The following is a 253,091-nucleotide window of genomic DNA, read 5'->3' on the forward strand; positions in this document are numbered from 1 at the left end:
CTGAAGACTTAACTGATCTATTGTGGGTTAAGCTTTTGTAAGCCAAAACCCATTGGGAGGTACCAGAAAAGAAGAGGGGTGGAGCATCACTGAAATAAAATGTGATTTATTAATGAATTGCAACCAGCCAGTATGATCCAGGGCACCCAAGCTCGCTAACTCACCTGCAGGCATCTGAAGCAGAGTTCTGTCTGAGAACCAGAACTTAGAATAATTCATAGGGGAGAATGCGTTCCATTAAGTGCCCTGAACCCAGTTAGAACAGGGCTTTAATGGTTAAACCCAGTGCTTTGGATTGCAACCAGAAACAAACATGCAGCCAAAACATTAAATTAGCCCAGCAAGATCAGACCGAAGGTCCATCTAGTCTGGCATCCTGCCTGTCGAGTATGACCAGCCAGATTTGTCAGAAAATGCAAAGGCTAAGGTTGCCAGGTCCCTCTTCACCACCCGTGGGAGGTTTTGGGGGTGGAGCCTGAGGAGGATGGGGTTTGGGGAGGGGAAGGGAGGGACTTCAATGCCATAGAGTCCAATGGCCAAAGCGGCCCTTTCCTCCAGGCGAACTGATCTCTATCGGCTGGAGATTAGTTGTAATAGCAGGAGATCTCCAGCTAGTACCTGAAGGTTGGCAACCCTAGCAAAGGCGAGGTGTAAGGAAGGCTCATTCTGCCCCCTTAGCAATGGATAATTATGCTTGTAGAGTAGGTGTGATACCTAATCTGCATCCTGTCCAAGTTAGCAACTGAACCAGCTGAAGTTTCCCATAGTAGGGTTGCCGAGGCAAGCCTCACAACCTGTGGGAGGTTTAGGGGCAGAGACGTGGGGAAGGGGGAAACAACAGCATGTGCACCATCACATCACTTCTGATGAAAACCTGGAAGTGACATAGGATAGCTCTAGAAATTGCTGGAAACTCTATAGTAAACCAGAGAGTTTATAGTAAAACCATAGGCCATTTTTGCATGGTCAATTTTGATGCTCGCTCAAAGCTCTTTTTTAAAATGCGACTTTAAAAATGCCTTTTCACGGTCCCGACTCAAAAGGAGAAGTTCCACTCCCCCACGTGCCTGCTCCTTTGTTCCTGTTTGCAAAGCCATTAGCATATGCCTAGCTAATGTGCCTCTTGTTTTGCATGATTCCTTGAAGGAGATTCTTCGCGGCAAACATCAAAGATTGCGTTAAATGGGCTCTTCAGTAATGCAAAGCAGGTATGCGCCGGCTTTGCAGTCACTTCTGGAATGACGGTTCAGTGTGCAAAATTTAAAAAAAAAATATGCTGGGCAATTCAGCCTGGAACGTGCTGCTAATTACCATGCAAAAATGGTCATAGAGTTTTTAGTGATTCTTAGAGCTAACTTCCACCACTTCCTGGTTTTCACTGGAAAGGACGTAATGGCACCCGCAACACCACCACGGTTTCTTTTTATTTTTCTCCCACCACTGCTTGGTGACGGTCTATGGGATCTGGGACCGGAGGGGCTGCTAAGCCTCTTTAACGGTAGTCCTATTAGTTATTACTAAAACACATAAGAGTTGTAAAGTTGCAAATAGACCTAAGTATGCTCGACTTTGTGGTGCACAACCTGTGCCTGTTTACTCAGAAATCAATCATACAATCCAATCAGATTTGCTCCAGAGTAAGTGTTTGTAGGACTGCAGTCTGAGCGGGCTTTGTGAATGTTCAATTTATGGTTACCAGGGTCTGTGTTTTTGTTGTGTCCTTGTGGGCCAGTGTTGTTGTGGGCTTGATGTCTGATCCCTGAGGAGGAGCCTATCGATCCCCCCTCGGAAGCAGAATGAGAATGTTTCTAAATGATTGTTTTTCAACGGTGGTGGAACCTGTACCCAATACTGCCATCCGTTCCTTCTTCCAGCCCCCCTGCTTTTTCTGCAGAGCAAAAAAAAGCCTGAAGCACTCTGAGTTGCTTGCAAAAATACACCAGAACAACAAATCAAGTCGACCAAACAATAAAAAAATCTTGAGGGTTTTGCTGCCCACCAGAGTGAATATTGTCCGGCTATGTTGCAACACCAATCTAACAAAACAAGCCCTTATTCCTAAAACAAACATTCAGCCTGTCTTCTTCCTTTGCAAATGCATTCCTTTTATGCTCTCGCGCTTCCACCTTTCTTTGAGAATCCGCTACAGCTGATGCTTCGGCCGTGTTCTGCAGGCCCATTTCCTTCTCGACCCAAAGGACCTTTATTGACTCTGTCATTGATCCTCACTTAATTTCCTTTCCCCTCTGATCCATCATCCTTGCAGGGCTCCTGTTTAAACTGTCTTGCTTGCTTCCTCCCCTGCATCTTTGCCAAATTTTTCACTCTCACGGTCCACTTTTTTCCAGTCTAACAAAGTCAAACATACTTAGGTCTATTTGCAACTTTAAAGCTCTTACATGTTTCAGTAATATTTATTGGGACTACCATAAAATGTACTTGGCAGTACCCCGGTCCCAGATCTCATGGCCTGCCACAACTCCAAGCAGCGGCGGGAGAAAAATAAAAACAATCCCTGGTGGTGTTGCGGGTGCCATTACGTCATTTCAAGTGAAAAACAGGAAGTGGTAGATGTTAGTTCTAGGAATCACTGGAAACTCTATGGTTTTACTGTAGAGTTTCCAGCAATTCCTAGAGCTACCCTATGTCACTTCCAGGTTTTCACCAGAAGTGACATACTGGCACACCTACCATTGTTTCCCCCTTGTCTCTGCACCCAAATGTCCCACCAGTTGGAAGGCATGCCCCAGCAGCCCTACGATCTGTGCAAGCTTGGGAAACTTCAGCTGGTTCCCATTTCCTAAAGCTACTCGGTGTCACATCCAGGTTTTTACCGGAAGTGATGTAGTGATCCTGTAGGGTTTTGTTAGTTTTCTTCCACCACCACTTGAAGTGGCAGCAGGCAATAGGAGCTGGGAGTGGGGAATTCCTTGCCCCTCCGTGGGACTTGCCAGCTCTACCTAGAGCGCCAGCGTGGTGTAGTGGTTAAGAGCGGTGATTTGGAGCGGTGGACACTGATCTGGAGAGCCGGGTTTGTTTCCCCCACTCCTACACACGAAACCAGCTGGGTGACCTTGGGCTAGTCACAGTTCTCTCAGCCCCACCTGCCTCACAGGGTGCCTGTTGTGGGGAGGGGAAGGGAAGGTGATTGTAAGCCGGTTTGATTCTCCCTTAAGTGGCAGAGAAAGTCGGCATATAAAAACCAACTCTTCTTCTTCTTCTACCTGTAACCATAAAGGCCTGACTTACCGTGTAAACCATTAGCAGTGCAATCCTATACAGAGTTATAACCCTTCTAAGCCCATTGATCTCATTTGATTTATAGTAGAGATATTCAGATTTCTAACTGGTACTCTCTCTCAGTACCGGCCCTTAGCAGCTGATTTTCACCCCAACTTAGAAGGGTTTAAGTCCGCTTAGGATGGCATCGTAAGTTACCTAACATGGCCATAATCACCTCCTCGTCTTTTGCTGTAAAATCAATTGATGTAGCAGACTATTGAAGAGAGGAAGATTGAATGTTCAAAGATGCCACTCCTGGAGTTTTAAGTGGCTTCATTGGAAATAAAATAAAAAAACCTCCCCCCAATAATGTATTTACAGTGTAAGCAGTTTAAGAAACAATATTGTGAATTTTCAGGCTTCCATTTTGGAATGAATAGAGCCTGTGAAATCAAACAGCCAAATATTGGGTGCTAATTTTGTTCATAAAATTGAAGGGCTGGAGAGATCTGACTGCCATTGTGGACCACATACCCACAAGTGCACAAGATAACCCTCTCTGAAGAACACTAGCAGTCTAATAATATATTTGCGTTGTGCTGTGATGTGATCCGTTCCTTTCCTACACTGCAAAACACCAGCTGAGAGCAGAATGCTTGTCTGATTGTTCTTAGACACCTCACTGGGCCCAGGTAAGGATTCGAAGCTCCCGTTTTTCTATCCAAGACCCTTTTGTTCTGGGAGGATGTAGGATTTTAACCAAGGAAAGGGGAACACCTAGTGGACTGAATCTTAAGTTGCAACTGGGAAAGGTTCCCCAGGCGAAAAAAAAGATGACAGCAGTCAGTTCTGGCTCGTTTAAATAGAAGTTCTGGCTCGTTTATAAAAGAAGTTCTTGGATCAAAGCTGGACAGAGATGAACAAGAAGAGGGCTGAGGTGCATCTTTGAAGCCTGAGATATTGGGTCATGAGAGCCTTCAGTCGGGAAGATGAAGTGGTCAACTTCAGTGTTCTCTAGGGTTGCCAGGTCCCTCTTCGCCACCGGTGGGAGGTTTTTGGGGCAGAGCCTGAGGAGGGTGGGGTTTGGGGAGTAGAGGGACCACATAGAGTCCTGCCACTGGGTCTCCAGGGTCTTCCACATCATTTATTACCTGGTCCTTTCAACTGGGGATGGCCTTGGAAAAGCTGGCCCATTAGAGAGAGGACGGGCCTGTGTCACAGTTGATTATCTTGCTTGCTTGTATATTTATAATCTATTTTGTCTTTTATGGTATTTTGTGTTTTTATTGTTGTACATCATAGGCCTGACCTGGATGGGCCAGGCTAGCCCGATCTTGTCTGAGATCAAGGTCAGCCCTGGTTAGTCCTTGGATGGGAGACCACCAAGGAAGTCCAGAGTTGCTATGCAGAGGCAGCCATTGGCAAACCACCTCTGAACGTCTCCTGCCCTGAAAACTCTACAGGGTTGCCATAAGTCAGCTGTGACTTGACCGCCGTTTCCACCACCACATCATCATTTTGGGTCCCTTACGGGAGAAAAGTGGTAAAGAAACCAACTAATGAATTCGTCAACTTCCATCCCGTGTGCTAAACAGCATCGCTACTGGGCCACATGTAAGCTTTGTGCGTTCCCTCTTTGCTTCTTTTATCTTCTGCCTTTCTTTTCCTCTCAGCAGTGTATTTTGGTGTGTATACCCAGGCTGCTTGAATCTCATCAGATCTCAGAAGCTAAACAGGGTCCGCTCTGGTGTGTACTTGGATGGGAGACAGCCAAGGAAGTCCAGGGTTATTACACAGAGGCAATCAATGACAAACCACCCCTGAACGTCTCTTGCTTATTCAGTAATGTAAACTCAATTTGTTTGATGGTCTATGACTGCAAATAAAATGATTGATTGATGGAACGTCTCTTGCTGTGAAAAACCTACGAGGGGTCCCCATAAGGGGAAGGGCTATGGCTAGGGTTGCCAGGTGCCTCCTCACCACCAGCAGGAGGTTTTTGGGGCAGAGCCTGAGGAGGGCAGGGTTTGGGGAGGGGAGGGACTTCAATGCCATAGAGCCCAATTGCCAAAGCGGCCATTTTATCCAGGTGAACTGACCTCTATCAGCTGGATATGTTGAGTAGCAGGAGATCTCCAGCTAGTACCTGGAGTTTGGCAACCCTAGCTATGGCTGAGTGGTACAGCATCTGTTTTGAACGCAGAAGGTCCCAAGCTCAATCCCAGCATCTCCAGTTAAAAGGAGCAGATTGTAGGTCATGGGAAAGACCTCTGCCTGAGACCCTGGAGAGCCACTGCCAGTCTGAGTAGACAATACCCACCTTGATGGACCCATGGTCTGATTGAGTATAAGATAGCTTCATGTGCCGGCGACAACATGAGGACAGTTTCCACCACCAAACTTCAGTAAACCATTTAATTTGTGGCAGTTAAGCTGTGCGTTCTTTTCTAGCTCAATGAGGCCCTTGAAGGCAACAAGGACACATATCAGAGGCAGGGATGGGTTTAGAGTGATTATGCACTTCTGAATTATTATAAAGGTAAAGGTCCCCTGTGCAAGCACCGGGTCGTTCCTGACCCATGGGGTGACATCACATCCTGACGTTTACTAGGCAGACTTTGTTTACGGGGTGGTTTGCCAGTGCCTTCCCCAGACATCTTCCCTTTACCCCCAGCAAGCTGGGTCCTCATTTTACCGACCTCGGAAGGATGGAAGGCTGAGTCAACCTTGAGCCGGCTACCTGAAACCGACTTCCGTCGGGATCGAACTCAGGTTGTGAGCAGAGCTTGGACTGCAGTACTACAGCTTACTACTCTGCGCCACGGGGCTCTTTTGAATTATTATACTCAATTTGAATTATTATACTCAATATGAAACACCTGTAAGTGCACTCAAAATGATTTTGAAGCAAAATATTTACCATTCACTTACAGCAGGAAAAAAAAAGCTCTAGAGCTTTAATCGTCAATGACTCTTGATGTTTACTGAGCACAGAAGTGTCCTCTTCTCAAGCTAATGGAAAATGCAGTGAATTCAGCAATGAGGTTTGAAAATATAGCCACGCATTTCTTGATTCGGCAGATCGTGAGAAAAGAAGAGTTGGTTTTTATATGCTGACTTTCTCTACCACTTAAGGAAGAATCAAACGGGCTTACAATCACCTTCTTTTCCCCTCCCCACAGCAGACACCCTGTGAGGTAGGTGGGGCTGAGAGAGCTGTGACTAGCCCAAGGTCACCCAGCTGGCTTCATGTGTAGGGGCAGGGAAACCAACCTGGTTCACCAGATTAGCCTCCGCCGCTCATGTGGAGGAGCGGGGAATCAAACCCAGTTCTCCAGATCAGAGTCCACTGCTCTTAACCACTACATGGGAAGGTGGTAACGGATGAGCCAGTGCTCAGCTCTCGTGGCCCTTTCTTATATGCCCAGGGTAGTACCGATTGCCACTGTGGAATACAGAAGAAATTCTTCTCTAGGCCATATTAGCCCAGAGATCCTGGAGGGTTTTTGCCTTCCTCACGGCATGGGGGGGGGGGCGGTAGCTGTTAATTTCCCGAATTGTGCAGGGTTTGGGGCTAGATGACCCTTGGAGTCCCTTCCAGCTCTATGCTTAGGGCTGTTTCGCTTGGAAAGAAGGCAGTTAAGAGGAGACATGACAGAGGCCTATAAAATTATGCATGGTATGGAGAGGGTGGACAGGGAGAAGCTGATCTGCACAGTCAATTAGATCTCCAGTGGCCAATCAGAAGCCCTGCTGGGCAAAAGTCTCACCTGACCCCACCTACTTTCTAAAAACACTTGCCATGCACCAGGAAAGGTGTCAAAGGGAACCATGGCACCAATGGGTGCCACTTTTGGGACCCCTGAGTTAGACAATCAACAGTGATATTGATAAAAATAAACGTGTTGCATTGTTCAGAAAAGATACACCAGTTTTATATTCCATATGATTAGGGTTGCCAGGTCCCTCTTCTCCACCGGCGGGAGGTTTTTGAGGCGGTGTCTGAAGAGGGCAGGGTTTGGGGAGGGACTTCAATGCAATAGAGTCCAATTGCCAAAGCGGCCATTTTCTCCGGCTGAACTGATCTCTATCTGCTGGAGATCAGTTGTAATAGCAGGAGATCTCCAGCTATTACCTAGCGGTTGGCAATCCTACATACAATGTCTATCCATTTTGTTCAGCCACCAAGATCTTTCTGCGTTTTACAAGCAAGATCCTAGTCCTCATGACTGCAGAGATGGATTGGGAAATTATGAGAGCAACTGGTGTTAGTAGACAAGAGAAGTAAAAACAGAGAAATATGTTGGAAAACCCCTATTTAAGCTTATTGGAGAGGTGAATGAAGGATTTTCACAACAGGGGCTTCTTTTGTTAGAATCATTTCATCATGAAATCAATCTGGCACATCCAACAACTGCAGCTGAACATCCATCACCGTAATGAAAAGGATGCTCAAATTAGCCTCACAGGATGCAAACAGATATGGAAAACGCAGCACAGCCTTCGGGCTGACGGTGCGTATCAGATACTGCTGTCAGTTACGGGTTTGCAAATTACAGGTCCATCAATAATGAAAAGACAACATCAGGAAACTTCAAAATATTCCTTGTTTCCTCTTTGAATTTTTGGTTTAACTCTCCCGGTAACCCGCACTGGCAGAATCAGAGGCCTGAATTCCGCCTTTCTTAATACAACCCCATCAGCCTATGGTGCTTTGTAATAAAACAACGGGAGCTTAAAAAGAAAGGCCCCTGCCCCAAGGGGCTTACAAGTTACATTGGAACAGGAGAGAGGGAAGGAATGGGGAAAAATATTTATTACATCTTATCAAAGGTAACAGGGAGGAGAGAGGAAAAGGGGAGGCAACCAAGAAGGAACGTGTACAAGAGCAGTCACGCTGAAAGGCAGGTGTTCCAGGGTATAAAGAACAGCTAGTGAGACGGAGGAAGAATTCAAGCAAGCATGAGAGATTTGCACGGTCTAGACATTAGGCAGAATGTTCTAACAGAGCGGTTCCTCAGTGGAACAGGCTTCCTCGGGAGGTGGTAAGAACTCCTTCCCTGGAGGTTTTTAAGCAGAGGCTAGATGGCCATCTATCAGCAATGCTGATTCTACAACCTTAGGCAGATCATGAGAGGGAGGGCATCTTGGCCATCTGGCCATGGAGTAGAGGTCACTGGGGGCGTGGGGGGGAGGTAGTTGTGAATTACCGGCATTGGGCAGGGGGTTGGACTAGATGACCCGGGTTGTCCCTTCCAACTCTATGATTCTATGATCCCTCACCTGATCCATTTCATTGTTACGCAGACCATTTTCCAAAGCTGCACTACTGTGAAGAGAGGTCACAATCCCAAGACTTTTCAAAAGTGTGCGTGGAATTATTTTTAGGTACCGTCGTGGGCTTGTGCAAGTCACAAACAGAGTTTTATATAACCACTGGCGGGGCATTAAAGAAACCGGTTCAAAAGCCCCCCTGAGCGCTGAGCTAGGTGTAACCCAGCAGAAACCTGGCTACCTAAAGCCCTCTCCTAAATTACCTTTTCCAGTTGGAGAATTTGGGTGGGTGGGGGGATTCAAATCAACAAATAGCATTCCATTACCTGAAAGACTCAACGTGATTCACAAAAGCTTATGCTGGAATAAATTTTGTTAGTCTGGAAGGTGCTTACCAGAGTTTTGTTTTATTATGCTGCCACAGGGCTAATATTTGTTTAGCAGTAAATCACAGCCGGCTTATGACAACCCCATCATGGGGTTTTCAAGGCAAGAGGCATTCAGAGGTGGTTTGCTGTCGCCTGCCTCTGCATAGCAACCCTGGACTTCCTTGGTGGTCTCCCATCCATGTGCTAACCAGGGCTGACCCTGCTTAGCAGCCAAACTGGTGAGCTCAGGCTAGTTTGGGCTAACCCCTGGGACTATTTTTCTTGCAAGAAAGGCCAAACCTTTTTGGAAACAGCAGGTGGCGCGCTTGTCCCTGATTCTGAGTTGTTGAAACAAAGGTGATTCCACCTTGTGCTTGGTGGCTCATATCGGGTGGGGTGGGGTCAGAGAGTGCCCAGACAGCATGAAATAGGGATGCCAGCCTCCCAGGACCCGGGCACTCTCTCCTTCTTGCCTTCAACCAGTCAGGCAACATGCCAATTAGTTCACATGGATTCCTCTTTCCTTCTCCTAGCCCTTGAAAGAGCCCCATGACCCTATAAATAGAGGCAGAATCTGCACGGAAAGTGTACTTTTGATCTACTTTTGATTCCAGGGGTTTTGCTCTAAACCTGAGTTCATACAATGGGTTGCACTGTCACTAGAACCCTGACTTCTTGAATTTGCCCAGCATGTGTGTGTGTTCGCAGGGAATATTTTCACCTTATTGTGAGTATTTGAGGAAGAGGAGGAGGAACTCCAGCAGCTGCAACCTCTAAAAGAAAGAAAGAAATCTTCAAAATAGTCACAGAACAATCCAATTATTTCACTTACAGTAATTGCAGCCGAGAAAGGGAAACGATACTGAGAAAAGCAGAACTTTTCCAAGCAGTGACAGAAGATGATGATACCCAAATTGGGGTTCAAGTTCGTTTGCCTGCTTTTTTGTGACCAATTACAACACGCACACTTAGTGGAAGGAAAATAGAAGAAGAAGAGTTAGTTTTATATGCCAGCTTTCTCTACCATTTAAGGAAGAATCAAACCGGCTTACAATCCCCTTCCCCTCCCCACACCAGACACCCTGTGAGGTAGGTGGGGCTGAGAGAGTGTGACTAGCCCAAGGTCACCCAGCTGGCTTCGTGTGGAGGAGCGGGGAAACAAATCCAGTTCACCAGATTAGCCTCTGCCGCTCATGTGGAGGAGCGGGGAATCAAACCCGGTTCTCCAGATTAGAGTCCACCGCTCTTAGCCTCTACGCCGCCTTTATTCATGGCCACGAACAGACTGCCGCAAGGGAGTCATCTCCAAAGCTTGTGCAAGGAGACAATAGCTGTGCAATACATTTTATACCTTGCTCAATTTGCCATTTCATTGGTTTGAAAACACATAATGTAACATGTTACCTCTCATCATTTCCAACACACCTCTTAATCCATAGTTGTTCATCAGTTCCGCTTATTTACTTGATCCCAACACCTGAGTCCGTTTCAACTTTGTTATCTTTCTAACTGACCCATTCCCTTTGAAGTACCCATTACTGTAACTGGTACAATTTCTTCTTGGCCCCTCTCTCGGCTTATCTCATCCTACGCTTTTCTTTTCTGTTCAAACAAAGGTTGTTTATGCATGGGAGTTTTACCTGAGGTTTGTTGCTCGCTGGACCCACACTTTCCTGTTGGGAATCTATGCACCAGCAGTCTCCCAGCTCAAATCAGGAAGTATTTGGATCCCTGCTCTTTGAAATGCTGCTTCGTAATTGGCTGTAGTGAGAGAAAAGTTCCCTCCCTCCCAAACCCAATTGCTGCATAAAAACGCATTTTAAGAACATAAAACAAAAAATGGAGCAATCTGAAAAGAAGGGGGGAATCCAAGCCTCAGTTTTAAGAAGCCTTTCTTCTGCTCAGAAAGAGCTCCAAGGTAGCAGGATTTGAATCCCCGCCTCTGGACATGCTGCTTTGTAATTGGCTGTGAGCTAAACTAAGCTTGTGTGTCCCACACTTTGCCTTATGCACGGGGATTTCACCTCAGGTTTCTCTCCAGACCACTAAATTCTGCACCGTGGCTATTAAAGTTCGGCATACCTTGCTAGGAAAAGAATAAGTGGTACAACATATCATGTAAAGGGGTCATTGATAAGCCTGTGATGTTTTGCATTTTTAACCTTACTTTTTAGACTTGTAATATGCAAATAGGCACAGGTTATAATTTTCTGTATGTGTACTGTTGTCATTGACTGTATTATTAAAGATTTGAATTTGAATGTCTACTTGAGGGGTGGGAAAATGGTTGTAAACTCAGCTTTTGTGGTCGAGTAATGCTGCATAAAATAGGGTATCGCTGTATCCCAGAGACCTAACTATTTCAGTTCTCAGAAGATCATTCCCAGCACTAGTTTTGAAGAAGTTGAAAATGAAAGGAGAAGTTCAGATGGAGTAAAGTTGACAAGCTTTCTTAGGTTGTGCAATTCAGTACGTAACAGCTTGAAGTTAGTTGATGTCAAGGAAATGTTACTTTTGGTATCGGGTGGGGTTTTGTAAGTTTAAACATTTGAAAGCAGAAATTCATGGTTATGTTTGCACAAGAACCTTCTTCCTCTTTGGATACTTGCTGATGATGGTCCAGACTGGCTGGAGGGGGTGGGGGAGGTACAGGGGGAGTGGAACAAAGTAGAAGAGGCAGGCGAGTGATGGGAAAGGACTTCAACATGCCAAGATATTTAGAATAGGGCTGTCAATTCGGTTCGGTCCGAACTGAAAATCAACCGAATTTCCCCTGATTCGGTGATTTTCAGTTCGGACGGATCCGAACTCAAATCTGGCGGGCAACCGGGGGGGGCCGAATTCAGCAAGTTCGGGAGTTCGCGAATAAATTCGGCCAATTCGGGCCCCCCTTCAGGGGAGCCCGCTGAAAGGCGCGGGCTGCCCTTTAAACTGATCTGCACCTCCCAGCTGAGAGGCTCAGATCAGTTTAAAGGGCAGCCCGCCTCCCTTCAGCGGGCTCCCCTGAAGGGAGGCGGGCTGTCATTTAAACTCATCTGTGCCTCCCGGCCGGGAGGCACAGATGAGTTTAAATGACAGCCCGCCCCCCTTCACGGGAGCCCGCTGAAGGGAGGCGGGCTGTCATTCAAACTCATCTGTGCCTCCCGGCCGGGAAGCATAGATGAGTTTAAATGACAGCCCGCCCCCCTTCACGGGAGCCCGCTGAAGGGAGGCGGGCTGTCATTCAAATTCATCTGTGCCTCCCGGCCGGGAGGCACAGATGAGTTTAAATGACAGCCCGCCCCCCTTCACGGGAGCCCGCTGAAGGGAGGCGGGCTGTCATTCAAACTCATCTGTGCCTCCCGGCCGGGAAGCACAGATGAGTTTAAATGACAGCCCGCCCCCCTTCACGGGAGCCCGCTGAAGGGAGGCTGGCTGTCATTCAAACTCATCTGTTCCTCCCGGCCGGGAGGCACAGATGAGTTTAAATGGCAGCCCCCCCCCTTCACGGGAGCCCACTGAAGGGGGGCGGGCTGCCCTTTAAACTGATGTGCGCCTCCCGGCCGGGAGGCACAGATGAGTTTAAAGGGCAGCCAGCCCCCCTTCAGCGGAGCCCGCTGAAGGGGGGCGGGCTGCCCTTTAAACTGATCTGCGCCTCCCAGCTGGGAGGCTCAGATCAGTTTAAAGGGCCCCCGCGCGCCTTCAGGGAATCCCTGAAGGCGCGCTTCGGCCGAATTTTCCCCCGAACTCCGGATCCCCCCGAATTACCAGGGATCCGAAGCGGGGGAGTTCGGACTTCGGCACGTACCGACCCCACAAGGGTCAAATTCGGCCGAATCCGAACTGTACCGATTTTTTTTTTTTGACAGCCCTAATTTAGAATGACCCACAATCTAGACTGGAAGTGCTTGATGCCACTCAAGGACAGTTCCCCATTGTGTTCTCGAAGCCACTAAAGAGGCATTCTCAGCAACAACAGAGAACTTCACATAAGTGGTGGTTCTTTGAGATATGCCCTCGCACTAGGGTCACCAACCTCCAGGTGGTGGCTGGAGATCTCCTGGGATTACAATTGATCTCCAGGTGACAGAGATCAGTTCACCTGGAGAAAATGGCCGCTTTGGAAGGTGGACTCTATGGCATTATAACCCGTTGAAGTCCCTCCCTTCCCAAACCCCACATTCCTCAGGACCCACCCACAATATCTCCCAGTATTTCCCAGCCCGGAGCTGGCAACCCTGCCTCACACCTACCTGGACAATTCTGCAGCTGAGAAGGGGTCTGAGCAAAGCATCCAGACAGAAGCAAGCAAACCTAGTTGTAGTCCAAATCATCCTAACACAAGAGATGTCCAAAGATAAAGAGCCTGAAAGGGTTCTCTCTCCCCATGTTACAAGCCATGAGCAAGTATTCCATAGAAGTACCTGTTTCTGGCTACCTTGGTGTAGGGTTACCAACCTCCGGGTACTAGCTGGAAATCTCCTGCTATTACAACGTATCTCCAGCCGATAATTGAACCTGGGACCTTCTGCATGCCAAGCAGATGCTCTATCACTGAGCTATGGCCCTTCCCTGGCTGTAGAATCCGGCCCCAACCATGCGGAGCAGGAGAATTCCTGCGTGCGGCTGGACGGCTACGCCCAGCTGGTGCAACAGACCATCCTGTGCCACCAGTTGGGCAAGTGCACCACCGGTTGGATGCCTGCCTGCTTGCTTGCACCGGGGGGGTCATCTGGGGCAGCTACCTGCTTGGGGCTTGGTCGGTACCCCCTCTCCCTTCTGGTTCTTTCCCCTCTAAGGTAAAGGTCTCCTGTGCAAGCACCGGGGGTGACGTCACATCTAAGTCCTGCAAAAGACAAGTAGGGCGGGAAAGTGCTGGATCGGGGCGTTACTGGACCGAGCCCCTTCGCCTACAAGCCCCGAGCGGCTTGTCACTCACTCAGTCTTGTGTTTGCTGCCCTGCCTGAGTCTCTCGGGCCCAGCTGGGGACGGCAGAGCTCAAAAGCGAGTCGCTCTACGTGGCAGACACAGCAGAGCCATCTCAGGTCATGCCTCTTGGCTAAATGTTTGACCAAATACTAATTTGTAAGTTGATAACTTTGTATGGCCCTCGAACGATGTTACAAACATCCAAATGGCCCCTGGCAGAAAAAAGGTTCCCCACCCCTGCCTTAAGGTAAAATCCTTTTGCTTTAGTGTCATTTTCACTTGTGTTGTTGGTTGCTGGCTGTGGCTGGTTATAGCATAGCAGGGCTTAGACCAGGCCTAGCTTATAATAAAATTCTGTTTTGTTTTTGTACTGGGTGCCATGGAGTTATTACAACCGCCTTATCTGCTCTCTGGCAGGGACCAAAACTGGGCAGTGAGCTTTTGTGTTTGTTTAGCCATCGGTAACTTACACAGAGCTTGCCTCTGGCAGGGATTGCCCCACGTCTTGCCGCAATCCGGAGTGCCGTCCATCCATGGCACGCCTGAAATTAGTCAGGGGAAAGTCAGAAATGTTGAAAAGGGGAAACTTCTGGGTAAAAGGAAGGAGGTGTGGACCGTGTAAGAAATAACACCCCGCACCAACTGTTCCCACAGTATAAAAGGGACTTCTTTGTCCCCCTTTAAGGTTTGTCGTGAAGATTTCTCCTTCACGCATTTCCTGCCCAGGAGGAAAAATTGCTGTTGGGGGGACCATGTGGGCGAAGGTATGACACTTGTGTTGTTTATCTGAATAGAGGGAAAGAGTTGGTGTGGCTTTTCTTTCAGCAAGTAAATGGGGGACTGCTCCAATGGGGGAGAGCCAGCGTGGTGTAGTGGTTAAGAGTGGTGGACTCTGATCTAGAGAACCAGGTTTATTCCCCACTCCTCCATATGAGCGGCGGAGGCTAATCTGGTGAACTGGATTGGTTTCCCCCACTCCGACACACAAAGCCAGCTGGGTGACCTTGGGCTAGTCACAGCTCTCTTAGAGCTCTCTCAGCTCCACCTACCTTACAGGGTGTCTGTTGAGGGGAGGGGAAGGGAAGATGATTGTAAGCCGGTTTGAGTCTCCCTTAAGTGGTAGAGAAAGTCGGCACATAAAAACCAATTCTTCTTATTCTTCTTCCCTGCTGGGCTGGGCAAGGAGACAGAAGCAGAGCTGCTGGAAAGGTGAACGCTGGTTTTGCCTCCATCTCTAGGATCATCAGTGACCTGGAGTTGGAGGTGAACATCAAGGTGGCCAAATTTGCAGAGGACACCAAACTATTTAGAGTGGTTAAAACAAAATCGGACTGTGAAGAGCTCCAAAAGGATCTCAAACTGGAGGAATGGGCATTAAAATGGGATTCAATGTGAGCAAGTGTAAAGTGATGCATATTGGGGCAAAAAAAATCACATATACACTGATGAGATCTGTGCTGGCAGCGACAGACCAAGAAAGGGGTCTTGGGGTGGTAGGGGATAGCTTGAAGAAGATGTCAACCCAGTGTGCGGCTGCTGTGAAAAGGGCAAATTCCATGCTGGCCATAATTAGGCGAGGAATAGAGAATAAAACTGCTGCTATTATACTGCCCTTGTACAAATCTATGGTGAGACCACACTTGGAATACTGTCACCACACCTAAAAAAGGATATTACAGAGCTTGAGAAGGTGCAGAAAAGAGCAACCAAAAATGATCAGGTGACAAGAGCAACAGCCCTATGAGGAACAGTTAAACCGTCAGGGCTGTTTAGCTTGGAAAGAAGGTGGTTTAAAGGTGAGACGTGAAAGAGGTCTATAAAATTATGCATGGTATGGAGAGAGTGGAAGGGGAGAAGCTCTTCTCCCTCTCTCATAATACTAGAACGTGGGGTCATCTGCTGAAGCTGGAGGGTGAGGGATTCAAAACAGATAAAAGGAAATATTTCTTCACATGACACATAGTCAAATTGTGGAACTCCCTGCCCCAAAATGTGGTCATGGCTGCCAACTTGGAAGGCTTTAAGAGGGGAGTGGACATGTTCATGGAGGCCAGGGCTATCCATGGCTACTAGTAAAAATGGATTCTAGTCATGATGCATACCTGTTCTTCTGGCCATCTTCTGGGCATGGAGAAGGGGTCACTGGGGGTGTGGGGGGGAGGTAGTTGTGAAATTACTGCATAGTGCAGGGGGTTGGACTAGATGACCCTGGTGGCCCCTTCCAACTCTATGATTATATGATTCTCTCCAGCATCAGAGGAGCATGCCTATTATATGAGGTGCTGTGGAACACAGGCTGGATGCTGCTACTGCAGTCGTCTTGTTTGGGGGCTGCCTAGAGGCACCTGGTTTGCCCCTGTGTGAACAGGCTGCTGGACTTGATGGGCCTCGGTCTGATCCAGCATGGCCTTTCTTATGCTCTTATTGTTTATACCTTGTGATCCACTCTGCCCCAGGATGTGGTGATGGCTGCCAACTTGGAAGGCTTTAAGAGGGGAGTGGACACATTCATGGAGGAGAAGGCTATTCGTGGCTACTAGTCAAAATGGATACTGGCCATGGTGCATACCTATTCTCTCTAGTATGAGGAGCATTTCTATGATATGAGGTGCTATGGAACACAGGCAGGAGGGCGCTGCTGCAGTCGTCTTGATTGTGGGCTTCCTAGAGGCACCTGGTTGTCCGCTGCGCGAACAGACTGCTGGACTTGGTCTGATCCAGCATGGCCTTTCTTATGTTCTTATGACTGCTTCCAACACAAAGCAATCGAAGGTCAGCCAAAGGCCTGCAATCTTTTTTCTAAAAGAGAACTGGAGACAGTTTGTCACAGTCTATGTCCCATAGGACACACCTGTCCTGCACCACCTGAGCTAAATTTACCAGTTGTGGCCAGCAGCCCACCAAAGGTGTGATAAACCTCTTGTTTCGGTTGCCCAAAGGTGGTTACCAAACACCTGGCCGGACACAATACATGGCTGAGGTCAGCTGGATGCGTCAGAAACTGGGTGTGGCTGGGGTAGACGCTCAGGCCTGTTCCCTCTAGTCAAATAGGTGTGGCAGGTTTTTGAAGCTTTACAACAACAAAGGCACAGAGGTGCTGGTGAGGATGTATCGGTATGCCCCATGCAATTATGGCTCTACCCTGTTCACCTGCAGCTTTCTGCTAAAAACTCTCCTTGCCTCCAGTCTGAGAAGGGTGGCTGCAGAAGCAAGGCAAAAAGGTGGTCAGGCAGGAAATTGCAGGTAGTTATTAAGCTGCAGGTGTGAACCTGTGGCTGGAGGTCAGAATGTGGCAGGGAAATGAGCTGGAAGTGAGATCTCAGATTACTAACACAGCTCGCTTCTGAAGAAGTGAGCTGTGACTCACGAAAGCTCACACCCTGCCAGAAATTTTGTTAGTCTTTAAGGTGCTACTGGACTCTTGCTCTTTTCTACCACCACATATTAGAGAGCGAGCATGGTGTATTGGTTAAGAGCGGTGGACGCTAATCTGGAGAACAGGGTTTGATTCCCCACTCCTCCGCATGAGCTGCAGACTCTAATAAGGTGAACCAGGTTGGTTTCCCCACTCCTACACATGAAGCCAGCTGGGTGACCTTGGGCTAGTCACAGTTCTATTAAGAGCTGTCTCAGCCCCACCTACCTCACAAGTTTTCTGTTGTGGGGAGAGGAAAGGAACACATGAAGCTGCCTTATACTGAATCAGACCCTTGGTCCATCAAAGTCAGTATTGTCTACTCAGACAGGCAGCAGCTCTCCAGGGTCTCATGCGAAGGTCTTTCACGTCACCTACTTGCCTAGACCCTTTAACTGGAGATGCCGGGGATTGAACCTGGGACCTTCTGCATGCCCAGCAGATGCTCTACCACTGAGCCACAGCCCCTCATTTGTAAGCCGGTTTGATTCTTCCTAAAGTGGTAGAGAAAATCGGCATATAAAAAACAACTCTTCTTCTTTGTCTTCTTCGTCGTTGTTTTCTTCTTCTAACAGATTGTGTTTTTAACAAAAATCTTTTGACAGAATATTACTGGAAATTTTGCTAACGTGATCCATGGGCTGAAGGCCAGCCACCTGACTGACGTGGTCATTCGGAGGAGCAAACGGATGATTCTTGACACCTTAGGAGTTGGGCTCTTGGGCACCAGAACGGACGTCTTCCAAAAAATGGTCCAGTACAGTAAGGTACAGTGATTGAAATGTGCACGTCATGCATTAGGGATAACTAACTCGAAAAGGCCTTTGGGGGTGGATGAGAATCTCCCAAACGTCGCGATTAACTGGGCTGCAGTTTCTGGCGGAGTCGTCGCAGCAAACACGAAAAGGAATCTTGTGGCTCTTCCAAGACTAGCAGCGTTACTGATGCAGAAGTTTCCCCAGACTAGAGCCAAACCGCCCGAGTAGACATGAACAGCAACAGATTGCCCCATTGTTCAGTACTGAATGAGCTGTCTGTTGAATCTGCTATAATATTTCAGTTCTTGCTATGATATTTCAATTCTTGCCTTTAAGCGGGAGCCTAGCACAAATAAGATTAGGTTGTTAGCCTTTGTTTCCGTGCCGTTCACCACTGCAAAACTCGGGACTGTTTCAACGATGTGAATCTCAGCCTCTCTGGTTCATATACCCTGAAAAAGTTTAAAGCAATAATATTGTTTTGCCTGATGCTTAAGTGCAAAATTAAGCTGTACCATCTTATTCCAGATCTACAGTTCCGATACATCCAGCACCGTTTGGGCTCACCCAGACATCCGGCTCCCTCCCCTGTACGCAACTTTTGTGAATGGAGTGGCGGTAAGGAAACTCTCCGAATACTAAATTACTTTTAGAGGGGGGGGTCTTCTTTGAAGATTGTGAAGAATTCGATAAGCGTAGCAAACAAAAGCAAGAAAACCGAAACCTGGGATTCAGTGAGCGACTTTAGGTGTCCCCAGGGGTTTGGACACCCAGTAAGGTTTTTAAAAAAACTTTCCCCATTGAATAGGGGGCCTTTTCAGCCCTGGAACCGGCCTGGTGGACTTCTCTGTCTGGTGACATCAGGGCCCTGCGGGACCTTAAAGAGTTCCTCAGGGCCTACAAGACAGAGCTATTCCGCAAGGCCTATAGCTGAGGAGCTTGAGGAGGGTGGGGTTTGGGGAGGGGAGGGACTTCAATGCCATAGAGCCCAATTGCCAACGCGACCATTTTCTCCAGGTGAACTGATCTCTATCGACTGGAGATCATTTGTAATAGCAAGAGATCTCCAGCTACTACCTAGAGGTTGTGAATTCAAAGTGAAAGCACAAGCAAAAGTAAACCCACAATAAGGTACTACAATATAATATTGCTGTTTAGAAAAATATATTGAGAATAAAAATCTCACAAACGCAACCTCAGTTGAGCAAACAGGAAATTTGCAGTTGGTCTAAGATAGACCCAATATAATGACGCAAAAAGCGTTACAAAATAGAAAGTATAGGCAAAAGACATTTCCGTTGCCTGATTGTTGCAATTTATATGTATGGAATTGAAACGAATTGAGCATTTTGCCTATACTTACTATTTTGTAACGCTTTTTGATTCGTTATATTGGGTCTATCTTAGATCAACTGCAAATTTCCTGTTTGCTCAACTGAGGTTGCGTTTGTGAGATTTTTATTTTTTCTAAACAGCAATATTGTATTGTACAATTGTATTGTACAATACAATAATGTATTGTAGTACCTTATTGTGGGTTTACTTTTGCTTGTGCTTTCACTTTGAATTCACAACTCCTGAGTAGCACTTGTAGCCGGTTTTGACTATTACCTAGAGGTTGGCAACCCTAGTTCCGAGCAATTATCTAGGTAAACATACACACATCTTAAATCTTTGATTTAAAACCAGTGTGTGTTTTTGTTGTTGTTGTCCGAAAAAGGTTCACTCCATGGATTTCGACGACACGTGGCACCCGACCACGCACCCATCTGGAGCCGTGTTGCCCGTTCTCCTCGCGGTCTCCGAAGCTCTGCCTGAAAACAAGAAGATTTCTGGCCTCGATCTCCTTCTGGCTTTCAATGTTGGCATCGAAGTACAAGGCAGATTGATGCACTTTTCCAATGAGGCCAGCGACGTCCCAAAAAGGTACGTGTGTGTGTGTGTGTGTGTGTGTGTGTGTGTGTGTGTTTAACGCCCTGTTATACAATGGATGTTGCCCTCATCAGAGCAAAGGAAGGCCTGAATGTTGGACTCTGATCTGGCAGACATGGAGGTCAATTGTTCCCAAAAAACCTGGTTCACACGTGCAGGAGAATGAGCTGGTAAATGCACCTCACCACTTCAGACGAGGGGTAGAAGATCATGGACACTTTCGTTCCTGTGGGTTGAATTTGCCAGGTAAAGAGAAAATCAGCACAGTCAGCAAAGAGAAGAGGGTAGAACCTCACTCCTTGCGGGTGCTGATTTCCTCTTTTCAGACAGCTGGATCCATCTTTTGCGGTGGTCCAGCCCATCTCCAACAGGGTGTCCACCAATGTGTTTCCCAGCAACGGCTTGCTTCTTGCCCAAAGCAAAGGGGCAACCTTGGCTTCTTCTTCCCCACCCTCTTTTGATCAGAAGGTGCTTCAGAAGAGCCCATCACCTTTGTGCCTGCAAGAAGTACCCATTTCGAAACAAAGGCCTCCATCCTACAAGGATGCCTAAAATGGAACATCCAAATGTTTTGTGGACTCTCCCAATGTTATATGAATTGCCCCCACCCTCATAAAAGCTATTTATTGCTTGGTCACAACCACCCCCATAGCAACCATTTTGCTGTGGTACCCACCACCTGTTCACAACATTCAGTAAAGCTGAGGACCCCCTCTTGTATCCCAGTCTACTATCTCCAGTAGGGTTGCCAGGTCCCCTCTGGCAACTGGCAAGGGATGGGGGTGGGGGTTTCAGCTCCAGCTTTGGAAACTCTTGGAGATTTGGGGATGGAGCCTGGGAGGACAGGGACCTCAGTGGGGTACAATGCCATAGACTCCACCCTCCAAAGGATTCATTTTCTCCAGGGCAATGGATCTCAATAATCTGGAGATGAGATGTAATTCCGGGGGATCCCTAGGTCCCATCTGGAGGCTGGCATCCCTCATCTCTGGGTTCTGTCACCTCATTCTCCTCCATGCATGAGCCAGCCTCACCCCCACTTCCTTACGTGGGCAACAGAAATAATTTCCGCATGGTGTAGTAGTTAAGAGCGGTGGACTCTGATCTGGAGAACCGGGTTTGATTCCCCCACTCCTCCACATGAGCGGCAGAGGCTAATCTGGTGAACTGGGTTGGTTTCCCCACTCCTACACATGAAGTCAGCTGGGCTAGTCACTGCTGTCACAGCCCACCTACCTCACAGGGTGTCTGTTGTGGGGAGAGGAAGGGAAGGTAATTGTAAGCCGCTTTGATTCTTAAGTGGTAGAGAAAGTCGGCATATAAAAACCAACCCTTCTTCTTCTTCAGGATAAGCATCTTGCCAAAAAAAAGGGGGGGGGGCAAAAACAAATAATAACAGATTCAGCCAAAATTAAGCCCCTTTAAATCCAGTTGGAGATGTATGAGTATGCCTTTAACTCTTAATGGGAGTTTTTAGAAACGGGTAGAAGACCATATTTTGTGTGGTGTGCAGAAATGCTTTGTTGGAAAGGAAGAGGGATGCTTTGGTTCTTGTAGGTTATCTGGGCTGTGTAACCGTGCTCTTTGCATTGTTGGGCCACCAATTTACTATCTTCTCTGTGCTTGTCTTCCATCCCATATTTAAAATTGTAATTGAAATGTAAAAAATTTTGTCGCAAGAAGTAGAAAACATGGCACATCTAGGACATTTCACTTGGTCAAGTAGAACACCTTCGATTTGAAAGTCAGATTGCTGAGGAACGAAGAACCCAGGCAACCCTTTCAGGATATAATTGTGCCCCTAATCCTGCCTGCAATTTAGTTTAGATTGCATAGCATAAAAAATGTTAAATTAGAGCCATCAACTGATTAAAACGATTTAGTTTAATAAACTGACATACAATTTTAAATAATTCTATGTGTTTAGGCTGGCTACTGCTGTTTTGACAGGTCTTTAATTTTTACTAATTTTGTTTTGGCGGTTTGTCTTGCTTCTGTATGTTTAAGACTTCCTTAAATGGTTTTCTTTGCGGTTGTATTTTAATTGCAGTATAAGTCTAAAAGGGCTTCTAGGTCAGCTACAGTGTGAAAAAGTTGCATTTTGTTCAATGGGTCTTCTGGATAAGCATACCTGGTTCAGGACACTCAGTGTTCGTTGATGATAAATGAATTGACAGCCGGTGTGCTATAGTGGCTAGCATACTGAACTTGGATCGGCAAGGTATAGATTCAAATTGGAGTTATTTGAAAAGGAAAATTTGGAACCACAGAGTGGTGTGCGGTTGTAATTCATGCTTGAAGCATAGGGTTGCCAGCTCCTGATAGGGAACTTTTTAGAGATTTGTGGGGGGGTGGGGGGACCTTCGTGAGGTATAATGCCATAGAGTCCATCCTCCCAAGTGGCCATTTTCTCCAGGGGAACCAATCTCTGTCATGTGGAGATAGGGTTGCCAGGTCCCTCTTCGCCACCAGCAGGATGTTTTTGGGGCGGAGCATGAGGAGGGCAGGGTTTGGGGAGGGGAGGGACTTCAATGCCATAGAGTCCAATGGCCAAAGTGGCCCTTTTCTCCAGGTGAACTGATCTCTTATCGGCTGAAGATCAGCTGTAATAGCAGATCTCCTGCTAGTACCTGAAGGTTGGTAACCCTACCAATAGAGATCAGTTCACCTGGAGAAAATGGCCACTTTGGCAATTGGACTCTATGGCATTGAAGCCCCTCCCCAAACCCTTCCCTCCTCAGGCTCCGCCCCCAAAACCTCCCGCCGGTGGCAAAGAAGGACCTGGAAACCCTAGCGAAATTGCACAAAATGGAACTACATATTTTGTCTCTGGTTGCACATTTTTTTTAAAAGCCCTGGCTGAAATAACCACTCAGTTTACTATGCCTAGTCTCTACCACTCAGTTGAAACTTACCTCACAGCTACCTGTGAGGTAGACAGTGAGGAGAAAAAGAAATCATGAGCAGCCCCTGACCCTTCCTCAGAGGGAAGCTGTGATGAATATAATAAAAGTGCTGGTTTGTGGGCAACTCCTCAGCTCTTCAGGCCAGATCTTTCTGGACTGCTGCTAAACATCCATTCTTCTTCTGTCCTCTCAGATTTCACCCTCCATCCATCGTTGGCACTTTGGGAAGCGCTGCGGCTGCTGCTAAACTCCTGGGCCTTGACCAATTCAAGTGTAAGGAGGCCCTGGCCATCGCCGCCTCTTATGCCGGGGCTCCATTGGCCAACGCGGCCACTCAAACAAAGCCTCTCCACATGGGCAACGCAGGCCGGCACGGCTTGGAAGCGGCCTCCTTGGCCTCCTTGGGCCTTCAAGCGAACAAGCTAATCCTGGACCTGAAGTCGGGCTTCGGCGCCTTTTACGCGGACTACTTACCTCAGACTCTGCCAAGTTTGCAATCGTATTCGTGGCTTTTGGACCAACAAGATGTGGCCATCAAGAGCTTCCCGGCCCACCTGGGGACCCACTGGATGGCAGAGGCGGCCCTGGCGGCAAGGAAACACCTGGCCAAGAGTAGGGAGTCCCTCCCAAGTGGCCGAATCAAGACGATTGTGCTTAAAGCCCCAGACGTACAATATGTGAACAGGCCATTCCCTGCCTCAGAACACGAAGCCAGGCATTCCTTCCAGTTTGCGGCCTCCGCTGCCCTCCTGGACGGCTACATCTCCGTGGAGTCATTCAAACAGCAGAACATCTCCAGGCCTGAGTTGAGCGAACTTCTCAGAAAGACACACCTGGTGCACCCTTCTGACAACCAGCCCAGCTTCAAGAACCTCTACTGCGAAGTGACGATCGTCCTTCAGGATGGAGACACGCTGACAGAGCGCTGCGACACCTTCTACGGGCACTGGAGGAAGCCGCTAAGGCAGGCGGATCTGGTGAAGAAGTTCCAGTCTAACGCCACCACGGTCCTCTTGCCGGAAGCTGCTGAAAGCATCGTGGAAGTAGTTGATAACTTAGAAAAGCTAGAAGACTGCGGCTCGTTGGCCTCCCTTCTCAAGGGGGCTGAGTCGACAAGCGAACTGTTAAAACGCAGCAGCAGACAGATTTGATACAGGTTTGCTGTGCCTTAGCGACCCAAGATCCAGGGGTTTTGCTAGTATCTCTTCTCAGAGGTCTCTTGCAGTGGACAAATTGTAGCGAATGGCATCCTGTTTGATGCATAATTTTTCTACCTGTATATATGTAAATGTAATGGCTGGACCTTTACGAGCCCCGTGGGGCAGAGTGGTAAGCTGCAGTACTGCAGTCCAAGCTCTGCTCATGACCTGAGTTCGATCCCGACGGAAGTCGGGTTCAGGTAGTCGACTCAAGGTTATATATGAAATATTATAATGAATTAGAACTTAATTACAAAGGGAACTACAGATATATAAAACAGATAGAGGAGGGGAGAGGGGAAGTCAATAAGATAGAATTATTTGTTGCGATTAGACAAAGATTGTTTATGTTATTCAAATATGTTAATTGAATAATAAAATTAAATGTGATTTAAGTGGAAAATAATAATAAAAAAAATTTTTTTTAAGGTAGCCGGCTCAAGGTTGACTCAGCCTTCCATCCTTCCGAGGTCGGTAAAATGAGTACCCAGCTTGCTGGGAGTAAAGGGAAGATGACTGGGGAAGGCACTGGCAAACCACCCCGTAAACATAGTCTGTTGTGGGAAGGGAAGGTGGGTGTAAGCCGGTTTGATTCTCCCTTAAGTGGTAGAGAAAGTCGGCATGAAAGGGATCTCACCATGAAGACTTTCCCTCTCCAAAAACAAACCAGGCGTGTGTGCGGAGAGCACAACCCATATTGGCTTTGGCTTCTTATTAGATTCCAGCCTGTGAGTAATTCATGATTCTGCATCAACACAGAGAAAGTGTAGGATTTGGTACTGGCTACAGAACAAAGATGCACATCTGCATCAATTGTACAGGTCAACACATTAAGATTGCCTGGGAACAGAGCTCTGATATTTTAAATATGGAGCATAAACAATGATGCTAAAGAGGGCAGCCACCTACTACTTACAGGTATAATGAAGAGCTCTGACCTAAAGCTTAAGACAGAGACCAGCAACCGTCAATTCCAAGGCCAAACCCAAAACTATTTGGTCCTGCAGATACCAACCAAAAGGCAAGGAGGAATGTGCCCAGAGAGAAGCATTTGTGGCACCCTCCCCTCCAGTGAAACCAGCTGCTAACATTGTCCTTATTTAACACAAACATGATCAACAGCTTAGCCCACATTGTGCTTTATTTCAAGTGGTAGAAGGAGAAACTAGAGCCCCATCTAGCTAATTTTTAAACCCAAGGCCAGAATATAAAATTGCACCCTCTGTACTTTCATAGTAGTTATTTTGGTGAAAAAGGTAAATAAAATACATAAATAACAAGAGTCACAACAGCACAACGTTTATTTTCGTCATGATGTACTTTTTCTGGGTGCCTCAGCTGTGTGCGCTCGAGGCAGGTGCCTCATTTGCATTGCCCTTGTTACAGCTCTGAGAGAAACCATGGTCACTTATGCATGGGAGTTTTACCTGAGGTTCGTTGCTCGCTGGACCCACACTTTCACCTTGCGAATCTATGCACCAGCAGCCTCCAAGCTCAAATCAAGAAGCAGTTGAGTCCCCGTCCCTTGAAATGCTGCTTTGTAACTGGATTGGTGCTTAATGTGAGAGAAAAGTCCCCCCGCCCAGCGGAAACCCAAGTGCCGTGTCAAAAAGCATTTTAAAAATAAAACCAAAATGGAGTTCTTTAAAAGGAATGGGAGGGGGAGAGAAACCCAAGCCTTTTTTTTAATCTTTTCTTCTGCTCAGAAAGAACTCCAAGGAAGCAGGAAACATCTGAATCCCCGCCCCTTGGCACACTGCTTTGTAATTGGCTGTAGTGAGAGAAACATCACTCCCGCAAGCTTCGGTGTCCCGCACTTTGCCTTATGCATGGGGATTTTACCCCGGCTGATCTCAGGGGAGATCGAAGAGTCTGGTTATTAGAGGAAAAGGAAGTCCTGGGATTTGTGAGGGCTGGCTGAGAGGTCATCTCTAATGGACAGAAAACTCATGCATAACTCCAAGGAACAACCGAGATAGACCGGGGTGAAAGTGAGTGAAAGTACCCATGCATAACCGACCCACGTCTGAACAGTCAACAACTGAAGTTTAAGACTCCTTTTTCAACTCAGTTAAATACTTTTATTCATTTTACCAATCACGCGGCTATGTTTGTTGCATGTTTACGGGCAGACATCGATTGCGCAGGGGAGAACAAGTTTCTCCACCTCAGGCAAGTTTCATGACTTCACCAACCATCGCTCCGATCCCGTCAAAGATTTTGTGCAAAGGGGCTTTGCACATGAAAGCGCAAGTGGTGACTATTTTGTGGGCCGAATCGACCTGGGCCTCGTTCACGTCTTTGCACACATGCTTGCACCCAAGCTCCTCTATAGCAGAAGCCGTCTCAAAGTCAGGAAATCTGCGAGAAAGAGAACATTGGACTGAGCTCAGAAACCTGCCGGCAGGAAGGGCAAAGTTCTCAGCACAGGGTATGTGTGCTACAGTGCATACCAACCAGCGGGCCACTGAATTTTGCCCCAGTTGCAATTTCTGGATTGCTTTCAAGGGCCGCCCCACATTGCAGTAATCTAGCCTTGAGGAAGCCATAGCATGAATCGGAATGGTCAGATCAGCTGGGTCCGAAAAAGGAAGTCAAATTGCATACAAGATGAAACAGCACTCTTAGAAAAATAAGCTGGGTTAGTTGCTAACAGCCCTGACCTGGATGGCCCAGGCTAGCCTGATCTCGTCAGATCTCGAAAGCTAAGCAGGGTCAGCCCTGGTTAGTATTTGGATGGGAGACCACCAAGGATTACCAGGGTTGCTGTGCAGAGGAAGGCCCTGGCAAACCACCTCTGTTAGTCTCTTGCCATGAAACCCCCAAAAAGGGGTCGCCATAAGTCAGCTGCAACTTGACGACACTTTACACACACACACAGTTGCTAACAAGAAGGCAGAATCTACCCCCCCCAAAAAAAAACTCTTAACAGATTCAGCCAGAGACAGTTTAACTCTATCATGAGTATAGCACTTTCCAAGGCATCGGCCTTTCCACAAAATACTATCTCTATCATGTCGAAGACAGTTCAAGTGATGAAGAGAAGAGTTGGTTTTTAATATGCCGACTTTCTCTACCACTTAAGGAAGAATCAAACCAGCTTACAATGACCTTCCCTTCCCCTCCCCACAACAGACAACCTTTGAGGTAGGTGGGGCTGAGAGAGCTCTAAGAGAGTTGTGACAAGCCCAAAGTCACCCAGCAGGCTTCATGTGGAGGAGGGGGAAACCAACACAGTTCACCAGATTAGCGTCCGCTGCTCATGTGGAGGAGCGGGGAATCAAACCCAGGTCTCCAGATCAGAGTCCATTGCTCCAAACCACCGCTCTTAACCACTACACTATGCTGGCTCAAACAACATTAATAGAGAAATGCGCCCCCTATCTCCAAAAAATAAATTAAAAAAAATAGTTTCTTATACCTTCCATCTACGTTTTTATTGTGGCCTACAGTGACTTCACATCCAGGGAAAACTTTTGCTGCCAACACAGGGGAGATACAGCACAAGCCAATGGGTTTCTTTGCGCTGTGGAACTCCTCGAGGGTCGACTTCACAAGTTCATTGACGGTGCAGTCCTTTCCATCCACAGCCCAGGAACACAGGTTCTTCGCTACACCAAACCCCCCTGAAAAGAAAAACCAAGGAGGGGGTATGAATTTTCTCTTTGAGGCAACCAGTCCCAGTAAGAAGCAGCTTTCCTTCAGGTTAAATTAATGCCCCCCCACATAGAATCATAGAGCTGGAAGGGACCACCAGGGTCATCTAGCCCAACCCCCTGCACAATGCAGGAAATTCACAACTACCTCCCGCACACACACCCAGTGACCCCTACTCCATGCCCAGATGGCCAAGATGCCCTCCCTACCATGAATTTCCTATATTTAATGCATGGGACAACTATCTGTATAGATTACATTCTAAAGATTAAAGACCTCTACGATCTAGACATTCCCATCCAAAGCAGGAGAATGGGGAAGAAAAGACACCAATTCAGAAAATCCTCGGTGGTTGTGGCCTCTCTGATTTCTAGGCAAACACAAGATCAGTCACAAAGCTATTAAATTATAAAAGACCCCTGAAAAAAGGTTTGCCTACCAAGAACAGCCTTCCAATGATGCTCAAAATATTATTTAATTCATTTATACCCTGCCTTTCTCCCCAATGGGGAGGGACTCAAAGTGGCCAGCATGGTGCAGTGGTTAAGAGCAGCGGTTTGGAGTGGTGGACTCTGATGTGGAGAACTGGGTTTGATTCCCCGCTCCTCCCCATGAGCGGTGGGCTCCAATCTGCTGAACCGGGTTGGTTTCCCCACTCCTGCACACGAAGCCAGCTGGGTGACCTTGGGCTAGCCACTGCTCTCTTAGAGCTCTTCTCATCCTCACCTACCTCATAGGGTGTTTGTTGTGGGGAGGGAAGGGAAGGCGACGGTAAGCCAGTTTGATTCTTCCTTAAGTTGCAGAGAAAGTTGGCATATAAAAACCAACTCTTCTTCTTCTACCTCATTCTCCTCTCCTCCAATTTATCCTCACAACAACCCTGTGAGGTAGGCTAGGCTGAGAACGTGTGACTGGCCCCAGGTCACCCAGTGAGCTTCCTTGGCAGGAGTAGGGACTTGAACCTGGGCCTCCAGATACTAGCCCAACCTTCTTAAGCACGACACCACACTGGCTCAAAAGACCAGCGGCAGACATATGTGATCTTCCTCTTTGTGCTCACTGTCATAGAATTTCAGGGTTATCCCCAAGAAGGCCATAAAAAAGAAATCCCCAATATTAGTGCTATTTGTGTGTTGAAATGACCAGTAACTCATCCAGTAGCACGTGCCCATTGGTCACCTGTGAGGAACGACATGGAAAATCTTCATGATTTGCTACAGGGATATACTACCGGATAGGATAATTTTGCCTTCTGTGAAAACAACCTGCAATCAGACAGGACAACCGAGCATTACTTTTACCAGATAATCCAGTTTGGAAACACTACAAAAACGTTCAGGTCACCACAGAATTCAGCCACAGGTATTCGAGACAATTTTTTTTTAAATGAAAATAAAGATTCACATCAAAGATGACATTAAACCTTCTTTACAGCAAAGCATGTGTATTACTATGGTGTTTATTTGGTTAGAAAATAAGATGTTTACTTGGTTGGAAAACTACCTGGCTGCATTGCAGGGGTCAGGTTACACTGGGGTCCCCAATCTTTTTAGTTTGCAGGCAATTCTGACACAGCATACTAGACACAGCCACAAAATGGCTGCCCCGGGAGGGGGAGCCAGCCACAAAATGGCTGCCGCAAGAGGGGGAGCTAGCCACAAAATGGCTGCCCCGGGAGGGGGAGCCAGCCACAAAATGGCTGCCGCAAGAGGGGGAGCTAGCCACAAAATGGCTGCCCCGGGAGGGAACCAGTCACAAAATGGCTGCTGCAAGAGGGGGAGCCAGCCACAAAATGGCTGCCCCGGGAGGGAACCAGTCACAAAATGGCTGCTGCAAGAGGGGGAGCCAGCCACAAAATTACTGCCACGGGGGGGGGGGAGAGCCAGCTACAAAATGGCTGCCGCAGGAAGGGGAGCCAGCCACAAATTGGCTGCCCCGGGAGGAAACCAGTCACAAATCGGCTGCCGCAACAGGGGGAGCCAGCCACAAAATGGCTGCCACAGGGGGGGAGCCAGCCACAAAATGGCTGCCACAGGAGGGGGAGCCAGCCACAAAATGACTGCGCCGGGAGGGAACCAGCCACAAAATGGCTGCCACAAGAGGGGGAGCCAGCCACAAATCGGCTGCCGCAGGAAGGGGGAGCCAGCCACAAAATGGCTGCCACAGGGGGGGAGCCAGCCACAAAATGACTGCGCCAGGAGGGAACCAGTCACAAAATGGCTGCCGCAGGGGGGGAGCCAGCTACAAAATGGCTGCTGCAGCTTACTTTCAGTCACACAGGGAAGATATTTGTGCTTTGGACGCAGCTGTTGCCAAAGACATTTTAAAAAATCTGCCCAGCTAATCAAATCTCCAATGCTCAATCCGAAGCCTTGTGGTCCAAAAGCCCCACCTGGCCCCACTCGCTTTCTTAAAACACTTGGTGGGCACTATGAAAGGTGTCAGTGGGTGCCATGGTACCCAAGGGTACCATGTTGGGGACTAGGGTTGCCAACCTCCAGGTAGTAGCTGGAGATCTCCTGCTATTACAACTGATCTCCAGCCGATAGAGATCAGTTCCCCTGGAGAAAATGGCCGCTTTGGCAATTGGACTCTATGGCATTGAAGTCCCTCCCCTCCCCAAACCCCACCCTCCTCAGGCTCTGCCCCAAAACCTCCCGCCGGTGGCAAAGAGGGACCTGGCAACCCTACTGGGGACCCACACATTACACAAACTGCTCAGAAATAAGACAACGCCATTTCAGTGGGATGGGCGGAAAGAATTTGAGCAGGAAGTAGAATGCAGCTGCGAGACATTTCTTACTTCCACAAAAATTTCCACAAAAATGTGGGGCAGCCGCTCTTCTCCCAGCACCGATCCACAGTTTCAAAGTTAATTAAACTTTTAATAAAGCCACTGCCCAGCCGAAACGCCCACTGAGGTTACGGAAATGCATACACCCTATTTCCCTGGAAGGTACTCCCAGCCGAGCAATTCTATGCCAACCGAGAGAATCCACCTCCCTAATGACCCACCTTCCTCTTGAGCCAGCAGAGGAAGTTTCAAAACACCCGAGGGGAAACTCTGTTTCCGAGTCCACACCTGAACCGGTCACAGCCCGGGTAGCTGCCTAGTCCACAATACCACTTAGCAGAGGGGCCAAACTCTTCTACGGGTTTCTCCAACGACCTCGAGGGAAATACTGACATGTCTGAAAACACTTCTTGGGAAGTGGCACAGAGCGCCAGGAACCGTGCCACCAGAATGCCCAGGGGTGGAAACTTAAGTCAAAACAGGAATCAGCCTAGATGAAGAAGGCCCTTTTGTATAAACATCAACCCACATTACTTTTCAATGAAAATAAAAGTATTGTTTGTTTCGGTATTCAAGTGGGTAGGGTGCTACTTATAGATCAAATCAAGCCTGAACTGACCCTAGAAGCTAAAATGACTAAACTGAGGCTGTCGTATTTTGGTCACATAATGAGACGACAAGAGTCACTGGAAAAGACCGTCGTGCTAGGAAAAGTGGAGGGCAGCAGGAAAAGAGGAAGACCCAACAAGAGATGGATTGACTCTATAAAGGAAGCCACAGTCCTCAATTTGCAAGATCTGAGCAAGGCTGTCAAGGATAGGACATTTTGGAGGACTTTGATTCATAGGATCTCCGTGAGTCGGAAGCAACTTGATGGCACTTAACACACACAAAGGGTGCTACTGGCATTTTTTTTTCCTTTCGGTAAATAAAAGGGCAGAGAGCCAGTGTGATGTAGTGATTAAGAGCGGAGGACTCTAATCTAGAGCAGGGCTTCTTACACTTTTTCCACCTGTGGCCCTTTTTGCCCGAGAAATTTTTACAAGGCCCTAGGCATATAGGTATACAAAACAGATATACAAATCAAACGTTTACTGATCATAAATCATACAGTAGTTTAAAACAATTATTTGGTATACATATAATTTTACTATTTACCGTTGCCACATTTTTTGCGACCCCCACATTCAGTTACGCGACCTCATATGGGGTGGCGACCCACAGTTTAAGCAGCTTTGATCTAGAGAACCGGGTTCGATTCCCCGCTCCTCCACATGAAGCCTGCTGGGTGACCTTGGGCCAGTCACAGTGCGGGATGAGAGCCGGAGGAATCACTTTAGGATGAGGATCATTGTTTCGGCTGCTGTTGTAAGGAGGCCAAAGGCTCACCTGGGAAAATGACCGCATCAAATTCGCCCACTTTCAATTCTGCCAAATCCTGGATGTCGCCTCTCGCAAGCCGGGCGCTTTCCACAAGCACGTTTCTCTTTTTGCTGCTTGGATTGCCTTTTAAATGGTCTACTACATGCATCTGCTCAATATTGGGCGCAAAGATCTTCACCTGAAAAGAAAAGGGGTAACAGTTGCATTGGAGATAATACAATCCATTGTCAACCACAACTACTAAGTAATACTTCCCCGCTGTGTTGTAACAACCACCTTTCCCAGTGGCCTGGAGAATGCCTGTGGACCTAGAGAACCCCAAATACTTCCTACAAACTTCTAGGCCACCTTTCCACAGGCGTTTCCTCTCTGAATTAAAGTGTACCTCGGCTCTTTAAAAATTAATTAATTGGAGAGTTCAGTGGTGAACGCATCTTGGAAACACCCCTTGCAATTTGCAAATGGAGTGTCGAAAGGTTATTTCCTTGGCCAGGAGCAGTCCAGAGCGCCGCCGCCCAGGGAGTCTGGATTTGCAACTAGTGCGGGATGGGGAGCCTCTGCCTGTCTGAGTAGACAATACTGACTTCGAGGGTCTGATTCAGTATAAGGCAGCTTCATGTGTTCATGATGGGGAGGGGCTGTGGCTCAGTGGTAGATCATCTGCTTGGCATGCAGAAGAGTCCCAGGTTCAATCCCCAGCATCTCCAGTTAAAGGGACTAGGCAGGTAGGTGATGTGAATAGACCCCTGCCTGAGACGCTAGAGAGCCATGGAGAGGGCCCTTGGCTCAGTGACAGAGCTTCTGCTTGGCATGCAGAAGGTCCCAGGTTCAATCCTCGGCACCTCTAGTTCAAGGGACTAGGCAAGGAGGTGACGTGAAAGACCTCAGCCTGAGACCCTGGAGAACCGCTGCCGGCCTGAGTACACAATACTGACTTCGATGGACCCAGGGTCTGATTCAGTATAAGGCAGCTTCATGTGTTCATGATGGGGAGGGGCTGTGGCTCAGTGGTAGATCATCTGCTTGGCATGCAGAAGAGTCCCAGGTTCAATCCCCAGCATCTCCAGTTAAAGGGACTAGGCAGGTAGGTGATGTGAATAGACCCCTGCCTGAGACGCTAGAGAGCCATGGAGAGGGCCCTTGGCTCAGTGACAGAGCTTCTGCTTGGCATGCAGAAGGTCCCAGGTTCAATCCTCGGCACCTCTAGTTCAAGGGACTAGGCAAGGAGGTGACGTGAAAGACCTCAGCCTGAGACCCTGGAGAACCGCTGCCGGCCTGAGTACACAATACTGACTTCGATGGACCCAGGGTCTGATTCAGTATAAGGCAGCTTCATGTGTTCATGATGGGGAGGGGCCGTGGCTCAGTGGTAGATCATCTGCTTGGCATGCAGAAGGTCCCAGGTTCAATCCCCGGCATCTCCAGTTAAAGGAAGCAGACAAGTAGGTGATGTGAAAGCCTGAGAGCCTAGGGGAGGGGCCGTGGCTCAGTGGCGGAGCCTCCGCTTGGCATGCAGAAGGTCCCAGGTTCGATCCCCGGAATCTCCAGTTAAAGGGACTAGGCAAGTAGATGGGTCCCCTCTGCCTGGGACCCTGGAGAGCCATGGAGAGGGGTCTTGGCTCAGTGGTGGAGCCTCCGCTTGGCATGCAGAAGGTCCCAGGTTCGATCCCCGGCATCTCCAGTTAAAGGGACTAGGCAAGTAGATGGGTCCCCTCTGCCTGGGACCCTGGAGAGCCATGGAGAGGGGTCTTGGCTCAGTGGCGGAGCCTCCGCTTGGCATGCAGAAGGTCCCAGGTTCGATCCCCGGCATCTCTCCCTGTCTAGGCAAGTAGATGATGTGAAAGACCCCTCTTCCTGAGGCTGTGGAGAGGGGTCTTGGCTCAGCAGTAGAGCATCTGCTTGGCCGAGCAGAGGGTCCCAGGTTCAACCCCCGCCATCTCCAGGGCCCAGGCAAGGAGGTGATGTGAAAGACCCCTGCCTGAGATGCTAGAGCCATGAAGAGGGCCCTTGGCTCAGTGGCAGAGCCTCTGCTTGGCATGCAGAAGGTCCCAGGTTTGATCCCCAGCATCTCCAGTTCAAGGGCCTAGGCAAGGAGGTGATGTGAAAGACCCCTGCCTGAGATGCTAGAGCCATGAAGAGGGCCCTTGGCTCAGTGGCAGAGCCTCTGCTTGGCTTGCAGAAAGTCCCAGGTTTGATCCCCAGCATCTCCAGTTCAAGGGCCTAGGCAAGGAGGTGATGTGAAAGACCCTCTGCCTGAGACCCTGGAGAGAGCTGCTGCCTGGCTGAGCAGACCATACTGACTTGGAGGGTCCGGCTCAGAGTCAGGCAGCTCCACGTGTCCCACAGACTCCAGGGCGCCCTCCCCCCCCCGGCTTCAAAGCCCTCAGTGGGCATGCGCGAGGGGGCAGGCCGCCTTGTCACGTGACAGGCCCCGCTGGTTGTCATGTGACTGCAGGGTGGGAGCGCAGCCTAAACCCTGCCAGGCGGGCGGCGGTGGGGGAGTCGGGGGCGAGGATGGCGGCGGATGGCGGCGGAGGCCTCGGGCCGCGGCTCTGGCTGCGCTTCTGGCCGGGCGCGCTGCTCCTGGGCCTGGCCGCGGGATGCTCGGGGCCCCGGCGGTGGCCCGTGCCTTACCGGTGAGTCGGTGGGGCTGCACCGGGCGGACAGGCGCCTGGGCACATCCAGGGAGGAGGCTGCTAGGTCCAGGGAGGAGGCTTCTTGGGCCGGCTAGCGGGTGAGGAGGGGGCGGCCCTGGGCTGCTGGCCCCTGGCCCGTTCCTAGCAGAAGTTGGGCAAAGTTAGCTGTCAGGTTAGACAGCTCAAAAAAAAAGGGGAGCCGGGTCTAATTCAAGGTGCTTGAAGCAGTTGTTTGAACTTGGAAGCAAATGCAAATACCTGAAATAGAAGATTGGAAAGAAAAATGGCTAGACTACGCCACTGTGGCCAAAATGACCTTCATGCTGAACCCTAATTATAATGAACTTATAGAACAATTTGATGAAAAGTGGGAATCATTTTACGCTTATATGACCGCTGGTTAATCAAATGAATGTCCTATATTGAACAGTACTAAAATGAGTAACAGGCAATGTTTTATTTAATATGCTCCGGCTATTTGTTAAGTAATTTCTGGGCTTTTAAACGCTATACTTCTAACGTGTAACTGTTAGATAGTTTGAATGATTTTTATATTTTTATAATCACTTTTTTAGACACACTATATCGCATTTGATCAGTATTTAGGCTTGTTATATGTCACTGTACTCGACTAAGTTTATTTCTCAACTGAAATTGACATATTGTTTTTGTATCCCCAACGATCTACCCTTCCCTTTCTTTCCTTTTTGTATCCCTTTAATTATAAAAAAATAAACTTAAAAAAAAAGTTGTTTAAAGCAGTTAAGATATCAAAGTTAGGCTTTAAGGCAATGATAAATGTGGGTTATTATAATGAATTAGACTTTAAATACAGAGAGAGAAATAAGGATATTAAATGGATAGAGGAGGGGAGAGGGGAAGTTAATTATATATATCTTTTTAGTGATAAGATAGAAATTGTTTATATTATATACTATGTGAATGGAATGATACAATTGAATGTGAATTAGTTTGAAAAATAATAATAAAAGTGAGCCCTTTTGCAGAGCTGGGGCAGGAAGTTCAACCATGCAAAGGCGGGGAGAGTGGGAAGCGCAGAGAAAGAGGCTGCCGGCCAAGAACATGGTGCAAAGCCCCTTTGCAGAATGGGACGGGTGGGGGGAACGACGTTAAGAGCGCTCCAAACCACCGCTCTTAACCACTACACCACTCTGTAGAGGTTAAGAGCGGTGGTATGGAGTGGTGGACTCTGATCTGAAGAAACGGGTTTGATTTCCCACTCCTCCACATGAGCGGCGGAGGCTAATCTGGTGAACTGGATTTGTTTCCCCACTCCTACACACAAAGCCAGCTGTGGGTGACCTTGGTCTAGTCACAGCTTTCTCAGCCCCACCTACCTCAGAGGGTGTCTGTTGTGGGGAGGGGAAGGGAAGATGATTGTAAGCTGGTTTGATTCTTCCTTAACTGGTAGAGGAAGTTGGCATATAACAAACCAACTCTTCTTCTTGGTCTGTTTCTAACTGAAGCAACACCAAGTAAGACAGCTGAAAAGTGAGCCAAGTTTGCAGAACTGGGATAGGACATTCAACCAAGGTCAGTAAAATGCATACCCAGCTTGCTGGGTACCCATGGGGTGACGTCGGGATGTGACATCACCCCATGGGTCAGGAATGACCCGGTGCTTGCACAGGGGACCTTTACCTTTTTATTGTTACCTAAAATAGGAATTCATTGTTGTGCAGCCAAGTTCCAGCTTTTAGCTATTGTGCACTGATAAAGTGTTGTTGTTTTTTTAAACGTATTTATTTTAATTTAATGCAGGCGCTTTGATTACCGTCCTCCAGCGGATCCTTACTGCCAAGCTCGTTACATCTTCTGCCCAACTGGCTCTTCCATTCCAGTAATGAGCGACAAAGACGTCTTCAAGGTGTATCGGTTGCAAGCGCCTGTCTGGGAGTTCAAGTATGGAGACCTCCTGGGTCACCTGGTAAGCTGCTGTCTCTTCCCCCACCCATCCTTTCACTTTTACCCCAATTAAGAGTAAAATAAAAAAGGACAACACATTTGCATAAAGGATATGCACTCCAATGCATCTGACGAAGTGAGCTCTGACTCTCAAACACTTATGCGGAAATAAATTGTTAGGCTCTACAATGCCACAGGTCTCCTGGTTCATTTAGCTTTATTCCTTTCCCTCTCCTGGCCTCTTCAGGACTCTTCCTCGCACTTTGGGATTATAAAAGAACAAAAGAAACCCTTCATGTTTGTTTCTCTTTTTTAGGTATTAAATCTATAAGTGTTGTTTTTCCTTAAGGCTTGTCTACATGTTGATCACATAAAATCTTAGGGGGTTACTGCACTTTGTATTCCCAGCAATGTATTAAGAGTTTGAAAATTTTATTAAAAACATCGCTTTAAAAGGGTTTTTGGATACCACGGCTTATAAATGGTTGGAAGACGTCTTGACAGCTAAAGGGGCCAAACAAAGTGCAAACAGTATTTTTTATAATGTTTTCAAACTCTTAATACATCGCTGGGAAAACAAGTGCGGTAACTGTCATAGAGTTGGAGGAGACCACCAGAGCCATCTAGTCCAACCCCCTGCACAATGCAGGAAATTCCAAACTACCTCCCCCCCACACCCCCAGTGACCCCTACTCCATGCCCAGAAGATGGCCAAGGTGCCCGCCCTCTTATGATCTGCCTAAGGTCATAGAATCAGCATTGCTGACAGATGGCCATCTAACCTCTTCTTAAAAACCTCCATGGAAGGAGAGCTTACCACCTCCCGAGGAAGCCTGTTCCACTGAGGAACCTCTCTGTTAGAAAATTCTTCCTAATGTCTAGATGGAAACTCTTTTAATTTCAACCCGTTGGTTCTGGTCTGACCTTCTGGAGCAACAGAAAACGACTCGGCACCATCCTCGATATGACAGCCCTTCAAGTACTTGAAGATGGTTCTCATATCCCCTCTCAGTCTTCTCCTTTTCAGGCTAAACATACCCAGCTCCTTCAACCTTTCCTCATAGGACTTGGTCTCCAGACCCCTCACCATCTTTGTTGCCCTCCTCTGGACACGTTCCAGCTTATCTACATCTTTCTTAAATTGTGGTGCCCAAAACTGAACACAATACTCTAGGTGAGGTCTACAACCTTACTAGAACTCCCTACTACTTTAAACAAATGAATTTATTTAATTTTTTTGTATTGTACCTTTCCCCACAACCTTGGCATCTTGCAGTAGAACACCATATTTATCAAATTGCAACACAAATCAGTACTTTGGCATTGTCAGTCTGGAGATGTTGTTTTTCAGCTGCAGTCCTGCGCGCGCTTCTCTGGTAGCAAAGCCCTTTGAATGCACTAGTATGTAGCTCAGAACAAACCTGTGCAGGATCAGAAAAATGAGACACGAAAATTCTGTATACTTCTGAGCCTTTGGGCTACTGGCAACACATTGCTTTATGCGCAGAAGTTACTTCATTTGGATCCTGGCAACTCCAGTTAGAGGATTAGAGTCCGCCACTCATGTGGAGGAGTGGGGAATCAGACCCTATTCTCCAGATCAGAGTCTGCCACTCTTAACCACTACACCATGCTTAGAGGCAGACAGTTAGCATCTGTAGTGACAACAAAATCCTCTGTCCCCCTTCTGTCTTGGGTGGGGGGGGCATTGCTTTGAGTTTGTGAATGAATTCGAGTTCAGCACTCTGTGAGAAACAAGCCCCTGGATAAGTTCTGGTCAGTACTACCAGGGCAGTGGGTGAAAGAGTACTGAGCAGGAGGGCACAGCTTCTCCCCTCCGGGCACGCAGGGTCCACAACTGAGCCTCTGAGCAGGGAGCTCCAGTTCCACATGATGTACAGAGACCATGGAGAAGCAGCCGCCTCCTGATGAGAAAGAGAGCCAGCGTGGTGCAGTGGTTTGGAGCGGTGGAGTCTGATCTGGAGAACCGGGTTTGATTCCCCACTCCACATGAGCAGCGGAGGCTAATCTGGTGAACCGGGTTGGTTTCCCCACTCCTACATATGAAGCCAGCTGGGTGACCTTGGGCTAGTCACACTCTCTCAGCCCCACCTACCTCACAGGGTGTCTGTTGTGGGAAGGGACGGTGATTGTAAGCCGGTTTGATTCTTCCTTAAGTGGCAGAGAAAATCAGCATATAAAAACCAACTCTTCTTCTCTGGGAATCATTGGCTGTTACTGCACTAGGTATTCCCAGCGATGTATTAAGAGTTTGGAAATGTTATAAAAAAATCGCTTTAAAAGGGTTTTTGGATGCCACGGCTAAAAAATGGTTGGAAGACGTCTTCACAGCTAAAGGAGCCAAACAAAGTGCGAACAGTATTTTTTATAACATTTCCAAACTCTTAATACATCGCTGGGAATACCTAGTGCGGTAACAGCCATTGTTGGTCCATGCTTATGGTAGGCTGGCTGTCCTTTTCTCCTTTCCAGAGAATCATGCACGACGCTGTTGGCTTCAAGAGCTCTTTGACGGGGAAGAACTACACGATGGAATGGTATGAAATGTTCCAGCTGGGGAACTGCACGTTCCCCCACCTCCGCCCTGACGTGCCCGAGCCTTTTTGGTGCAATCAAGGGGCTGCCTGCTTTTACGAAGGAATCGACGACGCCCACTGGAAGGAGAATGGCACCTTGGTTCAGGTCGCCACCATCACGGGTAAAAAAATCCAGACTTAGTCGTGGGGGTTGTTCATGCGTTTAGGGTTTAGGAGTTATACTATTGCACATGTGTTATGCTAGGGTGATTGCACATAAAAAAACCCTCATATTGTAACCACACGTCTTCCTTCCTATCTGGATTCTCTGGTTAGTCCAAAGTTATGTAGAATCTTTATGCATTCAAGATTTAATGGCCCTTTTTCAATGGTTTTGCTGGGCCGTATGCGAAGGATCCCTTTTCCAGACTGGCTGTGTCCCTGCTCTCTTCAGTCAGTGGACTCCTTGGTACATATCCTTACATGAACCAACTTAGGCTAAAATGGATTATACCCTGTTTTAACAAATGGCCTGCATTTTCTCGAGCAAAAGGTTCGGTTCCCCTTAGAGGACTCTGACCCTCAGCGTACTTAATTTTGTTGCTCGTTTTTTGTAGGCTGCAGAGAAGAGTCGAAGGGAGGTGCTTTTGGAGTTGGGTCTTATTTAAGCTTTATGGTTTTATTGTTCAAGAACGTGGTCTTGGATACTAGTCATGATGCATGCCTATTCTCTCCAGGATCAGAGGAGCATGCTGAATATATTAGGTGCTATGGAACACAGGCAGGATGCTGCTGCTGCAGTCGCCTTGTTTGGGGGCTTCCTAGAGGCACCTGGTTGGCCACTGTGTGAACAGACTGCTGGGCTTGATGGGCCTTGGTCTGATCCAGCAGGGCCTTTCTTATGTTCCTACAACTTTCTTCTCTTGCATTCCATGACTGAGTCCTTGCACTGATTAATTTCTGATTCTCCAGCATGGCGAATATACTTGCATTTTAACAGATAAGGCTGTATTCATGCCTACAGAGTGTGAGGCTATGAAGATACTTGTGTTTATAAAATGTGGCTAGATTTTTTAACAATCTAGGATTGGGGGGAGGGTTTTCAGGTCAGAAAGGCAGCATGTAAGTAAGGGTTGATATCCCGAATCTGGTTGAACCAGGGGTCCCCAAATTTTTTGAGCCTGTGTGTACCTTTGGAATTCTGACAGACTGGAGGATGCAACCACAGGAGGCTGTCTCCTGCTGATTTTTGGCACAAAAAAATGGTGGCTCCTTCATGATTCCTTGCAGTAAATATGGCAACATGGAAAAGATTCTGCATTTCGAAGCCGCATTCTGCACAGTGAAGTAACTCCACTCCTAAATGGTTTGCAGAGTCTTCCAAGCGCCCTAGGGGTAACATAACCAAACTACAGGTGGAGTAAAGTTAACCAATGGTTGTGTGGATCCTAGAGGGCAGGAGACACCCAGCGGTAAATCAGAGTAAGCTGTCAAAGTGGGAACGTACCCAATGATTACTGCTGCAGAATGAGAGATGCATCAAAGGCCTCTGCCCTTCCCAAAGGTGTTGGGGAGGGGCTGTGGCTCAGTGGTAGAGCATCTGCTTGGCATGCAGAAGATCCCAGGTTCAAACCCCGGCGTCTCTAGTTAAAGGGACTAGGCAAGTAGGTGATGTGAAAGACCTCTGCCTGAGACCCTGGAGAGCTGCTGTCAGACTGAGTAGACAATACTGACTTTGATGGACTAAGGGTCTGATTCAGTATAAGGCAGCTTCATATGTTCATGTGACTTTGTGCCACTTCTTGAAGGTCTAAACAGGCAGAAGTGAAGTCCAGAGGTTGTTATTCCAGGGCTAATCTTGTTCCAAATGTCCTGCTTTACATGCAGCGGCTCTTAAGAGGAGGGTCAAAATGATGCCCAGTAAAAGTGAAGGGTACCATACAGGATTCTTTCTTGGAAGAGCGCTGCAGAAATTGCCACACTTCGGTGGGATATCATATATGCTGGGGAAATAAACACGGCAGGCTCCTGCATAGTCATCATTTGGTGACAGCTTGAATTTCTAGATGTGTTTTGGTATTTAAGATCAAAAGTTCATGTCTTGCATGGAATTACCTTGTTAATCCCGTAATGATGAGTTTTAACAAACCACACCAAGAAGTTAATACAGTTGAACTGGAGTTTAAAATCTTTAAAGGACATAAAGATTTGAGATCTTCAGGACTACAGGATTTGTGGCTTTGTGTATGTGGGTCAGAAACCTACTTCTTGAATTTATCTGGGGAGTCCGGGTGTTAAAATAAAATATGGCTAAAGTTAAGCTCCTCAATCCCACTGATTTTAACCTCGACAGATTCCACCACATACTCCAGCGTGGTGTAGTTGTAGTTTGGAGAGGTGGACTCTGATCTGGAGAACCGGGTTTGATTCCCCACTCCTTCACGAGCGGCTGAGGCTAATCTGGTGAACTGGGTTGGTTTCCTCACTCCTCCACATGAAGCCAGCTGGGTGACCTTGGGCTAGTCACAGCTCTCTTCGAGCTCTCTCAGCCCCACCTACTTTGCAGAGTGTCTGTTGTAGGGAGGGGAAGGGGAGGTGATTGTAAGCTTTAACTGCTAGAGAAAGTCGGCATATAAAAACCAACTCTTCTTTTTCCCCCTCCTCCCTGTAACGGGAAAAAGCAGAACATGTCATGCAGAAAGAGAAAAATATGGGAACTCATACACTGCTAGACGTGTGTTGCTATTGGGGGATGGATGCCATCTCTTCTCCCTCTGTGATATCATTGAGCTTTTTCCTGCTTCTCTCTGCCTCCCTTCCAGGAGCGATGTTCAACGAGATGGCAAAATGGGTGGAATACGACAACAGAACCGGAATTTACTATGAGACCTGGATGGTCAAAGAGAGTCCAGAGGAGTGCTCCAGGGTGTGGTTTGAGGCCTACGAATGCTCCAAATTTGTCCTAAGGATGTATCAAAAACTGGCGGACATGGGAGCGGTTTTCAAAAAGATACAAACCAATTACACCACCCTTACTCTCTTCAGCGGAGAACCCATTTGCCTCGGGAATGAAACCTCCATCTTCGGACCCCGAGGCAACAAAACGCTGGCTACGGCTATCAGGGACTTCTATTCTCTCTTCAAACCTTACCATTCAGTCAAAGAGTTCTTCACAAACTTCTGGAAAATACTCACCAAAGTGATTCTGAAGCGTCACTTTTACCTCTTCTACAACTTGGAATACTGGTTTTTACCTGTTAAATATCCTTTTGTGCGAATAACCTATGAAGAAATCCCATTACCTAGTACAAAAGCCGGTAGATGGAATCCTCCTTCACAAAGGACATCAGCAAATGAAATTGTGCTGTGAAAACAATCAAGCGCTGGGGTAAATTTCTGTATTTCGATCAGAAAAGAGCCCCGTGAGGAAGATTTAACTTACAATCCAAACCCCGTCTTGTCTTGAAAGAACGGGAGGTTCTTTTATATGCCAACCTGACATACAGCGCCGCAGGACAAGCAGATCATGTTATGCGCACTCTTCCAAAATGGTGCGCCTTGTGCCTGGCTGAGGCCAAATGTTTAATTAAAACCCACCAGCAGGCAAGGAGGAGGATTATTCACATGTTAAGAGTTTCCGGTTTCATTCTTGCTCCTATATATTCTGTAGAATCACTGGGATGGCAACTCAAAAGTACCAAACCAGAATTGGCCTATGGAAATACTTTATGATGGTTACTTTCTAAGCAGCGGGGGTCAGTAGAGCTATTCACAGTGGACAACTGGGCCTAGGAAGAAACTATGCAAGTTTTGCTTCTGGATCAGGTGCTTGGATGCAAAAAGTTCCGTGGGTGCAAGGATTTATACCTGCGGAGCACAATTTTCTAGCTTTCTGTTCCTGTGACGGCCCCAGATCCTCTGTGGAAGGTGGGATAATAATACTTCTCTGCACGTGAAACTCCTTGCCCCTACAAAAAAACATTAATCTGGGTCCAACCAAGGAGATGGACAAAAATAGTTCCCCTTAATTGTTTTGTAATTTAGAGCCAGGCTGGCCCGATCTGGGAAGCTAAGCAGGGTCAGCCCTGATTGGTATTTGGATGGGAGACCACCAAGGAAGTCCAGGGTCGCTACGCAGAGGCAGGCAATGGCAAACCACCTGTGAATGTCTCTTGCCTCTTTCAGAGAAAAAAGGGCCTCACTTGAAGAATATAACTTCCCACTCATCCATGCTAACAAGCTCATTTCTGCATACTCTACTACAGGAGAGAAAACTATGAATAAAGACTTCAGAATCTTCTTGGTGGTTTTTCTTTTTTAATTGGAAGCACTCATTCATCAGTTCTAATTTCACTGTGTGAAAGAATGGATGCCTTGAAATGTTCTTTGGCACCTGTCCTCACGTCCCCCAAAATCCTGGAATGAGGATATTAAAGGATTGGAAAAGTAATAATCTGGCAGGTTTAAACTCCGGAAACTTTCACTACAGCCCAAAGGGGGAGGGGGCACAATATCCACATAGTCTTAAGCCTAATCCCCTAACATCACAGACACAAGGTCTTCAGCAGGACCTCAAGAAACATGTCCAGAATAATTATCCACAGCACTCATTTCCCTTGCTATACAGTACAACATACATGTAACTACCAGGTGTTAGGGGATAATTTCTAGGATGGAGGAAATGATTTGCAGGAAGGAGCAATTAAGGCAATGATTGTTCTCCCTCACCCCACGTTTCCCAACAGTTATGAATTTTACTCCTGTCTTATGCTGAGGCTTCTCTTGAGATAAGGAAGACGGTTATTAAATCAGCAGGTTTATGGTCTTACATCATTTTTCCCAGGACAGCTGGAGGTGCAATGTTTTGCAGAGATAGGTAGCTTCTTCTAATTCTCCAACGCTCAGCCTGTTTGTGATAACTACAGCACGTTAAAAAAAAAACCAAGGCAATAAGGGGCCCTCAAAACTGAACTACATTTTTTAACAGTGCAACCCTAAACAGGGTGACACCATTTTAAGCCCATTGACTTCAATGGACATGGAAGGATGTAACACTGTTTAGGATTGCACTGTGTGTCTGGCAAATACAGGCATACCTCGGAGATAGCCCGGGTTCTGTTCCAGGCCCCTGCAATAAAGCGAGTCACACTATTTTGTTTCCCAGTGAATATAAAAGTTAAGTTTGCATTATACTTTCTAACACTGGCCAACCAAATGTCTCTGAGAAGCTCACACATAGAATGCACTCTCCAGTGTTCTCTGGTTTGTCCTGTAACGATTGTCCAGTTTCCTTATGAGACCTGGAGCTCAAGTACTGTGAGAATGAAAAACAAGACCTTTCTCTACACCATTCATAATTTAATAAACTAAAACACCCCTTTGTAGGGAAGGTGCTCCAAACCCGTGCCCAGTTTCTTGCCATTTCTAGCTTGATATCTTTTATAATCACAACCAGAACTGCGCTCAGGATTCCAAATGCAGTCATCTCCCAGGGTTCCATAAAGGAAACAGAATGACTATTAATTGTGTTTTCAACACTTTTACCAATAGTCACTAACATGGAATTTGCTCTTTTCAGTGTTGCTACACATCACATTGAGGTTTTCGCTGGGGGTATCCACCATGACCCCCAAATCCTCTTCCGTGGTCAGTTGATTCAGTTCCCATCAGTGGGGCTGCCATCTTTCTGCCCTAGGGGGGCGCTGCTTGCTTGCGTCGCTGCAATCATGAGCAATTTGGTACCACCTGCAAACTGTTCACTTCCCCCCACCTGTTCCTTTAGGAAGAAATAGCACTGTTCCCAGTGCAGCTTTCTTGGGGAACTCCAGAATTGGGAAAGCTGTGGATCTGGTTTCCTCATTAAAGCCTGCGAGCGAGAAAGACACGTTAGCACAGAAATTCGGTGAGTCTTGAACAGGAGTTATAACTAAAGCAAGATATGTGACTCTTGTTTAGGACATCGGATGCAGTGCCGGGCTATCGTTTACATAGGATCTACCTTGGGAACTTGGCATCTCATCCAAGTTAATGGTCGTAACTTCAGGAGGGACAGAGAACATTATGGCCTGGAATTTTCATATTAATCTGCAGTGCTTACTGAAGGTCTGGGTACGAAGGGGCTGGATTAGAGTTGGTACAGAGTTCTGTTCCTTTGGCCAACACGCCTGCTCATTGCCCCATAAACTTTTTTTTTGCCATCAAGTCATAACTAACTTATGATGACCCCCATAACGTTTCCCAGGCAAGAGACCTTCAGAGGTGGTTTGCCATTGCCTGCCTCTGCGTAGCAACCCTGGCGGTCTCCCATCAAAATACGGACCAGGGTTGACCCTGCTTAGCTTCCAAGATCTGATTAGATCTAGCCTGGGCAAGAAGGAGCTTTTCTATCACTGAACCAAAAGCCCTATTTAACTCTTTAATGACCTAAAAGAAGCATCTTGGGGGTTCAGACCAGTAACTAATGGCAAAAAAATGTAAATGCTTTCACTGACTCAAGCTCATAAGTCTCTACACAAGATTTAAGTTTATAATCCAACTGCAAAACATTTACCGGCTCCCTAAATGCCCCCAAACAGTCTGCACTTAGCATTTATACATCATAATTCATTTCCCCCCCTTCACACCAATATGCATGTTCCTTATTCTTTCTTGATCGCAGCCTTCTAGTCGCTTCCACACCCCAAGTCACAACTGTCTTCCGGTTACCCCCATACGGTTTTCAAGGCAAGAGATGTTCAGAGGTGGTTTGCCATTGCCTGCCTCTGCATAGAAACCCTGGACTTCCTTGGTGGTCTCCCATCCAAGTACTAACCAGGGCCGATCCCTGCTTGGCTTCCAAGTTCTGACTACATCAGGCTAGCCTGGGCCATCAGGGTCAGGGCATAAACTTTATTAGCCATTCCGAAATAACTTTCACACACCCCACCCTTCTATTACCCTAGCCCCACCCCGTCTCACATTCTTTGAACGCCTGAAGCAAAATAGTACATCTGGCCAAATTCAATTGATTCACACATTTATTCAGAGGCAAAAGTTCACATACAGCCTCACTTTAAATTTTTGTTGGGAGTAAAATTCACAATACAAATTTAAAGACAGTTGAAAAATAACTTTCCCCCCCCACACACACAGTCATGACCAATTTCTGCATCACTATAGCTATTCTCATTAAACGTTTAAGTTAAAACTGTAAAATGCCTTTGGCTAAGAACAATGAAAGTTCTGCTAACGTGTACTACAGCCCTTGAAAATAGTTACAAGAACCCTATTACATTACATTTAGTATACAGAGTATGAACATCCTGGCTTCTAGGTTATCAAGAAATTCGACACAGGCCAGGATCTAAAGAGCTCTGCCTCAGCAGAAGGCTATCCCTAGTATTGGGCCTAGTGCTTTTAATGCGTGTACACTCTATAATAAATTATAACAATTTGTATATTAGCTCAACCTTTAATTCTTTGTGTAGTTTAGGTTGAGTTTTTTTTCCCCTTTTCATTTTTTTCTATTCTCCAAGTTACTTACTCCATATTTTGGACAAGGAAGGATCACCCAGGCAATGAGAACACAATACTTGTTTCCCTCAAGTTCTACTAATACTTTACTACCGCGTGTGTGTTAAGTGCCGTCAAGTCGCTTCTGACTCATGGCGACCCTATGAATCAATGCCCTCCAAAATGTCCTATCTTTGACAGCCTCGCTCAGGTCTTGCAAATTGAGGGCTGTGGCTTCCTTGATTGAGACAATCCATCTCTTGTTGGGTCTTCCTCTTTTCCTGCTGCCTTCAACTTTACTACCACTCAGTATTTAAAGGACAAGGCTCAGCATTTTGCAGTTTCAAGCAAACACTTGAAACAGGGAATCTTTCATTGTCATTGGAGAGCCAGTGTGGTGTAGTGGTTAAGAGCGGCGGACTCCAGGTTCGATTCCCCACTCCACCACATGAAGCCTGCTGGGTGACCTTGGGCCAGCCACAGTTCTCTTTCAGCTCTCTCTCAGTCCCACCTACCTCATAAGGCGTCTGTTGTGGGGAGAGGAAGGGAAGGAGATTGTAGGCCGCTTTGAGATTCCTTTCAGTAGAGAAAAGCAGTGTATAAAAACAACTCTTCTTCATTTTGGCTAGCGATTTTTGATAGGATCCAGACAACTGGCCTGTGGATGAAAACACACATAGACCCTAACCTCATGCTGCATCAAACACTATTCTTGCAATGGAGGGTAGTGTCCAAGAACAGCAATGGACAACTAAAAATTCTTACTCAAAAGAATTATGATTGTTTAGTTATGCCATGAAGACTGCACAGTTGTCAAAGAACCAAGCACCGAAAGGTATACATATAAGCAGAAGTTAAATACCAAATTACAGAAGTCATGCTTAATTATGTGTTCTTAAACACACTCGTACCAACTAAATTTTTAGATCAAAAGGACATTAAGTGCACATTAAACAAACTGAAATAAAGTCTGCCTACTCAACGAAGTGATTCCTCAGCTTTACAAAACCGTGCTCCTTTCACATGGAGATGTCCAGTCCCCTGGGCAAAGTTTCCTTTGGAATTAGACTCGTGTTCATAAGAAACACCTCACAGCTCCCATTCATTCCACATATATGGTACACATGTAGCAATAAAGCAGGTACATTTACTAAATACAAAAAAGGTCTTGCACCCAAAAATATCCATATTCACAAGGCTAGGTTTTGCTTCCAATCTAAAAAAGGTTGCAGGTGGATGGGTGAAATTTTATCATTTACTCCAAGTGTTCATAATGTCACATATGCCTGCTGATTTGGGGGTGGGGGGATGGGGTGGATCCTACCCTTAGCCTATCACTCCACTTAATAAGTTTTATTTATTAAAATATTTATACCCCACCTTTCCTTTTGGCTTCCAAAGCCTTCCTCCAAATTAAGTGGTTTTTCCTCTGATGGAACAGCCACTTAAGTTGGAGGAAGGTTCCTTAGAGGATGGTTGGATCTACCCCAGTATTATGAAATGATCAAAACAAAAACAAAAGTAGTCCAAACAAAGAAGTATAAAAATTACCAAACCATCCGCTTTATACATACATACTTCTGGAGAAACATAAATTTGCTGTGCTGCAAAAATAATTTTACCAATAAAGCCATGTTTCCCTTCAAATACCAGTGGAAGGGTCTTTAAAAATAAAGGATTTAGAAATTCAAAATCGTAAGGTTCTTCAGACTTTTCTTTAGATTCTTTACAGAGTTCTTTAGATTGTGACTTTTCTTGAGACTCTAGATTGCAGTCTTGGACAAGAAGTATTACAAAAGACAAACGCTGTCCAACTAGAACATCAGGAACTCCACAAATCCGATTTTCCACTTACCCTCCCAGTAGCCACAGGATCCTGCAATCCTTACTTCTACCTTTACACTCGAAATCACTTATTACATTTAAAATTTCTGTACAAACGTTTGGGCTTGCTCTGTTATTGGAAAACAGACATGTCAATCCTAAAGTAAATCCTTTAAAACAATTAGCTTGAGGAAAAACCCACAAATCCACCTTATCAAAATACAGTATAGTTCTGTCAGAATACTTTATGTTTCCTGAGTTGTAACACCTTAAAACAGGTTTATATACGGATCGACAACCTGCAAATGTCAAATTTACATTTTACAAAAATGCATAGAGGGGAATAAAGCTTTTGGAAACGATATTTGCTAGAGCGATTTAATAAGCAGAATACAATTAATTACTTTTCCTACATATAGGTTTATGTCCAGCTTTATAGATGTATTGCTCTGTCTAGCTTGATCAAAATATTTTAACAGCGCATTGATTATTGTATGCTATGCAGTAATATTAAGTATGCTTTGTAGTATAAACAGCTGATTGTTATACAACCCACATTGATGTTAGCCACTGCATCCAAATCTTTCTCCCTGCAAATTGTGTTTCAGTCAATTACAGTACCGAAAGAAAGTAGCAGAATAAAACATAGCGATGCGGCGGGGTCCCCCGCAGTGCTGAATCTGTGGGCACTTCATGAATGGCTGCTACCAGTCCCCAAATGTTAGGAGGTTCCCCAAAAGGTTAGATTTCAAACCAAGCACCCTCCTAGAGACAGAACAGTGTCTGATCTGGAGAACCGGTTTTGATTCCCCACTCTTCCACATGAGCGGCGGAAGCTAATCTGGTGAAGTGGATTTGTTTTCCCACACCTCCACATGAAGCCAGCTGGGTGATCTTGGGCAAGTTACAGCTCTATTAGAGCTCTCTCAGACCCACCTACCTCACAGGGTGTCTGCTGTGGGGAGGGGAAGGGAAGGAGATTGTAAGCCGGTTTGGGTCTCCCTTAAGTGGTAAGAGAAGTCGGCATATAAAAACCAACTCTTCTTTTTCCTCTATGATGGAGGCAGCCATTTCCCAATGGGCGCCTCCCTGCAGACGCCAAGGCGATGCGTCTTGCCTCTTCTAAACCATCTCCTACTCCAATGGAGTAGATAAAAGCCAAGACAGGCTCTTTGCTATGGGGGAAAAATATTAAGGGGAAGCAGCAGGTTGGGGGCAGGAAACAAAATGCTGGGCACCATGTTGGGGGGATCACTGTTCTAACGTGCCTCAGCAACATCTGGAACAACAGAATCTGAATATCAGTCAGCTTGTTGTATTTTCTACATACATTAGAGGCTTAACTCAATGGAAAAACAGAGCATAACTACAAAATATTTTTTACATATAAGTGCTCTGAACATCCTCAGATTGTTCCCTTCAACCTAGATTTTAGAAGCTGGCATTAAACAGTACATTGATGTTTCTAGAACACATTACAATAAAACTCTATGGTATTAAATAAGCTTATGTGATTAAGATGCAGTAGGGGTATACTCAAAACATAAGGTGCTGTTCCGTGTGAAGTCCTCAGAGACTCTACCACGTGGGCATCATATCTGGAAACCAGACCCTACCGAGATGCTTTGACACTTCCCAGTGAATCTGCTCCAAACTGTACTTCTGGTCAGGAATCAGGACTTCTTCCATTATGGACAACTGAGAAAGGCGGCCACCGCACATTTTCACAAACTCCACAAAGGCACTGCAGGAGACTTCACACTCCCCGAGGCCAATGGCAGACAGGTTCTTACAGCGCTCCGCAATGCGAATCAGCTCTTCGTCCAGCGGCCGCAATCCGTTGGCGCACACAACCAGTTCGACCAACCGGGGACACGTCATCCCGACTCTGCCCAGTACGTCTTTGCTGACTGACCTCCCGAAATAAAGGTGAGTGACGGGTGTCTCATAACGAAAGAACGGGCCAAATTCTTCCTCGTACAAGAAAAAATACATGACTAAATTCACTTTGGGAGAGTGTCTGATGAACGCGTCCCAACTGCTCTTCTCGATCGCGTGGAAGTGCGTCTGTCCGGGGTTCTCGCTGACTACATCTATGCGCAAGTGTTCTAATCGGACATGTTTTTCCGAAGACAGGGCAAGGAGGAGGTCGTCGCTCAGCAGGTGGTAGTTTAAAGCCAGCTCGCGTAAACCATGGCACTGGTCAGCTACACAGAGGATACCTTGAAAAGGGAATTCAGCATTATATATTTATTGATACAATCTGTTCGACCAGCCAAAGGTTAATAAATAAAATTATCTGACTTAATAAAACTGTAAAACTAGTATAAATTACAAAATCAGATAAAAGACTAATGATGTTAAAATGTAGGATACTAAAACAAATCACAAGGTTTAACTTGATATTTCTAAAAGTATAGCCTGGTTTAGTAATTTTTTCCATTCTATTTTTGTGAATTTTAATTGCAATGGCACAGAATTTGGCAGTTGGGAGCGGAAAGTGTGGAGTTTCACCTATCAGGAGTTTCTTAGTCTGGAATTCTACTGGCTTATCGGGGAATTCACTCAGGGGAGAAATGAATCTAATACGGGCCTCGTGATAGAATGAACAGCTAAACAATACAAGCTCGGTGGTTTCGATGTCTCCTGACCTGCAGGGACATAGCCTTTCTGATCTTGGAATCTTCTTGTATCTTCCTTCTAGGACAGCCAAAGGCAGGGGAATTCTGCATTAGTAATCTGCCTTCATCACCCAGCCTATCATGCAACCGAAGACCTGCCTTAAACTTAAACTCTGTGTGAACGAAGAGCTTGAGTGTTTTCTTTGGTTTTTGGAAAAAGAAATAGTTCTATAAAGACTAGCAAAAAAACAATTCACGCAATTTTAAAAAATGGTAGCATTTTATTCAGGACAAACTTCTCGGCAACATGTAAGCCTCTTGTGGAAGTGACTCAAGGAGTGACATCTAAACAGAATTTAAAATAACTCTGCCAGGATGACACATATTGCTAATTGGGACAAGTAAGCGTGTTTTTTCCCCCTTCCACTTTCAAAGAGTACAGTCACTCCACAGGGATGCTGCCAGCAAGAGATACGCAGCAGTTTAACATCTCTTTTCCATCTTCACAGAAAACACCTGGTTACCCAGCCAGATTCAGGAGGCTTGATAGGATTGCACCCCTAATATAATACTTTGTGTGTGCATGTCCATCATCTCAGATTGGAAGGTGTGAATGGGGATGAGTTTATGGAACCAAGGGGGCGGTAGACCAAAAAGGTTTGGGGGAACCCCTGCTATAAAGTATATACTTCATATATATTTTTTTGTAAAGCCAATGACAAATAAGCGTTATGTTTTAAACAAGATGTCTTTGCAGGGGGAACAAGTCATACATTTGAACATTCTGTTCAAATTCTGAGAGCCAGTGTGGTATATTGGTTAAAAGTGGTGGTTTGGAGCGGTGGACTCTGATCTGGAGAACTGGGTTTGATTCCCCGACTTCTCCCCATGAGCGGCGGAGCCTAAACTGGTGAACTGGATTTGTTTCCCCACTCCTACACACAAAGCCAGCTGGCTTCATGTGCAGGAGTGAGGAAACCAACCTGGTTCACCAGATTAGCCTCCGCCACTCATGTGGAGGAGTGGGGAATCAAACCCGGTTCTCCATATCAGACTCCACCACTCCAAACCATCATTCTTAACCACTACACCACACTGGCTCAAACAATTGGATGAACTGTGCAGGCAGTGACACACATACCAGTCCAACAAGGTTTCACAAAGGCAAACCAACAAAAGCTTGTTGTGTCTGGGTGTGCGCCAGTACAGTCCGCCCGTCCCAACTGCGGAGCCTTGGGACTGACGGGACAAGCTACAGGTCTTGCTTCGACCTAACGCTAAGGAAAGCTGGCCATCTGTTTCCGTAATGGCGTACCTTACCCCACAGGCAGAGAACAACATATTCTTCGGTGCCTTGTGACTAATAAAACTGAGCTGTACTCTGCCTCTGAATGCCTGGATTCCTTTTCCATTTTCACAGTCTAACAAACCCTGAGACAAACAAAGTCTCTTACAATGTGCTTAAACTCTTCCAATCAAGTGGACTCTAAAAACAAAACAAAACCTTTCACAGATTTCCCCCAAGGCCAGAAATGAACCCAAATAAAATTACTGGGGATTTGCAGCAGAAAACCTAGGCAGTTAGTTAAAATGAGTTTAGGTCATACATTATAAAGAACCACTGAAGCCAGAATAGCTGATTTGTTTCATTACAGGACAACAGGCTATTTATTGGTCATCTAAGATTGGTCAGGTGCATCTGCTTGGCATGCAGAAGGGCCCAGGTTCAATCCCTGGCATTTCCACTTAAAGGGACTAGGCAAGCAGATGATGTGAAAGACCTCCGCCTGAGACCCTGGAGAGCCGCTGCCGGTCTGAGTAGACAACACTGACTTGGATGGACCAAAGGTCTGATTCAGTATAAGGCAGCTTCATGTGCTCTATGATTTCACCTTCAGTTAAGGCAGCATAAGCCAATGGAACGAAGGCTGGCCTTGGATCCAGTGATCCACTCATGGACGCATCACAGACCTCCCCCACTTTGCCCTCATCCCACACCCCCGTCCGATCACAGACAAGTTGATCCCTGGGGTTGTGGGGTAACGGCCCAGACAGGGTGGTGGGCTACAGCAAGAAGGGGATGAAAAAGGCGATTTTGTTCCAACAAAATCACCAACGCACGTGGAGTCTACTCCATGAAGGTCCTGCCACCATGGGAAGCAACTTTTCCGTGGGCTGCTGGGAGGAGGGGACCCATGCCCACCAGAGCCCTCCACTGATGGGTCGCTACATCCAGCCCTTAATTACCAAGTACACTAGTTTGCTTTAGTCATTTCTCCGCAGAAGCCTGTTAACAAAGACACTACCTTACATTGTTGTATCCTTCACAGTCAAAATAACTGGTTTTACTAAGTTACTATGACTATGTAAAACAAATACCAGGTTGAAGCATAATATCGATAAGGTGAAATGTATATCAAGATTGTGATGTTATAGTTTTGCAACGGTAACACTATTCTTACTGTATGGCCAGAGCAGGTATTCTAATATTGCAAATTTTTAAAGCTTAGTTTAAATTTAGAATGCCATTTGTACTCAGATTATTTTCGAACTAATATCAAGATGAATAATATTATCTATAAAATTAGAAATGAGAAGCAGTAATAATTAGGATAAATATGGTGTCAGAAATTGTTTATTATATAATTAATAAAATAGATTTGGCTATTAGCAATTAAGAAGATATTACTAATAGCATGATGGGTATAGGCACACCTTGGAAGGGTGGATGTGTTGTATGTATGTGATAGTATGTATGATACACTTTTTTTCCTTTGTTAAAAAATAAATAAAATTATATTAAAAAAATAACTGGTGTTAATCAGTGTACTAAACAAAATAAAAAAGTGAAAATAATACTGATATATTGAGAATTGCAGAGAGGATGCTTGACCAATTGGGATAATTAAAGATAACCATTCGAGAGCATAAGAGCAAGCTCACCTGCTGGAGAAACGTGAGGACAGCTGCTCATCTTTAGCAGTTTTAGGGTGTCACTGTTGTTAGCCACTAGTACCTTGAGAGATGGATCATCTACTGGTGTATCATCTATCTTAAGTGAAGACAGTGACTTGGAGTTTACAAACACCACAGTCAATGCAGAAATAAAGTGAGACTGCAAAAAGGAGAAAACAACAACGTTAATAAGATGTGAAACAAAATACCCACAGCACAAAACGTTATTTCATCCACAGTAGAAAACCTGAAAACCTGAGCCAGTAATTTATTTTCCAGATGCTTCTGAATACGCAGCTGAGACTGACTAGTGGAATATCTGAGTATTTATCATAAGCTTGCAGTTTAGCACTCCCAACAGCATCCAAATCCAAATAACACATCTAGCTGGAAAGAAGCCTACCTCCAGCTGCATATGGGGTTAAAGAAAAAAAAAAAACTGAGACGGGTTGCCAGGTTAAGGCTGTGTGCCTCCCCTTTGCCTTAAGGGCTACTGCAAATATCAATGAGGGGAGTTAGGAAGCTATCAGGAAACTTGTAACGTGGAATTATTACAGTAGAATGCCACACAGCAATAGAGTTATGAGGAGCTGGTAGCACAGATGAGCACGGTCAGCAAAAATGAGACATGAACACACGAAGCTGCCTTCTACTGAACCAGACCCTCGGTCCATCAAAATCAGTATTGTCTACTCAGACTGGCAGCAACTCTCCAGGGTCTCAGGCAGAGGTCTTTCACATCATCTACCTGCCTAGTCCCTTTAACTGGAGATGCCGGGCATTGAACCTGAGACCCTTCTGCATGCCAAGCAGATGCTCTACCAGAGCCACAGCCCCTCCCCAAATGCAGTTCTCATGCGCTGTATCCCATCTTTGGCAGCAAGGCTTGGAACAGTGTATCTGGGGAAACAGCCAAGCCAGCACCAGACTGGCCTTGCTGAGTAATGGCACATTTGAGGTCACAAAGAAGTGTGTGTGTGTGGGTGTGTGTGTGTGCCAGATGTGTGGAGTCCAGTTACTTCTTTTAATCTACAGAAAAACAACAGAATAAAGAACCTAGCGAAGTGCAATGTCATTTTGGGCAGTGTTTTAGGAAATTTGGAGGGGGGAGGGAGAGATTCTGGACTGTCTTTCAGCAACAAAAGCCAAAGCACAGAAATCCTTAACCAGATGATCCCACGGCAGATGGAAAGATTTGGGCTGGGAAACTAGTAAAAGGAGCAGAAAGAACAACCATTGCACTTAACAGTCAACCAATGAACTTCAAGCAGCTGAAATTTTTATTTTTTACAGCTTTTAAGAATAGTTGTTGGCACCATCTTGCCGGCTATCTACCCCCCAACCCCCAACTCCCCCCCCCCAAAGATAAACTAAATCCCACAGTACCATCTCTTTGGCTTCACGGTCACCTCAAATAATAAGACATAATCACTTGTTTAACCACCTGGAACCTAGTTTTCATATTAGAGCAGTGTGAAAGAAAGAACTTCAATTTTTGGCAAGCCATTAATACCTTTGGTAAATCCATGAAGCTTGGCCGAGCAGTGGAAATTAATCCAAGAGTTTTCAAGGAGCAGTTCACAAGCTGTGACAAAATATCACAAGCTGCTTCAGCAGATTCCTTGCTGCTGTCCACCTTCAAAGGAAACGAAACAGTAAATGCAAAGTTTCCCATACTATTTATTCACTCAAGAGCATTCGAATTCTGATTCTTGATAAACACTGGAGACACTCGCAAAGAATCAAATTTTACAATTTTGGTTTTCATTCCAAGAAGTGGTAAACAAAAAAAGTATCTTCAGTTTAGATCACATTGATTTTGGATAATTTTTTAAAATTTCATGGATCTTACCCCCCAATCTCAATTAGTTGTCACTTTAAAGACGCTATAAAGTGCAACCAGCTGAGGAAACAGAACTGGTTCATAAACATCTATTTTAACTGCAGTTTCCAAACTGGAGACCCCCATGAGGTCCACTAGTTCTATATAGGATCAGAGGGCTACGTCTTCTTGTGTCATCCAGCTAAAAGGAAAACAAAGCTTTCCATTGTCTGTAGTGCTGGGACAGGGAAATGGCTTCTCCCCAGTTCTGAAGGGTCAGAGCTGCTGCTGCCCATGAAATTTTTGAGATCAAAATGGGGTTCCCCTGGGTTACAAGTGTCTGAGAACTGCCCAAGGTCACCCAGCTGGAGTGGGGAAACAAACCCTATTCTCCAGATCAGAGTCAACCGTTCCAAACCACTGATCTTAACCACTACACCACGCTGGCTCTCTGTTACCCAACCAGATCTCTCAGAAGGTTCACAACCAGGTGTGGAGGCCAAAACTTCACCCCGCTGTTGCCATCCAGCAACTGGTATTTAGAAATACACTGAGCACAGATGATTCTCTGTGACTTCTTCTAATGTCTTTTAAAAGCCACTTATATTGGCAGTCATCATATCCTGCCACAGTGACAATTTAACAATGCTTTGCAGGAAGAGGTACTTCCTTTCCTCTGTCCTGTCCATCAATTTAATTAGTTGACCCCGACTTCCAGTGTTTTGGGAGTGGAAGTAAAGTTTCTCTATCCACATTTTTCACACCATGCTCAATTGTATGAGCTTCTATCCCACCTTTTTTCTGAACCAAAAAGCTCCAAACTTTTAAAGGGAGATTTTTTGCCTTAGAGGGCCTCCCTGACTTTAACTGTGATGGCGGTCATCTTAGTTTTGATGTTACCTTTCCTAACCTGTAGTATATATTCTGAAATTAAATTAGTGGTGTTTTAAGTAACTTCTAACCATACCGAAGAGATCTGATCCTCTTTATTTAACCCCTTTCAACTTCCTTTTTGACAAATCCACCTAGGTTTTTTTTAGAAATTTCCTTTTCTGAAATCAAATGTTGAACTTTTGAGGAAACTTCCGGTTAGAACTTAATAAACTGTAGTAACTGTTCCCCTCGAGTTCAACACTGTATTTCACACGTATAAACCCTGAATAACAATCAGGGACAAGTCTTGTGTTGCCTCTCCTCTAGCTAGTTCCATGATTAACTGTTCCAAGGCATAATCATTTGGGATATCTAGAAATGATTTCTCTGTCGCAACTCAAACATGCATTTACCCAATCAGTGTGAGAGCAGTTTAGGTAGCACACTATTGCAATGTTTTCTCTTTGGTCACCTCCCTTATTTTTATCTCCATCTCAAGATCAGAGTTCTGGTCAGGGGTGATATTAGATTACTTTGGGGGCCAACTACTTCCACCCTGAGAAATACTGCAGAGGAGTCTATTCCTCTTGAGTTCTCTAGTTCCTTTCTGAATCTGCTCACGGCTATTAAGACACCCTATTAAGTCTCCTCAGGAAAATACATTCAGAAGGAATGCAGAATAACAAGAAAAACAGCATCTTAACAGAATGAATTGCCAAGAGAAGTACTACTACCGCGGTGCATCCATCAACCAAAGCAACCCTCTTAAATCCTACTATTTGCCACTTCAGCTGAATACAGAAAGATGACAAACCTTGCTACCGTTTAACACACTACAGTCATGACAGTCCGGCAACATGGACTACAAGAAAACAACTGCTGAAGCTGGAGTGTGAGAGACTCAAAACAGGGTGAGAGACTCAAAACAGGTAAAAGGAAGTATTTTTTCACACAAAGCATAGTTAAATTGTGGAACATCCCTGTGGTGGTGATGGCTGCCAATTTGCAAGGTTTTAAGAGGGGAGCAGACATGTTCGTGGAGGAGAGGGTATTCATGGCTACTAGTCATGATGCATATCTATCCTCTACAGAATCAGAGGAACATGCCTATTGTATGAGGTGCAGTGGTACACAGGCAGGAAATGCTGCAGTAGTCTTGTTTGTGGGCTTCCTAGAGGCACCTGGTTGGCCACTGTGTGACCAGACTGCTGGACTTGATGGGTTTGGTCTGATCCAGCATGGCCTTTCTTATGTTTTTATTATAACTATCTTATATATAATAATATTAGGTGCTGTGGAACACAGGCAGGACAAAGCTGCTGCAGTCATCTTGTTTGTTGGCTTCCCAGAGGCACCTAGTTGGCCACTCTGTGAACAGACTGCTGGCATTGATGGACTTGGTCTGATCTGGCATGGCTTCTCTTATGTTCTTAACTATTATAACTGGTAATTCAGTTTTGTGCCCCCAACTCTAACCCAAAGTAATGAAACTATTAAATATTGTGCTGAAAGAAGACTAAGCAAACAAAATGACACAGCAGTGGCCAAACAAATAAGTATACCACACACAATTATAATTAACTGTACTATCTTAATTTGTAGTCCATGTTCCATATATTGGACTACCTATTATCAATGTTCAATTCATTTTGGATTGTATTATGTGCTGGCTTCACAATCAGTAGTGTTCCGTGTAACCAGGTTGCTAATTCAGTTATTTTCCAAGTCAATTGCGCTGTGTCTGCTTGAATTCATGTTTCCAGTTTCAAATTAAGATAGTACAGTTAATTATAATTGTGTGTGGTATACTTATTTTTTTGGCCACTGTGCTGTGTCATTTTGTTTGCCCAACTCTAACCCTGCATTTTTAGAAGTACACCCCACTGATATCAGCAGGCTCTCCTGATTAAAAAAAACAGAACTCCCTGCTGTCAAGTATGAATTGCGTTTAACCATTTGGCAATGCTGTGCCATCTGCACCGTGGTCTGGAGACTCCCAGCTCTAGTCCTAGCAGGCGCTTTGCAGAGGCACGTACTCCGCCATCTACTTCCCCCACTCGGAAGCTGGCTGGCCCGCTCCCAAGCCCGGAGTTGCACAATAATTATCCTGCCTCTTCCAAGCCCACATCGAGGTAACTTTCTCTCAGCACAGCTAGAATGAAAAGCTGCCGCTCCTCTTGGCACCACCCTTTAAATGACAGCCAGAAGACTTCTGTTGTCCAGATTCTGCCTACAGGCCGCCAGACTCCATTTCCTATTCTATCTACTGGGAAATTTTGCAAACAAAAGAGTCAGACAGTGAATCTTTCTGTTAATGTCTTCTGTGGCATATCTGCATTTAAGGGCTGTGGAGGGGCTGGGCTCAGTGGTAGAGCATTTGCTTGGCATGCAGAAGGTCCCAGGTTCAATCCCCGGCATCTCCAGTTAAAGGAACTAGGTAAGTAGGTGATGTGAAAGACCTCTGCCTGAGTCCCTGGAGAGCTGCTGCCGGTCTGAGTAGACAATACTGACCTTGATGGTTGCTAATTCAGTATAAGGCAGCTTCATGTGTTCATGTGTTTAAGGGCCGTTCATTATATGACAATTTGTATTCTGGTACAAATTCCCAACAGGTAAAAAAAAAGAAAAAAGGTAAAGGCAGTCCCCTGTACAAGCACTATATCATTACTGACCCATGAGGTGAAGTCACATCCTGGCGTGTACTAGGCAGACTATGTTTATGGGATGGTTTGCCATTGCATTCCACAATCGTCTACACTTTACCCCAGCAAGCCGGGTACTCATTTTACCAACCTTGGAAGGCTGAGTCAACCTTGAGCCGGCTACCCGAAACCGACTTCTATCAGGATCGAACTCAGGCTGTGAGCAGAGCTTTTGACTGCAGTGCTGCAACTTACCACTCTGCGCCACAAGGATCTATAAATTCCCAACAACCAGAGTCAAATTATTGCTTTTCCCTGCAAGTGAGAAAAAAACTGAACCCGGACATCTATTTGAAAAGGAAATGTAAGAAGCTCAATAGACGTACGCATCTGTTTTGTGCTCAGGAATCAGTAACTGGCTATAAGATTTAAGCAGAAACCATCATGTTCTTTACAAGCAACAGGAACTCACTCAACGTACATATACGTTGGACCACCTGACCTGAAAGTGACCTCCTTTATCTTGTTTCATTGTACTCATTTAGCCTGGTTGAATGCCCTCTATATGTGAAACCTAGGGCTAAATTACTTGCTGGGTTGGTTTCTGGTCTAAACATCTGTCCTAAAGCTGAGAAACTAATATTTTTGTTAAAAGATACAAATGGGTTTGTCTCTTAGAGGACTGCCCTGTATGTTGTGGAAGCAAAGAAAATAAGGATCAATATGGCTGCTAAGGGAGTAGATCCTCCAAGTTGATTTTAATGGTTGCTAGGTCCCACTGGCCGATTGGGACACCACCGCAATTTTTAGTTATTATTTTGTATGCATCGATTTAGCAAAGTTTTATTATGTATATTTATTATTAATCCAGTATGTTATTAATCTAATATTTTATTATGTACTTGTGGTATCCTTGATACCACATGATATGTTTGTAACAGCCTATGGCTAAACACAAATAAAACCATTCATTTAGCCTGGTGGTCCAATTTGCAAGCTGACAAGCCTGGCCAACAGACTGTGTATCTTAAAGAACATCACATTAGTAAGCACAAACAGCTACTGAAAGTTATGAATCCAGAATTCCCCCTTCTCCCTTTAACAAAAAAAGAATTAAAATTCAAATGAATTTTCAGTGTCTTTGTGAGGCACAAAAGTATATCCACACAGTCTCATCATCTATGGTTTTGTTTCTTTGGGCAGAAGGATTTTCACCAGTGAAGAGCAACGTTCTTGCTTTCTACCTCCTGCTACAGCATAGAACGCCTCCCAAAATTATTTGCTTGAAGGGGACAGGAGACCCCCCCCCCCCCAGGAACATCATTTCATGGGTCGTTCTGGGTTGTGGTGGAAGCCAAGAAATTTATGCTACACTCTGTTAGATCCGAGCATATCATTATTGCAAAAATTATTACCCCACTGCAAAAGAATGTTGTTTCAGTTTTTCCTGTTTTCTTAAGACACATTAATTGGCTGTTTGGGACAGATAAAGAAATTCAGTTTCTCCCCCGTCAAGCAACTGAATGGTACCAGCGTAATTATTTTACTGGGGGGGGGGGAGATGAGTACACAGGGAGTTGGAAGAGGGCCAGCAATGTACAAAATAAGTAACTTTTTTAAAAAAAGCATAGTTACCTTGAAACTAACATACTGTAGATGATTGGAATGCCTTTTGATAATCTGCTTAATAAGCTCTGGATGAGTAGCCTTCAAGTAAGACGTAGCCGGCTGATTCAGTTCAAACTCAAAATATCTCCACAGTTCAGGCATATGGAACACCTGGTTCCACCCGCGGCAGACCTGCGATGCATGAGCACGATCGAGGAGGGGCAAATACTGGAACACCTGCAGAACAATATCCGGTATGAGGTTTCCCCAATCAGGGCTCTGAAGCGCTCCGGCACATCCCTGATCCGCCGTCTTCGGCTTTTTGCCATCTGCTGCATTCTCCTCATCAGATAAAGGATCGCTGGCTTTGCTGTTTTTTCTTCCTCGTTTCATCCTGTTAAGATAAGCAGAAGTCTGTCCTATCATACATTATTTAAGCAAAGAGTTTTCAAACGGTAAGTGTCCTGGGACGACAGCCATTGCTGCGGCCCTGGGACCCTAACCTGCCAAGTCAGGTCCGCCTGCCAGTGACCCAACTCCTGGTGGGTCTCCTCAAGGCTCCCCGTCGCAGAGTGCGAGCCCAAGCCCGCCTCATCCTCCTCTCTCCTCAGGAGGAGCCAGCTCTGGCCAGGGAAGAAGGGGAGAGCTGCCGCCGACACCCGCCACTGCGTGGGGAAGCAGAGAGACAAGCAAGCTCCCCCGCACCACCGCTTCGGCCGCCAGAGCCCCAGCTGCTGCCAAACAGCTGATGGGCAGACAGGTGGGGATGGGGAATGGAAGAGGCCCCCAGACAGCATGTGGGTGCATGCGGGTCAGCCAAGAGATGAGGGGAGTTCTCATCAGAAGGCCCTTTATAGACTGGGGGGGTGGAACCGAGGGAGGAGCCAAGGGAGGGGTTTGACCCTTGACCCCAGCCCATGCCAGCAAAGGCACCACCAGCACTGCCAGAAGCCAGGAAACGCCCGACAGTAAGAAATACAGAGGTGCAGAATACATGTATATAATTCATCTGGAATTATTTTATAACACACTGTATTCTGAAATGTGATAAACAAAGTAACACATTAATTGTAAAATTTAGTATTTACTGCAATATATTTAAAAAACATTTACTATGGATTGGATCCTACAAACTATTTCACTTGATCTCACCTGAACCTCCTCCTCACTGCAACCCCCTGTCCTGCATGACTTTTGTCCACATGGATCCCATGAACCCTACTACGGCTGTTTTCCCAGACAGAAAGGGCTACTTTCCCCATCAGTAACGCTGTTGGCAAGGATCCATTTCATCATATTTAGTTTAGACATCTGATAAGATTCTAATTCTGAATCTGATACTCTTGTGAGACCAACTAAGAGCTGCAGCGGCTGGGGACGGTGTGGGCGAGGTGCCGCTGCAGCGCCTCCAAAGACGTTTGGCTGCTGCAGTGAGGGTAAAAAAGGGTATTTTAAACCACCGTTGCTTCAGGGGTCGTTCCCAGGCTGAAAGGGGTTTGGAAGCTGCCTAAAGGCAGCTCCGCCCCCCGGGATGTCGGCACAGGAACTTGCACCGGGACGACGCACCCGCGTCCAAGGGCCACACTGCTGCTGCGATCCAGGGCGGCCGGCGTAAGTGGTACTACTCCAGCACTCATGCCAGTTTGCACAGTGCAAGTGGCACAGATGCTGGTGTAGGGGTCACATCGCCTTCTAAGGCAATTCAGCCCCCAGTCTCAGGAATGCACTGCAACTGTGGGGTTTATGTTATCCTGGTATGTAAACACATCATCTATAAATGATGCATTGATAATAATACACAGTGCATAAGATTATGTGCATATTTTCCATTATAGAAGAAACTACATTAGCAATGTAATGACAGAAACAAGGGCAAGTAACTGCATGAAGACATCATGAACATGGCCCAATTTGTTCATGACAAGAATGTTTACACTGATGCTGAGGACTTCCTAGTTTAGGTGGTCTTCAATCTAACCAGCTTGTTGTGATGCTTGAATCTGGGCACTTTAACAAGCTGATTCTTGTTATCAACTTTCTTTCAAAGCTGGATTAAACTCGTGACTACAAGGATTACCAAATGAAAACATGAAGTGATATCTTGCATTTACATGCTTTGCTCACTTATTGAGCTCTACAGGGATTCATTATAAACCGCTTCATTTGACTCCTATAATTCCCAGAATCCAGATTTTGGCTGCAACTTAAATAACTGGTAACAGTGTAGTCATACATACCAATCATCCTCAGCTTGATAAACAAAGGAGCTGTTCTGAGTTTGTTTTGAACACATAGACACACTAGACCAGTCAATGGTGTATATGTGTGTGTGTGGTGGGGAGGGATTTTCATTATTGTTTACACTGTGGAGCCTTGTTACATAGAAATAAGTCAAACAGTTACCTATCTGGGTTTTTAATTACCTTTTAGTAAACAGTCTGAGAGCAGAGGGGAGAAAAATAATGCTAGGTGTTTACCTCGCATTTGAAACATCCTGGACTCTGTAAAATCTCCAAATCACCAAGGCATGACAGAACCTTGGCACCAAGTTATACAGGTTTCCTTCACTATTCTCATCCCTCTGCTTTGAGCCGCTCCAGGAACCTTATCCACCAGAGAAAGAAACACCAGCGTGGTGTCATGGTTAAGAGTGGTGGTTTAGAGCGGTGGACTCTGATCTGGAGAACCGGGTTTGATTCCCCTCTCCTCCACATGAGCGGCGGAGGCTAATCTGGTGAACTGGATTTGTTTCCCCCACTCCTCCACATGAAGCCAGCTGGGTGACTTTGGGCAAGTCACATTCTCTCAGCCCCACCTACCTCACAGGGTGTCTGTTGTGGGGAGACTTCAATGTAGGGTTGCCAGTAAGTAAGTCTCCCTTAAGTGGTAGAGAAAGTCGGCATATAAAAACCAGCTCTTCTTCTTCTATCAGGAAAAGTACTGTGTGAATTCTACATTACCATCTGTATCAGTTACACTAATATTTCTAAACAGGCAAATTGCCGCAAAGACTGGAGTAAAGAACATTCACGTTTTTTGCATACCATAAGGTAAGCTTTATACTGACAGGCACTGCAGATCTAATGCTTTCCAAACCTCAAGTCTGTGGATGCTTTGGAAGTAAGGATCTGTTCTTAATTTACTGTTTAGATTTTTTTTATAGATCATTCACATCTCACAGCCATTCACAAATCTCTCCCTGTTCCTTTATTCTGCAGATGTGCATCAAAAGTAGGAGAAAATGTGTGCCCTTCCCCTATAAAACCTTTATAATATATAACCTTAAAATCTTATATATTACCAAACAGGCAGCGGTTCTCCAGGGTCTCAGGCAGAGAAGTCTTTCACATCACCTACTTGCCTCGTCCCTTTAACTGGAGATGTTGGGGATTGAACCTTGGGACCCTTCTGCATGCCAAGCAGATGCCCTACCACTGAGCCACAGCCCTTCCCCATCATGAACACATGAAGCTGCCTTATATTGAATCAGACCCTTGGTCCATCAAAATCAGTAATGTCTACTCAGAAAGGCCTGAGGATACAAATGAGGGGACTCAAAGATCCAAATACTTACAGCGGAAGAGATAAAAGATTATGTTTTTTATTATTATGCAAGTTATAGAGAGCCATCATGGTATAGGGGTTAAGGTGTTGGACTAGGACCTGGGAAACCCAGGTTTGAATCCCCACTCGAGCCATGAACACCTGAAGCTGCCTTATACTGAATCAGACCCTTCAAAGTTGGTATTTTCCACCCAGACCAGCAGTGGCTCTCCAGGGTCTCAGGCAGAGGTCTTTCACATCACCTTCTTGCCTGGTCCCTTTCAACTGGCGATGCTGCTGGGAACTGAACCTGGGACCTTCTGTGAGCCAAACAGATGCTCTACCTCTGAGCCGAAGCCTCTCCCCAAACACACATGAAGCTGCCTTCCATTGACATCTAGGTCAGCATTATCAACTGTGACTGGCAGCGGCTCTCCAGGGTCTCAGGAAGATCTTTCACATCACCTACTTGCCTGCTTCCTTTAACTCAGGGGTGGGGAACGTCAGGCCTGGATGCCGTATAAGGCCCACAAAATCATTTGGTCTGCCCCTTCATGGGTTCTGGCAGATCTCTAGCTCAGAAGGATGCTGCCCTGCCTGAACCTCTTGGGCCCAGCTGGGGACAGCAGAGCTCAAAAGCGAATCGCTCTATGTGGTAGACACTCGGAGCCGTCTCCGGTCGTGCCTCTTGGCTAAACATTTGACCCAACATAGCAGGCTCATTTTTAAGTTGATAATTTTGTGTGGCCCGCGAATGATGTTGTAAATATCCAAATGGCCCTTGGCAGAAAAAAGGTTCCCCACCCCTGCTTTAACTGGAGATGCCCGGGATCGAACCTGGGACCTTCTGCATGCCAAGCAGAGGCTCTGCCACTGAGCCACGCCCCCTCCCCTAGGCTCTCAGGCAGAGGGGTCTTTCCTATCACCTACTTGTCTGCTTCCTTTAACTGGAGATGCCGGGGATCGAACCTGGGACCTTCTGCATGCCAAGCAGATGGTCTACCATTGAGCCAAGGGCCCTCTCTATGGCTCTCTGGGGTCTATTCACATTACTGACTTGCCTAATCCCTTTAACTGGAGATGCCAGGGATCGAACCTGGGACCTTCTGCATGCCAAGCAGATGGTCTACCATTGAGCCAAGGGCCCTCTCTATGGCTCTCTGGGGTCTATTCACATCACTGACTTGCCTAATCCCTTTAACTGGAGATGCCGGGGATCGAACCTGGGACCTTCTGCATGCCAAGCACCCTCTCTATGGCTCTCTGGGGTCTATTCACATCACCTACTTGCCTAGTCCCTTTAACTGGAGATGCCGGGGATCGAACCTGGGACCTTCCGCACGCCAAGCGGATGCTCTACAAACTGAGCCACAAGCCCCGCCCATCACCCGACGCAGGGAAAGGCAGTTTCCTTTCGGAATCAGGCGTCCGCACCTCCAAGGCTGCTGGAAACCCCCCCCCCTCGGGGGAGGGAGGTCGCTTCCCTTAGGCAGAAAACCCGCCTTGCACGGGGGGGGGTGTCGCAAAAACTCGCCCCGCCCCCCTACCCACCTGTCGCCGTCAGCTCCGTCCCGCGCGTCGCTCAGCCCGGGCCGGGTCCTCCGCCTCGCCTCATCGGTGGCCCCCGTCCGGCTCAGGCGGGCAAGGCCGGCTCGGCCGCCCCGCTCTCGGTGACCGACGCCGAGAATGCAGGGAAAAATAAATAAAAAATAACGCACGGGCGAGCAAACCGAGGAAGGGAAAAGGCTGAAGGCCGCCGCCGCCCTATTTACTTCAGGGGAGCCGAAGCGCCGCCGGCCAAGCGAGGAGCCAAAATGGCGGCCGCTCCGCCTCAGACTCGGCTCGGGGCGCCTTCTCACACAGGCGCATGCGCGGACGCCGTCCGCCTCCGCCCCGCCCCTGCCACGCAAAACACACCCTCCATCCTTCCCAGGAAGGGCTACGGCTGTAGAGCGGTAAGCGGCGCAGAGGGGTAATGCTGCGGTACTGCAGTCCAAAGCTCTGCTCGGGACCGGGGTTCGATCCCGACGGAAGCCGGCTCCAGGTTGTCTCCCGTCCTTCCGAGCTCGATGAAATGAGGACCCACCTTTCTGGGGCTGCCAGGTCCCCCCTCTGCTCTGGCTGGAGCCTTTGGGACAGAGTTCAGGCGAAGGGGCCTTAGAATCATGGAGTTGGAAGTATATGCAAAAATTCCATAATATTCCAATATACGGAAAGATCCAAAATCCCCTTCTGATCCTAAGCAGTCCAGATGAGGGATACTCAACTTTTAGTTTCAAATACGTAGACAGCTTCATGGAAGCAAGAAATATCAAGGGCATGTAGCCATAAGAATCAGAGTTGGAAGGGACCACCAGGGGTCATCTAGTCCACCCCCCTGCACAATGCAGGAAATTTACAACCACACCCCCAGTGACCCCGACTACATGCCCAGAAGATGACCAAGATGCCCTCCTTATCATCATCTGCCTGAGGTCACAGAATCAGCATTGCTGACAGATGGCCATCTAACCTCTTCTTAAAAACCTCCAGGGAAGGAGAGCCCACCACCTCCCGAGGAAGCCTGTTCCACTGTGGAACCTCTTTTGATTTAATTTCAACCCGTTGGTTCTGGTCCGACCTTCTTGGGCAACAGAAAACAACTCGGCACCATCCTCAATATGACAGCCCCTCAAGTACTTGAACTCAAACTCTTAGCCTCATGCCACTCAAACTCTTAGGGGCCTTATGCCACTCAAACTCTTAGGGGCCTTATGCCACTCAAACTCTTAGGGGCCTTATGCCACTCAAACTCTTAGCCTTATGCCACTCAAACTCTTTGGGGCCTTATGCCACTCAAACTCTTAGCCTTATGCCACTCAAACTCTTTGGGGCCTTATGCCACTCAAACTCTTAGCCTTATGCCACTCAAACTCTTAGCCTTATGCCACTCAAACTCTTTGGGGCCTTATGCCACTCAAACTCTTCTTCAGTGATAGAACTCTTAGTTGGAGTGGTAAAGTGCTGCTTGAAATACAGCACTTCCGGCGGGCAGAGGGGTGAATTGCCGGGGATTGAATTGCCCACCACCACCGGGCACCTGGCAACCCTACATAGACAACTGGGAAAGGCACTGGCAAACCACCCCTGTAAACAGTCTTCCTAGTCAACGTCGGGATGTGATGTCAGGAATGACCTGGTGCTTGCACAGGGGACCTTTACCTTTTTCTTCGCCTGCATGCGGCACTTCGGGCTGTTTTTCGACTTTTTCTTCCAAAGAGATAGATCGCGGTGGGTAGCCGTGTCTGTCTGTTTGTAGCAGTAGAAATAAGGAAGAGTCCAGTAGCACCTTAAAGACTAACACAATTTCTGGCAGGGTTATGAGCTTTCGTGAGCCACAGCTCACTTCTTCAGATACAGCAAGAATGTGAATCTGAAGAAGTGAGAGGAGTCTCTCGAAAGCTCATACCCTGCCAGAAATTTTATTAGTCTTTAGAGTTGCCAGGTCCCTCTTTGCCACTGGCGGAAGGCTTTTCGGGCAGAGCCTTTTTTAAAAGGTAGGAATTGACTGAGGCAAATGACTATCAATTGGTTGGGGAGGGAGTGGAAAACAAGTAATTGGGCAGGTGAGCAAGGGGAAAACAGTCATAAGAGGGGAGGAAGCATGTCCCAGTGCAGACGGATGGGATATCATATACTCTAATTGCAAAGTCAGCCAAAACTAAGAATACTTAAATCTGATGACTGGAGCTGTGAATGGACAGGACAGATCATTCTACAAACCTGGAAAACACCCCAGGTTTGCAGGAAAGTGTGGAAAAAAATCAGTGCTGCTTGTACTGACAGATCATGGGATCCTCCAACTAGGGCTGCCAGCTCTGGATTGAGAAATGCCTGGAAATTTTGGGAGTGGAGCCTGAGAAGGGCAGGATTTGGGGAGGGGAGAGACTTCAATGGGGCAGCTGTTCCCAAAACCTTTTGAGTCATGGAGCACTTTTCAGGAGAGAAATTCGTCACAGAGCACTAATTTTCACCTAGCACCTATATTCGAAATTGAATGACAGTAGTATTTTTCTTTCCAATCTCTTCACGGAGCACTAGGAGATGTTTCGTGGAGCACCAAGTGCTCCGTGGAGCACTGTTTTGGGAACCGCTGCAATGGGGTATTGTCCACCTTTCAATGTAGCCATTGTCTCCAGATGAACTGTTCTCTGTCGCCTGGGCATCAGTTATAACCCTGGAGATCTCCAGCCACCACCTGGAAGTTGGCAACCCTACTCTCAGCCTCTCTGACCTTGCAGGTGTTGCGTTGAGTAAACCAGGGGCTCTTTAGCATGAGAATCAGGCAGCAGCACAGGTTTACACTGATGCAGAATTATTAACCCAGACTCCTTCCCTGAACAGGTAACAGCAACAGCTGCAAAATAAACTTGCTTGGAGAAGTTCCTTCAGCCGTCTAGCTTACAGTCCGTGAAGAAGAGTTGATTTTTATATGCTGACTTTCTCTACCACTTAAGGCAGAATCAAACTGGCAGTCCCCTTCCCCTCCCCACGACACCTTGTACTGTAGGTGGGGCTGAGTGTGACTAGCCCAAGGTCACCCAGCTGGCTTCATGTGGAGGAGTGGGGAAAACCAACCTGGTTCACCAGATCAGCATCCACCACTCATGTGGAGGCGTGGGGAATCAAACCCAGTTCCCCAGATTAGAGTTCACCACTCCAAACCACCGCTCTTAACCACTACATCACGCTGGCTCAGTGGATCAGCACACAATTAACCCAAAAGGCAGTCTGAAATAGTGGCCTAGATCCAGGAGGAGAGTTGCCACAAGGTCCACCTGTGCCGTGAGGCTAAACGGAGGAGGAGAGAAACAGGCACGGTGCTTTGAGATCTTTAGTGGAAGGGCAGGATGAAAACAGATGGGAGACAGAGAGGACTTCAAGGTGGTTGGTTTTGGGCTCTGCAAGGCAGGCTTCCACATGCATTCTCCTCATGCTAGAACAAACAAGTAGATTCCCTCGACCTACACCTACCTGTCTGTGCTACACCTGTGCCATATCGGTTGCAGTGGGGCAAAGAAGAGTTGGTTTTTATATGCCAATTTTCTCTACCTTTTGTGTGTTAAGTGCCGTCAAGTCGCTCCGGACTCAGGGCAACCCTATGAATCCAAACGTCTGATTGTTAACAGCCTTACTCAGGTCTTGCAAATTGAGGGCCATAGCTTCCTTTATAGAGGCAATCCATCTCTATTTGGGTCTTCCTCTTTTTCTGCTGCCCTCCTAGCTTGGGCCATCCAGGTCAGGGGGGCATTAGGCTACCTTAAAAAATGTATGGGAGCAGACAACGTAGAACTAACCACAAGGATTAGTTACAAGGATAAGATTCAGAGCAACATGGACTTTGTGAGAGCAACGTGGTGTAGTGGTTAAGAGTAGTGGTTTGGAGGGGTGGACTCTAATCTGGATAACCGGTTTTAATTCCCCACTCCTCCACAAGAGCAGCAGAGGCTAATTTGGTGAACCGGGTTGGTTTCCCCACTCCTACACACAAAGCCAGCTGGGTGACCTTGGGCTAGTCACAGCTCTCTTAAAGCTCTCTCAACCCCATCTACCTCACAGGGTGTCTGTTGTGGGGAGTGGAAGGGAAGGTAATTGTAAACCGGTTTGATTCTCCCTTAAGTGGTAGAGAAAGTTGGCATATAAAAACCAACTACTACTCCTCTTCTTCTTCTCTGAAATTTCACCGTTGATGACAGAATGGTATAGATGAGTCTGGAATATTGTGTTATTAACAAAAATAACTTGTTATAAGAGAGAGAAAAACTATCAAAATAATAGATTGGTAAAAATCTAGATACGATTAATCAAATACTGGAATATGAAGCTCCTGCAGCATTTTCTTTGATAATTCTTTTTAAAAAATCAACGGTAGAGGATCTGATGTAGGCAGCACTTTGCAATTCTAGATGTGTTTATTTAAAATCACTGTATGGAATAACTGGCTCATCTCCATGCCAATCACTAAAGAAGAGTTGGTTTTTATATCCAAATTTTGTCTACCTTTAAGGAGTCTCAAACCAGCTTACAATCACCTTCCCTTCCTCTCCCCACAACACCTTGTGAGGTAGGTGGGGCTGAGAGAGTTCGGAGAGAACTGTGACTGGCCCAAGGTCACTCAGCAGGCTTCACTTCCCCACCACTTCTAGGTACCTCCTCAGGAAGTTCTGTAGTACTGTAAGGAGGACAAAGTCAAAGAAGTCCAGAGAACTTCATGGTATTTACATCTTCAAAAAAAAAAAAAGGGGGGGGGCTTGCATATCAGCCTTTCTGTCTAGAATTCTCTTCCCCATTACAAGCTTGTTATTTGCAACTGTTCAGTTATATGACGTTCAGTTCATAATAAGCAGAGGAGTACGTGAATAAAAGTAAGGGGAATTGTATGATTCTTCTCCGTATAACTTCCCATATGGTTGAAAGATCAAACAGATATTGGCCCTAAACCACGACTGCAGATTGGAAGATAAGACCGCACAATCCAAAATTGCTGCAACGAGACAGCACAGAGTTTCTGGTGTGAAATAACGAACCTGTTAGCACAGAGGGTGTTTCGTGCCCTAAGCTATTGTTACAGTGCCACACGTTTTGTGAAGCCAGCCCATTAAAAAAATTAATTTCTACCTTGGTTTAATACAGGGGTGGAGAACGTCAGGCCTTGGGGCCATATAAGGCCCGTGAAATCATTTGGTCTGGCCCTTCATGGTTCCTGGCAGATCTCTAGCTCAGAAGGATGCTGCCCTGCCTGAATCTCCTGGGCCCAGCTGGGGACAGCAGAGCTCAAAAGCGAGTCGCTCTATGTGGCAGACACTCAGAGTCGTCTCTAGTCGTGCCTCTTGGCTAAATGTTTGACCAAATATAGCAGACTAATTTTTAAGTTGATAATTTTGTATGACCGGCAAACGATGTTATAAATATCCAAATGGCCCTTGGCCAAAAAAAGGTTCCCTGGTTTAACATATGAAGAGCTCCGTGGCGCAGAGTGGTAAGCTGCAGTACTGCAGTTAAAAGCTCTGCTCAGGACCTGATTTTGATCCCGACGGAAGTCGGTTTCAGGTAGCCGGCTCAAGGTTGACTCAGCCTTCCATCCTTCCGAGGTCGGTAAAATGAGTACCCAGCTTGCTGGGGGTAAAGGAAGGATGACTGGGGAAGGCAACGGCAAACCACCCCGTAAACAAAGTCTGCCTAGTAAACGTCAGGATGTGATGTCACCCCATGGATCAGGAATGACCCGGTGCTTACACAGGGGACTACCTTTACCTTTCAACATATGAAGAGATATTTGAGCTGCTCCCCAATAATGGTCCCACGCCTTTGTTAGACTTTCACTGTATAAAAATGTACAGCGGCTTTATTGACATGTACATTCCATCATGTTTACAGCTGCAAGAGATATGAGGCACACTCAGTATTGCACTTCATTAAAATTTCAGGCTCAAACATAAACCCAGAAGTGTAAATGCAACGGCTGTTTTTGCAATTTAGTAATTCTTATACAGGACAAACATTGATATCTTTATATACAGAGTGATACTGGTTACATTTATGCCTTCCTAACACTTTTCTTCTTAATAACAGTCTAAGAAATAAACCAGAATATTTCTCTTTTCCATCCCTACCCGTGATGCAGTTACAATTGTACAGGATTACAAAAAAAGTCAGTATACAATAATTAACTTTTTTTTTCTTCATCTGATATCCAGCATCATTTGGAGTCCATGGAAACAGGGAGCCTTTGAACGCTTCTTTGACAGCAATTTATTTATCTGCCAGTGTCCAATGCTTTTTTTTTAGCTGATGAGCATTAATGGCCACATGCAAACACCTCACAAGGTTGGATGTCGGGTCAAAGTATCAACTTCCCCATAGCAAAGGATGATGTGGGTGGTGTCTGGCACCCTTCCTCGTGCTGCAAAATTTGTTCCTTTCCCTGGGTTATGAAATGGTCCCATCTCCTCATTCTGGCTGTGATTTATATTCAACTTGGAGGACACTTAACTGGACGACAGCCGTTGTTTTCTTCTGGCGAATTTAAAACGTATGTGCGTTTCTGCAGACTCCACAGCCTAGTGCAAACTCCTCACCAGTGGGTGGATGGACGACGTGAAGGGGACATTCAGTTCCTTCAAGCTGTTTGCCTTTGGGACCTGAGTGGGGGGGAAAGAGTTTTAAATGCAAATGACATCTGTGAAAAACAAAAACTTACACAAACAGCCAGAAATGAAAAACGTTCAAGAGGAAGTTATGGAACGTGCACGTGAGTAAAGTGTCATCAAGTCACAGCTGACTTATGACCACCCATTACAGGTTATGCAATATTCAGAGACTCAAAAACGTTTTGCCGTCAAGTAACAGCCAAGTTATGGTTGACCCCTCATGGGGTTTTCAAGGCAAGAGATGTACAGAGGTGGTTTGCCATTGCTTGCCTCGGTGTAGCGATCCTGGACTTCCTTGAGGGTCTCTCATACAAATACTAACCAGGACCAGCCATGCTCAGCTTCCAAGATCTGACGAGACCGGTCTAGCCTGGGCCATCCAGGTCTGGAACTTAAGGGGCCTTACATTCTTTAAATTACAGGACCCTCGACTAAATTTCCATAGTTGAGAGCCACATCTTAAAGTCCTGAGTAGGGCTCTGCATTTGGTAAAAACAGAACCGGAAAAATGCCATTTCAGTAAATTTTGGGTTTTGGTTTACCGAGTCTGCAAAATCCGGGAGATTATTTGCTTTCCGCAGCTCCTGGGGGGGGATTGTTGCAGGTAGAGGTCCCAAATTTTCAGGGTAGCTTGAAGGGACCCTCCTTGCAAGAACCACCAAATTTGGTAAAAATTGGGTCAGGGGGTCTGGAGTTATGGGGTCTGGAAGGGGTCGTCCCCCATCCTCCTCCACAGAAATGATATAGGAAAGTGTCTGTATTCAGATTCTTTAGTGTGATCTTCGCAATGTATCTTAATGGAGGAGCCGAGCTTTAAATGGTGGGAAAGTTCGCCCGGCTGCTCCATAGAAATACAATGTATCCAGATACAGGGCTGTTCTAATGGAATCTTGTTTTAAAGAAGGAACCACAGTGTTTGATTTAGATGAAATAAACTGGTTTCCCATTGTAGGGATTAATTCTCCAGCTGTATGCAAAGGGAGTGGGGAGGGAGGATTTCCGAGGCCCATTTCTCAGAACAACAAATTATGTAAATCATGCCCAGTTAATAATAGTGACTTCCTGTGTATTTCCAAAGGGAGATTCTCAATCGGCTGCCTTCTCCCAGCATGCTTTTGTTGTGTAACCTAAGATCTTTTGCACCCAGAAAAGTCCTAACCACACGGGACTGCAAAAATTTCCTCTGTTCTCTTAAAAGTCAAGCTGCAGACAATGCGTAATGCTGTGACCTTTTCCCCTTTTTTTAAAACCACAAGAAGCATTCTTTGTCATTTGGAAGCTGACAGTGTCACATTGAGCTTTGGTTGGTCCTGAGAACAATGTTTTGCAATCCTGTGCTTGGCTACAGGAGTAGCAGTGCTTCAGTAAGCAAGAAAATTCAGCGCTCAGTTAGTTTTGCAGCCTGTCTTAAACGCCGAGGGTGTGCCTTGTCAAGCTGCCTCACAGCATGCAGCTCTTGCAAGACACTTGTGGTCAGCACAAGCCTCCATGATTTGCCAGATCAGCTGCTGCTGCTTGCGACAGACTCTTTTCATACATAAGAAAGGCCCTGGTGGATCAGACCAAGGTCCATCAAGTCCAGCAGTCTGTTCCCACAGTGGCCAACCAGGTGCCTCTGGGAAGCCCACAAACAAGACGACTGCAGCAGCACCATCCTGCCTGTGTTCCACAGCACCTAATATAATGGGCGTGCTCCTCTGATCCTGGAGAAAACAGGTATGCATCATGACTAGTATCCATTTTTAGTAGTAGCCATGAATACCCATCTCCTCTATGAACATGTCCACTCCCCTCCTCAAGCCTTCCAAGTTGGCCGCCATCACACATCCTGGGGCAGGGAGTTCCACAATTTGACTATGCGTTGTGTGAAGAAATGCTTCCTTTTATCCATTTTGAACCTGTCACCCTCCAGATGGCAAACTGTGTTTCTATTTCAAAGGATGTCAGTAATAATCTCTTTCTTTGACATAATAGGATGGGCAAAAGGATTTTTTCTCCCTGTGCTTTTAAAACTCTTCTGGAAGAGCAACGTAGTAACAAAAGGTGACAAAGCTATTTGGCATGTTGGCTATTTTCCCAAAGAGTTTACGTATCTTAATTATACACTATTTTATTTATTTATTTACTTCATTTATACCCTGCCTTTCTCCCCAACGGGGACCTAAAGCTGTTTACATCGCTCTCCTCTCCTTAATCCTCACAACAACCCTGCAAAGTAGGTTAGGCTGTGTGTGTGTGTGTGACTGGTCCAAGGTCACCCAGCAAACTTCCATGGCAGGAGTGGAGATTTGAACTGACACTCTAACCGCCACACCTTGCTGCCTCTCTTAACTATACATTAAAATGTTACCCGCAGGACAGTGTGGAAGTTCTTCTTTAGTAATGCTCGTCATTCTTTGGAAGTCGTCATGGCAAGCGTTGCAAAAATGCGTTGTCCCAAAGCAGAAAAACACAGCCACCGAGCAGCAATAACGGCATTTGTACTCTAGAAAATCTGTACCGTGTTTAGGACACATCTGTGGAGAGAGAGGGGAAAAAAGGAAAACCCACGTGTTTATCTCAATGCTCTCTCTATATTTGAGATGCTTTCCCCAATTCAAGACCCCTGTAAAGAACATCTGCCTACCTGAGCCCTGGAAACATCAGAGCAGGCACCGCAAATGAGCTCTCTAGGATCGTAGTCGTCTCCCTGGCCCGCCTCGGCATCACAACGTGCTTCTCCGCCAAAATAAGCCTGAGGAGGAGACACAAGAATGACTCGGACGTGAAATGCAAACCTCAATGAAGTCAGCTGGTAGCGTCTCCGAAGTAATTTTTAATCTGAAAAGGGAAGCTAGTGAGGCACACCATTATCTTGTACAGAAGAAGAAGAGTTGGTTTTTATATGACGACTTCCTCTACCACTTAAGGGAAACTCAAACCAGCTTACAATCACCTTCCCTTCCCCTCCCCACAACAGACACCCTGTGAGGTTGGTGCGGTTGAGAGTGTGACTAGTCCAAGGTCACCCAGGCTGGCTTCATGTGCAGGAGTGGGGAAACCAACCCAGTTCACCAGATTAGCTTCCGCCATTCACGTGGAGGAGTGGGGAATCAAACCCAGTTCTCCAGATCAGAGTTCACCGCTCCAAACCACCGTTCTTAACCACTATGCCACGCTAGGATTGTTAAGGACTCTCCTAGCACCTTCCTGTACCTCTGTCCTTTCCTCCTCCTTGCAACAAACCATCCCAAGGTTTGTGCTTTATGTCTGAATGAAGCCGGAGTTTGATTCATACAGCAGCAGCTTCTCAGCAGCTTGCTCTCTGGTTAACCCCCCAAAATCAGTTTAAAGCTCCTGAGTAATACCTTCTTGCACTTGTAACAGACATAATAAGCGTATCTGTTCATGGCGTATCCGGCAGGGTCGTTATAAAACCGGACGCCCGGTGTCGTGATGGCCTCGCTCTTGTGCAGCCCCTCGTATTCCAACCTCATCAAAGCTTTCCTCTTCACGTCTTCGTAAAGCTCCTTGATCGGATCGAGCAAGTCCTTTAATACTGTATGATTAATTTTGTTCTGTAATAAAGTAAAGAGGGAGCAGTAAGCGACTTGCAGCGTGGAGCCCCCTGAGGGTTTTTGACCCAGTTTGTAACAAATGACAACCATGACAAAAGCGAGGTTATTTGCTTTATGATAGAAGAAGAGCTCTGACGTGAGCGCAGGGTCTCTTGTAAACACTAGTTTGGAGTAGACCGAATTGTGAAAAAGTATTGTTTTACTCCTCGATCAGAACAATATTTAGAAACAATTTTATTATATTCGTTGGCTCGGAACGTCTTCTTCAAGTACTTGAATGGTTGTCACATAGAGGAGGGTGCTGAGTTGTTTTCTGTTGCCCCAGAAGGTCGGACCAGAAACAACGGGTTGAAATTAATCAAAAGAGTTTCCGTCTAGACATTAGGAAGAACTTTCTAACAGTTAGAGTGGTTCCTAGAGTGGAACAGGCTTCCTCAGAAGGTGGTGAGCTCTCCTTCCATGGAGGTTTTTAAGAGAAGTTAGATGGTCATCTGTCAGCAATGCTGATTCTATGACCTCAGGCAGATGATGATAAGGAGGACATCTTGGTCATCTTCTGGGCATGGTCACTGGGGGTGTGGGGGGGAGGGTGGTTGTAAATTTCCTGCATTGTGCAGGGGGTTGGACTAGATGACCCTGGTAGTCCCTTCCAACTCTATGATTCTTATGGCTACATGCCCTTGATATTTCTCGCTTCCATGAAACTGTCTACGTATTTGAAACTAAAGGTTGAGTATCCCTCATCTGGACTGCTTAGGATCAGAAGTGGTCCATATTTTGGATCTTTCCGTATATTGGAATATTATGGAATTTTTGCATATACTTAATATGTTGGGGATGGGACCCAAATTCATTATTGTTTTATATACACTTTATACACATAGCCTGAATGTAATTTTAAACAGTGTTTTTAATAATTTTGTGCGCATTGAACCCTCAGAAAGCAAAGGTGTCACTATCTCACCAGATACCTGTATCAGCTGTTAATCAACAACAACAAACTAACATCAGCAGGTTTTCAGTCTCCACCTACGATGCAGTGTTACACTGTATTTTATTTTTTTAGGTGAGATGAAACACTGAAAGCAGGAAGCATGGATCTGCCTGCAAGTTGGCTTAAAGGGTCCGGTTTTTGGATCAGTCCAGATATGGGATGTCCGGATAAGAAATACTCTACCTGTATATCAGTGGTTCCCAAATTGGGCAGTACCACCCCCTGGGGGGCGGTAGGATGACCTGGGGGGCACTAAGAAACAAAAGGGCAGCAGGGGGGCACTAGAGGTGTGCCCCTTCATCTGTGTTGTACACTAGTTTACAATAGATCAAGCTATGGCACCATGCTGGCAAATTTGGTGGAAACTATCAGAATTTTTTTCCAGGGTCGACCATGGCAAGTATTTGGATGGGAAACCTCTAAAGGAATACCAGGGTTGTGATACGGAGGTAGGCAATGGCAAAACCACCTCTGTATATCTCTTGCATTGAAAACCCCACCAGGGGTCGCCATAACTCAGATGTGACTTGACGGCAAAAAAAGAAATCCATCTAAACACAACCTTAAAATGATTATTTTAAAATTGAGAACTACTGGGAATTCTAGAACTGACCCTACGAGATTGTGTACTGTGCCTTCACTTTCTTATAGCCAGCACTGCAATTCACAAAGGTTATCACTTTCCATTTTATCCAAAGTAATGTTTACATAGTTCGTCCTGGTACAATGATATCTGGTGGCGGGGGGAATCTGACGAGTCCACCCCTTTTAAATTGAAATTGTTTCTAAAGGTATCAAAATGGCCCTTCCCTCTGTGGACTCACCTTACAAATAGGACATGACATGAACCCAAACGTTATCCGTGGTCCGAGCCATTTGTTTTCTAGGACTCGGCAGCAGCACTGCAAGTGGAATATATGACTGCAGTCCAACTGCAAAAAAAGAGATTTACAATTCAGGTCAAGGAGTGGACAAACTGCTGTGGACGAACTGATAACAATAAGCTATGCCTTAAGCAGCTTTCTCACACACACACACAAATATTTTAAAAACTGATTTTCACCGGTGACCATATGAAGTACAGTAGCCTCAATGAAATCTTAAGGAGAATGCACCTTGGATGACCTAAATCAGCCATTCAGTTGATATTAAAAGAGAAAAGAGTGACTATTCAGGAAGTGATAAATCCAGGGTGAAGTTACACAATGCCCTGATTGAAACTGAAATAAGTCTCAGAACAGACATTGTACTTAATTACATTAAACATGTCTAATAAAACCATAGTTTTAGTCTGCCAAATTAAGCCCTGATCCCACAAGGCATGCATAAAGAGAAGCCAGTGAAATTCATTTGTCACTCTGTAAGCAAGGAGATCTAACATTTGCAGGTCTAACATTTATCCATGGCTTAACACATACCATGAAGTTCACTTAAAACCAGGATTTCACCTTCTACTGTGCGGCCAAACCTTAACCATGATTTTGGTATTCAGATATAATCCCTAACTACATTAAACCAAACAACCTGGTTAAGCATTTATTTATTTATTTACTTGCCAACTTCGTACCCTGCCTTTCTGCCCTACCAGGGCCACTACGGTGGCCAACAGTTAAAACAAGCATTATGACAAAAACCAATCATAAAAACAATTCAAACCAAAACTAAAACACACATCTAAAAACGCAGAAAACCCCATAATTAAAACATAAGGTAGGAAGAAGGGATTGCTGACAGGTCACTAGATGAAACAATTATGTTGGCATAGTCATATTAAGCTGCTACATAGTATATCTATACCAACTGTCACAAATACAGGTGTCTTATATGAGCTTAATAGGGACCATAGGGTTGGATCCCGTAGAAGCCACACAGATTTTTGCAAGGCCCATGTGAACCAATAGCCATGTGAGCCAGAGGGCTGTAGCTAGGAGGGCCCCTGTCCACACTGCAGCCCCCCCTCAACCCGCAAACTGTTGGTCCATGCAGATCCTGTGACCCTGGGAATCAACTTTCCAAGGATGTGAAGGAACCGCTGGAGAAGGAACATGTGGCGAATGTCTACTGCTGCCTTCTGCCAACAGGCTGCTGGATCTAACCCCACAGTGGCACACTCAAATAGGCTTCAACTTTGTAATCTGTATGATTCAATTCTGAATTTACGCAATTTATTAAGACCCACATATTTTTAATTCGGGGGGGGGGAGAGGGGGGACACTGATGTTGCCAATTCATGATCTCTTTACACAACCCAGTATTCTGTTTTTCAGCATTTGGGGATGAGACAGGACAAGTTTGATTTGGCACTGGAATCCAATTCTGGGGCCCAGAAATAGAACAGATGGTGAATATTATGCTGCAAATCCCAAATAAGCATCCCTTCAGTGATAACTAGGCAACCAGACTCCCAGCACACCAGCCTGCAGCTGAACGTCACACTAGGGTAGATTTCTCCATTAAGTCACAGGAAGGTAATATGAAGCAGGACGTTACAAAACACACCATTACCTAAACTATGCACGGCTGGCCCTTTATTGTTTTTACTAGGTTGCTTCTCCCATCGAACTGTATACGCCTTACAGTTTCAGGGGATTTTATGTATTATTAAAACTTTTGATTGGGGAGGGGGCGAGGCTCAGCGGTAGAGCATCTGCTTGGCATGCAGAAGGTCCCAGGTTCAATCCCCAGCATCTCCAGTTAAAGGGACTAGGCAGGCAGGTGATGTGAAAGACCTCTCTCTGCCTGAGACCCTGGAGAGCCGCTGCCGGTCTGAGTAGACAAAACTGACTTCGATGGACTCAGGGTCTGATTCAGTATAAGGCAGCTTCATGTAAGAACATAAGAATGTAAGAAAAGCCCTGCTGGATCAGACCAAGGCCCATCAAGTCCAGCAGTCTGTTCACACAGAGGCCAAGTAGGGGCCTCTAGGAAGCCCACAAACTAGATGACTGCAGCAGCATTGTCCTGCCTGCATTCCACAGCATCTAATATATTCAGCATGCTCATCTGATACTGTAGGGAATAGGTATGCATCATGACCGGTATCCATTTTTACTAGTAGCCATGAATACTCCTCTCCTCCATGAACATGCCCACTCCCCTCTTAAAGCCTTCCAAGTTGTGTTCATGTGTTTCCAACCTGAACGGCTGGTGCGGCTGAAAGCGCCTCCGTGAAACAAATCATGCACATGTCGTCGGCGTCTTGCTTCAGGGTGGTGGCGCTCTTGTCGCAGCCGTGCAGGCAAGGCAGGCAGTGCTCCTCATTCTTGACGCCTCCGCAGGGATGGCCACAAGGGTGTGTCTTGCTGCAAGCGATCTTCGTGTATTCCTATGAAAGGCAGATGTCATAAAACAAGCAGCCTGAAAATAAATTGTGTCTGCAGACACGCTTAACACAAGATGGGCAACAGTCACGGCCCTGTGCGGTGCTTCTCGGTTTCTATGGAAACACCAATTCCTTTTCTTCACCTGCAGATGTAGTTCAAATAGCATGAGGGCACGGAAAGGGTTAGGGGAGAGAGAGAACTACACTTGGCAGGTGTACGACTATACAACCAGGGGGTGAAGGAGGCAAGACAGAAGAGGAGAAAATACTCTTCTGCTTGATGTAACTCCCTCCCAGCACTCCTTTGGGGAAAATAAACAGGCTTGTCAGATGTTTCTAACATATGTCTTTGGGGATCATAGCTGGAGACTTTCAACGGCAAACCGAAATGCTCTACCGCCTCCAGATTAACATGCCTCAAGGATTCATGTCACGGAGTCCAGCGACTCCAGGGTTTAACATAGCACCAACCTGGCAATCGGCATCGGAACAGACGCTGCCCACTGCTGATAATTCTGTTCCGCTTCTGCAGCCGCAGAAACGACACGCTTCAGAGCTGCTTGTAGTGGGTTTGCCTAGATCAAGAGAGAGAGAAAAAAATCAGAATGCCTAAAACTTAACACTATTTCATTGTTATGCCCTGGACAAAGTGAACGTATTATCTGTGCAGAAATTGATCAAACAAGCAATCGGTTTAATATAGCAACTAAATAAAGTACTGGCAGTGGAAGAAACATGCTGGTTGAACCAGTAAAGGTGCTTCACACCTAGCCAGACTATTGGGTTATTCTGCTCCAGTACCGTCTCCTCTAGCAGGAGCTGTCTCATGTCTCTTTTCCATCCCTGCTACCTGAGCTGTCAGGGACTGAATCTGGGACCTTTGGCATGTGAAGTATGTGGTCTACCTCTGATCTATGGGCCCCTCCTCCCTAATAACCATTTAGTTCCATATGACACTGGATCAGAGGACTATCTGGCATGACCCAGTATTTCCTGCTTTGACTGGCAATGCCTCAAAAACACAAGTCCTCAGCACCGTGCCCACTGACACCTGTCCTGTTCCCCGTGAATTGTTTTCTTTTTTTGGATGGGGTGGGGTGGGGTAGGGGACTCCTGCCCATCAGGGCTTCTTGATTGGCTGTGCAGATAAACATAACATTGTTTCAGAGGCAGCTGCCCCAATAGTGTCTCTTTTATCATTCTTTCTCACATTCCTCTGTTCCCAAGATTTTGAACAGAGTCAGACAGAATCAGTTCATGAGCCCAGGTGAACCCTTAGCAACATTTTTACATTTAAAGCCATTTACTTAGTTGCGTTCTTTTATCTTTGGAAGACTTATGGGTTTAGTAGTAAATTAATTACAGTTTCATGGGTGAAAGGTCAACTGGAGAATAATGCTCTGTCTTATGCTGGCAACAACACCCTGCAGAGGCTGAAAAAGGATGAAGGAAAAACCTCCCACCTGTTTGCTCTCTGAACTCCACCATGGCCTTCATGGTCTTCGAATCTGCCAGGGCCATCAGCCAAAACAATTTGGTTCTGCCACAGCCTTCGTGAAGATCAACCTTGATAGCTTCTTCCTCCTCCTTGAATACCTGCCGGGTTCGGCCAAAACAACATTAAATATAAATTTAGGACGATGTTTGCATGCCTGGGATCACCTTTGCCTTCCAAGGTTTTTTTAAAAAACAACAACAACACTTCTTACCTGTCTTTGGTGTGACTTTGTGCGTCGATGCAGATGGAGGAATCGATCGCAGTCTGTACACAGATTCCCACAGACGTTACACAGGATGATAGCAGCAGTTTCCCCATCATCGTGGTTATCACACATAGGCTGCAAAAAAATGGAATGGTTCCATCTGAGGTTAAGCCTTCTCTCCATTCAAAAGGGGCAATTAAAGTATACTTGCGGTTTTAAACACTACAAGATAATTTCACAACTGATGAACCAGAAACCAGCTGAAGAATCTGAGTTGAAACGACAACTGTTGTATGATTACTATTCAAATTACATATAAATATTTTCAGAATAACAGAGGCAATTTGTAATTAGTACGTGTACTGAAGCTATAAGAGTGTGTTAGGTTTAGGTTTCTGAAAGTTTCAAAGCATTCAAAGAAATAAAATAAGCACTGAATTTTTTTAGGACCACCATTTAAATAACTATATAAGTATTTTAGAATTTAAGAAGCTATTGGTAACTGAAGTAACAAGAATATGGTATGCTTAAGTCACTGGAAAGAGTTCTAAGGCGTTCAAGGTTATAGAGTAAAAATTGAATTTTTCATAAACTTGTTGTTATTCATTTTTATATAGTCTTTGTAAAGGCTCGGAAGATATAATTTGATTGATTTTGCCTTTCCCCCAATCCTCCTCCTTTTTCTGTACCTTTAAACTTTTTTTTTTAAAGATAATTTCAAGCAGAAAGATATTTTGAAAAGGTTTCATAGAACACTGAACATTAAAGAAGCAGAGGACAGTGTTTGCTAATTTTTCTGACCCCAATCATTTGTTTTTCAAAAATGCATTGGGGAGGGGTAGGCGGTAGATCGGGGGCACTGTGGCTTAGCTGGCTCTATGGTGTAACAAGCCAGCAAACATCTCTGCATCAACTAATCAGCTGAGGAACCACCTGACGTAGAAGCTCTGTGCATAGTGGAAGGTTATGGGTATATTCTAGGACACCCGTTCAATTAGATCCAGAGGGCAATTTGGATGACAGCCAAAATGAACTGGGTGCGTGTCGTAAGAACATAAGAAAAGCCCTGCTGGATCAGACCAAGGCCCATCAGGTCCAGCAGTCTGTTCACACAGTGGCCAACCAGGTGCCTCTAGGAAGCCCACAAGCAAGACGACTGCAGCATTGTCCCGCCTGTGTTCCACAGCACCTCATATAATAGACATGCTCCTCTGATACAGGAGAGAATAAAGAAAGCAGAAATTGATTTCCTCACCATTTGTTTTTGCTGCCCGTCCTTTCCCATCCACCGTCCGGAGGAGAGTCTGTCTACGTGGTCCTGATCAAGCACACAAAGAGAAGCCAGAGCCAGCCAGAGCTGTGGGGGGAAAAAGACAACAAGATCACTCATAGTCTCTTAGGAATATCCGGCAGGGGCAGCCACGTTTGTTGGCTGCGGCAAAATACAAAAAGGAGTCTTGTGGCACCTTGAAGACCACCAGATGGACTATATGCACTCTCATGGGCTAGAACCCGCTTTCTCAGATGCACCAGATTTCATCTGGCCAAGGAAGCTCCAATCCAGGGAAACTTATACGTCAACAAATCCATCGGATGCCACAGGAGGCTTCTTTTGTTTTACAAACATGTAAGCTTATATTAGCACCCTGAATCCCAAAAACACAGCACGATAGACCAAATAATGATAATATATTTCAACAAAATCTATACATGACCTAATATCTACAAAATCTACAAATCCATCCCTATGGTACTATCTATGAAACAAAAATGCATCTGGTAAGAACAAACTATCAATGCATTTTTGTTTCATAGATGGTACCATAGGGATAGATTTGTAGATTCTGTAGATATTAGGTCATGTATAGATTTATTTGTTGAAATATATTATAATTATTTGCTCTATTGTGCTGTTTTTGGGATTATATTAGCACCCTGGCAAAGTAAAGTTTAATTGACAGTACCCTCTCTGTGCTTTACTCTCTCTTGCAATCCTCTGGCCATTTATGCATGGCTATTTCCTCGTGGTCACCCCGCCGACTACTTCAGGGCTTTGCTTTATTTATGCTTGCATTTTCCGACCGTCAGAGGTCGCCCTGCTCTCCCCTGTGTGTTTCCGTGCATTTTCTGGATGCTGGCTAAACACAAATCCAGAAAACGTGGTCAAAACACACAGAAAAGCTGGGGGGGGGGGAGAGCGAGGCGACCTCTGACGGTCGGAAAATGCAAGCATAATCAAAACAAAGCCCCGAAGTAGTCGGCAGGGGGGGGGGGGGACAGCAAGGAAACAGCCGTGCATAAATGGCCAACACCACTTATTCAAGAGAGCTGGTCTTTAACTGGTGGGTCGCACCCTAGGCTAATGTGGATCAATTACGACATGACCTCTGTTTTCACTCTTTTTGGGTTTTTAAGGAGAAAGAAAGAAACGCAGGGAAAAGTAGGTAAAAGACACAGCAACAGAAAGAAGGAAGCAAAGGGAAACGATAGACAATAAAATCAGGAGTGGGTCCCACATTGCAAGTCTGAGTTAATGAAAGGTTCCAAATTTGAAAGCACGGAAGACTACGACTCTGAAGAGGTGGTCGAAGGGGCCATTAGATACAGCATTGGTAGATCAAGCCGCTCTATCACTATATCGGTATTTCTCTGAACAAATCTGTTCTTACCCGAGTTGTTGCAATGCACCTCACGGGAGACCGGTACTCTTCCTCCATTTTGGTCAAAGCGATGATTGTTTCAGCAATAGCGTTTTTCGTTACACGGGACCAAGCTTCAGACAAGTGACCCTAACGAAGAAGACAGATCTCTTTACAATTTTTTACTTAGGTCGTGAAGATTAGTGTATCATGCAGAAGTGAACATGAAAATAGCCTTTTCAAAAAAATAAAAGAACGCTGCTTGAATTAACTAAAAACTATACCGCTAACACTAAAAAAAGTCCAATATGCAGCCACTACACAAAGTCAATGACTTATCCAAACTAAATGTCTAAGTCAGGGGTGTTGAACTCATTTGTTATGAGGGCTGGATATGACATAAATGCCACTTGGTCAGGCCGGGCCATGTGTACCATAAAATTTAATGCCAGGTACCGGAGATACGAACTTTACAGAAGACACAGGAAAAGTCAATTAATTATATATTTTTAAATTTTATTTTTTACTTAAAATACAAACATGCTTAAATCAATAAAAATCTTACAGGATTTTCTATTATTTAGCAATCTTTGATAATTGACACCTCGGGAGCAGGGGGTGCGGGGGTTACCCCAGCTGGTGCGCCCGCAGCAGGCTTGCCAGCCCAGATCGGGACGGGTGTGTGGCTTCCTTGGGTGGCTCACGGGCCAGATAAAAACTCTCAGGGGGGCCATATTTGGCCCCCAGGTCTTATGTTTGACATCTCTGGTCTAAGTCTCAGAAGTTGAGAGATCTTACTGAGAGTCCCACGATCTACCCAAAACCTTTCCTAAGATATGACAGGCTTAACAAGTACAAGATATGAAAGCTTAACAAGTACAAGAAGAAGAGTTGGTTTTTATACGCCCACTTTCTCTACCACTTAAGGAAGAATCAAACCGGCTTACAATCACTTCCCCCTCCCCATAACAGACACCCTGTGAGGTAGGTGGGGCTGAGAGAGCTCTAAGAGAACTGTGACTAGCCCAAGATCACCCAGCTGGCTTTGTGTGTAGGAGCGGGGAAACACATCCAGTTCACCAGATTAGCCTCCGCCGCTCATGTGGAAGAGTGGGGAATCAAACCCGGTTCTCCAGGTCAGAGTCCACTGCTCCAAACCACCGCTCTTAACCACTACACCATGCTGATATAAGGCAGAAAGCCTATATCATTTCATCCTATTCAGAAGAAAATGCAACCTTCTAATCCGGGGGAAGGGGGGAGAGCTACACATTCTAGGACTTACTGCTGCCATGTCTTTAACGAGCTTGATAATGATCTCTGAAATCTGTGTTGGAGTTGAGCCCTTCATCCACCAGTGGCTTTCGCCTCGCCTAATATAGCTAGAAAGGAAAATTATGTTTTAAAAAACTGTTGAGTATCTGTTGGGTTGAGGTGGAAGGGGGAGAAACAAATGAGTACAGGTTGAGTATCCCTTATCCGGACATCCGATATCTGGACTGATGCGAAAACTGGATGTTTTGAGCCGGCATGCAGGCATCACTCACAGGGCCTCAGCAACACCATTGATGGTTTATTTAATGCACACAAAATTATTTTAAAATATTGTTTAAAATTACATTCAGGCTATGTGTATAAAGGAAATATAAAACATATATAGAACATAAATGAATTTCGTGTTTAGACTTCGGTCCCATCCCCCCCCAAGGGATCTCATTATGTATATGCAAAAATTCCAAAATATTCCAAAGTACGGAAAGATCCAAAATACGGACCACTTCTGCTCCCAAGCAGTCTGGACAAGGGATACTCTACCTATAATATCTTAAATTTAGGTTCAGCCATACAGTCTTTAGGGGAGGGGCCATAGCTCAGTGGTAGAGCATCTGCTTTGCCTGCAGAAGGTCCCAGGTTCAATCCCCAGCATCTCTAGTTAGGGACTAGACAGGTAGGTGATGTGAAAGACCTCTGCCTGAGATGTTGGAGAGCCGCTGCTGGTCTGAGTAGACAATACTGACTTGGGAGGGGCCATAGCTCAGTGGTAGAGCATCTGCTTTGCCTGCAGAAGGTCCCAGGTTCGATCCCCGGCATCTCCAGTTAAAGGGACTAGACAGGTAAGTGATGTGAAAGACCTCTGCATGAGACCCTGGAGAGCTGCTCCTGGTCTGAGTAGACAATACTGACTTCGATGGACCAAGGGTCTGATTCAGCATAAGGCAGCTTCATGTATTCATGTGTTCAAACACATCCCAAGAACATAATTTTTGAACATTTTTAGAAGGGTATAAAAGGACAGTAGGAAAAGTGAGAACTCTTCATCAATTTGTATTGAAAACTGTTTTTTAAACATTGTGGCTTAAAGCAAGTCCAGTTTCCACTGACCTGGAGTTGAAAACCATCGGCAACGTAACCGTAGTGACCCCTTTGCCGGCGGCAGTGCCTGCTGTACCGGTTATGGTGGTTCCTTTGGCCTTGAGCTGTACAGTGAGAGCTTTGGCAATGCATCCCAGGAACATGTCCAAGATCCCCAGCTTGTTCCAATCTCCCTTCTCCGTTGAATGAATGATGTCGCTTATGTCTGCTGGTGGTAGAGACTTGACCCCTATGATACTAGCCAGGCGACTAGGGGTGACCTCCGGCAGAACACGCCTCAGTAAGGATGTGACCTAGCAAAAGAAGAAGAGTTGGTTTTTATACCCTGATTTTCTCTATCTTTTAAGGAGACTCAAACCAGCTTACAATTACCTCCCTCTCTTCCCCCCCACAACAGACACCTTGTAGGTGGGGCTGAGAGAGTTCAGAGAGAACTGTGAGTAGCCCAAGGTCACCCAGTAGGCTTCATGTGGAGAAGCGGGGAAACCAACCGGGTTCACCAGATTAGAGTCTGCTGCTCATGTGGAGGAGTGGGGAATCAAACCCGGTTTTCCAGATTATAGTCTTCCGCTCAAGTGTAGGAGTTGGGAAACCAATCCAGTTCACTAGATTAGTCAGCCGCTTGTGTGGAAGAGCGGGGAATCGAACCCAGTTCTCCAGATTAGAGTCCACCGCTCATGTGGAGGAGTGGGAACCAAACCCGGATCTCCAGATTAGAGTCCACCTTTCTTAACCACTACACCACACTGGCTCTTAGAAGGGATGCTAGATAATGCTAGTTGGTGCTAGTTTTCCCAGTCAGAGTCAAAGCTTCACTTCAATCAGTGCGACAGGTTTTTAATCACAGATAAAACGTAACTTTAAAAAATAAAGACACCGATATCTGCCTATCCATCACACTTTAATTCTGTACTAACCTGCCTCTGCACCCGGGGAGAAGCCGTATGCAGCAGTGAGAAGAGATCTTGAAGTAAAGTTAGCTGCTGAGCCAAGTACTGACGCCCAACATTGGAGCCACTCAGTGCCAGCACCATAGAGAGCAGCTCGAAACAATAAGCATCAGAGGAGGCGTCTTCATCGTTGGGCTGAGAGTTGGCGTTCTCTTTGCTAGAAATGGCGTGCTCCCATTCTTCACGCACGCGGGTTGCTTCCATTCGGATCGCCTGCACGATATGAGCGCAAACCTAAAAAGGGGAAGAAAGCAGGCACAAGAGTCATGGAGGGAAAAAACTATGGCCAACCGCATGGCGAATTCAATGTAAACTACAAACGAAGTTGATTTGCACTTCCTTTTCATCTTTACGCCGAACCTAACGGCTTTCTTCTTGTGATGTTACTGCCAGGCTGTTTATCCACAGACATGCCTTTCAAGCAGGTTCACAGAAATACGTCACTCCAGGGATCAAACAGAAGCTTAATTCACAGTTTGTTTTGCAATGTGCAAGCAGGGCAGCTTGATTTCTTTGCACTCCTTCAAGTCCCATCAGCACTCCGTCCTTTCGGGTCTGCTACAAAGGATTCCCCCCACCCTCTCCTTTAAGTAAATGCAAAGGACTTTGGAGAAGTGTCTGAAGAACAAGAGTTGGTTTTTATATGTCAACTTTCTCTACCACTTAAGGAAGAATCAAACTGGCTTACAATCACCTTCCCCTCCCCATGACAGACACCCTATGAGGTAGGTGGGGCTGAGAGAGCCCTAAGAGAGCTGTGACTAGCCCAAGGTCACACCCAGCTGGCTTTGTGTGTAGGAGCAGGGAAACCAACCGGGTTCACCAGATTAGTGTCCACTGCTCATGTGGAGGATTGGGGAATGAAACCCGGTTCTCTAGATCAAACTCCACCGCTCTTAACCACTCCACCAGGCTGGCTCTCCAGCTGGTTTACTGGTTTCTATGTGCAACAAGAAAGAGGGCCGCACCAAAACAAATGGAGACAAAAAGCAGAGATTGGCGCAAGGGGGGGGGGGAGAAACCCTATTTAATAGTTAAGGTGGTTTCTGTGTGGCCAACCTCTTCCTGATTCTGGAACCACCTGAGGTTAGATAAGATGCAGACTCCACAGTTGTTCTGGACATATAAATAGGAAATGCATAATGATGGGAGTATGCTCAGAGTGGGATAAATGGGTTCAGCCTTCTTCTCTTTATTGGAAATTCAGGTGAATATGTTGCATGGCATATCACGCTTTCCTTAAGAAGTGTTAAAGCAACATTCCTTCAGGGGGTTTGGTACAATCTGCTGGAAACAACCCCGGTTCCCAGTTGAGCAGGCTGCATCCCCTCTTCATCATGCCGGGCCCCCTCTCTCCCTAGCTTGGAGGCCATGGATATAAATGTCTGCATGCAAACCATACACACCTGCTTTTGCAAATTTGTCAGTTTACTTCTGCTGAATATGATCCCAACCATGTGCTCTTTCAAATCTGCATCTGAAGTTGCCTTTAAACAAACAAAAAATTATTATATGGGTGAGCATATGTTTCATTTTTTGATTTCTACAATATGAAAATCTAAGCAAATGAAAATGTTCAACACTCCCCCCATAGTACATACAGTAATACTTAGCCAAAAAAAATCTACTGAAGAATACACACATTGGGCATATGTTCTTTCTTGAAGAGCACTGTTTATTCATTAGGCAATCAAACATTTCTGAAGTATTTTCCACGGAGTAGTCTGCACTCAAAAGGCCTAACTTTGTGGAACTTCTGGGCCGAGCTGCAGGCTCAATTCCTCCACTTACGTAAAAGCTAGTGCAGAGGTCCCCAACGCAGTGGCCGAGGACACCATGACAACCGCCAACACCTTTCCTGGTGCCTGCCAAGCGTTTTTAGAAAGCGGCAGAAGGCCAGATGGGGCTTTTGCCCAGCAAGACTTCTGACCGGTTACTGGAAATGTGATTGCCTGTGCAGATTTTTAAAGATATTGCTTCGGCGGCAGCTGAAAACACAGCATAAGGATCTGCGCTATACTGTGCTCATCATGCTGTGTAAGATTTCCCAAAGGGGCCGGCAAGCTCATAAAGGTTGTGGACCCCCGACCCTAGCATATCTTCTACAGGTAGAAGCATTAATAATCGCTGGAGGGACTTGTACAGCGTCTACGAATCACAGGAAGAGCTAGCTAGGACCCAGCTGCTTCATCTAGAATTGTCGTGATTTGTTTACTCATTTTAAATGGAAAGTTTACACACTGCTGTGGGTAGCCCAACTGCAGTTCAGTCGATTTTGAGCTACAATCTAGATTCGTGTCAGACTTCCTTTGTATAGCTTTCCCCCCCTACTTCGAATGAAATTGCACAGCTAGCCCACTCTTGTGGCTTACTCCAGAGTAAACCTATGTTGTGTGCTGCTGTTTTGTGTAGTTGTGGGATATTAATACCGAGGTGCAGATATGGCCGTAAACAGCGGATGCTGAAGTGGTAATAGATTGGCAAATCTGTCAAGGTTTATTCACTGGTGAATCAAATAAACGTGCAATCCCTTGGATTATCATAGTATAGTAATAGTTTTTCCCTTCCCTGTTAAATTTAGTGGAATCCCTTCATTGACTGTTAGAATAAATAACTCAGCTTTTAGCACAAAATAAGGTGGGGTTTTTTTTGTTTTTTGCTGTGATAGGGTCTCTCCCAGCTGTTACATTTTATTTTATTTTGATTTTAACAAATAAGAAGTTATAGATCTTACTATGACATGTGGCTGGACATTTTCCAACCGTTCGTATAGAATTTAATTATTCCAAGAAATCCCTGCAGCCTCCAAAACCAAATACAAAGTGTTTTAAAGCTATGCATTGGCAGCAGAGCACTGTTAAGGAATATCTGGTTAAGATGTAAGGAGCCGGGCATAGCAACTTCAGGATTTAACAGAACTAGAATTATTAGTTTTAGACCCATAGTAATTGTAGAATACAAATAAATACATTGTGTACTTTTTCTTCTCCTTCAGGTGAAGACAGCAAGGCTTTCTCTTCTTGTTCCGGGGTTGGCTCAGCATCTCCAGATATGAGTTTTCCAAATACCTGTTGGAGAACATGAAGGAAAAATACATTGTTGTAACTGATAACCTTTCAAACCACTGCATTACAGGGTTAAATATTTCTATGCACCATTTGCAGCTGATTTATAATGCCAAACATGAACTGCCTCACCTGAGACGTAATGAGCCTGAAGACTCGCAGCGTTTCAGCTTCACAGTTCCTTTGCTGAGCTACACTTGCCGAGATCTGGCCTGCTATTTTGATGCTTTCTCCATCCTTCCATCCCAGGACTTTCACTTGCCGAACTCTCAGAGTGTTCTCTGGTCCTTTCAATTCGATTTTGATGATGTGATTATCGCCTCCGGGAAGCTCACTTGTCACCCAGCCGATGTGCCTCGAATCCAAGTCAACCTAGAGAATACGAATAGAAACACACACACACATCTGAAAACAAACACAAGATGCCGTAACTTGTCTCCATAAACAACTGGTGCAAAAGGCCTGGTTTTATGGGCAGGTTCACACATACTTGTTCATCATTCACCGGGTGCGGCATCAAGTCAAGGGATGCATGTGTGAATAGCTATCTCCACAGATTTAACATCAAATCGAGGTCCAACTGCAACACTGGACTGCGTGTAATCAAATGATAAACTTATATGTGATGTACCCCCTAAAAGCAAACAATTTCTTCTACATACAAAGGGCTGGAGAATGCCCAGCAATCATTCACCTATGCAACAACCTACAAACAGTGGATAAGGGACAGGAAACTAAATATAAAGGAAGGGGAGATATCCATTCTTTCCCCACATTTTTTCCTCCATTGGCACAGTACAGAAATCAGGCAAAGAGGTCTTCTGCTCATTTAGGAAGACTGCCTTGTAAAACAAGCAGAAGCCTTAGGATATATGCCACTCCTATGGGAAATAAAAGGCTCCAATTACTTACCTGTTTTATTCTGCAAAGATCTTCAACTGCTTTGCCAGTTAAAAAAGTAATTGAAGTAACTTTGTTCTGCCAACAAGAAAAAACGATTAAGCGCTGTAAAACTGTCTGATTCAGGTTAAAATAAACTACATGAATAAGAATCCCTTTGTATTGAGAACTAAGGAAAGTAAACAATGGGAGAAACAGCTGGCAAAAAAAGAGATGTAAACTGTTTTGCTCAGGACTTCTGTAGATTTCAGCATTTTTGTTGCATGCAGTGCGGCATTTTGTTGGAGGCATGCTTTGCAAGTCTGCTCTCTACCTGTGAGCTCAAATATAACACCAACTATAGCATGAAGGATTCCCTCACTAGTCAGTGAATTAACCAATCCTCCTTTACCAAACCTTTTATTTTAAAAATCCTGCTATGATACAGTAAACTTTCCTGAGGGGAAAAAATGTAAGCTCTAATGTTCTCTGCTTCAACAGAATTGGGTTGAAACCCTACCCCAAGATCTCGCGAGTTGTCAACATGAACCGACACATAGCGGGCGTTGATTCCTTTGACACAGTTAATTGTGATGTTTTTAGTCTTGTTTTTATCTTCGTCTCCCGATTCCCAGAAGGTTTCGGTTGACCCATCTGTCAAGCTGCCGATCATGGCCGGCCGGCTCGATGTTTTAATATCAACGATGCTGGTCAGGTCTTTTAAACAAACCACTATACATGATTCCTGTCAAAGCAGAATGAAGTTCCAGAGTCAAAGAAGCAATGCAAGCCAACAAATACCACTCACCCCTATGTACAAACCCATACTGCCATGAAGTTCCTTGTGTGACCAGTCACATACACACACACGGCCTAACCTACCTCACAAGGATGTTGTGCTGGTAAAATGGGGAAGGGAGACCGTTGTGCACTGCCTCGAGCACCATGGAGCAAGGGCAAGATAAAAGTGTACTCAATTGGACATAGAAAGACAGACAGGTAAAACTATAGAATGAAAAAAATAGATTTGTCTGTCATGCTAGAAGAAGAAGAAGAGTTGGTTTTTATATGCCGACTTTTCTACCACTTAAGGAAGAATCAAACAGGCTTATGATCACCTTCCCTTTCCCACCCCACAACAGACACCTGTGAGGTAGGTGGGGCTGAGAGAGCTCTAAGAGAGCTGTGACTAGCCCAAGGTCACCCAGCTGGCTTCATGTGTAGGAGTGGGGAAACCAACCCAGTTCACCAGATTAGCCTCCGCCACTCACGTGGAGGAGTGGGGAATCGAGCCCAGCTCTCTAGATCAGAGCCCACCACTCCAAACCACCGCTCTTAACCACTATACCACGCTGCTAGACAAGGAAGAGAAATAAACATTATAGAGATGTATTTCCCTCCTTTAGTTTACTCCTCTCCTTTATTTATTTAAATGACCACATGGCAATTTTAAGTAGAATATAAGCCAGGTCACAAAATAAGGAAGGACAGTAATGAATGGAAAAAAGCTGTGTTGAATTTTTAAAGAAGTTTCCAGTTTTCTGTAAACAACTGTAATAGAGGCTCTCCTATTAACACTGGCATAGAGTGGACAACATGACCAGGATGAGGTGAATCTACCTGAAGCTATCAAACTGAGATTTCTGAATAATTTGATGGTCGGGGGGGGGGGGAGTCATCTGTGAATACAAATTATTTCAACAAATCATACTTTCAGCGGTTGTACGTAGGTGGCTATATATTTATTCCCCCCTCCATATGATTATTTACAGGGTCTGATAGTACTTGAAGGTATGACTTGCCTGGCTCATAACTTCAAACCCTGACTGTACGCTGATGCTAAAACTCTCTTCGCTGTCTCCATCGTCTGATTTCGACAGGATGTTGTTAATGTGGTGGAAGACATTGCTCTGGTGCAGGAACTGGTGGTCCGACTGCTTGAATTTGAGGCTCCAGCATCTGAAAAAAAACAAGAATCACTTTCTTCAGTTCAAAACCGTTCATACGAACACTGTGAGAGCTTACATGATCATAGAAAGACAGCCTTTGTTCTGTTATGCAGCAGTGGCACTGTACTGTCTGACGGCAGCCCTCTGCACATCTCCCTCATGAAGAATGCGACTAATTACTTCTGAACATAAGAAAGGCCATGCTGGATCAGACCAAGGCCCATCAAGTCCAGCAGTCTGTTCACACAGTGGCCAACCAGGTGCCTCTAGGAAGCCCACAAACAAGACAATTGCAGCAGCACCATCCTGCCCGTGCTCCACAGCACCTAATAGAATAGGCATGCTCCTCTCATCCAGGAGAGAACAGATATGCATCATGACTAGTATCCATTTTTACTAGTAGCCATGAATACCCCTCTCCTCCATTAACATATCCACTCTCCTCTTAAAGCCTTCCAAGTTGGCAGCCGTAACCACATCCTGGGGCAGGTAGTTCCACAATTTAACTATGCGTTGTGTGAAGAAATACTTTTTTTATATCTGTTTTGAATCTCTCACCGTCCAGCTTCAGCAGATGTCCCCCGTGTTCTAGTATTATGAGAGGGAAAAAAGGTTCTCCCTGTCCACTCTCTCCATACCATGCATTCTGTTATTTCCACAGTAGACCCTTAAAAGTTCAGAAGTTCCACCAGTGGTGTTGAAAACTGTCTGTGAAACTGTTTGTTGCATGAAAGCTTCAGAGCTTTTCTGGAATGTACCCCGCAACTCCACTCCACCTGTGGCGGTAACACTCCCAGAATGGACAAGACTGTTGCACCTGCAGTACTTACCTCAGAGCCATCTGTTGCAATGAACTTCCACTGGGGAGGGACATCATGAGGTCAGAGATCGTCTGGAGCAAACGGTGGAAAGTGTGGGGAAGAGGATGCGCTGCCTCGCCAGCAATCACTATGTCTGACAGAGGATGTTCGCAGACCCTCGTATCCTTTTCCTGAACATTGAAACAATGTGTTACAGCTCACTGTAAATTCATACCCCAAGTAGTCAATTACAGGGAGCATTCAAATCTTACTAAATTTGGAAATACATTGTTTATATTATTTCCTTTTTAACTCACTTAGGGTATCGGTCCCGCTACACTAGTAAACCTCTTTCAAGATCAATACCAGTGTTTGGAACTTCAGATGAAAGGTACTGCTTCCAGAACGATGCTAAAAACTGGATAAGACTAAAGCACTATGTTTCCTACACCTACATATTAATGAATAATTATGAACAGACCACAACTGCACGGAAATGAATAGTGAAGAACCTGCAAGCACTGCCCTTACTTACCTGTTCTGCATTTTCCTTATTTGCTTTGTTCTCCTCGTCCTCCTCTTCCTCTGGCTCCACCGGAGCAGGAGTCAGAGAAGCCACAAAATGCCACAGAATATCATGGAGAGACGTTGTTTGAATGACATTACAGAGAAGCCAATTAAAAGCCTACAAATGAAAGTGGGACAGGGGGGGAGTTCAAGAAGAGCTGTCACATTTTACAAGATCTAATGATGTTTTGTCAAAAGTAAATGCAGACTGGACCGTTTGTTACAACAAGAGAGAGAACTGCCCTTAAATATATACAGCATGTTCTCTTTGATAGCTGTTTGCAGTTAACTGGCCGAGGTTGGAAGTGGTAAGGAAAACAAAAAAAGATAATTAATGGAAGGGGCTTTAGAGATGGATCTGAAAGGCAGTTCATCACCTGAAATCCACAGGCAGCTGGGTAGATCTCCTAAGATAGCAACGGTCTGATGCACTGATGATTGGAATGAATTGAATACATGGCTGTTAATCAGACTCAAGATCAGAGAAAAGATTCTCACAGCCACATAAACACTGCTAAGGCAAGGGTGCAGCCAGAGCAGAGGGAAAGAAATGGCATTCTAGATGTCAGGGCATCTTACAGTGCAAAGCTATGCAGAGTTACTGTACCTTAAAGCTACTGACATCAATGGAGTAACTCTAGATAAGACTGTAAATCTAACAGTGCTCAAGAAAGGAGTTCTGGGAGGAAGCTGCTCACCCTTGGTGATAATAACTCAGAAGACAGAATGGGGTACGGGGAGACAAAACTCTTCAGATGGTCTGACCCCCACGTATTACTGAGAAGCAAAGTGTCCTCTCGTTCTTTGTCACAACCAATCTAATTAACCATATACTCCGTGGCTCCAGCATGTTTGCCCTCGTACCAACGCTGGCGCCACTTTGCGCCGTGGTAAAGTGGCACGGATGCCAATGTGGGGTCATGCCGGCTCCTATGGAGCTTCGCCCCCCTCCCTAGGATTGCAGCCATAGCTGTGTTCTTGACTAGCAATACTATTACTGGAGAATAACTTTGGGGGTAAAAGAGGAATTAAAGCACTAAATACCTCCATAGCAAAGACCCGGCATGCTGATTTTCTTAAAGCTTGTTTCATTGCAATTTCAAGTCCTTCCAAGTCATGATGCTGGATTACAAATGCCAGAACAGGCCACTGGAAATTTCTCTCTCCTTTGGAAAGAGAGCTGTGGGCGGAGATTAACCGAGAAAGTTCAGGAGACGGATGTCTCAGGAGAGAGGACCCCACTTCTATTTAAAAGCATAAAAATATGTGCACATTAGATGGTTAAACTTTTTTTTCCACAGCTATGCAAATGTTAGTATATTAGTATTACAAAACAGAAACTGTACAAATGATCTGCACTAGAACTCAATAATTTTACGCTATGGACTGAAGCCACACAAGCATACATTTCAGATAAACCATGCTTTGAAAACCACCTGGATTTCAGACTTCAATTCTGAATTTTTTTTGGTATTCATCTACAATTCTGATCAAATGGAAATCAAAAGATTGACATGCTATCAAGCACCAATGCATTTATAACAGATTACAAAGCCATTTTGTGAAGTGTACTGGTAAATGTGGATTACAGCCAAGGGACAAAAAATTGTGTAATTAGTTCAAAACACCTCATACTCTTTAGATTTTTTGTTTCTGAAGAAGAAGAGGAAGAGTTGGTTTTTATATGCCGACTTTCTCTACCTTTTAAGGAGAATCAAACTGGCTTACAATCACCTTCCCTTCCCCTCCCCACAACAGGCACCCTGTGGGGTAGGTGGGGCTGAGAGTGTTCTGAGAGAGCTAGGACTAGCCCAAGGTCACCAAGCAGGCTTCATGTGGAAGAGTGGGGAAATTAACCCGGTTCACCAGATTAGAGTCTGCCGCTCGTGTGGAGGAGCGGGGAATCAAACCCGGTTCTCCAGATTAGTGCCCACCCACTACACCATTCTGGTTCTCATAATAAGAAGTCCAACATGTCAGTATACATGGGGCAACAGATATACCAGGGGGTGGTTATCTGCTGTTGGAACACATGCTACAAAATCCACTCAGAGTGCGAAAATTCCTCTGTTTGCCTAAATAACCATTTAAATCCCAGGCCTAATCCAAGCAGTGTTCTACTTCTATACAGCAAAACAGCACAGACATTGGAAAGAGAAAATTACAAAAAAATCAAAATGAAAAGAGTAAGTATATTATTCTGTATCATTACCAGCATCTCCACTGTTTACTCTTCTTCTGGGGATGGCCTTGACTCGTGCAGGAAGAATGGAATGCTGTTTGTCATATTCTGAGGCAACGACGGAGTATGACCTTTGGAAAACGGTGCGTTTTGCAAGATCCGTATCTGTGATGGGGCTAGTCTCCAAGCTGGAAATAAGTAGGGAAGAGCTCTGGTTAATCAGGATTAACGTTGGTGCGTGTGTTAAGTGCCGTCAAGTCGCTTCCGACTCATGGCGACCCTATGAATGAAAGTCCTCCAAAATGTCCTATCTTTGACAGCCTTGCTCAGTTCTTGCAAATTGAGGGCTGTGACTTCCTGAGTCACTCCATCTCTTGTTGGGTCTTCCTCTTTTCCTGCTGCCCTCAACTTTTCCTAGCATGACTGTCTTTTCCAGTGGCTCTTGTCGTCTCATGATGTAAACAAAATACGATAGTCTCAATTTAGTCATTTTAGCTTCTAGGGTCAGTTCAGGCTTGATTTGATCTATAACCCACTGATTTGTTTTTTTGGCAGTCCACGGTATCCGTAACACTATGGGTTGGTGTAGGCATAAGAAATCAGGGTGAAGGGTGACAGGAATCGGCATAGAAGTGGGAAGATGATGGGGGGAAAGAAATAGGCGAGCCTGTGGTATATTCCTAATACCTCGATCGTGGTTAAGGTATAGTAGGTGTTATGCCTGACCCAACCCATAGAATACTTTTCATCACCTTGCAAACTCTGACATTGTCTGGTAGCAGGATTGTAACTGCCCTAAAACCAAAATAAATCTGCTTCTGTACTTCAGACAAAATTACAGAAAAGTGAAGCTTTTAGAAGTGCAATTGTCTGACATTACACCTTCTCCTGAAATTCATCTGGATTAAAGGCGATATGTTGAAGATTAGTGTAAAAATCCAGATATCCTCTTTGGAAATTATAAGGAGGTGGTGAGCAAATTATTCCACACAAAATAGTATCTTTATAGTTGACAAATAAAATAAAGGTATGTTCTGTGGTCATTTCCCAAAACTAAGTGGTTATCCCTGACCTGTATGGCCCAGGCTAGCCTTATCTCATCAGACCTTGAAAGCTGAGCAGGGTTGGCCCAGGTTAGTACTTGGATGGAAGACCACCAAGGTAGTCCAGGGTCATTATGCAGAGGCAGGCAATGGCAAACCACCTCTGAACATGTCTTGCCTTGAAAACTCTGTGTGGTCGCCATAAGTCGGCTGCGGCTTGACAGCACTTTCCACCACCAACCACCACTAAGTGGTTACAAACAAGCAGTCTCCAAAAAGCACAGAGCTGTCTGAACATAAAAACCCTTTGTAGCTAGCACATGAGCACACATTAATGTGCACACTGGAGTACCTTGGGGGCATGGATTTCATGTTGCTTTCGGGTTCCTCAAAAACATTAGGACTGGCATCAGGAGTAACTGATATATAAGGTGCAGGCACTGAAGTCGAGCGCAAATATCTCATCTCATCCTGAAAGAGGTTGTCATCTGGATACCCAACAAAGTTTTCATGATGATGCCTGAAGAAAACAAGGTACAGAATATAACCTCAAAACTAAATCTTTCAGTCCAGTCTTTTACCAGCCAACTAAATGGATAGACCTGACAGAAATTAACAAGAATGTGTAGCGGTAAATTCCACGCCCCGCCCCCCTCCAAATACACAAACACACATAGTTCTATTTCACTGATCACCACAACTGCTTCTCAGGTTAAATTTGTGCACTTTGGGCTCTGACCCATGTTGAAAATTTTCCAAATTAGATATTCAATTGGAGTCCTATTTAAAACCCAGTCTATAGGATCTGCAAGAGTTCTACAGAGGTAACAGTATATTGGGTTGGGTGACTGGCGGAGCAAGGAAACATGAAGTACAAGCCTAGTAAATGATACTTGTATGTGTGTGTGTTAAGTGCCGTCAAGTCGCTTCCGACTCATGGCGACCCTATGAATACACAGCCTTTTTACCGAGGTCAGGAAATTTTACTGCAAAAGGGTCCACTCAGGAGAAGAAGAAGAGTTGGTTTTTATACCCTGATTTTCTCTACCTCTTTAAGAAGACTCAAACAGGCTTACAGTTGCCTTCTCTTCCCCTCCCCACAACAGACACCTTGTGAGGTAGGTGGGGCTGAGAAAGTTAAGAGAGAACTGCAACTAGCCCAAGGTCACCCAGCTGGCTTCATGTGCAGAAGTGGGGAAACCAATCCAGTTCTCCAGACTAGAGTCCGCCGCTTGTGTGGAGGAGTGGGGAATCGAACCTGGTTCTCTAGATTGCCGCCCTTAACCACTATATCACGCTGGAGACCCTGAGCTAGCTACTTCCCTCTGTGGAAACAAAGATTAAACTGGACTTCAGCCTGAGTCAGTTCAGGAGGGTTTATTTTCTTCTGAGTCTTCGCTTTCGGTCATCTTAAGAGGACAGCCCCCCCTTACAAACCGTTCAACCTGTCTGACTCCCAGATGACATACAAGAGCCTATACCTCCGGAAGTGTAATTAAACTCATCAATTTTTGTTTTGTTTTTCCTCACCTGGCTAAAGTCTGGAGATAGAGACAGGACATTTTAACAGGGAAGTCCTCCGAGATGCCCTCCTTGACACTGGGGAGCTGGGACTGGAATGGTTTGGAAGGGTGGTAGCACAAGATGCTGGGCTCCGCTGCACTGCTCAAGGCCAGCAGGAACAGCGCATTGGCTTTGATCACTTGGTGGGCTTCCATGGTCGGCAAGGCACGAGGAGTCTTCACTTGCAATGGCTTCCTCCTAGACTGCTTGACCTATAAAGAGACAGAAACCAGCATTACTTGAGCCTGTCGCTGGAGAGAGGCAGGTTAAAAGAAAGGAATCACAACAGCCCACTGCTTAAAAGGGTCAGATTCCTATGAATAGTTGTAGCCCACCCTTTGCTATCCAAGAGACGTATAGCAGATCCAATACTCCATGCTGGAGCTCTCCTGCTCCAAGCCTGTCTGTCCCCTCTTCATTACTATCAGCTGTCTACAACTGAAACATCAGGACTAGGCAAACAGCCCAACCCCTATGGCTTACGTGGAGTACAGATTCACTCAAGACTGGTAACAAGACCCTGTTCTATTTTTTTCATAGTCGCACACAGAAAATGGGAATACCAAGAGGCCAACAACAACTCCCCTTACAAATCTGTGACTGAGAGAGTCACTGGTCTACTTATCGAGTTCTTTTACTGTTCTAAAAACTTCAAAACTAAAAAAAAATGGAAAAAGGCAGCATTACAAATGTCTACCATTATTAAAAACAACATCTTTCCCCACTAGCGACCTGCCGTGGATCTTTAAGTCAATCGTGGTATGGTAAGACAAAAAAAAAAACACCTTTACAAAATAGTTTGCCAGAGAGCAATTCTCAGTTGCCACAAACAATCTGGTAAGCGCCTGTTTACAAGCTTGGTGTAAAGTATACTTGAAGAGGGCAACTTTAGCGACAAGAGAGCCATTCTACAGATTACTGCAAAGGCAGACTGTGGATGGCCCAGGCCAGCCCGATTCTTATCAGATCCCAGAAGCTAATCAATGTCCAAGGTGGGAGCCAGAGAAGTTTCTGCTTAAGATCCCCTGACGAAGCTTATAGAGAAACACGTTGGGATCTAAAAGGTCAAGCGAACCGCTTTACTCTGCACCTTGTTCTTCTTTTGTCTCCAAACCCTCCTCTTAGCCAGTAAGAAACAGAACAATAGATACCTTTTCTCTTGCTGCCGCCTGCTTTTCACGGAGGTATTTCTCTCTGCACCGATCGCAGACGAGATACCAGGTGCTTCCTCCGATGCCGCCGTCGCCACAATTACCAGCCCATCCTCCGCAGAAGTGTCCGATGCTGTTATAGCCTTGTCCGCCGGCATACCGGCCACACCCTTAAATCACAAAAAATTATGCTTCAGGTGAAGATCTACTACATTTTTTTTTGCTATGCTGCGTATTTCAGAGAGGGGAAAGCATCTTTAAAAGCACGTCAGGCTGATCTTTAGAGGTTCCGATGATCGCCCTTACAACTGTCATGTTAGCCAACGTTGCATATTAGAACAGATCCGCTCGCATTCAGACCAACAGACAGGAGAGAGCTGGGCGTAGGACACTGGCTGGCATTGTCACCTGCAGGCACAAACATCTCACTGACAAAACAGATACCTGAAAACCTTGTTGTCTGACACCAATGAGTATGGATAGATTGGTTCTTGTAGGTTATCAGGGCTGTGTGACCGTGGTCACACCACGGTCACACAGCCTGGATAACCTACAAGAACCAATGAACTCTGACCGTGAAAGCCTTCGACAATATTTAGTATGTATAGAATCTCATTGTTTCCTCTGGCAACAAGGAAAATAAGGGCTAAGGTAGATAGCTCTAGATTGCGGAATCCCATAAATAATATTGTTTTCGGTGGCTTATATTAATGTCAATTCTTTCAGATTGTATTTTCCTGTACACGTTTTTACAATGTGCTACTTTGCGGATGGTGTTTTGTGAAGGCCTATAGCCACATACAAATAAATGTACTGCTACTACTAACTACCCTTGCCTTACCTGGATGAGCTTGCCTCATGTGATAGGTCACTGGATACGGGTGGGATTCTCCACACAGCTCACAGATGGTATCTTTCTCCGGGCCCCCCACCGCAAGCTGAGCCATTTCCCCAAAGAGGTTTCCCCTCGGCCTGGCTTCCGCTTTCTCTTTTTTCTTCTTTTCCTTTTTGGACTTCTTGCCATCTTTGTCACTCTCTTTCTTCTTCAGCACTGCGCAGGAGCCGGGGCTCGGGAAAATCATGTTCTGAGAAGCGGCCTTGATCGTCGCCAAGGAAATGTCTTCCCAAAAGGCTACCAGGTGCTGCAGCGTTAAGGGAAGAAGGGACTTAGATTTCATGGCCTGGTGGCTAGAAGTTTCAAAGGAGGCACTTTCATTTTTCCCATCCTCGCACCGTTCGTGAAGAGGGGGCTCTTTAAGCATAGAGAGGACCTTGTTTTTATTTATGCTGCCCATTTTCGATATGTCAGGCCCATGAGGGGCTATGTTAAACATATTCAGAGCGGATGATATTTCTAGCGAATGTCTGTTTTTCAGCTTGGTCTCTTTTTCTTCTACGGGCTGTTGGCCCAGGTTGCTCCTAATTGGCGCGTGCTCCTTCGAGAGTTCAGGGTTGAATTTCAAAAAAGATGAGCAAGCCATGGCGTCATGCACGATCCCTTCATGCCACAGGAAAGAAGCGAAGACGGCCCGGGCGCATTCTGCCACAGAGGGCGACATAGCTTGTTTGGCAGGCTCTACGGATCTGGCGCCATCGCCTTTGAAAAGGCACACGGACTTCTCCTTTTTGGGTCTTGTGTGCCTGCTCGCACACTTGCGGCTCACTTTTGGAGACGCCCGCATATCTTGCTCGTCTTTCAGAGGCGCCTTCCCTATGCTGAAATGAACTTTACTGGAGCCATCGTCCACGCTTTTGAACTCAGAGTTATCTTCACAGGTACTGTCCGTAATGCTATTTGTCTTTAAGGTGCTCGAAGTGCAGACTTCAACCACTTCGCTGTGAAGGTTTTCTTGCACCACGTGAGGGGAAGGGGCCCTGTTGTCTGTTTCAGACACAGGTTTTCCATCTTTCGACATAATTTTCGGTTTTGGAGAAGTGGACCTTCCCCTTATTGGTTCCGTGAGGGGCACCTTCTTTTTGCGAAGGGTATCCGGGTCCAACGTATAAGAATCTGATTTTGATCGCTCTCGAGGAGGGTCGATTTTGGTTTTCACGGGGGCCGGGGGTTTCTGAGTCTTATCGTGAGGAGAGGATGACCGGCGAGAACCAGCGCCAGACGTACAGGATTTGCCTGCTGAAAGAGTCTTGGGTGAAGATGATCGGGTACCTGGCCCTGGAGATTCTGCCCTCAAACCAGATGTGGTCCTTCCATCCGTTTTTACAGTTTGCAGAGTGTTATGATTTGGGGACAATGACCTGCTGTGAGAGTCCGACCTCAGCTTTCCGGTATCGGATTTCAGCATCAGAGATTCACTAGCAGATAAGCCCTCCATATTCCTGGGCTTTTTCTGGTCTCCGACACTGTGGCTCACACGGCCGTCGGATTTAAGCGACCTGCTGTCCACTCGGTATTTTGTCGCCACGTCCGATTTCCCTGCCGGAGAAACTGGTCTAGCGGCTGTAGTAAAATTCATTCTGTCACCTGTTTGACACATTTTTATAAAGACGTTATTAAAAGGGAAAGTTTGTTTATCTCAGAAAGAATCACGGTGCTGAACGGCCACACAAATTCATCAGATTCCTCAACTTCAGAAAGACAATACAGTTAAAAAAAGGAAGGGATACAAAGAGCAATTTTCATATAGCAGAGCTCAGTCCTACAAGTTAGGATTACATCTGCTGATTGGTTATCAGCTTTGACTATTCTTACTGTCCCCAGGGAACTCTATCTTCATCTCCACTCCCACGCAGGTGCCCATTACTGCTTGGCCTGGTTCATGAGTGCATTTAGAACCCCAATCAAGCACGCTACACTGCCATGCGCCCCTTGATACTGGATGTGGGTGCACACAGCACGGTTTTGCTTGCACACAGTCCTACACGGGCAATAGCCATCTGTGGAGCAAGGTTCCCACACACAGATCATTCCTACAGGATCGAGGTGAACGACCGCTGAATACTGCTTAACAGTTATCTAAACGTCTCCCAGAGTAGTCCATACATGTTCTAAGGAAGCTTATTAACATGCACAGTGTGAAAAGCTTTTAAGCTAACCACACTTCCTGAAAGGCAAGAAACAAAGAAAAGAATAAATGGGAATTTGGGGAGGATGCTAACATGCACCACACTATATTGGCAATAAGATATATCTAGGTTACAATACTCCAAACCAATATTTTAAGCCTTGTTTATTTGATAATTTCTGATAATTTGTTAATTTCTGGCAAATTGTAGGTGGGTGTATTTTCCATCTTTGGCTCCTGCTAAACATTTATAGAAAATGACCAGTAATTAAAACGAAAATGTTATAACAACGTTTGGGCAAGAGTCACATTCACATGGACCTAGCAAACTATGGGTATAAGGATTGTGGATCTTTCCCTCGTCCCATTCCCCCCAGCAATCCTTTCCAACCCTGGGCAAGCCCACTCTTGGGGTCACAGGACACGTGAGGATTTACATTCGTAAATGCGGGGGTGGGGTAAACTGTGGAAGGGTAAGGGGTGATTTGACTTCCTTCCTTCTCCTCACAACAGCCACCTGATCCACATGCCTCTTTGAATCCACGCATTTCTTGCAACTCTGGGAACCAGCTGTCCTGCATCGGAAAGGACTGCAGGGGCGGGGAATCAGCAGTCCTCAGCACCTTCAGTCGACAGACCACTGGGTCCGACCTAAAATTTTATACCAAGCCATACAATCCTCCTTAGCTGTACTCTCCCCCTAGAAAAACTCCAAAATCACAGAGCTGATTGAAATATGAAATGTTAATCCGTTTTTTTTTTTTGCTTTGATATAAATTCAGGTCCTAAATCGTATTTGCAGTATATTCAAATATACACTTTCATGTCGACAAAGAGGATAATAATATATATAAAAAAACCCATCCCTGCACATTTATGGTAACTCATTAAATCAGGGCTATACGCAAAGTCAACAGAATGCTAAGCAAAAACTTTTTTAAAAAAGTGAATGGAATGAAATGGACTCTAGTCAAATTAACGTCTTTTCTGTTATGCACTTCTGAACAACCTTCTCCACATTGGCATGCGTACCCACCCTTTAGTTTGTGAGAGAGAGATGAAATAGCAGAGGCAGGCCCAGCTACATCATTACTTTTGTAAATGCGCTCACGAGAAGCAAGGCTGCGGGATGGAGTTTCTAAAGTGGAAAACAGTGGCACAGAAGCAGCATAGATTCAATGGAAAAAAAGAGCAAATTTAAAAAAACAAGCAAAGCAAGCAATTCAGATGAGACACATCTAACTCCACAACATTTTCACGTGTTTCCCCCGCCCCTTCCACTGCTAAGGATTTACAAAATTAAATAATCATTCTAGGTGCTTCCCCCACCCCACCCCCCCAAAAAAATCATTTTTCAACAAAGACCTAAGGAAAAACCTAACTGCAAGTTCTTAACGGTGACAAAGCAAATAGTTGAGCTCAAAAAATTAAAAATGGACCAGCAGTTAATGAATGGTTTGGTTGTGTTCTACTCATGGATTGTTCTTGATTTTATTGTTTCTAATAGACTAAAGTGTTGGAAAAATATGCTTGAGGACAATCTTATAGAACTTTTGATGGGATTCTTAGGATAAGCAAGAAAAATACACTTCAGCAAAAGTCTATTCCCACAATTCATGTTGCCAAAAAGAAAGTCAAAAGTAATATCACATGCCTATTTGGACAGATTTCCCTCCATTTAGGATTAAGGAATTCCACTTCCTCAAAGGAGGTCTGATTTATCTAGAACCTTGTCTTGTGCTCCAAATTTAAGACAGTCCCCCTCTTGTTATCAGTGGGTAAAACACATCTCTGGAATGTAGGGAAAAGACTGCTTCCAATAAGAAGCATTTTCTTTAACTTCTACTTTGATATGATCCCAATTAATTAAAAAAAAATTAACCCAAACCGCCAATCGTACACATGGGAACCTATATCAAAGTTATAAACAGAGGACAAGGATTGTTCTAGTAACTCCAAGCAGGATCTACAAGCAAACAGACTTGCATAGTAGACAGCACATCTGCCAATTGAGCCTCATATTCCTAGACAGCGACTACACCCAAGGAAATTTCAGTTTTAGCTAAACATTCCCAGCTCCCTGACTTCCACATATGAATTCGAATAGCAAACTTCTTCTAGCGGTCTCTCTGTCCCTCCCCCAAACTGGGATTGGTGTCATATTCCACAGGCTGAAAACACACTCTAGACCACTAAAGACACCCCAGCTCCACTTGCTAAGCCCCTCATCTCCCATTAATGGCTAGGCAAGCTAAACCATATTGATAAGCCTATTCACAATAACAAAGACACCCAAACTATAACATGAACAGGAAACAGATTAAAAGATGGTTGATATACCAGCATTTTAGTCCAGCCAATGAAACATGTCAGTTTAAGAACAGCACACTCAGCAGCCTTACTTCCACCCTCCGCTGTAGTAAAAAACCATATATGTGTGTGCGTGGATTTTATTTATATTTAAAAACCCTGAATTATCAGCCGAATTACTAGACAAGTCACTGTAAGCCTAGTAGCAAGACTAAATAAACTACACAGAATAACGTTTCTTGTTACATTTCAACTACAAACAGAGGTTTCAGAATGAATTAAAGGATCATTGCTAAAGCAAATGCTCATAAGAGTATCTTAAGTGTGCTTGTGTGGTGATGAATATCTAAGATTGGTGTGAATTATCTGTCACTTTGCACACGGCTGTCTGTATATTTGGAAACAACAAAACTATTTGGCTATGTGAGTGGGTGGGGGAAAGAATGAAAAGGACAAAGAAAACTGTTTATGAAATGGGAGCCAGATGATGTCGACAACATTTAAGTAAAAGGCAAATAAAACCTTTAAACATGCAGAGTTTCCACAGCCTCGATAGAGGGTCTTTGTGTCGCTGCTAAATGCAGTGGTGAGACACAACAATGAAAGTGTTGCATCACACAGACAAACTGAATAAGTCTGATAATCTGTCCTGACCATGATGCACAGACGCTCCTCTCTATCTAATGGAGGAAGGAAATTGCCCTGCTTGGGTTGACCCTGTGGATGCTGTAGTATCTTTCCTGAATGAATCATAAAATTATAGAGCTGGTAGGGACCACTAGGGTCATCTAGTCCAACCCCCTGCACAATGCAGGAAATTCACAACTACCTCCCCCCACACACCCCCAGTGACCCCTACTTCATGCCCAGAAGATGGCCAAGATGACCTCCCTCTCACGAACTGCCTAAGGTCATAGGATCAGTATTGCTAACAGATGACCATCTAACCTCTTCTTAAAAACCTCCAGGGAAGGAGAGCTCACCACCTCCCGAAGAAGCCTGTTCCACTGAGGAACCGCTCTGTTAGAAAATTCTTCCTAATGTCTAGATGGAAACTCTTTTGATTTAATTTCAACCCATTGGTTCTGGTCCAACCTTCTGGGGCAACAGAAAACAACTCGGCACCATCCTCTATGTGACAGCCCTTCAAATACTTGAACATGGTTATCATATCCCCTCTCAGTCTTCTCCTCTTCAGGCTAAACATACCCAGCTCCTTCAACCTTTCCTCACAGGACTTGGTCTCCAGACCCCTCACCATCTTTGTTGCCCTCCTTTGGACATGTTCCAACTTGCCTACATCTTTCTTAAATTGCGATGCCCAAAACTGAACACAGTACTCTGGGTGAGCAGAGTAAATAAGTGGAATGAAGCAGCAAAGGTGCTTGAAACCAAGTATTTGCCTGGTTCAAAAACATCCCTTCTTAAAGACCCTGAAGAATACAGACATTTTCACCAATGATGATTAACATGTCTCCTACTGGCTGAATAACGTTGGATAACAGAATAATTCTTCATGCTAAGAAAAAAAGTCGACTTTCACATTTCTTCTACGGCCAGACCTTTCTCCCCACCACCACCAATTAATTCCACTATGATATGTACCCTCTGTTCAGTCCACTTCCATATTAGGTTACTGATCAGACATGACCTGAGGGTCTACTCTACAATTCAACTTTCAGTCTAATGTACCAATGGGTAGTTCTGCTGTCAGACTAGAAGACTCAAGATTGTATATCAGGGGGTTGGATCACATCTACATTCTGTGCTGGCAAAGCACAAATTCCCCATCTTCCTCTACTGCCGCCATCTAAAATGCCCCCTGAAATGCTGGACCTGGAGGAGAAGGACCCCCAGGAGTAGCATGAGGGAATTGAAAGGGCAGCTGACGCAGGGACAGAATCAGTAAAAATCACTTCCTCCCTTAATGCTCACAGACCTTTTCCACGGAATCCAAGCCAAGGTATCAAAGGAAATTTTCCAAGACAAAGAAAAAGGAAGAGAAGAAGAGTTGGTTTTTATATGCCGACTTTCTCTACCACTTAAGGAAGAATCAAACTGGCTGACAATCATCTTCCCTTCCCCCTCCTAATGACAGACACCCTGTGAGGTAGGTGGGACTGAGAGAGCTCTAACGGAGCTGTAACTTGGCCAAGGTCACCCAGCTGGCTTTGTGTGTAGGAGCGGGGAAACAAATCCAGTTCACCAGATTAGCGTCTGCCACTCATGTGAAGGAGATGGAAAATGAACCCAGTTCTCCAGATCAGAGTCCACCGCACCAAACCACCGCTCTTAACCACTACACCACACTTCAAGTTGCTCTTCCTCTCTAGCTAGGCAGGAAAACTAACAGGCAAGGGCAGCTGGACCAGTACACAAACACACGTAGAGATATACTGAAATGATCTGATGGTACCTAAAGTAATTGTAATGCCAAAACTATATAGGCAACAATCACCTCCAATTACATGAGAAAAGATCTTAGTTTTTTATTTTGCTGCAAGTAAAATTGCTGATAACATGCGACTCCAAGAAATGTTAGGGAGAAAGATGGTTAGAGGAGGGAGGGGGGAAACGCAGCAATAATCAAAGTATTTGAAGTTAACACGGGGGTTTACAACAACACCCTAGAAGCAAAAGGCACGGGCAGAAGGGGCTTTTCAAACACATCTTAAGTTCTTTCAAGTGTTACAGCAACTACTGTGAAATGCTTAACCAAATTACAACCCACAGGAAAATCAAAAAACAAAGTATATATGAATTGTTATCTTCTACACTACAGAACACATTCAGAAAGGCTGGTGGAGCAATCCTTTGTAGTTGCGGGAAAAAACTGGAGTTTGCTTCAAAGTCATGAAAAGCCAACATAAAAGGAAAAAAGAGAAATCAAAAAGGTGCACCAATGGATGATTAGCAGCTGGTAAGCAACTAAGATTGTTACAGCACATGACAAAGCTTCAGAAATGGTCGGATGAGGCAGGAAAGGCTGACGGACTTACTCGGAAGCTGTGGCTGAGGTTGCTGGAAGGAAAGGGACTGTCCAAACACAAATGGGCTGTGGACTAAGGAAGAGGGAGGTTTTGCAGCTTGATCAAAGATGGAAGGAGCTGGGAGACTAGGCCGTGACTGAATGGAATTCAGTATGGCGCCCAGTTGGTCACCTGCAGTGGGCAAAACAGTCAACACTACAACCTGAAATTTTCCAAAAATAAATAAATAAAAATGTTCTGAATGAAATTTCAGCTGAAAGATAAAATGTTTGGCTGGTTTGCAATCTTGTAACTAAATATGACTCCGTTTACAAGAGAGTCTAGAACAGTGGTTCCCAAAGTGGGCGGTATCACCCCCTGGGGGGGTGGTGGGATTACCTAGGGGGGGCACTAAGAGGCAAGGGGGCAGCAGTGGGCGCGCTAGAGGTGGGCCCCTTCAACTGTGTTGTTCACTAATTTACAATAGATCAAGCTATGGCACCATGCTGGCAAATTTCGTGCAAACTATCAGAATTTTTTTCCAGACTTTGAAGAGCTGGTACCACTGGACCAAGTTCATCGGTTTTGTTGAATAAATTTCAACTAAAAAGTTTTCATTTGATTTTGAATAGCTGTGCAATTTAATTGTTACTGTTCTGAAATTTTATTGTTATTATCTTCTTTAGTGAGTTGTGCAAACCCTGATTTTGAATAATGCTTTTTATAGGATAAGGTAGGGGTGCTGGGGTTGAGTTTGTGGAACCAAGTGGGCGGTGGCCCGAAAAGTTTGGGAACCACTGGTCTAGAACAAGGGTGTCAAACTCATTTGTTACGAGGGCCCGGATATGACATAAATGTCACTTGGTCAGGCTGGGCCATGTGTACCATAAGATTTAATGCCAGGTACCAGAGACACAAACTTTACAGAACACACAGGCAAAGCCAACTGATATTTTTTTTACTTAAAATACAAACATGCTTAAAACAATAACACTCTTACAGTATTTTCATTTACTTATCAGTCTTTGATAATTGACACTTCAAGACTGGGGGGAGGGGTGGCTGTCTCAGCTGGCTTGTGAGCCGGATAAGAGCCCGCAAGGGGCCAGAGCCAGCAACTGGGCCTTATGTTTGACACCCATGGTCTAGAAAGCGATGCAGTTACCAAGAAATATTTGGTGGACGCATGGGTAATTCAACCAAATATTTTCACAAGGGAGAGGGAAGGAATGATTTTTACGCAAATTACTCATAACGCTTCCCCACCCCCCCAATTAGGTTCCATTATTTTTTCCTATTTGAAAATAATAAAAATTTAATATCAGCTAAAAATGAAACTCGCATATGACCCAACTGAGAAAAAGTAACTTGTCGCTGTTCAAGACACCGTGCTTTAAAAAGATTTTAAAATTGGGCACTATGTAATAGCAAAAAAATATTTTTTTCCAACTAGAACATGCAAACCACAGACCACTGCTATTCCGACAAATAAATTTTAAGACATGGCTCACATAGGCTCTTATGTATGGTAGTACTCTTATGTATGGTAGTTAAAGGAACACCACAGCTAAGTAGTAAGGTCAACCAGTGTCTTTTATTCAGCAATATTAGTTTTCAAAATACCCTTATGCCCTATTTCTCAGAAAACAGAACATGCACTCATTCAGAAGACTAAGTTCCCTTTTTATTTAGTTTGGCACTCTTTCATGGTCCTTAACTAAATGGGGCTCAATACGGTTCTTCCTCCTTACATCAGTACACAATTTTTATATGAACACTGCAGACGTAAAACAATAATTTTATACACTTGGAATGGAATTTATTTAAAGTTATTTTTCATTTCTCCTTCAGAGATGTCCAGAGGGCAGTCTTTCGTTTCTGGGGTTGCACCCTTTCCTGGTTGAGATGGTGTTAACTTTCAGTTTGCGCAGGGGAAGGGATATCCCTCCCTCAACCCCTAGTGCCTATCCTACCACTCTAAAGTGTGAATCCCTTCTCCAGTTTAGGAATCTTCCTGCAACTAAGGCAGGAGATAGTCTTTCTCTTCCAGTATGTACACAGCCGGCAGTTCTCCCTCACAGAGCCCAGAGAGCTCTGTTCTTTACTGAGGAGATTGGGGATAGAACACGATTGGGCAGATAGAAACCAAGTGGAAGAAAGCCTGTAGTAAATTCTCTTGCCTACCTAATGGAGATTTCCTGAGTTGTGAGGGCACCTGCATCTCAAGCCCCTGAGGGCACAAACTTTACTTTTAAATCCCAGTTCGGTGCTAGCCAACAATTCCCAGTTTGCTGGATCCTCCACATTCAGATGTCATAAGAATATAAGAAAGGCCGTGCTGGATCACAACAAGGCCCATCAAGTCCAGCAGTCTGTTCACACAGTGGCCAACCAGGTGCCTCTAGGAAGCCCAAAAACAAGACAACTGCAGCAGCATTGTCCTGCCTGTGTTCCACAGCACCTCATATAATTGGCACGCTCCTCTGATTCTCTAGAGAATAGGTATGCATCATGACTACTATCCATTTTGACTAGCCATAGATAGCCCTCTCCTCCATGAACATGCCCACTCCCCTCTTAAAGCCTTTCAAGTTGACAGCCATCACCACATCCTGGGGCAGGAAGCTCCACCATTTAATTATGCACTGTGTGAAGAAATACTTCTTTTTATCTCTTTTGAATCTCTCACCCTCCAGCTTCAGCAGATGACCCCGCGTTCTAGTATTATGAGAGAGGGAGAAAAGCTTACCAGGGTCTGATGAAACTATGGTTTATCATGATGTCTGAAAGCAGACCTCTGAAGGGATCCAGAGAAACCTAGTATCTGCTTGGGTGACAAAACTAATCTTGTGGTCAGAATTTAACCTTGAATTCACTAGGATGAAGCATTATGCTAGAAGTGGAAGACTGCTCTCTGGTCATTAATAGGAGTAACACTTGTTCCCATCCTTTAACATTAATGTGTTATTTTAATCTATCTTATAATGGCCTAGATCGGGGTGTTGAACTCATTTACTACAAGGGCCGAATATAACATAAATGTCACTTGGTCAGGCCAGGCCATGCTTCCCCAGTCCAGACTGAGAGTTAGGGGGTGGGTGGCTGCCTCAGCGGGTTCGCAGGCCAGATAAGAGCTCTCAAGGGGCCGGCTCCGGCTCCCGGGCCTTATGTTTGGCACCCCTGCCCTAGATCATATGCCACAGAGCATAATAATTTACACGGTTTGTCTCTTCATAATACCTAAGTCTTAATTGTTTGTGTGTTCCACTCCCAAGTGAAAACACCTCCCCACCCACCCCAAAAAAAACAATGACGCTTGCTTACTTAAATCACCTTACTGGCCTAGAAAAAGGGGTGTTATAAATTAGTTTTCAGATGCATTACCTCCCATAACACAGCTACATAAAAAACAGGTTAGAAACAGATGGTGACCTAATTTGTAAAATTAAAAACGTGAAAACAGCATACAAATAACACAGCCCAAAAGCTGAAACAAGCCACTCAAGTACTCTATAAGCAAAAGCCTGAAAAGATTCTTGAGAGCACATCTGCATAATTGGATTTTTTGCAGGGTACGTCCATGGACATACTATTTCAAGCAACCTGCCATCTCATCTTGGCTGATGCCCCTGAATGGGACTTATCTTCCAATGCTTTTCAGATGAAAAATAGGTTTAAAAATCCCAGCAATATTTTACTCCTTGTGGTATATGGACACCTATGGCCAAAGAAGTGTTGTCCATATGTACCTTTCAGATGTGTGCTGCTGCACTGACTTTTGAGTTTACTTGCAAGGAGGCACACTAATTTGCCATGTGAAACGGGTGGAATCAATTTGGTTCAGACCTCTCTGGTTGCTGTATCACTCTGTGCACAAGCGGTGGTAACACACAGGGGAGAGCGAGATGCAAAGAACGAAACAAAACAGGAAGAACAGCAACAAAGGGACTCTGCTGCAAATATACTGTAGGTCTGTTCAGCAAAAGATAAAAAAGGTCCCCAGGAATCATGGACTAATGAAGCTAAAGAATAGTGGAAATGAAGGTAACGCTTAGTCATGACATTGCCAATAAAATAAAAAAAACAAGCACGAAGTTTCTGAATATTATTTTACAGAGACAGTATTTGAATGTTGTAAAATTATGTTCAAGGAAACCCATGTTTCATGACTTTGCCACAAGGAGGTGACAGTGAACTTGAAGCAATACCAAGCTAAATCTAACGACCAGTGGCGGGTACTTTTATTACAAATCCAGGGCATGAAGCGAAGCCCATCTTTCCCACTGTAACCCTGAAACTTATAAGTGTGTCAGCTGGCTGAACTTTTCCCTTGTTTCAAAAAACCTCACAAAATTTCAAATGGATAGCCTCATTGTTATTTTCTGCTTTTCTCTCTACGTATCAATTTCCAGCTATTTATTACATTTCATTCTACCTTTTTAAAGTTTTCACACTCTTTTTACATATGTATTAATTTGAATTTTACCCGCTTCAGGAGGTATAAAAACAACACCTAAAAATCCATAGTCACTAATGTGATTACCAGTCCTTGGTGAAAACTGTACATACAGTTATATATTCAGGAAAGCTCCGCTGGTTTCATTGGGTAATTGTGCAGACTGTAGCCTCTGACTGATAAGATATTTGTAAAGTACGTTCAAGCATTATACTAGTAAAACAAACACTAGCAATGTAGTAGCCAGCTACGAATTCTAAATTCTTGCTCTGTCTTGAGGGAGGGGGGGTCGTAGCTCCAATGGTAGAACACATGCTTCATATCAACAATGTCCGAAGTTTAATCCTGGCCCTGTGGCGCAGAGTGTTAAATGGCAGTACTGCAGTCAAAAGCTCTGCTCACGACCTGAGTTCGATCCCGACAGAAGTCAGTTTCAGGTTGCCAGCTCAACGTCGACTCAGCTTTCCATCCTTCCGAGGTCGGTGAAATGAGTACCTAGCTTGCTGGGGGTAAAGGGAAGATAACTGGGGAAGGCAATGGCAAACCACCCTGCAAACAAAGTCTGCCTTGGAAACGTCGGGATGTGACATCACCCCATGGGTCAGGAATGACCCGGTGCTTGCACGGGGGACCTTGACCTTTTTATCTTCAGTTGAAATCGTTTGGGGAAACTGGTGCCAAGAAAGATCTCTGTCGGGGACCTGGGAGAGCAACAGCCAGCCTATACTGAGCTAGATACACCAAGAGACTGATTTGTTACAGGACAGTTTCAGAGATTCAACATACAATGAAAACTTTTACAACCTAAGTTCTCTTAAACACCTCTCATGCCAGCAGAACGAAACAACCAACAAAAACTAAAGCGCTGGTACAGCGCCCATCATTGTTATCACTGTACTTTTTGGGAGGGGGCTAGAGGAGGATCCTATATCAACACATATAGGATGCGGTTTTAGTTTCCGCACAGCAGGCTATGGACGGTGATGTCGATTCACAGAAGCAAGATGTAATTTAATCTATCCTGTGAGTTCTGAGAAATTTTTGTTCCAATCCCATAAATGCTTATAATATGGAGCAAATTTCACAGGAGCAAGCATTTTGTAAGGCACAGGCTAGACGTGCTTGGGATTTTAAGGCAGTTCGTCAAAAACTAGTGATGCTGACTGCAATTTGAATCTATTATTCTCAAGCATATCCTGTTGAATAACACTGAATTTATCATGCTTCCGATTATGATACTAAGGCAACTGTCTTTTTCTGTTACAATTCTGCAGCTCAAACCATACTTTACTCCTCCTTGATTTTCTGCCTAAAGCTTCTAACACAGCATAAGAAAAAAAATCCAAGATATCAAAATACATTATAATTTAACTGATCTTTTGAAGTACACACACACACACACACACACATATATATATATATATGCACATTCACACATATTCAACACACTCAATGAAGATACTGGTAAAAAAGGAAGTAACTGGCATAAGATATACCTTTGTTAATTCCAAGGCCATAATCAAATCCTTGTGCGTTACTACACCCCTTATTGAAAGTTTGCAGTGAGAAAGGGCTCGGTGGAGGAGTCTGCCCATTTTGATCTAGAAGAACTTGCTCTGTAAAAACAAAAACAAAAGTTGTTTTAGAACTTAATTATATCTCATATGGGAAACAAGCTCCAACATATGCACACAAGGCTGAAGGTTCCAATTCACAAGCCACATTCTCCGGAATAAGCTATTAAAATTAACAGAATTGCCCTTAATTATCACAATAAAAAGTTGTCCTGATATTCATTCTGATAAGAACAAGAAAAAGAAGAGGATTGGTTTTTATATGCCGACTTTCTCTACCACTTAAGGGAGACTCAAACCGGCTTACAATCACCTTCCCTTCCCCTCCCCACAACAGACACCCTGTGAGGTAGGTGGGGCTGAGAGAGCTCTAACAGAGCTGTAACTTGCCCAAGGTCACCCAGCTGGCTTTGTGTGTAGGAGCGGGGAAACAAATCCAGTTCACCAGATTAGCTTCCGCCGTTCATGTGGAGGAGTGGGGAATCAAACCCGGTTCTCCAGATTAGAGTCCACCACTCCAAACCACTGCTCTTAACCACTACACCACGCTGGCTAATAAGCTATTAGGAGTCATTCCATGCTGGTTATGTAGTACAGGAGCTCAGTAATTTCACATCTTTATACCTTTTTTGTGATATCTTTATCACAAAAAAGTATGAACAACTTAGAATGCCAAATGTTTTATTATGCTAGCATATTATGTTATACTAGTATAATAAGACACTTGGTATTTTAAATTGTTTACATTTTACACACGTGAAATTACTCAGCTCCTGTATTGTGATAACGGGAGGCCCATTCCTGAGGCGAGGGGCTGCGCTGATGGCTGGAGGCAGCGCAATAGCGGCGCCCCCAAAGGAGGATTCAGCCCCCCCGCCCGAAGTCAAGAAGCTGCCCTTACTTGCAAGCCCCGTGGAACCGCTCCATGAACATGTCCACTCCCCTCTTAAAGCCTTCCAAGTTGGCAGCCATCACCACATCCTGGGGCAGGGAGTTCCACAGTTTAACTATGCATATCTGTCTTCATTTTTCAGAGCATCTGACCTGACTATCTTCTTTGCATGAGCTGGGCAAAAGCCAGACCTGGCCCTGGCCACTTTCTAAAAACCCTTAATGGGCACCATAAAAGATGTAGGTGGGGACCCCGGACCTAGAACCAGGCTCGACTGCAGCTCAAAATTGGTCACGTTCTTCAACAATATTCTGAAACACCTCTATAAAGTAAAGAACTTTGAACTGTAATGTAAATAAGGTGATTTTCTTCGATTTATTGCTTTTACATACAGGCGTGAATTAGATTCCAACGTGATCCTCTGTCCAGGCACTTACCAGACCCAGTTCTGCTTAGGTCCAAGCAAGGCTACTGTACCATGTGCCCCCAAAACATACCCTGAATTGCTAAGATTGCTCACATGGAGCTGGATGGGTGTTTGCAGGCTTCGTTTACAAGCACTAAGAATAGACAGCTTTGCAAAAAGTATCAAAACTTGCCATCTTCATGCCGGAGATATTGGTTTCCTCCTCTGTCTCTAGCTAAGGACCACGCTTCACCTTCATCGCTCTCACAGAACTCAACCATGCTGTTCTTATCCATCTGTACCCACGTCCCTTCGGAATTAGTCACCTGATACACACAAAAAGCACATTAAAGTTACTTTTCAAATCATCCATCGATGAGATGCAGCAATATGCTTCCATATGCAAAAACAAACAAACAAACAAACAAACCCAGCCTTTCCCCCATTAATGAAAGCAAACAGGCGTTCTTCAAGTTAAGCTCCAAAGAATCAAGACAGAAAGAGAACTGTTTTGCATTTCTGGTACATTTAAGATCATCAGTGTTTCTTAGCATGCTTTATTGGATTATATCCGGGGGGGGGGGGGAGAACATTCAGTCTTTAGATCACACGGAGAGCTCCCAATTAACATGCAGTATTTTGCTACCCAGTAGTATGCAAGAAATGGATTTCTGGAAGCCTACTGAAAAAAGGAACGTCATGGCACTAGGCAGTCAACATTCACAAAGTTGCTATTTGGTCCCCTTTATGCTGTTTGGACAAAAAAAATAGCATGACACACTACATCCTCAAGCCCACAGAATTAGAGCACCAAAGCCTGATCACTAGAAGCAACCGCAGAATCAATACCAAGAAAATAAGATCATCCTTGAGCTCTGCTGCATCCCTAGAAATACTTCAAATTAGAAAATTCTGAAAGATACAGTTAAACACAGGAGACCATTCTCTGATGAATCAACAATATTCCAGAAACACAGGTATGAGGAAAAATTAATGCCAGTTATAACAATTGAGACAACAGTGATTTGCATAAAATATTTACAACATAAAACCAACCTTTGAAGAGTTAACATTTAGCAACCCAGGATGGAAAAGCAAACCTTGCGTAGTAGCACAGCTGCTTTTCTTATGATTATTAAAACCCAGTATCTATGAAGACAATAACCGAAGCTACAAGGATCCATACCTCGCCCACTGCCTTGACTTTGTTTCCCAGAACTAACATTCCAATTGGGATACCTCTAAGGTTGGGACAGCTTCTGACGTTGTGACCTGAGGGGCCAGTCTTCACTACCTTATACACGCCAGGCCCACCACGGAGGAACGGCATATCTGGTGGCTCCTGCATTACCGCTTCCTGAGGGCAGTGTGAGTTTAGGTCTTTGAAAAAGTCATCTGCATTAGATCTAGACTCCTGGAAAATGTTAAAAACAAAAAAATATAAATCAAAAAACAAAAATCCTGTTAATAATGCCTTTGCGCTTTTCAGCTAAGCCCAAGCCTCGCCGTTAAATCTGCAACAGCTAAAGTCTAACCCTAAAACAACTGGTCAGAACATTTATTCGGTTGCAGGTTTAAATCCATGTTATGATTTTGCCCAGTTCCCCCCCGGGTCTACGTGATCACAAGCGTATTGCAAGTTTTATGCTTGTAACTTAATCCCAGGCATGAGGGCCTAAGTTGGGTCAGGACAGTGGCACATGGGGAGAGGGGGGCTTTAGCCTCCACACCACACCAATTTCTTCACCTGAATTGGCAAAGGGGTACGGAGCTAGCATTTGCCCCACAGGGGCTCCATGTGCACTGACAGTTTTCCCAGTGGGGTAAAATAGAAGTCCCTGGGGCTGTTTCAGGAAAACGGCAAATGAAGGGGAAATCTGGCACGCTCCCTCCTTGAGTTTCATGGTCCTGATCCAAGTCAGGCTTGCGCACCCCCAAGATTAAGTTCCTGGCACAGAACACTGGAATACACGTTTGATTGTGCAGACTTGAGGGAAATGTAACATGCAGTTAGGCCCTTTAACCTCAATGTTAGAACTCAATGAATTACCGCTAAACACAAAATGTGAATGCTTATAACACAAAAAGTACAATATGCAGCATGAAGACTTGGACACGTCACACAAGCGGTTCTCCACATCACCACTGCACAAGGGGGGTACGCAAAGACTATGATCTGGTAAAAGAATTATTCATGCAAGAGAGCATAACGATGGAAGGGAGACACAACGTACAAACATGACAGGTGGAAAGATTTCATATCAAAGCCATCTTAAAAAATACAGAATCACACGTTACTCCTACAAAATTCTAACAAAGGTTGTGTGAGCAGACATTGTTGCCAAATCAAGCAAGGGTGCTTTGGATGTTTCAATGAGCGTTTTGAATCAAATTCTGGGGAACCCCTGAATTTTCTTCAAAAGCTTATTAGGCATTCTTCAATGTGAAGATCAGTAATGATGGACAACCTTTCCTATGACAGCTTCTCCATCCCTACCGAGATTCCCTTGCAGTGTGCCGCTGCAAGGAAGTGTTGGGTTTGCTCCAAAATGTGCTCTTAGGACCAAACCAGGCATGACAAAGATCACAGATCTCTGTCTGTACAAGACACATGTGCATGGGTGTGCCCACAATTCAGATCAGGGCGGCCGAAGAAGGATTAACCTTTCAAACCCTGCTGGCTATTTAAAACTGGCCTTCTTGCACTGCTTTTGGTGATAAGGGGGAAAGACATAAAAGGACACCTCTTTCTTCTGTTTAAACGGCTGACCGGCAGGGCAGGACACCTGGCTCTCAATATCAAGCAGGACTTGGGGGTGAAACTATCTTTCCACTTTTTGTGCCGCTCTGATTCTGATCACAGGCTGTAGTAGCCATTCACTTTTTTACACAATGTTGGAGATCTGTGATCTTCATCACAGCTGGTTTTGCCCCTAAATTTGTTCACAGAAATGGAGAAATGCAATGGTATAAACAGCTGGCATCCTTGCCAGCAGTTCGCACCCTACAACATGCCCTGACATCTCTTGCAATACACGGATGTTCAACGGCAGGGGAGTCCATGTAGAAAAGGTTCCCTGACCACAGAAAGTTTGAAAACCGCTGGTTGAAATGCACACCTGTCACACAACACTGCATGCCAAAAAAAAAAAAAAAAATACTGGTCCACAAAGAGACTGATCCTGACAGTTAAAAACTCACCTGAGGGAGAAAAGGTTTGGAAGTCCAGGAAAATAAGTCCAAATCCCTGACTCCTTGGCTAGCATTAAAGATATTCTACGCAAAGTTTAAGACAGACAAATATCAAACGCGAATTGGAATATTAAGACATCAGCAGAAGAAATTTAAAGAAATGAAAGTGCATTTTTTCCTTGCATCTTTGTAACAATATTCATTTCTTTTTCCCCCCCAAAAAAGATTCTTAAAATTAAGTCCGCTTGGACCACTTTTCATTGCTGAAAATTCTGCTGAATGCAAAAAGCATACACTGAAAGCTCTACATGATGTAGTGTGTCATGCCATTCATTGAACAGAAAAAATACTTTCATAGAGCTTTGTTTTATGGAAGACAGTCTGCCACTTTGTGAAGATTTTTCTTTTTTTAAGTGAGGGAAAAGATTGAGGACACTCAGCCACCTATTCTTAACTGGGGAAAAAAATCCAGAATTGGGTGGGGTTAGAGAACTTCGGGAAAGCATGTTAACGTCACACATTTCAATCACATTGAAGAATTACATCCATACATGAAGTAAGAGTGCTACGGTTTGCATGGTTGTTGTTTTTTAGAAATATGCTTTCAACCACATTACGAAATATGAAAAGTGACGGCCTTTTTCAAAATGTTGGTAATTTGCTGCAGGTTTTGTGCAATCTTTTGCATTCCAAAAATAAAAAAAAATAACACTAGTTTTGTACTATACACACTTTTCAATATTAGAAACAACGTCCTGATATTAGAAACAATATAGAAGAGTGAGAGTTGGCAGAATTGTCCTATCCTGCAAAAAGCATTAAGAGGAATATTTTAGAACTGTTTTTTTTTTTTAAAAAAAAGAGGTGCCGGAATCTATCCTCAGCGACCTTAAACATGATGGGGCATTGTGCAGCATTTGCTGATACGGGAAAGACACCCAGCACATGCTCAGAGGCACAGTCCTTTCCTATTGCACTGGTGCTAAGTTCTTGTTTTAGATGTTAAGATTAGACATCTCCTAACCTTACTTTTGCGGGGTGAAGTTAAAATCAAACAAATGGAGAAAATATCCAATATTAGTTTTTTTAAAAAATCCAGAAGTTGGAAAATTGGCATTTCACATAGTTGCATTTACACCGCTTCAGGGCAACGTGTTATTTTTTAAATCCAAATATATAATCTTCTCTGGTTAAAAGTTTGACTAATCCAGCTTAGTTTTGTAAACAAGTATGCAAAACGGTTCGGGATATCCATGCTGGGTGGGTGCCAGAGAGCTATGCCTTTCTGCTCTGCTCTCCCTCCTTCCTACAACACAGTGTGGCCCAGCCTGGCGAAACAGACTGAAGTCGGACAGAGAAACCCCGGCAGCCTCTTCCCTCTACAAGGAGAACCACACTTCCTGCTTGTGCATGGAGCAGTTTGAACCAGCGTGGTGTAGTGGATAAGAGCGGTGATTTGGAGAGGTGGACTCTGATCTGGAGAACCGGGTTTAATTCCCCGCTCCTCCACATGAGGGGCGGAGACTAATCTGGTGAACTGGATGTTGTTTCCCAGCTCCTACACACGAAGCCAGCTGGGTGACCGTGGGCTAGTCACACTCTCTCAGCCCCACCCATCACACAGGGTGTTTTGTCTGTTGTGGGGAGGGGAAGGGAAGGTGATTGTAAGCTGGTTTGATTCTGCCTTAAGTGGAAGAGAAAGTCGGCATATAAAAACCAACTCTTCTTCTTCTAATGTGCACTACATCCAGTACTTATATCCAAAACAGGTGGCTGATGCCCATGTTGTTCAAATAGGGCAATGAAATACAGGAATACAAATTTTGCACACATCTAAACAATTGACATGTTAAGTGTTAAAGTAGTATCAAATTTAGATTAAATGGCAAAATGAAATAACAGGTTCCTTTGCAGACTTCCGACACAAAACAACATCCAGTTTCCCCCCTCTGCATTTCTCTTTCAAACAGTTTTATTATTTTGTGATATATGAATGATGTGAAAAGCAATGATAAGAAATTAGCAGGTAAGGCATGGGGGATTACACAATATGGAATAGAGAAAATGAATACTATTTTTTTTTGGAAGCTTAAGTGCTTGATGTTTTTCTAGCACACAGTCTTCTCTGCAAACCGTACATATGCAAGCTTTTTTTCTAGCAGTCTTCTCTGCCAACTGTACATATGCAAGCTTTTAAAACTTCTAATCCAGTTCCAATCCCAGCACAAAACAAGCGCCTGTATGCAGATGAGCATTTAGGCGTAACTTGGTAATAACTTTTGGCGTATCTTCAAGGTAGCTGTTGTTATAAATTACATATAGGGTAACAGCCTTATCTTTACCAGGCAGCAGATAAATTAAATGATAACTGTAAGAACAAACAGGAAAGTGTGAAATAAATGGAGTGATAAAAGACCACCATAAAAAGGAATATAAATCACAACTGAATAAAAAACGGGTGTTTCTGTCTTTGCCTTTCCACAAGGGCAGACTCTTTGATAATTGGACTGTCTAAGAATCTGCCAAATAATTTGTTGAGAGGTAAGGCCTCTTTGGCCCAGAAGAAAAGTCTTTGAAAGGTTGGAGTAGTTAAGAATTTTAGATAGTCTGGGTGCACTGGAAAATGGGGTAATCAATCAGAGTCTGCCTGTGTGGAAAGGCAAGGACAGAAACACCCATTTTTTATTCAGTTAAAACTTCTAATATGGATCTGATCACTGAATCGGAAAGCTTCCTGGTATAAAGGCATGCAAAACCACCTGCCATTGCACAACTTACTAGTGCAAATCAATTTGGCAACAGACTCTCAAGCTTCTACTTTCTTTTTGTGAACCATCAGCCAACTGTTCAAGGTGGGAGCTGAGAAATTTCTATAGAAGACTGCCTGATGAAACAAATTGCGAAAAGCATATGGATCTAAACTCTCAACCTTGCTCTCCTTTGTCGTCTCCTGCCCACTGGCGCGGCCTTATTTTTCTCCTGTATGATCCACTAGGAAACTCTTCTGAACACTGTTAACATACTTTTACCTTCATTTTTACTCAATATAATTTCATACTTCTTGTCCCGGTAAAGTTTTATTTTTGTTCGGAAACTGGACAAGGAAGAGTGCTTTTTTTTGGGGGGGGGGGGAAATGGGGCCTGAGTTTCCAAAGGTTTATAAGGCTCCTGAACAATAAAGCATCATTTTGTCTCGCTTTTCATGACACATGCCGATTATTTAACTCCTCGTGCAATTCAGTACTTGTTGCCTGAAGTTTGCAAAGTTTACTGGGAAGAAACCTCAACTCACTGTGGGCTCTTTCACCCGTCCTCTCCTCCTTAACAGCTAGAAGAGAGTACTGCATTTATTGCAATATGGCATCGCCCTGAGGACCTGGAGGGAATGTGGCATTTCTGTCAGAGTGTTAAAGGGCAGTTAGGAGTGCAAGAGAAGAGGCACATGTGCCCACAAGACTCTTCCCAGGTTGGTATTTCTCCCCAGGAATTATGGTCTCAGTGGACACCCCACCCAAGAAAAGAAGGTGAACAAGAAACCAAGCAAGCTATCCAGGACTGATTACCCAGGGATTAGTTTGGTCCAGTACCATAAATGCTGAATGTATTTTCAAGCCCATCTTTCAGACTGGAAAGATATGCTGTTAAGGGAGAACTTAAACTGGAACAACCGTCACCAGTGGTACAGATGAACGACCACTACAGTCTTGTTGCCAAGACTGAAAGCTTTGCAAATGCATGCAAATAAGTGACCATAAACCAAAAACAAAACAGTGCATTACTAAGCTTTTGGCAGCTCTAGTGAGGGAAGCCAAGTGAGAAGCAGGAAGTAGGACCACAGTCAGAGGGGCACACAGGGCAGGAAGCCCGGACACTAAAGCAAACCCTTACACACAAAGGGCTAAGTGTAGCGGCCGGGGAGAACAAACACCGGGTACCTTTATAGCCTGTCTAGAGCAGGTAAGCTAGCTCAAAGAAACAGCTTTACCTCAAGCTCATTGCGTCAAAAGTATCTTACACCAAAACGCTCAGGGTCACACACACACACAAAAGTTACCCGAAATCACACACACCATTTTTAATATCGCTTGAAATGGTTAAAACAGAAAGATTCAAAAACTTAAAAATGCATGTTATTGCAGGTTCCCATGGGAAGGGGGGAGCCGCGGAAGTTTGTGTGCTGGATTCAACCCTCGGAGTACAGAACAACGCTAAGTATAACTTTTCTCATACACAAGAACAAGCGGTATTATTACCTGTACAGATTTGGTTCTAATAAATGGTTACATATACTCACGCTTCCGTGCATCAAACAACGTTTTTGGAACTACTGAATTATTTCACGGTATTAAAAGTGCTGTGTTAAATAACTGCTATTAAACTTTAAATGAACTACTGGAAGACAAATTCATTGGACACACAAAATGTTCAATTATTTCTAAAACAACGTGAAACTTTTACATTACTTGCTTTTAAGTTACACAAGGTACAGTTATTATTGCAATGCTACAAAGCTAGAATGGCCATGATCCAGTCAAAGCTTTTTGAACCACTGTGGTTTTAATGGGAGAGTTCTACAAGAGCTTGAATCTCTGCCATATTAGTCAGCAGGGCTTAAAAACGCTCAATTCTGACGAGACTGTGCCTATATTACTTTTAGATAATAATCTTAATGTCCTGAATTGATACACTCTCTTCATTTACCGCTAACCTCAGGTCAGACTGAGAATTGATTCAAAGCATCAACACACAAAAACAGTGGTGCAGACTGGCAAGCCAAGAGCAACTGCGGGACAAGAACCAAGTAAAAGCATTTTTGTGGCTCATTAAGAACATGAGACGGTAAGAAGTGTCCTAATGGATCTGACCAGCGGTCCATATAGTCTAGCATCCTGTGGTCAGCCACAGTACGATAGAGGATGCTAGACTAAATGGGCCACTGGACAACAAACAGGGCACAGAGACCAAGACTTCCCCTGATGCTGTCTCCTAGCATCAGAAGAAGAGTTGGTTTTTATATGCCGACTTCCTCTGCCACTTAAGGGAGAATCAAATCGGTTTACAATCACCTTCCCTTCCCCTCCCCACAACAGATACCCTGTGAGGTTGGTGGGGCTGAGAGAGCTCTAAGAGAGCTGTGACTAGTCCAAGGTCGCCCAGCTGGCTTCATGTGTAGGAGTGGGGAAACCAACCCAGTTCACCAGATTAGCCTCCGCCGCTCATGTGGAGGAGTGGGGAATCAAACCTGGTTCTCCAGATCAGACTCCACCGCTCCAAACCACAGCTCTTAACCACTACACCACGCTGGCTCTTAGTATTAGTATTCAGAGGTTTGCTGCCTCTATATACGAGGGTCTCCTTTACTAACCATGGCTAATAGCCATTTATGGACCTCTCCTCCATCCGTCTGTCTAAACCCCTTTCAAAGCCATCTATGCTCACGGCCATCACTACGTCCACGGACAGTGCATCCCACAATTTAACCACTTGTTCAGTAAAGAAGTACTTCCCTTCATCGGTCTACGGACAGGCAGTCTATCAGCTTCAATGGGTGCCGCAGAGTTCTAGTGTTATGGGAAGGGAGAAACAGTTCTCTCTAACCACTATGGAGGTGTGACATTTTAGAAAAGGAAGCTCAGGCTAAAACACTCTCAAGAACTTACTAACTCTGTGTGCAAATGTAACTGTGATTTAAAACGTTGATTAAATCCATTTAGAAGATTTCCTTCTGGAAGGATTCCTAGCTTCCTCCACTACAACCCTCACAATTTCAGAAAGCCCCTACTTAGCCAGAGTAGAATGTCCCCAGCTACTAGTGATTCACCATCCACGTACAATACCTAACTGAGACAAAAACAGGTGCACCTCCTGAAGCACCTGAGTAAATGGACCCCTTGTAATCATCAACCAAGAAGTGAACCACACTTGGCTAATATAGGACAAGCAGTATACAGTGAATATAGTCCTGTTTCACTCTGTACAACATTCAGCTCAGCACCAGAGAGCTAAGGAAAATGCATAGATCAGAGCTCCCCACAATTGAAATTGACAAGCATCCCCCTAGCAGGTCTAAGCTCTCAGGATTCCAGTGAGCCACGCATATCACATTTTGTGTTGAGCTTCGTCACAAGCAGATATATTTCTAGAAATCCCCTTTGTCGAATTAAATCGTTCAGTGCTTCCAAAAACACTGTTCCAAACTCAAAGGGGCCATCAAAGCATGAAGGAGAGACAGTGTTTCATTTGAAATTATACAGCAACCTGCCAGAATTAAATGTACACAGGTGTAGGGCATCTCCTTGATTCTTTTCTTGGCACAATTAGTTATAACTGTTTTATACTCTCGTATGTATATAAAATGTACTGTAAATCATTTTACTAAAAGAAGTGGTACGCAAAATCAATCTTCGGAAAAAGTGTTCTTCGTAATGTTTACCCTCGAACTATCAATCACCTGACTAATCAAATCAAATGGGTTGCACATACCGGAAGGATCCTCAACCACACCTGATGAACTCAGCAAAACTTTTTACAACAGGAAGAAAAATAATTGCCTATCAGCTGCTGAAGTTCACCAAATCTATGCACTTTTCATAATGGTAAGAGAAATAAACAGCCAGCTGTACAATTTTTTCCAACTGCTCTAACCAGATTATATAAAAGAGACATCTATAAAATCTATCGCATACGGTGTGATTAAGTTAAATTTCTGATTTGGCTTCAAGTTCGTAACATTTCCCAAGCTATCAAGTATCACATAGCTTATTATTAAGCTGGAAAGCTAACTCTGACCTTTTTTTAAAAAAAGCTACTGGATTTTTTGCCAGTTCTGAACCGGATATTAGTGAAAGGCAATGGACTCTCCTGCATACCACCTCCTGAAGAAGCATCTAGTTTTCAATCTTTCATTATGCGAAGAGCTGCATTTTTCTCTTATTTCCATGCAGGTGACAATTTCTGGATCACAACCCCTGCTGTCCCGTTATGCCAACTTTGTTTATCTCTGCTGATGTACTTGAAAAGGTACCACTTTCTGTGTAATCTCACATGAACACATGGAGCTGCCTTATACTGAATCAGACCCTGGGTCCACCAAAGTCAGTATTGTCTACTCAGACTGGCAGCGGCTCTCTAGGGTCTTAGGCAGGGGTCTTTCACATCACCTACTTGCCTAGTCCCTTTAACTGGAGATGCCGGGGATTGAACCTGCCCCCTTCTGTATGCCAAGCAGATGCTCTACCACTGAGCCACTGCCTCTCTCCGTATCTCCACATGTATCTCCACATACTGAAGGTGTACAGGGCTGCTTCTACCTCTCTGAATTGCTCCTTCTCACCGTATCTCACCTTATCTTCAATTACACATTATACACATACCACCACTGTATACAACACTGAGTCTTCTCCACAGTCAACTGCATGACCAAGGCAAGGTATCTCTCACCAGTTTCAGCTTAAGCCAAATAGTCTCTCCATATGTTGATGAATGTAACTGATATAATTACTGTGTTTGAGTTTATTAACTAAGGATCAGTGCAGACCCTCTTTTCTACTGCTACAGACAGACTGACACGGCTACCCATCGTGATCTACTGAACATGCTTAATGCTAATCAAGATTCCATCTCAACCAAAATTTGAAACCATGGTTCAGACGGTATCAACATGCCACAGTAAAATGATGGGCCACATTATTTATGCCCAGAAGGATGGGTGAAACAAGACCTAAATAAAACAATGAAATATATTTATTACAAAGCGCTTATGCATATATTAAAAACAAGCCCATATGGCAACAGATACAAGGTTGATAATTAAAACCACATGCAGAACGCGTTTCGGCCCTCAGGCCTTCCTCAGTGGTCTAATGCCACATTTTACTTCTGGTTGATAATGAGGTGCACACTCTGAATGTTACGCCAGAAAGAATTATTTTAACTACACTCCTTGGATGTATGCTTATACATTTCTAAATATAGTTTAGCAACACTCACTTGGATTACATCTTGTAATACATACCTGGGCTGACACTAAATGATTATATTTGTATTTGAAATTTTATGTGTGCAAAATATGTTCCATTGTTTTATTTAGGTCTTGTTTCACCCAACCTTTTGGGTATCCATTTTTTTTCCAGGTTGCCCCCACCCCTCATTTTGTCTGGCCACATTACGAATGCACCAGCCCACAGACATAAACCTCTGTAATTATTAGTAAAAAGTTACATAAATCCTAAACACCTTTCCTAGGTTACAACTTTTTCATTTTAAACCACTACAGTTATTTATAAAGCCAACTCCTAAAAGTACGAACACAAAAAACTATACTGACAAGTACCCATATTGGGGGAGGGGGGGAAGCAACCATACTCTCCAGCAATACACTATTAAGTCAATGAAAACCCGCTTTCAAAACTACAGAATGGGTATATTTAATACTTTAAAATTAATTATATTCAATTAAATTGTAAAATGACGGGATTTTATTATATTTATTGTACTGAACTTGGGTTGTGAGCCGCCCTGAGCCCGGCTTAGGCCAGGGGAGGGCAGGATAGGAAATGAAATAAACAAATAAATAAATCACAGACCCGCCTCACATTAGACCAGGTCACAAGAGACCAGATCAAGGCTTTTCCTTCTTTGGAGAAAGAGATAATCTTCAGGAAACTTAATTCATTCTACACCTCACCACCATTATAAGCCGCAAAATTACTTAATGGAAATAGTTACCCCCTTATGAATGGTATCAATGGATGGCAGCAAACCTTTAAAAAAAAAAATCCTTGCAACTAAGCACTAGAATATCTTTCCAAAGCACCTCTTACTTACATCAACAGGGACCAGAAGGCTCTTGCCAAGATGCTGGTTAAAAGACAGACACCAGGCTTCAGTATAACCATTCATATTAGGGACATATTTCCTTATTGTCTCGTCATTCAGCCGTAGCCACACACCATCATCATTATGGATCTATGATGAAGAAACACACACACAAGCCAGGCTACTTAGGCGGAAGAGGCTAAAAGATTGCATTTCAGGCTTAGAAAAGTAAAAAAAAAACAGGAGATCAACTTTTGGGGCTAATGCAGATTAAGAACAAAATGGAAAGCAGACATAAGTGCCATTGAGAAGAATTGTGTTAAAAGATGAAGACCCTGGAATATCTGTGCCAGCCCACTATCAACCCTGTGATATGGGACACTGTTCTCAAAAACCAGCTGAAAACAATTTGGTAGCATAGCACATCTGAGAATCAGACCGCTGGATTATGAAAATAATTTGTAGCAAGAAGTGAAAAAGAATGACTGGAAATATTTTAAAAAGTTTAAAAAGTCCGTTAGAAATCAAGCTTGGGTTATGCACTCAAACAGTCACAGCTTTTTCATATTTAACCTGAACAATTTGGTTTTTGTGACTTACAAATATTCTAGTTACATAAAGCAGTGACGTTTTTGGGGAAATGGGCATAGCTTCCACGGGAAATTTGAATGACTTAGATATCTATCTCGCTTTCTCCAAAAAGCAATCTCGTAGTCTGTAGCACGAGTTTAAAGCAACACAGAAAGCCAAATGGCTGGTTAATATGATGCCATTTATGTTCATCTACCTAAATGTTGTAGCCGATATCCAAAGAGCTACTGTAGTCCCGAGTACAACCAAGGACTTATATGTATTCAATGAGATTTTAGGCTTCCTTCTTCAGACTTCTCAAAACTCCAATCAGTTTCAAATGGGCTTGCCCTAAGCTATGGAGCTGCTGAGGAGAAACCCAAGGCCAATGGCTCTAGAGGCATTTAGAAACAGTTGTCAGCTCTTTGGATATTGGCCCTTTTACATCAGTGACAATTTAACCTTGATTTCAACCGAATGCAAGTTTCTTTCAAGTTACCTCATCAATAAAAGTAATGGATCCATTGACTTTTACTATGCCTATCTGCTCACTCTGAAGGGAAGGGTGGCTACGGATACGGAGCCCTGCACTGTCCTTGGCCACAAATTTGCGAACCTAAGAGAAGCAAAGAGACAGTAAATCAGAGAAATCTGGAAACAGTTTTTGAAGGAAAAAAACAATAGTATGAAGGTACAGATTAAGGAATTCCACAGCAGCCAAGCAAAAGCTTCCCTGTAATTACAGCCTGCTGCTAAATTTTCCCTAAATGATACACAATGCGTCCAACCTGCTTAATTTTTTTAAAGGCGTATAGAAAAATAGGCTCAGCTCAAGCTCACTCACACACAAACACACACAGATTATGTAATTCAAGATAAGAAATTATGTTAAATAGTTATCTCTTACGTTAAATGGTTATCTCTTCAAATCTAAAATACCAAAGACTTGACTGAAGCACTTTTTCAAACCTTCATATACACCACTTATTTTTCAAAGACGATTCTATTATTGAGAGCCAGAGTGATGTAGTGCTTAAGGTGTCAGTCTAGGACCTGGGAAACCCAGGTTCGAATCCTCACTCATGCCATGTAAGCTTGCTGGGTGACCTTGGGCCAGTTACACACTCTCAGCCCTGAACCTGGCTAGTATTTGGAAGGGACACCTCCAAGGAATACCAGGAGTGTGACACGGGGCAGGCAATGGCAAACCACCTCCAAAAGTCTCTTGCCTTGAAAATCATACTGGGGTCGCCAGAAGTCAACTGTGACTTGATTGCAAAACCACCCCCAAAAAACTATTATTATGGATTACCATTTAAGATGTCAATTTCTAAGATTTGGCTATTTTTTTTATTTTGCTACGAATCATTCTCATGGATCACAGCAAATGAATGCTAAAGAAACCGAGGAGTGAAAACTGCACTGCGGAAACAAGATTGAAGAGCAAATTAGTTTTACGTATGTTACACAATGATATAACCATAATCATAATGCATGAACCATGCACAGAACAACTGGACTTCTAGATATTATTGTATCCCCTCCCCCCTGGTTAGGAATGCAACATTTAATTACCTAAACAGTTTGAGCAACTAAAATTCTCCCCCCTGATTAATGAGGCTATAGATTCTCAAGTTTCAACTATTTTTAATACAAAAACTTGAGAAACCTGCAGATGGCAAGCATGACTGTGTAAAGGAAACGAAGGAATGCCTCTTCTAAGAGGATACCCAAAGCAAATATGCATACATCTAAAAACCAAACAGTATTTCTTCTTTAGAATCATCCACTCTCATATATAAATTTATGCAGTTTTTTTATCAATCAAATCAGGTAATCGGCTAAAAACTCATATGATCAGTCCACTAAGATTTCTTTGAGTGAAATATAAAAAACGAATAGCTGTCCCAATGACACCTACGCTTAAAAAATTAACATGTATATGGTAAAATGCAGTTTGATCATTAAAATAACAAAAACAAAACAAAACAAAGATTGATATCACAGGCACACCCAGGGAGTTTTCAATTACTTAATATGGTATATACTTTTTTGGCCAAAACAGAGAGGGGGAACCCAACCTAAAGACAAAACTGGGTACCCAAAGGCTGGGTGGAAAATAACTAAATCATTCTATGAAATATATTTATTATGAAGTGCTCAGGCAGATATTAAAAAGAAGCCTATATGGCAACAAATACAAGGTTGATGGTTTAAAATCACATGTCAAATGCGTTTCAGCCCTCAGGCCTTCATCAGTGGTCTAATAAAACATCTTATGCACACATGCACATTAATCCACAGATAAAACAATTTTGTAACAGCCCAAATATGTACTTAAGGATGTATTCCAAATGAACTCTGTTCTTATGATGTCAGATTGTTTTAAATTGTAAAGGCACACAAACGTGGAATGCAGTCTGGATATTTCTTTCTGAATTGAGCTGGCCTTACATACCAGGTGGGCACAACAGTTATCAGCCATCCATTTGGTTGATACTGCTATGCACACACCTTGTAAGTATGGTCAGAACAGGCTCACTACTTAATCCTGAGTGGATTTACCAACCAACAGCAAATCAGCCTTGCCTGGATTGTGTTTAAACAGCAATGACGACGGAGGACGGAACAATGACGCCGTGAAGACACGCAAACACACATTTGGTTTATGCCCACACGGCAGGAGCCGCAGCCAACCACACCTTTATGGTGAACATGTTTTCTAGCATTCCTGTTTATGAACGTTTGAACGTGTGAAAATTGGAGGGAGGAACATTAGCAATTTGAGATATGCCGATTCTACTACATTACTGACAGAAAATAGTGAAGACTTGAAACAACCACTGCTGAAAGTTAAAAGAGAAAGTGCCAAAGCAGGACTACAGCTGAACATCAAGAAGACAAAAGCACAGAACGGAATGCAAAACTTTGTAAGCTTGGAAGAGACACGGAAGTGAAAATCTTTAACAAGGAAAATAATTCTCTTTAAAATTTGTTTTGCTAATTCTCTCCAATCTCTCGGGAAAATAAAAATATCTAGCAGGATTCTATATAAATTGACCAGCAGCGGCTCTTTTCTAGAGCTACTACCTGAGATATTTTTAACTTGAAATGCCAGGGACCGGACCTGGGACCCTCCGCACGTGTAGCAGGTGTTCCACTCTAAATATGGATCATTACCAACAAAGTAGTTTAAATATATCTGCAAATGCAGCTCATGTTTTTACATACACTAATTGTTACATAATGAGCCCTGTGGCGCAGGGTGGTAAACTGCAGTACTGCAGTCCAAGCTCTGCTCATGACCTGAGTGCGATCCCGACAGAAGTTGGTTTCAGGTAGCCGGCTCAAGGTTGACTCAGCCTTCCATCCTTCCGAGGTCGGTAAAATGAGTACTCAGCTTGCTGGGAGTAATGGGAAGACGACTGGGGAAGCCACTGGCAAACCACCCCGTAAATAAAGTCTGCCTAGGAAACGTCAGGATGTGACGTCACCCTATGGGTCAGGAATGACCTGATGCTTGCACAGGGGACCTTTACCTTTACCTAATTGCTACTTTAATCACAAAGAGAGGACTTTAACTTTCATACCTTGTTTGGTAGGGGTTCTGTTTTTGGTTTAACCAACTGAGTTCCTGGAGGTATCATTCCTTTTGGAGGATCTTTTACTTTGACTTCTAGTCCCGCATCTGTAAAATTAAGAAACAACCGTGAGGTACAAATGTAATCTGCAGGGAGTAAGTTGACAAACTTCTGCAGAGGTAGAATGGATAGTCATGGTTCAGAATCTGTCCTCCAACTTTAAACCCTCAATGGATAGACATGGTTCAGAGACTATCCTCCAACTTTAAACCCTCAATCCAATTTTTAGCATGCTGCTATGAATAATCTAAATCTAATACCCTGAGGCTATATAAGAAGAAATAAAATTAACATGTACCTATTTCAATCCCATCAATTGTTACGTGAATGGTGTAGAGACCAACGGCTCCCGGAGTCCAGTTAGCACAATAAGTACCATCGTTGTTAACTCTTATTAACATGTTTTCACTCGGTCTAGGGGGAAAAGGAGCAATTGAAGTAACAACAGACCACATACTGCCACAACATTTGATTTAAAACTTCAGATTCTGCTTCAAAAATCTTAACAATTAAATAATTTTAAATTAAAAATCGACACTGGACACGCAATCTCCTCTGCCCAAGCATTTTAAAAAAAGACTATCAGAATATGCCCCTGACTTTTTCTTTCTGACGTATCGACTCTACATTAGTTCATGCCAGCTTCAGCTAAGATCTAAGACCAAGGACCAAATCAGAGAAGATGCTGGGGGGGGGGGGGGAGCTATGATTGGACCTTCTACTCCCCCGTCCCCCAGCAAACTGGAAGTGATTGTAGGGAGTGCCCAAATCAGTCTAGGAAAGTGACATTGGAGAAGGTGGTGTTTAACAGGTATGCTGCAAACACAGAATGCAAGAGTGAATTCAGGTGAAGAATTAGCCACTGAAGTACTAACTTAGATATAACTTTCCAATATTCATCATTTGTATGGATCACTTATTGTATTGTATGCCAATAAAGGTCTTGAATGAATAACTTTCCAAATAAATTGAAATGGTGTGATAACTACCATTTCCTAGATACAGCGCTTTCTGAAGAACTGAAACCTAAACACCACTTTACTACCACTCCACAAAGTCACATGCATGCGTGAAATCAATTAAAATAACACAGAAGATAAAATTATGTTTACACATTAGATTTTGTACAAAATTATTACCTTTTAGGTGTTGGTGAAGCAAAGCGCAATTCCTCAAAAGAGTAGTTTTCATATACCTGAAAGTAAACGGCATATCAAACTGAGTACGCTCTTAACACTAGCAAAACAATTATATCTTGATTCCTCAGACCTAAAATCTGAAATGGAGTAAGTTGCTCCACTCTAAAAAGGAAAGTAATTTATTGGTCAAATCTTAGCAGCATGCTTCCGTATCTCAACTCTCAATGTAATCAGACCCAACCACAAGGAGAAGTAGTGATCGCTATTTATTTTTCCATTAAACTTTGGCATATCTGCTGAAAGTGACAACAAGCAGCGATTCACTTAAAATTATTTTTCTTAAGGCACTACAAGATATAACCCCACCATTCACCATACTCTCTCACTCTCTATCATTCTGCTTCAGTTAGTTCACTGGTTCCCAATGTTGGCGGCTAGGGGGGCACTAAGAGGCAAGGGGGCAGCAGGGGGGGCGCTAGAGGTGGGCCCCTTCAACTGTGTTGTACACTAATTTACAATATATCAAGCTATGGCACCATGCTGGCAAATTTGGTAGAAATTATCAGGATTTTTTTCCAGACTTTGAAGAGCTGGTACCACTGGATCAAGTTTATCAGTTCTGTTGAATAGATTTCAACTAAAAGATTGTAATTTGATTTTGAATAGATGTGCAATTAATTGTTACTGTTTTGAAATTTTATTGGTATTATCTTCTTTAGTGCGTCATGCAAACCCCTATTTTGAATAATGTTTTGTAGGATAGGGTAGGGGGCACTGGGGTTGAGTTTGTGGAACAAAGCGGGCAGAGGCCACTGAGATTTTCATCAGCAGGGTCCCCTCACAAAAGAAGTGAAGTTTAAGTAAGAGGTGAGAACAAAAAGAGCCTGGCTTTTTAAATTTATAATTTTCATGTCCATACAGGTCTCTAGGAGCCAGTTTGGAGTAGTGGTTAACAGCTGCAGAATCTAATCTGGAGAACAGGGTTCAATTGTCTGCTCCACCATCTGAAGCCTTCTGGGTGACCTTGGGCCAGTCACAGTCTCTCGGAAGTATCTCAGCCCATGTGGACGCAGGCAATGGCAAACCACCTCCAAATGTCTCTTGCCTTGAAAATTCTATAGGGTTGCCATAAGTCAGCTGTGACTTGATGGTAAACACACACACACGTCTTTAGAGACTTGCGTGGAAATCCACACTGAACAGAAGCATGGTGGCACAAGACTGGCAATTCTGGTTACTCCAGAAATTCCCTTATCCATCCAATAAGAGATCAGTAAAGCGCCTGTACCTTCATCATTGTAATAGCTATATAACGAGCTTCTTTGACTATCATTGGTTCATAGGAAGCATCCAGTTTTGGAGAAGGAAGTCCTCCAAATGTCATATCAGTGTTGGCGGCGGCAGCAGCACCACCTGCAGGACTGCCTGGCGTCCGCTGGAGTTTTTTCGCCTGCTCTTGCTGCAAGGAAGTTTTCTTCTGGGAAACAGGAATTGCCTTGACCTCCACCTGCCAAATTTCAATAAGAATGCTAAGAACATTTTTTTTTTAAAAAAAAGCAAAAAACAGCCAGCAACAGCCAAATGTACTTCAGAAATGTATCAAGTTCTTTTTCGAATGGTTTTGTGCAACAGTCAGCAAAAATGAAAAGGAAACCCATCTTCACTCAGTCTTGAGCAAAGAGGGAAAAAGGCAATGAAATTAAATGAAATCAAAGGGCAGGGCATACGTTTGCATAGCTGCTAAATTTCACTTCTTAGATGACTGAAGTCCCTCAACAGCAGGTACCCTGCAATGCAAATGCAAACATGGGAAGCTCTTCCACAAAAAATCCAGCCGAACTGTTAGTCCGAGCTGTCATATTCTATCAAAAGTCTGCTTTTAAAGCGCTTACAAGACTTTTGCAAGGCACTAAAAATTTAAAGACACGGGAGCTAGAATAGTTTATCTGCCCATACATCAAAGGGTTAAAGAAATGCTCTAGAGGTATTCCAGTACCAACAGTGTGCTCCATCTGAAGGGTGAATTAAGTCACTCTGAACCAAGCTGAGACCCAAACTATATAAAATCTAAGTGATGGGAGGCAGCCTTAAATCAAGTGGCATTTCAGAAAAGCCAGGTTAAAAAAAAATTCAAAGTGCTCTCTGCGTTACAGACATACAAGTTACAAGTTATACAATTGGAGGGAAAATGTGCCTCTTAGCATGACTGATGCCATTTTTATTTTGCCCAGAGCTAAGCATGAACATTTGTACCTAGGAGTTAGTAGAATAACAGACAACCTTAGCAGCGGTTCCAGCCAGCTGAGCATAGCTGCTTATCAGTAGCCAAGGCCACAATCTATAGACAAACAATCTATAGATAAAACAAGTTTTAGACATGCCTAGTAGGCCATTTACCGATGAAAGTGGGCTTCGGTAGATGACTGGATGCGCTGTGTTGCTGTGGCATGTTAGTGGTGGGAAATGAGACGATGTAACAATGATGTAAAAAGGTGTATAAGTACAAGTGTTCAGAGGGGTGGGACTCAGAATAATGCTTTGTGACTTTGTAGTTAGGAAGGATTCTTTGGCCATGGCGTAATAAAGTTGTCTTAAAATTTTTTACTGCCTCTGAGTGAACCATTTGGATTATAAACCCCTCGTTGGGACCCAAGAATTTTACCATTTACAGTATGACTTTAAAAGTATACTAGCTAATGTTAGAGTGCCTTTTTAAATCCATAGACTGTTACCTTCATATTGGGCACATGAACAACCTCGCCATATTGATCTTTGGTTTGCACGGTAATAACAGTTGGCCAACCACACCGGATGTCATCTTTGTTCAGAATCAAGGATGTTTTCTGGGGATCTGCATAGGAATCTGGCTGAAGCCACCTAAAAAGCAAGAACAAAGAAATCATTTACCACTCTTTGCATCTTCCTGCTGTGTGGGTATTAAATCTCTCTCTACATAAGAGAGTCCAGAATAAGACAGCTTGTCTATTACAACAAGAAAATATAAGGTTACCAGAAAACATCTTAGGTCTTTACTTCTACAGTAAAATACCACAATACTTTTTATCTGTTTGCATCAGCGCTTTCTATCTACATGTGCATTAAAAATAAAAAGACTTCTGTCCATATGCACCAAGGATAACACGCACTTGCTACAACCATGATAACACTAATTGACAACCAGTATAAAATTTAAGTTTAAGTATATACCAATATATATATTTTGAATACACTACTGTAAGTGTTGGAAACAAGTTCATATCAGTGGTTGGGTTCCTGTTGATACATTGTTAGTTTTACACATTTGTTACCTGACTGTCCTTAATTACTATTTAGCACAACCATGATTTGGTGCAGGGCAAAATCAATGGTGCAATTGCCTAATTTTTTAAAAAAGTGCTTTTTAAAAAAAAATCTCAAGGATCAAAATGGCATGTCTTTTCCTGTACTGATTAAAAGACAAGTATACAAAAAGAAACTTGTCGAAAGACAGGTATACACGAAGAAGAATGCATTTTTCAAAGTACAGTATATAGGTAAAGTGGACCCCCCCAAAATACTCTGTAGATATGGGATTTGCACGACACATTTCTCTGTTCACAATGACCATAACAGGTGGAGGACCGTGGACAGTAGTACAGTAATTGAAGTACCTTGCCAGCCGCCCGCCACTTGATCCTGGTACACAGGAAATGAAATCCTCCAAAAATGACTGTTCGTTGCTTTGAACTTGCAGCGGGAGAGTTCCTTCAAGTGCCTCCAGGATAGTTGGCGAATGGGACAATGCTAAACCTTTCCCCAGGATGCCAGAATGTGATTTACAAACCTGGTCAGAGATGATGAAAACATTAATATTGTTTCTATACAAACATATTGCTTTTTAAAAACATGATCATGAGCCAGAGTGGTGTAGTGGTTAAGAGCGGCGGACTCTAATCTGGAGAACTGGGTTTCATTCCCTGCTCCGCCACATGAAGCCAGGGTGACCTGGGGCTCTCTCTGAACTCTCTCAGCCTCACCTACCTCACAAGGTGCCTGTTGTCGGGAGAGGAGGGGAAGGCAATTATAAGCTGGTCTGAGACTCCTTAAAAGTAGAGAAAATCGGGATATAAAAACCAACTCTTCTTCTCTATCTGTCTGTCTATCTATCAATCGGTGTTGTGGTTAGGAGTGGTGGACTCTAATCTGGAGAACAGTGTTTGATTCCCTGCTCCTTCACATGAAGCCTGCTGGGTGACCTTGGGCCAGTCACAGTTCTCTATGAACTCTCTCAGCCCCACCTACCTCACAAGATGCCTGTTGTGGGGAGGGGAAGGTGATTGTAAGTCACTTTGAGACTCCTTAAAAGGTAGAGAAAAGTGGGGTATAAAAGCCAACTCTTCTTCTTCCAATCATTTTAATTTAATTTTTCAAACACACATCCTCCCTATTTGAAGGCCCCCTAAGTGGCTAACAGTTTCAAAAGACAACCATCCCATTACAAAACTTCGCCATTCCAGACCTGAAAGGAACAAAAATCATAAAAAGGTAGGGGACAGCTAAAACCATATTTTAAATCCCAGCAATCTACAGCTCAAAAGCCAGGCTGAAAACTTAATTTTCACAGTCCTCCCAAGAAAGAATAAATCTAATAGACCACCATCCGGTGGAATCTTCATCAACTAGTAGCTGCAGCCTTTCAGAAACCCATCCAACCTCTGGAGATCAGGGCAGTTTAACCACACATAGTGTTCACACATTAAGTCAGGCATGTAAAACTTATACTGGCTGTGCAGAATTGATCAGTATGCCATAAATAATTACACAAGAGTTGTGCACGTGTGCAAGAGAGAGAGAGCGTGCATCTGAGGGACTCAGCAGTTTCCAAAAAAACTCATAGAAGCTGGAGGATGTTGTCAGTGGACACTATGGGCTGGTCTAGGAATTTACCACAGCAGATCTCATTCTCTCTCCTTGTGGCCTACAGACCTGGCCTCCAGCTGTAGTGACCCTAATTTCCCTTGAGATATTCTATTACTTTGGACACAGAACGTTAATCAGTTCTACTGAAACTATTTCCTAAGCAATTAAGCCATCTTCCTGCTGTGCTCAGTTCTGCCAATTAGCGAGGCATCTCAAAAGCGTGTCTGGCAAGGGCAGCAGCAATTGTCTACCTGCAGAGCGGCCTCTTCAAGTATCTCAAGATCTTCTTCGAATTCATTACCTGTTAACCAAATAGTACATAATATTAAAACAACTTAATCGTAAACCTTTAAAAGGATACTGATTTCCCCATTTATTTAAGCTGTCCCTTTTTTCAATGTGATAACTTGGCAAAGTGCTTCTTGCCTAGGTATAATTTCTAGTAATACTAAACCTAAACTGTCTGGACATGAAATTCCCACCCCTTACCCCTGGAAGACAGAGACTCCCACAAACGCTCACAAATCCCAAAGAAAAAAACAACCAAGTAGGATTGCTATAAAACTAAAAGCTTCTAGTGAAGATACAAAAGACTCCTGCCAAACTTAATGAACACCATTTAAACCAGTGGTGTTGAACTCACTTTTTATGAGGGCCGGATATGACATAAATGCCACTTGGTAGGGCTGGGCCATGCCTTGCCAGCCCAGATCGAGTGGGGGTAGTGGTGGCTGCCTTGGCTGGCCCACGGGCTGCATAAGAGCTCTCAAGGGGCATGATCCTGCCCACGGGCCTGATGTTTGACACCCCTGATTTAAGCAGCACAAAGACTTCAGAAAAAAATATATCATGAACTTACATGATGCAATTAAGAGAATTTTCTTTCAACTGTCTTGAGGTGAATTAAACCAGCTGTACTAATTGGAAGATTATACCCACTGACGACAACCCAGGAAATGGCATGACTAGGTGCTTCACTGGTCAAGTGGGACTTTTGGCTTTTCATCAGAAAAGCAATCTTGCGCACTACAGACAAATCGCTACTGAAGCTTGGCAGAGTTTCCAAAGCAGATTGTGGTATGGCATCAGGAACTACTAGTCAGAGTTGGATCCAGACTAAATTTTCCAGCGGCAGACTGGAAGTTTCCTGCTTCCCGCTGCGGCCTTCAGATTTCCACAAAATGCTGCTCTTGGGGAAGAGGGAGGCCTGGGAAATGTCGCAAAGGGGCTCAGCAGCGGAAAGGGGGAATTGGTGGAAATTGCCAGGTTAGCCTGAATCCAACCCCACAGAGTCTGATGCAATCCTGCTGGACGAGCAGAAGCCCCCCAGCATGCCCCAGAAGCAGTCTGGATTGTGAGTGTTACCTTTCATGTCATATTCCTCCCCAAAAGCAGATGCTACTGTTCTGCGATGAATTCTATGAATAAAGATGAATCCACCCCCCTTAAAGGACACCTACCGATGGGGAGTGCCAGGTCCTTTTTCATCAACGCTGCAGCGCAGGCTCCTCCGAGATTGGCGAGCTCCTTCTCAAGCTGAATGATACCCTTAGAAAGAAAGAAAGAAAGAAAGAAAGAAAGAAAGAAAGAAAGAAAGAAAGAAAGAAAGAAAGAAAGAAAGAAAGAAAGAAAGAAAGAAAGAAAGAAAGAAAGAAAGAAAGAAAGAAAGAAAGAAAGATTTTCTCCCTCCTTAGTTTTAGGGACTCAAATTCTGTCAACTGCTCAATGTGAAAACCAGAACAGAAACTACTTAAATAAAATGCATAACTTAAAAAAATGTAATTTCAAATATATAATTATTCTGGGGAGGCGAGCTGTCTGTGGCCTCCAGAACCAGTCTCCGTAATTCATAGTTCCTTTGTTTTGGAAAGATACACATGAACACATGAAGCTGCCTTCTACTAAATCAGACCCTTGGTCAATCGAACTCAGTACTGTCTACTCAGACCAGCAGTAGCTCTCCAGGGTCTCAGGCGTAGGTCTTTCACCTCATGTACTTGCCAGGTCCCTTTAACTGGAGATGCCGGGGATTGAACCTGGGACCTTCTGCATGCCAAGCAGATGCTCTACCACTGAGCCACAGCCCTTCCCCATATATAAGGGAGTGCATGATGTAGGAAATTTAACAGAGTTGTGAACTATGTGGAATAGTAATAAAGAAGAAGAATTGGTTTTTATATGCCGACTTTCTCTACCACTTAACGGAGACTCCAACCACCTTACAATCACCTTCCCCTCCCCACAGCAGACACCCTGTGAGGTAGGTGGGGCTGAGAGAGCTCTTAATAGAACTGTAACTTGCCCAAGGTCACCCAGCTGGCTTCATGTGTAGGACTGGAGAAACCAACCCAGTTCACCTGATTAGCATCTGCCACTCATGTGGCGAAGAGGGGAGTCAAACCCGGTTCTCCAGATCAGAGTCCACTGCTCTTAACAACTACACCACACTGGGGCACTGTCTCTGTATATGGTAAGGGGAAATGCGGGGGGGGGGGGGGAGAACAGGACTGCCAGTAAAGGGGTCAGACGAATTAAGTATGTCCCATAGACCAGACCCCTTCTCAGCTGGCAAGGCCCTGATGGCCGTGCCTTCATACTATAGAATCTAAAAAAGCTCTTGCTGTATTTCAGGTTTGTCCATGGCAAACATCTAGGAGCCACTACTAAATCTGCCCTTGGACACATGGACACACATGAAGCTGCCTCATACTGAATCAGACCCTTGGTCCAAAGTCAGTATTGTCTACTCTGAAAGGCAGCAGCTCTCGAGGGTCTCAGGGAGAGATCTTTCACATCTATCAGGCAGAGTTCTAATTTATTGGAAAAAAATTTACCCAGCTTTTCTCCAAGTAGGGATTCAAGAGGCTTACCCCTCCCCAAAAAACAAAATAAAAAACCCTAAAATAAAATAAAATCGTAATATATAAAACTGCAAAAATTACTTATAAACATGCAACAAGAATCACAATTTACACAAGGCTACAGAATAACAAGATAAATGTAAACTTTGTGGTTTAACAAACCCAAAGAGTAGTGATTATTTTCAAACTGAAAAAAATGGTGATATATTCCTGCTGGCATTCTAAAGACAGTAATTAAACACCAGAAAATAAATTGAAATAATTACTTCAGAACAATAAAACCTGTATATGATATCCATTTTGCAGAATTGTTTCAAGTAAAACAAGGTTAACCACAATGAGATGGATTCATATGATTATTTTGAAAGCTGCTGTACTCAAAAATTCATCCTTACCTCATCAGGTCCTGGACTAAACTCATAGCCAATAGCAAAACATTTGAAACCATAGAAAGTAGCCTTCTCGTCTTTCACATAGTCTGATGCAGTTTCAAGCGAGAAGAGCGCTTCATTACCTAAGATGCAAAAGTGAATTTAGCAAAGAAATAAAAAAGGATTCTCACTCATTTCTCCCAGAAAGCAGATGTGAAGTCTACATGTAATTTGTACTCAGTCTTTTGGGATTATTTGCAGAAATCACACACACACTACCCATCGTTTGCTTTTCCAATTTTCTACATAGACTATCCCAGTAATTAACTTGTACAGATTTGACCGAGACAAAGTTGCTGATCTTTAACCAATGTTCTTCCAGTGCATTTGCACAAATGGGACTCTAGTTTCTACAGAGCAACGTAACTGTCTACAGCCAATCTAAAAGTATTTTGCGGGCACCCTGCTGGAGGAAGGGGGCGTGCTAATGCACATCTGGAGGGGCAGTGCCACACCTTCCTGCTGATTTCTCCACCAGAACAATGCCATTTCTTTTAGATGCAGACAGTGCAGGAAGAAAATTATTATTTCAGATACTTAATCTTTACTCCTTGAAATAACTCTGCCACAGGTTTTACTTAGAATCTCACCTTCACGAAATTTTTCATCTGGTTGGACCCAGGGAATTTCTTTTCAAAAGCTGCAGGTTAATGCTGGCCGGCCGCTACAGCTATTTTTAAAAAATTTATTTGTATTTACCTGGCAGCACTAAGACCATAGTCGGCCATCCGGATGAGCCTGAGAATTTCTTCAGTTCTATCCACGAGTTAAGGTTTTCATGGACAGAAGTCTGCTTTGGTCCAAATCCTGAGTTCTGGAGAATTCGGGCAGGAATGAGCAAGCGAAGAACATCTTCGGACTGAGCTGTTCCACACTGAGGGTCAAATTCTATTGTCATCCACCTAACACATTCTGGGAAAGTCACCTGAACAAAAGCAGGAACACAGAAATTAATGTTTTTTTCCAATAAATTACAGGACATAGACTTTTTTTCTGGATAAGGATGAACAGAATGTGGTATCAAGCAAAAGTTAAAGTAGTTCTGAGAGGCAGAATCTTTTGGGAAATGGTTCTTTGTTCACAGCCCCATCAATAGTTTACTACAGTATTAAGCTCTGCTACTCCAAAGAGGTACCAATGTTCCTATTAAAAAATTAACACATTACATAAACATTATCCTTTAATTTGATTAGGACTTTCATGTGTGTGGGGAGGGGGGAGCAAGTTGAGCCATATCCTTGTATTTTAGCCATAAAAGAGTAACAGATGAAACCATTTGTATCTGCTTCACTGGGATGTTTCCCTCTTATTTGACTGTATCCCCCATTTCTCTGTACTATGGCCCCAGGAGACGTTATTTGCCCCATTCTGGAACTGTGCATCAGGGCCGTTTTGGCTCAGGGAAATGGGATGGGGGGCAGGAACCCTCTCCTCCCCCCCCCATGCCACAGTCCAAAGTAGCATTAGGCCCCTGCAGTTCTTAAAAAGGCAGCTCCCCACAGCCATTCTGGGAAACCCAGACCCAGCTTGTTAAAAGTTACAATGTCTCGTCTGACCGTAAGACATCCAGCTTTGCACCAGAATCAAGCATTGCACAAAGCAACTTTTAACTAGGCCTGGGAAGGTTCATGCCAGCAAAAGTAATGCCTACCTTGTAGTGGGTAATACCAGCTGGTTTGTAAGGATGTTCACATTCAATGACGGCATAGTGGTTAGAGGTAGTGCAAGCAGAGAGCCCTTGTTCCGGCTGGTTTCCTGTGGTGCTGTCTGTAGACTGGTTGGGGTTGAAGGCCGGAGGGGCGTATTTCTGATTCAGAATGGCTACAGAAGGAAGCAACTGCTGAACTAGCCCGAAAACCTCAACAGCAACCTGGAGCATGACAAAGTGTACAATCAAGTGTTATACGAAACCGAAAGCACTTCGACTGTGACTCATGAAGTGAAGCTAAAATTCAAGTTTTTTTTCCAAACTTGTTTTTATTATTATTTACTAATAAAAAGAACAAAAACATAGAAAATAGAAAATAGAAAACATAATACAGATTAATAACATACTAGTGTCTTATATTGATAATCTAACCGAATTTACTTCAAAATATACTTTCAACCTGCTTGTACGTATTTAGATAACATTATATTTCTAAAAAACCCTTATACATTCTACTTTCCTGCGTTTAACTCTTAATCCTACATGCTAATGATTCTAAATATTAAACAAAGTATAAAACATATAGGTTTAATTGGTCACACAATTATAACTAAGTTGATCAATTTAATCATCTCTTAGCTTCTCTCAATTCTATATACCTTATTTTTAGTTAAGATTAATTCTTGTTAGACCTGACATTTTGATATAAAAAAGGAGCCATGTTCTCCTCATAAACAGGTTTTCGGATCAGTCTGGATATGGGATGTCTGGATAAGGGATACTCTATCTGTATAAACCTTTGAGAGTCAAACCTCCGTCGGTCAGACACTGAAAGCTCTTGGACCGTGACTCAGAAGAAATGCAGAAATTTAGCTTCAGCTGGGAGGCTTTCAAGCATTTTCCCAAATGGTCAATGTAAGTGCAGTAATCCACAAAGCGCTAGCAAACACCACAACGAAGTTTAAGATGGTTTGATCCGTGAGTCAATACAAAGGTAATGTTCTCACAGACGTTTTCTTAAAAGTCTTACAACACTGAACTTCTGGACATTCTGAAGACTTACCTTGGGAATCGCCGCCGCTACAGGTCCTATATACGCTATTATAAGAGGAAGGAGCATAGAAAAGAGACTGGAAGAGCTGAGTAGTTCCGGAATGTCTTCAGCTAAAGGAAGGCATTACAAGATTTAGATAATCTCCTGTGTGCAAATAATACACATCCATTCAACGAAACAGCTAAAAAATATTGCAGCAACGGAGCTGATAAACAAACGGTCATGGTTTTTAAGGTTAAGCTAAGACCCGCTCATTTCAATGGGGTAGTTGAGCACGTGCCTAACTCCCGCATGAAAATAAATGGGAAGTACCCAACTCTGACCAGGCTGTATTCGGTGAATTCAGTCAGGTTACATTCGGTGCTATTTCCACAACTTCATTTAAAAACCATAATTATTTTCAGGTCAATATAATCAAATACTGCTTTATATGCCAAACTGAGGGCTGTTCAGATGCTGTTTCTCATGTTGCACAACAGGAGTCCCCAACTTTTTGAGCCGGTGGGCACCTTTGGGATTCTGACATAGGGTGGTGGGCATAAGTACAATATGGCTGCCACAGGAAGAGGAGGAGCCAGTCAGAAAATGGCTGCCACAAAAGGCGGAGCCATACACACAGAGGAATCCCCCGTGTAGGGGGGGAGAACAGGAGTAATTTTAAAAAAATACACTGGGCAAGAGGAGAGAGAGAACAAAGTCAACACTGTGGTGGCAGCTGCACCTGAAACAGCGTTGTTTTAATCTGCCCAACCAATCAGATGTCCAGTGGTTAGTCAGAAGCCCTGTTGGGGCAAGATCCCCAAATCACCACACCCACTTTCCAAAAACACTTGGTGGGTGCCCTGAAAGGTGTGCCACTGTACCCATGGGCACCACATTGGGAACCCCTGCTGCACACAAATCACTGAAGGTTTGAAGTTCGTGCATACCCCCCCCCCCACTGCCTGGAGAAGGTCACAAAGTTAAACTTAAAACGTTCCTACAGTAATCATTATATTGTATGAGGAACACATCAAGACTCACTCTTATCTCATCGCACACAAAGTTTGATTAGAGAAGTAGCATCTAAGAAAGTGCTAATGCTAATATTTGTAAAAAAATAATAATCACATATTCATTTAAAATGTTCTGATGGTTTCTTTCTAATATTATTTTCACATCACCTCATGTGTGTAAAGTGCCATCAAGTCACAGTCAAGTTACGGTGACCCCGTAGGCAAGAGGAGTTCAAAGGTGGTTTGCCATTGCCTGTCTCTGCATAGCGACCCTGGGCCTCCTTGGTGGTCTCCCATCCAAGCACTAACCAGGGCTGACCTTGCTTAGCTTCTGAGATCTGACGAGATCAGGCTAGCCTGGGCCATCCAGGTCAGGATGACAAAAGAAAAGCAGGGGTGGTTTGCCAGTGCCTTCCTCTGCACAGCAACCCTGTTATTCCTTGGTGGTCTCCCATCCAAGCACTAACCAGGGCCAACCCTGCTTAGCTTCCAGGATCTGACGAGATCAGGCTAGCCTGGGCCATCCAGGTCAGGGCTCACATCCCCTTAACAGTATGTAAATATTCAACAACGTCCTAAGGGCTTGTGTTTCACAGTCTCACCACCTCGAGCGAGGTCTGAACGAGGGGGAACACGTTGACCATTTTGTGCCTCATTCTTACCGTCTAGAGCGAGGGCCCTGTGCAAAAGGTCTTTAGCAGCCCGCACCACAGCCCCCACGACAGAAAGTGCTCTGCTACAATTCTTATCTTCTTCGTTGGCTTTACTTAAGAGCTGTGACTGTAGATCGCCATCATACTCGCTTCTGGGAAAAACGGAGCAGTTTATATACAACAAGCTCATAAGTGCACTAGGGAAACGCAACATCAAATGAAATCTAGAAGTACTATTAAACATACATTTTTTTTCCAAATCTTGATTTGTTGTTACCGATAGCCATTGCTTTTCTACTGTCTAGAAATGTGTCACATTAATCATTACATCTGATTCGGAACCCAGTCCCAGTGTGGATGGAAAAGATCGAGAATTAAAATGTTAAAACCGGGGGGGGGGGGGCTTGAGGAATTTGTGCAACTGACATTCTACTTTATATCTGACCCAATAATTTGATCTAATGACAATCTGGTTGTTTAACAGTATTCACCAGATTAGAGCCCGCCGCTTATGTGGAGGAGCGGGGAACCAAACCAGGTTCTAACAGATTAGCCTCCGCCGCTCTTAACCACTATACCACGCTGGCTCTCTGTAAGAACGCCTGAAGTTACACAACACGTATCTAATCCATTTTCAGTGGTAAATTCCTTGTTTATTCTACAGTGGGTGGGAGGCGACAGGCTGGCTTGAGCTTTCTCAACATTCTGTTCACAGTTTGGGGTGACATAACACTGGTAAAATTGGAATCAACCTCAAGGAAACAACAGCGTTAGCTCAGAAGCTAAAGTGTGTGTGTGTGTTTTCGCAACAGCCAGTTCCACTCTCCTTACAAAACTGCAGCAGCAGGGCCAAGGGAACAACTCGGATATGTCAAAACAGTTACAGAAGGTTTTGTACGCCGCTCAGAAGGCTGGTAGGTTTCCAATTCCTTATACGCCCCCCAGCTTTTGCTGTTTTTTGTTAGCCACCTCGAATTTGCAGAGGTAATATTTAATAAATACAAAATGCAATATACAGTACAAACTTGGTCCATGCCACTTCTTAAAGAATGTCACCCTGAGTTCTTTGAAAGGCAGGTGGAATAAAATGCAAATAACAGCCCTAGAAAATAGGTGCAGCCCATGTACAATACTGGAGATGAAGTATCTACCAAATTGAAGGGTGGCAAACTCTGTAAGATCAGAATAGTTTTAAGTTACATTGCCATTATTTGACCTGGAACTTGACATTTGAAATGAACATGAATGAAAAGAGAGTACTTATTTTAAAATAAAAGCCTTATTTTAAAGACCAGATCAATGAAGGGCTGTCATATAGAGGATGATGCAAAGTTGTTTTCTGTTGCCCCAGAAGGTCGGACCAGAACCAATGGGTCGAAATAAAATCAAAAGAGTTTCCAGCTAAACATTAGGAAGAACTTTCTGACAGTTACAGCGGTTCCTCAGTGGAACAGGCTTCCTCAGGAGGTGGTGAGCTCTCCTTCCCTGGAGGTTTTAAAGCAAAGGCTAGATGGCCATCTGTTAGCAATGCTGATTCTATGACCTTAGGCAGATCATGAGAGGGAGGGCAGGAAGGTTTGCATCAGTGTCTGGCTCTCAGGGCCCTTTCTTGCATGCCCAGGGAAGTGCTGATCACCACTTTGGGGTCAGGAAGCAATTTTCCTCCAGGCCAGATTGGCCAGAGATCCTGGAGGGTTTTTTTGTTTTGTTTTTTTGCCATCTTCTGGGCATGGAGTAGGGGGTCACTGGGTGTGTATGTGGGGGGGAGGTAGTTGTGAATTTCCTGCACTGTGCAGGGGGTTGGACTAGATAACCCTGGAGGTCGCTCACAACTCTTTGATTCCATGAATACAATCACATTTCCCTGGGCTATGACTGAATTTGTGTGATTTTGTTTTCTTTTCAAATGAAGCAAAACTCACTTGACCCAAAAAGTCATTTCATACCTGTAGTAGAGAATCTGTGGAATCTGGCCCCTTGTTTGATTTGTGCCATTGCTGCTCAAGCTACATGTACTGAAAGTAAATGTCACACCATCTGGACACTGGACAGTGGTCATTCCTCCATCTCCATTGGCTGTGCGGCTTCCATAGTTCCTCAAACGGACTGCATATTTCACATTTTCCTTCACATTAAAAGACAGGAAAGAATGCCACATTTAGAATTATCACTTGGTTTTCTGTTCAAATGACATATCGTTTTCTGTTCAAATGACATATCGTCTAATTCTCAACTATACAATATTTAGTATAAATGTTATCTTTAACTTGTGAAATACACTCAATCTGCAGTCTACCAGTTCTACCTTTAGTTAGCCCACTTTTCAGATTCATCTGAGGAATCAGGCAAGTTTCACTCACCTTCAGTGGCACAACTTTGTCAAGTTTGATTTCTGCAATATCGCTCAGGGAATCATCTGTGGTGTACGTTCCTTTCACCAACTCTAAAGACGTCCATCTATGAGAGTGTGTGGAATCTCCAGTATGATCACTCTGTATTCAAAGAAGCAAGATTCCATTAATTAACACACAGGTTTCCCTGTTTATATATCGATAATGTATTCAATCAAGTCTAAGAAAGAAAATCAGTCACAAACCTCTCTATCTGGTCTACCGACTAACAGTGCTTCTAGCAATCAAAAGATAAATACGAAATAATTATGTTAATGAAGAATGCTGCTCTGTTTTATGCCTCTCCTGTTCCCCCTTCTTCCAAGACAGGACAGTCGGTACAAAATTATAAGTGTAGTTCAAAAAAGAAAATAGACTCCTTTGAAATGTGGTATTGGAAGAAAGAGTTACAGATACCGTTGACTGCCCCAAAAAACCCCCAAAAAAACCCACCATTGAGTTATAGATCAAATAAAGCCTGAACTGACCCTAGAAGCTAAAATGACTAAACTGAGGCTATTGTATTTTGGTCACATCATGAGACGACAAGAGTCACTGCAAAAGACAATCATGCTAGGAAAAGATGAGGGCAGCAGGAAAAGAGGAAGACCCAACAAGAGGTGGATGGACTCAATAAAGGAAGCCACATTCCTCAATTTGCAAGATCTCAACAAGGCTGTCAAAGATAGGACGTTTTGGAGGACTTTCATTCATAGGGTCACCATGAGTCGGAAGCGACTTGACGACACTTAACACACAGTTAAAAAAAAAAGCACTGTTAAATTACTGGCATAGAGTGTTATTACTAGGAAACCTAAAGTACATTCAAACAGTTTTATGTGGAACTTTGGAACGGCTGCAGCAAAGAAGGCAATCGTTAAATTGTGTGGAGCTTTATGAAGTTATTTGCTACTTTTACACGCAACACGTACATCATCGACCAGCACTTCCAGTTCATATTCATGGATTCCTCCTCCTCCATAGACAGAGAACCCAACGACGATGACGCCAGGCTTATCCACAGAGAAGCAGATTGCATCGGGCGACCCGTTCCCGGTATTCCAGCTTCTTCCTTGGCTCGTTTTCGTAAAGCGGTTTGGGCTTGACTTGACAGAATGCAGCGAGTTAAGCCCATCAGCCTGGGAAGAAGCACAAGCAGCAGTCAGAACGGAATGCACATAAACTCTATTCTGAATTAGGGCATTACTTCTATCATTCAACAAATCCCGCGAAGGAATGACCACGGCTGAAGGCAGGGCGGCCCTTTATCCCCCCCTTCGGCAGACCAGTGAAAACGGTCCGTTGGAGCCTTCCAGGAGCGTCATTGGCCCATTCAAACTTGGAGCAAGACGGAGCCACACGGCAGGCCAGAAGCTGGCCGAGGCCATTACCTTCCCCGCCGCACGCACGCAGGGCCGAGAAGCCCAACCCCTGTCCCCAGACCCAAGGGGGGGGAGGCCCCGTGCTGCCCCGCACCAGCTGAGGGAACACCAAAGCCCCCCCACCAGTGGAAGGGAGCCGGCAGAGCGCCCCCCCCCCCCAGCGGATCCGCAAACTTAGCTCCCGGTAAGGCAGAACCGACGCTTATAATTTTGGAATCTGGCTTGGCAAATCATGCTAAATAAATTTAACTGAAAGAAATATCAGAAGTCCCCCCTCCCCAACTGAAACCCAATTCCAACCTTCATAAACCCTGCGGTGTTCCTGAAGACACAGGAGTGCAACAAAATTTCCGATCTCCTCCCCCCACAGGAGCTCTCCAACCCAACAGGAAAGCCTCTCTTGGGCTCTTTAAGTACACAGGCACATCTTATATGCCCAAGAGCACAGGGAATATAGTTCTCCTGAGAGCCGGGTTTCCGGTGGCTGGGGTACTGGGGCAGTTGTGTTCAGATTGCTTGGGGTAGGAGAAAGAAAAACGCCTGCCAAAGACACCAGTTAAGCAAGTGGACAGTTTTAGTAGGAGAGAAGAAAGTGATTATCTCCACTCTGATTACATTCCAAAGTACAGAAGTACTCTCAAGTTACAATGCTCATCTCAGGTTGCAAACGAGGTCCAAGCCCGATAATTGTGAAACTTTAGGAACTCTTAGCTGCGGCATTTTTACTCTGCTTTTCTCCCCAAAGGGAACTCAAAGCAGCTTACAAAGATTCCAGTAGACAGTTTAAATAAGCAGACCATTAAAACAGACAAACAATTTAAATAAACAGAACCAAACCTATCCAGGGGCCATATCTCAGTACAGTGGGCCTTACCTCTATCCCACCACACTACTGAGCAGTGTTTGAAGCCGTCCTGCAGCCTAAGGAAGCTTCCTGTAACTTAAATGGCTCTCCCATTGAAAGAAGAGCCACTTAAGTTGGAAGAAAGTTCCTCAAGGTTGGATAAAGGCTCCGTAGATGGTGGCTGGATCCACCCTACTATATTTTATCCTGATCTTCCTCCAAGGAGCCCACTGCAGCATACATAGCTCTCAGCTCTCTTCTGCTCTGTTTTATATTCACAACTGGAAAAAAAGGGGAACAAAGAAACTCAACCTAAAAATCAGCGGAAACCAAAGGGGTTGAGCTATTTAATGCAACAACCAATTAATCTAACCAGACGCGTTTCGGCCTTTTACAGGCCTTCCACAGTGGTCATACATGAGTATTGTAAAACTGTGTATGTATGGCCACTGAGGAAGGCCTGTAAAAGGCCGAAACGCGTCTGGTCAGATTTTGGTCATTCTAGGTACTAACATCAACAGTTATGTGTTGGTAATATTTGTACCTATGTTTGTGCTTTTTAGGAAGCCTGTATATTAGCCCCTGTGTTTTTAAATACGATTGTGCACAATATATAATAAAAATAGATTTACTGGTTGTTATATTAGTGTTTAGCTCAACCCCTTTGGTTTCCGTTATCTTCACAACCACCAGGTGATGGAGGTCAGAGAGAGGGAGACAGCGATCCAAGGTCAGGTAGTAAGTGTCATGGCTTAACGCGGATTGTAGCCTCCCCGACACCCGGTCTTAGTGTACCATGCTAACCACTCCACCACGGAACGAACCACTTTACCTCCGATCCCAGTGCAGAAGCAGTAAGTTCACTCACAATACTTGCAAGCAATCCACAGGTATTAGAAACCAAATGTGCAGAAAAAAGTTCGTTTTCGCGCCTGAGGCTGTTTCGCACTGGCAACACCACAATAACCAGCATCTTCTCCAGCACCTCGCGGAAGCTCGTCATGTCTGAAATATTTTCCTCACTCTGCAAAAATAATCGACATGTTAGGTGCAAGCTTGCTTGCACGAAGTTGCCTGTTGGAAAAGAAATCAAGTCTGATTCACACATGCATCTACTGCCTCAGCAGAGTGGCCTTTATATACACAAAGCAAATTAAAAATGAATTAAAAAGTAGGCCATAGCTTACAAACAGCGCTTCTTTTTTGGACCGTGACTGCTCAGGTTTAACGAAAGCCAAAACCACAAACTGAAAAGAAAGGTGTCACAAAAAAACTGGCTCTTGCATGTTTTTCTATGACGTGTTTTTTGTTTCCATGAATGCCTGAATGTAACTTGAAACTCCCTGCCCCAGGATGTGGTGATGGCTGCCAACTTGGAAGGCTTTAAAAAGGGGAGTGGACATGTTCACAGAGAAGAGGGCTATCCACGGCTACTAGTCAAAATGAATGCTAGTCATGATGCATACGTATTATCTCCATGATCAGAGGAATAGGCCTATTATATTAGATGCTGTGGAACACAGGCAGGACAACGCTGCTGCAGTCGCCTTGTTTGTGGGCTTCCTAGGGGCACCTGGTTGGCCACTATGTGAACAGACTGCTGGACCTGATGGGTTTTGGGATGATCCAGCATGACTCTTATGGCTGCCAACTTGCAAGGTTTTAAGAGGGGGAGTGGACATGTTCATGGGGAAGAGTGGTATTCATGGCTACTAGTAAAAATGGATACTAGCCATGATGCATACCTATTCTCTCCAGGATCAGAGGAGTATGCCTATCATATTAGGTGCTGAGGAACACAGACAGGACAATGCTGCTGCAGTCGTCTTGTTTGTGGGCTTCCTAGAGGCCCCTGGTTGGCCACTGTGTGAAAAGACTGCTGGACTTGATGGGCCTTGGTCTGATCCAGCAGGGCCTTTCTTATGTTCTTATGATGCTCTGTCTGCTATCAAGAGAATGATTCTGGGGGTTGAACCTTGAATACAATTTCCATTACGTTCATTCAGTCCCAGATCATGTATTAAACTTCACGAGGGCTTTTTCCTAGACGGGCACTCACCTGGCTAAGCTTCTCCATGTGCGCTACCAGCAGAGGGAACCGATGGACCAGTGCAGAGTCGTTCTCTGTGCTCACCTGCTTCACCATGGAACGCAGCAAGACCTCTCCGTCGTAAGCAATAGGGAAGATGGAGGTCAGTTTCACAGAGGTGTGGCACAGGGCTGACATGACAGCAGCAAGGAGTCGACTGCTAGAAGTCTTAAAGTTTGCTTCCTGGATATCCTAACAAGCAAAACAAAGACAGACTTGGCAAAAGTGATACACCGGATCAGTGGCAAATGGATGGATGTGTGACCTCTCACATGTTACTATTACAATTTGTTACTTCAGGTTCAGCATCCCTCATTTGGACTGCTTGGGACCAGAAGTGGTCCGTATTTCGGATCTTTCCATACATTGGAATATTTGGGCATTTTCCATATACATAATGAGATATCTTGGGGATGGGACCAAATTCATTCCCATCTCCTCCTCACAACAGACACTTGGTGAGGTAGGTGGAGCTGAGAGAGTTCAGAGAGAACTGTGACTAGCCCAAGGTCTCCCAGCAGCCTGCATGTGTACGAGTGGGAAACCAACCCAGTTCCCCAGATTAGTGTCCGCCGCTCATGTGGAGGAGTGGGGAATCAAACCCAGATCTCCAGATTAGAATCCGCCCATCTTAACCACTACACCACGCTGGCTCTCTGGCTCTCTCAATGGGGAATATGGGCCAAGCTGCCACATCTCAAACAATATTTGAAGGGTTGATGTGGAGGAAGAACAGCAGCACTTATGGTCTGTAAAAGAAACATCATTCAATATGAGAACGACTCTTCGGTACCTGATCTAAACAATTTAGCAAGTCACAAAGGCACGCCCATTGCAGAGCTGGCGTTGGATAAAAAGAGTGGAAGCAGGCCGTGAACGTGTTATGACACTCCTGAAGAACAGCTTCCAGAAGACTCAAAGGCTGAGTGAGATACCCTTGGGGGTCATTATCCAGTTTTATCATACAGTGATCGACTCCCTCGGACAAAATTTTTCTGAGCAACGTTCTGGTCTTCCCGATGCAGTCTGCCAGCTTGCTAGTTTCATCCACGACAGCTTTAGTTGTAGCTGGAAAGAGATGGAAGAACATCAACAAGACCTGCTTAACCATGATTTGGTTTGAATTAACAGGAAGAAAAGGTAAACTTAGAATATGTGCCCTCCAAGAACGTTTACTGAAGACCTGCCTAGGTTTCTACAGGCTGGCATTTACCATAAAGAAGAAGAAGAAGAGTTGGTTTTTATTTGCCGACTTTCTCTACCACTTAAGGGAGACTCAAATCCGCTTACAATCTCCTTCCCTTCCCCTCCCCACAACAGACACCCTGTGAGGTAGGTGGGGCTGAGAGAGCTCTAACAGAGCTGTGATTTGCCCAAGGTCACCCAGCTGGCTTCGTGTGTAGGAGTAGGGAAACAAATCCAGTTCACCATATTAGCCTCCGCCGCTCATGTGGAGGAGCGAGGAATCGAGCCCGGTTCTCCAGCTCAGACTCCACCACTCCAAACCACCGCTCTTAACCACTACACCACATTGGCTCATGTTGAATCATCCTTCACAAATTGTTACATGCAAATTTGAAATTTCACACAAAATAAAATACTAGAACTTAGCCTGTTACCTGACACTGGGTATATCTCACACGTGTAGACTCGCAGTAGCCTTAAGCAACAAGTGCCAACAAACCGCAGCCTTTCCAAGTCCAAAAGGGTGGCTGTATACTGGAATCCTTTCAAACCACGAAGTTCTTCTACTCCCAACACAAGGGTTGTCCAGCTCCAATGGAGAATGCTCAGTAATGATTCAAAGCACTCCTGTTCCAAGCCAAGAAGGATGCAAATGGGGGGAAAAGACAAAAGTTGTAATGCTTTTTTGAAATTATTAATATAGTCTGCCTCAAATTGAGAAAAAGGCCTCCCTGCGAGTGTGGGTCAACTAGTTGTAAGAAGGTACCGAATTTTGAGTCAGATTCCCCTTTCTTAGTGGTTTGAATGACTCCTGGCAGAGGATTTCACTGATCCATACCACATTTGTGGAGGCAACAGCATTCCCAATCTGGTTTGGAAGGAAGTTCTGGAAGAACGGCTGCTTTCTCCTTACTTCATGAAATGGAGAAACCATTTGCTGTGGCAGTACCCCGCTTCTTTAAAAAGGCAGTGCAATGGAAATATGTTCAGCTCGGAATAAGGAAGAGAATGAGGGAAAGACCTGTGTTTTGATTACACATGCCGTTTTGAAACATCACAGGTCGCCTTGCTCTCCCCTTGCATTTCCCCGTGTTTTGCCCGTGTTTTCAGGAACCTGTTTTAACTCACATTTGAAAATGCGGGCCAATGCAGAGGGAGAGCGAGGCGACCTCTGACGGTCGGAAATGCCATGCATAATCAAAACAAAGATTCAAAGTTTTCAGAGGGGTGATTGTGAGGGAAACAGCCATGCATAAAAGTCCTATCTGCAAAGTCCAGAAGATTCCTACACTAGTACTGTTCTGTCAAAAATGTGTAGAATGGAACATTTCAATATGGCATTTGCACGAAAGGTACATTGTTGCAGTGTTCAAAGTTTGTTAATAGGTTTGTTTTTTTTAATTGGCCAGTTTTAGCTTCTCAAGTCCCCTCCCCCCCAATCTAAGGCAACCCTTGTGTATAAAAACACACACACACAAAGCAACTGCAGCTATCACTCACCACTGAGACAGTTCTTGCAAAAGATCGCTTTAAAATGTGCACAGGCTCACTAGTTTGCTGCTTCCCTTTCGATGCGCTGCCGTCGCTTGTTGGCAGCCTGGTGGCAAATAAATGAATGAAATATCAGCCCACCCTTGATCTCTCTAAAACTTAGCTTTACAGAAACAAACATCTGTACACTACATCTCTCTGGAGAATGCATTACCCTTTCGCCAGTAATAAATTTGGCTTGTGAAATTCATGGCCAGCTAGGATTTGTCCTCAGATCTTCCCAGTCCAAGCCAAACACAGAAACAGTATGATGCTATGGGAGGACATGATTGCTCTCTTTAAGTATTGGAAGAGCTGTCACTTAGAGGGCAGGGAACTGTTCCTGTTGGCAGCAGAGGATAGGACTTGCAATAATGGCTGATCATGCATGGAGCAGGGGGTTGGACTAGATGGCCTGTCTGGCCCCTTCCAACTCTATGATTCTATACAGGGTTATTGCCTGTCTAAACCTACTGGGCTTAGATGGGAGGGACAGAACTCTTTTGCTCTTTATATGTTAGACTTGGAAGATCTTGGTGCCAATCCTATTCAGCAACGAATTTTAGTAAGATGAATTTGGGTGAGCCATTCTGTGCTAGCCTAAATTAGTTCACAGAGCAATGGGCAAAAATGAATTCTGATACCACATCACCCTTGCAAGAAGGGTGGGACACAAATCTAACCACGACTACAGCAAAAGACTGGTTGAATGGCCATCCCACCTTCATCAAGCAGGAATCTTTTGTCTTGCTGTTCACTGGATTCAATCTCTTCCCTCCTCTCTGTTACTTTTCAAAAAAAGAATTACCTGTATAGTAACTGTGGAATCTGCCCTGCGTTAACATCTGTGCCGTTGTTGGATTTCTTGGAACTCTTAAACTGAAACACAACACTGAAAGAAGAAACAGTAGCCAGAAAACAGTTTTATCTTCCATTCCAGATTTCTACCCTCCCACTACACACCGAAACAAAGTAATATTTTTACATACACACACACAGAAAAAAGTAATACTTACCCATCATCTGTAGTAATCGAGGCCTGTCCGTGGGACCCACAATCACTACTGGGGCCGGATACTCTTGCCCAAGCTACATACCACCATCCAGCTTGCAACAGAACTGGTTCATCAAACATCATTGCGTATTTCTCCCTGAAAGGAGCAGAAAAAAAATCTAATCCAGTGACAGTTAAATCCCATAACTTCCTGCAAAATTAAAAAAGGGGGGAGAATCCCAATCAAATACGCAACAACCTATTAACATTACACCTTTTCAATTTAATGCTATTTCCAGATGCGATGTTCAGTGACCCCTACTCTATGCCCAGTGACCCCTACTGCTTGGACCAGGAGCCGTAGAAATAATGAGAGCGTGCCCTCCTTCCCCCATAAATATCACTTTGTTAGATCACAGCCTCAGCACTTCTTTAAAAAGGCAGCACAATGGAAATATGTTCATCTCGGAATAAGGAAGAGAATGAGGGAAAGACCTGCCCGGATGGTAAATCTTAAGTGGCAAATGCTTTGACATCTTTAGTTTCTCTACACTGACAGGCATTTTATATTCCACTTTAAAAGAATATTTTATGTATCACCTATTAACATTAGCTCACTATTATACATTTACAATTCTTTGGCAAAAGTTAACAGCTCTCTATACAAGCTAAAGGCAGGGTTGTCGCTGGGTATTTTTTTACCTTGCAGCGCAATCGTAAGCCAAGACATCGGTTTCCGCAAGAAGGTCCCCGTCTGTCTCATGATCACCTCCATCCGGGCCCAATTCAAACAGCTGAAAAGAGACGCCTTTAAGAGTTTTACTTTCCTGCCTCATTGTATGCCGTTTTACCCACCCACCTGTTTTAAGTCAGGGAAGGGTACTGATGAAGTATAAATGCAATTAAACGGAGCTCAAGATGTACAATAACGAAGGATCCGTCAGAACAAAAAGAATGGCAAAAATCTGCACAGACAATCCCCCCAAGCCGTAAATCACCAAGCAGACAGGAGGGAAAGTATTCTGTAAAAGAACAGCACCGCAACAGCAGAAGAATATTTCGTCAGAGGAGGAGAATAAGAAGGAGGAGGATAAGGAGAGTTGGTTTTTATATGCTGACTTTCTCTACCACTTAGGCAGAACAGAATCAAACCGGCTTACAATCTCCTTCCCTTCCCCTCCCCTCAACAGACACCCTGTGAGGTAGGTGGGGCTGAGAGAGCTCTAACAGAGCTGTAACTTGCCCAAGGTCACCCAGCTGGCTTCGTGTGTAGGAGTGGGGAAACAAATCCAGTTCACCAGATCAGCCTCTGCCGCTCATGTGGAGGAGTGGGGATCAAGCCTGGTTCTCCAGATCAGAGTGCCCAGCTCCAAACCATCACTCTTAACCACTACACCACACTTTATGATTTTTAGCACTGCAAGATTTCATGGCTTTTAACCCAGAGGCTAACACAGTACACCTGCCACAGACAGTAGCCTGCCCCGTGCTTTTGATCCTCATTTGTTCAGCCCAAAGCAGGCAGCAAAAGGCAACAGGCTTACTGAGCCCTCCAGATGAGCTGTGCTTTGTTTGGAGAGCCGTGTCATGCAGGCCTGAGACACTGCAAAGCAGTGTGCAACAACCTCAAACAAAGAAAACTTAAATCCAGGACAATACTGAGTTTGCGGATCCCAACTCTACCCATATGATCAGCACAGTCAGTTCCAATCACCTCCTTCAGGGAGAAAGGAGGGTCGTCTACATCATGGCTTCTTAAACTTTTCCAACTCATGACCCCTTTCCGCCCCCCCCCGAGAAATTTCTACCCGACCCTGGGTATATAGGTATATAAAATAGGTATACAAATCAAACATTTACTGATAATAAATCATTAAAAAATTATTTTAAAACAATTCTTTGGTATACATATAAATTTTACCATTTACTGTTGCAAAAAAAAAAATTGTGACCCCCCCCCCCCTCACATTCAGTTACTCGTGACCCACAGTTTAAAAAGCTTTGGTCTAGATTGTGTGTGGTGGGGTGATAAAGGGCTGCAATTTTTGCCGGATGAAGATTTCGGGTCCGAAAACCTTTTGTGCTCTCAGCAGGTCTAATGACGTGCATAAATTTATTCCGCACAAAGACAAGATGGGTGTGTGGGTGTTTTAAAATATGCGCATGTGTGTGTGTGTTTTTTTAAATCATGACTCAAAATGTTAAAATTTCACATCTAGCATATGGCATAGTTACTAGTTTGTCTTTATCAAGAGCAAAATACAGTATATTTGGATTGCCTTTTCAAGTCTTAATTAAGGCTGAAAAATTGAAGTTATCAAAAATCACCCATCATGTTTATAATATTTGAAGTAGGATATAAGAATAGGTCCTCCCTCTACAACTTACAGCCAACACTTTTCCTTCTCAACAACATTTGGTAAGGATTTAAATATGAATTTACTTAAAGTCTACATTATATTATTGTCTGAAATACAGGAATAATGTAGACAAAAGCTAAAAACTCAACTACAGTTTCCTATGGTACTTCACGGCATACCCAATATTAAGCATACAGGATTAATGCAGCAACATTTAAAAAGCATATATTTTATGCACATACTTAGGAATATTTAAGTGCTAGGTATGTATACATTCCTAAACTAATGAAGAAGAAGAGTTGGTTTTCATAGGCCGACTTTCTCTGCCACTTAAAGAAGAATCAACCTGGCTTACAATCACCTTCCCTTCCCCTCCCCACAACAGGCACCCTGTGAGGTAGGTGGTGCTGAGTGTTCAGCAAAAACTGTGACTAGTCCAAGGTCACCCAACTGACTTCGTATGTAGGAGTGGGGAAACAAATCCAGTTCACCAGATTAGCCCCCCACACTCATGTGGAGGAGTGGTAGGTGGGCCTGAGAGAGCTCTAACAGAGCTGTAACTTGCCCAAGGTCACCTAGCTGACTTTGTGTGTAGGAGTGGGGAAACCAACCCGGTTCACCAGATTAGCCTTTGTCATTCACATGGAGGAGTGGGGAATAAAACCCAGTTCTCCAGATATATTTTTCTAACATTCTCAAAAAAAATTTTTTAAATACGGTAACAAAAAAAGTTTTTTTCCTCCATAGCTTGGCAAAGCCTAAAATATTCATCTCTATCTAGCTTCCCCTCATTTTTTACAATTTACCACTCCAAGATCAGATTACAGTAACATGCCCCCAAAAGATTATCTTTCTTACCTTTATTTTAGCTGTGTATTCACCTCTACCTCCAAAGAGCCCAAGACCACCAAGCAAAATGTCAGTATCAGCGCAGAAGCGGATGGCCTCAACTGAGTGAGCTGAATAACCCCAGCCTCCGCCGTGGCCTGTAAGGAAAAAAAAGTTGCAAATGTTTATGTCAGAAGCTTCATGCACTACATGTGGGGTGGGGGGATAGGATTTATCTTTTATCTGATAGATACTTTCAAATCTGTTGACAATGCTGTAGTCCTCTTTGGAATATACTTTCATCACAGCTTGAGTTTCTTCTTCGGTGTTTGCAACACCCATTTTTAAGTCCTGCATAGCGGCCAAGGTATCAAGGCAACCTAAAACAAAAAAAGGGGGGATGGTTATCGATTATGGAAAATAATGTATTGTTGAATATATTGCTTCCCTCATTCCAAAAAGTACAAAGAAGAATAACAGTCAATAGACTAGCAGCCCAATCCTAATGGGAGGGGAGGCAAAAGCAGAGAAGGAGGAAGAGGAGGAGGAGGAGTTGGTATTTATATGCCTACTTTCTCTACCACTTAAGGGAGATTCAAACCGGCTTACAATTGCCTTCCCTTCCCCTCCCCACAACAGACACCCTGTGAGATAGGTAAGGCTGAGAGAGCTGTGACTAGCCCAAGGTCACCCAGCTGCCTTCATGTGGAGGAGTGGGGAATCAAACCCGGTTCTTCAGATCAGACTCCACCGCTCCAAACCACTGCTCTTAACTGCTACACCACACTGGCTCTCGAGTCGGTGTGACCTCCACGCCAGCGTTAGTGCCACTCGCACCAGCTAAAAGCAGCACCAGAGCTGGTGCAGGGGCACTTACGCTGGCTTTGGGGAGCCGCACAGCAGCATGAGCCTTGGGCGCTGGCGCAGCCTCGCCGGCAGAGTTTTCCGGTCACAGGGGCATGCGCTGTCGTTGAAGAGGGTGTTTTCCTAAGCCCTTTCAGACTAGGGGATGCCCCTTTTTGCAGGTGCCAAGTTGCGCCTGCAAGTAGGCAGGCGTAGCCCCGTGGAACTCGACAGAGAGTTCCACAGGAATTATTCTGAAAAAGGAGTCTTTGGCTTGCTGTTCTCGGCAGCAAGCCACTCAGGAGGTGGCGCAGCAGCGCTGTCCCTGGGCCCAGGCTAAGTTGAACACATCTCTAGTTGAACCCATGAACACACGAAGCTGCCTTATACGGAACCAGACCCTTAGTCCATCAAAGTCAGTACTGTCTACTCAGACCGGCAGCAGCTCTCCAGGGTCTCAGGCAGGGGTCTTTCACATCACCTACTTGCCTAGACTCTTTAACTTGAGATGCCGGGGATTGAACCTGGGACCTTCTGCATGCCAAGCAGATTCTCTACCACTGAACCACGGCCCCTCCCGTGTTAGGATTGCACTCTAAATGTCCACGACAGACCTCTGATTAACTTTTCTGACTGCCCAAGGAGCCTTTCCACAGTGGAAGAGCAAATTTAAAACAGAGGAAAGATCCTTTGGCTGAAAGAAAGCTTCAAAGGATCTGTGCCAGTTAAGTCAGTTTCTCAAGCATAATTAGGGGATCCAACTCCAGCGGCCAGAAGGGGATCTCAACCACCGCTAGTCAGTATACACTTCAGTAAGAACACAGATTAATTTAATTAGGATCACCAGGTAACACTTTTAGAGAACACAGATAAGCGAACATGCCGCCGTACATCATTCAAAACCTTTAATAAATATACCAAAACAAAAAAATAGGATATTTTTGTTAGGAGAAGGATTATTTTTTTTCCAAGTTGTGATTGATACCTAGAATGTGCAAAGCTGCGTGGGATCTTGTGGTAAGGGCTTTGGACCCCGTTGGAAGAGCGAGTTCTGGACTCAGGATACTACAGCGTGACTGCATGTCCGGAGCAGAAGGAAGTCTGGAATCGGCCACAACTGCATTATAACTCCACAGCTCTCTTGTGTTTGGTCGAAACCTGAACAAATGACATAAAATTTTACTGAAACAGATTATGGAACAATACGTGTGCAACATGGCACTGATTGGTACAGTGGTTCTCCAACAAGCAGAACAATGAACAGGTTAAGTTTTAGAAGAAGAGTTGGCATTTTATACCCTGTTTTTCTCTACTGTTAAGGATGCAGTTGGGGTAGAGGGGGTATTTGAAACACCAACACTCAGATCCCAGTCCAAGCCCCCTGACCACTTCACTAGCTCTAAATTTAATTCATAACTATGACGGCCAGGAACTAATTTTTAAAAGTTTAAGAGGCAGAAAGATTTAGCATTCTAAAAAACTAAAAGAATCCCAACTCCCCGTGGAAGATCTAGTCAAAGTTTACGACATGATTATTTGAACGTTCTCCCCACCCCGCAAACGACATTTGGTTTATTCCAACACCCTATTGAGAGCCAGCATGTTGCAGTGGTTAGGAACGGTGGTTTGGAGCGGTGGACTCTAATCTGGAGAATCGGGTTTGATTCCCCACTCCTCCACATGAGCGGCGGAGGCTTATCTGGGGAACCGGGTTTAATTCCCCACTCCTCCACATGAAGCCAGCTGGGTGACCTTGGGCTAGTCACAGTTCTCTTAGAGCTCTCTCTCAGTCCCACCTACCTCCCAAGGTGCCTGTTGTGGGGAGGGGAAGGGAAGGGAAGGAGATTGTAAACCACTTTGATTCTTCCTTAAGTGGTATAGAAAGTCGGCATATAAAAACCAACTATTCTTCTATCCCCAACCAATACATACCTCCAAACAACATCATAAACAGGATCTAAGCACACACCAAATCCTTGAAGGTCCTCTTGTTCAGAATCATTAAATGTCTTACAACTTCCATCAACTTTATTGATCAACAGACATTTAAATGGAGGAGGCTCAGATATAGAAGAAGGCACTAGGCCTGGGGGAAAAAAATAAGCCAAAGTTACATGCTTACTCTTCATTCATTCCATAAAAGGTTTATAAAGTGTATAAGGGATTCTGTTTCAAGGAGGCCACTGCAGCACACCGTGGTTGAGGCAACTGGTTTGTTCCAATTACAATTAAAGAGCAAATGAACCTTGCCTATTATATGTCTGCTGGCAAAGATCTCCGACGTAGCAAGCACATGAGAGTTGATCAGAGCTTCATCAATGCGAAGGAACGTTTGGTCGCCACTTGCTCCGATCCACGTAGCCTTCCGCCCGTACTTGGATCCTATATTAGGCATGGGTGCTGGTTTTGCATTCCAGTAAGGTATATCCAAAATGGGCCGCCCAAGTTGCCCTTTCTGAAGGAGCAAGACAGAAATTCAAACATTGAATGAGAATGAGAAAACATCCTCAAATGTTGCCAGAATCAGTTGTGGCACTTAAGATTAATGCAAAACAAAGGGATTTTGTTAACAGACATTGCTTAAAAAGGTAAAGGTCCCCTGTGCAAGCACCGAGTCATTCCTGACCCATGGGGTGACGTCACATCCCGACGTTTCCTAGGCAGACTTTGTTTACGGGTGGTTTCCAATGCCTTCCCCAGTCGTCTTCCCTTTACCCCCAGCAAGCTGGGTCCTCATTTCACCGACCTCGGAAGGATGGAAAGCTGAGTCAACCCTAAGCCGGCTCTCTGAAACCAACTTCCGTTGGGATCGAACTCAGGTCGTGAGCAGAGCTTTTGACTGCAGTACTGCAGCTTACCACTTTGTGCCACGGGGCTCTTAATGCAAAACAAAGGGATTTTGTTAACAGACATTGCTTACATATCGCAATATTTACTGGGCAGACTATGTTTACAAGGTGGTTTGCCATTGACTTCCCCAGTCATCTACACTTTACCCACAGCAAGCTGGGTACTCATTTGACCAACCTCGAAAGGATGGAAGGCTGAGTCAACCTTGAGCCGGCTACCTGAAACCGACTTCCTTCAAGATCGAACTCAGGTCGTGAGCAGAGCTTTGGACGGCAGTACTCGCAGCTTACCACTCTGTGCCATGGGACTCCTTCAAAGCTGGGTAGCATCACTAATTTTAATGCTATCCTATCTTAACGGTTGCGGATATAAAATTAATGGTTGCAGATATAAAAAATACAAAGTACAACATATGAAACAAGCAGCTTATTTTTTTTAAAAAAGAAAAATCTTACAGAGAAACTTCCAAATGTGAAGACTTGCCCATCCATTAACAGAATCGCTGTATGATTGCTGCCAGCGGTGACTTGCGTACTAGGTCCAGGTAACGCCTGCACCAGAGTAGGGCATCCCCTAGACCATATAAAGCCAATGTAAGTGCATCCATTCTTACAGAAGTATTAATGCTCTATCATAAACATTCAATCCATATATATGAATGTGTTGTATAGTTAAATCAAGAACATGTAATAATCAATACATATTTAGCTCAGCTTGCAATAAATAAAAGAAAACGTTTAAGCCATTAGCAGAGTGAGTAACAGTCATCAGTGTAAGGTAGGATTGCACAATTTAGTGGTTTGGAATGCTACTGAAATATTTATGTCATATTCCAGTTGTGAGGAATACCATCATGCTTTTCACTGATTCATTTTCCCATAACTATGATTTGTCAAGATGCGTGTGGTCCACATAAACACTTGGCATGCATACAATCCACAACTCAACAGCAATGTACACCAGATGGTTCTTGTGTGTGTGTGTGTGTGTGTGTTAAGTGCCGTCAAGTCGCTTCTGACTCATGGTGACCCTATGAATGAAAGTCCTCCAAAATGTCCTATCTTTGACAGCCTTGCTCAGATCTTGCAAACTGAGGGCTGTGGCTTCCTTTATTGAGTCCATCCACCTCTTGTTGGGTCTTCCTCTTTTCCTGCTGCCCTCATCTTTTCCTAGCATGATTGTCTTTTCCAGTGACTCTTGTCATCTCATGACGTGACCAAAATACGATAGCCTCAGTTTAGTCATTTTAGCTTCTAGGGTCAGTTCAGGCTTGATTTGATCCATAACCCATTGATTTGCTTTTTTGGCAATCCACAGAATCCGTAACACTCTCCTCCGACACCACATTGCAAAGGAATCTATTTTCTTCCTATTTTCAGCTTTCTTCACTGTCCAGCTTTCACACCCATACATAGTAATAGGGAATGCGATGGCATGAATTAATCTAGTCTTGGTGGCCAGTGACACATCCTTACACTTCAAAATATTTTCTAGCTCCTTCATGGCTCCCCTTCCCAGTCTCAATCTCCTTCTGATTTCTTGGCTGCAGTCTCCCTTTTGGTTGATGGTGGAGCCAAGGAATAGAAAGTCCTGAACAATTTCAGTTTCCTCATTGTCAACCCTAAAGTTGTGTAATTCTACTGTAGTCATTACTTTTGTTTTCTTGATGTTCAGCTGTAGTCCTGCTTTGGCACTTTCTCTTTTTACTTTCAGCAGTAGTAGTTTCAAATCTTCACTATTTTCTGCCAATAATGTAGTGTCATCAGCATATCTCATATCTTAAGATGGTTCTTAAGATGATCTTTATACACTAGGGTACCTGAAGCAATATTAATAACCACTTCTGATTCAACAGCCTGGTACCACACTTTTCTACCCCAAAACCTTTGCCATCAAACGAACAGTGTACGTCCTTCAGTTAATTCTGAGTTTGCTGTCTGCTATGACTTTGAGTCAATGCAATAAAAGTATTTGATTTAATTCTTAAGTTATGCAAATCTCACAAGCACAGAAGCAGTTACTGTAATTATTAGGAAAAAGCAAGAGTCCAGTAGCACGTTAAAGACTAACAAAATTTCTGGCAAGTTATCTGAAAGTGAGCAGTGACTCCCAAAAGCTCACACCCTGCCAGAAATTTTGTTAGTCTTTAAGGTGCTAATAGACTCTTGCTTTTTTCTACTACTACAGCAGACTAATACGACTTCCCATCGTGTAGTTATTCCTGACGACAATTTGATAATCAGAGTCCCCTGAAGCCACACTGTGGGCATAGCTGCAAAAATGGGTGAAGTCACCTCACTATCATCGAAGACTGCAGGTCCGATATTCAAATAAGCAATTTGGTTCATTTGACTTCTATTTAAGATACCACCATGAAGAGTCTGCTAGCAGCCCTAACAAGAAGAATGACCACTCGTGCATCTGATGCTATCAAGACCACTACTAAAAAAAAGAAGAAGAAAGGCTAAAGGGATTCATCTTACTTGAAGCTGAATGTAATTTGGATTTTATTCTGAGGCACAAGCTTTTCCCAGAATACTGGTATTTATGCTTTGCAACTTAACCTAGTATGCTGAATACACTTGCATTTTTTGCTGTGTATATATCAGATATAGCATGAAAGTTCATGTACCAGATGACAGACTCACAAAGATACAATTTCCATCCTAATCTTCCAGAAGTTATCTTGGAACAGAAATCATTTATTATTTGAAAAGAGTTAAGGCCAGTTTTATTTCCCCCTAGTTCTTGCAAGCAGATAGACAAAGATGCAGCTATTCCATCTAAACTATGCACATTTAATATTAAAGTATTAACATACCTAGAATTAACATCTCCATGTCCAAGCTGTCCATGTTGCCCGTATCCAAATGTATAAACGTCACCATTCTCCATCAGGACAACTAAGGGTTAAAATGTGGCATTTTTCAGCTTATGCTTTTTGCAAGACTTCACAAAAGGAATTCATTCTAATGGATCCCAATGAAGAATAGCTACCAGATCAGAGACAGCAAGAACCATTTTAAGTACTTCAGTTATGTGCTTTCATTACTTTACAAGTATGACAAGAACTCCCAACAGCTTTTAGCAGAAGAAGTTTTCATGACCCAACAGCACTTAACAATGAAAAGATGAGTCATAAGGTTCTAGTGTGTGAATGCTGCAATTCTTTACCTGAATGGTGAAATCCACAACTGACTTGTACGGCTCTGAGTTCACAGTCGAAGCGGACAGCCCCGGGCGGATAGGTTGTGATCTTGCTGGTATCCTTCTCACTTCTATCTGCGCTTCCATCTACAAATACAATTCATAATGATACCTCTTTCCGCTAATCAAAATGTTTCACAGTAGCCAATCATGATCAAACTAGGGTGAGGGAACAGGAGAATATCTGATACAGAAATACAGTATTCAAAAAGTGGGCATCAAAACCAGTAACAGGTAAAAAATTTGAAAACCAGACAGATCTGCAGTGACAAACTGATATTCTGCTAAAACGAGACTTTGATGATAAAAAAGTAACACTCAGCCAGTTTGTAATAATCAGTGTTCCTTTAGCTTTAATTCAGTAGTGTTAATACATACAAAGATTTCCAACACACATGCAAAGACAGTAAGAGCAACTGTTAAGAATTTTAATTGGTATGCAAATTGTACTTTAAATGTCTGCTAAAAGCTTTTTTAAAAATATATGTTTGAGAGAGGAGGTATATAGGGGTAACCGCACCTTGTATTCCCAGCAATGTATTAAGAGTTTGAAAATGTTATAAAAAAAATCGCTTTAAAAGGGTTTTTGGATACCACGGCTAATAAATGGTTGGAAGACGTCTTCACAGCTAAAGGGGCCAAACAAAGTGCGAACAGTATTTTTAATAACGTTTTCACACTCTTAATACATCGGTGGGAATACATAGAAAGTGCAAACAGTATTTTTTATAACATTTTCAAACTCTTAATACATCGCTGGGAATACAAAGTGCGGTAACCCCCTTAGTCAACCTATTTCTTGTGTTTGACAACTTCTACAATTTAAAAAGCAAGTTGTAGAAAGACCTTTCACTTCCTGTTCATATGGTACTTGTCACACCAAGTTCACCTGCTCCACAACACTTTTTTCTAAACAAATTAGTAACGTTATTAGTTGCAATAAACATTTGATCTGATTTCTAGAATGACCGTACTAAACCACCGTACTGCAGAATGTCAATCCCCAAAAAAAGTGCTAATATTCACCTGAACTATTAGAATTTTTTTGGAGCATAAATTTCAAATTGGGAGACACAGCTCCAGGATTCCAAAGTCAGGGAGCAGGGGTTGCACTGTTTCCCAATGGCACAGATAACAGTTCTTCTGCGTGCCCTCCCATGATTCCTTCTAATCAAGATATTCCTGCCATTCTTTCAGACATTTTTTGCAAAAAATGTGCTGAATTCTGCAAAAACCACTGCTGAACCTAAATAATGGCAAATGCCAGAGCCATGTTTGCTTACTGTGGTGAAAACCAACAGGAGTCTTGAGGCACCTTGGGAAAGGGCTGTGGCTCAGTGGTAGAGCAGAGCCAGAAGGTCCCAGGTTCAATCCCCGGCATCGGGGACTAGGCAAGCAGGGACTAGGCAAGCAGGTGATGTGAAAGGACCTCTGCTTGAGATCCTGGAGAGCCACTGCCAGTCTGAGTAGATAGTACTGACTTGGATGGACCAAGGGTCTGATTCAGTATAAGGCAGCTTCATGTGTGTGTTCATGTGTGTTCACCTGAAAGATGAACACATTTTGTCTTCCAGCATATGATTTGATTTTTGTGTATTTATTTTTTTAGACTTTTATTCCACTCTCTATCCCAGCCAGGGCCAGGCTCAGAGAGGCTCTGTGGATGAACTCAGTTGCATTTAAGTGGGCACTATTCTACAAAAGTTGATACTTTTGTACTTGTAAGTGCCAAGGGTTGCAGTGTGGCATAGCCCAATCTCGCCAGACCTCAGAAGCTAAGTCGGGACAGTACTTGTAAGGAAGACCACCAAGGAAGGCTCTGCAGAGGAAGCCAATGGCAAATTGCCTCTGCTTCTTATTTGCCTTGAAAGCCCCTTGCTGGGATTGCCATAAATTAGTTGTGGTTTGACGGCACCTCACACACACACACACACACACACACACACAAGCGCTTGGTAAATATTAGTCTTTCAAGTGGTAGAAGTCCCTCACCTACACATTTTTGCAAGAACACCGATCTATATAACTGATTCTGTGCACAAATATTAGGGGTTGAATAACCGGATAACATACTCAATTAAAATCCCAAAGCTCGACTTGAACGCCCTGTTTATGAACCTAAATTACATGCTTTCACAGGGATGTGGGTAAATGGGGATTAATTGAATGATGAAGGCAGCCAAAAACAAACGTCTAGTCATGAAAAGTAGTACAGCCAAATTAATAAAGTTCACCAAGGGTGGCTTGACGTACTGCCTCAATTCGTTAAATACCATCGCAGGCGCTTTCAGTCTTAACAAACCCAGAAAAATAAGGCAGAAATTGTTTCCAAGGTTCTTTTTTCACACCAAACACTCCCCTTAATCTTCTGAAGCATGCAATGAGAGATCAGATGCTTGAAAACGAGACAGAAGAGGGGAATTGGTGTTTGTTCTGATTTCATCATAAAATTTACAGTGCAATAAGAGGCAATAAGAGTCTTTCAGCTTTGATTACAATAAGAACCCAAAAGGGGCAGCCCTGGGAAAGTTCTACCTTTATCAAGAATCAAACCCTGTTCTCCAGATTAGAGTCCACCGCTCTCAACCACTACACCAAGTTGGCCTCCCAATACTCCAGGGACTGCCCCGTATATTGAACCGATACCCTATATTAAACGGTTTGTTACTTGCCACTTTACGCAACATACTCTTAAAATCTTAATCCAATATGAAATCCTTGTCTTATTTATTTATTTTATAAACTGGGCTATCTGTATACCTGTTAAGAATAATAATACTGCAAGGACTGGCCAGTATATGAAAAAAATGAATGTCACAAAATGACACCCAGATACACAAAATATCCCAGTGGGCACTGAGTATGCTCCAGGAGCCATGGAATGATGACGGTAGTTGATCGTCAGTTAAGAAGAGATGGGGAGAAGATGGCCTTTTATGCACGTGCTGTTTCTGTCGCTGTTACCCCCCCCCCCAAACTCTCCTACAGACCACATGGAGGGAGAGATAAAAATATCCTTGTGCTGTGTCACTCAGGTTCACCTTGTCTCAAAACCTCAGTAATCAGGACAAAATGCCCTACAGTGCTGAACGGCAGAGGTTTAGGACTAGGACAGCAAGAAGTTACTTCCCAGCCCCAGCACTCATTAGAGAATATGTGAATTTTAATTTTAAAAAAATATATATGATTTTTTTAATTTTATCAAATCAAGCGCAGACTACAAGACAGAAGTCTGGCACAACAATTCCCACCACCTCTTCCAAACTTCGTGATTCAATTGTTTCAAGTTTCTTCGGACTAACTACAGAAGTGATAAAATCTTGAAACATTCACATGTGTGATTTATGAAAAGTATAGCATACCAAAGTATATAAGGTGGCTCACATATTACAGCTAACTAGTAATTTGTATTTTTTCCCATTATAAACACAAAACCATTTATACTGAAAGAGATTTAAATTTAATTTGTGCCCTTGGTGCGTTTCGAAGAAAGCTGCATGGTGTTTTATTACAGTTAATAATCAAACAATTATTTAGTTTAATTGTGTGGTTTTCATGTTTTAAAATAGAAATGTTAACATTTATGTTCCCCAGGACGCTTTTCTAGGCCTTATGACAGTCTATTTTTCAACTCCTACAGATTTTAAGATCACTTCTTTAGGATATTCAGTATAACAGAGACACATTGCAGAAATTCAAACTTATAATTTCTTCGAACACCAGGAATTTCAGAGCACCCCATTTGAGATAATTTTGCTGAGTCTATCGGTTACTACCATCCTCAGCTTTCAAGATGAAAACTAGACAATTTTTCCTGACCAGCTTCCTTGCGGCTCAAAAAATGTTCCCTTCCTTCGCCCTGGAATGATTCACAACATGTTCAGTGCAACTGAAGATTCATAAAACTATTGAGACACACCACCACTTTTCTGTTTTGTCTATGGTGGGCCGTGCACCTCTCGTGTTTTCACCACTTTGACTCCTAAGAGACAGAATAACAACATACAAAAAGGAATGGGAGAGTTGTCAATAAACCTTTCTTGCTCACTGTAATAAGCAAAACTAGGTCTGAGACAGGCCAGAGTAACACTTTCACTCTATCAACACGCAACTGCACAGCCACTCAGAAAGGGGGAGGGGGGGAGGAGAAGGAGAAGAGGAGGAAGAGGAGGAGAAGGAAGAAGAAGAGTTGGTTTTTATAGGACGACTTTCTCTACCACTTAAGGAAGAATCAAACCAGTTTACAATCACCTTCCCTTCCCCTCCCCACAACAGACACCCTGTGAGGTAGGTGGGGCTGAGAGAGCTGTGACTAGCCCAAGGTCACCCAGCTGGCTTCGTGTGTAGGAGTGGGGAAACCAACTCAGTTCACCAGATTAGCCTCTGCCGCTCATGTGGAGAAGTGGGAAATCAAACCCGGTTTTCCAAATCAGAGTCCATCGCTCCAAACCACTGCTCTTAACCACTACACCACACTGGCTCTCGGTGACAGAGTTCAATGACAGTTCTATGTGATTACCTACCAATAATATTTGTCTATTACAGTCTTCCTAGCTTTGTTTAGTTAATTTAAGACCTCTAACAAGTGAGAAAACCCAGTTCAGACCTAGATGAATAACTCTGCAATTCCATATTGAATCTTCCTTTGCCATTTTTTTTTTGTCAGATTTGTGCCCATTTATTCTTTTTGCTCAGAGATTATCCAGGACAAACAAGTCAGATAACAGAAAAGTATGACTGGCACATGATAATAAATCACAAGCATGTGGGAGAATGTTTCTCTCCCCTAGGCAACAGGTGTGACTTCCCTTCGTTCCTGCCTTGAAGTGTTGGATGAAGCGCAGCTATTACATCTCCATTTGCCATGCAAAATTCCCTTGGGGTCAAGAACTGGCCCTCAGTTCTAATCTGGCAGCTGAACCTCTGGAGTTTCCATTTGGGGAGGATCTTATTGGAGCTCCCTGCCCCAGGATGTGGTTTTGGCTGCCAACTTGGAAGGCTTTAAGAAGGGAGTGGACATGTTCATGGAGGAGAGGGGTATTCATGGCTATTAGTCAAAATGGATACTAGTCATGAAGCACACCTATTTTCTCCAGGACAAGAGGAGCATGCCTATTATATTAGGTGCTGTGGAACACAGGCAGGACAATGCTGCTGCAGTCGTCTTGTTTGTGGGCTGCCTAGAGGCACCTGGTTGGCCACTGTGTGAACAGACTGCTGGACTTGATGGGCCTTGGTCTGATCCAGCACGGTTTTTCTTACGTTCTTATGTGGGCCTCAGATTTAGAATTCCAAAAAACAACTAATAATTGAAACGTCACACTTTAATTTCCAACCACCTATAACACTGGAAAGGTTCATCTGTCCTGCCTCTTACTTGTTTATTAAGAAAATAAAAAGCAATGAAAAACAACGACATGCACTAAAGAAAACGGAAATTAAAATAATGCAAATTTTTACACATTCTTACAGTTCAGGCAGCTCAACACTGAAAATGTGTTTTCTTTCTCCTCAGGGTACAGAAGATTAGCAGGAAGAAACAGTGAATGTTGTGTACTTCTCTAATAATACCCAGTGGATGGCAAAAAAATAACTTTTAGGATAGGTGTAAGTCAACCCCAGTCAATAAGGAAGACCAAATACCTTTGTTCTTGTCCCGTTTATGCTTTAGCTGTGGAGGATGGGGTCTTAGTCTGGCTAGAGCCTGCTCTCGGTGGTGGTTCATAAAAATAGGACCAGGAAATACAAGGGGGCCTGAGGAGAAAATTTTTTGCACATGCATAGGAAAGCTCACAAAATGGAAACAGTGTGTTCAACGAACAAACAAAAAAAATAAACAAAAGCATGAAAAATGATGCAATATTCAGTAAGTCGCTATTTCACACTTTTAGATAAGGCACTAAAATTTAATTACAATCTAAGAACATGTTAATTATCTAACATAATTACACAATAGTAAAAGTATGACAGCTACTGGAGCTCCAACGTGATTGTCCATATCAGTATACCTTCTTAGCAAAAGCCATTATGAACCAATCTTAAGAATGCAAGCCATTCTATCAAACTAGATATTTATTTAAAATATTTATAATCCCATTTTGCTTGTTTTTTGTTTTGCAGTGGCACCGGAACACAAAGTAGCAACCACAATTAAAACAACAAATCTAAAAGCCCACACAGCACAAAATTCATTGCCAGTAAAAACAACAACAACGGAGAATCCAACAATTCAGCATTTCAAGAACCACCACAGTCCTCCTGAATGACCCAGCCCTTTCCTGAATGCCATAAGAATAGGGGATAGTTTCAGAGGGTAGCTGTGTTGCTCTGGAGAAGAACAGCTAGATTCGAGTCCAGTAGCGCCTTAGAGACCAACGAGGTTTTCAGGGTATGAACTTTCAAGAGTCAAAGCTCCCTTCGACAGACAGCCGATAAAGGGAGCTTTGACTCTTGGAAGGTTCTACCCTGGAAATCTTGTTGGCCTTTACGGTGTACTGGTCAAATCTAGCTATAAGAATAGGGGGTTTCCACAGCTATTACAGAATGGAACAGTAAATCTTTGGATTTTGCATTAATGGCCAGGCTAACTCACTTGCTGAAAATGAATTCTATGGATGAATTTATGATTTGTACGATTATTACTCCTATGCCATGAATATTTACTAAAAACAAAGAGTTTAGAGAATTAATTTAGAAATTATTTAATGAATGCATATAGTAGCGTTCACACGTTTAAGACGAATGATGATATTTCGATATGATATTTTAGACCGTATAAAGCTCGGAAGACGAAATAGGTTTGACTTTTCTCCCCTTATCCCTTCTGAAATGTGGTGTTGGAGGAGAGTGTTACGGATACCCTGGACCGCCAAAAAACCAAATCAGTGGGTTTTAGATCAAATCAAGCCTGAATTGATCCTAGAAGCTAAAATTATTAAACTGAGGCTGTCGTACTTTGGACATATTATGAGAAAACAAGAGTCACTGGAAAAGACAGTCATGCTAGAAAAAGTTGAGGGCAGCAGGAAAAGAGGAAGACCCAACAAGAGATGGATTGACTCTATAAAGGAAGCCATGGCCCTCAATTTGCAAGATCTGAGCAAGGCTGTTAAGGATAGGACACTTTGGAGGACATTGATTCATAGGGTCACCGTAAGTCAGAAACGACTTGACGGCACTTAACACACACATCCCTTTTTTTATTTTCTGTGCCCCTTAAAAAAAAACACAATAATAATAATAAAAAAGAATAGGGGGTTTCCTCATCTCTCAGGAGGCTGTTCCATAGTATAAAACGGGGGGGGGGGGAGCCCACAAGCAAACTGAGGCTGTTCTCACCTACTTGCAAGGGATGGAAATGAGAATCTTTTGGGATTATTGCTATGCGGAGCTAGGATTGCAGCGGACTCAGGCAGCATCTGCATGCTGGACAACCTTTAGAAAACAAATGTAGATCCAATACGTATGATCTCTCACCTAATGTTGAAGGTTATCACTCACATGATTCTCAGACCTACATATAAGCATCTAAACTACAGTGCCTCCATATGATTCAAAAATTTTTAAAACTCATTTGTCAGTAGAACCGAAGAGCCACCAGGGCTAAAAAGTATCAAACAAACAAACAAACAAACAAAGCAATTCCAGGCAAACTATGCAGGATATGTGTACCTAACCCAAGCTTCACGTAGCAAACTTGAACAAAACAGAAAACGAAATTAGGAATAGTGAGAAACATTTGTGTGAGAGAACTTGTTTTATCTACAGCTGAGAATAAACTCTCTCTCCTTCTGACTGATAAAATGCTCCTCGGAACTGGAATATTTACAACTCAGTACCCCACCCCCTGCAATATCACAGACATGACTAATCCCTTTCTGTTGATACACAGCAAAGAAGGAAATTAAGAAATCCAGCTATATGAAAACCAAGTAAATATTTACATATTTTAAAATTTCAACAGACAAGTTTTTTAAAAAACAACAAGAAGTAGTTCCATCTAAGAACTAATTTCTGCTAAGTGAGGGGTCTTCCTCCATTAGAGGAAGGCTGCTTTCACTGGGAGAACACCCTTGTCAGCAGACGAGAAGGAGCCTCGGTACAGGAAAAGTACAGACAGGGTTATGTGGAAGCTGTTTTTGATTTTCGCACTGCCTCTTTTGATTCTCCCAGTGCTATTTTCTCTCTCTGCGATTTTTTCCCCTTTCATGTACAAATCGAAATAACTTATACATACCATCAGTGCGTATGAAATATGCCACCCCCTTTGATTCACTGCCTCCAGCACATTTCGATAACTCCAGGTTTGCCACCTCACTGAACATGACAACCTATCATCTTCCCACTTAGCTTCATTCGATGCAGCTGTGCATCTTTGACCAGTTTTTATCTGATCCTTCCTTTGTCGTTTAAGCAGCAAATGTTAACACGGTTGCCAACACAACTACCCTGTGTTTGTTTTCCTTTGTCCAACACTGTGATTCACACAGCCCACCTAGGTATACTACTGTTTGACATACAACTCCCATTCAGCCATGATATAAAATACCTGCACATTTTCTACCAAGACACCTGCGAGGCACTATGGGATCTGCTAAAGAGAAATATCACGTAAGGGCTCGATTAGGAGGTTTTGCATTGGGAAAAACGTATTTTTGCCTGGGCTGTTCAGGTTTAGCTTAGCATGCAGTTGCAATTTGTATGCTTCCTTTTGATTTCACATGGAAACTAAACAAAACGTGGGGGGGGGGTCTGACTTAGACTGCTTCTGAGTACTCCTTCTTCTGCATGAGCATCTATGACAATATGATACAGGAAGGAAATCCTCAAGTGAAAATCGTGACATGAAAACAAGGACCAGATGTCCTGGCACATCTTCACCAAAGGTGACACATTTTCTCATGAAAAAAATCTGTTTTGTATTACTTTGCTAAAACATCTTAAAATGCCATTGTCTTATAAATCAGCACAGCAAATTAAGCTAAGCCACACACAGACTAGCGCATAAGACTAGATGAATAATCAGCAGTGGGGAAAGGGATGGGCTTCTGAACTGGTCACAACCCAAATCTAGAAAATTAATTTTTACCCCCTTACATGACATCGCATCCAAACTTCTTAAAAATTGTTGCAGAGCAAGCTGTGATTGGATGGATCTAGGACTCCAATTCTAGAGTGTACCCAGTTCCATACCAATCGATCTCTGATCTCTACAGGTGAGAAGTGCAGGCCCTTGAAAGCCAGAGTCCTCCTTCACACAACGCATAGTTAAATTGTGGAACTCTCTGCCCAAGGATGTGGTGATGGCTGCCAAATAGGAAGGCTTTAAGAGGGGAGAGGACATGTTCATGGAGGAGAGGGCTATTCATGGCTATTAATCAAAATGAATACTAGTCATGATGCATACCTATTCTCTCCAGGAGCATGCCTATTATATTAGGTGCTAAGGAACACAGGCAGGATAATGCTGCTGCAGTCATCTTGTTTGCGGGCTTATTAGAGGCACCTGGTTGGCCATTTTGAACAGACTTGATGGGCCTTGGTCTGATCCAGCATGGATTTTCTTATGTTTTTATGTTCTAATACACATTATTAGGTCAGAGGGTAAATTTGTATGTACTTGTACAGATGATCTCATAATATAAAATATACCTGTGATTTGTGTACAAGTACGTTCCTTCTTTAAAATACCCAGAAACAGGTTCCAGTTTCTCCCACTCACCCCCTCTTTACATTTAAAGGGGAAACACAAGCAGCCACATTCACCTGACTAACATACTAGGCATCTATTTTGTACTCCGGTCTCTATACCCAAGAACAAAATATAGCACGGGGAGCCATTCTGAGACAGTTCCAAGATATTTAAGAGATGTTGTGCTCAACCTTAACAAGCAACTTTCACGTCTTCACTGAGAAGGGAAATCCTTCGAGGGCACATTAAGCCTTCTTGGCAGGCTTCTTTACTGTAATGCAAGGGGAGTGCTCTGCTCCAAGTTCACCTTTCATCTGACAAACCCCTTCCTTCCTGGACTTTGAGCAGCTCACTTTGTGCAGCTAAATGCATCTGTGCCACGCATCTCTGCCCATTCAGAATCAGAACTCACTCAGGCCCCGAGAGTTACAAGGCAAATGATACAAATTGCTGAACAAGGCACGCCAGCAGTGCCCTTTGGTTGGTGATGTTGGCCAAACTGGGCCGGCTCTAGGCAAGAGAATAAATGGTCACAAATCAGGCATTAAAAAATGGAAATGCTTAAGCCAGTAGGGAACATTCCCTCCCCCTTGGACATTCTCTAATAGAAAAGAGCAGACAATTTTCAAAGGTAGGCTCCAGCTAGAAGGTGTGGATCTGACACTATCTTGGGCTGAACAGGGACTTGAAATGGTTAGCTCACTACAAAAACCAATTGCTCCTATTTGCTGGTTTACGTATATGATTCAGAGTCACCCTATTTTGAAAATCCATCAATGCTTGGGAGTGGATTGTTTACTCTTGACTGGACTGTGTTTTCATCTCGGAAGAGTTAAATACCAAATTATTCCTATACTTCGGGGGGGAACGCAAAGCACCCCAAACCTCAAGGCAGCAACAGAACATCTACAGCAGGATTGTTCACATAAAATTCATTTCCACAGTTTATTTTTTCACAATTTATTTGAAGACTTGTTAGTCTCTTGAAATTTCTCAAAATGTTGTTTATTCATCAACCTGGTTTTTAGGAAGCGAAAAATAAACCAGATATTGCATACCTCTCCCTTCTTCCAACCTGTGTCTCCTGTTCACACGCTGTCGCTTTTCTTCTTGCCGTAACTGGAGGTGTTCTTCAATATTAACTCCAGGCACAGGGACAGCTGTATCAGTTAAGAGGAAACAACATCCATATACTGTTATGCCTGACACAGATGTGTACACAAAAACGCACCTGTATACAATTTCTAAAACACTTTCAAACTGAAGAGCTGTGCAAAAGGCTAACTACCATTCATCTGTCTTGAAAGGAATTTATTTGTTCTCTGAAAAATGAAAATGTGAGGTCGTTACTATTTCTTAATACATTGTCTGTCAGAGTCACATATTGAGTTCTGGGTGAAAAATAAATGCTTATAAAATATTAGTGTAAACACACTGTTTTTCTTTTTTGCACAATTCTGCATGCTCTCTCTATCGTACACAAAACAAAGTTAGGATCGCGCTGGCTTGCCATAAAATCATGAATAATGTGACTATTTTATTAGTAAATACTGTTATTGTCACCAATAGAAATATAACTGAAGCACAAGATCGGACAATATATTTAAATGAAGGAGATAAAATGAGAGTTTGAAACACATTCTCTAAAGGCATGCAAAATTTTTAAGCTTAAGCAATTGCAAGTTGGTTTCAGAGTCAATTTAATCCCCAGTTAATTAAACCTGCGCTACAAGCCTTCAGAGCTGCTACCAAGAATTGCGGTTGACAAAGAGGACCAGTTTTAACATCAGCACACAAAGAGGACCAGTTTTAACATCAGTATACTAGAAGGAGCCTGGTAATCAAGTTAGCAAGAAAGAGAGGAAGTGAGACAGAAAAAGATTTTACACCTTTCCCATGAGGTTTCACACCTTTCCAGTGTCAGATCGCTTACCTAGCAAAAGGTCCAGCGGTATCATCTCTTTCACAGCATCCAGGATTCCTCTCTGCCTTGCCTCCTGGCCATCCAGTTCTCTAGCACAAGCCTTGCAGCACCCACACACAGCACAGCCTGACTCCCCAGAGCCACAGCCACAGATTCTGGGGGGGGAGGGAGAGAGAGAATTAGCAAAATATAGATACCCACAACACTAATTCATAGAACTATTCTAAGGTCAGGATCATAAGCGTCTTATTTCATCACAACCAAGTGTCAAATTTTGCAAAGTGTATTTTTATAAGTTTTTACATAAGCCTTTCTGGAAGACCGAGGTAAAGGTGTATCTTTCTTTCACTGTATCTGAAGTCAGTGCTCACACCGGAATAAACGTTGTTAGTCTTTAAGGTGCCACTGGATTCCTGTTTTGCTTTGCTGCAAACATTGTTAGTCTTTAAGGTACTACTGGACTCCTGTTTTGGTTTGTTACAAACATTGTTAGTCTTTAAGGTGCCACTGGACTCCTGTTTTGGTTTTGCTACAACAGACGTAAACGGCTACCCCACTGGAATACTTATTACAAGCCATGAACACAATTAGTAACACCACTCATGGCTATCTTTTCGTATCCCAACCCCAAACAAATTTAGCAGTTAGACACTCTCCCCCCCACCATCCCAGAATTTCAAGAGCAGCAGGATATAACTTAAAACTAGATTTCCATGTAGCCTGAAGTTTACACTGAAGTATATATCAAAGATGGCTTTGAAATGTGAGTCTGTCTTCCAGTATGATCTTTTTAAAAAGAGGAAGACTAAAGATTTGACATCCACCCACTAAGCCACATACTCCCACATTTAATTCCCATTGTCAAGTTGTTTACAAACCATCAAGCCATGGTTACCAGTGCTTCTGAGAAGACAAGTAATTACTTCCTCTAACAAAGGATCTTTCCCCCACAAATAGCTTAGTTTTGAAAAGCAGAATTTTTTTTAAAAGGCTGCCTATAAGTGTAAACATCCATAACAGATTCTCTGCAGTGTTACCAAATAATTGAAGTGTGGTTTTTAAAAGTTTACTTCAGAAACACACTGCCACTCAAGACTTGTCGTTTTTCACCCTACCCAACAGGTAGGCAAGCATTCAGTATCTATTAACCGTAAGACTCTCAACCTGTGGAGCCTTTCATGCTCTTGGCCCTTTGTCCAGAGCTTTTGCAGCTTGCAGTCTGTGACTTCAAGCAAGGTCATTTATGCATGGGAGTTTTACCTGGGGCTCGATGCTCACTCGTCCCACACTTTTCTGTAAAAAAAAGCTATGCACCAGCACAATCACCATGCTCAAGTCTGGAAGCGTCAGCCCCCGCCCATTGCTTAGTAATTGTCTGTAGTGCTTACTGTGAGGAAAACGCCCAGTTCCCCTCTCCCCTCCACACCCGTGGAAACCCAAGTGCCGTGTTAACAAGCATTTCATAAAAAGGAGCTCTTTTAAAGAAATGGAAAGGGGGGAAACTCAAGCATTTTAAACCCCTATTTTTTGGGGGTGACAAATATACTCAAAAAAAACTCCAGCTGGGAGACGAAAAACCAGGAAGCATTTCAGTCCCCGCCCTTTGAAACCCTGCTTTGTAATTGGCTGTAGTGCTTACTGTGAGAAAACGTGTGTGTGTGTGTGTGTGTGTGTGTGTGTGTGTGTGCGCCACATCCCCTATCCCACGCGTTGGCTTATGCATGGAGAGGAGGACAATTTGAACCGGGCTGATCTCAGGAGAGATCAAAGAATCAGATTTGAACAGATTTGAAAAATGGGAAGACCCGAGATATGTAAGCACTGGCCGTGAAGTCATCTCTGAGGGACGGTAAAACCCATACATAACTCTGAGGAACAACCGAGTCAGTCCGGGCCAAACGTGAGTCCCAAGTACCCACGCATAAAGGGCCCAAGCCAACAAATCCAGGACCAGCCTGAGACGTACTTGTTTTGCTTTCGTTGCTTGCCTACTGGCACTGACTTACAGATTTTCCTTGTAAGCGGCTTTTCAGAGGAAAAAGTGGGGTATAAATACTTAGCAATTCGGAAACTGCTGCCCTTGTCGAAAATACTGTTTGCTTGAGTGGTAAAGCTGCAGTACTGCAGTCCAAGCTCTGCTCACGACCTGAGTTCGATCCCGACGGGAGTTGGGTTTCAGGCAGCCGGCTCAAGGTTGACTCGGCCTCCCATCCTTCCGAGGTCGGTAAAATGAGTACCCAGCTTGCTGGGGGTGAAGTGTAGACACAGTCTGCCTGGCAAACGTCGGTATGTGACGTCACCCCATGGGTCAGCAATGACCCAGTGGTTGCACAGGGGACTACCTTTACCTTTTATGTATTTATATCCCACCTATCTTCCATTCGGGACCTGAAGGTGGTTCACAGAGAGGTGCCCACAAGGTTTGCCAACAGGAGCCTTCCAAACATTGCTTTAAACAATTATGGGTATACTATCTGCCACTGAATGGCCATATTTGAGGGCAGCCCCCCTATAGTAATCGTGACAATACAAGTCAGCTGTATTCCATAAAAAACTTTTATTCAGTGTTTCCAAAGCTAAGTATGAATGAGTTTCGCTTACCCTCCAGGGACTCTGTCAGGGCGTCCACTGCTAACACAACTCGCTCCGTAACCGGTGCAGTCCCCACAAACAGTGCACACCATGCACTGCTCCAGCTTCCACTTATGCATGCCGGGCGGACACATCATAGACTTCTCGTCTTTTTCATCTAGTTCCTCTTCTAAATCTTCGTCCATTGCTGTTGCCATGTTCTCCACTCCAAAGGCTAGGAGAGAACCAGAAACAATCCATGCCAGATTCTGTAAACCAGCATAGTATTACAGGGTTCATATAGTCGATCTAAGTTTGGAAAGCAGTAATTCTTTTAAGTGCCTGACAGTCACACAATTGCCTCTTAAAAGTCAGGTGACTACGTACACTGACAAAAGATCAGACACAGAATTAATCAAAGTTCTCCCCGAGTACCACTCTACGGGGTCTTGGTGCTCTCAATAAATGAAGTAATCAAACATGAACTTGCACTGACCTGGATGGCCCAGGCTGGCCTGATCACGTCAGATCTCAGAAGCTAAGCAGGATTAGCCCTGGTTAGTAATTGGATGGGAGATCACCACGGAATGCCAGGTTTGCTACGCAGAGGAAGGCAATGGCAAACCACCTCTGTTAGTCACTTGCCTTGAAACCATACAGGGTCGCCGTAAGTCAGCTGTGACTTGATGGCACTTTACAGACACACAAGAGGAACTCATCTAGATGTCTAAAACATCTGTATCATCCTAGATGTTTAAAACATCTGTATCCCACCTTTCCCAAAAAAGGTTTAAGGCGGCTCACAAAAGATTAACCCCCATGAAATTCATAACAATGGACACATACACACACAAATCACAGAATCATAGAGTTGGAAGGGACCACCAGGGTCATCTAGTCCAACCCCCTGCACAATGCAGGAAATTAACAACTACCTCCCCCCACATCCCCAGTGACCCCAACCCTCCCCCCGCCATGCAGGATCCCACAATCAAAGCACTCCCGACAGATGGCCATCTAGTCTCTGCTTAAAGACCTCCAAAGACGGGGACTCCACCACCCTCCGAGGCAGCACATTCCACTGTCGAACAGTCCTCACCGTCAGAAAGTTCTTCCTAATGTTTAGGTGGAATCACTTTTCTATTAGTTTAAATCCATTACTCCGTGTCCTAGTCTCTGGAGCAACATAGAACAAGCTAGTTCCTAACAGAAATCCTAACAGCAACAGCACTTAATCTACTTTAAAGCCCCCACTCTAGACCACATGCTCCAATTCTCCCACTACCTATCAAAAACCATCACTGACAACCAGTACACCTGCCCTTTGAGTTACTGAAAGTTTCACCTTCCGTCTAGGTATCCTCCATTCTCTCTTTTTAACATGGCTAGTATAGGCAATGCACTCTCCAAAGAAATATTCTAGCATAATATCATCATTTTCCCCTTTTAAGTATGAAAAGCATCTGTCCCCCAAAAATAGAGGTTTGAATTTGTGGATAATTTCGCTATTCCCATACTCTACCAGCATACACCCAAACCCTAGAACTGAGGGGGCACACAGTTTCAAGATAAAATTAAACTATTCAAGTGAGTTTTATTTCCCCCAAAAAAGCCTAGAACTTTGTACAAGCTCACCTAAGAAAGAACACAATCTGCTGAAAATATGTTAGAATAGTTCACTTTAATAAGGTTTGTGGAAAGAAAAACTGCAGCTAAGTTTGAGGCAGGATACTGAAAAGTCTACAGAAAACAGCAGGATCAGGAAGCAATTAAACCAGGGAACAGGAGACTAAGAACAGCGGTCTACTAGAAATGTCAAATAAGAAATCATAAGGACTATAATAGATGGATCATGAAAAACTAAGGCAAGAACTTTAATGAAAGGCTGAGCATTACAGGTGCTCATCTTTACACTGTGCACAGTTCAGTCACCAGGTTTCGTCACCAGGGCGCTAGGCACCAATTCGGACTATGACATTCAAAGTAAGGCCAGAGCTACATCTAATGCAAGCAAGACGGAAGGACGTTCAGAATGTTAACATCTTCAACTATATGTGCATGTGTGTGCACGCGCACATATAAAAGGAAGATACTGATTGGGGAAAGCCTATAAAAGCACAAAAATGTGAAATGGAAGACATGGTGAAAGGTATGCACAAAATTGTCTTTGATAATGGTACTCCAATGTAGACAAACTATAGAAATACGAAAGGAGGAAGGAACTGACCTTTTCCTCCCTGGCTCATGGAACCAGTGTCTCGGCCACACTGCCCTTTGTTATTCACTCCAAATGTCCACACTTCTCCGTTCTTCATTAGCACACAAGTATGAGCTTTGCCCATGGCTACCTGAGTTGCAAAATGGCCTTTCAAATCAGTTACTAAACCTGTGAGATAATGCACAAGGGAACAGTAAACATCTGACTTCCCCAAGTCCAGAAATCTGGCATAATGTGATAAAAATATATAGTTATTTTAAACATTTATATCCTAAACATATGTGCTTCCATGATAGTTTCTAACAATACTCAAAATTATAAAACAATACAAGAATCAGCAGAATCATTTTAACATTAAAAATCATACAAATCGAGACAACAACAGAGATTAACGGAGATAAAAATACGAGAGAAGCAAGGACGGAGGACACAAACACAAATGAAAAACAGAATGCCTTGGAAATAGGTATGTTTTCGACTGGCACCTGAAGCTCAACAAACTTGGTAGATGCCAAAACACTGCAGGGAAGGAAAGTGTCACAGAAGAGAGCACCCTAGAACCAGCGCTCAACAACCTTTATTTCTGAAAGTGGAGAAACACACTCTTCCAATCTGGGTATCTTAACCAACAAGCAGGCTCATATGATAGCAGGAGATCCTTTAGATACCTTGTCTCCATATTGTTTAGGGCTTTATAGGCACTCTGAGTTGGGCCCAGAAGCACACAGGAAACCAGCACACAGATCCTTCAGAACGTTCCCTGTAAACTCACACCAGCAAGCAGCTCTTGTTGTTTGTGTTTTGCACTGATTGAAGCTTCCAAAGAGAGTCCCTAAAAGCACACGGTAATGAACCAAACCTTGATGCGATCAAAGTATGGACAACTGTGGGCAGACCACGCATCTCAAGGAAGGTGGCACGGTATGCCATGGAGGAGACTGGCACCTCCATCTGCAGACACAGATCTAATACACGTCCAATATGATAATCTAGTCTTTTAGGGGAGCGGCATCCGAGACATATCGTCTGGCCACAGTACTGACTGACAGCACCTCCATCTTATCTGGACCAAGCTTTAATTTGCTGTCCTCATCCAGCCCATTAGCGCCTTCAGACAATCATGTAGAACAGGGGTGTCAAACATGAAACTGCCTTATACTGAATCAGACCCTTGGTCCATCCAAGTCAGTATTGTCTACTCAGACTGGCAGCGGCTCTCCAGGGTACCAGTCAGAGGTCTTTCACATCACCTACTTGCTAGTCACTTTAACTGGAGATGCCGGGGATTGAACCTGGGACCTTCTGCATGTTCAAAGCTGCAGGGGCAGCCCTCTGCTTTGGAGCACATGAACATATGAAACTGCCTTATACTGAATCAGACCCTTGGTCCATCAAAAACATAACATAAGCCCCGGGGTTAGATCTGTCCCCTTGAGAGCGCTTTCTTATCTGGCCCATGGGGCAGTCACACACACCCCCATCCCAATCTGGCCTGGCGAGCCTGGTGTGGGCTCACCAACCAAGGTAGCCACCCCCCTAGTCCCGAAGTGTCAATTATCATAGACTGTTAAATAAAAGAAAATACCGTAAGAGTTTTATTGTTTTAAGCATGTTTGTATTTTAAGTAAAAAAATTAGGTAAAAAAAATAATCCGGGCTGTGTAACCGTGGTCTTGGAATTACACAGCCCGGATAACCTACAAGAACCAATGAACTCTGACCGTGAAAGCCTTCGACAAAAAAAATAATATTAATTGGCTTTGCCCTTGTCTTCTATAAAGGTTGTAACTCCAGTACGTAGCATTAAATTTTATGATACACATAGCCCGGCCCGACCATGTGACATTTATGTCATATCCGGCCCTTGTAACAAATGAGTTTGACACCTATGATGTAGAACATCCACAGACCTACCCGACTTCACTGAAAAGGAAGAATAGATTTTCATGTCATCAGCATATTGATGACGCTTTCATTTTATTAAGTTTCCAAACTAAAATGTTAATTGGAGGTTTCTGTCACCAAGCAGAAGACAGATCTCAACAGCACATAGTCTACACAAAAATAATCAGAGAGGGACTTCATACTGTACTACAGCTGGTTAGCCTTCATTCCTCTAAAAGAGATTTCAAGTGGCCATTTATCTGTAAGATACTGCAAAGCAGTTACACACCCATCCCTTCCTTGGAGGAATTATGGCAGCAACGTAGTTCTCCCTGCTCTATTTTAGTCTCACAACAATCTCAAAAGTTACGTTCAGCTGGAAGAGTGACTGACTTAAGGTCACGCAATGAACTTCACGACTGAGCAGAGATTTTAAAATCAGATCTTAGCCCAGCCACTAGACCACCCAACCTTTATGCCATCCTGTATCGACCGTGTAACCCTAAGGAAATAATCTCAGTACACTGCCACAAATTTGTTCTCTTTTAAATATATTTTCTCCAAGTGTTTCCTTCTCCAAGTATCCTCTTAGTTTTAAATTTTTAAATCAGTACACCTTTCTTTATATATCCTGTATCAACCGGCAACCTCTCGCCCGGGTCCGAAATGCTGACGACAGCCCTTTCAGACTCACAACGGGCAAGGTGTGGTTCATTTGATAACAAGGTCGAGAGCTTTTCTTTGCCAAAGCATCTCTCCGTCCTTCGGTTGGTCCCCAGGAAAGTTGCAGTCACAAAAAGCACAGTTCTTCTCATTAATCTTGTAAAACGAAGTTTATTTTGAAGAACATAAAGAAAACGCTGTCGATTCATAACAAGCAATTAAAACTATCCTACTCACTAGTGAGGGCCGTCAGAAGAAAAGAGCACAGCTGTTGCCAGGACGAGGCTAATGCCTTAACAAAAACCCTCCCCCACCAATCAAGGTCAAACACTCAATCACTCTCGACCGGGTAACTTTCAGTCTTCAAGCCAGACACCTATTACTTCAATACACATCCTTGCTATCCTTACCAAATTACCAGTTCTACTTGCCTTAACACACCTCAAGCTTCAACTTACTTGTGCTGTCAGAATAAATAGCATCCTTCCCGAACATGTAGAGTTCTCCGTCTTTCGAAATGACCGAACTGCTCCCGTTATTGCACGCAGTATGCACCACAATCTTTCCTTCCATTTTGATTATTTTTTTGGGCTTGTATGGTTTAGATTGCCGCCTGCTTTTGGCTACAGAGAGGGAAAGAAAAGACACATCACAGAGTGTAACTTTTAACAAACAGCTGAGGAAGTGAATGAGTTTACGATTCTTAGGCAAACGTTCAGATTTATCAAACTGTCAACGGTATTTGTTCATAATGATCAAACTGTCACTGGTATTTGTTTAGTAGATGTTCCAGATCAGCTAGACACAAAGTGGGTGATGGATAAGACATTTTTCCCCTCCCACAATATCTACTATATTTCTCCCATTTGTCCTCTTGCAGGAAGTCAAAGAAAAGAGAATGTCCATGTGAAAGTATGAGTCATCTACTTTCCCCCTTCCCCCTTTTTCAGAGTTATGCAAATATGTTCAGGTATATAAGGGCTCAGATTAAGGCAACAAAAATCTATAACTATTAATCACTTACATTTCTTTTAATATATTCAACCTCCCAAAAATATCATGCAAGCCATACTATTTATTTATTTAAAACTTCTGTATGCTGCCTTTCCACCCAACTTAGGTCCCAAAGTGGCCAACAATCAAACTATTAAAACAGAGTTTTCTCCTTCCTTCTTTTGATTATGGGTTGCTTTGTTTGACTGAGACCTCCCCCTGGACGGCTGCCCAACATTGTTTTTACCACTTGAAGTTAGGCGCCTGTTTTAATTGATGTTAACTTAATTTTAATTATATTAATGTATGGTATTTTATTGTATTATATTCTTGTTGTGAGCCACTCAGAGCCTGACCTTGTCAGGAATGGGTGGCATACAAATCTAATAAATAAAATAAAATAACAAATATTTATAAAATATTTAAATCAATTAAACAGAACATATAAACAAACAAGCCCTGACCTGGATAGACTTTCATCTACAATTTCTCACTCTTGTCTTTAATGGATACAATTAAAAGAGATAGGAATATACTTCATTTCTAATAAATTCTTCTCTTTTCTGCGTAGTGGCATTATTTACACAAACCCTTGCAAGTTTGTTCATATCACTATATTATCTAGTACTTAGTATCTGAAGAAGTGAGCTGTGGCTCACGAAAGCTATTATCCTGCCAGAAATTTTGTTAGTCTTTAAGATGCTACTAGACTCTTGCTCTTTTCTTCATCTAGCACTTAATTTAGTTATACTGTTCTGCAAAAAAAAAGTATGTATACTGGGATAGTTATTCACAGGAGAAGTGCATCCACGTTTCGGGACCTTAAACTGAGATATAACAAAGGGAGGAAGGTGATAAACCCCAACACAAAGGACGGGAACACTATGAAGAATCTCCATTTTCATTTAAAAAAAAATTCTCTAATGGCCTTTAAAACAGGTATAAACATATTACTGCCAAACCTACTTGATTCGCCGTCCTCCCCTTTACTTGCAGAGCCCGTGAAAAACACGCTTCCATCCTCTGCGACAAGCAAGGCGTGTGAACCGTCATGCCCGACGGAAAACTGAACAATCTTTGGAGACTTGGTAATTGGCAACTCTACCCACTTTCCAGCAGAAGGACCACCCTGTTTGATTCCTAGGCTCTGGTATTTCCCAGTATAATAAATCTAGAAAACAGAATCCACAAAAGCTACGTGATCACCTAAACATACGTTACAAAGAGTCAGAGAGAAGCCGTGTCATTTCATTGGTGCAAACAAGAAAAAAAAGTTGTTCAGTGAGCAGAACTCTACTAAAAGAAGCAGAATGAGCCCAACACATGAACACATGAAGCTGCCTTATACTGAATCAGACCCTTGGTCCATCACAGTCAGTACTGTCTACTCTGACCAGCAGCGGCTCTCCAGGGTCTCAGGCAGGGTCTTTCACATCACCCACTTGCCTAGACCCTTAACTGGAGATGCCAGGGATTGAACCTGGGACCTTCTGCATACAAAGCAGATGCTCTACCACTGAGCCACAGCCCCTCCCTCCCACACACATATACTCAGTTCCTGCACCACCCAAAAAACAGCTCTTTGGGGTCAGGAAACCTGCAGGAACAGCGCTAGTCTGCAGAGAGAAGAGGGGGAAATCAGCAAAAATGCCCACCACTACCTTGGGTGAGCCAAACGAAAGAGCCGTTCTGCTTGCAGGAGGAGGAACTGGACCCAACTCAACCACTTTATACTGTTACTACTGGTATACACCGATTTGCTACATGATCAAGTTTTTGTTATTTGGCAAAACTGGAAGCATGTACCCAGATGCTTTCATCCTGTGAAAGTAAATCTGTAAATATTGAATTGCAGGGCTCACATGACGTTTAGTCACATGTAGCTTTCCTTCAATGTCTTTTTCTTTTACAAAATGCAGTTGCAGAGGCTATAACCTGAGAAAGGTCAAGGGCTTCCCTCTGGCAATGTGTTCATTCAAAGATCGCCTCCCCCAGTCCCACGCTGGCTTTCTACTGCATATCGCGGCTTTCCTATTTGCATCTTGTAAAATAAGTAAATGCAGAATACTCAGTATCAAAGGCAAGTGGCCCACGTAGGAAGTTACATCGTTTCTAAAAAGTACTATCATGAAGTACCCAGTGCTAATTATCCATAACAAAGCACTTCCAATACCTTTCCACTAGCCGTTTTCATTAGTGCAAATTCTCTTCCTGCACCAAGAATAGCCGACTCCTCATCAAACCCTGTACCTGAGAGTACAAAACTACAATTAGTCATCAATGTTTTTTCAAAACAAAAGTGGTATGAATCTCATGCTCTAAAGCACCACAGTTCCCAGCTCTACATGGTTCATGTCCATTCGAGCATTCAAGTAGAAACCTGAATGAAGTGATGCTTGTTTTCAAGTAAATGTCACCATTAGTTATCGTAGGGCTGAAAACACCGAAATATCAACCTGTGCTCAGTAAAGATTCTAACCATGAGCAAACATATCTGCAAGCCCCAGGATATTAAGCTATTATAGCCTAACAGATTATGTAGTAATCATTAATTGGCAAATGGTAACTGACATACTGTTTGCAGAAAGTGGTACCACTGTCTTCCACACAAGGCAAATATGACTTGTAAATGCACTGTATTACACTGTACGAATGTGTCTGTGTGCAACACAACTGCCCATGACTACAACCCACATCCTCAGTCTTAAATTTTAGCTTCAGATATTTCTTCACCCTGACATTTTTTCATGCAAAACATCATGAAGCCAAAGGCAGAAAAAGCGATGCCTTACTGATAATGTGCAAGTCTTTCTCCAGGTCAAATAACGAGATACCACACGCATGTAAACATTTTCTGGCCAGCTTGAGCTGCAGTTCTTGCTGTAACACAGGTTCTGTACTTGTTGCGAATATTCGAACAACAAAGCCATCCTGTGACAGAGAAAGTATCAGTTTCAACAACTTTAAAATTTATTGGTCTGGAAAGACAGGATAATCCCACCCTTTCCAAATCAGAAGAAGAGTTGGTTTTTATATGCCGACTTTCTCTACCACTTAAGGGAGACTCAAACCGGCTTACAATCACCTTCCCTTCCCCTCCCCACAACAGGCACCCTGTGAGGTAGGTGGGGCTGAGAGAACTCTAACAGAGCTGTAACTTGCCCAAGGTCACCCAGCTGGCTTCGTGTGCAGGAGTGGGGAAACAAATCCAGTTCACCAGATTAGCCTCCGCCGCTCATGTGGAGGAGTGAGGAATCAAACCCAGTTCTCCAGATCAGAGTCCACTGCTCCAAACCAACGCTCTTAACCACTACACTGTGAACCTTCTGTAGCTCTTTATTATGTGCAATTAAATAAGGTACATGCAAGGTAAGGCGACGATCAACTTGAATAAGAGTATAAACACAACAAGCTAATTGACACACTGTTGACCTATAGACCTAAAACACTTTAATACTATTTCATATGCTCACCTCCCTACTGCCAGTACGATACTTAACTCTCACTAGATATAATAACAGCTGAAGTTTATAAAACCTGCAGCCATGTATACCTTCAATTTTACATGAAGAAAATAAGGCTAAATAATTGAATCTTAAGAAAAAGAAACAATGCAAGGATGATGAAATAAAAAATATTACACAATGCTTCTAAATAGAAGTTACATTCAGCACTCATTGTTCAGGAAATCAGCATGAACTGCAGCAATTTCCAGGAGTTTAATAAGGTCGCAAAACATTTTAACTTATTTGTTAGTAAAATGAGGAATCCCGTTTTTACCAGCTTCCTTCTACTGTTCCATTTTTAACATCTGCTTTCGTCTGTACCAAGCAGCAAACACATACACCATCCGCTAACACCACAAACGAACCAAAATGCTATCAAAGATCTCAGAGCCTCTCACATGCCTTTTCACCTACCTTCCCGGGACAACATCCTTCCTGAAAACAATTGAATAAGTGTTAAACTTATCAACCAAACTACCGAACTTCTAATTCTGGATTTAGAACAACATTCTTTAGAGAAGACTGAGGGTTGGATAACCACCTAATAGTTCCACCGTCGGAAGGGAGGAGGTAATTTTCCCAATTCTTCCCTCCCACTGCCAACTTGAAACTCTCCCTCAAGCTGTTGGTCAGGGTCTTACCCTCCCAGAAGTATATTGGGGACATTTTGGGCTACAGCAGGGAAGAGGCAAGAAGGTTTTGCTCTGCTGACAGAAACGCTTCTAACAGCGAACATTTTCAGCAGGATCCAAGCTTAATAGAACAAGCCTGTGCAGTTACTGAAGACCAAGCACACTGATTGAAGTAAGTGTGCAATCCTGAAGGGGGAGGCGAAGCTCCTTAGGAGCTGGCGTGACCCCGGGCCAGCATAAGTGCCCATTTAACCTGGGCTAAGGGGCACTCACACTGTCACAAGTGGCATCCACGCCAGCCCCGGGATACCACGCCACAGCGCTCGGACACAGGCACTGCCTCCTGGGAGCATTCCAGTGGTGCGTGTCCCCGCTCCGACATCCTGGGAGGCGTTCCTAGGGTAGAGCTGCCTGTAGGCAGCCTCTAAACCCCTTTTGCCCCAGAAATGCCAGAAGAAGAAGAAGAGGAAGAGGAAGAAGAAGAGGAAAAAGAGGAAGAAGAGGAATTGGTTTTTATATGCCAACTTTCTCTCCCACTTAAGGAAGAATCAAACTGGTGATTGTAAGCCGTTTGATTCTTCCTTAAGTGGGAGAGAAAGTCAGCATATAAAAACCAATTCCTCTTCTTCTTCCTTCTGGCATTTCTGGGGCAAAAGGAATTTAGAGGCTGCCTACAGGCAGCTCCACCCCAGGAACGCCTCCCAGGATATCGGAGCAGGGACACGCACCACTGGAATGTTCCCAGGAGGCAGTGCCTGTGTCCGAGGGCTGTGGCGTGGTGTCCCGGGGCTGGCGTGGATGTCACTTGTGAGGGAATCAAACCGGCTTACAATCCTCCTTTCCCTTCCCCTCCCCACAACAGGCACCATGTGAGCTAGGTGGGGCTGAGAGAGTATGCCTAGCCCAAGGTCACCCAGGGGGCTTCGTGTGGAGGAGTGGGAAAACAAATCCAGTTTGCCAGATTAGCCTCCGGTGCTCATGTGGAGGAGTGGGGAATCAAACCCGGTTCTCCAGATCAGAGTCCACCGCTCCAAACTACCCCTCTTAACCACTATACCACACTGGCTCTCCACACTGGCTCTTCCACACTGGGAAGCCTCTGTGGAGATGGCACGGCTGTGCTGCTCCCGCCTGCTGCCTAACTGCTCCCTCCCTTCAGGAATGGACTATAAGTCTGCATGATTGCCCTACAAAACAGTGCAATCAGAATGAAGGTAACGAAATGTATGAGATCAGAAATTGGCAAAAGAGCTATGCAAAAGAGAAGCAGCTTTCTGGTTTCCATTGCAAAAAAGAAAAAGAAAAGAGCAATGTGTGTTTCTTTTTTCAGTTGGCTTGTTAAAAATTAAAATCAGATTTAATCTTATAGCACTTTTGTTTCATGTAATAATACCTCTACTTAAAATAAACTCTAGATATTACACAAGAATGTTGAAGGCTACATTTCTCATCTCTTACGGAATTCATCGCCAAAACGTTACACAAAAAAGAACTTGACTTACATCTCGTGATGCTGCTATCTGATTAATATACTCTCCATCAGTGAAAAGGATGTTCTGTCCTTCAGTCTGGCCATCTGTGTAGAACAACTGCAATGTCAACTCACATTAGGCAATACTTCACCCTTCAACTTTACACAATTCATTCATAAGCATAAGTGAAGTGCTAGAAAGAAAGGAAACCTACAGGATGAAGCTGAATATACAGAAAAGATGCCAGTGGAATAGCCATGTTTTAACCTGTTAAAGCAAAACCCAGGAATCTTACAGTGCCTTAAACCTGTAAGATTTCCTTATGGTGCATATACTTGATTAGCATAAAGAAGTTGCTTCAGAGCTTATCAACCTTTACATCAGTACTTCATTACGTTACATAGGATCCAGGTTGCTGAAGTTATTTTTTAAAACTACATTGCATGTTTAAATAATACATACTACAATTACCCCACACGTGCACACCAAGAAACCCCTTCCAAAAAGGCAAAAATATCAACAATAAACAATGTATTTCCCAAGGATAATATTCAATTTAACCATAATACATACTATAGCAACGTACTGCAGGACATAATGAAGTAATATACAGTTTAACCAGCACATACATTTCTAGATTTCAGGTAGCAATGTTAAAAGGTAAAGGTAAAGGTCCCCTGTGCAAGCACCGGGTCATTCCTGACCCATGGGGTGACGTCACATCCCGACGTTTACTAGGCAGACTTTGCTTACGGGGTGGTTTGCCAGTGCCTTCCCCAGACATCTTCCCTTTACCCCCAGCAAGCTGGGTACTCATTTTACCGACCTCGGAAGGATGGGAGGCTGAGTCAACCTTGAGCCGGCTACCTGAAACCGACTTCCGTCGGGATCGAACTCAGGTCGTGAGCAGAGCTTGGACTGCAATACTGCAGTTTACTACTCTGCGCCATGGGGCTCTTAGCAATGTTAAACGGTAACGAATTTATCAATTCTGTAATTTATCAATGCTTTAATTTACACACAAATAAAATATAATCACTGGATTTCTTTGTGTGCAAACTGAACCTAGAATACAGGAACACATTAAGCTGCCATATATTGAGTCAGTATACCTGTCTGCCAAGGTCAGCTTTCTCTCCTCTGACCAGGGTCGCTCCTGGGGGGCAGGTCCTTTGCGTCACCTGCTACCTGATGCTTTTAACTGGGCATGCTGAGGATTGAACCTGGGACCATCTGCATGCAGAACAGGTACTCTACCACTGAGCAATGGGCCCCTCCTTATCTATAGATACATTTGTAATACAACTTCATACATTTACATTACAAATTTATAATAGTTAATACCTGAAATCTAGAAATGTATGTGCTACTTAAATAGTAGCTTATATGTTAAACATTGGGAGGACCATACACAGTCAAAGGAGGTCAACTGCAACCACCACCTGTTGAGGTTCTTCCTCAATCATGAGTTTTGGAAACCACTACACTGCTGTTAAGAGCCCAGTAGCCACCAATGTGCTCCTGCAGCCACGACACACAATTTTCGTGTCAACACAGACTCCCATCTTGTCATGTAAAAACTGCTGCCCTGCGGGCATTCCACATACTGACTGCACAGGTGGTAGAAGCTTTTATATGATGTAATGGTCTGCAGCAGCAGAAGGCAAGTGTCATCTCTGGAACATCATACACACTCGAACTTCGGCAAAACAACTGGGAACTGGGATTATTCGTACAAGTTGATAACATGGGTTTTGACCATACCTTCCCCCCCACCCTGTGGTTTATGTCAGCAGAACGCATCACTTAATGACGCATTAATTTTTCTGTTACTTAATGCCATAAATTCCCAAGTTCACGTAAAAGAATATGTTCTCATAAGTCAGTTAGGGATGAGAAATGTTCTCTGGTTCAGCTACTTCTAAAAGGCTAGCGAAAATTACATTTGTCAGTTCCTTTGCCTGTCTAAAAGGCTAGTGAAAATTACATTTGTCAGGTCCTCTGCCTGTCTTCACATTAAAGAACCCCATCGAAAGAAGTATTACTTATCTCCTTGGCAATCTACTTTCCCATACCTGGCAAAGTGACTATGCCATCTTGCTCCAAGGATTCAGGATTTATTCTTATGGCCGTCATGCCATGATTGTTCACATCTCTGTATAACAAGTAACCCTGTTAAAAATAAAATATAATCACACGAGTTTCAGAACTGTGCTGACTGTATTTTGAAACCGTCCTAAAATCTTTAACTAATCTCAGAGCCTGTGTATTCACACGAGAATTTACGCCCATTCCACCTTTTAACGAACTGACTACTTAAGCTTTCAGCTAAAACCAAAGCAAATTATGATAGCTTAATAGATTCACATAAAATTCAAAAGCAGTGTGGGCTAAGGCAAACAGCTTCTTTACATGTACACCAAAATAATTAGCAAGTAATACATAGTTTTAATTCCATATTTTATTGAAGGTTGGTTCAGTGTGAAATTAATCCCTTTGTATTGTTTCAAAAGTTTCTCCTACCTGAGCATAACCCAACCAAGACTTTTTCTCTTTTCTGTTTTTGATGCGATATGTAGAGTTGTATATATGACCCTGTAATGTAGCAGAAGTTAGTATGGCAACTGTTCTAATGGTACAAAATGGGGAAAAAACAACCCTGCACAATGCAGGTTTCATTATTATACTGTTTACTTATTTTAAAACGGTTTTAAATGAACTTCAGCCCAAGCACAAACTTTACATTACCCTGACTGTTCCACTGTATCCAGATCCAATTTTGTAAAGACCGTCTTTGCATAATAAATACAGGAAGTAACCATCGCTCTGAAGGAGACACTGGTCATCTTCATCCACAGAAATGTCCTTAAATGACCATTTGTGCATCAGGGCTGCTTTCTTAATTCCATTGCTAAACCAATCTTGAATTTGTATTTTGCCCACCAAAACTGCCTGCACGCTCCTCTGGAGGGAATTTAAGATAGTTGGCACCTAAAGGAAGAAAGCATAACACACAATCGTCACTTATTAGAAACTTTTAACTACCAATGGTAAGCAAGAAAAAAACTAGAACAATTACCATAAAGTCAGTAGCAGTCAACAGATTTAGTGTGAATGATAGTCTTCCCTTCTTCTCCCCACAACAGACATCTTGTGAGGTAGGTGGGGCTGAGAGAGTTCGGAGAGAACTGTGACTGGCCCAAGGTCACCCAGCAGGCTTCATGTGGAGGAGCAGGGAATCAAACCCGGTTCTCCAGATTAGAGTCCGCCGCTCATGTGGAGGAGTGGGAAATCAAACCTGGTTCTCCAGATTAGAGTATGCTGCTCTTAACCACTACACCACGCTGGCTCTCTTTAGGCTTCTTTAGGCATGCCCAAGGCTTTCTTTTTTTCTCTCTGAACAGCACATCCCTGCAAATGAACTGCTTATCAAAACTTTTCTCAGTTTCTAAAGACGTTTTTCATGATACGCAGGAGACCATTGTATGCAGAACACAAGCTCCCTTGGGTCATAGAAATGCTTGTGCAGTTCTTTGGATCGAGGTCACGGTGTCTCAGCCCAGGATTTCAAACCAGATATTGCAACATTTCTGAAGAGCTGACTCAGATATTTCATTTGGAATAGCCTCAGAATAAGAGGACATGTGACCTGTCAATTTAAGGCATCTGTCAAGTTCATGAAAATAACAAACCTATATTTAAGCCAATTACACTGAACTCAGCTTTACTATCTGTGGACTTTTGTCTCATGATAGTTCCAGCACAACCCTTAACCTCTAAAATTGTCCACGTTGTTATCTGGCAAACAGCGAGCAACAAATGAACATGACATTCTGGTTACTAGGGCTATAAGCATTCTGCCCAAACAACATGGCGACCAAGGAGTCGTTTTATCAAAACACCTGGATATTATGTTTATGCTAGATGGGGGAGGTGGAAACTACAGAGCACATGCTTTTGAGATGTCCATATTACAAGGAGACCAGATCAAAATATCTCCAGCCTGTGTTACTTGGATTTCTTGATTAATCTGATGTGGTTAAACTGGAATATCTGTTTTCTGATAGAAACCACTGGGTATCCAGACAAGTAGCCAAATTCTGTCTTGGGATATGTAAGACACGGGGAAACTATATCAAAGCTGATGCAGAGTTTTAAACCTATTTGACTAGCTCAAATGTTCATGTAGCTTTTTTGTTGTTGTTTTAATGATGTCTTAACCGCAATAAATTATACTGTACTGTAAACACCTGGATAGTCTGACAAGCATGGCTTCCGTTATTGGTGAGAATAGCAGAGATCGCTTGAAGCGTCCTTCCCGTTTCGCCCCACGCAGCTACCAGACTGAAGAGGCAAGCGCACGAAAGCGCTGTCAAGGACTGGCCCGTGCTGTCACTCATTCCGGTACTTCGAACAGTTATTTCTAGAAGAAGCTGGAACAGAGACTCTGAAGATAAAACAAAAAGTTACTTGCGCAAAGTAGGGATTGCTGAAGAGTAACAAAAACTGACTAGCACAAAGAAATGCTTACTGATAACATTCCAAGACAGAAGCTTTGTTAGAGAAGTGAAAGCAACGAGTGGGGCAAAACAACAATATGGGTAATGTTGCCCTGCAGGAATTAACAAAGAGTTTCCACCAGACTTACAACCCTCAATTACTGACTGAAATTTCAAAGTAAACAGACACCCAAACTACAACATAAAAGAAATCTACAGTTTGGACAGAAACTGCTCTTCAACTCTTCAACTCCCAAATCAAAGGCATGATCAATGAGTAAAAGAAATGCAAGCAAGAGCAGTGTTGTGGTCCGTGTAAACACCCACGAGACGCAGGATTCCGGCCTTCTGAGCAGAGTGTGATTCACAGCAATATGTTAAGAAATGCCCCCTCACACCACACTCAGGCTATACCTCCTTAGGCTGTGGGAAACAGTTGTATCACAACAGTTAATAGGAGTCGTAAGAGATACAACACCAGATATGTTATGTCACAAGGCCGTGTCTTTTATTTTGTGTCTTTTATTTTGTTACGTATAAACACACTGACAGAAAATCATGCATCTCCGTGAGACAAAAAAGAAGGGGTGCAACTGAGTGTTATACTAGTAATGTTCTGATTATAACAGAGACGTACTTTTGGGTGACCTCCATATGAATCATGTGCTATAGCATTTCAATTGGTCTAAATGTCTTCCTTTCGGAGCATTGGGGCAGCAAGTCATCTACATTACTGGATGTTTCTCTCACGTCTGTCAGATTATTTGCACTTTGTTCCTCTCTGCCCACCTCCGCAATTTGTATGGATATAAATATACAGCCAGGAAATCCAGTTCACCAGATTAGCCTCCGCCACTCATGTGGAGGAGTGGGGAATCAAACCCAGTTCTCCAGATCAGACTCCACCACTCCAAACCACTGCTCTTAGCCACTAGCTATCGTATACCCTTGACCGAAGAACAGTACACTCCTTCTATCTGGGATGGTCGTCCTCTTCCACAGAGTGTGCAGCTTCGGGAGGGACGCACATGGAACAGTGAGGGAGGTAGGGGACACCCGCAGCGCCAGCCAGATCAGCCGAATCAACCCTGGCGATCAATAGGGTGACAGACGTCACAGCCAGATCGCCCTCACATCCCTTAACCACTACACCACGCTGGCTCTCTACACAAGCAGCTGCAGTGCCTTAAAAAGCAGTAACTGAAAACTAAGTACTTTTTCCTTTACCTTTGGTTGTTTGGGGTTTTTTTTGCCATCAAGTCACAGCTGACTTATGACGACTCCATAGGGTTTTCAAGGCAAGAGACGTTCGGAGGTGGTTTGCCATTGCCTGCCTCCATGTCACAGCCCTGGTAGTCCTTGGAGGTCTCCCATCCAAGTACTTGCCAGGGTCAAGGCTCAGCGTGTGTGACTGGCTCAAGGTCACCCACCAAGTTTCCATGGCAGAGTGGGGGTTTGAAGCTGGGTTTCCCGATCCCAAGAAGAGCCCCGTGACACAGAGTGGTAAGCTGTAGTACTGCAGTCAAAACCTCTGCTCACGACCTGAGTTCAATCCCAAAGGAAGTCAGGTTCAGGTAGCCGGCTCAAGGTTGACTCAGCCTTCCATCCTTCCGAGGTCGGTAAATTGAGTACCCAGCTTGCTGGGGGTAAAGTGTAGACGACTGGGGAGGGCAATGGCAAACTACCCCATAAACAAAGTCTACCTAGTAAGCGTCAGGATGTGACATCACCCCATGGGTCAGGAATGACTCTGTGCTTGCACAGGAGACTACCTTTACCCCAGATCCTAGTCCAATTCCTTAACCACTACACTACGCTGGCTACCAATGTTAAAATCATTATCTCTAAATTCAGTATCTCTTAATTACTCTTATCAGTGCAAAGAATTTTGGAACACAGTAAATGCAATAACGCTGTTAGCGACTAGCCCGTTAAGAACCTTCTAGTCAAACAGGCCTACGTTCTCTGAAAAATGCAATGTACGCTTTCCATAACCAGCTTTTCCACTCTATCTCGACCAATTCCTGTCCTAACTACAGCTCCCATGGCTTTTGACCATGCAGGTCCCAGGATACCCAGCACAACCTCATGGACAATAAATCTCAGAGACATTGAGCTCATCTCCCCAACCCAGCTGCCAGGTCGTAATTTAAAACATGAAGCTTATCACAGGATGTACCCCCCTTCAGATAGCAGTAATTCAAAGTTAACTTCTTCAAAGCAGCTTCAAAGTAATTTGCTGAGCTTCTAAGTAGCCAAATTGTGTAAAATTATATTAGAAGTACAACTCTCACGGAGGCGGTTCAGTTTGAAGGTGTTGCTCCGTCGTGAACAGGAACCCCCGCCCAGCACAAACCCATTCTCCCTTTTTTATCAGCAGAAAAGTTGGTTGGATCCAACCCAATATTTGAAAAACTTGGGGGCGGGGTGTGTGAAAGAGAATCACATAAATTATTACCAAGAACTTCAGGAGGTTCTGACTGGAGGCCTTCCGGCTGCTGGCCTTGGAGCACGTTAAGAAGAGCTTGCAGGCTTCTTAGACAGAGAGACGGATGAGAAAACCTTGTCTCCTTGATAAGCTCAAAAACTTCACACAATCCAACTTCAATGATCTAGAGAGAGATGTACTATTATACAAGGATGCGTTGACTTCCGTACTGCAGAACATTACAAGGAACATCATTTCAACACCATGGCAGCTCGAAGGACCGTCCCTGGCACGCTTACCTTTGGAAGCTTGATGGGGGGCTCTTTCACCTCCTCCTCTTCGTCGCTATCCGAATCGCCGCTCTGCACAGCATTTTTGGAAGCCAAAGCTAAAGAGGTTTCCCTTTTCTGCCACTCTAGGACACAATGACGCACATTGCAGTAGACATTGAATGCCGAAGGGTTACTGTGTAGTTTGATATCGGGTATGGTTACTATACCATCCAGGTTTTCACTCTAAAAAAAATTAAGAGGTTATGTTTCAGCAAAATCTTCCTGTTCTACTTTAATACTCTGTGTGTGTGATTTTGCCATCAAGCCACAGCTGACTTATGGTGACCCCGTAGGGAGCCAGTGTGGTGTAGTGGTTAAGAGCGGTGGACTCTAATCTGGAGAACCATGTTTGATTCCCCGCTCTTCCACATGACCAGCGGACTCTAATCTGGTGAACCGGATGGTTTCCCCGCTCCTACACACGAAGCCAGCTGGGTGACCTTGGGCTAGTCACAGTTCTATTAAGAGCTCTCTCAGCCCCACCTACCTCACAGGGCGTCTGTTGTGGGGAGTGGAGGGGAAGGTGATTGTAAGCTGGTTTGAGTCTGCTTTAAGTGGTAGAGAAAGTTGGCATATAAAAACCAACTCTTCCTCTTCTTCTTTTCAAGGCGAGAGATATTCAGAGGTGGTTTGCAATTGCTTGCCTCTGCGTGGGCTGAGAGTTGTAAGAGAACTGTGCCTGGCCCAAGGTCACCCGGCAGGCTTCTTATGGAGGAGTAGGGAATCAAACCCTATTCTCCAGATTAGAGTCCACTGCTCTTAACCCCTACACCACACTGGCTCTCATCAATTAATATTAGGGAGGCACGTTCACTCACTGCTTAAGGAATGGTTTCCCCTGTAAGTCAAAGGGGGAAAAATAAAGAAATCGGACCAAACTCAAGGCCAGGTCTAAAACTGAACACAACCACATTCTTCAGCATACACAAAGAATGTAAAACTGGGGATTTATCTAATAGTGCTGTAATATGTCGACTATCTGTGGGAGCCTGACACAGTCTACAGTAGAGAGAGAAGATTTTCTTAGTTAGCTTCCCTGCAGGAATCACTTAGGAATTAACAGATGCAAGGATGTCAAGCTATAACACAGTATGAGCTCACTCGTTAAGCTGAATTCACAGCCAATTTCTCCAGGGGCACAGCACCAAAAAGACTCATTTCCAACAGCTGCAGCAGCTTTTAATGAAGGGCAAAAAGGATGCTGACCTGCTACTGCAGTCAACCTTTGAGCCCTTCCCTGCCACTTCCAATGCTGGTACTGGGTGTGCAAGCATAAAGGTGCATTTTATAGAAACCAGGATTTAAGTGGAAACTGTGCCTTCAAAGTGCTGGTTCACCAGTGTTTAAGCATGTGACATTTGAAGGGCAGATACACGTTCTAAACGCTCTCTGGCAGTGCATAGCTGCAGTTCCCTGGCTTGGTCTAGGGATGTATGATTAGCACTGTGTATTGAGCGATGCATACATTACTTGAATATTACAGGAAATACTGAGGTGGTGCTAGGTACTGGCTATGGAAGTGAACGACCAATCAGAAAAATCCCCTGGTGAGGTTTCTGCCAAGAACTTGCTAGCTAGCTTCAGGAAAACCACTCCCTCAATCTCCACACCTCATCTGCAATGTGGGAATCATATTACCCTTGCAAGGCAGTGTGTAAGGAACACAAGGTAATGTGTGTGAAGCACTTCTGAATGTTCTAAGGTGCTATATAAATGCGAAGTATTGTTATCTAACACCTGAACAGTCATGGCAAGGATAATTAAGGCATAAAGTGACGAGGATCTGGTAGCTTCTTCCTCTCCGACCACAGGTGACAGAATCAAGAGGAAGAGTTGTCATGATAAAATAAGACAATAAAACTTATAAGCAGAAAAATAAATTCAAACTGGAAAAAAGATTTACAAAAGTATGGAATTCAGATCACTACATTACATTTATTTGCGACTCGAGAGTACTTTTAGGCTAGTCATTGAACCTAGCAACGTAGGTTGCTATGATAACAAGAATGCTTTTTATCCATTCTACCTGGACACCCCCCTATACACACCCCGATATGGACATATTCACCATCACCGTGACATTGTAACCTTCAGTCTAGTTTACTCTAATGTTCTATTTGTGGGCTTCTCAATAATATCTAAAAGTTCAACTTTTACAACAAAAAAAACCACTCTGGTAAAGGCTGGTGACAAACAGGAAATTACACCAGTCCTAAATCATTTCTTGCCTTCTTGGAACAACTGAAGGTACCAATTTTAATAGTGTGGGCTATAGAGATCTTATTGCTTCATGTGCTACCACCATCTTTAAAAGGGTATGAAAAGTTATCCCTCGCTGCCTCACAATTATGAACTCTTTTTTCTTCAGCGAATCTTTAAAGCCTGAGTCTGAACATTTTCCAAAAAGCATCATAAGCCTGCAAACAACAACGATCAACTGGCTCCTTAAATACACAAGCAAAACCATTTCTGAATCTCTCCTACAGCTCATCCTCTCCAAAAGATCAAACTTCTCGAGTTTACCGTATCTGACAGAACAAAGGCAGGAAGGCTTAGGAGAAAGCTTCCCTACACTAAAACATGCTATGTAAGTGGTCCAGATCAATATGCTAATGCTTAAAAAGGCAGACTTATTCCATTTAAGAGGGTAAATTCCATGTAAACACAGTTTCCCTACACCCTACGATGAACACACAGATACCCAAATCAAACACAAATGGCCAGCAGACTGTAACACGTTCCTTGGATCATTCCCCCAGTTGCAAGTATCTGTGCCTATTTCTGGCTGCCTACCTATGCAAAGCAAGTAGAGAAAACCCCTTTCTTTAAAATACCCAGTGAGCGACTCCTGTCTCAGCTATGACTTACGACATTTAGGATTAATCTGAAGCCCCTGTTGCTGAACAAGGAGCAAGAGAGTTAAGCATCTTCACAGATAGTACCTGGAACGTCACCTATGACCTGGAAAAAATACAACTCTTCCCCTTCATTCTATAAAGAAATAACTGCTGCAATTTGTTGAGGAGAAAGATGTCATTTCGAAACACCTTGCGCCGAAGACACTCAAGATGTGGTTCAGATTATTACGAAGCCTTCAAAAGGACACTAATCTCTGTATCTAACAGTGAAGCGGCTGGCCCTCATGGCAATCACAAAAGAAGCAAACTGTAAGGGCACCCACAGACAAGGTGGGAGGTTCCCCCATGTGCAGGAAATATGACTTGGTCAATTAGATTTTAAAAATGGAAGGCCCTCAAACAGCCTGATGAGGAAGGAACGTGCTCCAGGATTGCAGAATGATGAGATAAGGTGAAAAGTCAATTAAAGGAATGAGCACTGAAGAAAAACCAGCCTGGTCACTGCCCTGAGAATTTATAGGGATTCAGGAGGGGGGAGATTTTTGTTGATGGAATGCCTCCTTTGATGCCGGCGCGTGCCTCTGTGTTGGAAAAACTCTGCTGGCAAAGCTGCGCCGACACCCGAGGCTCACACTGCCACGTGGCTCCCCACAAGCAACATTAAGTGCCCCGGTGCTGGCGTTGGTGCCTTTAGCCGGCGCAAATGGCACTAACGCCGGCGCAAGTGGCACTAACACCAGCGCTGGAGTAACGCTGGCCCCAAACCCCTTTCACACATCCCCGTTAGGATTGGGCTGCCCATATCCCCCCAAAAATCAGTAGTATTAAATATATTCTGCTTCTTCAAGCTATGACTATTAAGCAGCTAGCATTTCCCCCTCTTTATTAAAGCTCTCCTTCAATTCGCTATATTTGAACTCTAGCTAAAATGATCTAATATGGCATAAAGTCGAGTAATATAGAATATGATTTACCTTGTTTCTTGTTTTTATTTTCAATTTAGTCTTCTGCTTTCTTTTTAATTTCTTCTTACTTAACATTTTTTTACACCTAGTATAAAAAGAAATATAAACATTACTTCACAGTGAAGACACATACAATAGGTTTCGTGGCCTTCAGACCCCATTTCTCCATACACAGCGGACACAAAAGCATCACATGCTCTCCACAAAGCTACTGAAATCAGCCTCACTCCAAGGCACCAAAATAAATAGAAATTTTATATCAATGGGGCTGTCACATAAAACATGCTTCATTGTTTAATCATTCTTTTCACCCCATTATGAACAGGGTTAGACAAGCACTTTAGTAAACTTTTACCATATCGTCTGGCACAACCCGGTAACAAATATCTCATCATTTCTTAACAAGCATGAAGTTTGCTACAACCCCCAGTATAACTGGTGGAAAGGATGCAAGAAAATTCACTGATACATGATCAGTGATACATTCACTGATAAAGTAAATTTCAGACCATCTGTAAAAAAAATGGCATGCCATATTCATATTTCTCAGTCTCACTACCATTAATCTGGAAACAGTTGAGCAGCTGATACGATCACACACAATTTTCTTGTTGCCCAATATTTCATGCCAACAAAGGATGACCATATTCCCATAACTTTGTCTTTACTCCTCATGATTCAATCTGATGATCTTCAGATTCCAAGGATCTGATTTCTGATGAGCAGAATGTATAGTAGAAAGAGAACAGTCTCGTCCCTCACTTTTTAACCCATTTTCCCCTTGGAGGCTGCAAACGTAAGGGAAACTTTCCTTAAGTGACCGGAAAGATTTTGGGGAGACTTAAGAAAGCTACATGGATGCTTTCCACTTATCCCTAAAGAGTGCACTCTTGACACTTTAAAAAAATGGCTGAGGACTCTACAGACCTTTTCATTCCATTGGGGGAGGAAGGGATTACTAATATATCCTCTCACCATGGCCCAATCAGTGCATACTACAATCCAGGCCATGAACACACAAGAGAGATCTTTCTACAAAACTGGGAAAAAATCCCCAGGTTCGCCGAAAAATCTGAAATCTTAAAATAAAATACATTAGGAATTAATCCCTCTCGAAATATAACAGAAGCATCACCTATCACTTTAAGAAATGGATGCCGTATAAGGGATATGTACAGCTGTTGCTAGGAAACCACAACAGTATTGCCAACCTTTAAGCCTTGGTTTCTGTCAGTAGAAGACCTTTCTAGGCCAGTAGCAACCAACAGGTGACTGGCTACCATCCAACTTCCATGACTCACCCAGAGCTGGCGGCTTGCTGTCCAACAGCAGCTACCCAACAAAAGCCAATGTGGTGTAGTATTTAAAGTTTCAGACTAGGTTCTAAATCTAGCCCATTCTGCCATGGAAGCATACTGGGTGACCTTGGGCCAGTCACAGACTTAGTCTCATGTACCAGTGTTGTTTTTAGGATAAAATAGAGGAGAGAGATTCAAGCTCCTTGGGTCCCCATGGTGGAGAAAGGTGGAGTATAAGTAAAGTAAATTAGTAATAAATATAAAGAAAGTTTGGTGGGGGAGGATAAAAGGTTGGTGGGTGAGAGGGAGAAAAGGAAGCAGGGAATGGTGAGGATATGGAGGCTGCTAGGAGAAAGAAAACAGTTTTCCTAGGGACAGGCTGCCAGGGGGTGGGGAAAAAAGAAAAGCTGAAGATGGGGGGGGGGAGATAAAGTTAAGTTGGATGGTGGGTAGAAAGGAGAGAAAGAAGCAGGAAAGGGGGAGAGGCTGTGAGAACTTTCAAGGAAGGGGAAAAGGAAATCGTAGGGGAAGGGGAAATTATTTAATTGCAAAACCTGATCTAATAGGATTTCTTTCTCCAAATCCCATATACACACTAAGCACTGCTCATGTACACAATAAACAGAACAACACGGGTTCCCATGGGACTTCACAGAGAATGGCCTCATGAGCAATCATCCATTTCAAGGTCTATAAATACATAAACCTAAAAATTCTTTTACCTTTTAAATATGTACATTGGCAAAATCTTAAGAAATCCCTTTATGACATAATGAATGGTATATTGTTAATCATAAGTCACTGCTCGCTGTCAGAAGAAAAGGCAATCGTTAGCCTTCCTTCCTTCTACTACAATACAGCAAACAAACAAACAAAAAGCCCTTGTTCATTGTATGAGATTGTGGTTAATCTACTAATTAAACCTTGCATCTCTATCCATTATTCCCTTTTGCAATGCCCTCTGCAGTATTATGCTTTTGCAACACACCTTGGTTACATAACACTCAGCGGTAACAAGGTCTGCTGAAAGATCTATCTAGATCACAGCACTGTCGGCCTGGTGGACTGTAGTTTTTAAAATCTCCAGCGCTAGCACCCGTATTAAGGAGCACTTACTTGGAACGTGCGATTTGCATGTACACCTAGCACTATCAAAAAGCATGGAGAGAAAACTGGTCGCAGGAGGACAATAAGCATGCACAACCTGTGACCCTATCAACAGCCAGTTAACCACTAGAGTGAGCAGAACAACCATGTCAAGATCGCAGCAGAAAATAACAAGTAATAACTAGACAGAAGGATTTCCCAGTCACCGTGAGAATCCAAGAAAGGGACTACATGGAGAACGACAAAAGGCCTAATGCATTATTATTGAACACTGATTTTTAAAATGCGTATTCAATACTCCTCGGCCAATACAGGTTATCAAGGCAGCTTACAAATCACAATACACATTCAAAATGAGTAGTATCTTCAAAACAAAACAAAAAACCACACTCATCAAAATGACTGAGCCTTCGCCAGGCATTGAAATCCTAACAATCTTGGAACTAGATGGATCGACGAGAGGACGCTGCTCTATAATCAGTGTGACATGACTGAAAAGCCCTCTCTTGAAAAGCTCATCTCGTCTCCGATAGCAGGAGAAAATGGGAGCAGGGCAACTATTCAGGTACCCTGGCATCACCACCTCCACTGTTAACTACCCCTTCATCCCGCCTTTCACTGATCTGAAGCCTACTGCAATATTACAAAAGCGGCTCACAGACAGGGCAATTGACACATGATGCTGCCTTATACTGAACCAGACCCTCGGCCCATCGAAGTCAGTATTGTCTTCTCAGACCGACAGCGTCTCTCCAGGGTCTCATGCAGAGGGGTCTTTCACATCACCTACTTGCCTAGTCCCTTTAACTGGAGATGCAGGGGCTGAACCTGGGATCTTCTGCATGAAACGCAGATGCTCTGCCACTGACCCACAGCACCTCTATTTCCTACCACAACCCCTCTGCCCTTCAAAGCTGCTCGCAGGGGCGGATTTGCGCAAGAACGGCACAAAACACAGAGAAGGGAAGAAACAAGAGGATAATCAGTAGGCACAGCCTCTCCCCAATCTTATTCGAGCTGCTATGCAAAAGGACCAAACGCTCGCACAGAAGCGGGAGGGCAATTTCTGCTAATTCCCTTCCTATGGGCAAAGTTCACACGCACCACCTTCAACCTCCGTCAGTCACAACCTCCAACGTTGACAGAAGGGCCAAGGATTTAAGGGTTTGTTGTCACGGGTTTAAGGGTCTGTTGTTTTTACGGGCGAGAAGGGCCCACTGCTGAGAAGAAAGCAAGAAAAGTGAGAGCTCTCCCTGTAACAGCAGCAAAGTCAGAGAGAACTATGTTTAAGTGTGTTGTGTCTTTCACGAGATATTAGGCTTTATTTTGACTTCACATTATGTTTTCTGGAATTCACAAGACAGAACTGGGGAGAAGGGACACTGATTAGAAGGCACGCTGAACAGCAAAGGCTTTTGGAGAGCCAGCACGGTGTAGTGGTTAAGAGTGGCGGACTCTAACCTGGAGAACAGTGTTTGATTCCCCACTCCTACACATGATGCCTGCTGGATGACCTTGGGCCAGTCACAGTTTTCTCAGAAATCTCTCAGCCCCACCAACATCACGAGGTGCCTTTTGTGGGGTGGTGGTGAAGGGAAGGCGATTGTAAGCCACTTTTAGACTCCTTAAAGGTTGAGAAAATCAGGGTATAAAAACCAACTCTTATTTCTGGTCTTTCTCCCATCACATGAAACCCTAACTGCCATGTCAGCAGACCATCATATTGACATGGCAACAACCCAGTTCCAGATATTCTTGGATGACAGATCTGAAGCCACTTGGACCTGGGTTTGAGACTGAAACTGTCTTAATTTGGTTGATTACCTGTTACAGGAGAGTACATGATGCTCTTGAAAGCTACTGAGACCTCTAGAACAGGGGTGCCAAGCATAAGGCCTGCGGGCCAGATCCAGCCTCTTGAGAGCTCTTTCTAGCCCGCAATCCAGCTGAGGCAGCCACCCCCTCCAGTCCCCATCTGGGCTGGCGAGGCATGGCTCGGCCCGACCAAGTGACATTTATGTCATATGCGGCCCAACAAATGAGTTCAACACCTGACCTAGAAGTACCCACACTGTCAGCCATGGATCGCCTACAGGACTGGAACTAAACAGCAATATGTTATAATGGTTTCATTCAACCCGGCAGACTGAAAATGGTACTGTGAAACTACCACTGTTGCCATGGTGTTCTGCAGGATGTCTCCCATGCTATCTAATATCTACATTAAACTCTCAGGAAAAGGTCATCTGGATACCTGGGGTGAGGCATCATCAGATGACACCATCTAGGGGAGGGGCTGTGATTCAATGGTACAGCATCTGCTTGACATGCAGAAGGTCCCAGGTTCAATCCCCGGCATCTCCAGTTAAAGGGACTAGGCAAATAGGTGATGTGAAAGACTTCTGCCTGAGACCATGGAGAGCTGCTGCTGGTCTGAGGAGACAATACTGACTCTGATGGACCAAGGGTCTGATTCAGTATAAGGCAGCTTCATGAGTTCAACCAAACTTCATTTCTCCTTTTCATTTGATGCAGGTGAGAACAGTGGAAACTGAACTTGCGTATAAGTGATGGCATGGACGAAGTTAATAAACTGAAGCTGAACCAAGGCAAGACGGAGTACTACTATGCAATTTGCCACAGCAAAGGAGGCAGTGTTCAATCAACTGCATTCCTCCTAAAATATCACATTTGACGCTTGAGGTTTGCATACTGAACAGCATGTATGCAAAGAAAGTATCTGCAGCTAGGAGCAGATTATACCAACTTGGGTTGGTACACCAGCTTTTACCCCCTTAGAAAAAGAAGGACCTTGCCATAGTGACCCATGTTACATTCAAACTTAATTAATTTGTGGTGTAAACTGGGACATCTTTGAAAGCTTCAAGTGGTCAAAAAGAAATTCTGCAACCACATTATTAACTCAGACATACCATAATGAGAACATTTCTCAAGTGCACGTCCAGCCACAATACAGACTCCAGGTGTTAACCTTTAAAATCCTAAAAGGGAGGGGACCAGGGGACCTCAGAAATAGCAGTGGGGGGCTTTTCATGATGTTACAGGAGGGAGAGAGAAAGTAGCACTCTGCAGATGGAAATCCTTCTGCCCATGGAAAAACCCTGGTGACCCAAGTCTGTCCTATTGGTTCTGATATCTGTTCCCTCCCCCATCACCACACCTGTTTTTATCAGTGCTGATTGTTTTATGCTGTGTCCTTTCTAAAAATGGTTATGGCTGTTTTTATTATTGTGTGAGTGTTGATTGTTACTGTAAACCAAAGTAAAACAGGCTTAAAGATAAGGCGGCCCCGAGAGAGAACAGGCAAAAGGTGTTTTGAGTGCAAAGGGAAAACTAGCGAAGGAGATCTTCAGAAGGAAGGTAATGATGGTAAATACAAACTTAAGGCCATTTGACATTTGAACCTTAGGTTTAGGTTCTTCCGCTAGTCTGGCAATAAAGGTTTTATCATCATGGAAACACAAAACAGGAGATGCTTTTTAATTGAGTAGAAGCGGCAATCTCATTTTCTAATTTAACTTTGTTCAAATTGTACAAGATTGCTCAAAAATCTTTTCTACGTTAAAAACATTAATAATAATAATGTGCCATGAAGTCACAACCAACTGAATAATAAAGCAGATGTGTTGTAAAAAAAAAATCTAATGCATACAGAAGTGTGTGCTAATTGCTTAATAGCCACCAAAACCTACACTAACTGGCTACAAGCCTATTCACAGATATTTAACCAATGAAGTCACTTAAAATAGAAGGGGGAGGGATTTCTTGACCTTGTAAACTTTCTTACTATATTTGACAATGACAGTTCACCACATCCTGGAAAACCTCTAAGCGGTGGGCTAAGAAATGGGGATTATCGAGATCCTGAAGGATCAGCGTGCTAACCAGACTAATGCATCAGGCTGAAATCCTTCAGAAAGGTAAACTCAAAAGTGGATTCACTGCCCTAAAAAAAGGTAAAGGTCCCCTGTGCAAGCATCGGGTCATTCCTGACCCATGGGGTGACATCACATCTCGATGTTTACTAGGCAGACTTTATTTACGGTGTGGTTTGCCAGTGCCTTCCCCAGTCGTCTACACTTTACCCCCCAGCAAGCTGGGTAATCATTTTGCCGACCTCAGAAGGATGGAAGGCCAAGTCGACCTTGAGCCGGCTACCTGAAACCGACTTCCATCGGGATCGAACTCAGGTCGTGAGCAGAGCTTTTGACTGCAGTACTGTAGCTTAACACTCTGTGCCATGGGGCTCCAGAGGGCATCAATTCCATGTGCCAATCAAACTTAGCTTATTGGTACAGAGGTCTGGAAGATGACGGTTGTTGTTTCACTACACTGGATGGGGTCATTGGCACATATGCGAGCACCCAGTATGATCCAACTCTTCTCCACACAGCAGGCAGACTGTCAAAGTCACTGCAGACTTTCAGCCTCTCCTTTATTTTGCACAGATTTTTTCTTTTTACACAGAAAAACCAACACAAAAATAACTGAAAACCATATGAAAGCATTTCTTTGTCTTTTGAAACTTAACTTTTCATAGGTGTCAAAATGTAAGCTTTACAGTCAAGAGTCAGCTTGATGATGAGCATCTTGTTAATCGTATATCATGTCTGTAACCAAAAAGCCTCTTCCTCTTCTACAAGTCTACCAACAGTGAATTAAATTCCTCTTTTCCTGTTTGTATTTCTAGCATTTACTTTCAATATTTCCAAAATTTTAGACATAAATGGTGTTAAGTAACATTACATCATCATTTAATAGCAATTTTACTTCATTGAAGAACAGTGTTTATTTCATGTATCAATACAAATATTAACCAGAAATCTCACAGGCATTTTTTCAATTTCTGGCAATAACCTGGATGATTTATTTTATCTACCTGTAGCAAAGTGTGATACATATGAACATAAATGTTTTTAAGTTTTTCAATGCTGCATCGTCAAACTGATCTGTCTCCCTCATGATCATGTGGCATTCCCAACGTCCCTTCCAAGAAGTCCTAATTTAAAATATTTCAACAGCAGCTATACCTCCCCCTCTTTTCTAAACAATGATTACTTTATTACATTTACAGCCTGCCTTCCGCACTGAAACTCAAGGTGGATTACACAGTGAAGGTTGATGCAGCCAACAGGATGAGACATCTAATAAGCAATGTACTAGGATTAACAAAATCCAAAACAAGCATAGAATATTAGACATGATAGAGAACACAGATACTATAGAGAAAAACAGTATTACATCAGTTGAAAATCATGGAGTGACAGCAAGATAATAAAGCAAACAGATAATACTATATACCGTATATACTCGCGTATAAGCCAAGTTTTTCAGCCTAAAAAAAGGGCTGAAAAAAGCCAACTTGGCTTATACGCGGGTCAATACGGTAGGCGGGGGAGGGGGGAAACTTACCGCCGCCGCCATCCCGCACGCCTTCTCTGCAGCCTGGGAGAGGCCAGCGGGGTCTGCCTGAGCGCAGGAAGGCCCCGCCGCCATCCTGCACGTCTTCTCTGCGGCCTGGGAGAGGCCAGCGGGGCCTTCCTCCGCTCAGGCAGGCCCCGCCGCCCCCCCGCACCTTCTCTGCGGCCTGGGAGAGGCCAGCGGGGCCTGCCTGAGCGCAGGAAGGCCCCGCCGCCCCCCCTGCCGCCCCCCCGCGCCTTCTCTGCGGCCTGGGAGAGGCCAGCGGGGCCTGCCTGAGCGCAGGAAGGCCCCGCCGCCCCCCCGCGCCTTCTCTGCGGCCTGGGAGAGGCCAGCGGGGCCTTCCTGAGCTCAGGCAGGCCCCGCCGCCCCCCCCTTTCCTGCGGCCTGGGAGAGGCCAGCGGGGCCTGCCTGAGCGCAGGAAGGTCCCGCCGCCCCCCCCCCCCCGCGCCTTCTCTGCGGCCTGGGAGAGGCCAGCGGGGCCTGCCTGTGCTCAGGCAGGGCCCCGCTGCCGCCTCCGGCCTGCATGCCTTCCCTGCTGCCGCCTCCAGCTGATCAGCGGGCCTCGTCCTCCCGGTGAGTAAGGGGTTCAGGGGCTCTTCTCCCTCCCCCCTAGGGTGGCGCTGGGGTCAGGGTGGGTGTGGAGGGCCCGGGAGGGGGTGGCGCTGGGGTCGGGGTGGGTCTGGAGGGCGACCTGGGGCAGGGGCATTGTGTAAGTCGACCCTCGGCTTATACACGGGTGCCTAATTTTTCCCCATTTTTGGGGTAAAATTAGGCACCTCGGCTTATACGCAGGTCGGCTTATACATTATATACGGTACACAGTTCAATCCCATTCGCTTTATAAAAGCACCCTGCTGAACCCTTTCCATAAGAACATAAGAAAGGCCATGCTGGATCAGACCAAGGCCCATCAAGTCCAGCAGCCTGTTCACACAGGGGCCAACCAGGTGCCTCTAGGAAGCCCACTACTAATTGTCTCAACCCTCCCCCCTTCAGACAGTTTGGAGAAATAGACCAAATCGGAAGGGGGGAGGAGTAGCATTATACGTTAGAGATGATTACACCTGCGAGGAGATCCAGGTCTTAGACACTGGAACCCAGCTTGAAACCATCTGGGTAAAAATTAAGGGGGAGAAAAACAGTGATGTCATTGTGGGGGTATATTATAGACCCCCAAGCCAGACTGAGGAGTTAGATGATGCTTTCCTGGAACAGATGGCCAAACATTCAAAAAAGAGAGCTGTAGCAGTAATGGGAGATTTCAATTATCCTGACATCTGTTGGAAGGCTAACTCCACCAAAACGACTAGGTCTGACAAATTCCTCACTTCCCTTGCAGACAACTTCATAGTCCAAAAAGTGGAAGAAGCGACAAGGGAAACAGCCATTTTGGATCTGATCTTAACCAATAATGATGACTTGGTTTATGGGGTTGAAGGAGTGGGATTTTTAGGTGGGAGTGACCATGTAATCCTGGAGTTTGTTATACAGCAGAAAGGAGAAGCAAGAAATAGTCAAGAAACAGACTTTAGGAAAGCTGATTTCAATAAATTTAGGGAACTACTGGGTGTGATCCCGTGGGTGAGAATATTGAATGAGAAGGGAGTACATGAAGGATGGGAAATTCTTAAAAGGGAGATATTGAAGGCGCAATTTAAATCAATTCCCACGAGGAGAGAAAAAAAGGTAGAGGCTTGAAGAAACCAGGGTGGATGTCTAAAGAACCTTTGGCTGAGATAGGATTTAAGAAGGGCATGTACAAGAAATGGAAAAAGGGAGAAATCAACAAAGAGGAATTCAAACAAGTAGCCAACACATGTGGGGAGAAAGTCAGGAAGGCTAAAGTGCAGAATGAGCTCTGACTAGCCAGGGAAGTTAAACATAACAAAAAAGGTTTTTTGGTTATGTCCATAACAAAAGTAAGATCAAGGTAACGATCGGGTCATTGCGTGGAGAGGATGGTGAGTTATTAACAGGGGAGGCAGAAAAGGCAGAATTACTTAACTCCTTTTTTGTATCAGTCTTCTCCCAAAAGGGGAATAGTACTCAACCTGGGAATAATGGTGCAGAGGATGCAATAGGGGAATTACAGCATAGAATCTGAGATAGTACGGGAATATTTGACTACTCTTGATGAATTCAAGTCTCCGGGGCAGGACAAACTGCATCTAAGGGTGTTAAAAGAACTGGCTGAAGTGATTTCAGAACCGCTGGCAATAATCTTTGAGAATTCATGGAGAACAGGAGAGGTTCCAGCAGACTGGAGGAGGGCTAATGTGGTCCCCATCTTTAAAAAGGGAAGGAAAGAAATCCCAAACAATTATCGCCCAGTCAGCCTGACATCAATACCAGGTAAAATACTAGAGCAGATAATTAAGCAGACAGTCTGTAAGCATTTAGAAAGAAATGCCGTGATCACTGACAGTCAACATGGGTTTCTCAAAAACAGGTCATGCCAAACTAATCTCATATCTTTTTTTGATAGAGTGACAAGTATGGTAGATGAAGGGAATGCTGTAGATGTAGTGTACCTTGATTTCAGTAAAGCCTTTGATAAAGTCCCCCATGATCTTCTTGAAACAAAGCTATAAAATGTGGGCTGGACACTACTACTGTTAGGTGGATTGGTAATTGGTTGACCAACCGAACCCAAAGGGTGCTCATTAAAGGCACAACTTCATCCTGGAGAGGAGTGACTAGTGGGGTACCACAGGGATCTGTCCTGGGACCGGTAATATTTAATATTTTTATAAATGACTTGGATGATGGATTAGAGCATGCTAATCAAATTTGCAGATGACACCAAGTTAGGAGGGGTAGTTAATACCCCGGAGGATAGGGTCAGAGTTCAGAATGACCTTGATAGACTGGAGAGCTGGGCCATAAGTAATAAAATGGATTTCAATAGGGAGAAGTGTAAGGTTCTTCACCTAGGCAGAAACAACATAAGGCACAGGTACAGGATGGGAGATAGTTGGCTTGACAACAGTACATGCGAAAGATCTGGGAGTCTTAGTGGACCACAAACTGAACATAAGTCAACAGTGTGATTGACGGCTAAGAAGGCCAATGCAATTCTGGGCTGCATCAATAGGAGTATTGGGTCTAGATCAAGGGAAGTAATACTACCACTGTATTCTGCATTGGTCACACCTCACTTGGAATACTGTGTCCACCTTTGAGCTCCACAATTTAAGAAGGATGTTAACAAGTTGGAGCGTGTCCAGAGGAGGGCGACCAAAATGGTCAGAGGTCTGGAATCCATGCCCTATGAGGAGAGTCTTAGGGAGTTGGGTTTGTTTAGTTTGGAGAAGAGAAGATTGAGGGGAGACATGATAGCCATGTTTAAATATCTGAAGGGATGTCATGTTGATGAAGGAACTAACTTGTTCTCTGTTGCTCCAGAGACTAGGACACGGAGTAATGGATTTAAACTAATAGAAAAGCGATTCCACCTAAACATTAGGAAGAACTTTCTGACGGTGAGGGCTGTTCGATGGTGGAATGCACTGCCTTGGAGGGTGGTGGAGTCCCCGTCTTTCAAGGTTTTTAAGAAGAGGCTGGATGGCCATCTGTCGGGAGTGCTTTGATTGTGGGATCCTGCATTGCAGGCCAGGGTTGGGGTCACTGGGGATGTGGGGGGGGAGGTAGTTGTTAATTTCCTGCATTGTGCAGGGGGTTGGACTAGATGACTCTGGTGGTCCCTTCCAACTCTATGATTCTATATTGCAAAGTGCTCTATACTAACAGCCCATTCCTGAGCCTCAAGGACCAAAGTCCTTTGGAGACCAGAAAGGGGCTGCACCGGCGTTCATGCCCCCTGCTCTGGAGCCCATGCCACTTAGACAGTCCAGGGTGGCACGGATGCTGGCAGGGGGGGATGACCCGAATGCCATTCTCCCGACGCTGCCACAGCAGGGACACCAGGGGCTGTTCCTAGAGCATGCCGGGGGCAGAGCTGCGAGTAGGCAGCTTCCTGTCCCCTTTTGACCAGGTAAGCCGGGTCAGCTTTCTGCTGGCGCAGCTTCACTGTTTTCAAAGGGGCTTTCCACCACAACTAATGCTGTGTGTTTGTATATAAATTTAAGGTTATCTGTACATTTTGAGTAAAACCTTGTCTTTCATGTCACTCATTAAAAGGGGGGGATCATAGGAGGTTTTTTTCAGTGTCACCCCCCCCCCCAATCCCAATTTTTCCATTGGAAAAATTGAAAAAGTCGCCAGGCTTTTTTCATGCTATATAATTTGAGTGATAAAAACCATGCCTTAAGATGCATTTCACTCACTCAGAAAATAATTCATAGGAGTTTGTTTTTTCACTGCTCCCCCAAATAACCCAATTTTCCCATTTTAAAAAGTTGGGAAAATTCTCAGAAAAAAACCAGGAAAAACATTTTTTCAGAGTCCTACGCAGGAATTCACATCTCGGCGAGATGGAAGGAAGGTACAGAGAAAATGGCAATGAAGGAGAAGCAAAAATGATTGCTGCACGGGCAGGATGAAGAAAATCCCAACTTTCTCACTCACATCCAGTATTTACTGCAATCTTCTCCAAAACTTTGAGCACACATGAATACATGAAACTGCCTTATACTGAATCAGACCATTGGTTCATCAAAGTCAGTATTGTCTACTCAGACTGGCAGAGGCTCTCCAGGGTCTCAGGTAGAGGTCTTTCACATCACCTACTTGCCTGGTTCCTTTAACTGGAGATGCCAGGGACTGAACCTGGGAGCTTCTGCGTGCCAAGCAGATGCTCTATCACTGAGCCACAGGCCTTCCCCAAAGCAGCAAAGCAGATTTGGGAAAGAGCAGAGAAAACCTGGGGAAACCTGAGGAGGTGCCCAAATGTACCACAGTGCTGTGGGAAAGAGGGGGAGGGGGACCACTTCCCAATAGCATTGAACCCAGGGCAAATAACCCATGTAGAAATGGGCCTTAGAACAAGCAACTTTGCTTAGTTCAAGAATTTATTTTACCTATTCGAAAAAGAGAAAAATCAAACTTTAAAATAATTTGGTACGGTGATCAAATTTAAAGATTTATAAACAGCCAAACTGAGAATATAGTATTAAAAGAAAAAACGATATATCTATAATTCCATTATTCTAGGAAAAACATACAACAAAAAAGTAAGACCTCAAAGCCGGACTTATAACTGGTCTAGTACATGACAGGCCTTCATTTCACGCTCTCTCAACTTCATCAGACGCATCAGTAGAACAGATATACCAAAGAATATTTATCCAAACATTCATTATATCATTACATTACTACAAAGCTAGGAATCAAAATAAACTGCATACAAATTCTCAGAAGCCAAACTGGCAAAGATACTCAGATAACTTAAGTTGTATGTGTCCCACAGCAATAAGCAGAAAATTAAATACAACAGCTGATTTAAACAACATTTTTATCATTATGGCTGCAAAGTTTACTTACTAAATAAGCCCAGTGAACTCAGCATGACTTGCCCCTGAGAAACCATGCTCGGGATCAGCTTGTTAATCTGTTAACAAATGACTTCTATTATTAGCAATGAAGTGTCATATGCAATCTTCGGTTAAACGGCATTAATGTGGTATCAATAAATTAAAAGGCTCTTAACGAAATTCAAATAATCTCGAGATTAAAAAGTGAACATGTTAAGCTTTTCTCTATTATTAACTCATTCAGTGCTGTGTAACATCAGTACAATTTTTTTTTTGAAAACTTGAGACTGAGAAAGTGAAATAAATGCAAAATTTCCTTACCAAGCCTACTAAATTCCTTTTCCTTTAATTAGTGCATGAGATTGACTGTATGGTTTATAAAGTATTAAGAAGTTAATATTTTATTTAAATGACAATCACAAATAGCCCCATTGTTAAAGACAGAAATGTAAGTTGCTATACCTTACCAAAATACGCTTTAATTTTTGCCAGTTGGGAAAATAGGAAAAAGCTGAAAGTAAAAGGCACCAACACTGCAGTAAACAGAAAGACTGACTTCAATACAACAGGCATATCTTCAAAACAACAGGCATATCTCACAGTAATAATGCATAAAGAGAACACTCCTATTTTGAATGAAAAGAAGAAGAAAAACCATAGTAAGGAAATAATTAGTAACAGTAGTAGTAAGGAACTTTGTATGTTAAGTTAAACTTAATATTCTATTGAAGAGTGCAATGGTTTTAAGGTCACGCACAGGAAAGTGTATACAGGACTGCAGCCTACCTGGAGTCAGAGCCATTGGGGATCAAGATGCACGTCATATTTAGACAACATCTATGCCATCTCATTAGAGGCAGCTTGAGGCAGCTTACAATTAACAATGTCATACTAAATGTAGGCAAAACTACCTCTCCTCAGCCATTTTTTTTATACCCCACTGCATTTCAGCGAATGCATGTCCCTGAAAATACTAGCAAAATTGAAGTTTATCAAAGTCCTTGCCAAAGGTTAAATTGTGGAACTCCCTGCCCCAGGATGCGGTGATGGCTGCCAACTTGGAAGGCTTTGAGAGGGGAGTGGACATGTTCATGGAGGAAAGGGGTATTCATGACTACTAGTTAAAATGGATACTAGTCATGATGCATACCTATTCTCTCCAGGATCAGAGGAGCATGCCTATTATCTTAGGTGCTGTGGAACACAGGCAGGACAATGCTGCTGCAGTCGTCTTGTTTGTGGGCTTCCTAGAGGCACCTGGTTGGCCACTGCTGGATTTGAAGGACCTTGAACAGACTGCTGGATTTGAAGGACCTTGGTCTGATCCAGAATGGCTTTTCTTATGTTCTTATGGTTCATTCTTTCACTCTAAGCGCTACAGACTTCATAAACTGAGTACTGCCATAAACTGAACTGCATCTCCACTCTTCCATATATCATTGATCTCTGAGAGAAGACTATATTTTCAAAGATGCATAAATGTATTTAATTTGATGCATCACAGAAGAATCTGAGTAAGGGAAAAGCACGAGGCGTCAGAAATCCCAAAGCCTTGCCCACCAAGCCACAGGATCACTGTTTGGCCAACAACCAGACTGCACCTCTGGACCCAGTATCTGCAGATGTTTTATATTCTCCAACATTTGAAAATACTTTTCCAACATTAAATCCTAAGGCAGTTGTCCCCAACGCGGTGCCCGTGAGTACCATGGCACCTGCCAACACCTTTCCTGGAACCCACCAAGTACTTAGAAAGTATTTCATTCATGATTCTGAAACACAATATTCCATAATTGGAAAAAGGTTTTTTAACTTTTTTCTAAAACTTTCCAATTTTTGAAGAAGGACTGGGGAACATGTAGGAAATCAACTTTGAATGTTACCTTATTTTGTCCCCTTCCCTGGACCTTTGCATTTCTATTTATCATCCATAGAGTTTACAAATACCAATACCATATAAACATACGTTTATCAACCTTGTATGCAGTCAAAACTGCCAGTGTTACAACCAATCACAGCGTTTAAAATATAACATTATGTTGTACACTAGAACTGTAACTTAGGTAGTTATAGTTTTACCCTTAACATGTCAAATATAAGTTTAGAGTAAACATATTTATTTTAAACACTAAAATATCAAAGGTGTTGTTTAAAAAGAACTGATTTATTCTTAAAGATTGCTTAACTTTTTGTATTTACTTGTCACAAGGGTAACTTAAAACATTCAGTTCCAGCTGAAAATGCATGATCCGAAAGAAGAAAAGTAGCAAAAATTGTAGCTGCTAAAATTATTCAAAGTTCATAAAGAAATCAGACACAAACATTTAAATCATCTGTACGTCTACTCTAGAATAACACAATATATTAATCAAGCATGCATCTTCATTAATCTGTGCAATATCATATGACATTAAAATGAAGATTCATGTTGAAAATACGATAGATTAAAATTACAGAAACAATCCAGGAGCCATGCACATAGCTTTTGCATTAGGATGGCAACTTCTCAAGATGATGTCATCTTTGGGCATACAATTTATGAGCACAGGAAACTGCCTTATAACCAGTATTGTCTGCTCTGACTCACAAAAGCTTTCTGGGGTCTCAGGCACAGAATCAACCAACACCTGTTATCTGAGATCCTTTTAAACTGGAGATGCCAGGGACATAACCTGGGACTTTCAGCATGCAAAGCAACAACTGAAGCACACAGCCTCCAAGCGTGGTCAGAAAAAAAGGATGCACACACAAACACACCTACCAAGTTAAATTGTGGAACTCCCTGCCCCAGGGTGTGGGGATGGCCGCCAACTTGGAAGGCTTTAAGAGGGGAATGGACATGTTCATGGAGGAGAGGGCTACCCATGGCTACTAGTAAAAATGATGCATATCTATTCTCTCTAGTATCAGAGGAGCATGCCTATTATACTAGATGCTGTGGAACACAGGCAGGACAATGCTGCTGCAGTCGTCTTGTTTGGGGGCTTCCTAGAGGCACCTGGTTGGCCACTGTGTGAACACACTGCTGGAGTTGATGGGCCTTGGTCTGATCCAGCATGGCCTTTCTTATGTTCTACCTGAGCTATTAGCTTCATCTTGGAAATAAACAAATTCAGAATACGGTGCTATTACTGAGTCAGTATTATAGGCTTGGAATGGCTGCAAAGCATTTAACTGCCAAGCCCTTTTTTTCCCTTTTCAAATAAGAAAGTGATCATACCAGGATAAGCTTGTAGTCATGCCTTTGGACATTCATCAAATCAAAGAACAAACCCATGCTACTTTCAGGAATTTACCTTTTAATGCTTATAGTGAACAGCCTCTTCTCTAGCTCTCTGTAGAACTTTTTTTTGCCTCCAGGTGATCAGACAGGGGAACTTTATAGGTTAGTTCTCCCCCTCCCTCAAGCTAAATAAGCAAAATAGCTAGGATGTGGTCAGTTTAGTGAACATTTGCTGGGCTGATAAAATTTAGAAAACACAACTTGATGCAGCTTCTGCCATATAAACTACAAATTGGCCATAAGCTCTCAGCAGCAGGAAACTATGTCAGGGTTGAGAAGGAACACAGACCTCCTAGTGCAGACCAAGATCATCCAGTTCCCATTTCGTATTCATTCTCGTTTTTAGGTCCAAACAAGAGCAGCGCAAACAAAAAAGGAGGACCTCCCCCCACCCAAAAAAAAATTCACATTGGAAGAAGACAACTAGGAGCTTCTTCTACACGGCAGCCCTGTCGCTTCAGGCACAGGAACTAAGCATAGAGCTCAGGAACAGACAAAGTGTCGCCTCGCATTTTGTCGCTCCTACCTCTGCTCAGCAAATGGCTATCGTCCTCCCTAATTGGTTATGAATAGAAACTGGGTACTGTACCTATCTGTAGGTGATACAAGCAGAGATTGGGTCCTCAAGGGTGGGCACATCCTGAACAGTTCCATTGCCTTAAGCCAGGGGTGTCAAACATAAGACCCGTGGGCCAGATTTGGCCTCTTGAGAGCTCTCATCCGGCCCACGAACCTGCCGAGGCAGCCAAACCCCACCCCCCACTCTCTATCTGGGCTGGCGAGGCATGACCCGGCCCGACCAAGTGACATTTATGTCATATCCTGCCCTCCTAACAATTGAGTTCAACACCCCTGCCTTAAGCCTTACATAGAGCTTCTGTGAACTCCACTTCTCTGCATTCAAGTGCTAGGCTAGCCCTGCTATAGCTCGTCTTGACCATAAAAGCACACGCTTGAACTTGCATCACCATTTGTCCGTAAACAAGTAATTTGACCAAGACGAGGCTACTGGGAGGGCATTACCTGCTCAAAAGGAGGACTGTGAAACACCCACCTTCTCAACCAGAGAACAAAGAGATGACATACCTCTATGAAGCAACTCTATGAATCCTCAAATACAAAAAAGCAACTGAAGTACTTTGGATAATCAAGGATCACTCAAAGTAAGTTAAAATCACCACAACAGTTCAGGAGAAAGTCAATAAAAGATGGTATTCAGCCGTACACTATGCAAAGACAAGACATTCCTTTCTTCTTCCTGTGTTTCTTGAGAGGCCTCTAGGTAGACATTATGTACAGTTAGCCCATCTACTCAAAAAATAATTTCAAATAGCTGCCCAGCTGAACTCCAGAAGGAACAAGTAAATCATGATTTTTGTCTACGCAAGCTATATTACTATCTTTGAAAATTTACAAACTGCTCCCATATAGCAGATCATCATCTTCCCTTGCAGTGACATGGTACACTATGTTTCAGCATCTCTCTAACATCAGGGGTATTTAAGTCAGAAAACAGACCATTCAAATGGATGGTGTCAGGAGCTGGTGAACTCCCTCTTAATATCTTCCTTTCCTAAATTAACAGCTTCTTAGGCACATACGATATTAGCATCTCCTTATTTCCTTGGTTTGATCGCAGTCTCACCTAAAAGCAGCTACAGTGAAGGAAGGATGCCCTTTCATATCTTATGACATAACAAAATTAAACCTCTACCTTTGCCAGAATATTCATGAGGCCTTCAACCGCTCTCTCTCCATTCTGTAGCATCACCATTCTCATCTCCCACCACTGTCAATGGCAAGTTCCTCAGAGCAGAGGCCTACCTTTTTATTTTTACTTATGTTACTCTTTTATAAAAAGTTTTTTTTAACCCTCTAAAACACTGTGTACAATGACAGCAATATATATATATAGATTTAGATATAGATATATGCAAGTCATTCACCATGTTTGGCATGGGATGTTTGGCTTCCTATGGGTGGGGGTTACCGCCTAGTCATAAGAATAAGCCTTTGACAACTGCTCATTTGTTAACTGATAATTAATACTGCAGATAATTCAGAGATAGTGTTATAACTGTAGCCTTACCCAACATGACCTTACCCTAAAATAGTTTGTTCTATAATTTTCATCTACTCTAGAAAGAGCTGCCATATCCACTGTCAAGGTAAGAGGTAACCTGTTTCTAGATGACAGGTCTCTGCAGGCAAATTCTGTATAAACCTACACAGATAACACATCCATTTTTAAAATTACCTGGTAGATACCTATCCTAGCTATTCTGCAACCCCTCACTAGGTATTGCCTCTGGAATACTTATGAAAGCTACAACCCATGTTCTGAAAACAAAAGCAGATATTCGCTCATGAACGAAATTTACATTCTGCTATAATTTTGGACATGTATTCCTCAACCTGACCTGGATGGCCCAGGCTAGCCTGATCTTGTCAGATCTCAGAAGCTAAGCAGGGTCAGCCCTGGTTAGTATTTGGATGGGAGACCACCAAGGAATACCAGGTTGCTGGGCAGTGGAAGGCACTGGCAAACCACCCGTTAGTCTCTTGCCATGAAAACCCCCCAAAAATGGTCACCATAAGTCAGCTGCGACTTGACAGCACTTTACACACACACACTCCTCAACAGGTGTTCCTACATGGGAGGAGGAAGAAGAGCTGGTTTTTATATGCTGACTTTCTCCACCACTTAAGGAAGAATCAAACCAGCTTACAATCACCTTCCCTTCCCCTCCCCATAACAGACACCCTGGGATGTATGTGGGGCTGAGAGAGCTCTAAGGACCTGTATAGAATTAGGCCCCAGATCTCAGGCCTGAACGCAGAAAAATCCTTACTACCTTCAATGGTGGTGACAGAAGGCGCTAATTCTCATTTAAAACTGTTTAACAGCAGCTCCCAAACCACCCCCAGTTCTAGTCTCTCCCCCCTCCCCCTAGTCCACATGCACTAGGCAGCCACAGGTTAAAATGTTATTAGGAAAGGAAGGTAGCGGAAAACAAATACCAAAACATTACCTTGTTAACTAGCATGGGGTAAGTGATTTGCTGATGAGCAACACAATCTGCTGTAGGATTCAATGGGTAGCCGTGTAAGTCTGTCACTAGCAGTAGAAAAGAGCAAGAGTCCAGTAGCATCTTAAAGACTAACAAAATTTCTGGCAAGGTATGAGCTCATACCCCTGCCAGAAACTTTGTTAGTCTTTAAGGTGCTACTGGACTCTTGGTCTTTTCTATCACTGAAGAAGTGAGCTGTGGCTCATGAAAGCCCATAACCCAGCCAGAAATTTTGTTAGTCTTTAAGATCCCCGTGGTGCAGAGTGGTAAGCTGCAGTACTGCAGTCCAAGCTCTGCTCACGACCCAAGTTCGATCCCGACGGAAGTTCGTTTTAGGTAGCCGGCTCAAGGTTGACTCAGCCTTCCATCCTTCTGAGTACCCAGTACGCCCCGCCCCCCGAGTACTAAAATGAGCACCCAGCTTGCTGGGGGTAAAGGGAAGATGACTGGGGAAGGCACTGGCAAACCACCCCGTACAAAAAGTCTGTCTAGAAAACATCACGGTGTGACATCACCCCATGGGTCAGGAATGGCCCGGTGCTTGCACAGGGGACCCTTACCTTTTTAAGATCCTACTGGACTCTTGCTCTTTTCTACTGCTATAGGACTGTGAGACCTTGCCCAGGACAACACGGGAAATTTCGCTTACTCCAAAAGATGCTGTAATGCCTGCCTAGATGTTTGCACCAGGTAGCCAAGTCACCTACAGCATGAGGGCCCTCCCAAAACAAAAGTCATCTAGCCCAGATATCATGGGGCCAAGACACCTACAGCATGACGGGCCCTCCCAAAATAAAAGTCCCCCAACCCAGACATCATGGGGAGCATTTACAACCAGGTGCAAAGATCCCTTTTCTTTGCCAGATGCTCAGATTCACAAGGATGAACAACAACGCCTTCCCTACCTAGCCTCACAAAACAATATCTTTTAGAAAAAAATATTTGGCCCTATTTGTTGTCGTGATAGGGATCCTTGTTGGCCCACTGGGACAAAAACTTAAGGGAAGGGGGGACTGCGCCTGTCCATAAGGAAAGGCAATGACGAAGGTGCAGGCCCAGCTGGGATTTTGTTCCGAAAGGGTAGGTATTTACCAGGGCCATTTATGCCTGGGAAGTTTTGCCTTGTATTTGCCACTCTTTAGATGCACATTTCCCCCCATCCAAATTCTCAAAACTCAACAATAACCCCCCCCCCCCATGCAGAGCTTTGGGAATTTGGATGGGGAGAAATGTGCATCTAGAACAGTGGTTCTCAACCTTTTTTGTTCCATTCCCCCCATTTCACCATTGTTCAGAATATAATTCACCCCCTTCCCAAGGTAGTCTAACTAAAAAAATAAAAAAGAACTACAATTTTACAGATTGTACATAATCTACAGGACATCACACTTTGCTGAATACTGGTCCAAATCCCCCACAACCCTAACATCCCCCCCACCCCTGTTGAGAACCCCTGATCTAGAGAACGGCAAATCCAAGGCAAAACCTCGCATACGTAAATGGCCCAGAAAATGGTGTTATCTGTGCACGTTTACACAGAATTACCTGTGTAGGTTTACACAGAATTTACCTGTGAAGGTTTACACAGAACTTGCCTGCAGGGACCTTGTCCTCTTTTGCCGCAAATTTATATTTTGCTGCAAATATACCTGTGTAGGTTTACACAGAATTTACCTGTGAAGGTTTACACAGAATTTGCCTGCAGGGACCTTGTCCTCTTTTGCCGCAAGTTTATATTTTGCTGCAAATATACCTGTGTAGGTTTACACAGAATTTACCTGTGAAGGTTTACACAGAATTTACCTGCAGGGACCTTGTCCTCTTTTGCCGCAAGTTTATATTTTGCTGCAAATATACCTGCGCAGGTTTACACAGAATTTGCCTGCAGGGACCTTGTCCTCTTTTGCCGCCAATTTAATATTTTGCTGCACATTTATATTCCTTGGTGCACCGACGTGGAGGCACGGGGTGGGGGGGTGGGACGGGACCCGGCCCCGGGGTCTGGCCTTGGGCCGGCGGGGCGTGTGACCAGCAGCAGCAGCAGCAGCAGCAGCCTCGGCGGCGGCATTACCTGCCCGGGTGGCCGGCCTGCTCCCGCTCGCTCAGCGCCGCCGCGGTGTAAATCCTCCGGTAGCGCTCGGCCAAGGCCCGGCCCGACAGCAGCAGCTGGTAGCGGCCCCGGCAGCCGCCGCCGCCGGCGACACCGGGCGGGGAGGGAAGCCCCGAGGAGGCCGCCTGAGGCGGCGGCGGCGGCCCGAAGGCGGCCGCGCTCTCGCCGGGGCCCATGGGCTCGTCGCCGGGGCCGCTCGGGAAGAGGAAGAAGCCGCCGACGGCGGGCTCGGGAGCGGTACAGGAGGCCGCCGCCGCCGCCGCGTTCATGGCCGCCCCTCCCCCGCAAGCCCCGCCCCCCCCGGACCCTTCCCTCAGCGCCTCAGCGGCCCGGCCATACGGGGTGGGGGGTGGGGAGGCCCGACAGACACCACCCGCCCTCCCGGCCCGCAGCGCCTCACTCACTGACTGACTGACTGACTGACTGACAGGCGCTCGACCCGCCCCTCGGGACTGTGGAGAGGGGGAGAAACGGCGCTGGCGGGACGCTGGGGGCGGGGCCACGTCAGCCACGCGGGTGGACGGCCGCGCGCACCCTCCCTCCTTCCTTCCTTTCTAGCCTCACTGACTGGCAGGCGCTCGACCCTCCCCTCGGGCCTTCTCTCTCGCGCACGCGCGGGAAAGGACTGTGGCGAGAGCGGAGCTGGAGGGGACGCTGAGCGCGGGGCGGGGCCGCGTCAGCCACGCGGGTGGACGGGCTCGCGCACCCTCCCTCCCTCCTTTCTAGCCTCACTCACTGGCAGGCGCTCGACCCGCCCCTCGGGCCCTCTCTCTCTCTCGCGCGCGCGCGCGACTGTGGAGAGGGGGAGAAACGGCGCTGGCGGAACGCTGGGGGCGGGGCCACGTCAGCCACGCGGGTGGACGAGCGGGCGCGCGCGCGCTCCCTCCTCCCCTTCTCTCCTCCCTCCCTAGCCGCCTCACGCCCCTCTTCCGTGTGTCAAACCCGCTGACATCGGGACGGGACTGCGCCTGCGCGGGGGAGGCCCGCCCTCTCTTTCTCTCTCCCCCCCCCTCCTCCCGCAAAGCAGATACATTGTCCCACCCTGAGAGAGCGCATGCGCGTTGGTGGGGTTCTTTTCTTTCCTCTCCCCCGGTGTTGTCTGGGGGGGGGGGGCGTTCTGGGAGGAAGGGGCTCCCCCCCCCAGTCGCTCTTTGAGTTGATTGCATGGGGCTTATTGCAAGATAAGACTTAAGAATAAATAGATCTGGTCACCAAGTAGTAGTAGATCACGACGGGTAGACCTGTGTTAGTCTGTCTGTAACAGCAGAAAAGAGCAAGAGTCCAGTAGCATCTTAAAGACTAACAACATTTCTGGCGGGGGGGGGGAGCTTTCGTGAGCCACAGCTCACTTCTTCAGATACAGCTAGCATGTGACTAGTGCAACAGAAATAATAATAATAATAAAGTAGAAGTAATAGTACTAGAAATAACAGCTGCTGTCAAGGCTCTTAATAATAGGTTAATAATTTGAATTTCGGGGTTCAAATTGCCCATAAAGAATTGCTGGGTGGTCTGGGGCTGGTCGTTTTCTCTCAGCCCAGCCTACCTCGCAGAGTTGTTGTGAGGAGGGGGGGGGAAACTGGCGAAGGGGAGAGCCAACCTCGGGATCTCTGCAGAAAGGGGGCGAGATGAACATGCATCCAGATGGTTTGGAGGAGGAGGAGGAGGAAGGCGATGCCTGTAATGCTCAGGAGGGCGAAGCAGGGGATGTGTTGTGGGTGAGATGCCAGGCGTGCACACTTCTTTGCCATTAGAGAACTGTGCGAGTGTTTCGTGGAACCCGGGGATGTATTAAACTCCATTTGTCTTAAATGGGTTCAGTCTGCAAAAGGACACCGTAGAGCAGAGGTGACGTCATCGTTGTATAACTATTGCAAGAGGAAAAAAGCAAGAGTCCAGTAGCACCTTAAAGACTAACAAAAAATATTTTCTGGCAGGGTATGAGCTTTCGTGAGCCACAGCTCCCTTCTTCAAAGGAAAAGAACATGCACAACGGGTTAACATACTAGCAAATGAAGGAAGAGAAAGGGACAAAAAAAAAGGGACCGCCTTTGGGTACCACCTTGTACAAATCGCCAATCCTGTAAATAATTACACGAAGAAGCTGCGGAGTTGACTTTGCTAAGTGAAGCAGTTAAAGAAAGATGATGTTGCAGTGACCCCTCTGGCCAATAACGTTTTTACAAGAACACAGCTTTCTCAGCCCCACCTCCCGCACAGGAGGTCTGTTGTGGGGAGGGGAAGGGAAGGTGATTGTAAGCCCGTTTACTTCTTGTTAAGTGATAAAGTCGGCATATAAAAGCCAACTCTTCTTCTTCTTCTTCTTCTTCTCTAATTTATTTGTTTTTAAAAAGTCACTTCTACAGTTAAACAGAATGCGAATGGAAAACTGGAGGAAGTATCTAATTTCCCCCCCTATATGCCCCCTATGCTACTTCTTCTTTCATCCCCACCCCCACTCCACTTTACTTCCTTCTCTCCTTCCCACCCACCTACATTTATCTGCTCCAGCAAGTCTTCAACTTCCCCCCCTTCCCTCTTCCTGGCAGCCTCTCCCATTTTTCCTCTCCCATCCAACTAAATACCTTTTCATTGTTCCCCACCTTTCCCTGCTTCCTTCCCTCCCTTTCATCTTTTACCCTCTTCCGTCCCCTACCCACATTTTGATTGACAGGAGCCAAGGCTTGGAAGTCTTGAAATAAGATTACGGTTGCCTAGCATCCCCACCAAATGCTGGCAAAGACCTCCTTGAGTATTTCTCTCTTCAAACTGAGAGCCAACTTCATGTCATGGTTATAATGTCACATCACGATCTCTTCATGTCGTGGTTATAATGTCAGATCACGATCTCGGAGAGCCAGATTCAAATCCCCACTTTGCCGTGGAAGTGTTCTGTGTGACTTTGGGCCATTCACGCAGTCTCAGTGTAACCCACCTCACAAGGTGGTTGTGTGGATAAAGGCAAGAATTGTTACCACTTTTGGTCCCCATTGGGGAGAAAGTCAGGGTGTAAATGAAGTAAATAATTTTAAAATAATTTAAAATTTTAATCCCAAATGTGTATTTTTTTCAATTTCTGTTTTTTCCTGCAAACCTGGGGCTTCCATCAGGTTTGTAGGAAAAATACTCCCTGGCCCCATTTGTGGATTTTCTGATCCACATTCTAGGGCCCAGTTCAGAATTAATTATAGAAATACTGTCTGTTACCTAGAAAGTGAGGTATTGATAAGGATGTAGTTTTGGGGTTCCCCCCCCCCATTCAAAGGATTAGGCCACCTCCTTAGCAAATAATTACCATTTTATTCACAGTTAATTTGTTTATTATATCAGTTTGGGATAAATACTCTTAAAATATATTGTTGGGCTATATCCATCGTATTGATTATTCTTGATGAAATCCATGAGAATCACATACATTGATTTTTTTTTTTACATTAAAGAGAGGCTGTGCATTATGAGAGGGATGGATGCTTTTCTCTTTTTTTCTCTGAGCTTTCTTCAGATTGAAGTAGCTTTCATGGCAGGCTGCCATTTGCCTGCTATTTGATGACTAAGGTATTGCTCAGCAGTTGAGGTAGTCAAGGCAATACAATAAGCACAATCCATCTTAAAATGCATATTTATGACTTACTTTCATCAGGAGTCCCATCTATGGGAGACATGCCACCAAGTCCAATGACAACAGAACTGGGGTCTGCTTTGGGTGAATGTAAGAACATAAGAAAGGCTGTGCTGGATCAGACCAAGGTCCAGCAGTGTGTTATAGTAGCCAACCAGGTGCCTCTAGGAAGCCCACAAGCAAGAGTACTACAGCAGCATTGTCCTGCCTGTGTTCCACAACACCTCATATAATAGGCACGCTCCTCTGATCCTGGAGAGAATAGGTATGCAGCATGACTAGTAGCCATTTTAACTAGTAACCACGAATAGCCCTCTTCTCCATGAACATGTCCACTCCCCTCTTAAAGCCTTCCAAGTTGGCAACCATCACCACATCCTGGGGTAGGGAGTTCCACAATTTAACTATGCCTTGTGTGAAGAAATACTTCCTTCTATCTGTTTTGAATGTCTCACCCTCCAGCTTCAGCAGGTGACCCCACGTTCTGGTATTCTGAGAGAGGAAGAAAAGCTTCTCCCTGTCCACTCTCTCCAAACCATGCGTAATTTCATAGACCTCTATCATGTCCCCTTAACCACCTTCTTTCCAACCTAAACAGCCTTAAGCTCTTTAACCCCTCCTCATAGGGCAGTTCCTCTAGTCCCCTGATCATTTTGGCTGCTCTTTTCTGCACCTTCTCAAGCTCTGCAATATCCTTTTTTAGGTGTGGTGACCAGAACTGTACACAGTATTCCAAGTGTGTGTTACAACATTGTAAGAGTGAAATGGTCTATCTTTGTCGTGTGCTAAACTCATTAGCGAAACAGAAGGCAGGCAACTGGTTTGTAGGAAGAACAGGAGAAACATATTTACAGTGCTCTATCTCTATATTCCCAGAGATATGCTCTCACTTGGAAGTCCTTTGTCAGCAGCCTACACAGCTGAGGAGTCCTCCCACAAACCTTGTTTTGGGTTAGGGTTGCCAATCTCCACGTAATAGCTGGAGATCTCCTGCTATTACAACTGATCTCCAGCCGATAGAGATCCGTTCACCTGGAGAATATGGCCACTTTTGGCAACGGTTCTATGGCATTGAAATGCATCCCCTCCCCAAACCCCACCCTCCTCAGGCTCTGCCCTAAAAATCTCCCGCTGGTGGCGAAGAGGGACCTGGCAACCCTATCTTGGGTACACAGGACTTGTGCAGTTCTTTGGATCCTAGAGTTCAAAATCGACAATTTATATTTGTAAGTATTAAGTCATAGGGTCGCTGCAAGACAGAGGCAACTTGACAGCACTTAGCCCACATCCACACAAGCATTAATCATATTTTAAAGGTATGAGTTTTGTTATACCTGGCAAATCTTTAATTTTGCATGCCTTTATTTTTTTTGTCGGTTCTAAGAACTGTAATCACTGCTTTTTAGGCGTAATAAGGAACAGGGCTAACAAGTCTGTTTCAGCCAGGTGTTGGCCCTTCATCCCGACTACCAAAAGTTTTCCAACATCTTTGCAAAGTAAAATTTTTTTATTGATCGCCCATCTTACCAGACTGCAAAAGTAGGAATATTTCTCTTAGGGTTCTTTTCAAACCTCATTCTATGCAATTGGATTTACTTCCAAGTAAACCTCAGTAGGATTGTGCCGCATAGCTTCAGGATGAGTTAGTTTCTGAGTCAAGTCAGACTTGCATCCTAGAAAATACGTTTAGGGTTGCAACCTTCATTTGATGCCACTTCCAGATGTTGCAGGGAGAAAAACCTAAAGCCCCGTATTACAATTTGAAGCTGTTTAACTAGCATAGATTAGGGAATCGTTTTACCATTTTAAGATTTGCAATCTTTTACAGTGTTTGCCAGCTTGGATAAAAAGGGGGGAAACTTGACCCATACGGCATCCTTAAGGAGCAAGCCTAAATGGGTCTACTTTAGGGTTGCCAGGTCCTCTTTGCCATTGGCGGGAGGTTTTTGGGGCGGAGCCTGAGGAGGGCGGGGTTTGGGGGGAGGGACCTCAGTGCCATAGAGTCCAATTGCCAAAGCGGCCCTTATCTCCAGGTGAACTGATCTCTATCAGCTGGAGATCAGTTCTAATAGCAGGAGATCGGCTATTACCTGGAGGCTGGCAACCCTAGTCTACGTAGAAGTAAGCCCAACATTAGTCAGTGGGACTTATTCCCATGAAAGTGTCTTTAAGACTGCAACGTTAGTTTCCCCAGCTGTTTCCAGGGGTATTTTGCTGGAATAAAGTGTCAGGATCCAACATTCTGCGGAGTCACGCAGGCAGAGGAAGTGGATGACATCACCGTCTCTAGAAAACGCAGCCGAGCAGCGCCAGGGTTTCGGTTAACCTTTTATCTAATGTGTGCTTGCTTACAGTATATTTCAACTATTCTCATCTCTTCCACCCTTTTGCTATAAATGCTTATGCCTGTGAGCACAAATCAGCCCTCTTTTAGCCTGTTTTACTGGGTATTTGCCAGGAGGTAAAATGGCAAAAAAGGCTACTGGCGATGTTTGTTTATTTCCCCCCCCCTCACAGCTACTTAAACATGAGAGTCACTAATGGAAAAACTACATTCTCTTTTTATCCTTCTTCTTTCTTTGCTTTACGTGGTGTAGTGGTAAGGAGCGGTGGACTCTGATCTGGAGAACCGGGTTTGATTCCCCACTCCTCCACATGAGTGGCGGAGGCGAATCTGGTGAACTGGATTCGTTTCCCCACTCCTCCACATGACGCCAGCTGGGTGACCTTGGGCTAGTCACATCTCTCTCAGCCTCACCTACCTCTCAGGGTGTCTGTTGTGGGGAGGGGAAGGGAAGGTGATTGTAAACCAGTTTGAGTCTCCCTTAATTGCTAGAGAAAGTCGGCATTTAAAAACCAACTTTTCTCCTTCTCTATATGGAACTGTTTCTTCCTACTGTGAAGACTTTTTTTTTGTTTTGTTCAACATCCCCTCACTAATTCTTATTAAGCCTTTTCCGTTTGTGTGTTTTTATGTGTTTGTTTATATTATGTTTTACTTGTTTTAAATACAGGTTGAGTATCCCTTATTCAGACTGCTTCGGACCAGAAGCAGTCCGTATTTCGGATCTTTCCGAATTTTGGAATATTTGGGAATATTTGTATATACATAATGAGATATCTTGGGGATGGGACCCAAGTCTAAACCCGAAATTCATTTATGTTTTATATATACTTTATACATACGGGCTGAATGAGGGACTGTGAGTAATGCCTGCCTGCCTCCTCAAAACGTCCAGTTTTCAGGTTAGTCTGGATATCAGATGTTGTCTGGATAAGGGATACTGAACCTGTATTATATGTGTGTGTGTGTGTGTGTGTGTGTGTGTGTGTGTGTTTTCAATACTTTTTAGTATCTAAAATGTTTTGTTTGACATGTTTTGATGTTCTCTGCCTTGGGGCTCCTGAATTGGGCATGGAAAGGTGGCGCACAAATGTTTTAAATAAATAAAAAGGTAAAGGTCCCCTGTGCAAGCACCAGATCATTCCTGACCCATGGGGTGACGTCACATGCCGACGTTTACCAGGCAGACTTTGTTTATGGGGTGGTTTGCCAGTGCCTTCCCCAGTCATCTTCCCTTTACCCCCAGCAAGCTGGGTACTCATTTTACCAACCTCGGAGGGATGGAAGGTTGAGTCAACCTCGAGCCGGCTACCGGAAACCAACTTCTGTCGGGATCGAACTCGGGTCGTGAGCAGAGCTTGGACTGCAGTACTGCAGCTTACCACTCTGCGCCATGGGGCTCTCATTTAAATAAAAAGATAAATAAAAAAAACCAAAGCACTGTTAGCCTTGCCCTGTTTGATATACAAAGCCAGATGCTTCGAGAGCAGAGGGCATGATAAAGTCAGAAGAATGTGAGAACAACTATATTGCTTTCTTTTCTTCCTTTTTCTAAGTCCAAACAGGTTTATAAAAAGAAATGTACATGTTAAAGGAATTGGTACTGGTGGAGTACACAGCGGTTGGACATTAAGCAAAGCTTTTATGTGCTTTTGCCCAGTTCTGTGTGGTTGTGGTCTTCAACCATTCCAGACCCAAGGCCCACCTTCAAAACCCAGGAGACAGCACAGAACCCAAGGAGCTGCAACCGGTATTATGAAGGAGGAAGAGCCAGCATTATGACCTCACCAGTGTGCAGCGGGTATGCAAAGCACTTAGGGTTGCCAATCTCCAGGAGCTGGAGATCTCCCGCTATTACAACTGATCTCCAGCCGATAAAAATCAGTTCACCTGGAGAAAATGGCTGCTGTGGCAATAGACTCTATGGCATTAAAGTCCCCTCTCCATACCCTGCCCTCCTCAGGCTCCGCCCCAAAAACCTCCTGCCAGTGGTGAAGAGGGACCTGGCAACCCTAGAAGCACCATTTCAGCAAAAACAAGTCAAGTGTGGGAAAATATAAAGTGTATAAAATATAAAGTATATAAAATATAAAGTTTTGCATATAAAAAAGAAGATGTTTCCCTGGAGTTAAATCCCATTGAAATTGGTGGCTGAACTATTGTAAGTTTTATGTAAGTTTTACAAACTATGAAGAAGAAAAAGAGTTGGTTTTTATATGCCGACTTTCTATACCACTTAAGGGAGACTCAAACCGGCTACACTCACCTTCCCTTCCCCTCCCCACAACAGACACCCTGTGAGGTAGGTGAGGCTGAGACAGCTGTGACTAGCCAAAGGTCACCCAGCTGGCTTCATATGGAGGAGTGGGGAAACCAACCCGGTTCTCCAGATTAGCATCCGCCGCTCATGTGGAGGAGTGGGGAATCAAACCCGGTTCTCCAGATCAGAGTCCATCACTCCAAGCCATCGCTCTTAACCACCACAGCACGCTGGTAGCATCACCGGCAAATTTCAAGAAGAATTTGTCTGCTCCTGTGAATAACAAACTTAGCATGAGTGAGCAGTGTGATACTGTAGCACAAAAGGCCAATGCCAGGCTGTGTCAAAAGTTTCTTCTTTTTTTAAGGCTTGAAAAAAATCACTCCATTATGCTGAAGTACAAGATATGCCATCTGTGTCACTTTGCAGACTGTGATTCTGTCTTCTTGAGCTCTGGATTTCTTCCAAATGAACATCTGCTCACATTTAGGGGATGCTGTGAATCTTATCTTCTATTGCTGAAGTGAATTTTTTTTTATATTCAGAGCCGTAGAATGGGCAGTAACAGATTTAAGATTATTGTCAGGTGTGTGCCTGGGGACATTACAATGATGTTTTATGATTAGTCCTGGTACAATGAAGCCAATGGCTCAGCATTAATCCAGCCCAGTTTAGGTTTCTGCTTTTGAATGAGAAGTGATATGCAATTGAGAATCTGCAACACAGAACACTTGAAGGTGATATGATAACCATCTTCAAGTACTTGAAGGGCTGTCACATAGAGGAGGGCACCGAGTTGTTTTCTGTTGCCCCAGATGGGCGGACCAGAACCAACAGGTTGAAATTAAATCAAAAGAGTTTCCATCTAGACATTAGGAAGAATTTTCTTACAGTTAGAGCGGTTCCCCAGTGGAACAGGCTTCCTCGGGAGGTGGTAAGCTCTCCTTCCCTGGAGGTTTTAAAGAAGAGGCTAGATGGCCATCTGCCAGCAATGCTGATTCTATGACTTTAAGCAGATGATGAGAGGGAGGGCATCTTGGCCATCCTCTGAGCATGGAGTAGGGGTCACTGAGGGTGCGGGGGGAAAGGTAGTTGAAAATTTCTTGCATTGTGCAGGGGGTTGGACTCGATTACCCTGGTGGTCCCTTCCAACTCTATGATTCTAAGTTCATGTCCTTCATTGGCCTTTTATGCAGGGACGTTTCCCCGCCGTCACCCCTGCCAATTGCTTCGGGGCTTCCTTTTGATTAGGCATGCCTTTTCCTCCTGTCAGAGATAACCTTGCTCTCCCTGCGCGTTTTGCCTGCATTTTCCAGATTCTGGCTAAAACAGCATCTGGGAAAATGGGCAAAATGCTCAGGGAGAGCAAGGTTATCTCTGACAGGCGGAAAAGGCATGCCTAATCAAAAGGAAGCTTCACTGTAACCTTTTATTTTATGTTTTCCTTTTCTCTGTACGTCTATATAAAATAACTTAAGTGACCGCTTCATTTTATCCGATAGAGCGGATCCTAGGCCACAAAAAGCTTTCGCCGTGGGATGTTTGTTAGTCTTTAAAGATGCCGCAAGACTTTTGTGTTTGCTGCAGCAGAACACAGCTTCGGTCTTCTGTAAGTGTCGTTACTTTTTGCCTGCTGAAGTAATAGAAAAGCTGACCCAGATGTGGTGATTGCCTCCCGAGGCTTGAGGCTACCTCGTTTATTATTCTGTGAATCTAGTTCACAGTTGTTAGTCAGGGCAAGTCTTTAGGAGCGAAACCACTGTAAATCCACAGCGTGTGTTTCCTTCAGTAGGACGTGCGTTGGGAAGAAACTGAGAGCCAAACTCATGTCCGCCACAAAGATGCCACCACCATGCTTTCCACCCTGGCTCACTATTAATATGCGCCAGTCGGTTCAATGGGTTTAATTGGTTTTACTGTTAAATTTTTACTGAATTTTAATTATGCTGTGTTGTATTGAATTTTCATGTAATATACGTTGGATTGTTCTTAATGATTGTTAGTTTTAATGGCTTCTTGGGTTTTATATGGATAACGTAAGATTTTTATTGCAAGCTGCCTCGAGCAGAACTCTGAAGATAACTATATTCTGTAGAAGAGGTGTAGGATCTGCTCATCGCAACAGGCTAAGTTCTCAGTTGTGCCCATTAAGTTCTATGGTACAAATAAAAAAGGAAGAAGAAGAAGAGTTTGTTTTTATATGCCGACTTCCTCTCCCACTTAAGGAAGAATCAGACCGGCTTACAATCTCCTTCCCTTCCCCTCCCCACAACAGACACCCTGTGAGGTAGGTGGGGCTGAGAGAGATCTAAGAGAGCTGTGACTAGCCCAAGGTCACCCAGCTGGCTGTGTAGGAATGGGGAAACAAATCCAGTTCACCAGATTAGGCTCCGCCGCTCATGTGAAGGAGTGGGGAATCAAACCCGGTTCTCCAGATCACCGCTCTTAACCACTACACCATACTGGCTCCCTCTAGCTGCCATCTAGGAGACAGCTGACTTAATGCTGTCCTTGGCTTCCGAAACGATGGTCATTTGGACCGAGAAGTGGATGTACAGGTTGAGGGTCCCTTATCCTGACTGCTTGGGACCAGAAGTGGTCCGAATTTTGGATCTTTCCATATTATGGAATATTTACATATACACAATGAGATACCTTGGGGATGGGACCCAAGTCTGAACACAAAATTCATTTACTTTTTATATGTGTTTTATATACAGTTTATGCACATAGCCTGAATATAATTTTAAACAGTATTTTAAATAATTTTGTATACATTGAACCATTAGAAAGCAAATTGGCATGCTGCTGAGAGCCTGTGAGTCTGCATTCTGGCTCAAAAAGTCCGGTTTTTTGAGTCAGTCCAGATATCAGATGTCCAGATAAGGGATACTCAACCTGTAGTTCCAATCATGTCCTAAATATATGGGCCCTTCTCCCCACATTGGAATGCCTGGCATTTTGCTAGTTTCATTATATTTGAAAGCGGGTGTATGGGATGAATTAGATTTCCGTACCAATTCCTCTTATTAGTCTTTGGCAGGATCAGCCATCTACACCGATTCTTTATTCCCCTAGTTGAACTATCTGTGCCTGAGAAGAAATTACCTTTCAGACTTCTTAATTGCTCTGATGATGGACTTCATTTTTCTCCTACAAGGCAGTGCAGAATTTCTCAACTGCCTCCTAAGTGGGGAATAAATACACTTCCTAACAATGCTGTCAATTGTAGAGCTGCTTTGACAACCAAATGCAAATATAGTTTAATCGCCGTTAATTATTGCCTTGTCAGATTCAGTGGCCTGACCAGTTGTTCAGGTCTTCTAAGAGTTACTTGCCAGAATCTGTATTCTTGTGTAAACCCAGCCTTTGTATGTTCCCTCAAGGATGGGTAACACACTGGAGAAGGTGGGAAAGACAGTTCATGCTTGTTACTGCAGAGGAGCGTCTATGTTGTTTAAAAAAGCCCGGCAATTTTAAGCATTGATCCTTTTAAAGAAAGGTAATGTTCTGCATATAAGTAGGTGCCAGCTCCAGGTTGGGAAATTCCTGGAGATTTGGAGGTAGAGAGTTGGGTTTGGGGAGGGCAGGGAACTCAACAGGGATAAAATGAAATAGAATATACCCCCAAAGCTGCCATTTTCTCCAGGGGAACTGATCTCTGTGGTCTGGAGCTCAGTTGTAACTCCGGGAGATCTCCAGGCCCCACCTGGAGGCTGGCAACCTGTGATAGCAGGCGATGAAGAGAGTTTTCCTGCAGAAATGAAACGTAGATCACTGAAAAGCAGGCATGATTGAACCCTACTCTGACCATACTTGTTGCAGAGCATTTGCAGCAGAGAATCCTGCTTCAAAACTAACTCTACTTTATCCATATCATATGAATGCTGAAATACAGGTTAATGGGAATTGGTTTTCCCCACACAGAATGAGATTCTAAATCTGGAGTTTAGAATCCCAGTTCAGGGGCAGGAAACTAAGGGCACTTTCACACAGCTCAAATAATGCACTTTCAATCCACTTTGAATGCACTTTGAAGGTGGATTTTACTGTGTGAACGGGCAGAATCCACTTGCAAACGATCGTCAAGGTGCAGTGAAAGTAGATTGAAAGTGCATTATTTGCGCTGTGTGAAAGTGCCCTTAACTCTGGTTAACCCAGGAGCCTGTATTCACACATCATGGGTAAACAGAATTAGTTTTTAATTGGGATTCTCCATTTCAAGAGGGAGGAGCAACATAACCAGCCAGGCAACAAGTTGGGCTCATGCACATAATGTTGATTCAAAGTGATATTGGAAAGCAGCCTATATAATTACCAGTTTGCTTTTGGCAAGAGCTTCTATTGTTGTATTGATAGCCTTTTGGGGGGCTACTAGAAAAGACATTTGCATTTGCATCACCTAGCTAGACATTAGCAGCCCTAATACCTCAGTCAGACTAGCTCGATCTTGTCAGAGCTTGGAGGATGGGAGACCACCAAGGAAGATTAAGATTGCTATGCAGAGAAAGGCAATGGCAAACCACCTCTTGCCTTGAAACTCTATGAGGTGGAACTTCAGGGGGTTGCCATGAGTCATAGAATCAAAGAGTTGGAAGGGACCACCAGGGTCATCTAATCCAACCCCATGCACTATGCAGGAAATTCACAACTACCTCCCCCCCACACACACCCAGTGACCCGTACTCCATGCCCAGAAGATGGCCAAAAGAAAAAACCCTTCAGGATCCCTGGCCAATCTGGCCTGGAGAAAAATTGCTTGTTGACCCTAAAGTGGTGATCAGCATTACCCTGGGCGTATAAGGAAGGGCCACGAGAGCCAAGCACTGACACAGCCCTTCCTGCCCTTCTTCTCATGATCTGCCTAAGTTCACAGAATCAGCATTGCTGACAGATGGCCATCTAGCCTCTGCTTAAAAACCTCCAAAGAAGGAGAGCCTACCACCTCCCGAGGAAGCCTGTTCCACTGAGGAACCGCTCTAACTGTCAGAAAGTTCTTCCTAATGCTTAGCCGAAAACTCTTTTGATTTAATTGAAGTCAGTTGTGATTGTACGGCACACCTTACCTTGGAGGTGAAAACTTCGGTCAAATCACAGCTGACTTATGGCGACCCCGTAGGGTTTTCAAGGCAAGAGACGCTCAGAGGTGGTTTGCCATTGCCTGCCTCTGTGTGGGCTAAGAGAGTTCTGGGAGAACTGTGACTGGCCTAAGGTCACCCAGCAGGCTTCATGTGGAGGAGTGGGGAATCGAACCTGATTCACCAGATTAAGAGTCCACCGCTCAACCCGGTTCTTCAGATTACAGTAAACCACACTGGCTCCTACACTTTACCTTAGCTAGATATTAATTCATTGCCTGCCATTTCTGATATCACCACAGATGCTGTGCCTTGGAGTCATGTGTTGAAGGTATTTTAACATACCCTGGGAGGATTCACAAGAAGAGAACAGTGTAACACTGTTAATGCACAAAGATTATGTACCACTGCGTCTTTTCTGAATTAGAGTGGCAATCAACGTTTTAATAGGCAATAACTAGGAAAAGCAAATGGATGGATTTATAGGTGCCTTTGTCATGATTCAGATAATGGAAGAAGTTCCATTATACACAGAAAGTGGGGTGAACTAGGGGGGGGGTGACAGGTTGGAAATCCATCATTTTAATTGTCTCTTGGCTCATAGCAAATTGTTGTGGGTTCATCCAGCTGCCCCGGTTTACAATGAAAGGTTATTGCCTGTAAGATAAGACTAAGAAAACAAAAGGCAGAGAACTAAAACAGAAATAAAATACAAAATAGAATGAGCCAAGGACTGAGTACAACCTCATGGTGTCCTACAATAGCGCACTGGAACAGCAGGTTATTTGCTTTTAGGACAATTGGCAGTGCATTGCCATCAATTTGAATTGTCCCGTTCTCACCTCTCTTAGGAGATTATTCTGCTGTCTAATAGATTTTCCATCAACCAAAACCTTCTTACCTTTTGGGTTCCTAATCCCTTTGACGTCAGTAAGGCTATACACATGAGGAAAGCATGAAAACACTTTCCAAAACAAACTCATGATGAACTGGTCCTAGAACTAATCCTGAAATAAGCCAACATACGGGGAGATTCAGAAGGGAACTTTTTCCCCAGCCCATCATGATACTGCATTAGGTCAGTTTTGTAAGAGTGTTAATGCAGTGTCACAGGCAGACATACTAGGGCGGTGTTTAGTTTGTGTATTTTCATCCTGCCCTTTCTCCAAGGAGCTCAAGACTGCATGTATGCCCCCCCTTTAATGCTTGCAACAACTGCATGAAGTTGAACACATGAACACACATGAAGCAGCCTTATACTGAACCAGACCCTTGGTCCATCAAAGTCAGTATAGTCTACTCAGACCGACAGCGGCTCTCCGAAGACTCAAGAAGAGGTCTTTCCCATCACCTACTTGCCTGCTCCCTTTAACTGGAGATGCTGGCTATTGAACCTGGGACCTTCTGCATTCCAAGCAGATGCTCTGCTACTGAGCCACAGCCCCTCCCCAAGTTTCATCTGAGAGCGGATGATTGACCCAAGATCACCTACTAAATTTCAGGACAAGCAGGGTTTTGGTCTGATTTCAACTATTACAGCACACTGACACACTAGACAGAATTTGCAGAGTACTCAAGGAACATTGCACAGCGAAATTATCTGCTGTGTGTGTCTGTGTGCTTCTGAGGAAATAAAGTTCACGCAGAGCCTTTTTATCTTGTATTTATAAAGGGCCGTTAAGTTGCCGCCGAATTATGTCAACCTGGTAGGTGGTGTTTTTTTAAAATACATTTTTATTCATTTTTTTAATAGGGGATGCAGAAAAAGAGAAAACAAAGGGGGTAAATTTAACTATTCCTTTGTGTCCGTGCCTAAGATAACCCATCTATCCAAACTCACCCCACACTATGATCTCTTACGAAAATACAAAATTTAACTGGAAATTCATATCTCTTTAATATTTCAACCTCAACTAGATGGTATATCTATAGAGTTGAACCATTTTTTTCTTTTAAAAAGATTATTATCTAATCTATTAAGATGGCCTTTCAAATCTTATTCATATCTAACCCTGATGTCTCATTTATATACATATCTGTGTCATACATGTTTGTGTCATACATAACTGTCAAAAAATGCAACCTGGTAGGGTTTTCAAGGCAAAAGACTTAACAGAGGTGGTTTGCCATTCCTTTCCTCTGGTATTTCTTGGTGGCCTCCCATCAAAGTTCTAGCCAGGACTGAACCTGCTTAGCTTCTGAGATCTGACAAGATCAAGCTAGCACCTTTGCTGTGTTAATTCCTCTGCCAACACTTTTACCTCTCCTTTAATAAGAATTTGATATTAAGTTCTTATTTTTTTTATTATTGATTGATCCCTTTCTTGATTACAAAGCATGATGTGTTTTTATTTATTGCTGGGAAAGCGAAATTGTTTTATATTCTACATGCAATACGGAGGGAAAATGTTTCGGTGATCAGGGGATTAATTAGTGCAGATTATTTCTGAATTATTAAAGAGCATTTTTGTCTATGCCATGGACATACTCCATGTCACAGTGCTCTCTTGGGCATCCTACAGTGTACATTATATACGCGCACTAGATACTTATCGATTAACTGCTCTGAAGTGATAAAGATGACCACAGCGGCTACATTGCCCAGGCCTACGACAAACCATTTGCTTCCCCTAGCCCGTGTGCATTTCTCCCACTGATGTTACACAGATGACATTCTTCCTATCTGCTCGGCTACTTTTCTGAGCATACACATCTCTAATCAATCCCTAGGGCCTTGTATGCACCTGAGTGTTTTCTGTAATCTTCTCTGGCCAAAGCTCTCATAGAATCATAGAACCATAGAGTTGGAAGGGACCACCAGGGTCATCTAGTCCAACTCCCTGCACAATGCCCCAGAAGGTTGGACCAGAACCAACGGGTTGAAATTAAATCAAAAGAGTTTCCATCTAGACATTAGCGGAGTTTTCATCAGTGGAGGTACTTCTGAATGCTGTGTAGGATCAGTGTGCTTGCTTTGAGGTAGGAGAAATGTTTAGATTTCCCACATTGTCTGACACATGCAATATTGTTGGCTGGAAATCTGCAAGAATTGGGGAAGCCCCCCCTCCCGTTATGTCCCAGCTTTCCTCCCCCCTCCACAAGTACAACTGGTTTGCTTTGTTTGTCCATGTCCACGTATCTATAGCGCAGAAGAAAGGAGCTGTGCCAAGGTTTTTCCAACAGGATCAGCCGTGAACTATGATAAACCACCCACGTGGTGGTGTCGTTGGAATCAGATAGGCACACGATTGCTTTAGATTCCCACCACATATACAGCACTAGCCAGGCACGCATCATATAAAAACCTCTTCTGTTTGTTCTTTGTGATCATTTAGCGCATCCTCTGAGTGATCCATGCCATTGCAATGAAAATAATTGCCGCACTCAGCTCCAAGCTTTTAATCGCATTAACCGCTGTTCTCTGAACTCTTCACAGCTTGTCTGAATTTTCCTGGAAATATTAGACCCAAATCCACTTCGCAGCCACTGCTGGTGTGTCTAATGCACTGCATCGAAGTCACGTGGGTTAACTGCCAAAGAACATTCCCCTATGCCACAGGACTATCTCGAAGGCCATCCCAAAGAGAAAATGAAACAATCTGCTTTCCAGTAGTTTCAATACATCTACAGCCATGCTGGATCTCAGACCAAAGCCATTTACAGTGCAATCCTATGCAGAGCTACTTCCATGTGTGTAAAGTGCAGTCAAGTCGCAGCCGACTTATGGCGACACCTTTTTGGGGTTTTCATGGGAAGAGACTAACAGAGGTGGTTTGCCAGTGCCTTCCTCTGCACAGCAACCCTGGTCTTCCTTGGTGGTCTCCCATCCAAATACTAACCAGGGCTGACCCTGCTTAGCTTCTGAGATCTGACGAGATCAGGCTAGCCTTCCATGTAAGTCCATTGAAATCACTAGGCGTAGATTGGAGTAACTCTGTGTAGAATTGTGCTGGTAATGTTTAAGTTCTCCTGTTACAGACAAACATTAAACTAAGGCTCTGATATTAGACAATATCAGGAATTTGTTCCTCCTGTTGACGACATCAGAGGTTCTCAACCAGTGGTACTGGTTGTTTTCATAACAGTGAGAATTCACTCGCGCTCAATTCCCATGTCCACCTACAAGTATGACGTGCCGTCTCCTGCCAACTCTACCTGCCACACATTATCCATCTGTGAACAAGATATTGGGGTACAGGTGGGTAGTAAGTTAAATATGAGCAGTCAGTGTGATGCAGCGACAAAAAAGGCTAATGCGATCTTGGGGTGTATCAACAGAGGCATAACATCCAAATCAGAAGATGTCATAGTCCTGCTGTACACTGCATTGGTCAGGCCGCACCTAGAGTACTGTGTGCCTTTCTGGAGGCCTCACTTCAGAAAGGATGTGGACAGAATCGAGCGGGTGCAGAGAAGAGCAATGAAGATGATCAGGGGCCTGGAGACCAAGCCCTACGAGGAAAGACGGAGGGAGCTGGGAATGTTCAGTCTGGAGAAGAGGAGGTTGAGGGGGGACATGATTGCTCTCTTTAAGTATATGCAGAGCTGTCACTTAGAGGAGGGCAGCAGAGGATAGGACTCGCAATAATGGGTTTAAATTGAGGGTGGAGAGGTACCGGCTGGATATTAGGGAAACGTTGTTTTTTTTTACAGTAAGAGTAGTTCAACAGCGGAATCGGCAGCCGGGTGGGGGGGGTGAGGCTCCCCCTCACTGGCAGTCTTGAAGCAGAGGCTGGACAAGCACTTGTCAGGGATGCTCTAGGCTGATCCTGCATTAAGCATGGGGTTGGACTAGATGGCCTGTATGGCCCCTTCCAGCTCTATGATTCTATGATCTTTCGGCATGCCGGCAGCAACCTTGGACAGTTGGGTTTTTCTCCTAATCCTCTGTTCCCCCTGCCTACCAGCAAGTGCATTTGATGTGCCACTTCTTGCCAGCCCTACCTGCCAGGGACTCTGCGATTTCTTATCGTCCTCAAAATTTACCGCAAAACAACAGAATGCCTGAAAAGATGTAAATGTCCTTCTTGGGGAAAGTGGGCTTTTTATTTCAGTCGTGGTAGACTCTGGAGTGACTTTGGTCTTTTATGCATGGCTGTTTCACTCGCTGTCACCCCTCCAATGTCTTTGGGTCTTTGTGTTGATTATGCATGCTGTTTCCCGACCTTCAGAGGTCGCCCCACTCTCCCCCTGCATTTCCTCACATTTTCAAATTCGTGATAAAACAGGTCTCTGAAAATGTGGGCAAAATGCAGGGAAACGCAGGGGGGGATCGAGGCGACTTTTGATGGTCAGAAACGGCATGTCTTGGTAGCCCTTAAAAATTACTGTCATTTGCAGACTTCCCTTTACCCCCAGCAAGCTGGGTACTCATTTGACCGACCTCAGAAGGATGGAAGGCTGAGTCAACCTTGAGCCGGCTACCTGAAACCAACTTCCGTCAGGATCGAACTCAGGACGTGAGCAGAGCTTGGACTACAGTACTGCAGCTTACCTCTCTGCGCCACAGGGCTCCTAAAGCATGGTTTAGCCTGTCCTAATCTTAGTTTAGTGTGCATGTGTGAAAAAGAGGAATGCGGGTGCTACACTGTGTTTCTGAACCAATTGATTAGCTGGAAGGAAAGCTGATTTACAATCACATTTCAGCCCAAGCAGTTTATGTCTCACTTGGGAATGGTTGAAGAAGGACTTGTGATTTCTTACTCTGTACCTTGGCAAAGCCTGGGGCTCGCTGTTCATTACATGAATTAATTTGTTTACAAGAACTAGGCAAAAGTCTCTATATTTTTCTTGATCAGATTTGAAATTTACATTGGTCTATTAACGCATGGGAACTTTCACTCATGTTCAACCCCCTTCTGTCTTAGTTGTTCCTTGGAGTTATGCATGAGTTTCCCGTCCGTTAGAGATGACCTCGCTGCCAGCCCTCACAAATCCCGGGATTTCCCGTTCTTCTGTTAACCCAATTCTTCCCTCTCCCCTGAGCTCAGCCTGGGTGAAAGTACAGCTTTGCCTTCAGTAAAAAATTATATTTTCCTCCATCCCACCTTTCATACTAGACACTGTAATCAAAATAATCTGTCTGATGCTATCTGGGAAAATGGGGTGATGCAGGAAGAGTTCACCGAGCGGCAGCTTTTTATTGTTGCTGGAATCGGCTCTTCGATTGCTGATCAACATGGTGAAGGTTTTTTGTTTTAAGCCCCTTTTTTTAGCCACAGATTTTTGGGACCCAATATATTTACGTATTTTTCAAAGCTAAAAAAATTATATCTCATGGTAAAATTCACACTCGCGCGCCGTTCAGCTTACATCTTCTGTTTCTTGTTGCCAATGGCAACCTCAGAAGAATTAAACCGATGCAGCCATGTTTATTTTTCTAGCTCTTCTAATAAGACTCTAGAGCTTTTGGCAGATTTCACTAAGGAGAGAGAGGTGGTTTTTCCACATTAGCTGCCAGTGGTGTAGGGAGGTAACTTTAGACCCTCAGCTTAACAGTCCTGCATCTCTCACCACGCCAGGTTCATCACCAGAACTGACTAATCTGACAGACGCAGACAAAAGGTTGCAATCTTTTAGCTCAGAGTAAGAGAACAGCTTCCCAGCTGTTGAATTCAAATCTGAGCCAGGGAATAATTTCTCTTCCACCTCAACTAGGGTTGCCAACCTCCAGTTAGGTCCTGGAGCTCTCCCGGTATTACAATTACAACCAGAGCTTCACCCTACTATAGGGTTGCCAGCTCCAGGTTGGGAAATACCTGGAGATTTTGGGGGCAGAGCCTGAGGAGGGCGGGGTTTGGGGAGGGGAGGGACTTCAATGCCATAGAGTCCAATTGCCAAAGCAGCCATTTTCTCCAGGTGAACTGATCTCTATCGGCTGGGGATCAGTTGTAATAGTGGGAGATCTCCAGCTAGTACCTGGAATTTGGCAACCCTATGTTCAGAAGAAGCTTAGCATTAGTCACAGGAGATCAGCATCTTAGTGATCACGCAGCATAAGAAACAAGGCAAAAGAGGCAGGGCTTTTGTTTGGAGCAACAAGTGGGTGTACGCTTGGTAGGGTTCAAAAAGCGGAGTCCAGCATTTCAAACTCCGGTTGGCCTGAGCAAAAGTACAGTCCCGTTGGCTCCGTCTTCGAAATCAATGAAACGGAAGCATTTGCCTTAAAAAACAACCAACACCCGGCAACCAAGCAAAGCCCCACCCCTCTGCGAAGGTTTTAAGCAGCAATTAGCTGTTGTTTGTTGTCTTTAATTGGCTTTTGCAAGTGGACGCTCCAGCACAATTCCTGTTTGCCCTGGTGTGTTGCTTTCCGCTTTCTGTCTCCTGGCAACTGCGCCAGCTGTCTTGTTTAGAAGGATGAAGAGATATTTAAGAGATTTATTTTCATAAATGAAAGGCGACCTCGCCCTCTTCCTCACCTGGTTTTAACCCCTCCACACACACACACACATACACATAATTTTTTTAATTTCCTCTGCGTGGGCCACCATTCCCACTACGATGCCCTTTTTAGCTATTCTACCGGCTGCAATATAACCATTGATCCAGTCCAGCTTTTTTTTTAATGAATTTTTATAACATAAAACAAAACAAAAAACAAATAAAATAATAAGTAATACAATGGGTCACATTTTTACGGTGGGTGGAGGGTCGAAGGGGTATCTTTTTGGTCTTAAAAACTTGGTAATTATGAATGTATTAATAAGTATTAGATACTCTTTTGTATTATCTTTTGTTATATTTTTTTGGATCCAGTCCAGCTTTTAAAACATTCGTTTCTCCAGATAAAACAAATCTGGTGTCTCCTGCTTTATTTTTTATTCAGTGCGATCACTAAGATGCTGATTCACTCTGGAGAGCGCAGCGATAAATAAATTATCCTGGCCTTGAAGACGCCAATGGCAAAGATCGTGTATTTGCTCATTGAAAACATTTCTAACTAGAGTTGCCAGCTTCAGGTTGGGAAATACCTGGAGATTTTGGGGGCATTGCCTGAGGTGGGCGGGGTTTGGGGAGGGGGGACTTCAATGCCATAGAGTCCAATTGCCAAAGCGGCCATTGTCTCCAGGGGAACTGATCTCTATCGGCTGGAGATCAGTTGTAATAGCAGGAGATCTCCAGCTATTACCTGGAGGTTGGCAACCCTATTTCTAACCCACTTTTCTTTCCAAGGACTTTCCTAGGAATGCAACAGTGCATTCCTAGGGAGAGTTATGGGCTTAGACTGGAGTAGCTCTCACTAGGAATGCACTGAAAATGTAAGTAAATAAGGCTGTGATCCTAAGAACGCTTTCCTGGAAGTGTAAATCTCATTGATTCAAGTGGGACTTACTTCTGAGTAGACCTGCTTAGGATTGCTATCTAAAAGAACTCAGAAACCGTATTAGGTATGCTTAACGCAAGGTCTTTAAAAAGTCACTACATCATATCGCCTTACATTGCTCATACCTCTTCTCTCTGCCCCCTGCTTTTCAGGGCAGCAACAGACAGATCTTACGGTCCGCAGGCACTAAGCTGCTTTCTCAGAATCCCCCCACCCCACTTAGGGTTGCCAACCTCCAGGTACTAAGCAAAAACAAAACAAAGGCACCTCCGTGCCTATACCTGGGGGGTTTGGAAATTAGCACGGGTAAAAGGTACAAAAATCCACTGAGCCAGTTAGCAAAATGCAAATATTAATAGGTGCTAGAAAAGAGAGATAAACAGTGTGAAGCAAATATTCCTAACAACTGTGACTAAACAATTTACAATATATACATGGAATTAGTAATTTTACAGGCAAAAAAGTCCTCTTCTTAAATATTTCAAAGATGATCCGTTCCAATGGCATAAGTTATTCTCAGGTATAAATCCAACAGGTATAGATCCAAAATTTATAGATCAAAAGATGGGGGACGGCCGTTTCACCTTGGTTTCTTCAGCCCCACATTATCTCATCCATACAATGGTAATTCAAAGCCTAGCAAAGTCCATAAAGGTTCAATATTAAGCCACAGCAATGTCCACAAGTTCCCAAATGGGATACTAACGTAAAATTACTAATTCCATGTATATATTGTAAATTGTTTAGTCACAGTTGTTAGGAATATTGGCTTCACACTGTCTCTCTTTTCTAGCACCTATTAATATTTGCATTTTGCTAACTGGCTCTGTGCATTTGTGTACCTTTTACCCGTGCTAATTTCCAAACCTCCAGGTACTAGCTGGAGATCCCCCGTTATCGCAACTGAACTCCAGGTGATAGAAATCAGTTCCCCTGAAGAAAAGGGCTGCTTTGGCAATTGGACTCTATGGCATTGAAGTCCCTCCCTTCCCCAAACTCGCCCTTCTCAGGCTCTGCCCCAGAAATCTCCAGGTATTTTCCAACCCAGAGCTGGCAACCCTACCCCTACTCCTTAGTCATGGATGATCTTGGGTCAGTCATATTTCCTCAGCGTAACCTACCTCAAAGGGTTGTCATGGTAATTAAATGGAGAAGAGAAGAACCCTATACACTGCCCTGAATGAGTCTGGGATGGGAGACTGGGGTATGTGGACATTGGGAGGTTGTATCATTTAACCTCTATGGTTTACCATAGAGTTCCCACTTAATTCTAGAGTGGTGTGGCACCACTTCCAGGTTCCCCTCAGAAGTGACATCAGGTTATCAATGTGACAGCAATTTTTCTTCTTCATTTTTTCCTCCAATGAACAATGGACAAAGTTGGGGGTTGCCAGCTATAGGTGTCCCTACCTGGACCCTTGTAGGAAGAGTAGGACAGAATGTTAATATGTACATATGTATGCATTTAGGGTATCGTAGGCTCCGCCCACTCCCAACATGACAGTCATAACCTATGGAACATCATAACATTAAATACAATACAAAAATAATAATCCATTAAAGAAGAAGAGTTGGTTTTTATATGCCACTTAAGGAAGAATCAAACCAGCTTACAAACACCTTCCCCTCCCAACAGACACCCTGTGAAGTAGATGGGGCTGAAAGAGTGTGACTAGCCCAAGGTCATCCAGCTGGCTTCATGTGTAGAAGTAGGGAAACCAACCCGGTTCACCAGATTAGCCTCCGCCACTCATGTGGAGGAGTGGGGAATCAAACCCGATTCTCCAGATCAGAGTCCACTGCTCCAAACCACCACTCTTAACCACTACACCATGCTGACTGAGGATCTGTTTTGGTGTTGAAATATGAACCCAAAGGCAGGGGAGCACCAGAAGCTCCAAACCACTGCTCTTAACCACTACACCACACTGGCTAGAAACCAGAGCATAGTAGTAGTAATCTTCCTTTGTTAAATTTTCTGTGTTTTTTACCCCTTTTCCTCAAACTTGTGTGGCCTCCACATTCTGTACCCAGAAGTTCCTGCTTTTCAGTGGGGGGCACAATAGGAAGCTGCCGACTGCCAAGAATTGGGTTGCTCCCATTGGGACCACGTCGATTAACTGCTCCCGAGTTTGCATTCCTGCTGGAGAAGTGATCGCTGCAATCTCAAGATAGGTTAGAATCACAGGAAAACTCCACGCCCTACCTGGAAGCTGGCAACTGTAAATGGAGGAAATAAATAAATAAATAAAAATTTTCAAGATTGCGTTTCAGACGAAAGCCCCTTATATGAAGCAGCCTTTCAGAATCTTTTGAATTTCTAACTGTGCGATCCCTAAACAGAGCTACACCCTTTTAAACCTGTTGACTTCAATGGATTAACAAGTGTGTGTAACTCTGCCCAGGATTGCAGCGTAAGTAACATTTGAATCCCCTTTAACTGGGAGGGTCATGCACATATTTGATGCTTCAGTATGAGAGAGACCAGGCCAGAATGTAGCTCCGTTAAGCTCAGACAGGAGCATCTACCTTTTGCTGGATACTGACGCCATCTTTTCTCTGCCCTGCCCTGCTTCCTTCCCTTTCTTCAGAAACTGGCCCTTCCAGGCATTCTGCTGAACATTTCAACAGCTTCGTAATCCTTCCTGAGCAAAACAGAAGCTTCGCCTTCATTTGATCAATTTTGTAACTCACAGCAGTCTAAGCTTGCTTAATGTTCATTGATGTCATGTCAAAACTCTCAGCAGCTTGGAGCGCTTTGCATTTCCCGTTTTGGAATCATGACCCTACCTTTGTAAATAACTGGAGCCTGTGGTTAAAATACAGGTTATAAGTGAGCTACTCCAAAATATAGAAATTATTTTGGGACTCCACCCCCACCCCCCATTCCACAGACACACACATATGCACACTACATTTCCCAATTATCAAAAGCAAGCTTTCATATACTCAACGAAGGTTAGAGCACAAAAAGTTATCTGAAACTGTAGCATAATGACAATTACAAACTCATGTTATGCCACACAATTGTGCAGAGCCTAGGGTTACCAGCTGTGGCCTGGCTCGTAGCTCTCTTTGCCCACCCCTTAGGGTTGCCAGGTCCAGGTTGGGAAATACCTGGAGATTTTTGGGGTGAATTCTGAGGAGGGTGGGGTTTGGGGAGGGGAGAGACTTCAATGCTGTGGAGTCCAATTGCCAAAGCGGCCATTTTCTCCAGGTGAGCTGATCTCTATCGGCTGGAGATCAGTTGTAATAGTGGGAGATCTCCAGCTAGTAGTGCCTGGAGGTTGGCAAGCCTATCTCCAGGAAAGGTGTCAGTGAGCTCCATGGCATTCAGGAGCATCACGTTGGGGACACCTGGAGTAGATATTGAGGATATTGCTGATGTTGTGTTGAATTTTCATCTGGGTTGTTTTTAGATTTTTTAAAAAGCAAAATTATTTTGATTTTTCTCTTGGCTGCCTCAAGGACCATGCAAAAAGGCTTAAAAATTCCTTAAATTAAAGAAAATAAAAGAAATGTTGACAGGATATTTTATTCATAGTCCAAGTGCAGATCTGGATTTGAAAGTTTTGTGATTAATATCACGGCTATGCTTTGTTCCTGTGTTTTACTCAGATGCATTTTTTTAAAATTTCCTGTCTCCTTCTTGTACACTCCCTACTGTGTCCACCTAACTTTCTGCTTCCGTGATAAATCTTGCCTGTGCACGTTGTATGGGCGCGGTTGCTTCCTCTCTTCTCTCACTTCAGCTGAAATTAAGTCGCACCGAAATAAAATGAAACAGACAAGTCAAACAGGAATATTTACAAAAGGCAATTTCAAAATTAATTTTTGTGCAGCCAGAATTCCACCTAGAGTTGCCAGGTGCCTCTTCGCCACTGGTGGGAGATTTTTGGGGCGGGGTTTGGGGAGGGGAGGGACATCAGTGCCATTCATTCCAATCACCAAAGCGGACATTTTCTCCAGGTGAACTGATCTCTATCGGCTGGAGATCAGTTGTAATAGCAGGAGATCTCCAGCTACTACCTGAAAGTTGGCAGCACTAATTCCACCAAAAATTTAATTGCAACTAGGGTTGTCTGGTCCCTCTTCACCGTCAGCGGAAGGTTTTTGGGGCGGAGTCTTAGGAGGGGAGGGACTTCAATGCCATAGAGCCCAATTGACAAAGTGGCCATTTTCTCCAGGTGAACTGATCTCTGTCGGCTGGAGATCAGCTGTAATAGTGAGAGATCTCCAGCTAGTACCTGGAGGTTGGCAACCCTAATTGCAACCCAGAACTGGAATCCTGGAACAATTCACATTTGATGTTCTGCTGACTCTGTGAGAGGGCTGGTGTGCGGCGTGAGGGTGTGCTTGGAGAATGAGTGACAGGCAAGGATTAATTCATTATTTGAGCTCCTCCTCTGGCTGACTTTCTTTGCGTTAGAGTGGAGATGGTGTTAGATAACAGTGCCCTGCTTGCATAAGCTGTAACTTAGAGGTTAAAAATCTTGCATCGTCTTTGAAAAATAAAACCAATTCTCACTGAATTGGGACAAAGGCCTGAAGACGCGTCTGATTTTCTGTCCAGACTTCCAGTGGGAATTTGGCCAGATGACTTCAGTGTCACTTTACCTGAACGGTGTGAAACAGAAAACTAAAGAGACAGCTGGATGGCTTTTTTTTTTTTTTTTTGCTTCTCAATTCTAATGTCACTGGGAAGATTCCCACTGAAAAGACCCTGGATATTATTCAACTGAAGTTAAGAATTCCAGTTCAGGTTCAGCCGTATTGCTTTAGTCCTTTATGCATGGGTACTTGGACTTAGGAGCCCCGTGACGCAGAGTGGTAATCTGCAGTACCGCAGTCCAAGCTCTGCTCACGACCTGAGTTCGATCCCGACAGACGCAGGTTTCAGATAGCTGGCTCGAGGTTGACTCAGCCTTCCATCCTTCCGAAGTTGGTCAAATGAGTACCCAGCTTGCTGGGGGTAAAGGGAAGATGACTGGGGAAGGCACTGGCAAACCACCCCACAAACAAAGTCTGTCTGGTAAACGTCGGGATGTGACGTCACCCCATGGGTCAGGAATGACCCAGTGCTTGCACAGGGGACCTTTACCTTTTACTTGGACTTACGTTTGCCCCCGGACCAAACTCCTCAGGCTCTGCAACAAAAATCTCCCGCTGGTGGCGAAGAGGGACCTGGTAACCCTATGGAAGCAATGTGGCGTACCTCTAGGAATTGCTGGAATCCCTATGGTAAAAACATAGATTTTCTGGCGATTTCTATATGCCACTTCTGGGTCTTCCCTGGACGTGATGTAGTGGCATACTGTATGCCAGTGGGAAGCCTCCCGCCATAGCGGGAAGTCCTAGTTTCACCTCACCTTTCAAACTGAGCTCCTTTTCCTCCCCTTCTCATAGCATGCCTTCTAGAACGGAGGTTTGCTGTGGGCGCACAATCACTTCAACCCCACCTGCAAAAACCTCCTGCCAACGGAGAGGGGGACCTGGCAACCTTACTGCTGCATGAGATGGGATTCTGGACCAGATAGTCTCTGGTCTGCTCCAGGAAGACTCTTTTTATGTTCTTAATTGTCACATATATTATTTCTTTTTTTCCCCAATTTTTTTTTTATTAAAGAATATAAGACCTACAATCCCATACATAAAGATAATCATTGCTCCCAAAGGGGACATATGTTAAAGCCATTCATAGTATTTCTAATATCAGCTTAATAGTCTACTGCCCTTAATCGTTACTGCTTATATTCACTATATTGTCAATATTTACACTCAATTTAATGTCATATGAATTACTGCTTTCCGACATCTATTTTTATACTAACCCC

At 44.2% G+C, this 253,091-nt stretch overlaps 5 protein-coding genes and 1 non-coding gene across 6 annotated transcripts; 2 read left to right on the plus strand and 4 right to left on the minus strand.

Annotated features, from left to right (window-relative positions):
• Positions 1-14,524: 14,524 nt before the first annotated feature.
• ACOD1 (aconitate decarboxylase 1) lies at positions 14,525-23,934 on the plus strand. Its single transcript, XM_056862055.1, has 5 exons — positions 14,525-14,536; positions 17,793-17,954; positions 18,474-18,563; positions 19,666-19,871; positions 22,977-23,934. The coding sequence occupies exons 1-5, from the start codon at positions 14,525-14,527 to the stop codon at positions 23,932-23,934; spliced, it is 1,428 nt and encodes a 475-aa protein (XP_056718033.1).
• Positions 23,935-26,150: 2,216 nt separating this feature from the next.
• Positions 26,151-31,990, minus strand: LOC130488307 (glutamine amidotransferase-like class 1 domain-containing protein 3, mitochondrial). The gene is made up of 3 exons (XM_056861958.1): positions 31,823-31,990; positions 27,404-27,608; positions 26,151-26,343 (listed from the first exon to the last, which is right to left on the minus strand). The coding sequence occupies exons 1-3, from the start codon at positions 31,962-31,964 to the stop codon at positions 26,151-26,153; spliced, it is 540 nt and encodes a 179-aa protein (XP_056717936.1). The 5' UTR covers positions 31,965-31,990.
• A 2,340-nt stretch (positions 31,991-34,330) lies between these two features.
• Positions 34,331-42,285, plus strand: CLN5 (CLN5 intracellular trafficking protein). The gene is made up of 4 exons (XM_056862126.1): positions 34,331-34,452; positions 36,235-36,400; positions 38,872-39,097; positions 41,738-42,285. The coding sequence occupies exons 1-4, from the start codon at positions 34,331-34,333 to the stop codon at positions 42,283-42,285; spliced, it is 1,062 nt and encodes a 353-aa protein (XP_056718104.1).
• Positions 42,286-49,788: 7,503 nt separating this feature from the next.
• FBXL3 (F-box and leucine rich repeat protein 3) lies at positions 49,789-61,144 on the minus strand. The gene is made up of 4 exons (XM_056861780.1): positions 60,779-61,144; positions 55,320-55,442; positions 53,795-53,966; positions 49,789-50,452 (listed from the first exon to the last, which is right to left on the minus strand). The coding sequence occupies exons 1-4, from the start codon at positions 61,142-61,144 to the stop codon at positions 49,809-49,811; spliced, it is 1,305 nt and encodes a 434-aa protein (XP_056717758.1). The 3' UTR covers positions 49,789-49,808.
• Positions 61,145-72,311: 11,167 nt separating this feature from the next.
• On the minus strand, positions 72,312-225,899 carry MYCBP2 (MYC binding protein 2). Its single transcript, XM_056862065.1, has 83 exons — positions 225,592-225,899; positions 203,897-203,972; positions 200,032-200,247; positions 199,763-199,916; positions 197,056-197,252; positions 195,554-195,796; positions 195,329-195,400; positions 194,881-194,977; positions 192,836-192,909; positions 189,988-190,126; positions 189,369-189,445; positions 188,162-188,366; positions 186,661-186,825; positions 183,666-183,824; positions 181,469-181,673; positions 178,877-179,022; positions 178,002-178,103; positions 172,896-173,006; positions 167,220-167,339; positions 166,867-166,948; positions 164,501-164,618; positions 163,446-163,650; positions 163,128-163,281; positions 162,181-162,353; positions 160,607-160,732; positions 160,383-160,510; positions 157,867-157,958; positions 157,187-157,321; positions 156,979-157,062; positions 156,141-156,237; positions 155,075-155,267; positions 154,249-154,523; positions 153,426-153,647; positions 152,199-152,390; positions 150,073-150,279; positions 149,111-149,242; positions 148,697-148,875; positions 146,760-146,902; positions 145,112-145,212; positions 144,052-144,270; positions 143,100-143,325; positions 142,365-142,483; positions 140,569-140,656; positions 139,360-139,409; positions 137,860-138,032; positions 136,942-137,086; positions 135,498-135,716; positions 134,210-134,265; positions 133,369-133,484; positions 133,020-133,117; positions 129,929-130,045; positions 128,869-129,009; positions 118,037-118,264; positions 117,044-117,176; positions 115,475-115,594; positions 102,062-103,702; positions 101,221-101,390; positions 100,037-100,281; positions 98,859-99,026; positions 97,494-97,651; positions 96,326-96,525; positions 95,250-95,399; positions 94,745-94,905; positions 93,768-93,924; positions 92,486-92,710; positions 91,999-92,064; positions 91,219-91,458; positions 90,991-91,089; positions 89,428-89,508; positions 87,989-88,255; positions 87,081-87,364; positions 85,984-86,080; positions 84,729-84,848; positions 83,315-83,416; positions 82,066-82,194; positions 81,820-81,952; positions 80,828-80,931; positions 80,171-80,359; positions 77,859-77,966; positions 75,831-76,040; positions 75,110-75,217; positions 74,834-74,999; positions 72,312-72,474 (listed from the first exon to the last, which is right to left on the minus strand). Exons 1-83 carry the CDS (start codon positions 225,897-225,899, stop codon positions 72,359-72,361), a joined length of 14,046 nt encoding a protein of 4,681 aa, XP_056718043.1. The 3' UTR covers positions 72,312-72,358.
• Positions 188,655-188,726, minus strand: TRNAT-UGU (transfer RNA threonine (anticodon UGU)). The gene has a single exon. It is a non-coding gene; the product is annotated as a tRNA-Thr (tRNA).
• Positions 225,900-253,091: the final 27,192 nt, after the last annotated feature.

The sequence above is a fragment of the Euleptes europaea genome, chromosome 16, assembly GCF_029931775.1.
Source record: "Euleptes europaea isolate rEulEur1 chromosome 16, rEulEur1.hap1, whole genome shotgun sequence".
NCBI lineage: Eukaryota > Metazoa > Chordata > Lepidosauria > Squamata > Sphaerodactylidae > Euleptes > Euleptes europaea.

Coding starts and splice junctions, on each gene's coding strand:
- ACOD1 (XM_056862055.1), top strand. Junction 18,564..19,665: donor CTTTTGTGAATGGAGTGGCG/GTAAGGAAACTC, acceptor TGTCCGAAAAAG/GTTCACTCCATGGATTTCGA. Junction 19,872..22,976: donor GCCAGCGACGTCCCAAAAAG/GTACGTGTGTGT, acceptor CTGTCCTCTCAG/ATTTCACCCTCCATCCATCG.
- LOC130488307 (XM_056861958.1), bottom strand. CDS start 31,964: ATGCATGTAGTAGACCATTTAAAAGGCAATCCAAGCAGCAAAAAGAGA. Junction 27,609..31,822: donor TGATGCGGTCATTTTCCCAG/GTGAGCCTTTGG, acceptor TTTTCTTTTCAG/GGGGGTTTGGTGTAGCGAAG. Junction 26,344..27,403: donor AATAAAAACGTAGATGGAAG/GTATAAGAAACT, acceptor TCTTTCTCGCAG/ATTTCCTGACTTTGAGACGG.
- CLN5 (XM_056862126.1), top strand. CDS start 34,331: ATGGCGGCGGATGGCGGCGGAGGCCTCGGGCCGCGGCTCTGGCTGCGC. Junction 36,401..38,871: donor GAGACCTCCTGGGTCACCTG/GTAAGCTGCTGT, acceptor TCTCCTTTCCAG/AGAATCATGCACGACGCTGT. Junction 39,098..41,737: donor TCAGGTCGCCACCATCACGG/GTAAAAAAATCC, acceptor CCTCCCTTCCAG/GAGCGATGTTCAACGAGATG.
- FBXL3 (XM_056861780.1), bottom strand. CDS start 61,144: ATGAAACGAGGAAGAAAAAACAGCAAAGCCAGCGATCCTTTATCTGAT. Junction 53,967..55,319: donor GCTTCATGGATTTACCAAAG/GTATTAATGGCT, acceptor TCCTTTTTGCAG/TCTCACTTTATTTCTGCATT. Junction 50,453..53,794: donor TCCTCACGTTTCTCCAGCAG/GTGAGCTTGCTC, acceptor TCCCTTTTCAAG/GTATCCTCTGTGTAGCTGAC.
- MYCBP2 (XM_056862065.1), bottom strand. CDS start 225,899: ATGAACGCGGCGGCGGCGGCGGCCTCCTGTACCGCTCCCGAGCCCGCC. Junction 84,849..85,983: donor TCGTTAAAGACATGGCAGCA/GTAAGTCCTAGA, acceptor CTTCTTCGTTAG/GGTCACTTGTCTGAAGCTTG. Junction 80,360..80,827: donor GTTCCGATGCCGATTGCCAG/GTTGGTGCTATG, acceptor TGCCTTTCATAG/GAATACACGAAGATCGCTTG.